This window comes from Mytilus trossulus, chromosome 7 (assembly GCF_036588685.1).
Source record: "Mytilus trossulus isolate FHL-02 chromosome 7, PNRI_Mtr1.1.1.hap1, whole genome shotgun sequence".
NCBI lineage: Eukaryota > Metazoa > Mollusca > Bivalvia > Mytilida > Mytilidae > Mytilus > Mytilus trossulus.
In genome coordinates this window covers 71,966,199-72,190,826 of record NC_086379.1, presented here as the reverse complement: position 1 = coordinate 72,190,826, position 224,628 = coordinate 71,966,199, and the positions used below count along the sequence as shown (strand labels likewise).

At 31.5% G+C, this 224,628-nt stretch overlaps 9 protein-coding genes across 18 annotated transcripts; 4 read left to right on the top strand and 5 right to left on the bottom strand.

The window, feature by feature from the left end:
- Window positions 1–131: 131 nt before the first annotated feature.
- LOC134725736 (gastric triacylglycerol lipase-like) lies at window positions 132–5,264 on the top strand. Its single transcript, XM_063589784.1, has 8 exons — window positions 132–344; window positions 693–798; window positions 1,076–1,283; window positions 1,742–1,985; window positions 2,360–2,515; window positions 2,774–2,845; window positions 4,257–4,328; window positions 4,820–5,264. Exons 1-8 carry the CDS (start codon window positions 225–227, stop codon window positions 5,057–5,059), a joined length of 1,218 nt encoding a protein of 405 aa, XP_063445854.1. The 5' UTR covers window positions 132–224; the 3' UTR covers window positions 5,060–5,264.
- A 2,756-nt stretch (window positions 5,265–8,020) lies between these two features.
- LOC134725735 (histone H2A.V) lies at window positions 8,021–12,486 on the bottom strand. Its single transcript, XM_063589782.1, has 5 exons — window positions 12,232–12,486; window positions 12,010–12,087; window positions 11,756–11,869; window positions 9,300–9,429; window positions 8,021–8,419 (listed from the first exon to the last, which is right to left on the bottom strand). Exons 1-5 carry the CDS (start codon window positions 12,232–12,234, stop codon window positions 8,361–8,363), a joined length of 384 nt encoding a protein of 127 aa, XP_063445852.1. The 5' UTR covers window positions 12,235–12,486; the 3' UTR covers window positions 8,021–8,360.
- Window positions 12,487–30,056: 17,570 nt separating this feature from the next.
- LOC134725734 (DNA damage-inducible transcript 4-like protein) lies at window positions 30,057–32,563 on the bottom strand. The gene is made up of 2 exons (XM_063589781.1): window positions 32,246–32,563; window positions 30,057–30,599 (listed from the first exon to the last, which is right to left on the bottom strand). Exons 1-2 carry the CDS (start codon window positions 32,412–32,414, stop codon window positions 30,124–30,126), a joined length of 645 nt encoding a protein of 214 aa, XP_063445851.1. The 5' UTR covers window positions 32,415–32,563; the 3' UTR covers window positions 30,057–30,123.
- Window positions 32,564–38,827: 6,264 nt separating this feature from the next.
- LOC134725733 (collagen alpha-1(XIII) chain-like) lies at window positions 38,828–109,137 on the bottom strand. 8 transcript variants are annotated; one of them, XM_063589772.1, is made up of 27 exons: window positions 108,463–109,137; window positions 107,414–107,495; window positions 91,441–91,466; window positions 88,075–88,110; window positions 85,948–85,971; window positions 83,758–83,793; window positions 82,574–82,642; window positions 76,075–76,146; window positions 75,750–75,779; window positions 72,789–72,914; window positions 71,628–71,654; window positions 69,237–69,263; window positions 65,919–65,990; window positions 65,258–65,374; window positions 64,773–64,835; window positions 64,270–64,359; window positions 58,182–58,235; window positions 56,949–56,981; window positions 56,565–56,600; window positions 56,245–56,280; window positions 55,581–55,625; window positions 54,890–54,952; window positions 53,277–53,354; window positions 52,419–52,472; window positions 52,135–52,212; window positions 50,016–50,080; window positions 38,828–39,166 (listed from the first exon to the last, which is right to left on the bottom strand). In XM_063589772.1, the coding sequence occupies exons 1-26, from the start codon at window positions 108,724–108,726 to the stop codon at window positions 50,027–50,029; spliced, it is 1,692 nt and encodes a 563-aa protein (XP_063445842.1). In that variant the 5' UTR covers window positions 108,727–109,137; the 3' UTR covers window positions 38,828–39,166; window positions 50,016–50,026. The 8 variants fall into 8 exon arrangements, with proteins under 8 accessions (XP_063445842.1, XP_063445844.1, XP_063445848.1 ...); XM_063589774.1 differs by lacking the exon at window positions 88,075–88,110 and adding an exon at window positions 90,384–90,410 and having other exon boundaries at window positions 108,463–109,134; XM_063589778.1 differs by lacking the exon at window positions 50,016–50,080.
- A 9,215-nt stretch (window positions 109,138–118,352) lies between these two features.
- Window positions 118,353–122,524, bottom strand: LOC134725731 (U-scoloptoxin(05)-Sm1a-like). The gene is made up of 3 exons (XM_063589770.1): window positions 122,285–122,524; window positions 120,575–120,727; window positions 118,353–119,898 (listed from the first exon to the last, which is right to left on the bottom strand). Exons 1-3 carry the CDS (start codon window positions 122,334–122,336, stop codon window positions 119,687–119,689), a joined length of 417 nt encoding a protein of 138 aa, XP_063445840.1. The 5' UTR covers window positions 122,337–122,524; the 3' UTR covers window positions 118,353–119,686.
- On the top strand, window positions 122,388–132,004 carry LOC134725730 (transmembrane protein 180-like). 2 transcript variants are annotated; one of them, XM_063589768.1, is made up of 5 exons: window positions 122,388–122,499; window positions 125,516–126,443; window positions 127,030–127,184; window positions 129,868–129,951; window positions 130,237–132,004. In XM_063589768.1, exons 2-5 carry the CDS (start codon window positions 125,565–125,567, stop codon window positions 130,502–130,504), a joined length of 1,386 nt encoding a protein of 461 aa, XP_063445838.1. In that variant the 5' UTR covers window positions 122,388–122,499; window positions 125,516–125,564; the 3' UTR covers window positions 130,505–132,004. The 2 variants fall into 2 exon arrangements, with proteins under 2 accessions (XP_063445838.1, XP_063445839.1); XM_063589769.1 differs by having other exon boundaries at window positions 122,419–122,514.
- Window positions 132,005–135,208: 3,204 nt separating this feature from the next.
- On the top strand, window positions 135,209–143,889 carry LOC134727246 (uncharacterized). The gene is made up of 4 exons (XM_063591625.1): window positions 135,209–135,348; window positions 141,639–141,723; window positions 142,747–142,861; window positions 143,745–143,889. Exons 2-4 carry the CDS (start codon window positions 141,641–141,643, stop codon window positions 143,790–143,792), a joined length of 246 nt encoding a protein of 81 aa, XP_063447695.1. The 5' UTR covers window positions 135,209–135,348; window positions 141,639–141,640; the 3' UTR covers window positions 143,793–143,889.
- A 4,136-nt stretch (window positions 143,890–148,025) lies between these two features.
- LOC134725729 (katanin-interacting protein-like) lies at window positions 148,026–186,990 on the bottom strand. 2 transcript variants are annotated; one of them, XM_063589767.1, is made up of 38 exons: window positions 186,875–186,990; window positions 184,749–184,866; window positions 183,998–184,182; window positions 183,078–183,263; window positions 182,655–182,737; window positions 181,989–182,189; window positions 181,564–181,629; window positions 181,277–181,324; window positions 179,928–180,087; window positions 179,346–179,486; window positions 178,898–179,067; window positions 178,124–178,383; window positions 176,754–176,883; window positions 176,294–176,512; window positions 175,873–176,007; window positions 174,571–175,174; window positions 165,459–165,579; window positions 164,344–164,565; window positions 163,505–163,569; window positions 162,670–162,820; window positions 161,732–161,778; window positions 161,261–161,419; window positions 160,766–160,880; window positions 160,087–160,231; window positions 159,391–159,588; window positions 158,684–158,821; window positions 157,768–157,908; window positions 156,699–156,813; window positions 156,183–156,360; window positions 155,734–155,899; window positions 155,166–155,338; window positions 153,961–154,025; window positions 153,364–153,474; window positions 152,379–152,518; window positions 150,217–150,318; window positions 149,851–150,011; window positions 149,242–149,345; window positions 148,026–148,462 (listed from the first exon to the last, which is right to left on the bottom strand). In XM_063589767.1, the coding sequence occupies exons 1-38, from the start codon at window positions 186,879–186,881 to the stop codon at window positions 148,416–148,418; spliced, it is 5,577 nt and encodes a 1,858-aa protein (XP_063445837.1). In that variant the 5' UTR covers window positions 186,882–186,990; the 3' UTR covers window positions 148,026–148,415. The 2 variants fall into 2 exon arrangements, with proteins under 2 accessions (XP_063445837.1, XP_063445836.1); XM_063589766.1 differs by lacking the exons at window positions 148,026–148,462; window positions 149,242–149,345; window positions 149,851–150,011; window positions 150,217–150,318; window positions 181,277–181,324 and having other exon boundaries at window positions 152,255–152,518.
- A 112-nt stretch (window positions 186,991–187,102) lies between these two features.
- Window positions 187,103–202,864, top strand: LOC134725732 (tRNA-splicing endonuclease subunit Sen54-like). Its single transcript, XM_063589771.1, has 9 exons — window positions 187,103–187,195; window positions 194,846–195,010; window positions 196,073–196,136; window positions 196,608–196,691; window positions 198,151–198,299; window positions 198,827–199,734; window positions 199,951–200,005; window positions 201,310–201,423; window positions 202,703–202,864. The coding sequence occupies exons 1-9, from the start codon at window positions 187,119–187,121 to the stop codon at window positions 202,848–202,850; spliced, it is 1,764 nt and encodes a 587-aa protein (XP_063445841.1). The 5' UTR covers window positions 187,103–187,118; the 3' UTR covers window positions 202,851–202,864.
- The last annotated feature ends 21,764 nt before the right edge of the window (window positions 202,865–224,628 follow it).

Sequence of the window (224,628 nt, the reverse complement as noted above, 5' to 3'; positions counted from 1 at the left end):
AGTAGGCCATACTGGCCTATATTGAAATACAACACTGATTAAATATATTGGTGTGCGACAAGTTATGATCACTCCATGATAACAGAAGGTCACTGTTTTTATGTAAGATTATTGTAACTGTCCAATGAAAATCAATTATGGATAATACTCAAATTAAAATGGTAAAAGTTGTAGCATAAGAGATTTTGTAACTTCATTTGTTATTTTCGAATTCTGTATATAAAATGACGCTTATTGCGGAAAGTTTATTCGCTTGTTCCTTTTCTTTGATTATTGCAACAACGGTTTTCACCAATGGAATAATCTCTGGACAGAAGATAGACCCAGATGCATATAGAAACGTGGTAAGTACGGCAACATTTATATTTGGCAAAACTTTAAGGGGATTTTGGTCCTCAATGTTCTGTGATGAGTTTGTTTAGAACAAAAATCAGTGCAACATAAGAAATACAAATTTGTATTTTACGGTGTATATCTAGATTACCGTTTGTACGTAATAGCTTGTTACGCACTCATTATTTTCTCTCAAAAATAGATAATGTTTTGTAAATTGGTTAATGAAAACCTTTGATTGGCCTTTCTGGAGCACGTTAAAAGGAGGAAATTCGGATTACATAATTTGATTTATTCGGTTTTTTTTTTGTATCGCAGATAAAACTTCTAATAAGTTCTCATTGTTTGTCTTGTTTTAGTCACAACTGATAACAAGCAAAGGATATCCTTTCGAGGAACATTTAGTGGAGACAGAAGATGGATACATTCTTGGTTTACACAGGATACCTCCAAAACATAAACAAGGTATACGTTTTCAGTTAACTGTTAATAGTTAACTATGTTGTCCCAAAACGAGCATTGAATCGACGATTTTCCATATTTCGTGTACTAGTATATCATACCGACTTCCTTCTGTACATAATGTTTATATGCTATATGTCATTGTGGAGCCCTAATTTGATGAATAAAAATACTCTAAATAAAAATCCGTGACTTGTTTTCTCTTAGTTGTGTTCATACACACAACATAAATTAATTCATAGCCTGTATATTATTCCATTGAAATTCTCTTTTTTTTCAGGAAATAACCAAAGTAGACCTGTAATTTTGCTCCAGCATGGACTGTTGTCATGTTCGGCTTGCTGGGTGGAAAATCTAGCCAACCAGAGTCTCGGTTTCATATTAGCTGACAGAGGCATGGATGTCTGGATGGGAAACAGTAGGGGAAACACATACTCAAAACGACATAAAACATTGAAACCTACAGATGAAAAATTCTGGGACTTTACGTAAGTTTGGGGGAAAATCGACAATGTATCTAGCAAAATGGTTTTTTTTTATCATCACCTTATTATATCAACCCTGATTCATTCTTTCTTGGAAAGTTCAAACCATGCATGCACAGTGAAAAACTATTTGAAACTTTTTTCATTTGTAAATTTAGGAAATTCGTATTTTTCGGAGTACCGGTATATACATAGTGTGGCGTCTCAGTAGTTTACACTGTTGTTTAGGGGCCAGTCGAAAACCGCTTCCGGGTTCGCGATTTTCTCGTAGCTTTAAAAACCAATTGGTGGCCTTGGGCTCTTTAACTTTGTCGGGTTAGATTTTCATCCGACAAGGACATTCATTTTCTTTTCTTTGATAACATACTCCGATAAAGGTAGGAAAATCACGAATTCAAAAAAAAAATTCAAACTACACTTATGTTTTCATTTTCATACAATAAGTGATGGGAATTTTGTAGATGGGACGAAATGGCAAAATACGATCTTCCTGCCACAGTAGATTACATAGTGAAAACAACCAACAGCAGTCAGATATATTATGCTGGCCATTCTCAAGGGACGGAGATAATATTTGCTGAATTGGGACGAAATCAATCACTAGCTGGTCAAATAAAACATTTCTTTGCTCTAGCACCGGTAGCTACAATGGGAAACGCTACTGGACCTTTCAAGACAGTGGCTCCTTATGCCCAATATATAGATGTAAGTCTCTTGGAAACTATCATGACTTGCAAACGCTGAAAACAAACATAAAAAAAAATTGTTGCATACTTAAATCATAATTGACAAAAAAAAAACCATTACAAACCTCAGAAAAATCGCTTAAGTCAGCTCAAACATGAAAATAAATCTAGAGAAAACAAATTTAAAACACTAACCTCTTGATACCACGAATAAATGACTTTCAACAATTGATTGGCAGATATAACAAAGGTCAACAAACATTTTAAATAGGAACTTTTTCATTTTTCTTAAACCTTAAAATACAGTTTTAAAAGCTAAACAGAGCGTGTAATATTTATGTTTATTATGCAAAGTCGTTGTTAATAAAACTTTTAATTTATAAATTTTTGTAGACAATTTTCCAGCTATTTGGCAAAGGTGAATTTCTGCCATCCTCTGACTTCATTAGCTCGAATGCGCGCGAGTTCTGTGGCAATGATTATGGCAGTATTGTTTGTGAAAACTTAATTTTCTTACTTGCTGGATATGACTCAACCGAAATTAATCGGGTAAGTTAGAGATACTGCATCATTATTCTATATTTATACTCTTCTTGTTATATGTCTTCCTTCTTATATGTATGAATAAAGGTGATAAAATTGTCTTCTTTTTTATTATTGAAATAAAACTAATACCAAACGATGTATACTAATTGATTTCCAACATACAATTATTAGTGTGGCTTTTTTATGTATAATTCAGAGATCACAAAATAAAATATACAAATATGATATATAAGTTGTTCTGATTTCTGATTTACTTTTCAGACAAGAATTCCCGTCTACGTAGAGGAACACCCTGCTGGAACATCAGTTAAAAAATTTCTACATTATGCTCAGGTAAATATTCTACATTATGCTCAAGGTAAATTTTCTCCATTATACTCAGGTTATGCTCAGGTAAATTTTCTACATTATGCTCAGATAAATGTTCTACAATATGCTCAGGTAGATTTTCTACATTATACTCAGGTAAATTTTCTACTTTATTGTCATGCAGTTTGTCTGACAACCTGATTGGTTTTTTTTTTAAACGTCGTTCGGACAGTAATATAGCGAATTTGGCGCGCATTGCAATTATTCGTATTATAATTTACTTTACACGGTGCATAACCATAACGGCCACTGCTTTATAATTCAAATTACATGTGAACGCAGAAGGAAAGGGTGATTTGAAAGAACGTTCATCAGTTTGAATATAAAATATAATATAAACGAGTCTAAATTGAAAACTACGTTCAAACCTATGATTGCGTTGGATAAAAACCGCAATTTTTATACATTGTACGTGCGCATGTTAAACAAATTTCGTTGTAGAAGGGTCTAAAAACAGCACAAATTAACAACATTTTCCAAAAGACCAAAAAAGTGAAAAAGTATATTTAAACAAAATGCATTTGACCAACAGGTCGAAAATATATATATATACAGTTGATGCACAATTGAAATGAGATTATCAAATTTCTTGATTGATGACGGCTTTTTAGTTGAGGATATTTGATTTGAGGATGAAGTAGGATGTTAAAAGATTGACACATCTTTATCATTCTGTTTTTTATGGCCCGCAACGAAGTTGTCGGTGCCATATAGTTTTACCCTTGTCCGAAATTTCGTCTTTCCGTAATTCCGTCATTCCGCAACAAACCATTATAAGGAGTTTTTTTTTCTAAACACCATCAGATATTGGGCTGATTTTTTGGTATGGTTAACCTTAATGAGTAACAGATCAAGTTTAATTTTCGTTCCGCTCCACTAAATTTTGCCGAAATTACAGGCATTTGGACTTTGAGAAATTGTTGAAAATCACAGTTATACGGACTTTTCTTCTAAACGTTCAGACATGATGCGAGTTAACTATGATGAGTTACAGATCAAGTTTAAGTTTTGTTCCGCTCCACTAATTTTTGTCGAAATTACTGGCTTTGGACTTTGAGAAATTGTTGAAAATCACAGTTATACGGACTTTGGAAACTGTATATCGATTTATTTGTTCCTACATTTGAAAATGCATTGCAATTCATTTGTCTCCGAAAACAAAGATTGCACAAAAAGCTCAAACATATAAGAATATGGCCTATTTTTACCACCTAACAATTCACTTCAGGTTGTTTGGAGCATCTAGTTTTACAATTATTTTGTATAATTTTAGCTCAGATTCTGAATCAGCATAAACGCACAGAATTAATTAGAACGCATTTCATCATTAAAATATAAAAGCTTTTGAGTTTAAAAAAAAAAAAATGATTTTCAGGCTGTTTTGAGTGGCAAATTTCAGATGTTTGATTACGGTTCACCAGCAGCAAACATGGGACATTATAATCAGGTAGGTCGAGATTGAAAAAAAACTTACTTTTTGGTCTGAAAATGTCTGTGGTCTCTGTGAAATCGAATGATTTTGCTTTAAGTCTATAAGATAGCTATGGTTTGGTATTAGCACAGTTGTAATACTAGTTGACTTTCACTGAATATAAGTAACACGTATTTGCGTAATATGTTTTTTAGTAAAAAAATCTTAAACAATAAAAGCTAGTTTCGAATATTTTGAGGTATTTTAACTACCAGCAAACGAAAGTGAATCATGTCTAACTTATTTTTGTCATAACTGTGGGTTTCAAAATGTGTACGTGAATTGAAATTTAAAAGTAGGGTAAACCCCAAAAAAATCATTGAATATATCGTGTAACATATATTTTCTAATGTATGAATGATTAACAGAATTATACATTTCGCTTGGAGGTTTTTTTAAGATATATCCTGCATATAGAACTATTGCTGTTCTGAAGATTCTAGCTTTTATTTTATTTTTTATTTCAGACAACACCTCCGTTGTATGATGCTAGTTTAATGAAGAACAACGTCTCGCTGTATTCTGGTGGAAATGATATAATCGCTGATCCCACCGACGTCAAGCTATTACTACAACAGCTCCCTAATATCTATCGCCATATCAACATTACCACGTATGAACATTTAGATTTCATTTGGGCCACTGGAGCCAAAAGACAATGCTATGATGACATTGTTTTAACAATTTTATCTGGGGAAAACCTTTAACCTATTCTGGTCATGCTGTTATAAGAACCACAATATATAGGATTAGTACGAGCAAGTGCTCGGTCATTATGAATAGCACGGACACTGACTTGTCTCTGAAAATAAAACCCCAACAAATCTATATACCTTACTAAAGATATTTGGTAATGCTTGTACTCTTTTTCTTGAACGACTGTATTTTACAATTTCTTCGACAATTATATGTTAACACCTTGAATGAAAAAAGGTATATTTACGTTATATATCTTCAACTTAAACCATTGAAAGTAATAAATTGTTAATAAATTGTTAAGTGTCTTAGGACTCTAGAGGGGGAAACAAAGAATAAAAGCGTAGACGATGAATGTTGATAAACGCCATTGTTGGGCGTTGACTATTGGAATTTCTGGAGGCAAAAGGATTTTGGAATTGATATAAGGCAGCAACCATTTGATTTTCGGGGGTCGGGGGGGGGGGGGGGGGGGGGGCTATGGATATTTTTCTGGACAAACTTTTTTTGGTGAAAACAATTTCTTTCTTTCAATTTTGCCATTACATATAGTGGCAGCTGAGGGTGAAACAAACATTTCCAAAAAATCCATAGCCCCCCCCCCCCGGAAAATCGAGTGGTTGCTGCCTAATAGTCTGGTAATAACTGGAAACCAGATGCTCTCAAGGCGGCAGATTGATACGACCGCAGAGGTCGAACACTGAACAGTTGGGGAAAGTATGGACACACCATTCAAGCTTGATGCAGCAAGCTCTGAATTTGGATTGTGATTAAATAGTTGACACAGAATGAATGTCGTCTAAGAGCTTATAAATAAAATTGAACATTTACCTATCATGGTCCAATATCCAAAATCTAAATACATGGTAAGATTCGGCATATCAAAGAACCCCACGCATTCAATTTTTGATGAAATCAAATAAAGTTCAATTTTTGACCCTTTACAACTCAATGTGGACCAATTTGATAAAGGGGCCTAAATATAAAAAATTAAAATACATGGTTAGATTCACCATATCAAAGAACCCCATAAGTTCATTTTTTTTGGTTGAAATCAAAAAAAGTTTAATTTTATGACCCGATTTGGACCAACTTTAAAGCTCGGTCCATAATAAAAAAAAAATAGGACATATTCAGATTCAGCATATCAAGAACCCCAAGAATGCAATTTTTGTTATAATCAAACCTAGTTTAATTTTGGACCCTTTGGACCTTAATGTAGACCAATTTGAAAACAGGACAAAGAATAAAGAATCCAAATACATGGTTAGATTCAGCATATAAAATTCAACCCAATAATTAATGTAAGTTTTGGACCCTTTTGGTCCCGAATTCCTAAACTGTGGGGACCAAAACTCCAAAATCGATCACAACCTCTCTTTTGTGGTCCTAAACCTTGTGTTTAAATTTCATAGATTTCTATTTACTGATATACTAAAGTTATTGTGCGAAAACCAAGAAAATGTTTATTTAGGCCTTTTTTTTGTCCCTCATTCCTGTTGGGACCAAAACTCCCAAAACTCAGTCCCAGCCTTCCTTTTGTGTTCATAAACCTTGTTGAAATTCACAGATTTTTATTTACTTCTTCTAACGTTTTTATCCGGAAATCATCTTTGAAATACGTCTTCCATGGGCACAAACTCCAAAAAAAGTTACCAAATAATTTAACGTCCTGAATTACAGAAAATTGCTGTGTATAGAGTTCAGTATATAGATTTCAGTATAGAAAAAAAATCCTAAAAGAATCATCTGACAATTTTGGTTGAAATGGGCATTCCGAGAGCACTTTTTATCCTGGAGGATTTTCTTTATAAAATGGTGTTCAAAATATTTGACAAGCATTTTATCCTCCTAGATATAAGAATATGTGGTATGAGTGCCCACGTGACAACTCTCCATTCAAGTCACAACATGTAATAGTAAACCATTGTTCCTATTGTAAAAGATCTCAGTAGCCAAGTGGTTGAGCTAGTTATCACTAGCTTGTCGAAACTGGGGTTGTGAGTTCCATCCCCTATATTCTATCTTAATTGACTAGGATCGTCAATTCACTATATGTACTTCATAATCCGTTGCCAATAAAAACTGACCATTATTTAACCAAGAGTGCTTAAGAGTGGTTTTGTATTGAATGCTGGATGTGTACAGAATGATATTTTAGTCATATAAAAAAGAAGATGTGGTATGATTGCCAATGAGACAACTATCCACAAAAGATGTATGCATGTTTTTTTTTTTATAGTAATTGGCTTAGACCTAGCTGCTAGTAACAGTAAGTGTACTCATGTCTTTTCCTGTGTTTTGGTTAAATGGTATTTTGCTTCGTATTGGTCTGATGAGTTGAGCCAGTTCCAATGAATTTAATAGTTTGTAACTTTGTGCTGTAACAACACTGTCCCAGGTAAGAGGAAGGTTGGGAGTTCACAAACATGTTACCCCCCCAAAAAAAAAACAAAAAAAAACAACAACCTTCTTTATATGCAAGTCTCAATTCTATTGTTCAGTGGTAGTCATTGGTTTACTTCAGTCATATTTGTTTTGCATAGATTGTTGTGTTAAGGCCATTTTTGTTTTCTCAATTGAATTGTTTCCATTTTTTAAAGTTCAATGCCTTTTATAGCCGACTATACAATGTTTTTTTTCCCTCATTGTTGAAGGCCGAACAGTTGCCTATAATTGCTTACATTCACATCTCCTTATATTCATATCAAATACAAAACAATCCATTAATCATCTATTTGTACTATAATGGCCTTGTAAATTGTTGGCAGGAACCATTGGTTGAACTTGGTACAGGTTTTAAAGTAGAATATCTTTGAAAATTTTAAAGTTGACTACGATAGATTCCATGTAGTTGCAATGAAGATATAAGGAGGTTTCAGACTAGAAAAGGCTTTAGAAGAACAAGAAATACTACTAACTTTGATGTCTCCCTTCATCAAAGAGACATAATAAAACAATAATACAAAGAACTCCTCTTACAAGTTTATTTACAACACTAACTTTAGTATTATTGTGAGCTATAATTCCTTTCATATTTGCTTCACAGGTTAAAAACAAACATTTACACAGACATTGAATTAACAACTGTTCTCCATTTATTACATTAATGAGTCTGAGATGAATGCTAAAAATGTATCCAAACATGAATATGGGAAAATTAAAACCAAAATAAAACAATTTTCTCAAAATATGAACTGTTCAATGGATCTTCAACAAACAGTGATAATGAATATATGCTGTCAAACATAAAAATCTTCTAAGAATACACTAACATTTAAAGAGATTAAAAGATCTGGTTAAAGGAGAAGTCTATGTCTTCTGTGATCCCTTTTTGCCGATGAGTGATTTGTGAATATGTGGAATGACACCTGTAAAGAAAGAAAAATAAATGATTAGAAGATTATTACCTCTACCCAAATCAAAGAGAAAATTATCACAATCAAACTTATTAACATTAGAACTTTCAATTGATGTCGGACATATATTGATCAATACTGCTGACTTCAACCACATTTAACCTGATATAAAAAGGTGTGGTATGACTGCCAATTGCTGAAGTTAATTGACAAATTTGTGCTTTTGTTTGGAAATGCTGTATAGTAAGAAGAACTTGCAAGTATCAATTAATATAATCTTGAGCTTCTATATCTTGTGAAGGTTAGACAAATATCTATTCCTACTCTTATATAGTACATACACTGAATATTTGAAAATCTTAAGTCATGTTCTTTTTTTTTCTATACTTTTTCTCACTTTTTAAACTTTAAGCATAATTAATATTTTTATATTTTTATTACTTATTTCCTTGAAACCACATGATTTCAATGTATTACAAATGATAAAACTTTTAACAAGTATTGCAGAAAAATTAATGTATTTATTTATCACAATGTAAACATAACACTTCAGTATACTTTTAAGTGTTAATCCAATGATTTTATTTTTGTGTTAATTGATCTATTAAATGTTTGCATTCTGACAATCACTTTTGGTTTAAGATGTCAATTTTCTTCAATGTAAAATACTGCATGAAAATATTTATTACCTGTAGAGGCAGACTTTCTTGAAAATTTGTGTTTAAAAAACAAATTAGTCAATTTATGGTCAAATTATCAAAATATTCATGAAAGACACATTGGTATTTTTTTTTAGTGTAGAAAGGGAGATAATTCAATATATATTTCTGATTATCTTTAAGGAATAAAATGCTGCTTTTCATTCCTAAGATATAAACTATAGAATACTTACCACCACCAGCAATAGTAGCTTTGATTAGGGAATCCAATTCTTCATCTCCACGGATAGCCAGCTGTAAATGACGAGGTGTGATACGCTTTACCTTCAAGTCCTTACTGGCATTACCTGCCAACTCAAGTACCTTTAATTAGAAAATACTTATTTTATAAAATTATATACACAATACATATCAAATGGAACACATTTCTTATGTTCTTCCTTTTGAGTTCCATTCAACAGTAGTGACTTAGCAACAGGTGAAGGACCTTAGTAAAGTTTAGCTATATATTCATGAATGATATAAAACCTCTGAAAACTGAACTCTATATGCTTTGAATTTCATCATTATGTTTGGTCTACAATTGAAACCAAATGTTAATAGCTTATGTGTGTTGTGGTTTTGATGTTTTTTGAAGTATAACAAACAAAACACAAGGAACTTGTAAAACTTCTCAATTAGTGAATACAAAATACATCATCTAAGTATGTTATACAAAACTTCACAAGTTTCAAAATGAAACATTACTGCACAAGCCATATTAAAGTAACTTATGTTCTCTGATGCTAATTAAATACATTTTTTCTATTAATAAAACAAATTTTCATTTATATTAAAACAAAAAATAACAGTTTTTCAGTTTTTATTAAAACTCAATAGAAGAAAATATCAACAAAAATAATGATTCATAATTTTGCCCCCCCCCCCCACTTTTTTTTTTAACCTGCCTTAAAGTATAATTTAAAGGGCAATCCATAAAATTCCCAAATATAGAAAATATAAATAGATATACAGAACAAACAAAGTTAAGAATATCTGTAAACAGGGACAGAAGAATGTATACAAGTCCAAGGCTATTTTTTTCTGGGACACATTACTACTATGTATATATCATTAAACTGTAAGTGGGTAGTAAGCTGGCAACTGTGTGTAAATTCAAATCATTAATTCATCAAGTCCGTATTTGTAATTTTATCTTTAAGATTGTACATCTTCGTACCCAAAATCCCCCCCTCGTCTCCAGTTTCTTTTGTCCAGTATTTTTCTTGGATCTCCTGTAGTTGGTGATCGCAATACTGGTATACCAGTATTGTCCACAATACTGGCATAAAATTTTTGTACCAGTATTGTATTCCAGTATTGTACCAGTATTGTGCTTTTTTTTTTAAAATAAACTGTATAGGTAATTAATCTTTTATTAAAAGTGTCACATATATGCATAATGAAATTAGCATATGACATGACAATTTTATTAGGAACGATTGTGTTTAACTGATAATGCCATTGATGGTACACTGTGATTATCAAATAAAGTTTCAAATCTTCTGATGTTTTTTTCTTAACCATTCTGACTCAGCATTTTAACAAACTCTTTACTTTCTTCTATGTTTTCTTCCATTTCTCTCTTTCCAAGACTCAATATTATATTTTAGTGAATTTTATATTGACACTAATTCTGTAATAGCTTCTGTATCAAAAAAAACTATTATCATCATTGGTATTGTCTATGTTTTCTTCTGATGTGATTTCTGCTATCCCTCCCCCTTCCTATATTGGCATTTAGGTATTCAGTCTCTGTGGACTTTCTCTAAAAGTATGTGACTTGACTTTAAATCAACACAGAAACATTATAAATATATGATAACGGATTTGTAATATAATTGTGTGTGGGTAGGATCTCACTGTGTAAATAGTCTCAGCACTGCAACATATTTGGTGGAGGCATCACTGTATATAAGAAAGATCACAAGTTATACATACTAGCGTATGGTTCCTCTACAAAGGGGGTTAAACATACAGAGGTAAGGTAAGGTAAGGATTATAACCAGGTTCCCCTATACAGCAACTAATTTTATAATTGATATCTTTTGTTGTGAGAGATTAATAAGAAAATAAAGACAACTGAAAGAAATGCACAATATGACCTTAGTACAAAAAAAAAGGTATACATGTATTAAATATCTGTCAAAATATTTGATGGCCAGGCATACATGTAAATGCTGAATTTACAGTGTTTAATATAAGAGTGTAATAATTTGCTTGAATTTATTAAATATTTACTCAGATAATTACTAAGCGTTTCTTCTATTTTATCTATATCATGTATATTGAATTAAATAAAGTAAAGAAATATGATAAATTATTAGCAATTGTTTAAATAATAATGATGATATTAATTGAGTTTATTTCAATAATCCTTTGTTTATTTGTGCCAGTATATTAATGACTTTTAACAGGTTGTTAATTGATTTCACAATTATCCTCTATAATCTTTTTGAGATCATTTAATCTCCCTTTGATCTTCAATATAGTCTAGTCAACAATACAACTACAATACTGGTATATCAGTAATGTACCAGTATTGCTGTTTTTTTAATAAAAAGTTACAATACTGGTACAAAATTTTTATGGTATACCAGTATTGCAATCACCAACTACATTTTCTTATTATTTTTATTATAAAACCTACTTCAGCTGTGAGGTATTCGAGAATTGCAGCGCTGTAAACAGCTGCTGTAGCTCCTACTCGTCCATGACTTGTTGTTCTGTTCTTCAGATGACGGTGAATACGACCAACTGGAAACTAGAAATAAACACCAAAAACATATAAAATAAATAATAAAGGAAAATATAATAAATGGCATACGATTTTAATAGATAATAAATCTTCATTTCATAATCCACTTTAATAAGTTTCATTCAAAATTCTTTCAAATTTCTTACCTGTAATCCCGCTCTCTGGGAACGAGAAACAGCTTTTGCCTTGGCCTTTCCTGAATCTTTTCCCGCTTTACCGCCAGCCTAAAATGCAAGAAATTAACGAATTTAGAAGCGAATCGTGCTGAAATCTACAGCTAAAATGTACATTATACAGCAATGAATAGCTTTACATAAGTAACAAATGTTGATGTTGTCTAATTATGTCTGATTTTAGTCGATTCTTACCATAATTTCTTCAAAGGATTACTGGGTCAACCGACGCTTTTGCACACGACCTTTAATTTTACAATATCACGTGATCAAATAAACCAATGATCAACAGAGTCTTGCAAAAAGGAAAATACATAATTTGTCTATTTCTTTGTTCTTGTATTGTTTTCACTCAAGAAAGCTATTATTCTCACTTAAGCTTATAAGTCCTAAAATACAAGATATGCACACGCATTCAGCATCGGGATTAAAAATGAACCCGGAAAACAAGGAACTAAGGGAGATAACTAAAATGTCTAAACATCAATTAGGCCACGAAAAAATACATTCGTTTCAAAACAAATCACAAACGAGCATCACCATATAGCTCTTGCAGTACAGATATTCCGTTTATGAAAACTGGCACTGCAATTTCTAGTTTCATAAAGAATTGTCTTGCAAATAAACTTTTCTAAACTTGAAAAAAGGGATAAAACAAACCAGAACTGCAGCCGTATTGATACTGAATGGGGACGAGAAACGGCTATAGTCCTCTATTAACGTCTGAAAGACTTTTGTTTGACTTGCCTTGGCCATGGACAGTGCGGAAATGCAGGCTCGTACTAGGTATGAGAAAACGGGTTTACTAACACTGTTTATGTTTACTGTTTCAAACCCGTCAAGTTGGAATTTGGTCCCCGCAATTTAAAAAGAATCTAATTTTAATCCGTTTGCATTTTTCTGACGGATTTTCTCTCAGCATACACTTAAAAATGCAAAGGAGATCTTATGTGAGGTTAATTAAATAAATAATCCATAAAATGTAGCTCTTTACACATGATAACACGGGGTTTGACTTAGCTCCTACCGTAGGAAAACTTATAACAAATACATGCCTGTCGTCGACTGGGATGACATTGTTCCTGCACCATAGATTTGTACATGTATCATGCACCTTGTTTTTGATCATTGCTGTCATAACTAACACTCATATACGCACACTCAAAGAGGTTAATATTATATTGTACCCGAAAGAAGAACTTGAGAAGGAGCTCACATGGCCCGTGCCATAACTATATACTCTATATACATGATATAGTTTTCATTGAGGTCGGAAAAATATAGTCCGCGAGGGGTCTTTGAAGCTCTAGTAAAAATGACGCAAAATCATGCCTTTTGAGAGTTCAGTCCCATACCTTTCAAGTCTTAATCTTAAACACAGGTTTTGATTTAATTATTTTTCGATATTATTCTGGTCTTAAAGTATACAGGTTCAGTATAAGAAGAAAGCATCAAAAGACCGATGGAATCACCGATATGTAGGTTAAAGTAAAAATCGTTATTCACATAGTCTAGTGTGAGGCTGCTGTTTCAATTTATCATTTTTTGATGCTTGCAGAAAAACGTGTTTTATATATATATATCAGACGTACGTATATATATATATATATATACACGAGTCTAAATTGAAAACTACGTTCAAACCTATGACTGCGTTGGATAAAAACCGCAATTTTTATACGTGTGCATGTCAAACAAATTTCGTTGTAGAAGGGTCTAAAAACAGCACAAACAACATTTTCCAAAAGACCAAAAGAGTGAAAAAGTATATTTAAACAAAATGCATTTGACTAACAGGTCGAACAACTGATGTTCTTTAACCCTGCTGACTGCCATTGGCGATTGCCAAATAAAATTGATCACAAGATGTAACAAAATGGATCTTAATATAAATTTAATACGTCACAGAAAAAAAAAATTGTTAACTTGTGGACAGGATGTTGTGCCACAAACATTCGGTGTCAATATTTCTTTAGTACACCATATCTGGATTTCGACAATAAATGTCTCTTAAATTCAGTGATGTTAGGGATCTAAACGGTATTTGGAAGGCCATATAAAAAGTACCCTCATTTTTAGAGAAAGTACCCTCATTTTTAGATTAACTCTTGAATTTTAAGAGTCAATATATAGGATGAACGGATCATATAAACCGGAGGGAAAATATGATACATGCCCAAACAAAAAATATAAACGAGTCTAAATTGAAAACTACGTTCAAACCTATGACTGCGTTGGCTAAAAACCGCAATTTTTATACGTGTGCATGTCAAACAAATTTCGTTGTAGAAGGGTCTAAAAACAGCACAAACAACATTTTCCAAAAGACCAAAAGAGTGAAAAAGTATATTTAAACAAAACGCATATATATATAATATAAAGAAGGGGCTGATTATCATTAAAATAACTGTATGTCAATCCAGTTTTTATAACACATTTCAATAACAACTTCATGTAGTTCCTAACTGTGATAAAAGGGTCATTTAGAGTATCCTCAGGAAAACTGTTCTTAAACCAGTGACTCATCCAGAAACGTTATAAGTGGGGTCCACTGACTGCCTAAGAGGAGGCCCGCTCCGGCCATGCTTCAGCGATTCCATACATAATCAACATTTTTTCCCTTTAAAAGGGGGAGGGGCGAGCCCCATGGCCCCCTCTAAATCCGCCTCTGTAGATCTAATTGCTACTTTTTTGTGCAGTTTTGATATGTAACCCTACTGATTAACGGGTCTGTCCGTCTGTCTGTTTTGCTTGTATTATGTTTAGATTTGGTGTAATATTTTACGACTGTTACATTTATTCAAAGTACAATACTTTAAGTACCGCTTATAAGCCAATGCTAGGGGCCGTATTGACCTTTTTGTAGGATATGACTGATTCGGTCATTGTTGAAGACCCTCTAACGACTGTTAAGATGAAGAACTGGAATAAAAGTCTTGTTCGTTTTGTAATTTGTAATTGTATACCCCGCTGTAACGAAGGGGCATACAGGTTTACCCTGTCCGTATGTGCATCCGTCTAAACGTCCCTAAATTTGTTTCCATCCACTAAGTTTGGTTTGCCTCTGTTAACATGGTTAACCAAAATATTATGAAACTTAATTTTATACACAATGCTGATTTTCTCAAAACACAGACCGGTCACGTTTACCCCTCTATATATATATAGTTAGGCCCTTTAGGCCCTTTACAAATGGAAACATTGCTGAATTTTTCGTTGTCATTCTCTAAGTTTAGTTTACCATAACCAAATGTCATTTTCATTATGCACAATGCTTATAACCTCAAAACACAGATCAAGTTTGAATTTTGGTGGTGTCATTTTTTTACCGTTCTAAAGTAAGTCCCTATATATACAAATGGAAAAAATGCCGAATTTTTGTTTCCGTTCTCTAACTTTAGTTTGCCTCAACCAAAGGTAGCACTCCACAGTTAGAAAATAAAGTTAAAAATGAGCCGCAAAATGTTTTATCATCTCCTATTCCTTGATTTCTAATACATTAACCTAACTGTTTGTGTTGTACATGTGCATATGTATGTAATCAGTATCTTCCATAGATTCAATTTTTCAAAAGTTAAAAGGATGAAAGTTAATTCCTTTCATGTGTATCCATGGCAACATTCTGCATTTATTTACCATAGAATATTGCAAAAAGGGGGGTGAACATGTCATATATCCCCCCAAAATTTGGATCAAACTAGAATTTCAATGCCTTTGAGTGATACTTTTTTAGAAACTGTTTTCTTAAATCTTCCTTATGATCAAATAAAAATTGGGTGTCTTTCGCCTCATTTTTTCGTAAAATCCAATCACAAAGTTCGTGCGATAAAAAGTTGGAAAAAAACATTGCAATAATTGCCAGACCAATGTATGGTATGGACATGCAAATACGGACTGTCATACAGAAAACAGCCTATATTACATACATTACATAACCTTGATGTTCATATAAACCCAATACAAAGGCTATTTTAATACTCAGCTATCCAAAAATGAATTTTATTGCACACTAGCTCTCATATTTGAAAAATCCACAGGGGCCAAAATGCGAAACTTCACACCTAACTGTGGAGTGCTACCAAATTTTAAAAATATTATACACCCTGCTTATCCCAAAACACAGATCAAGTATGAGTTTTTGGTGACCGGTCACCGTTTTACCCTTAAATAGTTATGCCCCTTACAAATAGAAAAAAATGCTGAATTTTTCGTTTCCATTCTCTAACTTTAGTTTGCCTCAGCCAAATGTTATCAACCTTATGCACAATGCTTAAGGCCGAACGGTGACCTATAGTTGTTAATTTCTGTGTTATTTGGTCTCTTGTGGAGAGTTGTCTCATTCAATCATACCACATCTTCTTTTTTATTTATACTATTTATAACAACACTTATTAATAGTACTATGGAAACACGTGGATTTCCTTACAGATTTAAAGAAGCTCAGGTCGAATCACGACACAAAGGATCGAAAAAAAGTCGATCTAATTGATAAAACGAATTATAGAACTGTAATCATTTTATCTACTCTTTTAAAAGTAAATGAAATGGTTTTGTGTGGTTCTGCAGTTGTAAACTTGAATTCTATTGGCTGCCTTGTTATCTGCTAAATAACCATGTTCGCCGTACACAACCCAATCAAATTGTACCAATAGAAGAAACCTTCTTACAAAACATGTGCCTGTAGCCAATCAGAAATCGTTTCGCCCTCACCGTTCAACACTTTTCGACACCGTCTAAATAACCATGTTAGTTTGGTCAAAGCATAATAACTTATAATGTCCGGACAGTTAACTGAATTTTTGTTTAAATATATTTCATGCTTTTTATGTGCATTTATAAAAGGTCATGCACGTCAGACAAACCTTGCTGCTACTCCTTGAAGGTTGGATAATAGCTTTGCATACGTGTATGAAGCAGCAATAATAGTACTTCACAGTTAGATCTTTCGAAAGCTTTTGACTGTCTAACATGCACATGATATTCTTTTGAATAAATGATCTTTCTTTCTTTAAATCAGTGAAATTACTTCAAAATTATGATATCTCACCGATCGTAGGCTATATCTACAAATCAAACTTTAGGGAGTACTCAGCAGTTGGGCTGTAGAAACTTGCTATGATCTGGACAAGCGATTGACATTATTCTAGAAATTCGTCACATGGTTTTGATCAAGTTCTTCGTCATGTTTAGATACAATTTAATATTTATGTGTTTCAGTTCATTAGAATCATATTCGAAACAGTGTGGTCCTGGCCATTGATTGACGACCTAAATTATCCCATTGACTGGGACAGATTAGGTGAACGTTTGTCGGTAACAATCACTGCTCACTATGTACTTTTTAAAGACACTGAATCTGTGGGGTCACCAAAGGTTCTCAACACCTTAATAAAGCAGTTCGAAAAACGAATCCGGAATAATACGATGTGTTGATTTATATCAATAATATAAATTAAAACATAAAGGTTATTCGTGAATAATTTTTCGAATTATTTTATTATTAAAGGCGTTAAGAACCTTTGGTGACCCCACAGTTTAAATTCTATAATAAGTAAGAAGTGAGCAATGGTCGTTACAGACAAACGTTCACCTATTCTGTCACAGTCAATGGGATAATTAAGGTCGTCAATCAATGGCCAGGACCACACTGTTTTGAATATGATTCTATATTGATAGTCTGATTGAAGGTGCTCGTAATTAAACGAAGTAACACAATTTACCAACTGACTTTAGGAGAAAAATCCTTTTACAGTCGATTTCATTAAGTGTGTAGCTAAAGGTTATATATCTGGTTAGCTTGCTTGCTAGCTAAACCGTGAAGTCATTATTAGGTTAGGTTACCTACACTCCTTTAAGAATAGACAAGTCCGACTGCAGGGGCGGATCCAGCCATTTTAAAAAGGGGGGTTCCCAACACAGGACAAAAAGGGGGGTCCGACTATATGTCCCCATTCAAATGCATTGATCGGCCAAAAAAAAACCTGGACCCCCCCTCTGGATCCGCCAATGAACTGATAACCGATCTACTCGTCTTTGGGAGTAGGCTACTTCGAAAGGGGGTAGCATACCTAACCCGAATAATTCAGTTGTTCTATTCAGCTGATCTACGAAGGCTCGTGTGGGAGAAAATCGGACACGGAAAGGGCTTGAATTATTCGAGTTGGTAGCATACCTTACATAATAATGACTTCACGGTTCAGCTAGCAAGCAAGCCACCAAAGTAAAATTTAGACGATTTCTGTAATTAGTTTTTTTCTCTCGATATTACCTCTATTCCTCTTATTAGATCAACAGAAAAAAAAGGCCATTAACAAAAATGTATGCTTCTTCCGTAGGCAGATTGCGAGCTTAAACGAACGGTGACCCCATTTTTTATTTCATTTTCCTTTTTTAGGTATATGATACAGTTCATTTATAAAAAAATATAGCGAAATCCTATATAAGAAACAAAATTTTGATTTATACCCAGGAGCCCCCTTAACGTAGTGTATCCATAGTGTCGTTTGTTTTCTCGTATATCTGAGTGTGGATTCAAATTACTACAAGACGTGTCACGCGGTATTTTTCTATATATTTGGTTTTGATGTTATTTTTGATATTCTCATCGGATTTTGTCTAATGCTTAGTCCGTTAGAACTGTGTGTGTTACATTTTAATGTCAATGTGTCGTTGTTCTCTTCTTATATTTAATGCGTTTCCCTCAGTTTTAGTTTCAGTGAACTTTGTTACCCCGATTTATTTTTTTGTCCATCTATTTACGAGTTTTGAACAGTGATATACTACTGTTGCCTTTATGTATTTGTATGCAAATCGTACTACTACTACTACGAGTGTCTGATAAAAGTGGTAGGAATAAATGAGCACTTATGTAATCCCTCATACAAAAACATATTATTTGACAAGGACGAGATTTTGGCGAATCATAAGTTCTTCATGGCTTCAATGAACATTACATTGATCAGCCTGCAAATCGGGGGACTTACCTTGTGTTTTAATTGGATACCTAAGCTTCACAAAAATTCCATACAAACAAAGGTACATTGCCGGCACATCTGCATTTTCGACGATAGAATTGTTCATTAGATTGACAAAGATTATTTTCGCAGTGAGAGAGGGTCTTCAAAAAATATTGTGAAATTGTTTACTCACGTAGTGGTATTAACCATATATGTGGAATATTCTAGAACCACTATTCCTCATCTGAAATTGAAAAATCGTCTAACATAAAAATCCATAATGATTTTGAACATAAAAATGGTAGTATTCGCTATAAATCTATTAATTTGGGATACCATGCGGCATGTATAGTAATAGTGAATAAAATAGTGAAACATACCACACAGTAATCAGTATAAAACCAGGTTTAATCCAACATTTCTATGATAAGAAAATGCCTAAACCTAGTCAGGACAGTTGTTAACAATTCGTTCGATGTGTTTGAGCTTTTCACTTGGTCATTTGCTTAGAGCTTTCAGATTAGACTTTTCCTCTGAATTTGGTATTTTTGTTATTTCAATTTTTTCTGCGATAATGTTTACATTTATTTTAAAAGGATTAGGGTTAGGATTAAAGATTTAGGGTTAGGGTTAAGGACGAAAACTTAAGTGATCTAAAACAGAGAATTTTACCATGCATGAGAATTTTGACGTGTTTAGCCAAGAAACAAAAAAAAATCGTGTTACACGTAATCGAAACCACCTCTTCTCCTATGCATATTTCTGTCAGAAAAATTCAAAGTTTTCAATCAAACTAACCCAGCATTATTTGCGTATCAGATCAATACTATTATTATGAAAGCCTTATACTCTGAATCTGCTCTATATTATAACTTCACATCCCCCTTTTTACAAGGGTTAAGGAGTGCACATTGAATTTAAGAGCTCCATAATTGCAAACTACTCTTCTAGTTGAAGTCAATGTACGGTAAATTGCAATAGAATTTGGTAAATCGAAAAATCGAAAATAACAATGCATTTTATGTAGCGTTTGTTCTTTGCTTGTTGCCAAAAATAAATGTGTTTCTAATTATTTGACCAATTATTATTCAATATACAACAACAGTATCTTAAACTTGAAATTTCAAGATTAAATTATAAAAAAAAATGTGAATTTGAAATTTACAGAAAAACATCCTTTTCAAACCAAGAGCAGATCTCTAAGATCTCTAGTCGACAGATTTTGATATGACAATTTGTGTTTTCTTCCCATGTTGAAATAACATTGACCCTTTATGACTGAAATCTATTGCCGAACATAAAAACCAATCTGTTAACTAGTTGGTCGTCAACATCAATATTTCTGTTTACAATGCGATGGCGTAACCAAAGAATTCAAAAATGAATAAATACACGCACATCAAAGTTATTGGCGCGCGCACGCACATACAAATTAGCGGCGCTATACATCACATTAACGACATTGGGAAAATAATGTTTGAGTTATCTCGCCTTGTGTGTTCACACAGACAATGAATCAAAAATGCACCAAGTAATGGAAGAACAATGAATTATATTTAATTTTTCTTGAGATTACACATTTAGTGTTTATATGTTTTCAGTATGTCAGTGCTTCATATTGATAAAAGAAGATTGGTAAAGAATAAAACCAGATGTCAGATATACGTTACGGACACACAAAAAAAATCATGAAGACTCATAAAGGTCAACATCCGTTCTTCCCTATACAAATAGATCAAGTATAGACACCTTTCACTGAGGTCAACGTACATACGGTCTTCAATTTTAATAGACAATTTTAGTGTCCGTACAAAATGTCAAGCCTGTTCGTGCACCTAAGTCTGAGAATTATAGAGATTTATCTTTACAAAGACCATGAAAGAGCTTCCATCTATCCGATCTCTTCTTTCAAATACAGAAAATGGATAACATTGCACCCTGCATGTTAGTAGACATTTAATTTTTTATCGCTATATTTTTTTTTATTCTATCTCCTGCACTATGATATTAACGTTGACACGAATATTTTCACTAGCAATTTGCAGTCACTGACTATCAATGTACATATCCTGAAAAATATTTGCATGGTTTGGATTCATCTGGTAAAATAATCAGTTAGAGAGGCTTTTAAAAATATCTTCATTAATCGAAGTGTCATATGATCATCTTGTTTAGATGGTGTTAAACAGTAACCATCGATCAGTTAAAATATGCAAAAGGATAAAACACGAGTTAATCAAACTTATATTTAGTCTTGATCGATCAGTTTTATACCCTGGACGATTTAGAGCTAGAAATACTGTATAGATACTTGTATATTGACGATTGATTGATTGTTGGTTGCTTAACGTCCAGTGGCAAATATGTCATGCATGTTCAGGACGAGAACAAGTTAACAATAAATACAATATGTAGGTAGTAATAAAAGAGGCCATCAAGGATGCATATATAATGGTCGGGGAAATTTGGACTGCCATTGAAAAATGAGGGTAAATAGGATAGGGACAGAAATTTTGCCTTGCGACAGACCACCTACGGACTGACCTCGAAGAGTTGTTGCGTATATTGACGAAGACTATGCTGACCTCTAAATATGTTTGGTTGTTTGTAAATCCTTGGTACATTTATCGTGGAATGCATATGTGACTATTTTTTTTATTATTAAATATACATGTTCTTTGGTAGACATTTGAAAGGGGGCTTCTGAAATACTTTACTACAATCTGCACACTCAATGACTACAATTTACAAGATAAAATGCAGTAACATGACACTTTGGTTGCTGTCTCGTACACGTATACTTAAAATATTTTACTCGTATGGCAAATAATTTAAAAAAAAAATCGCCTAACAATTAATATAATAAAGTGTAATACAACTAATCGAGGGCACAAAGGGGGAAATGAACTCCAAATCCGAAGACAAGTGGGGATGACAATAGCTCTCATTGGTTATTGTGTTGGTCCTTTGGGATGATAACGCTCCAAAATGAGGAAGTAGTTAAGTAAAATAAGTGCCTAGTACAGGATATTAAAATGAAAAATGGTAAAACGGCAAATGTATATGAATTTGTAACTGCATTCCACAACTGTTTGTCACAGAAATATTGGGCGTCTGTTTTTCATTCCACCCGGCAGTGTAAGCGCTCTTTCGTGTACCATTTTTGTTATAAAAAAAAAAAAGAAATTTATAAGAAAGATTTATATCAGAATGTCATAAATCGGTGCTGAAAAAGGAAGGAGTAATGCACCTTGGTAATATAAGTTATATCGAAAACTGCGTCATGGATTAGCGCTCTCCGGTCTACATTTCTTGTAAGATTGTTATGAAATATACGTGGATGGTTTATATATGAGTAATGGCCCTTTAATCGTTTCTACCTAATATAGTATATTAATTTTTAAGTTGCAGCTAAAAAAGGGATTGAGAAGGGACATTTCAAGGGCAATACCTACAAGTATATTAATTTTCAAGTTGCAGCTAAAAACTGGGATTAAAAAGGAACAGTTCAAAGGGCAATAACTATAAAACTGGTTTTAAAAAGTGAGGAAGGTCGTGGGTTCAATACTTGCACTGTGGCCCGGGGATATTAAAGGCTTAGATATTGAGAATATCTGTTTCTACTGAACATCTGGGAACAGTACGTCAATATATATATATATATATATGTTCCTGTGGGCATGTAGCTTTGAGGGTAAACAAAATGTGCACAAACTGCTTTACTAACCAAGGTTTATTTTGTGTTGATGGTCTTGGGGTTTTACTATAAGGATCACATAAACTTCAACTTGACACTATCAATTAGCAATGAAGGTCAAGGTCGAACTTACCAAGCAAGACAGATATGTTCCTCTTTCAATCATTCTATACACCAAATATAGTTGTCCTATAGATTATAGTATACAAGTAACAAATCATGAGAACGTTGAATTAACCAATAAACCATGAAGGTGAGGCCAAGGTCAGCTGAACCCTGCAAGACAGGCAGTTACATGCACCTTACAGTCATTCCATGCATCAAATAAAGTTGATTTACTGCTTAAAGTTTAACAACAAAAAACAAACAGACTTAACCAGTGACTTAACATTGACCAATGATCCATGAAATGAGTTAAAATTAAGATGAACCATAGATGTACTACCTCTATACATCTATGGATGAACCAACCAGACATACATTTTTGACCTAGATATAGTTGACCTAATGCTTATTGTATCTTAGAAGAGGACATAACAACTAAAATGTAACATTGAACAATGGACCATGGACCTGGAATCAATTCAGATGAATCCTGCATGAAAACCATGTGCACATTACAATCATTCCAAATAAAATGCTTCGTTGAGAGTAGTCTGATACGACCACAGAGGTCGAACCCTGAACAGTTGGTGCAAATTTGAACACAATATTTAGCTTGATACTGTGAGTGTCTAAATTTGGATTGTGATCAAATTTAACATAATATAGGTTTCTGACAGAAAATAAATGTGGTCAAAGGTCTTACAAATTTATTTTGCAATACTGTCACAGTGTGCAATTGAAGATTTCATCTTGAAACTTTTTAAAAATTTTAAATTTTAAAAAGTTTGAAAACAAAATGAATCCCTTAAAAATATTGTAAACTAACAATCTTCCCTCCCAATTTATTGAAATCCCCCTTTGGGTCAATTAACCCGAGAGACATCCATACACTTTCACACAAGTTATTGTGTGGAAACTAGAAAAATGCTGGTTTTGGCCCTTAATTCCCAAACTGTTAGCCCTATAGCCCTAAATTTAATCCAACCTTCTAATTGTGGTAGAATTTCAGAGCAATCGAAATATTTATACACAAGTTATTATCCTGAAACTAGAAAAATGCTTGTTTTGAGCCCCTTATTCCTTAACAGTTGTGACCATCATCCACAAACTCAATCCTGACTTTCCTTTTGTGGTATTGAACCTTCTGCAAAAAATACATAAAGATCTATTCCTTTAACGGTAAACTAAAGTCATTGTCCAGAAACAAACGTGTCTTCAGACATAGACAAAGACAAAGCTGACAACAACATGATACCATTATACAATTAAAAAAAAAGTTTGTGCTTGTATAAAAACAGCTCATCTATGGCTAAAGTATGAACATAACAAAGCAAAACACAAAAAACAAGAATGTGTCCATAGTACACAAATGCCCCACTCGCACTATCATTTTATATGTTAAGTGGACTGTGAAATTGGAATACATTCTCTAATTTGGCATTAAAATAAGAATGATCTTATCAAAGGGAACATATATACTATAAATTAACTAAGTTTTAAGTTGATTTGACTTCTACTTCATCAAAAACTACCTTGACCAAAAAATTTAACCTGAACTTCGTACTATCATTTTTTTTATGTTCAGTGGACCATGAAATTGGGGTCAAAACTATAATTTTGCATTAAAATTAGAAAGATCATATCATAGGGCACATGTTTACTATGTTTAAAATTGATTGGACTTCAACTTCATCAAAAACTACCTTGACCAAAAACTAACCTGAAGCGGGACAGACGGAAGAACGAACGAACGGTACGACAGACGAACGGACGCACAGACCAGAAAACATAATGCCCCTCTACTATCGTAGGTAGGGCATACAAATCAACATTGACCACTTCATCGTGTCAATGGGGTCATGGTCAAAAGAAACCTGCAAGATTGACTTGTTTACCTTAGTCATTCAATACATCAATTAAAATTTACCTGTACTACTTGCAATATCTGAGAAACAGACCTCATTTGGTTTCTTGTGAAGAGTTGTCTCATTGGCAATCTTTCCTTATGACTTATCACTTAACTTTAACTAGATTACTTATCCATGAAATCGGGTTCAGGTTAGGCAAAAGTCAGCCTTCCTGGAAGAAACTTTACCTTTCCAAAAATTTGTATATACCAAATATAAAATCCTATTAAAATATTCATGAGTGAGAAATTTTCAGGACAAAAATGCTCAACTGTTCTTTAAAGTAGTCGCTGAACCCTGAAAATTAGTTCTAGGACAAGGGACATACGACAGACTGAACATTCCCAACACAAGGCAAATTTTGAAGCTTCAAGGCCTTGTTTTCCAGGGAAATTTCAGTATTGGTAGAACTTCACCCACTTTCAATTGCTTTTGTTCTATATCTTTTGTTATTGAAATTTTAGCCAAGTAAGTGCAATTTTTCTCTGTTGCTTTATTTTTACCTTAGGCAATCATATAAAAAAGAAGATGTGGTATGATTGCCAATGAGACAACTATCCACAAAAGTCTTATATGACACAGACATTAACAACTATAGGTCACCATACGTCCTTCAACAATGAGCAAAGCCTATACGGCATTGAAAGATTCATGTTTTCTTCAGCTAGGTACAAAATGATGATCATTTTTAGAGGATATGTTATATATCCTTTCTGCCATGTTTCAAGACATTTAGCTGAAGTGTTCCAAAAAAGATTATTGAAAACGTTTTTGACAGACAAACAGACAATAGTGACAGCATAAGGTCAAATTGTCAAGGTCAGTGAAATAAGAAAAAGTCTTCAAGGACTTTCACAAGTCAGGAAATTGGGAATGGAAAATCAGAAGTCAAGAATGACAGGGTTGCAATAACAAAGCCCAATTGATTTTTTTTTATCTAATACAAAATGAAATATGAATTTCCCTTTCCACTTGCATCTTGTTTTTGGCACACTCCTTTCCATACTTTTTAATAAGTATTAATTTGAGCATATTATATGTACTGTAGCCGTCATCATAGATCAGCATGCATACTGTGTCATAAAACTGTTCCATTGTTTATATAATGTTAAATACCAATGCAAGAGAAGGGTCAGTGAGGTAATTTGTTAGAAAACATAGGTCATAGCAAACTACAAAATAAAAGGAAGAAACAGTAGTAAAACTGACACATTTTCTTTTTAAAATAAATTTATTAAACAGAATGGATTCAAGTTTCTATCACAAATTCTGACAAGTCAGAAAACAAATGCTGTACATATAAGACAGATTTGCCCATACAGTACAGTTCAAGAGTACCAACTCTCCCACACCCTACACCGAGGAAAATGTCGGAGCCACTCCGACAAACTCCGATATTCCTCCCAAAATGTTGGGAGGAATTTGGGAGTAATCTCTCCCAAAATCAGGTAAATGTTTATTGTGATAACGAGCTCACTCTCTACACCGAGGAATTAATTGCCCTTATCCTCCTTTGATCTATACCGGCACAAGACTGAATGGGTAATTGGATTACCTGACAGGTAAAGGTTGAAGTAATAAAGAGTTATATTTCCGGTCTACTGTACCAGTTTAAGTGTCAAACGGGTGTATAATTTTAAATGTCTTTTATACTAATCAAATTTCATTTGTGGTAATAAAAACTAAAGTCAAAATATTTTCGTATTTTTTGTTAGCCCATCTAAAAATATCTTAACCTTAATGTACTTGCTTTAAAAAAAAAAACGATTATAAAATATAGCGGAATATGTGAAAAACAAAATATTCTACTTCAAAGTTAAAGTCTTTATTTAAAAATTATAAGTCTAAAAGTTTTATATATGCAAGTAAAAAGGAAAATTTATTCACCATTCATTAGACAAAATGATTGCCCCGTATTAATTGTGTAAATCTACGGCATTTTCTTTTTACGATTATCTAATTGCTGGAATGAATAAAAGATTTAAAAGCAAAATGTTGTTGTTAATTCTTTCAATTGTATTTAAGTTTTATAAAAAATGAAAACTACTTAATTTTGACCTCGATGTCTTCACCAGTAAATTAATATTTTATTTACGAAATGAGCATACTTGTGTAAAAATAACCGGAAACTTTCGCTAAATTAATCTGAGCAGTTAAATAAAATTACGTGTTTGAAAGTTTTGTATATTCAAGTAAAAAGGAAAATATTATTCACCATTCGTTATGCTTAACAATTACGGCATTTTCGTTATACGATTTGTTGGCAGTACAGCAGAATAATAATACATTTCCGTTACAACAGGAATACTTCCAGCTGCATTAATTCGTCTTTGTTTAATATTAACTTTCGCACAATGAATGTAAATTTGTGTATTTTCAACAAAAGATTTTAAAAACAATTATTTGCCGTGCGAAGACAATTCCACGATACACATCTCAGTTATCAACAGTTTGGGTTGAACTTGAACTTGACTTACTTAACAATGTTAAATGCTAAAAATAGTTAACATCAATGTTATCCACAGCACGAGTTTTTTAAAGGGCGACATTTTTGTGCAATCGTATTGAGGCTCCAGAAGGTCCTTTTACAATTGATTTATCGGGAAAATAAAATTCTTATCCGAATAAACGTGAACACATTTTTAACTATTTGAATTTTAATGTTTTATCTTTCAAAAAAGAAAGTTATTTCAATAATATAGATTTACAGTTGGTGATGTATTAATTGAAATTATGATGGAAATTGTCCGGGGTGACTGATTGTATTCAAATGACAATAATCATGATAATACGATAAAGAAATGCCAATTGTAGGCGGTTGGGAAATTTTGAAAATAAAATGATGACTGATTTAACTGGAATAGAATATTATGATGGGCAATTATGAGGTTTGATAAATTTTATTAATAATTAAAGGATTAGTGACCTATCGGATAGCGATAAGCGGATTACTTATCACCACAACTTTTAACATCTTTTGTAAACGTAAAATGATTGAGCGTCATAAACTTGTCAAACACTGGTAGAATTATAGTACATTTATAATATAATTAATGTGAAAATATTTTTCACTTTCCAAATTCAAATGACGAAATTGATATAAATACTTTCGTCAATTTGAAAACCGTTCCGTAAAATGCGAAAATGACGAGCACTATCAATATCACTTGCAATTATTTCCTTTGTCAACAGAGTTGTCATTTAACAGTTTCTGTTCGTAATTTGAATTATTCAAGTGTGTATAAATGTACCGAGGTGGTGAAACATCATATTTTACATTGCTCAATAAATTAAGTTTACTTGATGATCCGATGAATCGGGTTACCGAAAAAAAACATGATTTTATTAGCCAGTTGATTTTTTAATAATGAACAATTAATGCGCTGATATTGCTTATTGAATAAGTTATAAAAGAAACTAATTGTGGCAAAATCGTCCTTGCTGAAAGAACACAATGTATGACCTGACCGGACTGTAATAGAAACACAAAATAACAATTTTCTTCATGCTTTTTCGTATGTATGTTCTATTTTAAAGATAACGGCATAAGACACAAATATAAAAGATAATAATTATCTTATTCTAAATGATATTGTCACATCTTTATCTGTCAAAGAAAGGAAAAACATTTGTTCAATTTATAATACCGTGATTTTAAAGCACACCTGTGCAACCAAGATCGATTAAATGTTCAAAGGTAAATTATCTGGGTAATCCAATTATGTTGTCACGCGTCGTTAATTTGAAGTACATCCGATGGCAATAAACCAATTAACAGCCACGCGGTGTTGGGAGAGAATCTTTGGAGGATTTTAGGAGTGAAATCCGCGGTACTCGGTGTGATTCCGAGAAAATCGGAAATCGGAGAAAAAAGTTATCGAATCGATATTTTTGAACAGTACTGTATGTACAATATAAATACTAAAATTTTCAACACAAACATTAAAAAATATCATCAATACTAGCAATGGTGAATTATGACTAGCCACACTGAAACACAGTGTATACAAATATTTATGCATGTATTTTTTCAATATGAAATTGAAAGCATTTTTACATGCATTTAAAAAATCATGTGGTCATTGCAAATATTCTATGGAAGCAGTTAAACTTGCATGAAAGCACTTTTGTATACATTTTTTTAATGATTTTTCATATACATAAAATAACCATGGTCATCTGAACAAAATCTTGCTCGCTGCATCCGTACTGTTATAATTTTGTGTACCAAAATAAACATTACTCTTATAAAGAGCATTTATAAGACAAATATATATATAAGTAAATATAGGTACCTAGAATTTTTATATGGCAGTATTATTTAAATGAATGGTACATTGTGTTAATGTAAAAACATGACATGACATGACAATCAAGATGTTTATGAATAGAAAATTCTCAAAATCTATTTCCACAGAAAATTATGTGTCGATTTTCCATTTTTAAAACATAGGTCTTTTCTCAAATAGGAGTACAACTCCTATCATGTTAGAAATATGACATATAATTTAGCAAAAATTTAAAGGTTCATTCTGCTACTAGAAAGAGTATTAAAATCAAAATTTAACATGTCAATATCAGAAGTTCTTATCTACCTAATTTTGCACCATTTTATCAGCACTATATCAAGAAATTTGCATTTTTCAAATTAAAAATAATTTAATTTTTGTTTTTAATTTTATAAAAAATATCAAACATGGATTTCTTTAAGTTATAATTTCAGATATTTCTATTTTAGAAAGAATTATAAACAAATAAAATATTTTGTTTGAAAAGGTAAAAATATACATTACATGTATACACAACTGGAATGTAACAGAAAATAAGCACTCTTTTTTTTTTATTCAATCACTTTTTTTTATCTTTTTAATATCATACATATACCCCAAAAATGTTTACATGTACATGTATATTGGGAAATTGTGTATACAAAATATTTCAATGTTCAAACACAAAAAAATGAAGGTGATTATTTGTCTTTCTCTCATCAACCACATTTGCACTCAGTCCTCTCCAAGGGATGAAAATGATTTACTGACCTTTATATCACATGACAGCTAGAATTTAAAAAAAATTGCACTGCACCCTAATGTCACCGAGATCATTTATATTATGTCAATATATTTATATGAAAATGTGTTCATACAGTTGATCAAAATCGCTCGTTTATATTTTTTTCAGAATTTTTTTTTCATCTTAGATATGACAGATTTTTAACAGTTTAAGATAACTACATTTTGTAATACTTACAAATTTTAGAAATGAAGGAAAAAACAATATAACTAATAAAAATTGAAATTTACATGTACACAGGGCTATTATTTGAATTGGCATCTTCAATTCTTGAATGTTCTAAAAAAAAAAATTGAACACATCACAACTCAATAGTTTATCAATTGATGCAGAAAATAGTTCTAGGAATCTAATTTTTTCTGTACAGTTTTTTCTTTTCCAACCGGTAAGATGAACACAAGAGTTTCCACGATGAACTCCATGTAATTTCTTTCATACAACCACTTAGTGATATAAATAGTTTTTTGAAGAAGCACCAACGTCTTGTCTCTTCCTTCAATGTAAGATGCAATTCAAAAGTATCAACTGTATTTGGATCATAAGAAAGCTTGGCTAAGCGTCTACATTGCTGCTTCTCTTCCAGATTTATATACAGCGTACACCCTCTAAGTCCACAGGGCTCACAATATGACATTGACACTATGTCCTGGGCTACTTTCTTTATAAGTCCACATGGCACCAATATTTCACATTTAAATTGCTGTTCACGAACTTCTCTAAGAGTTTGTTGAAGTCTTTGAATCAATAAGCCACATTGTTTTACGTCTAACGCTGAAAGAGAGTCGATGCTACCATAACTTTCTGTTGGAACTTCTGGGATTTCATCTGAAAATAAAAAGAATACACACTTACAATATTTCCTCGGAAATCAGAACTCAAAAATCAAGGTCAAGTAGAATCAAAAGACTTTTAGACATCATAAGAAAAGATAACTTTTTTTGTTGTTACATTGTACACACAAAAAATTTGTCAGATTATAGGGGTTTTAATCAAGGACGTCAACCTAGGCATTATATTATTATCAAATTAAGCTACAAACTTTCATATCAACATGTAAACACATAGTTGTTTACGCTGTGCATGTATTTCAGTGATTAACCGATATTATTTGCATAAGTATGATTATGCAACATTATTTTGCATTTTCAGCAATAACTTTATATTGTTTGGATAAATACCAAAAGTCCTAGTTTTGAACAGTGTATGTGGATGCTGTATTTAACAATTGGTCGTGATTTTACATGAAATATTTTATGCCTAATATCAATATAAAAGGAAGATGTGGTATGATTGCCAATGATGCACATGCAATATCTATTATTAAGAAATTCCTTCTATGTACAGTACAATAGACAATAGACAATATTTTATTCGCACAAACACATTTACATTAAATGGTTATGGCATACAAAATTAAGACAATAAACTTACAATAGTTAAATTGATTACAATTATATTAGAGTGACAGTGGTATTCACAGCAAAGAAGAAAAAAGGCTATAATTATCAACAGTTAACACATTATTAATGTTCATGAACAATTGAAAAAAGAACACAAACAAAAATTAGGTTGGTATTGCATATTAAAAGAAATACAAGTTATACAGATGTTCTTAATAAAAGACAATCATTAATATACTTTATGGTGATTTTTATAATGACTGGTAGACTGCTATTTAAAAGTACAGTCAAATGCTTAAGTGTTATAGTGGACTGCAATTTAATAAAATTGAAATTAAGGTTTTTATTAATATTTTGTATATAGGTATCCCTTAATGATGTATAGCATGGACAGATTGAGAAGAAATGGTATTCATCCTCAATCATTTTCATGTTTTACTTTTGACGATATGTTTGATGGCCAAAATTAAGTTTTTCTGAAATGCAATTGCCATTATTTTAAATTTTTATTTATCAAAAACAATTATCGTGTTTTTGATTGTAAAGCCATTAAAAGATTGTACTGTTTTAAACTGTTAAAACCCTTTCCTTCATGGATTTTTTTTTTAACATACTTTATTCCAAGGATTTGATGATTTGCATAGGATTTTTTCAGTAAAAAAATCATCAGGTTTAAAGTGTTAATGCATTTTGAAGTATCAAATTATATACAAAATTACAGTAGATGTTAAGAATCTTGAACTAAAAGATGGCTTACAGTTAGGAAATTTCTATTTTTAGTATTTTTTTTTTATACATCACAATCTATTTTTGGAAATGAGCCAATTTAAAAAAAATTACCTGCATAATTTGATTTTAATTTTTAAGCACAAATGCAGTAAAATGTAAACTGTTTTAGATTCTTTCTTAAGCTTTGGTTTAGTAATTATAAAATAAATCGTCTCTTTAGTTCTGTCCATCTTATGTCATGATGGAACTGAAAATCGATCACAACTCAAGACAAGTCACGAGTGATTGAAATATACATATCATTAATCATACAAAATTATAAAAATTGCATTTTAAACTTACTTTGACATGTCTTTACAGTGTCTCTTTCAAATATTCCTTTCTGTTCATTCTTTTCCACATCTCTAAATATCAAAAACTTTAGTTTCTGCAAAAGTTTGTCCACCTTTGTCTTGTTGATTGAATTTTGATCAATCAAATTACAACAACTGTCCCGAGATTCGAACTCCATTTGTTAATTAGAAATGAAAATAATGTAAGTTGCAAATTAAATTAGTCGTCCAAATTAACACCTAGCACTAATGAACTAAACTAACGATGCGAACGACAGGACGTGTGTTGATCGTCTGCACTTGTCATTTCTAAATCAGCTGGTTTTTTCCATTGTGATTTGAATATTCATGAGACTGTTCCATTATATTTGGTATGATCCAAAGGTTAAGGTCACATAAGGATTCACATTTTTAAAACGTGAAGGCTTTGATTCACATTTTTTAGAATACAAACGGGAAATATGACAAATATAGAACGAAACTAAATTGCATCCAATGTGCAATTCAAAAGCAGACTTTTAAATATTTAAAAATAAAAACACACAAATATATGGAAGATTCTAGGTTCCTTTAGAAGTATGTCAATTTAGTTTAAAAATACAGTTAGCCAGTTTTGTGTTCTATTAACTTTGTTTATTGCAAACAAAAAATAATTACATATTTTATTGCACATATTGTATTGCTGATAATTTTTGGTGTGTTCAGTTTTTTTCGTATGTTTTGAAAATATTAGGAAAAAATAGAATATAATTAATTTTTTTTAAATATAATTAAAAAATCCTTTCATGGCAATTACTGCTAAAAATAACAGTTTCTTTCATTTACAAATTTTTATAGATTTGGTAAGGATGATAATTTTTTTCCTTGCAACTTATCTTAACAGTTATCAAGATAAGAAGCAAAACTTTGTTAATTAGTAAATTTTCTAGAGGGTTATATGCAGAGTTTGTCAAAACAGGAAATCAATTATCCATGAATTTTTATTTCCCAATCTCAAAAAAATGGTTACCACAAAAATTAATAAATCCACAGTAAGATTATCAAGGTAGTAGACAATACATGTATTTTACCCTGATGTTTTTTTCAATTGGCAGAAACAAAAAACACAAACTTCTTAACCCTAGATACCATGCAAAGGATCATTCTCTTTGATAAAAATTTATTTATTGGTTTTATTTAAAAAAAAAAGCTATTCTTATAAATGTGCATTTGAGATCATTATTAGTTTCCATTTTATTAGTGAAAATAACAATTTTAATACATTTGTACTGACAAATAGATTTCATTCAATCAGAAACATTCATGTATGACCTAATTTATGAATCAACTTATGCATTTTATTACATAATTGGACTTAGGATTACCACCCACTAGTCAGTCAGCTAGTGGATAAGGAACTGAGTCCTCTTCAAAGAGAGATCAAGGGAGAGGTTTTTGTAGGGTTCCAATTGCTTATTATTAAATTTTCTTTCATAGGATCATAGGATTGTGACAGTGTTTTTTTTTTAATTCTGTGTTTGTTTTGATGGTTCATGACAATAGCCAAAATTCTCCTTTAAATCCATTCATACAATTTCATGAAAGTTATAAATAGTATAGAGTTGATAATTTGACCTCTTATGAAATTTGAGTTCATTCATAAAAGCTATCAATTACATCAGATTTTGAGACCTCATGGCAAACAACATCCTGTCGACAAATTGACTTAATTAAATAAGTAAGATTTAATGCTGATGTGAACATGTAAGGTGAAAGTTTTGAGTTTTACTGGATTCATTCATAATTACATTCTAGTATAAAAAAATTGAGAATGGAAATAGGAATGTGTCAGAAATAACATTCCGACCAAAGTGAAGAAAACAGCCAAAGGCCATCAATGGGTCTGCAATGCAGCAAGGAAATTCTGTCTACACTTGAAAGCAAGCTTTAGATGTTCCTTAAGTATCTTTACACCTTGTCTGGAGGCTCTGCTATTAATCCATTTTTTGTTTCCAACCAAGTAGTTATTGGTGTTGTGTACCAATATTTCAACAGCATACTGATTATGACCAAGTATACAAGGTCTTACAACATGCATCAAAGACATGTACTTATTTATAGGTTCTTTTTGTTGTTGGGATGTACAAGTACCAAGCCACATCCACTCTATTGTTTTGTTAAATCAAGGATTTAACTATACAAATCCTAGGTTAAATGTATTTTGTATCCATCTGATGAGTTAAGCCTTTTTCAGTTATTTTTTTTATAATTTGTGCTTATGTTATACTGATACACCACTATACCAGGGTTTGGATCTAGCTAACATGTTTAACCCCGCCACATTCTCTATATATGTGCCTGTCCCAAGTCAACAGCCTGTAATTCAGTGGTTGTCGTTTGTTGCTGTTTTACATATTTGTTTATTGTTAATTTTTGTACATTAATTAGGCCCTTAGTTTTCTGGTTTGAATGTTTTACATATGTGATTTTGAGCCTTTTACAGCTGACTATGCAGTATCGGCTCTGCTCATCGTTGAAACTGTACAGTGACCTATAGCCTTTATTTCTATGTCATTTTGATCCCTTGTGGAGAGTAGACTCATTGGCAATCATACCACATATTCTTTCTTATATTTTCAAGGTAAATGAAAAGATCAACAATACACATATTGATATTGCTGTTCAATAGCCATTCAATCAAACACAAGTTGTACAAAAAAGATTTTATTTGGTGTTAATTAAACAATAACAATACATGTAATGAAATAATTCTAATATATAAACAAATAAATCTAGTAATGTCTGTAAGCTGCTATTGATTTTATAGATACCATTTTACTTTAAAGAATAAACAATTTTTTCTTTAGGGCTTTAACAATTCTAAATAATGCTTTGCATATGAAATTTAAATATGTGTTTTTATTTTCCCTATCAATAAATATAAAAAGAACTTAACTACTAATATGTACTTTTTAAGAAAATATATTCAGGAAAGACAAGAAATTTCTGTTCCTTTGGGAAAAAAAATAGCTTTTGTGTTAAATTATAACCAAAATATAACTATCCAGTACATGTTTATGTACCAGTATAGTAAAACCATATACACTGTATCAAGTTCTTATTATGGTATGTTCAATTTAAGTTAGGAATATATTTTTAATCATCTAAAATTGGCATGTATTTTTCGAAAATGTATTATTTTTAAAGATAAAAAACCCCAACACAATCCAAGTTCATTTGACATTTACAGAATACTACAGTGTTTAGTATTAGCAGTGGTGGATCCAGAAATTTTCATAAGTGGGGCCCACTGAATGCCTAAGAGGGCCCATTCCAGTCACGCTTCAGTGATTTCCTATATAAGCAACCAATTTTTTCCCAGAAAGGGGGACCTTGGCCCCCTGCCCCCTAAATCTATCTCTGATTAGTTTATATTTATTCAATTATAGTGGTTGTAGCAATTTGCTGTCTTGTCTTTTTGCTGCTTATATCTTAATAATAGCAATTAGATACCTACATAAATGAATTTCTTATTCTCATATACTGGTACAAAAATGAACATGTAATATAGGAACAACTTTTAAAAAAAACTAGTCTGCTGATCAGACACAAATGACAGGTGAAATCTTCCCCTCATGATTCAAGATAAAACAAGAAGCATTCAGATTGCTGTTCAATTGTCATATCATAGTATTTATTGGCATATTCTAACATTTAAAATTTCTTCAGAATCACAAACTAGGTTCAAATATGTACTTCATATGACTAAATTTAAAAAAATGGAGTCTTGGATTTAATTTTTGTTGTCGATTTCTAAAAGTTATCTTAATGTGATATAATAAATGATTTGCCCTGGATGTTTCAACATGATATATCAAAGAAACAATGAATGAATTAATCTAAAATGTCACTTTTTTTGCAATTTTTATCTCATTTATAAAAATAGGCACAACATAGATTATATACAAAGAAATATATAGATGATATAAAATTAACATCTCAATATGGGATAGTACAAAATTTACATATACATTTTTATATATCACAACTCAGCTAGAGAGCTATATGTCTAAGAATTCAATACACCTTTTTCTATTTCCCTCTACTAAAAACATAACATCCTTCCTTATATGCCGACATTAAAAGCACACATTACTCTTGCTACACACGGAATCAAATTTATCCCATCAATGATATTAAAGAAACATTTTTATAAAAACTGAACTTTTTATTTGAAACCAAATATTTTATTATCTCCCCTTTTTCCAATTCTTAATATGCAAAAGATTAAAAAAATTGTATACGATTTCCAGTTTACATCCCCAAAAAGGTAAAATATGTTTTACCACATTAAAATGTAGTATGTATAACTCAAGAATGCATATATATATATATATATATATACATAAGTACGTCTGAGTCAGTGACAACCCTACAACAGATGTATCCATCGGATCGCCATCAATGATGGTGATACATGGCTGTGTACATAATGTATATACAACTCGTCTAAACATCAACCCAACAGTCTAACATTGTTGGGTTGATGTTTAGACGAGTTGTATATATATATATATATATATACAACTCGTCTAAACATCTAACATATATATATATATTTCGTTGTAGAAGGGTCTAAAAACAGCACAAACAACATTTTTGGAAAATGTTGTTTGTGTTGTTTGTGCTGTTTTTAGACCCTTCTACAACGAAATTTGTTTGACATGCACACGTATAAAAATTGCGGTTTTTATCCAACGCAGTCATAGGTTTGAACGTAGTTTTCAATTAAGACTCGTTTATATATATATATATATATATATATATATAACTGAATGCACATTTTCACATACCAAAAAAATATAATAAATAAAAAAATGTTATCATACACTTACTTTTATCTTATCACTAAAATTTAATGAAAGATGCATTATTTATAATAAATTTTTGAAGTTGTTTCCGTCATATTTTTAATGTCTTTTAATTCATACTTTTAAAATTATCCTGTTGTTTAAATATCATTTTGGGAAGATTTTGGACACTAAGCAATTTCTTCATATTGAACAAAAATTTAAAAAAAATAAGAGTTTAATATACAAAACAATATACCTACTTTACTTGCAGTTTACAAATTTTACAAATTTTTGTTTTCTGTTCATAATATGTACTAAATAATTGTGACAAACTGAACTAAAATTTGCATTCTTATAAATGAAAATGTAGCTGAAACCATATAAAGAACCATATAATAGTTTGAAGGCCAAGCAGGAAAATTTCCATGTATTTTTTTTTAGACCAAATAAAACTGTGTATCCAATGATACTTATCAAGTGTTGTTGATACCAAACAAGGACAATATTCCTAATAACCATACTGCTATTTGATACAACATTACATATTTATTTACAACATACAACATCATTCATGCAGAAAATCTGAATACATAAAACTAATGACAGGTTTATTGGTTTGTGATACACAAAGTTATGGTCCTATAAACTGTATAATTTGTTGTCTAGAGTGGGTGTGTAGTACACATTAATGAGATATATCTGTTTTAGCCTTTTGGCCCTGCTGTCCCTTTTCAAATGAAAGACAATTCCATACAATATAATATGGGAAAGACAGAAGAACTGAATTCACAACAGAAAAATGAAATTAATTGAGCAAAAGACAAAATAACTGTTTGTAGAATCATTAATTTCCGATCATATGAAGTTCAAATTTGCTGCCTTTACATTTCATTCTTTGTTTTATTATTTATTCCTGATCCCCTGAAGGTCTGCATGTTTTATATTCTTTTATACATTTGTTGAAGGAAATAAAAGTTGTGTAAGTGTCTGAGGGACATGACATAAACAGGGACAAATATCTTTTACATCAGATATTAATGAAATCTTTAAGAGATAGTGTGTAAATTAATCAATTTTAGTTTATCCTGTCAAAACAGCTTTCTTGTTTTAAGAAAAAAAGACTATCTGAAATTTCATTTCTTACAATCATATTTATCAAAATATTGAAACCATTTTGATAGTTTTATTCTAAAAGGTTTTGGTGGTAGAAATATACATGACCATTCACGTTCACAAGTCACGAGTGAAAACTAACTATAACCATTGTCTACATGTAGTTAATAAAGGTGTCAATGTATAAAAGATATAATATTATCGAGGACCACCCCCAAAGTTGTCATGATATTTAACTAGTAAATTAATCTGATATATCCTTGGTCCAGGTCTGACTTTTATTGTGTTGTAAAAGTCGTCTCAATGATGTCAAATTTCTTCTGATGTTGGTGTACAGAACACTCAAAAGGCCTGACACACATCTGGTCTTGTTTTTTCAGTAATACCAAAAGGAAGTATTATATAAATCCAATGAAATGCATCAATTTCTTAACATTGAAATCTTAAAACTGGTTTCTTGTTTCAGTTTAACAATTAGCATCAAATATAGAGGCAAGAGAAGAAAACAGTAACTTAATCCTGAGCCTACTTTTACACATTGTATAATAGTAGTCTCTTATATCTATCAGCTTAAACTAACTCATTTGGATTTTACAGGAAATAAAGTTTATCAATTTGAAAATTTTATCCAGTGTTTTATTTCATGGTACTTAACAAAGACTAAATATGCTCCGTTCATGAGATGTTAATTTTAAAATTGTGTAATTATCGAATCATTAGAACTATGGCTGTCTTTTATTTGTAACTAAAGCTTCACAAATGTTTTCATGAGTTTTCATGGATTTCAGACTTTACAAAAGGCACTTCAAACAATAACAGAAAATGACAAAATACCTTTAACAATTGTCTTATATGTATGTCAAGTTTGGTGACTGATGAATTCTAATGTCAATAAACACAATGATATTAAGATTAACAATTATATGATTATAAAATGATTATATTTCTCTTTGGTTAATATTTCTGGTCAATATCTCTTCAGTTCACTGAAATAGAAAGATTAAAATTATTACACACAAGATTCATCACTTTTTCCTAAAACTTTTTTAAAGATTTTTTTCTGTTTGAAATGATCATTGTATCTTCACAGTACAACACCATTTTGTGCTGCAAATAACTAGTTTGTCCTTAAATTGGCAAAAAAAAAATAATATATAGATTACCAGTATATGTTTTAAAAAATAGGGAATAAATAAAAATAAAATTAGATTTTTAATATGGTTGAGTGAACTTTAGTACATAAGATTATTCAACAGTATAATACATATTACATTTAATCAGATAAATCCTTAGGGTTTGTTCAAGGTATTTATTCACTGATGACAGTATGCAGTTTATTTAAGGTCTATGATAAATAGTGAATATATGTTGTAGTCCATCACTCATGAAAGTTTATTGACCTAAAATTGTCTAGTTTTAGGACCTTTTGGCAGCTTGATGACCTACAGATGTCCCTTTTTAAGACTTTTCATTTTATTAGTGACTAAAGAACATCACTTTTTTTTTAAACTTTTTTTCAATTTTGTGACCTCCAGTTGGCAAGTTTGGGACATGTTGGTTCCAACATGAACATATTTTGTCCATTTCAAGCTGTACATACCAGTAACATTAACACAGATGTACCATTAAACTCTCAATGAAACCATGATAGCATTTTAAAATAAGATACATTGTACACTGCATATTAAAATCTGTACTGCAAAAACTTTATCCAAGTAGAATTCCTGGGTTTTATAAATCAAATGTGGACAAAACACACTTGCAGATCCAGTGAGGAGTTCTGGGGTTGGAATTGTACTTTTTACTAACTGTTGGTTTTAAAAGACCTTGATTGGCTGGTACACAATCAGACTGTCCCCCTTTCTGTTTGACAACTAATGCTTTTGTATGGGGACATATGTTAGGACCCCCCTTTTAAAAAAGTGGCTGAAACAGCGCATCTTTATCACTAACTGAAAACGACTTTGTTCATGAAATACAACATACATAAGCAAAATGATGAAACATTGTAAGCCTAGAAGCACTACTTCTATTTTTACCATTGCTTCATTATACATGTTTTTCTATTGTCCCTGACCTTTGAAAGGTGCAGAGGCCTTTTCCCTGGTAGAATATTTGATGTATATAAATTAGAATGCTTAAACTAAGTATCAACCTAAAAAACAATTTATACATGGTATACATTCTCTTATACAATAAATCAACAGATTTTTTTATACTATTGACTTGCGTCATATATCATAACAGCTTTATTTGTTTCATCATTTCAGCTGGTTGACATATATTTAGAAAGTACAAGTATATATAGAATGACTTTATATTACTGCAAGCTGTTACAGACATAGCTTTATCATGAGACTATAATATCATCTTGTGACTATAGAACTTATGTCCTTTCTTTTGATAATTATAAAGACTGGAATGCGTAAAAGTCTTTACTATCTAAGAAAATATTTCCTATTAAGGATTGTTTAGATTTTTTTTTGATAGGAGGGGGGTGTACTTTCCCTAACTTTTGTCTTTTTAGTCCATTTTCTGGCCCATTTTTCTTATCCCTTGAGAACTTATTTTGCCATATAAGAACAGTGACCACACGTTACACAATTTTGTTACAATTTGCTCATGAATATTTCAAATCATCACATGTAATTTTAGTCCAAAATTTCCATGCCCCAAAAATTTTCCGTTGTTTATCTCTTTTTACATTAAAGAGGAGACTAAACCCTCGTAAAAACAAAACATCAAAAGGTCATTGAAGTTTTTGTTCAGATAAGTATCAATATTAACTCTACATTTGTTTACCTATATTAAGAAGTGGCATTAATGATATGTGGCTATAAAAACAAGCCTGGAGGACAAGCTGGGTAATAATGGTCAACAAACAGTCCCCATGTAAAGTTACATAACACACCTGATATCTACCTTGTAGACCTAGATCAAAGGTGTTAATCAACAGATAACATTAGAACTTTTAATTTACTCTATTTTTTACACTGTATAGTAACTGTTGTTGTATTAATACCTGGCAGAATTTTAAGGATAAAGATTAAAAACCTAAATATGCTTATTTTTTCAGTAAAATGTGATGCAAATCATGTAAAACTATCGTCTGATTTAAAACTAAGCATAGGTTTGTTTATAGTCACAGCATCATACATGCTTTTTGTCACATACAAACTACTAAAAAGTTCATTCAGTGTGTTTACTATGAAAGGAATGACTAATGCTTAGTATAAATCTATAAAGTTATTGCAAAATACAAATATTACGTCAACTTGACTGTTTTGCTTTATAAAGGATTTTTTATCTAGAATTGGTGAAATAATTTCTAGTTGATTCTTAGTTTTGCTCTTTTTAACACCAAAAAGAAGCTAAAAAAAGGATTCTATTCTAAAATCTAAAACACTGTGCCAGCAATTAATTGGAATTTCTTTTTTCTTCTTTCTTTTTTTTAACTTTTAGAAGCATTTGATAAGTTATCAATAAAGAACTTATTTATATATTTTGGATCAAATTAGACAATGTAGTATCAATTTGTCTTTCTTGTCAACTAAATGCTCTTAAAATTGCTGAGATCAGTAAAATTGTCTGATTTAAATGTAAGTCAGAGACATTGGGATCACTATCTAAATATGAGGCATTCACCGTATTATGATAAACAGCTTACTAAATTTGGTCAATAACCGAACGAGGACTGTCATTATCTAACCTTGGTAAATAAAAGTACTTTGTCAAAAAGTTCACCTCGACTTCAAACTACTCTGACAAGTGGTGAAGGATTCTGTCCATTTTTCTAATATTGACATATTTTTTAAAACAATATTATTCTAGTTTTGTATGCTTTGTTTTTTTATACTCTAGAGTCCAGACAGGTGTCTTTAAAACTAGACAGGTGTCAAAATCAAAATTATCTAGTCTAGAATACTTAATGTTTCCAAGGCATTCAACACTGACAGTGTTCAGAAGAAAAATCTGACAATTACATCAAATTCTTAAATAAATAGAAATGTGAATTATCAAACAGTATTTATCAAAGATTCGATCAGCAATTTTTTTTCTCATAATTTGGAGACACCCTTGATAACAATGAAATTGTGGATATAAAGCTATATGCATGCAATATCAGTATTAAAGAATTTTAAAAAGTTTGTCAGAGACAGTTAACTTTTTACTCTTTTTGTGAGATTTCTTTTCTTCCTAGCATTATTTGGAAATCATGATCTCGACTCTCCTATACCAAGCTCTTCATATTGAAAGTCTGTTGAAGTCATTTACTGAGAAGACTTATTTCAAAGAAAATGTATTAAGGTTAACTTTAACAAATGATTATTACCAATGTGTCCTATAGTTTAAAAAAGACCTTCAACCCTTTTTGGTTACTGATCGTTACTGTGGTGGATACTCTTGACAATACATGTTTATTCTTTCAAGTACACTGTCATTGACTTTAATAGATTATTGCTACACATGCAAATTGCAAAAATTACAAAAATATGTTGGCACAAATATTAAAAGTTAACTGGTCAAATTTTAAGATGACCTTGAAGTGTCTGCAAGGAGGATTGTCAGTAGAAGTTCACCATTCTACCAGTATCACATGACCAGTATGCCTCAGATGTATCACACGACCAGTATGCCTCAGAAGTGGCATATCAGATTTTCCAGCAAGGGGATAGAAATGAGAATGGAAACAGGGAATGTGTCAAAGAGACCACAACTGAACCATTAGGCAGAAAACAGCATATATTTGAATTTTTAAATACAATTTCTTGGTACTAGCGATAAAATACAGTTATGTTACTTAATATAAATTAAAAAGTTTTAAAATTCTTAATAAAATAAAATAATACAATGTCAGAAAAAAGGCATGTAGGGCATTTTCAGCAATGACCTTACTACTTAATTTATTGCCAAATTGATATGACATGCCCTATCTTAACCTTCTAAAGTCTAAACAATGTCAATTAATATGGAGAAACAACTTAAGGTTTGAAGATCTGCATTGGAAACCTCCGAAACCACTAGTCAGACCCCCAACTTGAACACTTGTAGTCAGTCATCCGTCTCTCATTAAATCTTACAGTGGAACAACAAATTATACAGGTCAAAAGGTTCATTCTGAATAAAAGCACTTAATTTAATCCCTATGATGGAAAAAAAAAACCTCACTAAATACAAACCTTTGCATCAAATGTTAACTCAAAGTGTATAATCTTCAGATAATGAATCTATAACATTAAATATCAGTTGATGTACATCTTCTTTAGAAATACATTTAGAAATTATGGTATGTTAAGAGAATTACGCTTGATTTATGCATTGTCTATTGAAAATTGTAAATTTATACATTCCTGCAAATATTAAAATGTTCACAGCAAATTGATGACAAATCACATGCTTCTATCTTTAAAATAAAATGGCCAGTTACACTATCAATGTATGCAGCTTAAAAACACCTTTTTAACTTACAACCCCTGAGGTCAATCTTTCATAGGGGCAGGAATAAAAGTCAACAGATAGAAACCTTTTTAAGTTAAGTATCCCCCCCCCCAAAAAAAAATCTTTACAATTTCGAAACTTTTCTTTTGTAACTTTTCATTTGTATTTTGCTAAATGTTTCACATACAGATATATAGGTGAATTTCTACAAAAATACTGTTATTGATATAAAAATCTTTGGTTAAAACTGGGACAAATATAATAGTCCCAGGTTAAAATGAATAGAAATAAAGACTAGACAAGTTTGGCTGAAATGTGAGAAAGTTTTATTGTCTTTTTCAAGTGGGAAATTTAAATAAATAATAATGAAATGAATAAGATAAATCTCACATGTAGACAATAATTAACTGTCTATTCACATAACAGGTCTATAATTAACACTTATTTCATCCACAGAGGTATAAATCCCAAATTTAAATATCATTAGACCTACAATCATATGAACCATGACATTATGACATAATAAACTGCTGACTTGACAAAAATTAACAAATGTCAGAAGAAAAACAAATAGTATTTGACAGGTGAAATAGAAATTTATTTCTGTCATTTTTTTCTCACTCTCTGTCCATCCCTGAGAGAATTTTAACTTTTGTGACATTACATAATCCTCTTACAAGTAACCCTGCAGGAAAAAGGAAGAATGGAGAAATAAAGCTCATTTCCTTGTACTCTTTTCCTTTTGAAGTTTATATTCCTTTAATTATAAAATAATCTTTAGTGATTTTTATCCATGCATCCAATGTTGTAGTGTTTAAAAATTATTTTCTAGCTCTAAGGACACTGTTTCAATCCTGCATGCCTTTTAAAATAAACTTCAATTGTAATTTTTTTTTAACAATATCAAACATTTCTTTTAATATTATATACAAAACTGTGGATTTCTTTATTTTCGTGGGTACCCATTTTTGTGGATAAAGGTATACTTGTATATTTGTGGATAATTTCTTGGTTTTGCTGAGGTCTGCATACATGCCTATAGAAACTTTGATGTTTGTTGAACATTTGTTTTCGTGGTTAACCTGTACTCACAAAATCCATGAAAATTGATTTCCAACAAATAATAATGAATCCACAGTACATGTATAAGGAAAATTTTGGGGTTCCAATTTTAATTTATTAGAGTGTTTTTTTTTCAGCAATCAATTGCAAACATGCTTTTATATTTTATAAGTATAATTTAAAATAGAATATTTTATTTTCCCAAATCACAGGTCATAATAAATCAGGTGAAGTAATTGAGTCATTAATCAGACATTACAATATAATATAAATATCACCATACTGGTAAGTGTACATATATTGTATGGTATTATTTTTCCTTTCAATGCATATTTTGGTGTTCTACATAAGAGATACAATATAATTGTTGATTTTTTCTTGCAGGTTAATCCACTGTCTGTCAGATTACACCGAGATCCAGGGTTGAGCTTTTATTGAACTAGTTTAATCCATGTCAATGTTTATGTGCCTGTTTAAAGTCAGGAATCTTATCTAAATTTCTTGCTGGAACATTTTGTTTCTTTGTTTATCAAAAATAAAGTTTGGGCATACTGTGGATTCATTTATTTTTGTGGGTATCAATTTTCATGGATTGCTGTAAACTTTCATATTCGTGGATATTTGATTTTGTTAATCTTATTTGTTGAACATTTGAATTTGTGGTTCACTTGTATCAACGAAACCCACAAAAATTGGTATCCAACGAATAATAATGAATCCACAATATGTAGGAGGCGTAAAGGGTGACCTTTATATGTCAACATTGTTTAAATTGTGTTTTTGGGTTGCCGTCTCATAGCTGTTTACTTCCATCTTTCTCTTAAATAAGCACAGCATATACACTTAAACTAGTACCAAGGAAATTAGTCATATAATTTGTTTCTATCAAAGACATTTATATTAGCATGTTATTAAACTGACATTCAGAAATCAATTATTCATGAATAAGTTGATGTCCCATAAACTATAGGTATATGAACTGTGATATGGCAATCAAAAGATAAAAGTCCACAAATACATGTCCCTGACAAAAACCTTTATCAATAAAAAATTTATCTGGCCTTGAACAATCAAACATTATATGAATTTAAGCTTAAGTAAATATACAATTATCAAAGACAAACTTGTGATAAGGTCTGTATACACCTGTCAGATAAAGCTATACTAAAAATAAAATAATGTTTTACAATGTGAAACTGTCATCTGTTACTTTTTCAGCTAGTTAATTTACAAACAGTCCAGGTATAATTTCTAATTTGATTAAAGATGGTGTTATTTCTTTTACCAGTACATTTTTTTCTGTACAACAAGACTTAAACTTATATCTGGCTGTCCTGTGGAATATAAAATCAGAAAATCTCTTCCATTGCACCAAACTTTTAAAAAATAAATTTATTTCCTACTGCAAGAGGACTTCTAGTCCTCGGAATTAAATCAGCTCAGGAGTCATTGCTTTGACCATGCCATGCTTTATAAAGTTATAATTATATTTTGTTAATTAATTTTGATTCTATGGTTCTGACCCTCAGCTGAAGTTGAAATTTGTTGATTTAGCTATTCACCCTAGGTCCTTTCTTGCTCTACAGGTCCTCAAGTAAACAAAAATTCATACTTCTTTATTGATTTATAATTTTGGGTTTTAGCATTCCAGGGAAAAGATAAATCCAGAAAGAACAAAATTTATAATAGATATTAAGTGCAGCTTAAAATATAAAAAAGATGTGGTATGATTGCCAATGAGACAACTCTCCACAAGAGACCAAATTGACACAGAAATTAACAACTACAGGTCACCATACAGCCTTCAACAATGAGAAAAGCCTGTACCTGCTTAGTTTTAAAAACTCTATCCATTTTTTTCGTATAAATAAGTGATTTTCAATTTGTTCCATTAACTCCTACATCATTTTACAATATCAGTTATACATTTATTTTAATATGCTCCTACTTAATTCAATATGTGTAAGTCCCGTGTTTCAGTTTTCGACTATAACAATTTCACAACAAAACATTAAAACTAGTTTACTGCCAAACTGATATGGACTGCACTGAAAAAAGGGTCAAGATCAGATAAATCTGTATTTTTACTGATAATAGGACTTTTGCAGTCAATATTTAGGTGCAGTTGCATAAAATATAGATTGTGGAAAATATGGTCTATTATCTGCAATTTGATGTTGTAACCTACTTGCCAAGTTGGACAACCAGTGGTGGATCCAGAACTTTTTGTATTGGGGGTCCGCTGACTGACCTAATGGGGGCCCCTTCCAGTCACACTTCAGTGATTCCCTATATAAGCAACCAAATTTTTCCCATGAAAAGGGGGAGGGGTGGGCCCCCTGGATGGGCCTATGACAACTAAACATGAAGCTCAACTAGAAATTAAGAGGAAAGTAGTTGGTGATTAGCTATGGGACAATATGTTCAATGTGATGCTATTCCATGGTTTAAGCTCCACCCCATTTTCTGAAAGATATTATCCTTGATTTCAACTACTAGTACTTAGGAAAGATTATAAGCACCTTTTTGATAGGTGTTCATAATCTTACAAAAAGCAATAAAACTATTGAAAAACAAAATACATCCCAAGAAACATGCAATTTTTTCAAGTCCAATTTCAATTTCCTTTTTCAAATTTAAGCTTTAAGTTTGGAAGTTTCTTATTTCAGTTCTGAAAACAAATGAAAGTGTATATGGATTCTGTAGTAACTTTCTGAAAATTTAATTACAACTTCTTTAAGTAAAACTAAAATTGTTTTGTATAAAAAATTCAAAAATAACTTGATTTCACTTTAGATTTTGGTTGTGATTAAAGATAATTGTATCTTCCTTATAGATGATAACAAGAATTTGTCCATAGTACACATATGCCCCACTCACACTATATTTTTTTTTGTTCAGTGGAACGTGAAATTGGGGGAAAATCTCCTATTTGGCATTAAAATTAGAAAGATAATATGGTAGGGAACATGTGTACTAAGTTTCCAAGTTGTTCGGACTTCAACTTCATCAGAAACTACCTTGACCAAAAACTTTAACCTGAAGCGAGACAGACGTATGAACAAATGAATAAAGCGAGAACAAATATGTAACTTTATATTTGATAATGTAGCAGCCTTGGAAATAAAACTTTTAAATCTTATGTCTTATGCTTTAAGAAATATATGTATCTTAAACAATTTATGATGTTCATGTTTCATAGTCCACCAAGATCAATTTATTGTTGTTTTTTCCCCTATAATCTGAACTATACTGATACATTTCTCAAGGTTTTGGTTAATGATGATACCCTTTTCAAGGTTTTGCACTGTACTGATATCTTTCTCAAGGTTTTGGACTATACTAATATCTTTCTCAGGGTTTTGAACTATACTAATATCTTTCTCAGGGTTTGGGTTTATACTAATACCTTTTTCAAGGTTTTTGACTTTAATGATATTTTTTTCAAGGTTTTGGATTAATCTGATTTTTGGACTATGCTAATTTTTTTTCAAGGTTTTGCACTATACTTAAATCTTTCACAAGACTTTAGTTTAATATACTAATACCTTTTTCAATATATTGGACTATAGAAATTTTTGGACTATAATAATTTCGGTTTTACTGGTTTTGGACTACTGTGGATTCATTTATTTTTGTTGGTACCAATTTTCATGGAATGGGGAAAACTAGCACTTTCATGGATATTTGATTTTGTGGTTTTTTTTTAAATGCATTTAATCAAACAGCAAATTTGTAATTCATTGAACATTTAAATTCATGGTTTCCATGTATCCACAAAATCCATGATAATTGGTATCCAACAAATAATAATGAATCAGCAGCATACTTGTATCTTTTTCAAGGTTTTGGTTTATACTAATACTTTTTTCAAGGTTTGGACTTTAATGATATCTTTCTCAAGGTTTTGGACTATACTAATATCTTTTTCTTCAAGTTTATGGTTTATACTACAGTGTAATCTGTAACCATGTTACACACCAGAAAAAAATGTCGGATTAAGCAGGGTGTCAGAATACTCATTTTTTTAAGGTTTTGGCTTATACTAATACCTTTTTAGGTTTTGGCTTATACTAATACCATTTTTTAGGTTTTGGCTTATACTAATAAGATTTATTCCTATGAAGAATAAACCCAGTTATCGGAGGAATGTGGGCTTAAGTTTTGGGAGTTGTCCCGCTTTGTACATGTTATGGAATTAATATATTTTAAGTGACGTTGATTATTTTATCCTTGATAACAGTGACGTCATTCATTGTTCAAGGTTATGGTTTATACTAATACCTCTTTCAAGGTTATGGTTTATACTAATACCTTTTTCAACGCTATGGTTTATTCTTATATCTCTTTCAAGGTTATGGTTTATACTAATACCTTTTTCAAGGCTATGGTTTATACTAATACCTCTTTCAAGGTTATAGTTTATACTAATACCTCTTTCATTGTTATGGTTTATACTAATACCTTTTTCAACGCTATGGTTTATACTAATACCTCTTTCAAGGTTATGGTTTATACTAATACCTCTTTCAAGGTTATGGTTTATACTAATACCTTTTTCAACGCTATGGTTTATACTAATACCTCTTTCAAGGTTTTGGTTTATACTAATACCTCTTTCAAGGTTATGGTTTATACTAATACCTTTTTCAACGCTATGGTTTATACTAATACCTCTTTCAAGGTTATGGTGTATACTAATACCTCTTTCAAGGTTATGGTTTATACTTATACCTTTTTCAAGGCTATGGTTTGTACTGATACCTTTTTCAAGGTTATTTTTTAAACTTATACCCTTTTCAAGATTAGGGTTTATACTTATACCTTTTTCAAGGTTATGGTTTATACTAATACGTTTTTCAAGGTTATGGTTTATACTTATACCTTTTTCAAGGTTATAGTTTATACTAATACTTTTTTCATGGTTATGGTTTATACTAATACCTTTTTCAAGGTTATAGATTATACTTATACCTTTTTCAAGGTTATGGTTTATACTTATACATTTTTCAAGGTTATAATTTATACTAATACCTTTTTGGAGGTTATGGTTTATACTAATACCTTTTTCAAGGTTATGGTTTATACTGATACCTTTTTCAAGGTTATAGTTTATACTAATACCTTTTTGGAGGTTATGGTTTATACTAATAACTTTTTGGAGGTTATGGTTTATACTAATACCTTTTTGGAGGTTATGGTTTTTACTAATACCTTTTTCAAGGCTATGGTTTATACTAATACCTTTTTGGAGGTTATGGTTTAAACTAATACCTTTCTCAAGGTTATGGTTTATACTAATACCTTTTTCAAGGTTATGGTTTATACTAATACCTTTTTCAAAGTTATGGCTTATTATCACACTGTAGTTTCCCATCTTTATCAACTGGACAAGGTCCCTACAAAATACAAGCAATAGTTACATGCAGTGAAGCCATGCCTGCAGTTTACTGCAAAACCATTCAGTTATTTAATTTCAAATCCAATAAAAACAAGGCAAAACTCCATACGATCTTAATTTTGTTCAAACTGATAACTTACTTACAGATTCAATAAGTAGTTTTGAGTTCAGTTGTTGCAGTAAATGATTTATTTAGCAGCGCAGAATGAATATCAAACATAATAAACATAACAAAATTTTAACAAGGTTACAAGAACTCCACAAAATTCTTGAAAATCAGGGACATAATATAGATGTAATAAATATGAGATATGATAATAATATACCATAAACCAACTTTTTTTCATTGAATATGTTCTATGAATTTAGCCATTTCTGCCAATTTCGAGGCAATTTATATTCTCAATTTTCTATCTTTGCTTGGATATTCATATAAAAGAAGACATAATTTCATGTTATTTTCTGCTTGAGCAAAAGTGAAAATAGCTCAAGAGTATAAGTTGGGTTACAGTAATTAAAAAAAATGTTAAATACATATATTTGACCACTTTTAAGGATGCATATATTCATGCACTTATAACAGGTTTACAATTTGTTTATGTGACGTGCAGCATGTCAATAATTTGATAAAATCTCTAGTGCATTCACTATCTGAAGTTGTTTACACAAAAAATAGATTACACTGACAGAACACAGTATCAAAGTGTTCTTGATGATTATACCTGGACAACACTACTCTCAAATAAAGGTGTTGAAGGGTCATCACTCGTGATTACACTGTGATCATCAATACATCCTACATAATATTTTCTGTTATCAGGAGTTCTATGTACCCAGTCAAATTAAGTTTATAGACAAACAAAAAAATGTTTATAGACTGTAACTTCCTCCAAATTAAAGAACCTTAGTGAGCCCACTCACATACCCCACGTCCCCACATTGTCACTGGAAAAATGAAATAACTGTAAGAAAATAAATTGTGTAAGAAAAAAAAAGTGATCATAATTTCCTGTGGATATGCACATCTACATATGTCCTTATCATCTACAAAGTTTCATGAAATTATCTTGTGTGGTTTCAGAGGAGTTGCGATGACAAACTGTTGCAGAGGTATATTAAGGCAAATAAGTTTAAAGGGGTGCAACTCCTAGAAAAAAAAAATGAATTATAATTTCCTGTTGATATGCACATCTACGTAGTATGTCCTAATCATCTACAAAGTTTCATGAAATTTTGTTGAGGGGTTTCAGAGGAGTTGCCATGACAAACTGTTGTAGAAGTATATTGGGGCAAATAAGTTGAAAAGGGTGTAACTCCTAGAAAAAAGATTGAATCAAATTTCCTGTCCATATGCAATCTACATAGTATGCCCTTATTATCTAAAAAGGTTTCATGGAATTCTGTTGTGTGGAGTTGCAATGACTAGAAACAGGACTGACGGACAGACAGATGTACTGGTCAAAAACATTATACCCTACACAACTTCGTTGGGGTATTATAAAATCAACTGAAAAGACAGTTTACCAATAATAAGAATAACTTGTAGATATGGGAAAACATCTAGAGTTGCAGTCATTGTGCTAATACAGATATAGATTCAGTGACAATGTTAAAGGGTTGTAACTCACAAAAGTACTGGATTGGTACCTTTTTTTAATATAGATTACTACATTTCATGACTGGATAACTAAACAGTAATCAGAAAACATGAGCAAAGAAGAAACAGTACTGGAGTATCTACCAAATAAAAAATATTATCCAAAATTGTCTCCCTTTTGATTCAAGAGATATTTTTTTAAGGAAATGTCTCTAGGATATTGTACAAGTAGAGGAAAGGTAAAATGTGATAATAAGAAATATAATGGATACCTGATTAACAATTTATATGAAAGTTCTTCAAAGAGAACTAGTCAACCAGAAAAAAACAAAGCATGCCACATTAAAGTCAGTATAATGCACAGAAAGATCAATATACCACAAAACATCACAGACTCAACATCATAAACAACATGCCACTGATACAAGAACATTATGAAATGAATATCGTGCTACCTTTAATCCATATCCACAGCCAGGTAGAGGTAGACCGTTGTCTCCAACAGGACATGGGGCATCTAACCCAGGACTACCCTGTTGTTACAAATTGTGTCAGAATAAAGTTAAAAAAAAAAAAAATAATAGTCTTCATTCTTAATGAAAAAACAAAAAAATTAAATAAATAAATAGAAAGGCTAAATTAAAATATTATCGAAGCATTAGAACATATACATGTATAATTAAGTATTACTGGTAGTTGAGCATTATTTGAACTGAAAGACTGTAGAAGATAAACGTACCGAAGGTCCTCTGTCGCCGGTTGGTCCTTTCTTTCCTCTTTTTCCTCTTCTTCCCTGTTTATAAACAATATTAATACCATTAGTACCTTTTAACAAAATTTGTACTGTATGATAAAAGAAACCAAAAGAATATTTATTTGGTTCATATAATTCTACAATGTTTCCATTGATCAAAGGGAGATAATTCATTTAATTTAGATAGATTTCCATCAAATTTCAAAAATATATTTATTCAGTTTAAACTTATACTTTTGGTTTGAGGGTTATTGGATACTTCCTTAAGAGTTGCTTTTTTCAATTATATTTGTCAAATTCCCTTGGGTTTTATACTTCAAAAACTGTCCTGTGATAAATCTGTACTATTATAATTTAAAGGAAAACACTAAATTTAAGACATATGTAACCGGAGAGCATGAATTTCATTACAAAATTGCTTGTCTCCACCGTGACTCGAACCCATTATTAATGTTATAAACGAAACTGTGTCTTTAATATTATACTCACATTGACTACCAATTTTTTAAGAGTGCAATACCCATCAGCAGAAACACTGACAAGGTAATTAAGTAATAACAGGGAACAAGTCACATTTATCTTATGATTAATATAAGAATTTTGAGAAAATTACCAGCATACCTTTGAAACTATATGGTAGTAACAAAATAGAATGTAAAATAACTAACAAATAAATAAATATGCCACTTTTAGCTTAAGAAGCCAAAACAGATGGAATATGTTAGTCACATTCCTGGCTTATCACCAAAATCTTCCCTTGGAGAAGTTAAACCAAAATTATACCCTTTTTAACCTTCAACCTTTCGAATTGTAGAAATATAAACAATATCAGTAATAAGTTACCCTTTCTCCTTTGTCTCCCTTTTCACAAGAACATACACCATCAACTGTTGCCATGGGTCCGGGAGGTCCTGGTGGGCCCTATATTTAAATGGAAAATATTTAAAAATTCAACACAACTTTTCTTGATGATATCATTTGTAAATTACTATATAATTATTTTTTTAATGAAGAGTAATACAAAACTGAAAAATATTAAAATTGCTTTCAATAAAAAAAAAAAGAAAAAAAGGGTAAAAAACAATACAAAATTAAAAAGAAAAAAACAAACTTTTCAATTTTAAACCCAACCTTTTTCATCTATAGCAAATAAAATGCACAAATTCAGGAAAAAAGAAGAAAAAGAAGGCATTTTATTTAACTTAAAAACAAAAATGACTTAAAAATTTTCAATTCTAAAAGCAAACTAGTAAGTACAGAGCATCTAAGATAGTAATTCAAATAAACAATATATAACATATAATAATAATACTGATTTTAAGATATAGCCATTGTTAGTAAACTTGATATACTTTACATGAAAGTTGCAAGACATGAACAAGAAACATAATACCAAACATTTTTATACATGAAGGTACAAAAACAGTAACTCTAAAAACACTAGGAGATAAATGCTGAAATAGATAAATAAGCAATGCTTTCATCATGATATCCGCAGCAACTTTCAATTGGTTCAAACAAAAATATGTCATTCTCATGTTTTGTTTCAATAAAAATATAAAAATGCTAAATGGCAAAAAAAGAAAAGCATTCCCTTGACAACATCTGCATCGAACTTGGTGACATACTGCAATTACCATACTTATATAACAGAAGGTCTGGTAAATTTAATTATCTGGCTTTTTAAACCCCCCTCCCCATTTCACAATATACATAGAAATATTTCAAAGAGAAAAAAACAGCTGATTCTGATGAGGAATAATTATAATTCTGACTAGTAATGGAAAATTAGTTGTAAATGTACTGGCTTTTTAAGAAAGAAGGAAATATGTTAAGAACCTGTGACACAGGAATTTTATTGATGTCAAAACTAAATTTCAAATTGAATGTGATAAAACATATGCTATATACTACCAGCATGTTTTAACTAAAAGATATTGGAAGATGATGCCCTAGTTTTATCTGGAAATTTAAAATCATATTTTTTTCAAGAAGATAGGGGGCGTAACTTGTCAAGGGCAAATTTTTAAACCATTAACATCAACTTGACCTGTATTTTATGGTCCTTGTCATTATATGTATTAACTCTGACAAAAAACATTTAAAAGATTTCATTGAATAAATAAATAATACTTCAGTCAAACAGTGATTTCTTTTTTTCTCTAACAATTTTGGAAGGATGAAAAGTGGTGTGTATTATACACAACTGTGTACTATTCATGGCTAAATACTGTACTGCCTTTTCATACTTGATGGTTATAGAAAAATGCGATTTTGAAAATATGTACAAAGTTATGACAATGAAGGTCTAAGTATGACAACACCTAAAACTTGCCCTTGGTCGCAGTTGAGGTACAATCACATAGAACCAGATAATTAATTTTACATAGCCTATAAACTTTAACATACAAACTTGAGATGCAGCATTTATATGAACATTCATGCTGTTGACTCACCACAGGACCATGTGATCCATCAGCGCCCGCCGGGCCAGAATCTCCTAGAGGCCCCTGCGCTCCCTACATTATACACAGCAAGCAAACAAATGAATTTAGCAACATAAAAAACAATTACTACATGCAGCTCACATTTTATAATTATTAAGACTGAAAATATTTGATTGGAGACGTAACAAACATGGATTAATTGTTATCAGAATGCAAAGCTTTTTCATTCTCTGTACGATGAATAGACAGATATATATCCATTTTTAAGATAAGACCACTTTATGTTGCAAATAAATAACTTTGATCTTCTTCATTCTAATGCAATGTTTTGGTATAGATTGATCTGATTGGATAAAATTCTATATGGAACAAGAGAAGACACCATTTTGAATTCAGGAAAAGTTTTAATAGTAGGTTTCTTCAACAATTCTTAGGTAAAATCAATATAGCTGACTATGCTGAATAGGCTTTGCTCATTGTTGAAGGACTTACGGTCACCCATATTTAATTTTAGTATCATTTGGTCGCTCTTTGGCTATCATACCACATCTTCTTTTTTTATATTTCCAATTCTTAATTCCAGATTCAGATAAGGTTGACTGTACTCAGCTAGAGTTTTCAAATGGGATAATTAAAATCTTGATTGGATATCATCATTCATCCCACCATGACCAAATCATTGAAAAGATAATTCACTTACAGGTAATCCAATTGGTCCAATGAGGCCTGTTTTGCCTTTTTCACCCTGTAATATAGATATATACATTAGAATAGATTAATTTCAATGTTTATGGATCATAGGTAACTAACTGCATTATATCTCAGTATTCTGAGGCACCATGTTTAAAAAGCAATCAGCCAACTATTGTACAAATAAAAGGTACACAAATATATTTTTGCTTTATTTGTACTTGTCCAAAATAAAGTCTCTATTACCCCCCTCCCATGTTAAGCAAGCAATAATGCAGATATTTCTTTTTCATAACAATTCATTTTAGGGTCCTCTTCCCCCTCCTTGTTCAAACTATATTGATTTCTTTAAAAAAATAGAGACAATGGTTTTAACGACTGAAGTTTCAAGATCAGGGTGTAAATTGTAGGCTAAAAACAAAATATGTTCATTGTCTGAAATATAAAATGTATTTGTACTAAAATTCTTTTTTTGTTAATGGGTGACCATTTCAGTCAGGTACCCCACTTCTCCTTGAATTTATTAACATTAATTACTTTACAAAACATAAACTGGAAATGTAAAAATTACAATTCATGATTAAACTAGTCTCCACAAGGTCACAGCTTATAGTATAGGACATTTTCTGTGGGTGTTATAATCTGGTACCTTTATACAACCTACTGTGACTTACTGTTTCACCTTTAGGTCCTGATGGTCCCCTGTCTCCCTGAAATAAAAAAAAAAGATCCAATATTAATTTTTAACTTCTCCTACAGTGAAATGGGGTTTTGTTTGTGTGAAATGTTTTTTTGGTAACAGGTAGTGAAACAATTACATTTATTACTGGTCCTTTATTCGGGACAATATAACTAAGTTTCACTGTCAATAAAAATCTTTTTCGCTACTTGATTAAAGTGACTCGTGATAAGATAAAGTTATATATATTAACTTTGAATTATTTTTTTTTAATCAATTATAAAAGTTCTTATATTAAGTTATAATTATAAATACCTTGATTCCTGGAGGTCCTCTCAATCCCATAGGTCCCTGTAGAAAGAAATTATCAGAATTAACAAAGTTGTTTAATAATTGTTCTACACATAACATCAAATTCTTAAAGACAGCCATGCATTGTTTGGAACATTTAATTGGAGTGGCATTCAACAATTATTGTATTTCTTGTAGTACAGGAGAAACTGCTTAAAAGTTGTTTCAGATAAGGTTCAAATTTCCCATAATGAATTTTTCTTGACTCTGCTTTTTTTTTTACTATTTCTTGTTTTGTTTTGTGGGTAATGTTTCTTTTTAATGTTGTTTTATGTAGATAATGTACCAAGAACTAAATAAAAATACAGTTCAAAGGTTAAAGATTGAAACAAAATAGAAATTACTTACCATTGGCCCTGGGGGACCTGGTGGTCCATGTAACTGAAAGAAACGAAGAAAATTATGTTTATGATATTTAAAAAAATAAATAAACATAAATTAATTAACGAAAATGTTAAGTAAAAAACTTTCTTAATTAACATTATATTCTGGATGCTTTTTATAGTACTACAGCATCTTTAGAGACATATTTTATAGAGACAGACATATTTTATTAAGCTGATTATGACGCAAATCATTATAAATAATCAATTCACTAGTCTATGGGGAAGGGGAGACAACTCTATTCCAATGCAACAAGGTTTAGTTATTTGTCTCAAAACATTGTTTACAGTTTTCACTCTGAATATCCTGAACTGTATTTTTTCATCAAACTACCTTCCTCTCTGTGTCAATGACATTACTTCAAAAATGTGAATGCAGTATTTTGTGAAATGCTGAAACATTTCATTAAAATTTCATTACATGATTTACATCATGAGAACAAAATAAAGATACTGAAATAAATTATATAAGAGAAGACAATGATGAGAAAGACATTCTTTCTTTTAAAAACTGTTGTTACAGAGATGTGTTTCGCCTTTTTGTAATTTTGATTATGCAAATGTTGAAATTAAAATAGCAAGACTTTAACATTTTACATAAGTTTTGCAAATATTCAAAGTAAATGAACAATGAATGAGGTACATGGCTAAACAATCTCCATGGAAATGAGATATACCAATGCTTATATAACTGCATACCAAACACCATTGACCAGCTACTACTAGTGGATCCACATAAACTGACCTAATCACAAAGTAATACATGTAAAATAAGCAAAAGTTTCATAGACCACTACTGAGGGGGAAGGGCAAAATAATCTCCATGGAAATGAGATATGCCAATGTTTATACAACTGCATACCAAATATGATTAACCTACCACTTGCGGTTAACAATAAACTAGACCTAATCACAAACAAATTCAATGTTAATGCTGGCGCTGACAATGTCAGAAACAGCATACCTATGTTTCTCTTTTAGACCCTTGTCAAAGTGAGCTTAAAACTGTTCATCTAGCAGCTGACTTCAGAGCACAAGATTGAGAGCACTTCAAATATCACATACATTTGAAATAAATTGCAAAAAGATCAGCTAGCTTATTTTTAAAACAACAATTCCTGCATTTTGCATTTGGAGAGCATTTTTTTTAGATAAAACACAATATTTTGTTTGTCAATTGTAAAAAGACAAATCTTACCATTAAACTTTTCCCGTCATCCCCTAATGTTCCTCCAGATATGCCAGGTTCACCCTATAAATAAAAGGAAAACTTTTAGTCTATATATAAACAGTCCAATAATTTGTTTGTTTAATTTTATTTCAGTGACTAACGTAAGGGTACCCAAATTGCACCGAGTACCCAAATTGCACCTATTTAGAAAAAAATAGCAATAAAAGTCTTACAAGATTTCCTAGAGACTTAAACAAGTTGTATTATTATGATTTGATACTATGCCCGTCTTTCAACATAGGAAAACATATTTAGTTATACACAAAACGTTCACAATATTTATAAACAGATGGACTGTTTACTGAAAAAAACAAAATGTATGAAAACGTCACCATGCAACGTCATCAAAACGTCATCTTTTTAAAATTGGCAAATACAATATATTATAAGTATCCATTTCGTAAAATATGAATAGTAAGCATGGACAAATATCCAATTGTTCAAAATATTTGAAGAAATTAAACAAAAGCTCGGTTATTAGACTTTTGATGATGTAAATTTAAGCATGGATGCAATTTGGGTACTCCTCATTACAGAATCATGGATAGTTTGGGGGTTGATTCAAACCCATTTTTTAATGACTCAATATGGACTAAAAATTAAATTGGTGTACCTATATGACAAAGAAGGATAGGGCTACAAAATAAACACAGTATGGACATTTACTTCCTGATCATAAAAAAACGTAGGTGAAAAAACTGTCAAAATAGGTGCAATTTGGGTACCGTCACGTTATATTATCAAAGGGTACAAATTCTGAAAATAAAAAATTCGGGATTATCTTTAGTGAGAAGTATTGAAATGTTAATATTACATTGTAAAGTGGCTTATGTCTATTTTCAGAATTTGCTAACGCTTCAACAGCGAAGCCATACTAATTAATTCATTATAGCAAGCATTTTTCATATTGATTAATGATATTTTGTACAAGCATTCATGCTTCATGCAACTGTTATTTCAGTTCCTCTTATATTTCTAAACAGTTCAACCTGTATGTAAATGTTACCCTCTGGACCAGAAAAATCTGACCATATTCATTTGATAACCTTTAAACTGACTTCCAAATACATAGTTACTACTACAGTGTGACAAGAAGATTATGACTTGACAAAGACTGGGTTTTAACTTAAAAGAGATGAAATCTATAGCAAGTAAGACTGTAATGTTAGTTTTAGCTTCATTAATCTTATAAGTTCCTAATTTATATCCAAACATGCACGCACTCTTTGCATTCTCAAACTTTGTGTCTGTGATTGAACATAAATATCAACACATGTCTAATGACACTTTAAATTACCTTGTAAAATGATGTTGATAACATGAAAAAGGATATCAAGATTTGCCCATAAGTGGATAATTAATTTTAGTAGTAAATCATCGTCATTAAAATCTTCACTCTCAATATAATTATCATAAAATGAAAATATTTCAACCCAAAAACTATACAGTTTGAAAATTTAACTATTTGGAAAATGTTGTATCCCTTTGGTTACAGAGGAATAATTTATATTCATAAATTCATTGTAGTCATCAGACAAAATCAATTACAAAATTTTAAAAATATCTGCAGGCTAGACTAAAAGAAAATTTAACAAATGTCAATAAATGATTTGATTCACTTGATTGCAATAATTCAAATTTGCCTTTGAACCAGTTAGACAATAGCTGTTGTCACTATATATTGCTATCTCTGTGTCCCTTTTTTAAAAGATCCTAATAGACTCACATGATTCTAAGCTTTTCTTGTCCTCTTTATAAAGCGAACATGCAAAACAGTGTAATCAGCCGGCATTGTCTTGTTCTGTATCTAAAGGTAACATTCATCATGCACAACGCTCTGGTCTGTATCAACTGGCAACATGCAAACAAACAGTCATAAAATTCTTAAATTATATAGATAGGTCTTTGTTAGAATGAAATAAGATAATGAGATGGATCAATTAATTAATAAAACAGTGTACACAACAACTGTTAAAGACAAATTATGTGGATAATACAAATAGAATAGATATGCAGTGTATTTACTACAAACTCTTAACCAGAATTATCTCCCTTACAGTACTGGCTTCAAGACTTTGATGTAGTTATCTACCTTCCATCACACACTGCTAAACTTTACACTAATAATTTAAATAACATTACTCAGTATAAATGTGGTACACAACTGAATACACGATACATTCATTTAAATACCAAATAAGTAAATCAAGAACTAAATGTCCAAGTATGACCATATGATGCTCTTAAGGTAGATCACCAGTATATATTTTTTGAGACAGAATTTTTTTATAATTTGCCAAAATGAAGATTTTACTATGCTCTTTTCAAAAAATTAATAAAAAGTATGGGTCACCGTGCTATTTTTCAAGCTATGAGTCGTTGAAAATTGCCAAAATTTGGTTAGTTTGTTCATGAAAAAACACATTAGTGTGCATAAAAAAATTCTATGAGATAGAATTTTGAAATAAATTGTGAGAAGAAAGGTTTCATAATATGTTTTAATAAAATAAAAAGAAAACATGGTGTCACCGAACTTGTTTTCTTGCTACAAGTAAAAATAAAAAAATTCCCTATTAGCCCAGTATAAATTTTGTACTTAAAGAGTTATCTCCCCTTAAATGGCTCATTTGAAAAAAATGATTTTTAAACCAAAGAAAATGATGTTTGTTAAAATATTTTGTGTAATACAATTAATTAACAAGTTTTCTTTAAATTGAAAAAACTTCTAACAATTGAATTGCAAATCTGTCTCCTAATTTGCAGATTTAGGCAAATAACTAGATGTGATTGTACAATCCAAGATGGTGGTATACCATCAATCTACCTTAAGTGTTTGACATGTAGTACTGAAAATTAAAAATGACTTTTACCTTCAAATTAATTACCAAATAAGAAAATAATTTCCATTTCAAATAATGCAGCCAAAACAAGACCATTTTACAACCACTATAGCTAAAAAATGACTATTCTAATTTGAAACATCCCACATTGCTACACAAGATTTCATTGTGGTAACATCTTCTTTGATCCATCTATACAAAAAGTGGAGATGTATGATGGACAAGGAGTGCATATATTGGTTTCATGCCAAATACTAACATCAGTGAATTATTTGATTAATAAATTTGGATGTCTGTATCAAAATTGGGGGCAAAATATTATAAAAGTAATTGAGCAGTTCATTTAAGGCTTTTGAAACAAGACAAAAGAAGAACTGAAGGTAACCCAGTTAACAGTTCATATAATATAACTCTCCTGTTGAAATATTTGATAAAGCGTACAATAGTACATATATTACATTTGTCCCAGCATTATCTCCCTTGTAGGACAGAGCCATAGGTTACAATATAAGGGCACAGTCAGTTTATGAAGATAGTATGGCATGTAAAACTAGGATAATGGCAAATCCAGACAGGTTGTTGTGTACAGCTAATATTTTTTTGTTATTATTGGACACTTTATGCACTCTGCATTCTATCAAAGATAAACTACTTTCTTAAGCATAAAATTGAAAGGCAAGGGAGATAAGTATGAATTGCATAAAGAAAAACAACTGAAACCTTTACTTTTGGCCTAAAAAATACTTCCTGATAAATTTTTTTCATTCTAGTAAGTTTTTGATATAAAAATCAACTTTCTAAAGTCTGTACCAAGAAAAGGTTACTATTGTTGCCTACCAGAAAATTAATTGTATTTTGATATTTAAACTACAACCAGAATTATCTCCCTTGCAGTAAAATCTACAAATCTTACTAATACCCATCTCTGGGATAAATTATTACAATTAAAGTAGAGTTCTTATTGTTTTAATTATTGTTTACCGGTAATAATAATGTAATGATGGTAAATCTTTACCTCCTATTCAGACTGGCCTCATTGTAATTTCTCATTTTTTATTGTATTGAAGCTATCATTTCATATCATGCTGCATGTTACACAGTTTAAATGCAAAACAAAGTTGGACTCCATGCCATGCACATTATAAATCATCTATTTATCATTAAATCTTTAACATACTGTTACTCAAACTTATCAACCACAAACAACCATCAGAACAAAAACTAACATTTGTTTTACTTTGATTTCAATGTTTTTGCTATTTTAATAAGTATTTTAAAGATTTTGTACTTTTGTATCCCTCAAACAGCATGCACTATCATGTTATCCAATTAAAATGTCTATGGTATTACTATAATAAATATCATATTAATTATTGTCTCTTTGAAAAAAACTAAACTCATTTTATAGTCTCATCTATTTTGTCAGAATGCTTTAAATTAATTGATATAGGGGGAAACACTATTAAATAAGATAATAAACTGTCTTATACTTTTGACGAAATTTTATTTGGCCATGATTATTTTTTTCATTTTGTATTGCAGTAGCAGACAGGTATGTTGAAGACTTACATCAATACAATCTCCGAGTGAATACAATATCACAATATACAGCAAACATTTTCATTTCTTGTTTACAAATAATTTTGTTGTGTATAACTGCACTTAGTTCAATATTCGTTGAGTTTAACACAGTTTTAATTGATTTAACTGATTAACTGATTGTGTTCGTGAACTGCAAACATCTACCTTATAGTGGGTTATTTTTGCGGGGTGTAAATTTTCGCTTATGTTCGCGGAAAGAACAAAATCTCCAAAAGAAATTTAAAAGTGTACATGCAAAGGTGTTGAATAAGTTTTGAATCCGCCAAAATAATAACCATAAAATTTTTCCTGTATCTTATTCAATGAAAATCGCCAAATTTTACACCCACGAAAATAACCAGCTATACGGTATTTAGTCTTGCATGCATCATTTTTTTTATAAGTTATCAGTACTTGTTAGCACTCAAACCACATCTTCTTGTATCTATTTAGTGTCTTTTTAATGTTGGGATGTACAAATACCATTTCACGTCAACTCTGTGTTTTTGTTACCTGTTTTTTTATTTGCACCCATCTAATGAGTTAAGCATTTTCAACTGATTTTTATGGTTTGTTTTTATGTTGTACTGTTAAACCACTGTCCCAGGTTTGGGGAAGTGTTTGCTTCTTCATACTAGTTTAGTCTCACAACATTCTGTGTGTGTCAGTCCAAAGTCAAGAATCTCTAAATCTGTGATTGTCTTTTTCATTTTTTGTACACATATTATGCCATTAGTATTTTTTCAATTGATTTGTTTTACATTTGGTAATTTGGGGCCTTTTATTGCGAACTCTGTGGTATTGGCTTTATTCCTCGTTGAAGGCTGTATGGTGACCTATATTTCTGTGTTATTTGGTCTATTGTTAAAAGTTGTCTCATTGGTAATCATACCACTTCTTCATTTTATCTATAATAAAAAAAATAAAAATAAAAAAAGGTTGTACTATTGATTCAATATCAAAGGTTATAAACATCCATATTATTTTAATTCTATTGATTTATATGTGACACTTAAGTCTTTAAGTGAATTACTACTGACTTTAAACATAGTACTTACTGCAGGTCCAAGTAATCCTGGTGTCCCAATTAGACCATCTAAACCTAGTGGTCCAACTATTCCTTAATTACTATTGATAATTTACATATTACTTACTGGAGGTCCAGGTAATCCTGGTGGCCCAATTAGACCATCTAAGCCTGGTGGTCCAGCTGGTCTTTATTAACTATTGATAATTTACATATAACTTACTGGAGGTCCAGGTAATCCTGTTGGCCCAATTAGACCATCTAAACCTGGTGGTCCTACTGGTCCTAAATCACTATTGATAATTTACATATAACTTACTGGAGGTCCAGGTAATCCTGTTGGCCCAATTAGACCATCTAAACCTGGTGGTCCTACCGGTCCTAAATCACTATTGATAATTTACATATAACTTACTGGAGGTCCAGGTAATCCTGTTGGCCCAATTAGACCATCTAAACCTGGTGGTCCTACCGGACCTAAATCACTATTGATAATTTACATATAACTTACTGGAGGTCCAGGTAATCCTGTTGGCCCAATTAGACCATCTAAACCTGGTGGTCCTACCGGACCTAAATCACTATTGATAATTTACATATAACTTACTGGAGGTCCAGGTAATCCTGGTGGCCCAATTAGACCATCTAAACCTGGTGGTCCTACTGGTCCTAAATCACCTTTTTTACCTATCAGTCCCTACAAAATAAGACGTACTGTTTAGCTATGTGGTTTTTATAAAGATGGACGAACCTGTTTAAACCTAATAAATACAGATATTCATATGCTTTAAAAAAGTCAGCATTTTTGTCAGTGGTTGTCTCATGTCATATGGTTTGGTTTTTTGGTATTAGGGTATCTTTGTGCTGATGAATGGTCTTTTATGGTTTCTGTAATGTTTTCATCAGGATTTTTTTCATGTAATTTAGACCTTGACATAATGTATAGAGTCTTCTCTATTATAGAGATCTATATTGACTTATGGATGTCTATTGATTATTTTGACTTCTGGTTGCTGTCTAAATGACATGAACCCCATATACAAGGTGTATCTAATACTTGGTGCCTACTTATGTACCATACCATAGGTACAAACCAGCTAGTGGACTTACAGATAAACCTCTAGGTCCTGGCTTGCCTATACTTCCTGATACCCCAGGTGTTCCTCTGTCTCCCTGGAACAAAAATATACCAATACAAATATCAATAAATGAATGAATATTTATAATATCATATAGATTTAATAATAAACGAAAAGAAGAAAAAAATGTATTTGATTAAAAGACATCTAGATCATATCTATTGGTATGAGTACTTTCTATCAAAATTACTGGATAGAAATTCCTGACTAGAAGCTCTGAGACTGGAAATTTATGTATAAAAGGGATTTGTTTACCTCCCATTAATCTGACCTTTAGAACTCTTAAATTCATTGTTTATATCCAGCACTCACCAAGTAAAAAGAAAGAAACAAAAGTTAACCTCCCATGCACAATAATGAAAAGAACTGATGCAAAAGTTAAGACTTCAGCCGATCGATATATTGCACTGATGTGATAATTATTTGTTTCTTTCCTTTGTTGAATGTTAATGTTACCTGTCCTCCTTTAGGTCCTGGTTTTCCCATGTCTCCTTTGTCTCCTTGTTCTCCCACCTGTCCAGGTAAACCATTAGCTCCTGGTCTACCTGTCTTCCCTCGCCTACCTCGTTTACCCTGTATAATTAAAAAATAATCAAAAATGAAAAAAAAATAAATCTAAATTATCCATTGTTTTTGAATAAAAACATTAAAAAAAAGGATTTTTTTTTGTCATATATTTTGCTGTTATAAGGCAATCAGTGATGGAGGTTTGTCAAATGAACCAACAATATTGTCATTCCATCAATAAATTCGGAATCTTTCAGACTAAAATTAATTAACCTTTTTCTATTCCTTCAAAAGATTTTTTTTTTCCAAAGTAAGCTTTGCCAGTACTCTGTATATAAGGTTATTTGATAGATAGGGTTGTAAAAGTGTTGACCATACACACATTTTTAGAATGAAGCACTTCCGTGCTTCATATAAAATGTACTTCGGTCAACACTTTTACACCTCAATTAAGTTACAAAAAGAAGCATTCAATTCTTAAATAATGTCTTCAAAAATAATTCCAGAAAAATAAAATTAATAGGGGTTTATTAATTTTCAAAGTGTATATTGTCTTATTAAGGCATAGATTTAAGCATACAAACATATACATGAAATACAGATATATTACCTTTTTACCTCTGCTGCCTTTTTGACCCTTTTCTCCTTGAGATCCATGGTTTCCAGGTAAACCAATCTCCCCCTACAGAATCAAAATAGAGTGTAGTTAATATAAAAAATATCTAGTTACTATCCATTGTACTTTTATGTTTTATATTCCCCCCCCCCCCCCTGTGAATACCATATTTAGCCTTGTATGGTATGTAGTGTATAACACGCAACACCTTTTCAATTCTCCCAAACCCCTTTACCAACTCCTTTTTGGGGGTAAACAAATTTGTTCTATACACACCCAAACTACATTCACAGTAGAGATATTTAAATAATTTTATCCAACCTTGATGATGCAAAAGTTTTATAAATGATAATTATTTTAGAGTATTTGGTTGTTTGATGTATGCACTTTTGGTTTTAATGCTATCAAATGTTTTACATGGATTTCTGTTATTTATACAAGCTTTTGGTCATCTGACTACGGTTATTGGAGGAACATGTGTTATGGGCAGTGCAGCATTTGTACTTTTGTATGCTTAAGTCCCGAAGACTATAAAAATACACTAATAAAGCCTTGAAAGTGTGATATAATGCAGAAGAAAAAAATATTACCACATTTATGGACAATCTAGCTAAGATGATGAGGCTTGAAAAAAATAATACCAGCCCCTCAAAATAACCTTATCTATAGTGAAATGTTCAATAAATAATCAAGGTTTCTGAGAAACATATCTCAAATTTAAGAACATAAAACATAATGTATGTAAACAAATATAATTACCATGACAATCAAAAAACTTTCTCTTACTTATTTCATAAATGTAAGATTTTAATAAAAATCATCATGATTACAGAAATATAACCATATGCTATAAAAAAAACTTATATCAGATAACTCTGAACATATAGAAGAAATAAACAGTCTTGGCTCTACTCCTGAATATAATATAATGAAATCCTATTTAACAATGTAGTTTTCATATGCATGCTTGTTGTACCTGAAATTATAAAACATAAATCTCATAATTACCACTAAAATAGTTAAAATTATAAAAAAACAAAAAATATATGTTTATATACATTGTAGTCCTGACAAAAATTTCAAAATGACACTATTGTACAGACTTGCAACTTCCATGTGATAAAAATATGGATAATAATAATAATATAGTATTTTAAAGCTATATAAAATATCTGCTCTGTAAGTTATAAATTATATTAATTTAGTGAATATACACAATGAAACCTCTGAAACTTGTAAAATTATGCAGTTGTTACTTAATTTCTTAGAATCTTTATAAATATTTAAAAAAAAACAGGCTCAGTTGTTTTATAAGCAATGCAAAGTATTAGAAACACAAGTATTAAATATTGCAGAGGTTTCATAAGGCAAAATTAATTTTCTTGATTATATATGAATCATGACTGCAGCAAGTTATCTGATCAACACAGTAAATGAGTATCCTTGGCCCACGATTACAAATGTTATCTGATCATCTGTTCCTATCAGGATCACATAGATGAGGTATCACAGTTGTTGGTTCCTTTAAAAACGTCCCTGTTCTCACCTCCAATCAACTGAACTCATTCTTTGAGGGGAGATAACAATGATTATTTTACTTCTTTTTTTTCAACTTCTCAATCTTCAACCCATTTCATAAAAGTATGTTTCCTTTTCTCAATGTTAAATCATTTTCTGTATTTTTTTAAGATCATGACTGGAGTAATCAAATACAGTTCACAAAGATGCTTTTCATTTTTTTACTGCAGTCATGCAAGATGTATGTTATATAGTATCATATTTTACTGCAGTCAGCAACATTAAAAAGATATAAGATTTTAGTCATGACTGCAGCAATGCCACCACCACCACCACAACTGAATACCCTCGGTCCACGACAAGTACTCTTTGATCGTCTCCTTCTGCCTGAAATATCGTCTTCATCTTCTTCTGTTTCACCCTTAACCTCAGGGGCTGTAGTTGTTATAGCTCCCTTATACCTTGATAACACTTCTATTCTACATCGTCTAGATTGCTTCAAGGGGAGATAATATAACTTCACTACTATTTATTTTCAATTAAGTATGAAGCAGAAATAATGTAACTAAAACATTTGACGCCTGGTAGCATCCATGAGGGGTGTGGAAATACATCTATCAAATCCCTGCTCTCTTTAACATCCTCCTTCTCACAGGATAAACACACTGCTGCAGTCATGGTTTGTTAGAGTATCATTGCTGCAGTCAGTCAAATATACAAAGCAATGATACATCCACAAACTGACTGCAGCAATGATAAACTATTTCAAGTGATACAATTGCAGACAGTCCATAAAAGGCATTAAATTTTTAGCAAAGTAGCCATAGAAAAATTCCAATCTGAATCCTTGATAATTATTTTGACGGTATCACTTGAAATAATTTTGCAATTAAATAACTTAAAGCTAGTATATCAATATAGTTCCACAATTTTTTGTTCATTTTAATTCCATTTCAGGCTCACCCTTGGCCCTTTTGGACCCTGAGGACCCTGAATAAAACCAGCTGGAAAACCATTATTCATTCCAGAATTTTGTGGGGCTGTACTTGCTTTACCACCTAACAGAGTACCACCATGGCCTCTAGGGCCTCTTCTACCCTATAACATATATCTAGTGTGATGGTCAATTTTATAATGCAACAACAATGTTTTAAATTGAAAAGATGATCTTTTGCAAAAAGAGATTTCTCTGATGTTTTGTTCTGTAAAAATAAGCAAACATTCTCCTAATTTTTAGCAACCAGTTAATATATTTATATAAGCTAACATGAATAGTATGAGCATTTTAATTAACAGGAAAATAATCGTTATAATGTCATGTATGTTACTGTTTTATTCAAGTACAAAAAAGAGAACAAGGATTCAACAATTACTGTGGATTCATTATTATTTGTTGGATACCAATTTTCTAGGATTTCTTTGATATAGGTGAACAACGAAATCAAATTAAATGTTCAACGAATGATAAATATTCTAAAGGCTTGTATAAAGACTGCAGCAAAACTATGAAATTAAATGTCCACGAATACCATCCACGAAAACTGGTGCCCACAAAAAATAAAAGAATCCACAGTAACAGCCTGTTTCATTAAAGCAGTGATCAAATGAAAAACAATAGAAAATAGTCTTCCTTGTGTGAAATAACAACAGCAGTACACGATGGTATCATTTAGGTTTCAAACAAAATCATAAAGGTTGGTTATGAGGTGTGATTGAAATCCAATATAATCCTTTAACATCAAAGACATATTATATGATCTAAGGAACTCTCTATAAACTGATACATAAACTTACTTTTCGACCTGGTAGACCATCTTTTCCCTGGAAGTTATCATAACATATCGTATTTAAAACTACATTTTATAAGGTACAACAATTATAGAGGAATATAATCAGGTTAATATAAGAAAAAAGTAAAATATTATAGATTTTATGAATATATACAGAGATGTCAAGTCAAGCAGTCTTGTCTTGTCTTGATAAAATACATTTATGATTGAAAAACATAAAGCTCATGAAAACCTAACATAAATGGTGTTATTAAGGGCATACGATACAGTTTTGATCCTGTATTTACAAGTTCGTGAAAATTTGCATATAGGCTATTTTTTACCTGATTAAATCAAATATGTAATAAAAAATATACCTTCATGTGCTACTTTTTGAGTTAAATGAAGTCGAAATTTTGTATATTTGCTCAAAATTCAGATTTGTGGCCGTAATTTCTTTTTCGAAAGAAAGACATAACTTTTGTGTTATAAAAGATAAACACAAATTGTTTTTTGTTAAATAAAATTGGTAATTTCTGTATTTTGTAAGTATCCTAAAAAATTATGCATTTTTTATTTAGAAATAACTCATATTTATCAATTGTTCATGAATTGAGGAAAATACGTCATTTTTTTGCTGCATGTTTATCAAAATTAAAAAAATCCTCTATTTAAAGTTTTATAAAATTTGGGTCACATAATTTCCCTGCAAAATGAAACAAATTGCTGTTTTGAAAAATAGGGGTCCATGAACTCATTTTCAAATTAAATCAGTTTGAATGATAAAAATCAGTTGAAAAATGCATCTTCATAGGTTGATCCAGGGAGGTCCTGGCCCCCCCTTAGGTCAGTCAGCGGGCCCCTCCTTAGGAAAAGTTCTGTATCCGCCACTGATCTTTTCCCGATATGTCACAGTTTGATGTCGCGAACATAACATTTTACGTTAGCAACATCATTACCTTCCCTGTAACTGGATTGTATGCCCTTAACACTGAAAATTAAAAGACATCTCAAAAGAGACAAAAATCTGTGTAATTTCATAGAAGTGCTTAAAAAATGCCATAATCATTGATATTTCACTATTAACTACTTTTAAAAGTACTAATCTTTGGCTGAAAATAATACATGTATTCTCCTTACTTATATACAGGTTTGATATTTAAATATTTTTAAAACTCTTTAAACATAAATTCATGGTTCTTCAAAGTATATGATCAAACTACACAACTAAACAAATCTTTTTAATCTGTTAACTTATGAATACATTGTAGTAGTAAACAGTGAAATCCTAGTACAATTGCCATTGAAAAAAATAGGCCAATTATCAATTTCTAGTATATACAATATTAGAATTATCAAGACATAATAAATAAAGGGCTGTGCTTTATAACATGATATGTCCGTTGCTCTTTTAACTTGTCTTTTATGCTTTAAATGGATTTATATGATCAACTAGAAATAGTGTGAGCCCTGTCAAATACCCCCCCTCTAAATAATAAATAATAAATAAAAATGCACAAAAAATTTGGTACTACATGTATTAAGGCTAGTTATAAACAATTTTCAAAGTTGCATAAAATTTTGTGAAAGTGTTAGTTATTGTCCCAAAATTGGAAAATCCCCCCTTTTTTAAGCATAAAAATTCATAACATGGAAATGTAAAATCTGAAATTTATAGAAATTGAAAGGGAGCTTACATTAATAGATATAAACAATTCACCAAAGTTTCATTGACATTGGTGAAAGCCTTTTTGAGTTATTGTCCGAACTGTTAAAAATCCCCCTTTTTTATGAATAAAGCCCCATAAATCCAAAACTTAAAATCTGAAATTTATGATAATTTAAAGGGAGCTTACATCAATAGATATAAACAATTCACCAAAGTTTTATGGACATTGGTGAAAGCCTTTTTGAGTTATTGTCCGAAGTGTTGAAAATCCCCCTTTTTTATGAATAAAGCCCCATAAATCCAAAACTTAAAATCTGAAATTAAAAAAAAACGAAAGGGAGCTTACATCAATAGATATAAACAATTCACCTAAGTTTCATGGAAATTGGTGAAAGTGTTTTTGAGTTATTGTATGAAGTGTGGACAACAGACGGACGGACGTACAACGGTATACCATAATACATCCCCTCTAAAAGACGGGGGTATAAAAACATACTGTTAATTTATTAAAAAATAATACAATAAATATAGCTGGCTGACATTTCATAATATCTCACATTTTCAGCAATACATGTGGCAAGGTCGATTCATAGATTGTGGCAAACACAGACAAATAATAGTCAGAAAAGTCCAAAAAACCTGACTATGCAAACTTTATAATAAATTTGTGATCAGAATATTGTTATATAAGCATTTGAAAATTAACTGAAATATCCTACACACAAGATAAATAATAAATGAACTTACAGCTGGCCCTCTTGGTCCTGGTGGTCCCTGAAATGATAAAAGACCAGAATTGTTGTATTAATTGTAATCTACAATACTTTGAACCTTCAGATTGATGATTTATGAAATGACTGTACATGAAAGTCATCAAGAGTCATTTGGATTTTAAAACAGTCTATCAAGGTCAGAAAAATGTCCAAATGAACTGTTTTACATTGTCTTAATGGGGCCTTTTATAGCTGACTATGCGGTATGGGATTTGCTCATTGTTGAAGGCCATACAGTGACCTATAGTTGTTAATGTCTTTGTCATTTTGGTCTTTTGTGGATAGTTGTCTCATTGGCAATCATACCACATCTTCTTTTTTATACTTTTTAAATTTTACAGACCCCACCTGGAGCTGGAATATCTATTTCACAGTTGACTACAGATTGTTTCCAATTGTCATAACCACAATTCAGTCCTCTTTTCCCTAAATTCACCTAAGAAATCAGACTTATCACTCGGTTTTCACTTGTAACATGATGGGTGCCACATGTAGAGCAGGATCTGTCTACCATTCAAGAGCACATGAGCTCACTCCTGATTCTTGGTTGGGTTTGTGTTGTTCAGTCTTTATTTTACTCTTTTGGTCTATTTCTTTTTATGCCATGGGGTCAGTAAGTTTATTTTCAATTTAGTGTTAGAATGTCCTTTTGGTATCTCTTGTCTCTCTTTTTTTTTAGTTATACTTATTACCGTACTAGTATACAACTAAATACTTGACTTCCTTGTTCTCCTTAAATACTGGTCTCTAAACAAGTCTTGGATATATATTTTTCATCTTGGGATACACACACACATTTAATCTTAATTCATATATTCCCATTTTACCTTTATAGAATAATAGGTAGTTGAGTTATTGATACTGACTATATCATGTGGAATATCTAGACAAGCCCATTAGGGCGAGTTAACATATTGAACATGATATAGTCAGTATCAAAAACTCAACTTCCTATTATTCTGTTTATCGGTAATTATGACGTCACACAATGTTATGACGTCACGCAATGTATTGCCTAATATTTTCAGTGATACAGCCAGTACATTGATACTCGAAAATATTAGGCAGTAAGATCAAAGGGAAAATATACGAATTACCGATAAATCTGTTTATCATGCAGTTATATTTGACTTACTGCTGGTCCTGTTGGTCCAGGTAGAGCATCAAATCCTGGCATTCCATCTATCCCTGTGTCCCCCTTTGGACCAGGAGGTCCTAATTCTCCAGGGTCTCCTTTCTTTCCAGGGTCTCCAGGCTCTCCCTAACAACAGACAAACAAACTCTTCAATAAACATCTTTATGTCATCATATCACATGTTTCAATACTCATTTTGATACAATTTTAAGCTATATGTTGATTTCAACACAAAATTCAATCATTGTTTAAATTATTGTATTTTCATTCAAAACTTTACGAAAAAATCTTATTTTTAGTATATCTTGTGATGTTTGTTGTTTTAATTGTGGCAAACAAATAGTAGCTGTATTGGAAAGTAATGTTAAAATATATAAATTAAATCAACAGTGTAAGGCTCTTACATCAAGATACAAAGATAACACGTAACATAATAATTTCCATTTTTTTTTAACCAAAATGATTATGAATTATTGTTTTTTCAAGTGTACTTCGTTATGAAGAGATTAACCAGTACAATTCCTTATTCCTGTTTCCTATAAATCTTCACTTTATATTATCATCTTGTAATTTGCTAGGATATAAATATTTCATTTTATCATCTTACATCATTTACTATAAAGTGGTAGTATTTACGTTACACATATACATCAAAACATAAACATATCATAATGCAAATTAAATGAGTTATCATCAATTAGTTATAAGTATCCAGGATTATTGACCCTTTTGAAACTGTTTCATTGATGTCGATTCTGCAGCACCCAGGTAGGTCATGGGCAGACAACTCAGGAATCAACTACCACATAAAAACATGCTTTAATGACTTTAAGGCCATAGTTATTATATTTTTAGTTTTACGAAAAATTTTGACAAAACCAATGGGTAGGAGGACGAAAAAAAACAAAAAAAAACTGCTGCTGCTGATTTTTTTTTTTAATACCAACAGTCAATATCAAATTTTTTTTTATTATTTCACCAGGAGATTTTCTACTAGTGTAACAACTATTTTTTTTTTCTTGACAAGGTTTGAATTGAAAATCAATGTGCAACAACTTACTAAATCACCAAGAGCATAAATTTAGATTCTTTCATGCAGTTATGAACTAAAATTTTATTTTTTTTGCATGAAAAACACTGGGTCGGAGGAGAACAAAAAATAAAAATCAACATTTTTAATTTTATTGTTTTTTCCTATTTGGCAAAAATTAGGGTAGGAGGGTTCGTAAAAATAAAAATAAAAAAACTACGGCCCAATGGAAAATCCTTAATATTATGAAGTTTTCTTCGGAAGATTTTTATAACATACAGTAATTTAGTGCAGTGCCTTTAAAAACACAAAAATGTACATATAACAACAATAACAACATTGTATAGTTGTTATGACTGAACATCAGGGATTATAATCCCCCAAGCAATGAAACATCAGGTTCAATCAGCAGAAAAAAACAAGTTATCCATACTGAAAATTCAGATATCAATGCAAACATTTATTATTTTTATGATAAGAGCATAACATTTTCAATAATGTTGTATAATTTTCTTGAAATCAATTATGAGTTAAGCTTTTTCTAGGTAACTTTATGTATTGGTAATTTAAATTCATAGGATACATGTTACATTTGAATTTAATCAAAGTATGGATTTTAACAAACCTTTAAGAAATCCAGTTTGAGTTCTTGTTCTGGTGTGAGTGTTATAGGAGTACCAGGAGGTCCTCTAGCACCCTGTATAAAACATGCAAAACATGCAGTCAACATACAAGGCCGACCGTGCAAGGGCTGTATAGCCAGTCAAGGTCGTTAAAAACTTCCATTTGTTGTCAACATGCACAACATCAAGCAGTAAACAAGCAATACATTTCATCACAGTATGATATAAAACTAGTCAATCCAAAGTAGGTTTCCTATACGAACAATGACGGACTTACAAATTTAAGAAATAAAATGATTAATCAGTTAACTTTTCGGGTCCCATCGAAATTGAAATTAAAAAAAAAAGTCTTAAAAAATTGTCCTCCATATGTTAGACATTAGTTTTTCAGATATTAAAAATGATATATGTCTTATACGTTTGCTTCAAAATTCTGGCATTGAAGAGAAATTCAGAAAACCAAATAAATTGACATTACAGTCAGATTTTCCCATTCATATTTACAAATGAGCAACACTTATACCAACAAAGATACTTTGCCACCAGATTTTTATACAAAGATGTTGATGTTAAGGAAATATGTTTTTAGGTAAGACTGTTGCTCAGATTAAGTTTAACCAAAATATATTGATGAAAAATGTTTGTTTTTTTTGTCAAACATGTCTATTCTGACATATAAGGGTGTTACAGTTACATCATAAATAACACCTGTGCACTAAAATGACCAGATTATATTGACCTTTACATTTATTGCTAAAATATTATAATTTTAGAAGTAAATTTTTTATAATTTTAAATTAACAAGCCCTTATCATAACTCCACCTTTGATAGATTAAAAGCATTAAAAAAGTTTCTTTAATCTTTAATTGTAAAAAGAAACCTCAACTTTGGATTGACATAAACAATAAAAAAATTTTTCTCACTATGTAAAATAAGAACCAATCAAACGTTACTACACAGAGTATACATTCATGGCCATCAATCCATTCATCACTACTGTGGATTCATTTATTATTCATGGGTACCAATTTTCCTGGGTTGAGGAAAAGTTGTAAGTTAGTTGATATTTAATTTTGTAGTTTTGCCAAAGTCTGCATATTAATACATTGTACCTTGTTTATTTAAATTCCTGGTTAACAAAATCCACAAAAATTGGTATCTAAATGAATAGTACTGAATCCACAGTATGTTTTATCACCCATGTTACATTGTAGATCAAGAATGTCAGCAGTATCATGCAATTTTTAGAAAAGGAAAAACAACAATTGGAAAATTCAAACATAAAAATATAAGATACTTCAACAAACCTTTATTGTTATGACTTCAAAATCTGAACCCTATTGAAAACATAAAAGCTGTTACCAAAAAAAAATATTATAGAAATTGTTTTTTCAAAAATAAATAAAATATAATTACTACATTGAATTACTTTTTTTTTTTTAAATAATTGAATTAAATTTACACAAAGATTGATTAATTTTGGCATATAGGCTTACTATGAAATCCTTTAAATCTGTTTTTATATCAATGTACTAAACAAGTGTTTTTAAGCAAACTTTTGCAATTCAATTTCTTTCTTATTTAAACAAAATGTGATACAAAAACAACATTCATGCTGACATGCATTTCTACCTTTAATGATATTAAATTGCCATATTCTGTATCTAGGGTATCTTGGAATCGTCGTAAAGATCTCTTAATTCCCTGTGTAGAATATAATAATGAATAATAAAAAATATCTTAATACATGGTATCTCAGAATTAAAGTAAAAAATCTCTGCATTAGATATATATGTTGGATTTGATTTGAATTCATTTTTTGTGTTTTAACGCCACTTTTAAGCACTGCTTTTTGGCTATTTTGTGGTGGCCAGTTTTTATTGGTTGAGAAAACAACCAAACTTCGATAGGAAAACAGACAATCCTAGTCAATAAAGATTGGAGTCGAGTGCAACCATACGAACTGACAACCTCAGTGTTGATTGACTAGTGATTACTGTAGTAACTACTTAGACCACTCGGCCACTGAGGCCCCCGATATACATGTTGAAAAGTGTTATCTTATATTTAATGTTCAATTATGACATTGGTTGCTGCTAAGCCACTTGCTTCATATGTTACAAAGTTTAAAAATGACTTGTTTGATTTATCTATATTCCAGGATTTCCTAGTTGCATAAAGGCAAGGCTACCTGTTACAAAACAAGATGTTTGAAGACCATGGGAATTTAGAATTAAAGTCCAGTAAAGAACATTAGAATTATGGCATTTTTGTTTTCGATATTGATTTTATCAGCAAGAATATTTAGTGAGCTTGGAAAAGCGAGCTGATATTCGAGCTGACGAAGTCAGTTTCAAAAATAAAATGCCATTACCGGTATTCTTTTTATCAGCAATTTGTCATAACTGTATTATGTTTTAGTTGTTATGAATATGAGGTAAAACAAAATAGTTAGTTAAAGTACTTTTATGCATACAAAACATTAGATAGTTTTCGGTTGTATGAATGAAGTCATGTGCATTTCATTGATGAATTAACACAGATTGACTTGAGCATGTGATGTTGCTACACTGATATATCACAGTATTACCTTAAATTTTCAAGTATCATGTCCTGTCCATGATCTTAAAAACATTAGGCAGTAAGATCAAAGGGAAAATGTACATGTCGATAAATGTACTGCTGATGCATATGGAGGTAGACCAACTAAAGTCTTCCCTTTTTATTTCTAGCTTATTTTTATACACAAGTTGATCAATGTGCAGATATGAATTCACAGTGCAAATTGGAAAAACATCATGGCTCATTGTCAATGTAAGTTAGGGCTAAACTTAGTCCAAATAATTTAATATGACAGAAAGAAAAAATGGCCTAGCCAGCCATCATAATTATTTGGACTAGGCTATAAAACTGTACAGTGGGAAAGCCAGTGACATTGAAGAGCTACTTCCGGTAGTCCCGCGGGAAAGGGGACATAATCTAAAAATTTTGAGGTGGCGCTGTAACCAGCGTGTAAACAAAAACGTAGCCTGTGCTTCAGACAATAAATCTATTAAAACAACTTATCATCCATCAGTATTTGAGTTTAATTTTTCATTAGAATAGATTTTGTCAGACGACTGCCGAATTCGGTATTCAAATAAGTGCTCCGTTACTGAAATATGATAATTCATAAGACTACCTCCGTTGATTTCCAAAAAACCGCGGGTAATCCCCACGACTACAAACAACTGACACAAATGCATCCTAAAGCTTTTCATTGGTCGAGATATAAATAAATGTGACCTAGAAACATATGGGCACATGACTATGTACAGGATTCCCCGTCACTCTGAGTCTTGTTTACATAATAAATACTTCAACCGGAGGTCAAAATTCAACATTTTTCAGACGTTTTGAGAGTTATTTCGGTGCAAAATCAAGCAAATTATGTCAAATTTTACAGATTTTAAGCACAAAATTGATTGAGACAACGAAGGGTGATGATGTTTTCAGGATTTTAAATATATTTTACTTAAAATGTTGAGTGGTTGAAGGCTTTTATACAACGTCATTTGTTGATGTTTACAAGTTGCTCAAACTCCTCGTATCACATTTTCTGTAGTTATTTAATTATGCTGCTGATGTATAACAGATTTATGGGCGAGATTTATGTAGTACATTGAAACTGGTTTAATCTATGAACGAATTTGTCCATATAAATAACTTCCACTGTCTACCTACCCCCCTTTTTTCAACAAAAAAAAATTCAGTTAGTCAAAAGTTGTTGTCTGAATAAGCATGCAAAAATGCAAAGTGTAAGCACTCAGCTAGTCTTTGTTTTAGCCAATTTTTAGGGTAATGGTTACAGTCATTCTTTGATTCTGTAAATTATTATAAATCTGAAATGTTTTAACTTGTCAATTTTAAAAAGTACATGTACCAATCAACAAATATTGCCTGCCTAAACACTCACACATGTTAATAAATGTCTGTCCTTATCATGTTTATCAAGCAACCTGATGTACACTGTGACCAACTATTCATGTTTGAGTGTTTCTGGGCCCTGGGGCATATTTAACTCTTGAGAACTTGGAGATTAAAATTCAATATGAATGCCCAATGCCTAGTACATCAAATTCTTAATACATGTTAGAGCTATATGACCATGTAAAGCATTAACAAAATGCTATGTCACTTCCAAGGTCTACTTTAAAAATGGTATATGAATGTCTCACTCTGATTTTGGTGATCCTGTTTTGTTGCATTGATATAACTGCTTAACCCACATTTTTATTTTACACCAGTTTACAAGAAAACAAATCTTGGACACAGGATCTATAGTTTATTAAGAATCATACTATTCCTATATCTGTGTGCTGATTTTTCTGCAATAGAATACCTTTTCACACATTTTACTCCATTCTAAAAGCACACAATTGCAATAATTTGCAAAATCATGTGTTAACATATCCAGGAAAAAGGTACATAGACATCGCATTCATAATACTACACAAGGAGCAGGATCTGCTTACTCTTCCAGAGCACCTGAGCTCAATTATATGTTGTGGGTTCAAGTTGATCAGTTTTCTTTTTTCTAATTTGTATATTAGTTTAAACTTTTCATCAAAAAGTCTGCAGGAAAAAAAATATGTATCTACTGAAAATGATTTATTTAGGTGCAGGGGTTACCACACTTTGAAATCTACATGCCATTGGAAGCAAAACAGTGAAAAGTCATGTCATGATAGGCTACTTGAGAGACCTCGCTATGTCTAGGAGAAGTGAACAATTCTAGAAACTTTCCATTTAAGTCATTCAAACCTTATAAAGAATAAAAGACCATCATTTTGACTTTTATATCTTTATGTCTCAAATACTACAGTACATACATGTATATGTCTGACACCAGTGACCGATCAAGAACTTTTCTATTTGGGGGGGGGGGGGGGGGGGGGGTTGCTGCTGCTGACTAACTTGGGAGGGGCCCGCTCCAGTGATTCCCTATTTAATCAACCATTTTTTTTCCTATGAAAGGGGGCCCTATGAATATGCTAGCTTTGCATCAATGAATCTCAGTTTTTTTCAATGACATTAAGTAATATTGTATTGCAACAGTTCAGTGTCTCATGTACATTTACCCCACGTTATCAATATAAAATGGTGGAGTGTTTCACATTGTATGTATGTTTGAAAATATAAAAATGTTTAGAAATAAAAGTTTATTAAGTGATGAATAAATACAAAGTCATAAAAATAATGTTAAAATGAAAAATATGTAAAAAGTATTTTAAACAATTAAGGAGAACTATTGTTAAAATTAAAAAGTTTTTTAAAGTAAAATCAAGTCAAATAGTCCTCTGTCCCATACATGTAAATCCTCAATATAGAAATCCTGCTCTTCTTATTCCTATTGTTATCTGAAAATATATAATTTATGCAGATGATATTATCAAATAAATATAATTTCAACCTTCTCTAGAGTTGCTATATGATCGGTAAATTATAATATATTTTAATTGTCTACTGACAAAAACATGCTCTTCTGAGGTCCAAATTTTAAAAAAAAATGTTGAAAGGAAATACTGGAATCTGAAGGATCAATTCCGAAATCCTCAGCTAAAAATACCCAATCCAGACGTCCCGAAAAAGGTCCTCTAGAAAAGGTAATACTTATACACACCAACAGATGTTTGGAAAAATTTTCTACTTATAAATTCATTTACTTTAGTATTTAAAATTCATCACCATAATAACATATCAACCTCTTTAATATATATATAAATAATGTTTAAATAAAAGTATAACATAATATGCAACATTAAATTATCTAACAGGTATCTGTTATTTAAAAGATAACTTTTCATTCAATCATTCATATCTTTAATTCTTTATACCAGTAATTGATAATAAATGTATCCAATGCCAATAAAACCTGGCCACAACACCTAGCCAATACTGAAGGTGGCAATAAAATTCAACAATAAATCACATATTTTTTTTTAGCATGGAAGGAGGGACAGAATTTATACTTTCCGACTGGTGAATATTTCATATACCTGAAATCTTTAATAGATACTAGAAAACACCCGTGATATCGCGGGTCTGTGAATGAATTAAAGTATATAACTATGCGCAAGCCTTATTTTAGTATTAGTATTCAAGTTGTCATCTGAATGAAGTTGAATTCTTTGATTCACTGTTTTATGTCATGCATGCCCACAAACAAATTGAAAACTGTACCTATACGCCTTATTTTTAGTCCAGATTTGTTATCTTTGAAAGTCTTACTGATTAAAATACTACAATAGGTAACAATTTGACAATTTAGTAGTGTCAACCCTGTGATTATGACCGTGTATATAGCATATTAATCCTGAATACACCGTTTGGTGGTGAGCCTGTCAGATGCGGAACATACAGATAAGGTAATAGGTAACAGGTGAATATACTATTGGTATCTGTATCGGACTCGAACCGGAACTTCTTAATTATTGGCAATATTAATTACGTCAAAAACAAAAGGGCCTGGAGTGGTGTAATTTTTAATCTACACTTTTGTACTATATTAGTTAATTATAAAGTTGAATTATTTGATTCGTCGTTTTTACGTGCTGACAAATTGGACCTCGTAATTTTAGTATTATAGATTTTACATGCCCATATGCAATATTGAGCAAAAATAATAGTACTGTTGTTCACATAGACAAGGGTCTGGATGGGGTCTTCTGCATTTCTTAATCATTTAATCTTTTAGTTCATTGGTCTCTATTTTTTTTATACTTTTTGTCCATAATGTTTCTTTCCTCAATATATAAATTAGCACATCAAAAGTTCAAAATGATTATGACCAGACCTCTGGCTTGCTGCTAGGAATATTTTGATTTTTTTCTGGGATGCATAGGAAGGTGTCCCAGAAAAAAAGTAGTCTATGGTCCGCAAATAGTAAAAAAATAACATAAGGACCTAAGAGCTACGGTTCCGCAGCTGGCATGTCATTTGCTCTTTTTTTTTACTTATTTTATGGTAAATTTTCTCTATTCTTGTTCCTTTAGTAACAATTCTCTAATTCTTTATACGTTTTAATAGTCATAGTTCCCAGTGGCAGATCCAGGGATAGGGTTCCAGGGATTGAAATCTCCCTTTTTTGGGGACAATCAATGCATTTGAATTGGGACATATAGTTGGAAACCCCCTTTATCCTGGGGATAGTTATTTTTTTCCTATATTTTTATTTTGTTTGTTTTTTGTGTTTTTTGTCACACTTTTTGGGTTCAAAAATAAAAATATTAACCTTTTTACTATTCGAGACAACCAAACAAATCAGCACATATGCATTACACAACTGTAAAACTTTAATTAAAATTTGAATGCTAACATTGACCTGCCAAAATTGAAGTTTTATTCAAATTGAAGTCTCACGCTGGAAAAGGGGCGTTTATTTACATGTGGTCTACGGAAATTTACTGGATTTAAGAATCGAAAAGAGGCAAACATGTAGCCATAACCCGATCAGATCAATAAATCATGTTATGGATAGTATTAATATCTTTCTACTAACCATTAAAAGTAATAAAACTAGGATTTCGTGAGCTCAGAAACCTTAATCTGTTGAAAAATGGCGTCGATTTGTGTGCTTCCTTTTCGCAGCCTCAGTTACAATTTGACACGGAGTGATGGGTATTTATGCAAATATTTAGGGACTCCTATCATCATAGATACTATTTTTGGTCATTTTATATTTAAATAGCCAATAGGATGCAAATGTGTCAGTTATTTTCAGAAGGGGAAAACACCCGCCATATTTTTATCCCCAAATTAACAACGTCACTTGCCATTTTCAGATGTTCGTTTCTTGTAAAATAAAATCTTGTAAGAAGAAAAAATAGCATGGTCACCTGTAAAACTTACCTATATAACTAATTGATGATGAAATGACACAAGTTTAATTGTCTTTAATGATAAATTTCTCGAAAAATCACACGTACACGATGTAAACAAATTGCAGCGATGGCGCGATAGTGTCGCCCCCTATGAAAAATCGCGATTGTCGCCCTTGATTTTCTGGCCGTTACGTCATATGGAAGGAGGCGCAGAATCGATCCGTGGCTTTCCCACTGGTATAGTTTTAAATTACAAAATGATATCTCACCTTTTCACCTTGGAGTCCATTAAATCCAGGTAATCCAGTTACTCCTTTCTCTCCCTTCTCTCCTCTACCCTAAAATACCAAGGGAGATAACTATGGTTATAAGTTGATTAGGTTTGAGCAAAGGGAGATAACTATGGTTATAAGTTAGTAAGGTTTAAACAAAGGGAGATAACTATGGTTATAAGTTGGTTAGGTTTAAACAAAGGGAGATAACTATGGTTATAAGTTGGTAAGGTTTAAACAAAGGGAGATAACTATGGTTATAAGTTGGTTAGGTTTAAATAAAGGGAGATAGAGTTAGGTTTAAACAAAGGGAGATAACTATGGTTATAAGTTGGTTAGGTTTAAATAAAGGGAGATAGAGTTAGGTTTAAACAAAGGGAGATAACTATGGTTATAAGTGGGTTAGGTTTAAACAAAGGGAGATAACTATGGTTATAAGTTGGTTAGGTTTAAACAAAGGGAGATAACTATGGTTATAAGTTGGTAAGGTTTGAACAAAGGGAGATAACTATGGTTATAAGTTGGTTAGGTTTAAACAAAGGGAGATAACTAAGTAAAAATGAAATGTACTGAATTGGTGCAGTTTAAAAAAAAAAAAAAAATTGTTTGAAGCTGTCAAACTCTGCTCATAATTTATCTGACCTAAAATTGTCCATAATTTGAGTTAGAGCAGACCAAGGATTTGTATAGTGAGATTATACAAATCCTTGAAAAGACAATATTCTTTAATTTTGATTATTTGTTCCAAAAGAAGTTCACCACATCCTAAAATTTTTACTAGTGCGATTTTTTCATTTTCACTAATTGTTTAAAAGAAACGAACAACTAAGCAAATGTGTATTATGGCCAAAGGTTATGTTAAAACTTAGTATGCTACTTGCTCATTTTTGAAGGCTGTACAGCAACCTCATGTTGCTTTCTGTTTGATTATAAATATGTTAGATTTAAACAAAGGGAAATAGCAAAGATTATTCAAATCTATTTGGTGTGGGACACCTGTATATTGAAGACCAAATGTTACAAACATGTTATACATTTGCAAATTGATATAAAAGATTAACAAACAGAAAATTAAGACTTTTTTGGAAATATCTGTTTTAATACAAAGAGAATTTATACCATACTTAATTAATTCAGGTGTGTAATAATAGGGAATGAAGGGAGGTAACTGATAGACTTACGGGTTCTCCTTTTGGTCCAGCTGGTCCTTGTGGTCCCTGAAATTATACAAAAAAATGTCTCAACTAAACTTTAATTTAAAATAAGGTCTAAAGATATCACATCAGTAATTATATATTTGAAAAACAAGAGTGCACAAGTTGAAATTTGATGAACAAATAACTGTTACGATTTGTCAACATAAGAAGTTTTACATTTCCCCCCAATAAAAATCAGAAGCTTTTTCGTTTACTTATTTTGAAGGAGCATTGACCCCCCATCAAACCCCTCATTGTCAACAAGTAGTAACATCTAAAATTTAATAAAAAAACAGAATGTTTTGGAGATATTGTCTTGTGTCTGAGAACAATTAATTATAAAATCTTGCCACCAACAATGCCAGACTTTTCATTAATATCATTAAGGAATGCACTGAACTGTTTCAGTTGTTCCAAAGGTTGATAATGTACAAAAAAATCATTCCAATATATGTTATTTATTAGCAACATTAAAACACTTAACTTCCTCCTGACTGACACCTGTTTAGTTGCCAGACAACAAATTAATTGTAAAAACATATAACAGGTGTATTAAAGGTATTGGCACCTGTAGAAGATTTCAATTATTTTTTACATACATCATCCAGCTTACTTACTTTTAGCTTTACAAACACCATTCATTTTTATCATTTTTTAAAGCTACGATAAATAAAAAAAGTCAAGAACAGACCTACAGTATTGAAGCGTCTGATGAACAAAATTCAATTATACCCACAAATAGTATAACTGTTTTACAAAATGAAAATTATTACTATCATATAAAGTACCGTGGATCTGAATAAATAACAATAAGACCATTTCAAAAATATCAAAACATACAGCATATATAAATGGATCAGGCTGTTAGTTTTTTCATCTGAATTATTTTACATTTAGCCTTTTAGGAAATGAGTTTTGCTCATTGTTGAAGGCTGTACACAGGGATGGATGTAGGATTACCAGTTAGGGGGGCGCAAAATTTTATATTCGCCGAGCGGAGCGAGGAGAAAAATTTTTGGAGTTGTTTTAGGTAAATTTATTAAAATATTCTTCCAAAAGGGTGAAATGTAGATATATCGAACTATTGTGCAGTAAAATGAGCAAGAAATTAAAGTTTCAAGCTGAACCCCCCCCCCCCCCGGCCCAATCCACACCTGACAACAATTTACATACAGATAGAGTAAGATGGACGCAAAGTGAGACGGGACAGTTAACAACTGCTCACCCGACCAATATATTTTGCAAACCAAAACTTCTACTTTTACCAGTAGAAGTTTTTTTTTACTTTTGTGATTTTTCAGAGGTTTTGTGTTCACCACAAAACAACTAAAATCAGAATGAGATGCATTTAGGCAGATATCTTTATTTTCTTGGGATGCCAAGCATGTAATACGGTACAGAATTCAGCTAAATATTAAGGTTTGCAAGTGAGATACAGATACAGATACAAATTAATAAATTAACCTTCGCTTGAAACATTATTTCTATCTTTCATTACGGATATTATTAAAGAATCTCACCTGCCGACTGTTTTCTTGATCGTGTCATGATGAAATTGTAAAAGTGAGTAAGGGATGTTTTGGAACTACGATTATCAAAGAAATTTATGATAAAAACCGGAAATACAATGTAACATTTGTGTTTACTTTAACTGCTTAAACCTATTATATTTGTCATCAAATGCAGCGTTTGACACCTTCCTTCAAAATAATTTACAGAACTTTAATAAAGCGTAGGTCAGTTGATTAGTAATCATGTTGATTCTGTTAAACTGACTGTTTTATATACTTTGAATGTTAAAAAAGATGGAATGGTCTCTTCTGATACTTAAATATGTTAAAGTCAACCCATGCTTTGCAAATTTTAGGGGGGGCGCACGCCTGCCATGCCCCCGCCTAAATCCGCCCCTGGTACATTGACCTATAGTTGTTTACCTTTACCTCAGTTGGTCTCTGGTGGACAGATGTCTCATTGGCAATTGTATCAAATCCTCTTATTTTTTATACATATAGGTAAAATATTTTTTGAAATTTGTCCCAATCTAACACTTTAGAAGTAAATGAAGATTTAAGAAACAAACAAAAGCACTGAAACATTGCATATTTGTCATTATGTTTTATTATTAATTTGGACCAAAACTTCCCATTATATGAAAAATGTCAATGATATACTTACTGGTACTCCTTCACCCATTTGTCCCTAAAATGATAAATCAAATTGTCACCAAATAACACTTCAAAACAATAAGTGCAAAGCAAAATTACACAACTTTAACAAATCAAACATTTATCCAAATCCTGTTATATGATCTCAGGTTATGTGGAACTGGTACCCCTCCCCCTTTAACTACCAAATTACATTCCATATGTGCATTTCTCAAGTTTGGCACATATAACCAGTCACTGGATGTTGTTGTTGGCTTCTGAAAATTCATTTCTGTAAATCATAAGGCCTTCAATGTTTGACTAGGCCCAGTTAAATGGTTCAAAGCTAGATGTAAATGATTTCAATAAGACAAGAGACCAGAAATTATCATGAAATTTCCTAGGGGATAAACAAATATTCACAATCAAAACCACAAATGAGATTTGACTTTAAAACTCAAAATTATCTTATTTGGCAACCATACCAAATCTGTTTATTTTTACATGAATTGGATTAGTTAAACATGGTGCCTTTAAAAGATTGTGAATATTCAAACCTTTTAGAGCAAATTAAAAATAATTAAAATTTCTTTTTTTTTTTACATAAATTACAGATTGCAAAAATACTTTCTTACCACGAAAACATTGATAGATTTATAAACTACAGGGACCAAAATATAAAATATTATCAACAGGTAATGTAAATTAAGGTGATCAACATATTATTGGAATAGGAAAAGAAAGAATTTGGAATAAATGCTTCTAATTATCAAACATATTAACTGTTCATGTGACAATTTATCCTATGCTTAACCTAGGTGACAAAATAGATACATTCAAGTATACCAGCATGCATGCTTACAGTCTTAAAATACAACATTTCAGTAGATACATGTACATAAAGAAAAATATATTTCCCTGCAACATAAATAAGAGAAATGAAAAAAAAAGAAAACATTTCATGCAATATTCCTGTACATATTAAAACAGAAGGTATTCAGTAAACCTATATATTACATGTTTGCTATAATTCATTTCACAATATTATGAGTAAACTGACTGAGCATGTTATGATATTCAACTTATTTTTCCTCACATGTTAAAACTCATTATGGCAAGCGGCTGACCAAATATGAAACCGTTCTTTTTAGTAGTTCCTGAGCAAAGTGTATAGAAATAAATGTAAGACCAACAGATGGAGGGTGATTATAATAAAGTGGTATATAATAATGTTGGCAATTTTATTCTATATATTTGTATATACATATAGATCTGTGTATATAGAGTGCAAAAGTTGACGAAATAAGCGAAGCATGCATTATAGATTATAAAGGTCAACTGGCCATGGGTTATTTTAAAGACCACCAAATATTCATTTGGATCTGCAGTGTTGTTCAAATACAACTGACATGGCAACTTCAGCAATGTCAAATAAGTGCAGCCGAAGTTTTGTTTAGAACATGGTTTGTTTCCAATCCGTAAGAAGAACGTCATATTATAATTAGTTATATATCATTTTAATAATTTTAGGTTTTTTCTTTCATTTTGCCATCAATTTTATTCCACTGTTTCAGTATTAAACAAACATAAACTTCAACAAATTAATTAGACAATAATAAACAGACTTATTACATTAGTTGCAATGTATTGCTGTGCTTTCCCAGTAAAATTAAAACCGATCCCTCTGACGTGGTAACAACAATGGTTGCTGTCAAGATGTTGATGATGACGTTGTATCAAAACTATTGAGTGTGTTAGGCAAAAGATATACTTTCTTTCATTTTCTACATTATTTATATTTTAAATTCTTGGAAAAGTTATTCTTTTTTTTTAAATCAATAATGTATGAACTTATCTTCATTATAAGCTGTTATAATACAAAAATAATTTGAAAAATTCAATTCCTACTCTCAAATACATTTGTCTATGAAAATGTTCTTTAATGATTTTTCATGTTTTTGGTTTTTCTTTCTTATTCTAAGCTTTCTTCTAAAGTGATATGCATACATGATAAATGTATATAACTTATTGAATACAGTCATTCCCAGTGGTGAATCAACATTCTTTGTGGTAAAATCATTTGCCATGCATATACATTTTGTCATATGTGATTATGGATTTTTGGATAAAAACCAAGGTGCTAAAATTAAACACCAACCGGGAAACCGTTGAAACCTCGGTCTCCTGTCTTGCCCTGAAATATAGTTTTCTTACAATAAATGTTAAATTCTTAATACTGATCACACCTCTTCCTTGCTTTAAGAAAAGGGCAAAAAAGTACCAGTGGCAAATATTTCATACATTTTCAGGATGATTTAGATTCTAAGGCAAACATTAAACATAACGATTTATTCAACTCGTAAAAAATAAACAAATAGTAAATTCTTCACCACTGAAAGATAATAAAGGCATGCTTCAGAATCTACTGCCAAATATTCGTGGAAGGCAAATCTTCTTTACTATATATTAATCAAAGATAAGGTCAGATGATTATTATTTTAGTGCAGTAATTTGGAAAATTTCAAATAAAGTTGCGAATTTAATAAGACATCTGTATGTAATGATCATATTCTAACATGATATAGCTTTTAAGATGATAATCGCCTGATGAACTGACTATCTACATAATCAATTGACAAAAATCTAATCATCGACTATAATTTGTAAAGATGAAACAAGATATGATACCTTTGGCATACTGTAATACACAAACTGGTATGTTTAATGGAACAGGCTGGTTGAAATGAAGGATGTTCCACCATGTACCAAACAATGTTAATTGTACTACCAATGTTTGGTACAATGTTTTATAAATTGATTTTGGAATAGTCAAGGAGCTGTGTCATGAACCCATGAAACACCTGTTGCTTTTTTAAAGAATAAAAAAAACAAAAATGTGTCCATAGTACATAGATGCCCCACTCGCACTATCATTTTCTATGTTCAATGGACCATGAAATTGGGATAAAAACTCTAATTTGGCATCAAAATTAGAAAGATCATATCATAGGGAAAATGTGTAATAAGTTTCAAGTTGTTTGGACTTCAACTTCATCAAAAACTACCTTGACCAAAACATTAACCTGAAGCGGGACAGAAGGACATACGAATGAACGCACAGACCAAAAAACAAAATGCCCTCTACTATTGTAGGTGGGGCGTAAAAAAATAAAGGGAAGTTATTTCTTTAGTTATATAACAGTCACCTAACCTAAGTTTCACAAAAAATGCAAAAGATCTTTTTGAGGTCTCCAAAATCTGGAAAATCACCAATTTTTAAGGACTAAAATCCAATATTTTTTTTTTTAGCTCCCTTCAATAGATGTAAACAATTCACATTGTTTGATGCAAATTAGTTGAAGCGTTTTTTGAATTAAAGCAAACATGTTGACAGACTGATGGATTGACAACAGTATACCATAAAACGTTCCGTAAACAGGCAAAAAAAACCTGCTGTAACAGATCTTTTGCTTCTTTTTTTTTTTACTTTGATTTAAAATGCTCTTCAACCATAGACATCCCATAGATTAGAATATGCCAATTTACGGTGGGCCCATCAGACACAAAACAGAATGATACATTTATTAACAAACTTTCTTTTGTAAATATTTACCAAGTCACTAGGGATGTGTAACATCTGCTTAATACTGGTAATGTTTATGTAACACTAGGTCTGCTTTTGGGAGAAAAAACTGATTTTAATCCAAAAATCATCCAACACTCTACTTCTTGCAACATTACATAAAATAAACACAATAATTTGTATGTTTACAAAATGCACAAAGAAAACAACTTTCTTAATCTGTTTACTAAATAAACTTAAGGTAAACTAATTTGTTCATGATTTGCCTACGATGAAATGTAAATATTTTTCAAGGGATTTTTTTTTTAAGAAAGTGTAAGATATTAGCAATACATGAATATGAAAGCATTTACGAAACCTTCTCAATATAAATCCAATGTTTTAGAGTTCATAAACTGTTGCATGATTTAACGACAAATAATGTACAGCCTTTAGTCTTACATTCATATTTATGTCTTCCTTTAGAAACCCTTATATATATATATGCAAGAGGAACAAAAATAAAGTTTTAAATGCTTGTCCCCCATTTCTCCGATAATTACCGGTACTTGATTAGACATTTGATTTGACTGACTTTTTTGTTGTTTGTTCGTTCAATTTTGACCATCATAATCAATGAAAATAGATTTAAGGTGTGAATTTGTAAAGTATAAGCAATCTGCAATAGGAACAGCAATATAAGTACATGAACCATAGATGTCAAGGGATCTTGACAAGTATTAGTGAAGCTATTATTATATATGTTGAGCTATATTCATCTTATACAGGAGCATATAAAGGAGTTCTGTTTAAAAATAAGGAAGCTGTTTTAGTTTAATACATTATTTATATACATGTTGTGTTTAAAATATAAGTGCTATAAATTAATTGAATAAAAACTGTACCGGAAAGCCGCTGTTTCCTTGGATACCCTGTAGTACAGTAGACAGACATTAAACATAGATCTATACATATATCATGTTCTAATCTTATAACTAGAAGATTAACCAAATTATTCACTATTCCTCTAAATTATAGATGAAATAAATTATTCTTAGAAGGTTAACTAAATTAAAATAAATGTTCTTTGAAGACGGAATTTCTGATATTTTGAATATTATACATTTTCAAACAAGCAGATATTGTTATACACAAATTCTAAGTTTTTAATTTGGTCTTTTAAATGGTTTGTTATTTTACTCAAAGGAGGGGGTATGATAAGAACTACTATCTGGCTCCAGAAATTGCAAAAATAGTCAACTTCTTAACTTTTGTCAAAAATTTAAGTATAGCTTATAAATTATTTGGAACCCTCTACATTGCCTTTACCAGCAAAGATTATATTACCCTGAATACTATCTTTGTACAAGGCATCTTTTAAGGTATTAAAGGCCTTGACTAACATCTTAATATTAGTTACAGGCTCTCAAAATGAGGCTATTTTGGCAGAAAGTGTCATTATGCTTCAAAATTTAAAAGTTTGAATTTTAATTTTTCACTTCCAAAAAGGCAAAAATAGTTTTATCATATAACTTTTCCTCAATATCATTCAATAATCATTTGAAGTAAATCCAAGTTCTGCACTATTATACTTTTGTACGATTGCCATAATTCTATTAGTGGCGTAAGAATGCATGTATAATCCTATCATATCTATGTATAATCCTATGAGCTGTATACACATTTAAAAAATTTAGGAAATATTTAGTATTCTATGCATATCATAAAAATCATATGAAATACATTAGTCCAAATAATTATGACGTCTGGCAAGGCTATTTTAATTTTTTTTAAAATAGCCGTCCCAGACGTCATAATTATTTGGACTAGAAATACATTAAATAGTATGCAAACTTAAGTTAAAACAAAAACTTTCATCTTTTTCTCTAAAAGGACAGATCTAAACAAAGTGCTATTTATAATATGCAATTCTTAATCAATAAGAGCAGTACATATACATACTTGGTCTCCTTTCTGTCCAGGGGCACCTGTAAAAAAGGTTAATATTGTATTTCAAAATATATACAGAAGAGTATTACTATTAAATATTCATAAAAATATAAATCTAAGTGTATTAAGATTCAAAGTTCTATGGCTTTTGAGTGAGTATTTGTTGTTTTTGTGTGTGCTAAAATTCAATTCTAACTTGTCTGAATGTCTGCTTTTAGGATCAAATTACATTTGATAACATTGCATGTAAATATCATAACCGGATGTCTTTATTGTAAAATCAAATTCGTTTCCGGCCATTCTATGATCCGAATATTTCTTCTTCGGTGCAGCCGTATGTTCCAAATTACCACAATAATTTAAATATTTCTCGGTACAGACACGTATAGATTGTTTCAACTAAAACAACTTTAATTTACACGACTTCAAATCTTTAAAAAAAATTGATAAGGGAAAAGAGATCAATGCATTAGACAAGAATTAGTATATTAAAAATCCAGGCCTGTGACAAATTATCCTCACATTATATATAATATATGTCTCTGGATCATCTTAGATAATTGTCTCAGTAACGGTCAGTTGAATGGCTGTTTTTTCCATTTAAAACTGCTGTGTCCTTGCCATGACAATGATATATAAGAATAAGAATACCTAAGAAGAACTGGTATGTTTCCCAATGATACAACTATCTTAAATGATACATGAGCAATTATAGGTCCCCATACAGTCTCCAGTAAGATGGAAAACTCATACCTTTTAGACAGCTATAAAAGGCACCGACATTAAAAACATAACAATTTAAACAGGGAAACTAAAAGCCTAATTTATAGTAATACAATTTACGAAAATATGCCAGACATTATATTTAACAAACGACAACCACGAATTATATAACGTGTCTTGTTTATTCGTGCTCAACCCTCCTCCTAACTTGGGAATGTGCTGTAACAGCACACTGACATACCACCGCCGTTTTCCGTCTACTCTTTAGGCTAGCCACTGATGTTCCTAGATCACCTTAATGTCTTATCTCTGTCATTCCCATGTTATCATTAAAAAGTCTTTACAGAAAATGAATCCTTATGACATCCAAACTTTTTTCATTACTGGGATACTTTCGATTAAATTAACCAAAGGAAAACCCCTTCCTCTTTAGCACTTGTCAAATTTCAGCATTAAAACAATACATTATAAACACCATAATAATTTACTCTCAGCGTGTAAAATCGTTAGAGGTTATTATGATAACATAATATAATTGAGATATAACATTTACTATACATTACAGTTCATTATAAAAATATTCCGAATGCTTTTACATTATAAAAATAGCATGTACCGAATTATTTACCTACGCTGTTACACTGTAAAATTATTACCATATTTCAAGTATGCTTTAATCGTGGAGATACTAATTTCTCACCCAAAATGATGCCAAAAGTAAAATAACGAAATTAATTCTTTGTTTAAAGAAACATATTTGCCAGGGCTATAGGAATTTGGATTACATTTTCCAATAAGAAACCAGGCTAATATTTTTTTTACGCCAGACGCGCGTTCCGTTTACAAGGAACTCTTTTAAAAAAAATAACAAGCTAAATAAAGTACGAAGTTTCAACGGACATACGGCCATGTCTTTACGAAAAGTTCATCCTAACATAAAAAGGGCGACAACGAACATAAGTAGCATAAGTAGAATGATATTACATATGAAAACACAGACACATTTCAAACAGTCACAGTTTTTGACTCCCCCCTCCCCTCAATAATGGAAGACAGAACAAAGTACAATTTTTCTTACACATTTTGGAAAAGTTACTTGATTTCCACCATTTTGTTTAACAACAAATTGGTCTCATTACTAAAATAAATATAGCGTCTTCCATAGGGTATGAGAAAGATTTATAGATGTCTGGATCCAGCATCTTAAGGTATAAGATAAAAATTACAATTTGTCTGGACTTCCAGTATCTTCCATAGGATATGAGTAAGAATAAAAAATTGTCTGGAATTCCGACATCTTCCATAGGATATGAGAAAGAATTAAAATTTGTCTGGAATTCCAACATCTTCCATAGGGTATGAGAAAGAGTAGAAATTTGTCTGGAATTCCAATATCTTCCATAGGGTATGAGAAAGAGTAAAACATGTGTCTGAAATTCCAGCATCTTCCATAGGGAATGAAAAAAATGAAAATTTGTCTGGAATTCTGGGATTCCAACATCTTCCATAGGGTATGAGAAAGTGTATACAATTTGTCTGGAATTCCAATATCTTCTATAGGGTATGAAAAAGAGTAAAACATGTGTCTGAAATTCCAGCATATTCCATAGGGAATGAAAAAAAATATGAAAATGTCTGGAATTCTGGAATTCCAGCATCTTTTATATGGTATGAGATGGAATTAAAACATTTTCTGGAATTCAAAAGATTTGTCTGAAAATCCGGCATCTGCCATAGGGTTATAGGGTTTGAGAAAGAATAAAAAAATGTCTGGAATTCCAGCATCTTCCATAGGGTATGAAAACAAAATTGTCTGAAATTCCAACATCTTCCAAAGGATTTGAGAAAGAATCAAATTTTTTTCTAAAAATCCAGCATCTTCCATAGGGTATCAGAAAAAATAAAATTTGTCTGGAATAACATCATCTTCCATTGAGTATGAGAAAGAGTTAAAAAGTTGTCTTGAATTCTGGCATCTTCCATAAGATATGAGAAAGAATGAAATATGTGTCAGGAATTCCAGCATCTTCAGGAGCACCTGATTTCACTGATTTTTAGTGCAGTTCGTGTTGTATCTTATTTATTATTTATAACTGTTGATTTATATGTCCTTTGGTTTTTTGAGTCTTTGTTTACTCCTTGCTTTTGATTGTTATCGTCTCTTCCATAGGGAAAGAAAAAAAAAATCTGGAATTCTGGAATTCCAACAGCTTTGATATGGAATGAGAAGGAATTAAAACATTTTTTGGAATTCAAGCATCTTCCATAGGATATGTAAATCCGGCATCTGCCAAAGAGTATGAGAAAGAGTTAAAAACTTGTCTAGAATTTCAGCATCTTCCATAGGATATGGAAATCAAAGATTTGTCTGGAAATCTGGCATCTGCCAAAGGGTATGAGAAAGAATTAAACATTTGTCTGAAATTTCAGCATTTTCCAGAGAGTTTGAGAAAGAGTTAAAAATTTGTCTGGAATTTCAGCATCTTCCATAGGATATGGAAATCAAACAATTGTCTGGAAATCCGGCATCTGCCAAAGGGTATTCGAAAGAATTTAAAATGTGTCTGAAATTCCAGCATTTTCAAGAGAGTATGAGAAAGAATTGAAATTTGTCTGGAATTCCAACATCTTCCATAGGGTATATGAGAAAGAATTGAATTTTGTCTGGAATTCCAACATCTTCCATTGGGTATGAGAAAGAATAGAAAAACATGTCTGGAATTCCAGCATCTACCATAGGGTATGACAAAAAAAATGAACATTTGTCTGGAATTTTGGAATTCAAGCATCTTTTATATGATATGAGAAGGAATTAAAACATTTTCTGGAATTCAAAAGATTTGCCTGGTAATCCGGCATCTGCCATAGGGTTTGAGAAAGAATAAAAGAAATTGTCTGAAATTCCAGCATCTTCCAAAGGGTATGAACAAAAATTGTCTGAAATTCCAACATCTTCGAAAGGATTTGAGAAAGAATCAAAAAAATTCTGAAATTCCAGCATCTTCCATCTTCCATAGAAAAAAACAAAATTTGTCTGGAATAACATCATCTTGCATTGAGTACGAGAAAGTTTTAAAAAGTTGTCTGGAATTCCGGAATCTTCCTTAAGGTATGAGAAAGAATAAAATATGTGTCAGGAATTCCAGCATCTTCAGGAGCAATTGATTTCATTGATTTTTAGTGGAGTTCGTGTTGTTTCTTATTTATTCTTTATTACTGTTGATGTAAATATCCTTTGGTTTTTTGAGTCTTTGTTTACTCCTTGCTTTTGATTGTTATCGTCTCTTCCATAGGAAATGAAAAAAAAATGAAAATTTGTCCGGAATTCTGGAATTCCAGCATCTTTTATATGGTATGAGAAGGAATTAAAACATTGTTTGGAATTCCAGCATCTTCCATAGGATATGGAAATCCGGCATCTGCCAAAGAGTATGAGAAAGAGTTAAAAACTTGTCTAGAATTTCAGCATTTTCCAGAAAGTATGAGAAATAGTTAAAAAAAAATTCTGGAATTTCAGCATCTTCCATAGGATATGGAAATCAAAGATTTGTCTGGAAATCCGGCATCTGCCAAAGGGTATGAGACTGAATCAAAATTTGTCTGGAATTCTAGCATCTTCCATAGGATATGGAAATCAAACATTTGTCTGGAAATCCGGCATCTGCCAAAGAGTATGAGAAAGAATTAAACATTTGTCTGAAATTCCAGCATTTTCCAGAGAGTTTGAGAAAGAGTTAAAAATTTGTCTGGAATTTCAGCATCTTCCATAGAAGGATCAACTATTTCAACTCTTTCTCGATAAGCGCATTTAATTGTTGAACACATTTCCTGGTCTGAAACTGTTTCTTACAGATAATTGTTTGTGTGTTTGTCGCTCATTCATAGAAACACATGTTATGTTTAATATGTGAAATAATTGAAAAATGTAGCAGTAGTATTGAGTTTTAATTAACTATTATGAACCATGTATCTGTCAGTAACCATTAGTTAGTATTATCCCCTGATGGTAGAACTTCAACTCTTTAATAAATCATAACTGTAGTAAAACGACGACATCTTATCTCATATCTTGATTATACACCATTACATTAACTACAAACTTCAAGTATAGCAATACTAAAACACTTCAAACAGATATGCACATCTTAAGCATGTGACAAACATCTTTGTCTTGTCTTACACAGAAAATCGTCAAACATCTTCTAAATGCTCATTTTCTATGACTGGGAATTTGATCCATCCATCTGATTGAGTCGTGTATGTACATATTCAAGATAATTGTATATATTGATAGAAATAGAAGAGACTTGCATGTCAAAGTTTTATTCAAAATGTTATATAAACATGATATATTTCCTCGAGTACATTTCCATGCAATTTGATCTTGTTTTTTTTATACTAAATCATTACAAGCGAGCTTTTATTTTGGTAAAACAAAAATATAAATATTATATTGTTATGTTTAATCTGTGCAAAGATCCTATAAAAGCAAAATTGTTTATAAGTTGTTACTGATTTACATCCTCGTTCTTTCCTCGATCCAAATATTTGTCTCATTGACAGCCATATACCTAGGGGTGGATCCAACCGAGAACAAAGGGGTGGTTCCAACTTTTTTGGATTCGAGCGACACTGATGAGTCTTTTATAGAGGAAACGCGCGTCTGGCGTATATACTAAATTTAGTCCTGGTATCTATGATGAGTTTATTTCCAACCGTATGTCCCCTTTCAAAAGCATTGATCGTCAAAAAAAGGGAGGTATTCCAACCCCAGACCCCCTCCAAATTGGTTTTGTCACTGATACCACATTCACTGATCCCAAGAAATGTTTACCATGTTTTACATCAGACAATAGCCTTTTCACAATCAGTATTACTAATTATGTTGACATTAATAATTTGAAAATTGTCCCATGCGTGAATGCACGGCGAATTACCTGTCTGATTGACTTCATTGGGAACATAAGGTGTAAATAGAAGGAAATGAAGCTAGACGTTACAACATTTTTGGCACTGCTGCCACGTATTACCAGATGGTATTTAGGAGTATTGTTGCTTTTGTATCATTTCCACTAAATTCTTCGTCAAAGAAGTCATTAATCAAATAACGGTAATAACCGACATGATTTTATTCCATTGTTTCACCTGATTCCCATTGATGTTAACGATTTTATTCCATTGTTTCACCTGATTACCATTGATGTTAACGATTTTATTCCATTGTTTCACCTGATTACCATTGATGTTAACGATTGTATTCCATTGTTTCACCTGATTACCATTGATGTTAACGATTTCATTCCATTGTTTCACCTGATTACCATTGATGTCAACGATTTTATTCCATTGTTTCACCTGATTCCCATTGATGTTAACGATTTTATGAATTATTATGATTATTACATAATTTTACTGATATAATGGTGACTTTATTATGCAATAACAACACTGATTTCTTAAGGATAGTAAAAAGATATGGTAACAAACTATAAAATACTACACATTTTTACAAGTGTTTTATGCACAAGAATGAAGATTCCTGAACACGCTACGAAATTATACAAACTGTGTGTTTCATCCTGAAGATACATAGCGATAGCATTTATTATTAAAAGTTAAAGATAATACACAAATATAACGAGAATGAATAAGAATGTTTTATTCGTCTGTCACCCGAGGAATACTGTTGTCCGTTCATTTACATCTCCGATAAATCAATAAAATTTAGAATGGAAAGTCCTCTTTAAAGAATACATTTTTGACAGTATCTAGTTCTATTCTAGTTCTATAAAAGCCGTTTGACAGTCATTTTCAGATAGGGTTCCGGTACTATCGGAATTTAAATATGAAAATAGGGATTTGAAGCGTTTCTTGGACGAATACAAGTGATCACAAGTTGCTTCAAGGGATATTTACAAAATTCTGCATAGACTTTTCTTCATGTTTAGCTCTGTAAAGACTATATCCCTATAGTTATTCTGACGATTTTACCATTTGTCGTTCTAGAGTTTAAGTCCAAGTTGAACAATGCATGTCTGGGGATAACCCTTGCTTGCTTTTGTTCTTTATCGGCCGTATAAACCAAATTTGAATTCATCAAAATGTTGGATTCTTTCATTAAAAAACGTAAATTATCAAAAATACCGAACTCTCAGCAAAATTAAAAACGGAAAGTTTCTTATCAAATGGAAAAAATTAAAAGCTCAAACACACCAAACGACTGGAAAACATCAGACATTTTCCTTACTCAGTACATACTGTTCGAAAAAGATATTTCAGTCCACAGACAGTCGACATGCCGATTTGGGTACCAACATTTCCCCTTCTAACATACTATACGTATACTAAATACTGTCCACGTTATAATGTCTTTTCATCAAATAATTCAAAGATTTGCGAATATTGATCATATCTATACCATGAAACTGAAAGGAAGCATACAAGAAGACACATGTATATAGTTATGTCTGCCCATACCATTGAAACCGAAAAGAAGCATATCAAAAGATACACACATAGACAATATATACTAGCGTGGATCTAGCCGTCGATAGCAGCCGGCGTTAATATTCATGAGGCCAGCCGTCAATAATATTCATGAGCCGTCAATAATATTCATGAGATGACTTGCGTTCGAAGAAGTGTTGTTAGAAACAATGAAATATATGTATGTCTGTTCACCCCAATGAAACTGAAAGGAAGCATATCAAAAGACACATGTATAAAATTATGTCTGCTCATACCAAAGAAACATAAAGGAAGTATACCAAAAGACACATGTATATAGTTATATGTCTATTCATACTAAATGCATACCAAAAGACACATGTATATAGTTATGTCTGCTCATACTAAATGCATACCAAAAGACACATGTATATAGTAATGTCATATTTTACCATTGAAACTAAAAGAATGTATACCAAAAGACACATGTTTATAGTTTTGTTTGCTAATACCAATGAAACTGAAGTAAGCATACCAATAAACACATGTATACAGTGACTGTGTTGTATGTTTATACCATTGGAATTGATAAGAAGCATACCAAAAGACACATGTGTATATAGTGTTGTCTGCTGATACCATTGAAACAGAAATGCAGCATACCAAAAGATTCACGTATACATTTATGTCTGCTCATACCATTAAAACTGATAGTAAACATACCAAAAGACACATGGATAGACTTATGTTTGTTTTGTACCATTAAAACTGATAGTAAACATACCAAAAGACACATGGATATACTTATGTTTGTTTTGTACCATTGAAACTGAAAGGAAGCATACCAAAGGACACAGTCATGTATACAATTATGTCTGGTCTGTATCTTGACTTATTTGCATAATATTGTTGTAAAATGATGCCTTTTATGGGTTCCTGATTATACCTACTGGTAACGGTGGATTGATAACTTAACTTCCCTTGACAACAATATAATGATTTCAATTTCTTTATTGAGAGTAAAAGTAAATATGCAGTAAACGTTAATGAGACAGCAACCCAACGACGACAAAATACAAAAGCAATAGAAATGCTGTGACCAATATATGGTCTTCTACAATAGCCAAATGTCCGGACATTATGTATATGGCAATACCATAAAGGTATGCACCTTGCACCTGTTTCAACTCAAGAAACTTTGATCTCCCGTATAATTTATATATACCTCGTTTAAAATTGGCTAATCGGGGAAATCCACTCAATTATTTATCTACGTATACTGCTCTATACTTCTAAGTGAAGATGAAAAAAAGGAATCCCAGTTTATCTTTAGACTGTGTGAAGTTTCTTTAAGCTTGGAGTTGCAGTATTCATGCTCTACGTGGAATGTTACACTACCATCGAAGTCATTGATCAAGATACTATATAGAGTACACAAAATTACATTCATGATTTACTTCTATATTTTTGACAAATTGCAATTTTTCAATGTCATGAATCTATAGTGCATACTAAAAGGTTAACAATTAAACTGATGTTAACCAGTCTAACTGCAGTTAAGAAAACTATTAACTGCTTGGTGCATCTCTTAGATCTATCGAACTGACACTGGGTGCAGAAGTTAATTCACGTATCTCTTATCTACATGGTTTAAATAAAAAATAAATTAGACAATAATCGCTACTTATCTTGTTCACACCAGCCAGACATTATCTTTTAATGTTCCTACATATTTGACTTGATGCTTCCTTGATGAGAAGGAAATCACTGACTACATCGATAGAGGAATGAACACTGAAGATTTCACATTTATTCATTTTACAACTTCTGCATCCTTTGTTGAGTGTACATGCTTCGTTTAGTGTACATGCTTAGTTTAGTTTAGTATGCTGTAGAATTATAGTTATAGAATGATTTGGGTGATAAGGAAGACAGAGGGAAAAACATATGAAAACAAAAAAAAACACAACAACAAAACAAAACGTTTCTGTAAAGTTTATATAACGCTGATTGTTTTATTGCATATGATTTGGAAATTATTCTTAAATACTTCATGGAAATATAAAATGCACGTAGATCTGAATATTCGCGCTACATTGCATGTGTACTGTCTACCTTGCACTGACGTATGTAGGTGTACTAATAGGCGGTGGATTTATAAAAAAAAATGTACAGCGCACCTTGAACAAAACTATTATCATGTATTAGGCAGTGCAAAAAAAGTAGCGTGCACCTTGAATTGACTTATGCAGGTGTGCCGTGCACCTCGAATTGACTTATGCAGGTGTGCCGTGCACCTTGAATTGACTTATGCAGGTGTGCCGTGCACCTTGAATTGACTAATGCAGGTGTGCTATCAGGCGGTGCCATTTTAGGACAGGTTAACACTCGGCTGTCAGTGCATGAAATATGTGTTATGGTAGTTGATAATGAGGTACATACCGATATCCATGACCGGTAATGTTTATTTTCTAACTACAAATTGAGCATGAAAGAATCCTGATTATAACATCTCTTAGACGACACAATAGGCATTGAGCAATAGCCTCACATCTATAATCAACTAGAAACCAACGCAATATCCAAATACTCCTTTGGCCTTTCAAATTTTTGATTTGGGTGCCATGGTTAAGTCACAAGCGTCTGTCGTACTTAAATTCCAAGCTTAGTGTCTTTGGATACTTTGTACGATATACTTAACTGCAAAGTCAATGAGTAGCAATGCACAATGTCAGAGGCAACAGTGAGCTTCAGCCATAACAGAGTAAAGATCTTTGTTGGAAATAACAACAGAAAATTATAAATTGTCTTGACTATATACAGAGGTTTATGTGCTTCGCGCTGTCTTGGGGTATTATACATTTTTTTTTATGTCCAGAAGACACATACAATCATAGGCATTATAATTTCACTGCGTATTGTTTTGTTGTTTTAAAAAGCTTCCACATTAAAGACTTTACACCAGTCTACAGATACATATAATATATTTAAATTGCAGACATTATAGTCTGATCAAGGTGCACAGTACAAAATCCATGCATGAAGTGCGAACATTTAGTTAAATGCGTTTTCATATTCCAATAAAGTGTAAAAGAATAAGCGATTATGGGTAAAGTCCAAATTTTCTTGTTTATATTCTCGTATTTCTGTATTATTCATACGAACTCTTACTATATATATTTCCTAGCATAACCGTCTGTCTAAAGTTGCCTATGTATAGTGGTGAGGGAGTTGGTTTGTTCGTCCTTCTGTCCAACTTTTTTTTAACAGGAACTCGGTGCTTCTAAACCGCTTGCTATACTTTTGTTCCACTTTCATAGAATCTTACTATAATATGATGAGTCTATGATGTACATTTTACTTTCTTTGTTTGAATGATTTTTGGGATTTACTTTGGGAAAGCATTGAATATGATATATCTGCACACTATATAGTATACATTTGAATACGCTTTACTCCTATATCCTGATATCCCTAATTGTGATGTTATGACATTTCGCAGAATCTTTATCATTATAATGCAACTGTACAGCCGAGTCTGTACCTTCAAATTTGCCTTTTTGTTTTGGTTTTCCGTAAATTACGGACTAGTGTCATTTGGTGAACTTTGCTCGCAGGACGTACCTCTAATGTTGTAATGCTTAAATCAATTATTTTAAGTAGCTGTTGTTATAAACATGCAGGAAACTACTTGCATACAGTTCGCTTATTATGAATGAACTTAAAAGAACTTTACTTATATATCATTCGATTGTAAGTTAATCAACCTGGTTGTGTTTGCTGCATGCAGAAAACCTCCGTAAGTACATAGAATGTATAATATGAATGTAAATGCTTAATTATAGCAGCATTGAAACGGATATAAAGTCCCGTAACACATGTGAAAGTGTAAAACCCGAATTATATTTTATTTCACTTCAAAGATGTGTAGTAAATATGCTTAATTTACAGTCAAATACACCGAACTGGATAACAACATTTGTAATTGTATCAAAGACCAGATGGCTTCATCGTCTACGGAAAACCTACAAATCTTTAATTGTGCACTAATAATTTACACCAAAAAAGAATGTGGTGTGTTTAAAAAGAGGTTGTCAAAGGGCTTCTTTACAACTAATCCGAAAATTAACCAATCGATTCCGTGTGCACTTTTAAAAAATCAGACGTACGTGTTTTTCTAATTTCGAAATAGTTTGACTCCATGGGTGGTAGAAATAAAAATACTTAATAAGAATGGATGCATCGAGGATATGGAAAGACACTCGAAGACCCATTCGTCCGTAACATTCGAGTATAATTACAAGTTGTAAGCATAAAAGTTATCCGTAAGAATTAAAATATCATATTCAAAGCTTTGTACAACTTAAAACACTCAGAACATGGCAGTAGAATTCATTTTTTGCGTCCAATTGCAATGCATTAGCTATAGCAATTAAACATATTCAAAATAAAAGTCAACGGTCAGAGTTTGCAAGGACAGGGAAAATAAAAGTCAACGGTCAGAGTTTGCAAGGATACAGAGAAAATAAATACATGGTAGTTCGTTTGCATATAATCGTAATAAGCCTTATAAGAATCTTGACTAATAACAAATACACCAACACAGCGATTTATACCAAGAGTAGAAAAGCACACAACTAATTAAACCTATATTCCTGAAGCAAACCGACTCACTTTTAAGAGCGTGCAGTTTTCTTTTCCAAAACCCCACACTTTATACTGGAGTCGCTAAAGATATTTTCATTATAATTTTTTGGTAAGTGATTTAATTTCAAAACAATGAAAAAGAAACAAAGAACTCTACAGAAAGAAAGAAAAAGAATATACCATAACATTTTAGGACTAAACCTAACATCGAATTGGATAAGAATCGAACACATACCAATGCATTCAATGATGTTTGAAATTATTTTGAGAGATTGCAGGACCGTATATTCTATACAATCGAATTAAAGTAACTTTGACGATAAAACACGGGTAAAAGGAAAAAGCAAAGCAGATCATCCAAAATATAAAGGGGTCAAGGTCCGAGACATTTTGTGTTATGAGTGTTATCATATAACTAAATCCATGTTTAAAAGAAGCAATTTTATAAAAAGAGAATGATTTCGATAGTAATAAGTAAAAACCAGAATGTTATAAGATTTCATATCACTGAAACAAAAATTTGGCAAATGTAACTTGAAAGTTGTTAAGATAGACTGTAGATACAAGGCATGGCAGATGTTTAGATCCATCTGTTGGAGATTAATCAACGTTTTAAAAGTCAGTATACTTAATACCAATTTATTAACTGTTAAAAATACAATCAAAAATCTGTATAATGACGTCAATTCATTTTCCGATCACCAAAGTGCGATGACCATTCAACGAAAAAAATTAACAAGATCTGATAGAATATATACAGTCATCTGACATGTACATTGAGATGGTAAATTCTCTCATTTCTCTAAAGTTTTATCAATCCGGTGAGAATACATTATTCATACCTTCAAATTGTTATGTATTCAATAATGCAGTTTACATATATGTTTAGACGAGTTGTTTATATATATATATATGTTTAGTGATCCGATGACCGCTGTCACTGTATGACACGACCTCAATAATATAAGAATATCTCCAAATCACAACGCACACACAATCATAGAAAAGAGATCAAAAGTTTAGGTTACCCAAAACTTTTCATGGATCTTTTAAAATCACAGACGTAAGAAAAACTCTTAAATCCTGGAAAACAATATGTGTAAGGACATATCGCTGCATGACATACAGTTTTCATTTTCATAAGGGGGAGGGATGCTATGGTGGATTTGTTTTAAGTTGATGACTTTTCTTGCCTCTCCCTTATTCACCCTACATCCAACTCTCACCACCATACTTGTACATTAGTTATTCTGAAGATATCTTTCATAAGTTTAATTATAATTTCGCAAATAGATACCGCAATCAATTTGATTTGATTCGTCTATTTTTCATTATAAATATAATTCAATTTTATATGTTTTTGTAAACGGAAAATTAGTATTTTTGGACAGAATTGAAATTCAAACTGAATGAGATAGATGTTATTGCATCTGATTTTTATCACAGAGCTGTTGAACATTGGCAAGCTCATTTTTCAAAGTCAGATTTGATCATTAAACATCCGTGTATAGATAGCCTATCACAGATCATATGTTGTCTATCTTATAGTAGACAAATTACATTCATTTGTAGAAAACATTTCTTTTTCTCCTACATGTACATAGTGTAAGATTTATCCTTATGCGTAGGGATCATTTTTATTGAATATGTACTACTCTTCAGGATATTCTTTTTTGACTGGGTCTGATTAGATGGTGTTACATCTTACAATGGCCTCTCTTGTGACAAGACCTACCTATAGTATTTATTGTGAACTTGTTCTCGTCCTGAATATGCATGAAATATTTGCCACTGGACGTTAAGCAGCCAACAATCAATCAATCTTACAAAGTCTATCCAAATTATTTTTGCAAATTATTCAACTCAAACCGGTGAAAGAGACTTAAACTTGCAGTAAAGTGTGTTTTTTGTTTGTTTGTTGCTTCGTGTTGAAGGCATCACTGTCACTTTGAGATGAAGAGCAGTAATATAAGCGCAGTTCCTTTGATTTATATGTTTTTTAGCTGTGAATGCGCTGGATGGATAACTCCATATCCTTTGTTTTTCTATTGTAATCTTCAGAACAATTAATAAAGTCAATTTGGTGTGCTACACCACTATTCTATGCTATTAAAGAGTTGGGCGTCCGCAAACACATCTAACCCCATCATAATTTGCATGTGCATTAGTTGTCGTTTTTTGCTGTTTATCAAATATTTGTTTTTCGCTTATTGGTTTAATGATCATTAATGAATACATGTATATAGACCATCAGTTTTGTCGTTTGAAATGTTTTACAATTGCCATGTCGATGCCTTTAAGCTTGTTAAAGACTCGATCATTGCCGAAGGTCGTTCGTTTACTTATCGTCTACATGTCATTTGGTCTACAGTTGAGGCCTTTTTAAGTGGCTATCATACCACATGTACCACATATGTTCTTCTTTCGATTCTTAAAGGATCTAGTCTAGGATTATTTGAATGGTTGTTTTATATTTGTATACAATGCCCAGGGAAAGTAAATTAAGATATTTTTTTTACATTAGTTGCCACTAAACTTCTTGTTAATTTGATAATTGTATAGGTAATTTTGGAAGTTAGGTTTATAGTATATATGAAGGACATCCACGGAAAATACTGAAAGCTAAATTCTATTTTTAAAAGTATCCATATACCGTAAGGAACAGTTACACGAAAGAGATGGTCAGAGAGATGTGCCCTTTAAAATAAATACATCTGCATATCGAAGCAGATAAGATAAAAAAAATATCAAAAGAGGACATGCGGCACAGAATTGAAATTGCAGTCTAGAAGATAATATTGACATTCCCAAACAATAATATCAAATACAGAGAGCCTTCGAAACAAAAAGCGGGTTTTTTTTTTTGGGGGGGGGGGGGGGGGGAGGTGTTAATACTAGAGGTTGTGTAAAATTGTTACATTGTGTATAGATAATACATGGAAAACCTGATTGTGTGTGGTTTTATGAAAAAGTATGAGAAGAGAGCTCTTGTACACTGTTTTAAAAAATTAGAAAGAAAAATTGCGGTAATAGGAAACGTTTTCGGGATAAAAGCAAAATACATCAATAGAAGAAGATGTGGTAGGAGTGTCAATGAGACAACTCTCCATGATTCAAGTCACAACCATGTATGTTAATTCACTACACATCTCTTTGTAAAAGTTACATTATGTGAGTTATCTCCCCTTATAACAAAGAATAAAGGCATGGAAAAATCACACAAATTAAAAATGTATTCTGTATTTTTAAAATAACTGTCGGAAAAATAAGAAAATTCCAATTTATTTTTATTTTGTTTTAAAAACTTACAAACAAATAATATTCTTCTCTTAAAATTTTCACATCTCAGTAAAGATCTATACCGATTTTTTCAACCATTATTTTCGGCCTGCCATTCAAAAAATCAAAATATTTGGATTTGAAGGGATGCCTTTTCTCAGTTTAAAAGGACTAAAGCGAGTTGAGACATAGAATTGAATTTCGAGTACATATATTCAGATAGAGAAATTGACTAAGAAACAGAACTTTGTTCGCATACCCCTGAAAGATAATGTTATTCTCGCGCAATATAAACCAATACTTTATTCAAATTATTGCGAGTAGAGTACAAAAAAGTTCCTCTTCTAATTTATTTATTGGAATCAATCTGAAAACACATAAAAAATTGTCACTAATCAAACGTTAAGCAACCAACAAACCAATGCGCTTACTGAGCCTGAATGCAAGACCAGGGCCGAATTTTATCTTCCCGAACGTTATGATAGATATGGTTTGTTTACGTTGAAATTGATGTTTACTGGTATTGTGTTACATCTTACTTTGTGGGAGAGTGGTTTTCTATTCTATTACAATTATAGGCTTTCATTATCAAATATCCATAAACTTAAGGGAAACCGTAAACTTTCTTCAGTATATCCATCAAATGAAATAATTTACATATAGTTTGTAAACATTACATCGTCAAGTACTGAAAACTGAAACTAGAAATAATTAGTTTTGTATATAAAGTAGTATTCCTCCCGTAATATGAATAGCTTTCCCATGCCCTCAATTTCTATATATTCAATACAAACCCACAATTACAAAGGTGTAGTATCACCCTGAAATTTAAATATGTTGTAAAATGAGAAGCCATATAACCGGGGGGAATGTAGTGAGAATATCTTACCTGGTGGACAATTACAATTACTCTGACGTCTGACCCGATCATGTTCTTCGCTGTTAGGTAAATATCCTACATGTTTTAATTTCTGAAGAAGAAGAAGAAGAAAATCACCGATTATCTGAATAGATTCTTTCTACAGAAAAAAAAATGAAATTACGAAATTTGCGCATTCGTAATGAAACCGCAAATACCAACTAAAACAATACTCTATAGTTAAATTAAAATAGAATCCTACCCACTTCCAATTAGTCCTTTTAGGAAACCCCAAAATAAATCTAATAAAATGTCAATAACTAACGACTGCTAACTTAAACATCCAGGATAGCAAAACGGTCAAACGCCGTCAACAAAAGAGGGTCGAAAGATATCAGAGGGATAGTCAAACTCATAGATCGATATAAGAAAGAGAAAGACAAACAGACAAATATTAGTACACAAGACACAACACTGAAAACTAAAAACTAAGCAACACTAGCTAATTTTAAGTTCTAGCTAGGCAAATTATTATGTGATGTGAATGTCCTGAATTAATAAGGCCATCAAACATCTTTATCGACCACAAAGAGGAGGAAAGGAACTAACTGGTCAGTAACTGGGGTTTTAAAAGAAATAATTTGATATACAAACATTTGTATAAATAAAACGTATATATATAGCCAATAACCATAAAAAAACGTTGATGAATTCATTATGTTTTTAAGAATAAGAATCCAACTCTCCTAGAGTTGAATTTAAATGAATTTGGTTACTCTTATGTTTGGTCCCTTTAATATAAAGTTTCTAAAAGTATTTATACCTATATTGCTCTCAAATTTTGATTTTAAATGTTCCTGATGACGGTAAATCCAGCTAAACCGACTCCAAAAATTTATAAAGAGATGTTTTCATTTCAAAGACACAATCATTTGCCACTGGTCGTAAAGCAAACCATAGATGAGTATTACATCTATGAGCAAACAAACACCAATTAATCAATAGACACAATTGTTCACATTAAATTAGCTATTTCGTTTTAATAAGTATGTATAGCCTTTTTTAATTTCCGTACTTACCTTATTTAATAATTCCTCTACTTTTCTTTCTACTATCACATTTATTTCATTTTTATAGTTTGAGAATTCATTTTCTAAATATTCCACTCTAGAATTTAAATTAACAACATGTTGATGATATGAAACTAATGACCATACTAAAAATCCAAGTAATACAAATACAAAACTTGTGGCAACAGTGGCTACTATCCACACAGTACATTTAATCCTGCCACCGGATTTCTTTTTCACACTTCCTTGGAGGAATTGTGCATGTTTTTCCATTATAAATTCCTAATGAAATAGAATAAAATCTGCGTTTTAACTCATATCTATAACACTACAATAGCACCCCACGTGTGAATGACTCTAACAAATACTAACAAGTGAAGCGAGGCAGTTGGATTATGGTACAAAACTTTATCTGCAGACGATGGTTAAGTCGCGTGCAGGAGATACGCAATATACATCATTATGTATATCATATCGCCACTAATCGGAATAATTTATTTCACTAAAATGTGCATTAAATGAATAAATGTCACGTCTATTTATTTGCTATTAAGATCCATCATCACACTATAATACCACAGTATTTACATCAACGACTGCCGCTTGGGTGTATGGAGATCAAAGTTTTATTCAAGTATATTGACAGCAGACGATCTGCTGCATTGGTGTCGGGAGATCAACATTTTATACAGTATAGATACGACAAAGAACAACGGATACCTTTAAACAGAAGAAAGTATAAAACTGATTTCAAATAAATAAGTTTTCTTAAAATATAAATGAATAAGATAGTTCACTCACTGATTCTTAGTTATACAAAACGACCGTGGCAGATATTTGAACTGAATGGTACGAGAACTGTTAAAAAGATATAGACACAGACACATTTATAAAACCCCACAAGAATGTATGTTTTAAGATTGAATAACCAATGACAAAAACATTAGTTTTAAACAAAATTATTGTCGTTTCACTTATGCCATGCTTGAGGTTTGAAACTACAAGAGCTGGAAGCCGTTTTTTCGACGTGACTGTGGTCAGATTTTTTTTTTGAAAATCGCAATCTCGGAAAGCTATCAAATCACACATCAAAATACAGTTATAATTCTTTACAAAAGTGTGCAGCTTCTATAAAAAAGTAAGTTATCTGATTTACACGGTATGCTGATAAAAGTTAAGAGATTTACAGGTGGGTTTTTATATTTTATACTCTAAATCATGTTTTTATATTTTATACTCTAAATCATGTTTTTATATTCAAACTTCAATGAACAGCAATCATGGAAAACTGTCATACTTTTTTCCGTCTTACGAACTTCGTTGATCGTTTCATTTCAGGATGATTGTTTTTATATTTTATACTCTAAAATCATGTTTTTACATAATGTCATTCAAACTTCAATGAATAGCAACCATACTTTTTTCTCTGTCTAACGAACATTATTTGTTCGTTGATCGTTTTATACCAGTATGATTGATCATAAATCATGCAGAATCCTCATTTGAACCTATAAATATGTATATAAATATGTTTGTGCCTTGTTTTCATTAGTACAGTATGTTGTTGTGATGTCAAGCCATTACACTAATGACCAGTATATACAAATAGATAATGAAGAAGTACCGACTTTTGTCTATCATGGTGATTGAACCTTCCAACGTAATCATATCTGACGAGAGATGTGCTTAGAATCGTTACAACAAGTGTAAAATATTGCTAACATGGAAACTCAGAGAACTTTGGTTATTATTGATCGTTCAAGACTAGTTCTAAGACGGACAAAAATACCAATAGAGTACTGTCCGAAATGAAGCACTGTGAACAACCAAGACGGACAAAAAATTTAATTCAGAGGACGATATCTCCGTTACAAGGGCCAACAATGTGTTAACATGATTACCGATTAAGCACTGTCGGAACACTGTTGGACCACAAAGACTAGCTAAGAGGACAACGTCTCCATCGTACCTCGAGAATACAAATATTGAGGAAAGTAGTGTCATACAGGAAAAAGATTAGTAATGATACATATAAAAAGAACTACAAAAGCAATAAATATCATTGTGTTTTTTTACTATATTATGTCATTCTTACGTCAGCCATTGGCGGTAATAGCTGCCAAGACTGAGGATTTACAAGCCTAAGTGATGGGATAAACATGCAGTTCAGTTGGTACTGTTAAATGCATCTACATGACGACTAATTTGTTTTCATTCATCCTTTTTCTGTAGTTATTCCACATCTTTCATTTTGTTTGTATCACTAATCTATTATCCGTTTGCCTAAACGCCATTTATCATATCAGATATCAGCCCACTTATATATTCTCAATGGAGCATGTAACAAAACATCCGCTATGGTACTGCCACTAGCATGGTACTGCCACTAGCATGGTACTACCACTAGCATGGTTGAAATTAATAGATACATAAGTAAATACTTAATTAAAGCAATGAAAACACCTAAATTAAACTACATACAACAACTTAAATATTAGTTAAAAGGAGATCTGGAAGATTGGTTCAGAAAAATTGGCACCGTTTATGCTGATACTGCGATTATGTTGGTGGCTTCATAGTCACTGATGGTATCACCATGCCAGTAGACAGTGCTGGCAATGAAATATGATTTTTTTTATTAAAATTTGGAAATCATTTAATATTCCTTGCCTGCCGCTTTGGCTTTACATTTGTGTCCTTTTTGTTTCATTGCTCTTCATCATTTTGATTAGCTTTGGATTTTCAAATGTGGCCTCAAGTCGCATGATGATCACTGAAGAGACATTGATTGTCGATATACGCATCTAGTGCAGAAAATTTGGTACCATTTGTGTTTTTAAAGAAGAACATTCTGTAGTTGGGAAATAAAGTTTATGGTAAAAGGCTTTTATATAATTTGATGAGGTGTCCCTCAAAATAGGACTGTAAAAAGGATTAAAATTGTATCCAATAACAAATGTACTGTTTGTCCTAAACTTCTCGCCTACATCGACCATCATTAAAATATAAATCTGTTTTTCAATTTGTGGTTACGTACTGTGCCAATAAAGTGTCATTGTGGTTTCTAGATAAAACATTAATATCACAAATAAGTATATTGTTTAAAATATATTTACGAATTTGAAAACAAATTAATACATTTGATAAAGATCTACATAAAAATAAGGAGATATGGTATGATTGACAGAGAGATGACTATCATCCACAACTATAAGATAAGATAAGATATTTTATTTCCAATTATGGGCCCCAAAGGGCATAAACATTACAACATCAATAAAAAAAATTATAATACAATACAAACAATGAGATAAAAAAAAAAAGTTAAACGAGAACTATTTAAGTTCTTAAAGAATACGTAGATAAAGAATCTATAGTATGTTTTTTTTTTTAATACTAATGCATTTTATTGCAAGTGTGGTTGATATAGATAACAAACAAGCAGCCCAAAAAGAAAAAAAGAAAAATAGATATCCACATATGTATAGTACACAAAAAGTTGGATCAATTAAATATATAATAATTAGCCAAAAAGAAAGTAGAAATTAAACATGTCCATGACTCATCCTGTGTCAGCAGCAAATAGGAAAGCATTATGGTTTCCTAAAGGCAGCTGACACCAGGGGGCGATACCTTATGGGCCATAGGCATGTAAAATGTGTGTAAATGTCTCTTTCCTACCTGTATCAAAAGCAAACAAGGAAGCATCATAGGTAACTTGAATGCAGTTGATACCAGGGCTCAAGGATATAAGAGAACATTTGAATAAATAATATATCTTAACTATATAAAACTAAAGGCTCTACAGAGCCTGTGTCGCTTACCTTGGTCTATGTGAATATTAAACAGAGGAAGCAGATGGAATCATGACAAAATTGTGTTTTGGTGATGGTGATGTGTTTGTACATCTTACTTTACTGAACATTCTTGCTGCTTACAATTATCTCTATCATGGCCCAGTAGTTTCAGTGGAAAATGTTAGTAAAAATTTACAAATTTTATGAAAATTGTTAAAAATTGACTATAAGGGGCAATTACTCCTTAGGGGGTCAATTGGCCATTTCGGTCAGCTAGGTTGACTTATTTGTAAATCTTACTTTGCTGTACATTATTGATGTTTACAGTTTATCTTTATCTATAATAATATTCAAGATAATAACCAAAAACGGCTCTTTAAAATTACTAATTCAGGGGCAACAACCCAACAAAGGGTTGTCTGATTCATCTGAAAATTTCAGGGCATATAGATCTTAACCTGATAAACAATTTTTCCCTGTCAGATTTGCTCTAGATGCTTTGGTTTTTGAGTTATAAGCCAAAAACTGCATTTTACCCCTATGTTCTATTTTTAGCCATGGCGTCCATCTTGGTTGGTTGACCGGGTCAAAGGACACATTTTTTAACCTAGATACATAAATGATGATTGTGGCCAAGTTTGGTTTAATTTGGCCCAGTAGTTTCAGAGAAGATTTTTGTGAAAGTTAACGACGACGGACGACGACGGACGACGCCGGACGCCTAGTGATGAGAAAAGCTCACTTTGCCTTTTAGGCCAGGTGAGCTAAAAATGTGAAATGACTGCCAGCGAGACAACTATCCACAACAACTATGTTCATTGAAACGTCAATTTCTTTTTTATCATAAAAATCTAACGAGCTGCTTATATATACTGATATAAACATGTATGATTCAACGTGTCAAATAACAGGTAATGATGTTAAGTGTCGGACAATGAAAAGGTCCAGAATCGTCTTGAAATACATTATTCACATCATAATGGGAACTTCAAGACTTAGCTAAAATAAGAATGCCATGTGTTGATCATCATCATATACAAAGCGACTCCGAGAATAGAACTCGTCCCAGTTTTCTATATTTTCTGTAAGTACTATATATATATTTATTAGTTATTGTTGTTCTTGGTGCACAATGACAACTATTGGTGTTCTTAGTGTACACTGACAACTATTGGTGTTCTTAGTGTACACTGACAACTATTTGTGTTCTTAGTGCACAATGACATCTATTGTTGTTCTTGGTGCACAATGTCAACTATCGGTGTTTTTATTGTACAATGACAACTATAATAGTGTTCTTGGTGTACAATGACAACTATTGGTGTTCTTAGTGTACAATGACAACTATCGGTGTTCTTAGTGTACAATGACAACTATCGGTGTTCTTAGTGTACAATGACAACTGTTGGTGTTCTTAGTGTACAATGACAACTGTTGTTGTTCTTGGTGCACAATGACAACTATTGTTGTTCTTGGTGCACAATGACAACTATTGGTTTCATCAGTGCACAATGACAACTGTTGGTGTTCTTAGTGCAACAACAACTATTGGTTTTCTTGGTGTACATTGACCTAAAATGGTTTACTTTTTTTTAAACTGTTATTTGGATGGAGAGTTGTTTTATTGGCGCTCACACCACACCTTCCTATATCTAATGACAACTATTAGTGTTCTTAGTGCAAAAACAACTATCAATGTCCTTAGTGTACAATGACAACTATTGGTGTTCTTAGTGTACAGTGACTTCTATTGGTGTTCTTAGTGTATTATGGCAACTATAGTGTTTTTAGTATACAATGACAACTGGTAGTGTTCATTGTGTACTATGACAACTATTGGTGTGTTTTTGGTGTACACAGACAATTATTTGTGTTCTTAGTGTACAATGCCAACTATTGGTGTTCTTAATGTACAGAGACAACTATTTGCGTTCTTATTGTACAGTAATCAACTATTGGCGTTCTTAGTGTACACTGACAACTATTAGTGTGTTATTAGTGTACAATGACAACTGTTGTTGTTCTAAGTGTAGAATGACATCTAATAGTGTTCTTGGTGTACAATGACAACTATTGGTGTTCTTGATGTATTATGACAACTATAAGTGTTCTTAGTATATAATGACAACTGTTAGTGTTCTTTGTGTACAAATACAACTGTTGTTGTTCTTAGTGTAGAATGACAACTAATAGTGTTCTTTGTGTACAATGGCAACTATTGGTGTTCTTGATGTATTATGACAACTATAAGTGTTCTTAGTATATAATTACAACTGTTAGTGTTCTTTGTGTACAAAGACAACTGTTGGTTTTCTTAGTATACAATGATAACAAATAGTAATCTTGGTGTACAATGACAACTATCGGTTTTCTTTTTGTATTATGACATTTAAAAGTGTGCTTAGTATACAATGCCAACTGTTAGTGTTCTTTGTGTACTATGACAACTAATAGTGTTCTTGGTGTATTATGACAACTATTGGTGTTCTTTGTGTACAGTTTCGACTCATGCTTTTCAAAGTGATACTGGACATTGACAATTAATGCTTTTCTAAGTTAAATATTGACTTTAAATCTTTATCACTTATGGTGATCATATTGTACAATGACAACTAATAGTGTTCTTGGTGTACAATGACAATTATTGGTGTTCTTGGTTTACAATGACAACTGTTAGTGTTCTTAGTGTACAATGACAACTATTTGTGTCCTTGGTGTACAATAACAACTAATAGTGTTCTTGGTGTACAATGACAACTATTGGTGTTCTTGGTGTACAATGACAACTATTAGTGTTCTTAATGTACAATTACAACTATTGGTGTTCTTAGTGTACAATGACAACTATTGTTGTGTTCTTAGTGTAGTATGACAACTAATGGTGTTCTTAGTGTACAATGACAACTATTGGTGTGTTCTTAGTGTAGTATGACAACTAATGATGTTCTTGGTGTACAATGACAACTATTGGTGTTCTTTTTGTACAGTTTCAACTCATGCTATTCTTAGTGATACTGGTCATTGACAATTAATGCTTTTCTAAGTTAAATGTTGACTTTAAATGTTTATCATTTATGGTGTTTTATTGTACAATGACAACTAATAGTGTTCTTGGTGTACAATGACAACTATTGGTGTTCTTGGTGTACAATGACAACTATTGGTGTTCTTGGTGTTCAATGACAACTATTGGTTTTCTTGGTGAATAATGACAACTATCGATGTGTTCTTGGTGTACAATGACAACTATTTGTGTTCTTGGTGTTCAATGACAACTATCAGTGTCCTTAGTGTACACTGACAACTATTGGTGTACTTTGTGTACAGTTTCACCTCATGCTGTTCTTAGTGATACTGGGCATTGCCAATTAATGCTTTTCTAAGTTAAATGTTGACTTTAAATGTTTTTAACTCATGGTGTTCTTATTGTTCAATGACAACTAATAGTGTTCTTGGTGTACAATGACAACTATTGGTGTTCTTGGTTTACAAAGACAACTATTGGTGTTCTTGGTGTACAATGACAACTATTTGTGTTTTTGGTGTACAATTACAACTATTTGTGTTCTTGGTGTACAATGACAACTGTTAGTGTTTTTAGTGTACAATGACAACTATTGGTGTCCTTGGTGTACAATGACAACTAATAGTGTTATTGGTGTACAATGACAACTATTGGTGTTCTTGGTGTACAATGACAACTGTTAGTGTTCTTAATGTACAATGACAACTATTGGTGTCATTGGTGTACAATTAAAACTATTGGTGTTCTTAGTGTACAATGACAACTATTGGTGTGTTCTTAGTGTAGTATGACAACTAATGGTGTTCTTGGTGTACAATGACAACTATTAGTGTTCTTTGTGTACAGTTTCAACTCATGCTATTCTTAGTGATACTGGACATTGACAATTAATGCTTTTCTAAGTAAAATGTTGACTTTAAATGTTTATCATTTATGGTGTTTTTATTGTACAATGACAACTAATAGTGTTCTTGGTGTACAATGACAACTATTGGTGTTCTTTGTGTACAATGTGACAACTGTTGGTTTTCTTGGTGAATAATGACAACTATCGATGTGTTATTGGTGTACAATGACAACTATTTGTGTTCTTAGTGTACAATGACAACTATTTGTGTTCTTAGTGTACAATGACTATTGGAGTTCTTAGTGCAACAAAACTATTGGTTTTCTTGGTGAATAATGACAACTGTCGGTGTGTTCTTGGTGTACAATGACAACTATTTGTGTTCTTGGCGTTCACTGACAACTATCAGTGTCCTTAGTGTACACTGACAACTATTGGTGTTCTTGGTGTTCAATGACAACTATCCGTGTCCTTAGTGTACAATGACAGCTATTGGTGTTCTTTGTGTACAGTTTCACCTCATGCTGTTCTTAGTGATACTGGGCATTGCCAATTAATGCTTTTCTAAGTTAAATGTTGACTTTAAATGTTTTTAACTAATGGTGTTCTTATTGTACAATGACAACTAATAGTGTTCTTGGTGTACAATGACAACTATTGGTGTTCTTGGTGTACAATTACAACTATTGGTGTCCTTAGTGTACAATGACAACTATTGGTGTTCTTGGTGTTCAATGACAACTATTGGTGTTCTTGGTATACAATGACAACTATTTGTGTTCTTGGTGTCCAATGACAACTATCAGTGTCCTTAGTGTACAATGACAGCTATTGGTGTTCTTTGTGTACAGTTTCACCTCATGCTGTTCTTAGTGAGACTGGGCATTGCCAATTAATGCTTTTCTAAGTTAAATGTTGACTTTAAATGTTTTTAACCAAATGTGTTCTTATTGTAAAATAACAACTAATAGTGTTCTTGGTGTACAATGACAACTATTGGTGTTCTTGGTGTACAATGACAACTATTGGTGTTCTTGGTGTACAATTACAACTATTTGTGTTCTTAGTGTACAATGACAACTATTGGTTTTCTTGTTTTACAATGACAATCATCATTGTGTTCTTGGTGTACAATGACAACTATTTGTGTTCTTGGTGTTCAATGACAACTATTAGTGTCCTTAATTACAATGACAACTATTGGTGTTCTTTGTGTACAGTTTCACCTCATGCTGTTCTTAGTGATACTGGGCATTGCCAATTAATGCTTTTCTAAGTTAAATGTTGACTTTAACTGTTTTTAACTAATGGTGTTCTTATTGTACAATAACAACTCATCAGGTTCATGAGTGTGTGATTACAATTAGTATTGTAGTTAGTACAGGATCATTACTCATGGATTACAATTATATGTATTTATAACAAATTGTGTGCCTTGTGTTAAAACAACAGATTGTGTATTAAACAGGTATAAAGACAACAAATGTTAACTTGTTTAGATGTAAAACAATAGATGGTGGATTATAACGAGTGAAAAGACAAAAGACATCACACATTATACTTAAACAGGTATAAAAGCAATCAATACTGTACTTGAAATGTTAAAAAAAACACCATCTTATCAAATGTTGTACTAAAATAGTTAAGACCACCAATGTTGTACATACACACAAACTGGCAGAAAAACAGACGAAAACAAAAAACTAATAAACCATGAAAATGATGTCATGGTTTGATGATAGGACACATGTGTCACATAGGGCGCGAATGAAAAGTTGTTCTTCCATTTCGCGTTTCTGTAACTTTTTAAAGTTTTTTTACAAGAATAGGTTGTTGGCCTATCGCTCAATCCCCAACCTGGAGAACCAGAGAATCTTTACTCAAGGTTTCTTTCCTATAGATCCGTTGCAGACCAAGGCTGACGAGTCAAATCTACCCGGTATTTTATATCAGAGTTTTCTTCTCCTATATGAATTGCCTTTCAAGGCTGACGACTTTCATCTAGCCGGCTATTAACCCATGGCTGGGGTTAACCCATAGCTGGTTTGATGTAGGTAGATATTTTTGTGAAAGACAACTCTTGTGGGAATATTTTTGTAAGTAAACTGATTATCATTTTTACTTATTTTACAGTAAAAATAACTTACATTGCACAAGGGAGTACACAACACAATATTACAAGATATAACTAACATTCACTCATTATAAGATAAAGAAATAACCAAATAAATTGTCAAATATATTATTTTTATTTCATTGTAAAGTATATAAAATGGAATGATAAAAGAAACTTGTATATTGAAAAAAAAATCATATTATCAAATTGATATGTACAAATAAAGAAATTGAATCATTTCTATATATACAATTATACAAATAAAAACATTTTTATGAAATTGATATGAAACTGTTTTTGAATTGCTTTTGATTATATCAGGCCAACAAATATTTGAACAACATTTTTTTTTAAACTTGGTAATTAACCATAAATTTTACAACCTTAAAAATATCAATAAACACAACTAATGCATGTACTTATGATTGAAAATAAAAAAAACAAAAAATAATTAGTTGGCGAACAAGAATTTCCAAAAAACTTGGGAGATTGTGTGAATGTTTCGGTTTTTAAATACAGGTTATCAAAAGGTTCCACACTAATCGCTTAAGTTGATGATGCTGCTTGATTAGTTTACTGATGATATCAATTATGATATGTTCTATGAAAGTACAAAATATAATCACTAACCTCTTTTATCTATATACATTGCATACAATTTACATATTTTAAAACGACGGTACAAAACAATTATCAATATCTATATACCATAAACTGAATGTGAAACTATTAGTTATTTTTCGAATTTAAAGGATATAATCACTATGCTTAGAGTATGATCATAGAAAGTGTTTTAATCATTGTTTCTTTAAAAGTGACAATTGTACAAATGTAAACAGATTTTAACATTTGTCTTAGAATACTGAGCATTTTTGAAAATAATTGTTGGAATGTGAAAACAAAAACTATATACATGCACAAAGTATTTATATTATATGGCACAGAGAAAATCAGATGTCCTATGAAGTGCTGAACAAATAATTGCAAAGTCTTTAATAAACAGACTATTTCCCATGTCTTAAATCAGATTTTCTTATGTTCTTATAGCCAATGAACAAAAAATAACATAATTTAATGATGTTGTTTTAGGAAATCTAAAGAAAAATTGAAAGTACAATCTGTTATATAATACAAATCCTGGTCTAATTTTTGCTTCTCTTCATTTATTAAGACCAGTGCAGCCAATAATTGACAGTGCATGTGCAAATACTTCATTTGACTGGTATAAGTTTGTGGTAGAAGATTTAGATATTTTTTCTTCCATGAAATTAAAGTGATAAGAAAAAAATGAGTGATTGAAAATTTCCTTAAGTTTCAGTTGTAAATGTTTATAATTATACTATACAAGTTAGTAGTCAATTACATGTACATGTATTTTCAAGATTCTGTATATATATATACATAATGAATAGATGATATCTACAATGAACAGATCATTTATTGCATATTTAAAACTTCATCATTTTCATAGAAACAAATACAGATGTTATTATGAAAGCTATTGTCCTTTTTGTCCAGTAGGTGGCAGCACTGTTACAACCATCAGCAGAACATGTATGCACACATGGCCTGTACATTCTGTCGTGATCAGGGTAGATTACATTCTGACATCGATCACCAAGATCTTTTGAACTGCAGAATCTGTGTGTTCCAACAATACCTGAAACAGTGGTAAAAATATAAGGATTACACAATAATACATACTTATGTAATATGAAGAGATGCAAAATTTCTATGTCGGAAAATTTATCCTGAAAGAATGTTAAATCTCTAAGCATTCAAAGCAGTCTATTCAAGATGTAGATCACATACTTATTTTAATGAAATTTTGGGTTCTGAAATCTTAATAAAAATTATCATAAACCCCAAATGAACATAATAAAGGAAATAAATAATTAAAAAAACATGAGAAACCTGATCTGGTGGTATTCTTTTCAATTGTAGTAAAATCCAGTTTAATTATCTCCCCTGAATTTAAAACATTTTTAGATAAGTTATCTCCCCTGCACAAATCATTTGTAAGTTAGTCAATGATGCTAATTTACAGTTGTATTTCAAAGCAAAATAATTTTTTTATCAGTTTTATTTCACTATTTGCAAGTTAAAAAACATCAGTCATAAACAAGTTAAAGGAAAGAAGGGATAAGAAGCACTTGACTTCCAAAACTTATTCAATCTTACATGTACAATGTTACTGTACCAACATGCTTTTTTGACAGACATATGACGTCATATATTGTACACAGTGTAGATTGTGATCTTACCTCCTCATAACCAACTTACTTTAACAACATACTAAACTAGATAAATTATAAAAAGTTAGATATTGATCTTACCTCCCCATATTCCTGTAACTTTGACACAGTACTGAGCCAGATAAATTGTACATGCTTTAGGTTGTAGAGGGTTGTTTTCCAGCCTGTGGTCAAATGTTTCTGCGCAGTTTGAATCTAATGTAGAGTTACACTGATAACAATTCAATCCTGAAACTGAAAAAGAAATTTATAAATTATAAGACTTTTCCAAACTTCCATTTTGTAATGGATTTTGCTTTAACTGTTTAGTGTGTCAGAGTTGCTGTTTTATGAAAGTTGATTAAATATCTCTTATTTTCTAAATCTGTTTCCTTTTTAACTACTAGCAAAATGTACCTCTTACCAGTGTAAAAAAAAACTTTGGTTAATCAAACATTGATTTTTTTGTGTATAATTTCATGCAATATCTATTAATTTGGAACAGTGGACTTGGCATTTTCCTTAAAATTATGGGTTTAAATTGTGTCATTATTGCACTGTGGGTAAACTATCAAGTCTTGATTGTTTTAAAGCTGTCATGTGGTGACCCCCTGAGGATTTTTATCGTACCGCAGCTAAATTATCACGTTGTGATTGGTTTAACGCCGTCACGTAGTTAACCCCTATAAGACCGTAGGGATCCTAATTTTCATAGGGGTTTCGTGACGCGGTAATTGTGACATCTATTAATACTGTTGTGTTTCTTTGATTATTTTTCAACAAAACGCAGCAGAAAAAGTCCAACGTACGATAAATTCGTTATACAGTTAACTAAATGTACTGACCCCCTACGGATCCATAGAGGGTGAATAAAATCTATAGGGGATTCGACATCACCCCCTATGGATTTTACTAACCCTCTATGGATCTGTAGGGGGTCAGTAGCGAACCATATAACTTATAGTAGGGGGTAGTAAATTTCATAGGGGTTCATGATGTCAGATTTACTGTTAATGGTCACATCATCTATTGATGTTGTTGTGAGTCATTGTTGATTATTCAACAAAACACAGCAGATAAAGTCCAGCGTTCAATAAATTTGTTATACAGTTAATACTGAGACCCTACATATCATAGAGGGTGAATAAAATCCATAGGGGATATGACCTCCAGCCTCACACCCTGTGGATTTTACTTACCCTCTATGGATGGGTAGGGGGTCAGTAGCGAACCATATAACTACAATTAGCACCAAGAAAATCCTAAATAGAGATCATGCATGCCCTAAGGTAAAAAAAATATAGAAATTCATATTCTGATACCTTTTGGCATTAAATTAGCTTTAGATTTAATCCGTTTATAAAAAAAAAATCAATTACTGCATGATGGGTGTTGTTTATCTTTGTTATCGTTTTATTCTACTTTTATAGTGAAAGACAACTGTGAATACCTTAAGATATATCCACCCACTATGACCCAACTGCATGATAACGACTTTAGGTGTTGGTTCACCAAATTCATAACAAAGTAATGTACAAAATCTTAAAAATAATTCTGGAAGACAATACTGGAATAAAGCCAGTTTTGTTAATATTTAGCAGTATTTTGATCAACAAAGTCAGGTGATCCCACCCCCCAATTAATTATTGACATGCTTTGAGTCTTTTTACAGCTTTTATGATGTTTTATTTTCTAAAAGTAAATCTGGTGAGTCAACACCTGTAGTACTATAGTACTTTACATTTTGCAGATTTTTGAAGACTTGTAAATTTTACAGGTGTTGTCTTGTAGGAAAAGTTTAAAACAACCTACCAATATTTACAGAAAAATATATCAGTAAAAGGATTAATGTCTCCCGTGACATTATGTTTTATGTGTCTTCTTTAATGTTTCAAAATCAAGGTAAATGCGGAAATGAACACCTGCGATTAGGGCGACACGGTATTGTTGAATTCAGGAAAGACAACTGTTGGAAAGACTTAACATTCCACGAACATCAGAATACAAAAATGAACCACTAAACGCACGTAATTCAATCAATTGTACTGAAGTATTATTAATTTTTATTCATTTAAACCGATGTTGACGCTCTTAATTAAAACAGTTCCATGTTTTTGAGGTTGAAAGTAGGAAAAATACAAAATATAACCAAAGACCAAAAAAAACTTCAGATATTGAAACAACAACGGATCAAAATGAAAATGAGATCAAAATACTTTTTTTTTATAATTTCAGTTGTATTGAAATGCAAGTTAATTTTAGGTCAGATAGTAGCAAATCACATATTTTTGTTTGCACACCTATAATTATCATAGTATTCTTGACAAAAAGGTGTCGGAATAGAAAAAAAACTGATAAATCACAGCCTAAACCCCAATTCCATTACACATTCGCTTTCTAGCATGTTACACCATCGCACTTTGGTGTGTTATCATTGCACTTTAACTTGTAATATAAAAGCACTAGAAAAATAAAGAAACCATCGTACTTTATTGTTTGCCACATTAACTGGCAGACCATCCCACTTTAGAGTCCCATCACTTTGATTAAAAAAGAAACAAGGATTTATAGTAAGACTATATAAATATCTTGGGTGTCCATGGTAAGGCTAAACAAGATTAAAGGCTTTAACATACAGAACTGGAGCTTTATCAATATTTTATATCATATGAATTGAAAATGTTTAATACATGTATAAAGCAAAATATAAAATCAACTTGAGATAATAAATCTAATAACACAGGTAAACTATGATATAATTGTAAAATTTGCTCATAATTTGACCTTAACTTTGATATACCAAAATATAAGAGATCACTTAATCTCATTATAATTAGAATAAGTGCACATTCGCTTTCCATTGAAAATGAGAGATACAGTAAATCAAAAACTTGAGCAACTGAAAGATTCTGCAAATCTTGTAGTTGCTAAAGTTGAAGATAAAGTTCCTTTTATATTGTCCCCTTTATAAAAACCTTGGAGAAGAAAATAATAATTTCCAAAATTTTGATTACAGATGATGATATGAGATCAGTAATACATTTTGTAGTCAGTAAAATCAATTTATGTAATGAAAATAATTTGGCCATAAATGCTATAACAAATATGTAAGTAATTCAGAGCAAGGAACTGTAGCAAGTTAAAAGGAACCTTACTAAAACGACATCATTGCATTTAAAGCAAATAAAATGTTTTTAATGCCTTACTAACATGACCAATGTTTTAGCTCATTAAGCATTAAACTATGTTTCAAAGCAATAAACTATGTTTAAATTAAAAATGATGTGCAAAAAGATGTTTAAACAGTTTAATTTACCCAATTAGACTATTTACTGGATTTGTTATCTCATAAGCAACACAACGGTTGCAACATGTGGAGCAGGATCTGCTTACCCTTCCAGAGCACCTGAGATCACCCCAAGCTTTTGGTGGGGTTTGTGGGGTTTATATTTTAGTTTCTATTTTGTGTCATGTGAACTATTGTTTGTCTGTTTGTCCTTTTCATTTTTAGCCAATTTGACTGTCCCTCTGGTATATCTTTCGTCCCTCTTTTAATTTAAAGATGTTCAAATGCATGAATTAATGTTTCAATGAACTAAACATTGTTTTGATGCGTTAGAATAACATAAAGTTAAAGTGTTGAATTTAAATGTGTTTTATAATGACAATTATGCAAGTGAGATAGTCATTTTATTGTGATGAATGTTTTTTCTTTCATTTACAGGTTAGACCTCTATAGACTTAATCAATGCAAAATTTAATGTGTTAAAATATAGATTTCTTAAATGCCTTTATAAAATACTGTATTGTTTTAATGCGTTAAAACTATATTTATTGCATTATGTATGATTTTATAGCATTATGTGTTAACATGGTATTTTATCAGGTTTTTAACATGAACAACCTTTCATGCCAAATCATGGCCAATGCATCTCATATTGTCCAAAGTGTTTTCAATCTACTACTCTATTGTTTGAATGAGTATGTAATTGTATGTGTTTAAATACCCTTTTAACTTATTTAAATGCTGGTATTTAGTTGTTCAGTTTATATAATTAATATCCCTTCAAAATTATCATAATAAGTGGGAGAGTTGTCTAAGTAGTCAAACTACTATAACATTAGCCATTCAACACTGAGGTTGTGAGTTCCAACCCCAAACTTGGCAGGTACCCTGGACACTAATCTTAATTGTCTGATTTTGTCAGTTTTCCTACCAAAGTTTTGGGGTTCTCTCCTGGCACTCAGGCTTCATCCACCAATAAAAACGAACACCACAAAATAGTACAAAAGTGTTGAAAGTGGCTTTAAACACCAACCAATCAATCTATCAGTGTTAAATAATACTGTTGTCAAAAGTTTGAGCTTATAAAAAAAATGTATAAATTAAAAGATGTGAACTATTTAAGGGTTACACACATACAGATATTTTTTTTTCTTTCTGCTGGCTCTTTCAGTGAAAAGTTATTTTCTACTACAGTAAACAACTAAAAGATGAATCACTGTTTTTTATTTGTTACAAACTTTTTCGAAAAAACATCCAATTATTTTGCAGTCTTAACACTGCAGATATGATATATTATTGTAATAGTACCCTATTTTAGTATTTAGCAGATAATTATATGTTGTTATATGTATATTTTTTAAACGTGCCTATGTATTTTCTTATTTGATAAATAAATGATAATGTTGTAATGCTCTTAAATGGTGATTTAAACTACATGTTTGTACCTTAAATTACAAGATTTTACTTGGGTACAAGGTTAGAATATTGTTGCTGTAATGCCTTTCATAATAACTGAAAGTGAATACTAACAACAAAAACTATGCAAACAATTGGGACTAAATTTTTTGCTCATCATTTAAATTTTTATGATTAAATCAGTGTAATTTGGACAGTAACTATTGCATTCATAGTACCGGTATTTATTAAATGGGACAAAAGAATTGACAAAAGTTTAAATACATTGACATACAAAAGAAAATGATTTTGTGGAAAAGTTTCCTGTCTTTTGTAATAAAAAAAACATTGATTCATTTCAGTTGCTGCACTGTGGATGAATTGTGAATTCTTGTGTGATAGCTGAAGACCATGGCATTAACTAACCAATCCATTCTGGCATATTGTGCATCAATCACAGCTTTTAGTCTTATAAGTGGAGCCTTTTCATTCTACTATGTGAAAGTTTTTATGAACTTTTATCATATTGATGAGAAATGGTTCCAGTTGTCTCAAGTATTGTTTATGATCTGGAATGCCATTAATGATCCACTATTTGCATACATTCAGGATAGTACAAACTTATCGTTTACAAAAACCCGCAGAGAAAGTATAATGTATTCTGGACCTTTGTTTGCTTTGTCATTTATAATACCATGGATACCATGGGGCCATGGTACATGGATTGTTGGACTACATTTAATTGTAGCGTTATTTCTTTGGGATACAATGTATACTTTCGTAGGATTAGCAGCTTGTTCATTGTTTTCTGAGCTTTCTAAAGACACTAATGACAGAATAACACTAACAAGATATGCAGAGGTCGCAAGGCTGATTGGAGGAACAAGTGTTCTGTTTCTAGAATTCACCTCAAATAGTCTTCACAATTTCCTAGCGTTTCAGATAACCACAGTAATTTTAGCCCTGGTTTCATGGACATTGTTTAGATACACAGGAAAAAATGCTCATACTGAATATGATTTGAAAGAAATGAATTTATCGGACAAAAAAGACGGGGGTGTTGATATATCACATGCCAAAACAATGGATGAATCTTATTGTAAACAGACATGCCAGATTTTATCAGACAGAAATTTTATATCATTTGTCGTCACTAACTTTTTTCACCAATTTCACAATACATTCCTTAGTAATTTTACAGCAATCATTTGTGATCAGTTAATCTCAGACAGTGATATTCCACTCAATGTTAGAAAGATATTCTATGGTGCAACAACAATTTCAGCATCGGTAAGTCTTGTCATGATAACATGTTTGTACTATTTCTTTTGTTGATTTTTGTCTGGCCTTAATGGAGTCAAAAAGCAAGTTGTGAAAACAACTAGCATCAAAGCACAAATTCTCAACCCTTGTTAATTGTTCTTTTGGCTTTTTGGCTGAATTTTGCAATACTCTTCACAATTATAGGTTGTTTACTTTTCAAAGACCAGTATTATACCACCTTATGATACCATGTCTTGAAGTTTGTCATTAAAAGATATTGCTGCATAGATTGCTCTCACTTAAGGAGGTATCTAACACTACAGGGAGATAACCCTGTAAATTCAGCTTAACGTTTAAATTTCATTGTGATATAAAGGGAATATTAAGCTTCTCAATGATCAAAATTAGTATTTGTCAAACTGCTATATTACCAGCGTAATTTTTCTGATGGAATGGTTGGTTTAAATTTTTGGAATTTTTTATATTTTTGTCAAAGGGTCAAAGTAAATACTTCATCAAAATTTTATGAAAATTAAACTAGCCAAATTAATTTTAGAGAAGGTGTTGGGTACCACCTTAATTGAATAAAATGTTGTATTTTTATTGATTTCAGGTGTTGGTGATATTTGGTGCACCATTGATAAGGAGGTATTCCTATTTCTCTGTGATCAGATGTAGTTACATGTACACTGTTGTGGCTGGGATTTTTATGTACATCTGGGGATGGAACAAACCATGGCTGCTGATGCTCTTTGTCTTATTAGATAGGTAAGTACATATTACTAGTACATTTACGGAATTCAAAAAGATGTATCTGGAACCAAATGTGCAAAAAAAAACCATGTTAAAAAGCAAAAAAACAAAACAAGCCACAATACCATTGCGAAAATAACAACTTAAAACAAATAAAAAAGTGTTCAAAATCTTAAACCGAAATCTAAAGATTAAGCATTATATGAGGCCCAAAAAACCCAGGATTAGAACTCAGTGGTTCAAGACATTTTTTCTAAGTTGTATCTGGTGATAGTTATAGATTATCTGTGATCATCTAAACAAGATTTTTCTCGCTTGAGCCGGGTTAGAGAAAGCCAGAAAGGCAATCAAGTTAAGATGATCAATGATAATCTTTTTATCGCTATTTTACCTATGAAGACGTTGTCAATTTTATGTCAATTCCATTAGCAAAGCCACATGCATGCTTAGTTTCTAGCGATAATTTTCCATCTCAAGCGAGTAGCATGATATGAAAATTATCACAAAAAAAGATCAAAGGAAAAATTCACAAAATAGCGATAATGTATTATCTAGCATTTTTTATGATGTGTACTGGTAATGCAGATATTTTTAGATTAAAACTTGTCATAAACCAGTTAATTTTTATAAGACCACAAAAATTAAAAAATATTTTGGGTGTATATTGGTATCACGTTGGCGTCATCGTCTTCATCGTTGCCGTCCAAATACTTTTAGTTTTCGGACTCAACTTTAGTAAAAGTGAATAGAAATCTATGAAATTTTAACACAAGGTTTATGACCACAGAAGGAAGGTTGGGATTGATTTTGGGAGTTTTGGTCCCAACATTTTAGGAATAAGGGGCCAAAAAGGGCCCAAATAAGCATTTTCTTGGTTTTTTACACTATACTTTAATTTAAGTAAATAAAAATCTATGAAATTTTGACACAAGGTTTATGACCACAAAAGAAAGGTTGGTATTGATTTTGGGAGTTTTGGTACCAACAGTTTAGGAATTAGGGGCCAAAAAAGGGCCCAAATAAGCATTATTCTTGGTTTTCGCACAATAACATTAGTATAATTAAATAGAAATCAATGATGTTTTAAAACAAGGTTAATGACCACGAAAGGAAGGTTGGGATTGATTTTGGGAGTTGAAGTTCCTACAGTTTAGGAATTAGGGGCCAAAAAGGGGCCCAAATAAGCATTATTCTTGGTTTTCGCACCATAACTTTAGTACATGTATAAGAAAATAGAAATCTATGAAATTTTAACACAAGGTTTATGACCATTAAAGGAAGGTTGGTATTTTGGGAGTTTTGGTCCCAACAGTTTAAGAATAAGGGGCCCAAAGGGTCCAAATTTGAACTTTGTTTGATTTCATCAAATTGAATAATTGGGGTTCTTTGAAATGCCGAATCTAACTGTGTATGAAGATTCTTAATTTTTGGTCCCGTTTTCAAATTGGTCTACATTAAGGTCCAAAGGGACCAAAATTAAATGTACCGGTAGTTTGAATTTAACAAAAATTGAATCCTTGGGGTTCTTCGATATGCTGAATCTAAAAAAAATGTAATTATTGGCCCAGTTTTCAAGTTAGTCCAAATCGGGGTCCAAAATTAAACTTTGTTTGATTTCATCAAGAATTGAATAATTGGGGTTCTTTGATATGCTGAATCTAAAAATGTACTTAGATTTTTGATTATTGGCCCAGTTTTCAAGTTGGTCAAAATCGGAGTCCAAAATTAAACTTTGTTTGATTTCATCAAAAATTGAATAATTGGGGTTTTTTGATATGCTGAATCTAAAAATGTACTTAGATTTTTGATTTTTGGCCCAGTTTTCAAGTTGGTCCAAATCGGGGTCCAAAATCAAACTCCGTTTGATTTCATCAAAAATTGAATAATTGGGGTTCTTTGATATGCCAAATCTAACTGTGTATGTAGATTCTTAATTTTTGGTCCTGTTTTCAAATTGGTCTACATTAAAGTCCAAAGTGCCAAAATTAAACTAGTTTGATTTTAACAAAAATTGAATTCTTGGGTTTTTTTGATATGCTGAATCTAAACATGTATTTAGATTTTTGATTATGGGCCCAGTTTTCAAGTTAGTTCAAATCAGGATCCAAAATTATTATATTAAGTATTGTGCAATTTTCAATAATCACTCGCAACAGTTAAGATCTTCAATTGCAGAGTATTGTGCAATAGCAAGAAATTTTCAATAGCACAGTATTTTGTGCAATAGCAAGAAATCTTAATAGCAAATACATGTATTTTCAATTGAACAGTACTGCGCAATAGCAAGAAATATCTAATTGCACAATATTGTGCAATAGCAAGAAATTTTCAATTGGAGTTATCTTTCTTTGTCCAGAATAGTAGTTGAATCATTTCAGACTCCATAAATAAAAAGAAAATTTCTTCAAACATTTTTTTGAGAGGATTAATATTCAACTGCATAGTGAATTCTCAAAGGCAAAAAAAATACTTTAAGATCATTAGACCACATTCATTCTGTGTCAGAAACCTATGCTGTGTCAACTATTTAATCACAATCCAAATTTAGAGCTGAATTCAGCTTGAATGTTGTGTCCATACTTGCCCCAACCGTTCAGGGTTCAACCTCTGCGGTCGTTTAAAGCTGCACCCTGCAGAGCATTTGGTTATAATTTGTCGTTTGTGTAACATTAACATTATTTCTCTTTTATATTTACAGTTGTGTGACTTTTGCCTCCTTTTCTCTGTTTAATATGCCATTATCAGATATAGCAGATGACAACATGGCAAAATACAAAAGAAAGTAAGTAACAACATATCTTTTGTTTTGTCAGAGAGAAAGTAGGCTCCATTTTCTCAATATTGAATCAGAACCATTTGACAGCCTCATTAGGTAGAAAACATGCCATCTTGTTCTTTATGTATGCTGGAATGTACAATTTTAAGTCACTTTCACAATGGGATTATTCTTTTATAATAGAAAATTTCATCATATAGTTTACATTTTTTAATTTTTTTTTAAAAGTCACATATATATTCTTTCAATGATAATGAAAGTAAATTAAGAAGTGATATGTTTCTTTTTCAGACATCCGATATCATCTATGGTATTTGGAACTAATGCATTAATTACAAAGCCTGCAATCTCATTGGCACCAATGTTTGTGGTGGCCATTTTGAATCTCTATGGTTACAATGGATTGAAAGACCAAAAAGGAGAAGGATCTGAAGAACTTAGAACAGCCATGTTTACCTTAGTCTGTTTTTACTCAGTTATTGTAGGAGCAATTCAGTTTATTTCATGGTCATTTTTCTCTATTCGAGGAAAAACCAATGCAACATGTACTGATTTTTGAATTTTCAATTATTTAGAGGAATAACTCACATACCAAAGAAATCTTTAGTATTGTTATGTTTCAGAATTTAAATGATATACTGTAGAAACATTCATTTTATGTTGGGTTAAAATTTTAAGGTTTTGTCTTTCTATATTATTTAGGATTTCATAAGGGTTTAATTTCTTTGTTTCCAGTAAATGGAAGTGATATCATAGGTAGGTTAAATTTTCATGGGAGTTTTAATTTCGTGGAAATTTTCTTTCCAAGAAATAAATGAAGTTAATTCCTCAATGAAAATATCTGCTTTTACAGTTATTAAGTGTTTATCAATTCATCAGTGCCTATTTGGTGCTTCACTTTGGCTAATCTCATGGACAGAATCTTGTTGAGGCATTGACACAGTTTATTAGCTGTGTCAATCAAACAATTTTCAATCTTTTCATATTTGTATGAATGGAAATATAATTCATAGAAAGATTTCTTGTAAAATTTATATTTATGATACAATGTACTACACACCTCCAATGAATTTGATTACATGAAATAAGATCTGATATGTATTTTGTAATGAAAAGGAATGATTTGTTGCTCATTGTTTTGGAAAATCAAAAAGTAATATAGATCTTTTAATGAACACAGATTTTTTAAAGATTATGCATGGAAAACCCAATTTTGTGTGATAAAAAGAAAACTACGCCATAGAATTTAAAGATAAATATGAGAAAATTGCTCTTTTAATCTGCTTTTAGATAAGAAAAAGAAATAATGGGGTCGCCAGAATGATTTTCTTGTTACACAATAAAAAAGGGAAATTCACAACACATTTATTATAAAAAATAGTTTATTTGAGTGATCTCCCCTTATAGATAAAGGAAGATGTGGTATGAGAGCCAATGAGACAACTCGCCATTCAACTCACAATTGGTTAAAGTAAACCATTATAGGTCACAGTACAGTCTTCAACACAGAGCCTTATCTGCCCTTACATCTGAGTACTTCCCCTTATTTGGCAAAAAATTGAAAAAAGTGAATCAAACAAAAAAGTTCACTGAATATGATAAAGCACTTGAATTTCTATATAACCATAAATAGTAATACACATGAATTACAAACTACTCGTGAAAATTTTAGTTTTCATGAAAGACATAATCTAATTGTTATCATTTTTGGCAAAATCCAAGATGTAGGAAGACACCCTAGCTACCTTCAATACTGACAGTGCGAGGGCTTCAAAGCCAGTCAATGTCGTTAAAAAAACCCATAAGGAAAGCTACCTTAGTCATGATCAGTAAGGTGGTAAAGATATCTTAACATATGTACACTAGTCTTATAGTGCAATACATTTACAACTGGGGTCAAACTCATCTATTTTATTGTATTTTGTTAATGTATATGTTTTCCTAGAAATGATATTTTTTATATTAATATGGTGTGCAATTTAAATCTAATCTGATTTAATTTTTGTTTAATTTTGCTCTCATGGAGAGTTGTTTTTACTTTTAAGTTCATTTTATTATGTTGTTATGCATACTGATATAGCTATGATAATTATGACAATGGTTTCATGTTTAATGGAAGTAAAGATTATAAATAAGACAATTTTTTGTTGATTCAAATATTTGTTATAAAACAGTTGATTTTCATTGATACCTATATATATTAAAAAATAACATAATTTATAGAACAAGTTGTTGACAGCCTTTAATGAAAATTTATCAAATATTTTTTTTAACAGTCTTCCATCTTTTGAGAAAATGCCTGTACCAAGTCAGGAATTATGACAGTTGTTATCCATTCGTTTAATGTGTTTGAGCTTTTGATTTTGCAATTTGATCAGGGACTTTCCGTTTTGAATTCTCCTCAGAGTTAGGTAGTTTTGTGATTATACTTTTTTCCATCTTTTGATAATAGTTCTAATAACTGAAAAGATATCCTTTTGTATTCTCATATTAAATCTGAGAGAATATATTTATTCCAATGGTGTAAAGAATTAGATTTTTGGAAAAATGAATCACACATTGGAAAAAAAGGAATAGGCTCTTTAAAAATGAAAGTTGATAAAGAAAACAACCAAATGTTTTATTGTTTATATTTTTTCCCAAACATTTATAACCTATGTGTAGTGAAAATTAACTAACAGTGTGCACAAAAATTTATGTGATATAAAATGGCTGAATTTTGCTTAGAGAATAAAAAACAGAAAAGTGCAATTTCCTATGTCAAATATTATAGATCTGACAAAAATTAAAAATTATATGACTGTGGTATAAAAATACAATGATTTACTGTATTGTATTATGTTTACCTTATTCATTTGAGGAGTCAATTGTCAACTGCTCTGAAATCAATGATTATATCAAAAATGCTACTCACACAAATCTTTTATATGTTGAATAATTTTGATAAATTCCAAGACAACTAATTTTCTATAGCATTATTGGAATAACTTTGGTTCTGTTTAAATAAAACACAAAACTTTATATGATTATTTTCAAGGTTGAAATAGATATAATATTTGTTCAGTGTGTCTTATTTTTAGTCAAAATTTCACTGGTATGCTAGCTAGACTTTTTCTTGTGTTCACAAATAATAGTTGCACACTTAACATAATAATAATACTATCTGTTTTTGATTATATTTATGTTTTTGTTTTAATTTCAATTGTTATACATTTATTTTTTTCTGTAGAGATTTTATTTTTGGATTAAAATCTATAAATTTTAACATGACTTTATTTCAATAGCCACAAGTTTTGCCTGCATTCACTTCTATGAATAGACCACTTTTGAGTTTGTTTGTCACTTGAAAAAAACTTGTCAATTATGCAGGCCTTTATGACGTAGCGGAGACGTCTGGCGTCTCCGTCCGGCGCCGTCTGTTAACTTTTGCAAAAATCTTCTCCTCTAAAACTACTGGGTCAAATTTAACCAATCTTTGCCACAATCACATTGGGGTGTCTAGTTTAAAAAAATGTGTCTGGTGACCCGGCCAACCATGGCTAAAAAAAGAACATAGGGGTAAAATGTAGATTTTGGCTTATATCTCTGAAACCAAAGCATTAAGAGCATATCTGACGGTGCAAAATTGTTTATCAGGTCAATTTCTATCTGCCCTGAAATTTTCAGATGAATTGGACAACCCGTTGTTGGGTTGCTACCCCTGAATTGATAATTTTGAGGAAATTTTGCTGTTTTGGGTTATTATCTTGAATATTAATATAGATAGAGATAAACTGTAAACAGCAATAATGTTCAGCAAAGTAAGATTTACAAATAAGTCAACATGACTAGAATGGTCAGTTGACCCCTTTAGGAGTTATTGCCCTTTATAGTTAATTTTTAACCATTCGTAAATCTTAGTAATCTTTTACAAATATCTTCTCTGAAACTATTGAGCCAATTTAATCCAAACTTGGCCACAATCATCTTTGGGGTATCAAGTTAATAAAATGTGTCCGGTGACCAGGCCATCCAATTAAGATGGCCGCCACGGCTAAAAATAGAACATAAGGGTAAAATGCAGTTTTTGGCAAATTACTCAAAAACCAAAGCATTTAGAGCAAATCTGGGGAGGGGGGATTAAATTGTTTATCAGGTCAAGATCTATCTGCCCTGAAATTTTCAGATTGGACAACCCATTGTTAGGTTGCTGCCCCTGAATTGGAAGTTTTAAGGAAATTTTGCCGTTTTTTAATATTATCTTGAATATTATTATAGATAGATATAAACAGTAAACAGCAATTATATAATGTACAGCAAAGTAAGACCTGAAAATAAGTCAACATGACCAAAATTCCAAGTTCATTATGGAAAGAGATAATTGTAAGCAGCAAGAATGTTTAGTACAAACACATCACACACTACTAACACAAAGGTTCCTGGTTTCGATTCCCGTTTGGGATGAAAATTTCAGGAACTCAATTTTCGGCTCTCCCTTGACACCATTTGCGAGTATCATGGTCTTAAGGAAACGATGATAGTCCGTCAGAAGGGGACGATAAATGGCTGACCCGTGTTAAGAGAGAGCCATATCTCTTGCACGTTAAAGACACCCTTGTAGATTTCGAAAAAGAGTAGGCTAATGCCGCTACAAGGCAGCACTCGCACCCGCAAAGTGGAAAGGGATTAATATAAGTTGCAAAACTTGTTTCCCTATCCACTCTTAATAAATATGTTTAAACTAATCACCATCACCAAGACACAATTTTGTCATGAATCCATCTGCGTCCTTTGTTTAATATTCACATAGACCAAGGTGAGCTACACAGGCTCTTCAGAGCCTCTAGTTTTAATTTAGAAATGGCTGGATATGCCCCTGACTGATATTTTTGAAGCTATAAGTTGTGTAATACTGTCCAATTTTGCATTGGTAACTCATAACACTTTGTTACGAAGTCATATAATAAGAAAGAAATCTGTCAGAGAATTTTTGTAAAAATTGTGTAACCTTTTTAATTTATTTAACTATATGATTTCTCTTCCCATATAAGACTAACTTGAAAAGTTTAATTAAAAACAAAAACATATTGTGGGACATATTTGAAAAAAAGGTGAGATAAATGGAAAATCTAGAGGATTCTTATCCGCATCACCTCTCAACATTGTTTACATAATACAAATGCTTATCATTGATTGGTCAGTTACATGTTGTGATGACACTTCAGATCCGAGAAGACATGAAAGTTATAATATATAACGAACGTTATGGTGATATGTTAAATTAAGTTTTATTTGGTATTAGGCTCAATTGTAATCTACTTCCTTACGTCAATGCAAATATTTTATTGTAAATTACTTAAGCGGCCCTTCAGAGATTGAGAAGGTTAAATTTTCCAAAAGAATATTGTCTTAATATTAGATCAGGTAGACTTTATTTAATACAAATAACACAACAAATAAGGCATATTTTAAGAAATCTATTTGTTGCAGTGCATCAGATTTATATATAAACCCGTGATTTTTGTTGAAATGTCGCATGCTTCAAGGACATTTTATTTCAATGTAAATTGTACTATTTTAAAACAGAAGACATTTATGATATTCATATACCATACTTTAATTTGAATGTTTTGTTTTTATCTGCTTAAATATACAATTACAGAATTTTACATCTCCTGTCCATCTAATTTAGTAATTACCAAAAGATAGAAAATTTAACAATTTTACTGTATCTCCTGTCCATCTAATTTAGTAATCACCAAAAGATAGAAAATTTAAAAATGCTTAAGTACTCAAATAATTATGACTTCTTGAAAGTCTATTATATTTTTTTTCTTTGACGCCTTACTTCAAAGTTGAAGTAAGGCGTCAAAGAAAAAAATTAAATAACCTTTCAACTGTTCAAGACGTCATAAGTGAAGTGAAGGCGCATGCGCAAGAGTGAAGGCACGTTTTTCAAATCGGAGCGAAAGAAGCAGAAAAAGTTTACTTATCTACAACATCTAGGGAGTAAAAAGCAGGAACTAGCATACATACAAACACTGTGAACCCATATAGTCACAAAAACAAACATTAATAGTGAAATTTGGGACTTTTGACATAGTAAAATACCAAAGCAAAACAAACGGCCCGAGACCCGCCATCTTTGTTTTTGTCATCCATCCATATTTACTATTTATCATAAATACAATACCAACATATGATGATGTGTTGCTAAAAAGTTAGCAGGATATCAGTCCCAATATATCATCTTGTACAAATAATATTAAGCGACGTCAGCAAATAGAACAACAATCCATGTCCAACGCAAAACTTGTAAAATTTATCAACAAGACCACCAGTCCGCCAACAACACCTAAAAAGTATACACCTGTCATACTTACGGACAGTAAAGGGAACTGGCTAAAACAAAAAGTCAACCCAACAAACCAAGTTGAACATACAATTAAATGGTGGAGCAAAAGTGGAGCAAATGGTAAAGACAGATACAAGTGGCTTGAAAATAACATACGCCAAAAAATAAATGACCTAGGACCAATCTGGTTATACATATGGTTCGGCACTTGTGATCTTACCACATACAACAAAGGCTACATAGCAATAACTGCACATGGAACCGATGCAATAGACAATACCATTCAATACTATCATAAATGCATTGAATTAATACAAACATTTGACAACTGTAGGGTAACCATACTGGAAACACCAGTCTACTCCATATACCATTGGAATAAGGGGAAACATCATAAAACCCCAGACAACTTTATTACACAAGACAAAGAACTAGCAGAACAAGTTGTCCAACTAAACAACAAAATCAAAGAAATAAACAGCACTTTAAACAGCCACACTCCAAAATTCTCGAACGACTTACAAGTGAGATCAAAATATAAAAAAGGAGCACATCGAACTGAAACAAACAGAAGTTACTACAATTTCCAACTATACGCCGATGGAATACACCCAACAAACCTACTAGCACGAACTTGGCTAAAGAAAATAGCAACTCAGGCACAGATAGACTGCTGGTAACACGTGTTCCTCACGCACTGGTCAGCACGGGCTTTTCCGAGCTAAACCAGGACTGAAAACACAAAACAACTTTAACACACCAAGCAGAAAAACAACACACAATATTGAATACTGATCCCACTCACCAGCAAACAGCAACGATTGATATATAGAAAGTGTTCTAAATTCTGGTCAGCACGGGCTCATCCGCGCTATACCAGGACAGAAAACACAAACATCTCTACAATCAATACCAGAAGAGTACAACATCACAATGAATATAATCAACATCATAATACTCATAAGCTTCCTGTACAATATCGGAACAAATTTAACAACCAGTAAAACATGGGAACATCAACAACTACTTACCTGTGTACTAAATAAGAACATGTCAACAACAGGCAGAAGACCAATCACACTACCAACAACACCAACCGTGAAACAACACCTCACACTATTATTACTCATATTAGGAGGCGACATAGAACTAAACCCTGGGCCAAGAGGAAAACAACAGAGCATATACCCATGTGGACTATGCGACCACCCAGTAACATGGAAGTGCGATGGGGTTTGTTGCGATGATTGTGACATATGGCACCATAGATCATGTATTGAACTCTGTACAGTTGACTATGAACTTCTACAAAGATCAAACGTACAATGGCACTGTTGTAAATGCGAAAGTATAAATGTGTCATCTTTTACATTTCACAGCTATGAACTGAACACATCAAACTACTATGAACCACTCACACATGATATATCATTCGAATCTGTGTCATCAAGCATATTTAGTCCACTAAAAACCAGCAGCCCAAGACTAAAAGCTCAATCATCAACAACAAATAATACCAAAAATTGCAGTAACAAAAGTAGAACACAAAGCAGTAATGTATTTAACTTGAACGAGAAAAGGAACTTGAGAATTCTAACCGTCAATTGCCGAAGTATAAAAGACAAGACTTCAGAATTTAAAGCAGCCATTAATTACATAAAACCTGACATCATCTGTGGTACAGAATCCTGGCTCAAAGGAGAAAAACCCGGGAAAACCAGCACAAAAGACGCTATCAAATCAAGCGAAGTATTCCCAGATGACTACAATGCCTACAGGAACGACAGGGGAACACTTGGAGGGGGAGTCTTTATCCTGGTCCATAAAGATATCATATCAGTTGAACAGTCTAGTCTAGTCACCAATTGTGAGATAGAATGGGTAAAAATACACCTTAAAGGCAAAAAAGAACTGCTTATTGGATCATTCTATATGCCACACTGGAACATGAAATGCCTAGATGAACTAGAAAAATCTTTACAAATGATAGCAAATTCAAACACCAACGTCATGCTTACTGGAGATTTTAACTGCCCTGACATAAACTGGGAATCAATGTCAGTACCAAATATATCGCAATCCTAGACTTTTCAAAAGCCTTTGATACAGTACCACACAACAAATTATTATCAAAAATGGGAGAATACGGAATTCGAGGACAACTGGCTAAATATGTTTCTGACACAGAGAAAGATGAAAGTAGTAGTAGAGGGAGAACAGTCAGAAGAAGTTAAAGTGGACTCAGGTGTTCCACAGGGAACAGTTCTAGGACCATTACTTTTCCTATGTCATATAAATGACCTCCCGGACACTGTCAAATCATCAGTAAGGCTGTTCGCCGATGACTGTCTATTATACAGAACCATCAAAACAGAGAAAGATCACAAACTGCTACAAGAAGACCTAGCTAGCCTAGAAGATTGGGCAAATAAATGGGGTATGCGATTTAACGCAAAGAAATGCTACATACTAAGCATAAAGAACAAAAGCCAGAGATTCTATACACTCAACGGCCACATACTCCAACAAGTTCAGAGCAACCCATACCTAGGAGTGCAGATATCAGAAGACCTGAAGTGGAGCACGCATATAACAAACGTTGCCAAAAAGGCTAACTCAACACTAGGCTTCCTCAGAAGAAATTTACGATACTGCCCACAGGAATGTAAGAAAACTGCTTACATTTCCTTAGTAAGATCTACAATGGAATATGCAGCAACAGTATGGGACCCCTACAGTATTGCAGACTCAAACAAGTTGGAAAGAGTACAAAGACAAGCAGCACGCTTTATAACAGGCGATTATAGAACTAGAGAAGATGGCTGCATAACAAACATGCTTACAAAATTAAAACTACAGGAATTACAATTGAGACGCACGAGCCAAAAGCTTATATTTATGTACAAGGTGGTTGAGGGGCTGGTACCTGCTATTGATCCAGACGATTTCCTCAAATCAGCGAGACCAAGACGAAACATCACAGCTAAAAAGTTTGACAACTATCAAGCCACGAACATTGTTGAAAAACAAGTGAGGAACAATACCAGGTGTTTTGACATTCCTACTAGTAAAACACCGCAACATTCAAATTCATTCTTTGTGTCCACAATAGTAAATTGGAACCATCTAGAAGACACTATTGTACGCGCAACTAGTGTAGAGAGCTTTAAATCTGCTCTCGCGAAACGTCAATAAATCGACGGCGCCTTCACTCCCGTTGTATAAAAGCCAGAATTGGTAGCTACGACGTACCCATACAGATACAGATACAGATAATTTTTTGGACTAGGTCTTGGCTAGTCCAAATAATTATGACGTCTTGAAAGGCTATTATAATTTTTTTCTTTGACGCCTTACTTCGATGTCATAATGCTGAAGCCGCCATTTTCGGTTGGACTTTGAGAGCATATTTTGCTCTCAACTTTGAGACCCAATTTTGCCATCAAATTTTCAATGAAGGCTCAAACAAAATGCATATATAAAAACTCTTACCTTTTATGTGTTTGTTTGTGCAAAATATTTCCAATTAATCCCTACAGAAATAATAATATAAGTAACAATTCCATGCGAGGCGGGAACATGTCTACTGCATTTTTTAAAAACGTTTGTCTGATTTCTTTTTAGGAGATTATAAAATAATTTTTACACCAAACTCGGTAAAACCCGAATTTCCGGAACCATTGTTTTACATTATCCGGAAACTCAGGTTGGTCAAAATGTACTGAGTTTGGTTCAAAAATATATTTTATACACCTTAAATGAAGCATCTTGAGGAGAAATTCCCTATCAAAGTCCAACTGAATATATGAGTTTGGCGTTATGACGTTGATGTAGGGCGTCAAAGAAAAAAATTATAATAGCCTTTCAAGACGTCATAATTATTTTGACTAGGTCTTGGCGTGAAGTGTGATTGGCTGATTTTTCTTAACAATGTTAACCATGACACATGAAAGTCGAATAATTAAATTTGAAAATGGGAACTGAAGTCTAGTTGGATTTGGGAAATAGCCTACACTATCATGAGGATTATGACAACGAGTAGTCCGAGTTTACTCTAGTCCCAAAGGTTGTTTTGCCATACAAGCTGGGTCAGTGGGATGTCAGAGCTTGTCCCATATCTAAAAGTGGATATTTGCCCACCTAAAATAGATGCACTGCTTCGTCGCTTCTGATTGATACTGACAGCCTTGGAATTATATAATTCAGGCATCAATCTGTTCATTTTTCATTTATCTCTTCATTTATGTAAGTTTCACCTACCTGCCAACCTTTATTTTTCCATATTTTAACAGTTTTCACAGTAACCCATCGATTTCGGCATTTTGCCTTTCATTTTCAAAGATTATCATGTGACCATGAGAAAACAGTGATGATTAATGCAAATGACCATAATGTAACACCTCGTTCATTTACGATGCAAGTTATCTCAATGTCCAAGAGCTTCTGATTGTAACGTGGTCGGAACTAAATGCTTCATACCGATCTCCTGTAAAGGAGGTAAAAAGACGTGGTTGGCTACTACATTTGTAAATGTTAAACATCGATCTCCTATGAAGGAGGTGAAAAAATATAAATATTTGCATATTTTGAGTCTCAAGACCACGAAAACAAACACTCTCGTAACTTGACATTAATTTGAAAGTGAAAGCCAAAGTCAAAAGCCGAAATCAATGGATCACTGTGAAAACTTAAAATATGGAAAAATAAAGGTTGGCAGGTCATAACATTTTCTCCATGAAACTACAGTAAACATTGCAAATTGTGCCCAAGTTGTTGTATGCACATTTCTTCAAAGATAATGGCCGACTGGCTGATTCTGATTGAATGAATTAATGTTGATGATCATTAATGATCTATTCAATGAACGGATTACCTAAAACAACAGATTATAACACCAGCTGTAACTGTTGATTAGCTTGGGGTCGTAAACCAAGTCATAAACTTTTTGCCAGGTAAAATTTAGTAATTAGTGGATCATATCAATATGAACAAAATAATATACAATCAATCTTCAAAAAAGGCAGGGCGCCCAGGAAACTAAAAAGGGCACAGGGCGGCACTCGAGAAAGGGTGGGCACTGCGCCCTCCGAAAACGGCCTAGCTGGAACACTGAACTGAATATAAAACAAATGAAATCAGATTACCAAGATATATTTTCTTCTGGCTGTCAAATGGCACTAGATTATACTTGTATTTTGCAAGTGGAACTGAATATCATAATTTTTCACTTTTACAATCTCTTTACTCTAAAAAAAACATAAATGGGTATAAAACATTTATATACATGTAGTTAGGTTATTACCATAAATTACTACCATATGATAAAGATGATAAGATAATGAATTCCTTTTTATTGTAGAAATGGCCCAGATAGAGGATATGAAACCACCACTTGCTCCTGTAGCATACTTTGATGGTAGATTCCCTAATATAAACCAGGAAAGGTATTTATACATTTGTCTTAAGAAAGAGAAAGCATTAACCATTAGGAGGACCTGAAAGTAAGGCTGTATTAGTACAATGTACATGTAGTACCTGACTAAATATAGCTCTTACTTAATGTTGGGATGTCAAGTAAAAGATGGCTAACAATTAAAAACATATTAAGTAAACTTGTCCAGAATTGACAACAGCCTATCTGGATTTTGCTATTTCACCAGCCCACTGGACAGGTGGTCAAAGCAAAATCCACCTAAGCTGAAGTGTACATGTTCATCTTTGAAATTTTAAAAGTACTTAAAAAAACCACCCTGATATATTGTCAACTTGTCCTTGTTTAATTATTTCTCAGCAAGTTGCTGAAGAATTTTAACATGTACAGTAATAAAACATGATTAATTTGAAACACTATCTCAACATTTGAGGTAACATTTTCAATTTATAATTTAAAAATGAGAAGAATGTATGATAATGAGACAACTTACCACCTGTTTTTTTTTTGAAAAGTTTGAAGAAGAAATCTTCAATGGCACAGTATTGTGCAATAGATATGTTAAATCTTTGACCACACTTATATTGTGTCAGAAACCTATGTTATGTAAAATAAATTGATCACAATCCAAATCAAGACAGAATCAAGGGCATTCAAGCTTGAATATTATGTCCAAATTTGCCCCAACTGTTCAGGGTTTGACCTCTGCTGTCTTATCAGACTGCTCAGCGAAGCATTTTATTCATACAAACATGTAATACAACATTCAAATCAGTTCACTTATACTTTAGGTGATTGAGTGTTAACAAGCACATGTTGGAATTAGGTAGTTTGTCTGGATACACATTAATCTAAAATAAAAAGTAATCTACACAATAAAAATTAATACTAAATATAAACTGTAAAAAATATTTGGATGAAGAGGATCAAGTTCATTTCCCTTTAATTGACAAAATTGAACCAATCATAGATTTGCATAGTCTGTCATTTATAATGTGTATATGGTATAACACTATTTGATTTCAATAATTTTCAGAACATGTTACCAGGCCTTTAAAGACTTTATTATCTGTGAGAGAATGAAAGGTGAAGGTTATCCAGGCTGCAGATATTTCAGGGATGTCTACAACTCAGTCTGTCCAAATCATATAGTAAGTTTATTTAGTAAAGTGTCTGTCTTGATGCAAACTTTTGTTTTAGTGTTCTTGTCTCTTGGCCATAATGGTTATGGATATGACAACTCACAACATATCAACTTATGAAATCAAGTTCCGCTGATATGAAAGTTACCAGATGTAATAAACCTTTCAATGCTTAACAAGTGTTTTAAGAGGGTGTCCATGGAAAAACCAGGCAGTGGATGGCACATGACATATTTTGTTTACAATTTTTTTCATCTATTTCATATCACAAATTCATTCTTTCTCAAATTTAAATTTTGTATTATTATGTACAACAAATAAGGAGAAAAAAAATACTTAGAAAGCACTGAAAATCCATTGAAAATGGGAGATAACTCTTCATTTTGCACAAAATTTTGTTGCATTGTTAGTGAACTTTAAAATCATTGTATGAGCCATCCATTATTGATTCAAAAATATCTTTGACATATATATCCTTTGTATGATATAAACATTGAATTGGAACCAAAAATTCAGGGGGAAAAAAATATGTTGTGCCACCCATATCATAGGATTTGCCTGATATTTACTTGGACAGCCTCTTAAATATTTTAGATAAAATTCTAATTTTAAAACCCTTTGCTTGATACATTTATTAATATTTGTATTGTTTATGAAATATGCATATTGTTTAACCTTATTCCCATTCTGTCTTTCCAAAATAGTACTGTAACTTACATGAGTAAGCAATTTACTCTTTGTGTCATTTAACTTGACCCAGGATTGACAAGAGTTTATGGTTTGGTCTAAATCTTACTTAATGTTTGTAAAAATATCATATTGACTTGGGTGTGAAATGAATGGTCGTGAAAAGAGTTATGCAAACCATATAACCTTCTTCATTATTTTTCAGATTGAGAAAAGGAAGGACGAGATAGATAAATTAGCATTTCCAGAATAAAGTGTACCAATGGACCACACTGTGTGAATGGAGTGATCATAGACAATATCCATGTTGATATATAAGAATGTATTGATAAATAAAAAGTTCTCATGTTTATCATCTAATGGTTTCTATCTGATTTTGTTGTGGCTTTGTATCGCCTGTGACAAAAGTCTTAGAATGCAAGACATAGGGAATATTGAAATGATTATAATCCTGTATCCTGTGTCTGTGACATGGATTACTTGGATAATGTATATATTTCAGAGTTACAATGTTGAAGTCCTTGTATACAGATGCCTTCTGTTACAAATTTTCCATTTGTCATCTGTTCATTGTTCTTGATCTCATTTTCATGGTTCAGCAACTGCTTCAAAAATGTATTTTTTTTGTCTGGTGAATTTCTCACTAATAATGAGTAATATGATAACTATATTTGGTAATTTTCCATCATACAGAGTTCACCTGACCTCTGCCTCATTTCATGTATAAAATCAAGTTTAAGTGACTGTAAGTAGTATGTCACCTTTATGAGGTGTATAGAATGATTGTAAGGTGCTTTTTGAAATGTCAGTTTTTCAGATTTCATCTGACACATTACCTTTGATCAATGGTAAATTTTTAATGCTTTGGTCTTTTTCAAATATTAAATGAAATGGTGGAACTCCAATAAGAACAAACTATAACGTTAATTTAAAAAGTCTTACCTCATCAGAGCGATACAAAGCAGAAAAACATTAAAAAAACCAGGAGATGGCAGGCAATTAATTCATGTCTTATCCCTTACAACAAAAAAGATCATAAGTACTCTCAGCTATTGACAGCTTAATTCAAAGCCAATAACAATTATTAAAAAAATATGTATAAAAGACTAAATATCAATCAGTACACATTCAGCATCAGATGTTAGACGTGTTAAGATGTCATTAATTGTCGGAGAAAAACATAACCTTTTGCAATTCCAAAATATATGTCATGAATCAATGATAATGTTAAGTTTATCCAGTATATGATACATTGATCATCCAGAAGTTTTTGTGATTGTTCCAAGTCAGGAGCCTGTAATTTAGTGTTTGCCATATTTTTTTGTTCATAAATCAGGCTGTTAATATTCTTGTTTGAATTGTAGTATGTGGTTTGCTAATTGTTGAAGGCTATATAGTGATATTAAGTTACTAACTTCTATGTCATTTGGACTCTGGCAGATAGTTGTCTCATTGGCAATCATGCCACATCTTCTTATTTTTTTTTATTTATATTAAATTAACAAGTGAAACTGTGAGGCAATGCTCACTGATGACACTCCCATCCAAATACTTGACAGTAAACAGGAATACTTGACAGTAAACAGGAAGTTGTTGAGTGGTGAATCTGAAAATGCATTCCACAGTATAGCTAAATTGTTTAAACCCTGAAACTAAATTCCAGAAATCCTTGTAATGTAGTTACTGAGATAAATGTGACGAAAACATGTCATGTGTAAAATGATGTAAGTGTTCAGTAAACAGAAAGTAATTTAGTGATGAATCTGAAAACTCATCACACAGTCTAGCTAAACTCTGAAATTAAATGTCAGCAATCCTTGTTTTGTAGTTCCTGATAAAAATTGGAGGGATAGATGAAATTATGGACGGATGGACAGATAGGAATTACAGTATACCCCACTTTTAGTGTAAAGTTGGGGTATTATACTAGTCAGTAAAGCAGGCTAACATTTAAACGTGCACTCATATTGTATGATGATTTCTGTTGGACACAAGAATTTGTCCCACTAGGTTGAATAATAATATATCAACCACAATCAAGAACTTTTACCTGATAGGAAGGGTCAAGTAAGCTAGTCCATCATCATAGTTAATCCAAATATTCAGATAAAGAAGGATGTTTACTCTTATAAAGTAACTCTTGTAGGACCACATCAGTCATTGGTATAAAAAGGTAACATAGTTAAACTATTATTTTATTTTCATATAAATTATAAATAACAATGTACAATAACAATATCACAAATGATATGTATTATTTTCAATAACAAGGATAAAATGGACGGAAGAATGGACAGACAACATGAAAAAGCTTCAGCTTAGCTGAAAATATAATCATTCCTGGTACAGGTCAATAAAAATATGTATGTCATATTATGTGGCATGTTTTTACAAAAAAAGGGTAAAACTCTACACCTTACATAGCTGTGTACAATAAATATGTCACTTAACTGAAATGATCCTCTATAAGCAAAAGTCTGGCTTTAGAACTTTGAGGATCTTTCTTTATTGCAAGAAAAATTAAAACGGACATTTAAACAAATTGTTAAGGTGGACTATACTTGTCATTATGTTGGACATATTGATGCCATAAAACAGAGGACGAAGAAGCCAGTGTCCACCTACAACACTAGATTTTCATATTATTGCATATATTATCAGGCATTCAAAAAGATCTATTTTGAAGATCATGATTCCATATGTTTATCATTCGTACTTGGCAAATCAGTTGAAAATATGTATATTGTTGAGGATTTCAACTTTTACCTTTTCTATCCTCAAACTCCACATAAACTAACATTTCATTAATATATATGATTCAAAATTCATGCCTACACAAACAAAAAATATATGAGGTATATGTCAATGTGGCAGCCACGCAACACCTTGATGATCAATAGACAAATGTTTTTGTATGTTCTTTTCTTTTCATGTTTATGGTGTGCTTGTATAAACCTTTTTATTTTGTCACAACCAGAGAATATACATTAATCTAAATAGACATTCTAGTGATTATCTGTTATGAAAAATTATGAAAAAAGGCAACAATGTTATGTCAGTTACCCTTTTGTCTTTCTTCTACTTGTACTGAAAGACATTATATATGGTCTACATGGTGTTGAATGATTGAAAAGTTGACCATGATTAATAGAACAAGTTATGCATACTTCCTATCAGTTATAAGTTGTTTGCAGATAAAAAATAAAGCTATGATAAAGAAAAATCTGAAATAATGGCAAGAACTCCAAATAACATTTATAGGTAAATAAATTGTCTTAAATCATATAAAATCAATTTACTATTAAATAGATAGCTTTCATTGAGAAAATTGGCAAACTAGGAACAGTAAGAAAATGCCAAAAAAAAAATCTGCATTGTGACCATGTTTAGTATAGATTGCCCTCCATTGCAAAGTATCAATCCAATTAAGAGATGTTTGATTGAAGAAGAAATAAATTAGTAACATACTATCTTATTACTATATTTAAAGTAAATGTGTCTGCTATCTTTTCATTTTAATAAAGTAAACTGTGAGTTAAATTAATTTCATAAAGAAAAATATAAACAAGTGAATAAGCAATGAATAACAGGCAAATTGTTATTTTCAAAAGTACAGAGAAAATGATATTCGACAGTCTTTAAAATCATGTAAACACAACAAACTTAATAAACTGCACTGCAAATTATCTGGAAAAAGACTTTTTGAAATATAACATTTACATTAAAATCAAGCTAGAAATATAGATACCACTATATCATTTTCATCAAAATTATTCTACTTTTCCATACTTAAATATTTTTCTAGTTAAAAAAATAACAGTTACCTGTAATAAAAAAGTAACTAATATTTTTGTCTAATCTTATTTACTCTACAATAAAATATATACCACAATGTACCATTAGAAAGTGTGTAAAAGAGATTTCTACCATTCTGTCAGATTACAGAAACAATTACAACTGTAGAGTGGAAATCTATTACAAGATAACCAAAACATTTTTCTCAAGATTCTTTTCCTGAATCCTTTTTTCTAACAACACAAACTTTAGCATATAACCTTAATATTGGTTTTAAAACTTTTCTATTAAATCATAAATAGGAGCCAGGAAAGACACTACAAAATCTTAACAAAGGAAGAGGTCCATATTTTTTGTACTGTTAAAAAGTTAGTGAAATTTTAAATTCCATCTTTCTGTGGATATCCCATTTTTAAAGTACCCTTCTGGGTAACATACATGGTTTAATTGAACAGCACTTAGTAAAAAAGTTTAATTTCTTTTCTGAACTCAGATTTTTCAACATTGAAACTGCATTTAAAAAGCTGGCTGTGTTTGATGATGTTGTGCAAAAAGATATCAATAACATTGTGTGAAAAATTATTGGACAATTCTAAATATTGCATTAAGACAAGTATGACTTTTCTCAACTATAGACAGTTTAAATTTAAATATATCAAAATTCACTATCAAGAGTGAAGAAAAACATATCTTCCTTGATGCAAAGTCAAAGGTTTAATAATATTATTACAGGAATGTTAGCAATCATTAATCAAATTAGTAATTTGAGTCATTAGCACTAATATACACATTGAATATTGCAGTTCACAGCATTACTTGGCACCAACTATTTCCCATTAATTGTTGATTTTTATTACTTTTGAAATATTCGTCATAGTAACAACATCCAAATGGTATTTTTAATAAGTTTTCATGATTTGTTTATCTCTGAAAATTGAACATTATAAATAAATCACTTATAATATAATTTTCACAACCTTAAGCAATAAATAATGTCACTGATTTACAAAGCTATCACAATTAGTTCACATCAGATACACATAGCACCATAAAATTGGCATTAATGCTTTAGTGGGCATGGCTATCTTCTTTTCTTTGTAGCTACAAGACTGGTCTTGGGTCGCAATTCTGGAAAAGAAAATTGTATTATCATTTAATTTTTTTTAGAAAATACATGCATAAAAAAATGACAATTTTTCTTACAATAGAATGCAAATAATTCTCACTTCAACTTTCACAAGTATAGTAGATTCCTAATGCTTGAAAAGTGTGAGCAAAATTTGCAAAATGTCACCCCCTGATTTTCTCATCTCTGTTAATGTTTATCAATGCTTCAAAGTCAAAGAAATTATCACTCAGGATAGTTTTTTTTCAATATTCTCATTGCATTATATCTATATTTACATATAATATCCTTTTGAGAAGTGTTACCATACAACTATTTCCTGACAATTTCCTGACAAATGTCTTGTCTACTTGCTGTCTAGATATGTATCTATGTAAACTAGGCTGTTGGTTTTCTTGTTTAAATTGTTTTACATTTTTCATTTTTGGGCTTTTTATAGCTGACTATGCAATATTGGCTTTGCTCATTGTTGAAGAACCTACGTTGACCTACAGTTGTTAATTTGTGTCATTTGGTTTACTGTGAAGAGTTGTCTCATTGGCAATCTTATTGGGGCCTTTTATAGCTGACTAAGTGGTATGGGCTTTGCTCATTGTTACAGGCTGTACAGTGACCTATAGTTGTTAATGTCTGTGTCATTTTGGTCTTTTGTGGATAGTTGTCTCATTGGCAATCATACCACATCTTCTTTTTTATATATACCACATCTTCTTTCTTTTTTATATATACCACATCTTCTTTTATATATGTATGTTATTTAAGATGATCAAAACAGACTTACGTTGATTAACAGGTTTTCCAGAATCTGCTTTTTTAGGATCGTTATAATGGCTAACAACTTGCTTATCATTGGTCAACTGAATATCCTGGTCACCTGTCTGATTGCTAAAATAAGAATTGGATTATATGAAATAATTCATATCATTTTTAAAGAAAAAAATGAACATAAACACCTCTATGAAGGCATTTTAATAATGTTAGGAAATAATAAAAGGTAGAATAAATAACTATAAATTATCAATATTTTATAAATTTTGTTTTGGTGCTCAAAAATATTAACTTAGCTAAATTTAATTTCTGAAAGGAAGAAAGAAAGCAAAGCTATATAAGTGATGATAATTTTATAATTGGCCATTATCGGTAAGAATTAGTAATGAATGCAGCAATTTGATGTAAGATGAAACTTGAAAAACATGAAACAGTAAAATACATCAGACAGTATAGCCTGCTCACGTGAAGCCAAATTTCTATAAGCTCTGATTTGTTGTCTTCAAGATAAGTGAGACCAACATATTTTTTATGGACAAAAACACGGTATACACCCTCCCATTGCAACAAGGGTATAAAACAAATCTTAAGTAAATAGTTATCTATCATTATTAGATGTTACCTTATTACAGTGTGTTTCTCCTTCCTGAGTATTTCTTTATTATCAGTAAAAAGTATGGTGTGGTATTTCTGTGGAGCACTCACTCCAGGAATTATCCCCCTTGCTCCTTGAGTGACAGCTTGTAAATTACCATTATATACTAATAAATCATCTACCAAAAGCTGTAAACAGAAGAAAATTTATATATTGGATATTGTGCAATTCAAATACAGCATTAATATAAGAATTACTGAGCTTATCATTTATTAAATGTTATATTTATAAACTCTTGTTTTCTGATTTTACAAACTTGTTCTGTTTAAAGGTTAAATATTCTATTGATTTGTTTTGCTTAAAATTTAATACTCCTTTTACATATAAACTTACTGCAAAATCTTTGGCACCTCTACTTGGTGTTTTGCTGTAGTTCCATAACTTTATCATTGATACTGTAGTTGGTTGGTCAAAAATTACATATACTCTGTTGACCTGAAAATAAAACAAGCATTCTGTGAGTTTTGCATGGCAGTACACAGACCCCTACCAGTTATAGCGAACCCTATTGAACCTTTCTATAGATTCACCTGCAAGTTACCTGTCCATTTAAACTTTTGGCAGTTCTATTGTCCCATCTAAGAAAAACAACAGGTATTGTTCTCTGTATAGTTTACTCACCAGGACCTTTAAATTTCTTCAAAGAGAAATATATCACTCATTGATTAATTTACCTGAGTAAAAAATTTATCTGCTAAATTAGATGGAAATAACATGTGTACTATTTATAAAAAACTGTATATGAGTTTGAATGTATTATATTTTCAATCTGTTGAATGTAAACACTGATTCAAACATTAATAAAAGTTGATTCTTAAAAAAAAATAACATTATTCCTATTTCCAAAAAAAATTGATAAAAAACCCCTAAAAATGTTGATGTTTACATATTAAGGCCTTCTTAAAAGTTTTCTATAACTAAACAAAAACTAAAAAATGCAAATTTTCATACGAACAATACTTTTTTTTTTTTATAAAAAACTGTTTATGTTTAAGTTATTATTTATTTTGAACATATTGAAAAAAATATTATAAATGTTTAATAAACACGAAATCACAGGCATTTTTTTTTATGTGAAACATGTAATTTCTATCAATTTAGCAGATAAATTTTCTACTGAGGTAGATTAATCAATGAGTGATATATTTCTCTTAGAAGAAATTTAAAGGTCTGAGTGAATAAACTATACCTGTTGTATTTGTTAGATGGGACAATAGAACTGCCAAAAGTTTAAATGGACAGGTAACTTGCAGGTGAATCTATAGAAAGGTTCAATAGGGTTCGCTATAAAAATATTCATTGTATAGGAACAAAATTCTAACTTGATCTATAACTTGTCATGGTGTAAACTAAACATAATAGATATCAATAGACAGTATTTTCAAGCTTGAAGAAAAAAAGTGTAGAAAACTGATTATTTAAATGTATTTTCTAAGTCAAAGGACCATAAATGTGTACAAAATCTTCAGACCAGAACAAAATTGGAACTTGATCTATAACTTGTCATGATAAAACAATACATCAAACATTAATATTTTCAAGCATAAAGAAAAAAAGTATAGAACAGACAGACAGACAGACAGAGTTCAAACCTTAAGTTCTCTTGACTTCATTGGTAGGAGTCTAATAAATAACTATTTGGTCTTTAAATCATAGGTGCCATGCTCAACATTTATAGAGCAAAAGTTCATTCCTGTATTTTCTATTTTGATGAAGGCAAACTGTTTTTTAAGAACTAAAAACAATTGGAACTTCATAGCAGTTTAAAGTTTAAATAAACCAAGTTTTTTTGCTAGAAGTAAAGTAACAAATATAACTGAAACTGTTGGATATAATTTGCCCAGTCACTTTCTACAATTTCTGTCTGCTTTGCAAAAATCAGAAAATAAACCCTCTTTTTTCATATTTCAAAACACCTATTGCGCGAAATCATTTTGTTTGACTTAACCACCATCTCATAAGTATTCAGGAGCATTTTAAATGAGTTCATTGTATATCCTCTATCAACAACATTACAATTCCTATATTCAATTCAATAGCACTAGCTTTCCTTTCAAGATAAAGTAAAAAAAGCCAGTCACATGTACCATCTAACATTTTGTGTATGCACTAAAACTTACAATTCCTGGCAATATAGGAGCCACCCACATATGGGTACCATCTAACGTATCATTAAAACCATCTATCAGTTTGTCTGGAGTTCTGACATCATTTGATGTTCCATCTAATACATTAACATACTTACTATTCCTGGCAATATAGGAGCCACCCACATATGGGTACCATCTAACGTATCATTAAAACCATCTATCAGTTTATCTGGAGTTCTGACATCATTTGATGTTCCATCTAACACATTAACATACTTACTATTCCTGGCAATATAGGAGCCACCCACATATGGGTACCATCTAATGTATCATTAAAACCATCTATCAGTTTATCTGGAGTTCTGACATCATTTGATGTTCCATCTAACACATTAACATACTTACTATTCCTGGCAATATAGGAGCCACCCACATATGGGTACCATCTAATGTATCATTAAAACCATCTATCAGTTTGTCAGGAGTTCTGACATCATTTGATGTTCCATCTAACACATTAACACTGTCAGGATAAGCTGATATATCTACAATATATATTATATACTGTTTACAGGGAGTTAATCAGATTGGTCAACACAAACTAATGTTCTACGCCTATGGCTTAATTCACCTAAATATGCATTATTTGTTTGTGTTTTTTTTACATTATCAGTGCACTGATACATATAGATTATCAGGTTTTCTAATTATACATATTGTAAAATGCTAGTCCTGAGTTACTACTTTATGAGTTTTTGTTTGGCCATTGAGCCTAATGAATAAGCCATACAAGTTATATTGTATCAATCATTTGATATTATTATACTTCATGTTATACTTCACGTTAAAATGCCATATTTTGATTGGCTAATACGAGGGTGTTAATTTCCTCTATCACATGGCCTGGAGGGTGACAAGTTTTTTGGATGTCGTCCAGTCCAATCAAAAATCAATAGTTATATATATTAAAGGACAATGGATTGAACTTACATCAAGTAATTAAATATAATGCTTAAGGTATGTTTGACTCAGATTTTATCATTTGACTGTCAAAATGAAAAAATAAAACATCTTGCACAACTTTTGTGGTTTTTTTTAATACCCATAGCGTCATAGAAAACATTCTTAAAATTAAATCAAAAGACGATAATGATAGGACATTCACTTTAATAAATTAAATAACACATAGCTGAGAGGATGCTAGAGCAGATTGTACCCCTCGAAAAAGCATGTGTATATATTGTTTTATGCCTGCAAGCTGAAAACTGATTATTGGTGTATCATATTGCTGGGAGTGTTTTTTTTATCCAAATCTGAATCATAAAACTGTGTTCCTAAAGTATACTGCACAAGAATGTTCCAAAGTGCTAGTTATTTTATATAGACTTACTGTTTTCCATCAATTCTATCTTATTGTGTTGAGCATCATAAAATTCCAAACCATTCAATCCAACATAGTATGGATCACCCCATGTTGTTACCATTTGTAACTGGTATATAACTAATTCTCAGTTAAGGAAATATAATAACCATAATCATAAATTCATAATCTAAACAAGAATGTGTACCCAGTACACAGATGCCCCATCCGCACTCATCATTTTCTATGTTCAGTGTGTCATGGAAATGGGGGAAAATCTCTAATTTGGCATTAAAATTGGAAAGATCATATCATAAGGAACATGTGTACTAAGTTTCAAGTTGATTGGACTTCAACTTCATCAAAAACTACCTTGACCAAAAACTTTAACCTGAAACGGGATATGCAGATGGAGGGATGAATGAACAGACGCACAGACCAGAAAACATAATGCCCCTCTACTATCATAAAAGGGGCATAAGTAGGTAGGACATAAAAATTGTTTTAAATCACATCTCTATTAATCAGTGCAAAATTCAGGTAAAAAAATGCTGCAAAACAATAACGGGTGAATAAATAATAAAAATATTTTTGTTACTAAAATTTAGCAATTTAAAATAAGGATACATCCCGAGGGCATCTGAACATTTTCATATTCCTGACTAGCTTCATCTGTAGACATTATAGATTTCCTGTAAAAGATAAGTCGGTCAATAGAGCTTATGTTATGTCTATGTTTTGTAAATCATGCCAACTCTAATTAAGGCTATTTTATATATATTTAGGTTAAAATTCACTTTATTATATGACATCGCCATCTGCTGTATACATTGAAAATTAACTTTATAAATGTAAAAAACATAACGTCAGGTTTCCTTCCTAGTGAATGGCAAAACATGTGATACTGGTAGCAGGTATTGTTACAAGTATTTCCAAATTTCAATCCTAAAAGGTAAAAAAATACTGTCCTTTAGAGAAAATAATTGTTCAGTTGAATTAATTCATAATGTTAAATATGGCTTACAGGAACCACAGCAGTTTTTAATTTTAATTGACATAGGGTACCTGCTCTATACAATTTCACTAGTACTTGAAGTATTATCTAATTACAAACTAAAAGGAAATGGTTCACAGATTGTGGCTTCAATGTGCATTTAAAAGAAAATGTGAGCAAGGGATTACTTAATGAGTCAATTCTTCAAACATATTATTATTCAACATGGTTAAACAAGAATTCACATTAGAATGATTTAATGTAGGTAGAAGTAAATAAGAATATCAGAAAGAAAAAAGACACACTAATACATACTCATCATCACTGTAAATGAATCATTCATTACTCAGCATTATTTAGGAAATTGTTACAAAATCTTATGCATAATTCATAGTGCTTTCTGTTTGCCCCAAAAATATAAAATCTTAAATTACATTATTAACACACTTAACCTTCAGTTTGCAGTTCATCATCTAAAGTAAAAGACCAATTTAATGTACCTGGTTTCTGGGCTTAATAAATTAAAATTTCAAACTAATGCAAAAAGGAAGTAGCTGCATGGAAGACTTTAAAATTGATTCCACAATATAATTCAGTATTATCAAGCTCCAGAACAAACATAAATCATTCCCTATCATAGATGCCTGAAAAACTTTAACAAAAGATTGCCAACTCAAAGGCTTTATGATGGATGGACCGACCGATGGATAACAGAATGACAGACTGTTTAAACTGTTACGAAACCTGTTTTCGCTGTTTGCAAGGCAGTTAAATAAATAATAAATATTCTTTCTAATTACATGTCAGATTTTATCTTAACAATAAAATCAATAGTTACCTGAGATATTTAGATTCAGACTTTGATACTGTTGGTTGTGGTGGTTTGGTTTGTGGAGCAAAACTTATTTCTTGAGCAAAGTCAAAATGGCAGACACCAGGACCCTTTCTTATCAGATATCCTTCTGGCGGAGAAACTTGTTTATCATCTATGGTAACATGAACAATTCTGGCCTAAAAATTAAATATATGTTTTTCTAATAAGAAACATTTCTAAACACATGAATTGTAGCAGCCATTCAGGAATACATTTATTTTCTGTATAAGATTGAAAATTCTCAAGTGCAAAATTATATATATTTTTATTTTTTCTGCTAACAGTATGGTGTTGTGGCTGTTATTTGTCAGTATAAATTCAGCATAGCTCAATTGATGATGACTCACAGAATTAAAGTCAGATATATCAGAGGTTGAATATAGAACCATTTTTCCAAATTACTGGTATTCAGAAGACTATAATTATTTTGAAAATAAAGATAAAGTCATCATTTTACAATCTTCTCTCTAAAAAAAGCTGTCTTCTTATGTTGCTCATTCACACTTGGTGTTGCTATAGTAACCCTACATACCCCTCTATAGGTATCTTCCCTACTTTTGTTGTAGTTCCACACCCTTAGTCCTGATATCATTTGAGTCTGACTGAATTCTATAGATAACGTGTGATTTTGTCCCTCTGTAAATGGTATCATCCACATGTGTTCATCAGATGTTGTTAAATTGTTATTGTCTATCACTCTGAAAAGTGGAAAAACATATTGTTAATTTATATTTTGGTTTCATGACTTAATCTTGATAGAAGCAAATTTTACCTATTAAAAAAACATCATAAAGGCTGTGTCAAAACTAGAGACACTTATTTCCCACTAATGTGTTTTTATTTTTTTTATTAATTGCACATTAGAATTGACTAGTTTTTGAAGTTTCCAAAAAAATCATGTCATAATAGCTTAGTTTTTGATTTAGGAAACACACCTAACTGTTATATAAAAGATTCCTATATAATTATTTGTAAGCTTACTTATCAAGTGTCCTGTCATCATTTTCATGTCCAGGAAGTGAGTGTAGATCTCTAGGACTACCATTCATCATGTTAATGTTCACAGGTAACGCCTCTCCATCTCTACCCACAACCTCTAACCCAGTCAGTCCTAAATAATGCATATCTCCCCATGTGGCAGTAAAACAGAGCAACAGTTCTGAAAAAAACCCAACATATAATGCATATTTCCCCATGTGGCAGTGAAACTTAGCAACAAATCGGAAAAAATAACAAATAATGCATATCTTGACTGTGTGAAATTGAAATTGTCACAATTCTGAGATACAAAGTCATATCTAACAAATGCGTCAGTTAATATACTGTGGATTATTTATTATTCTTGGCATGCTAATTTTGTGGATTTCAAGTTTAAAGGTGAACCACAAATCTAAATGTTATATGAGGTACACATTTGCTATAGTCTTGAATGTAGACTTTGACAAATCCAAATATTCAAATATAGCTGAAAATACATTTATATTATTTCATACTTACGTTTTCCCTTGAACACAATAACATCTCCCTCTGTGACCATACTTGTTGCAGGTCGTGGAGGTAAAGGTGAAGTGCTTCCATCTATATTGCCAACCGCTCTTGTGAATGGTCTATTCTATAAATAGAATTAAGATTTCAATACTATAACTGTCCTATATGAATATGCCTTCTTCCATAACCATATTTATATATAACAAATTGCGTCCTAATCATTTATAAATAACCAAAGTTTTAAGTAAACTACTGTGAAAGTACTTTTATTCGTGGGGTATCAATTTTTGTGGTTTTCGTGGATGACTTTATCCACGAATTTAAGTGCCCAACGAAATAAAACAATCATTGTCTAAATCAAGACATCGAAAGATCCCCATCCGTAGGACCGCTGATGATATGATCAGAATATATTGAATTTAATGCCAAATCTGAGAATACTTTAATAGCAGTCACAGAACTATAACTGCATGCAGGATTATACCCATTTAATCTTTAATGACCTAAACTGTACAACTTTTGATCCTTAAATTCTCATAAAAAATATTTTTGATCGATGAAAGTCAGATTTCCGGTATTGATATGCTAGTAGCTATATAGTATTATAAAGTGTTCATTTTATATCCTTATAGTTTACATATGGAAAATAATAATTTCATGCTGGGCTTAATTTTGATAAGAATTATTTGACAATTCAAGATACGTTTATAGCATTTGTTTATGTTACTATTTGCAATAGGTGACATGTTTATGGCCTAATTAACACCTTTGAGGAGATGGTCTTAAATCTGTTGATCACTTTATCATGGGATTAATGAGTGTTAACACTACGATTTACATGGATTAATGTTTACTTTGCAATTTCCTCCAATCAGACTATTTGTAACCTCCGTTTCTAAAGCTTTTATTATCTTTTTTTTTATTCTCAAATCCACGAATTTAAAAACCCACGAACATGTAAATATTGCTCAATCCACGAAAATTGGTACCCACGAATTAAAGTACTTTCACAGTATTACAGAACAATAAGTCTTATGTATCTAAGTTTTAAGTTCAAAGTAGAGAAAGAACATCTTACCTCATCTCCAGCATCAGCTGTTCTTGGTCTCTCGAATGGCACATCATCTGGCTCATCACTGTCAAACATCTCACCCTCGTAAGCATCATCATTACGTGATACACATTCTAATATGTTCTCATCTGTCGTGAACAGTATTGTCTGAAAATTATAAAATGAACAATGGATGGATGGCTGTTTAACGTCAAGTGGCAAATTAAATGCATTTTCAGGACAAGAACATGTTAATGTAACAAGAATATGAAATCTTTTGTAGCTGATTTTCTCATTGATAAAGGCTGTATAGTGACTTTTAGATGCTTACATCCACATCATTTGTTTGCTTGTGGATGATTGTCTTGTTGACATTCTAACCACATCTCCATATTTTTCCTGTGACACTGATACCGTTTATATTCCTAAGATAAATATAAAGTTGTTGAATGACACAAACATCCCCATTAACCCTTTCCTCCATTGAAAATTATTTTTTGCATACTTGATTCGCATAGGATTTTTTTTAATAAAATGCTAAAAATATGCTTTAAAGTATAAAGGCATTGCGAAAAACAACTATTTCATCAAATAAATTTAAGTCAGATTTTCCTATGATATTCCTTTTCATATTGGATACAAATTTTATTTAGTCTACTGTAGACACTTTGTAGTCAAAGCATTTCAACTGAGGTACTACACAGGCTTCAAAAGGCGTCACTATGGAGTAAAGGGGGTGGCGTCAAAAGGCGTCATTATGGAGGAAAGGGTTAAAGCAGTCTCTTAAATTAATAACAGTAATGATTTATCTTCAAATTTGGCTTCTTGTATTTTGATGTGTTTCCAAGAGCCTTAAGCCTAAACAAAGAGAATGATATCTTTCATTGACACAAATGTACAAGTCTGTAGTTCCTAAACCACTACTTAATTTATATTTATTTACATCACCAAATGCTTCTGTCCCTCCTTCTATTCCTCCACATGCTCTCTCTATCTCTCCTTTAAATATCTCATTCTTATCTAATGTAATAATAACATCTTTGGCACCACGGTAAGAATGTATTCTGGATTTATTGTAATTCTGTAATAAAAAATATGTAAAAATTAACTTTTAATGATAATAAGAATTAATACAAATAAATTTAACTAGTTGTAGACATGTATTTAGCACTTACAAAATTAGTGTTTTTAGTAATGTTTGATATTAGATTTAAGCTACCTTTTTAACATACCTAACATCACACCCTGTTTGGAACACCTCATTCTAGTTATCACTTGATTAAAATGAATAATATATGACAAAATCTGTAAAAAGTCTATCTACCTTCACACAGTATCAGCATGTGTGATTTTCTTGTAATTTTAATAAAATACTATTTGTACTCCTCTACTCCTCTGTCCTTTTTTTTTATAGTTCCATTCTAGTTTTACAAATTTCTTGCATTTGTAAATCTAAGGCTTTTTTCTTCTTCATATATGACAAAATTGCTCCACAAAAAACTTTTGGAAAGCAGCAAAATACTTATGGATGATTTTCAGTGATCCTTTCTTTTTTGATTGCATCAAAATGTCAACTAATTATTTATTCCTATCTAAAGGTACTACCAATTTCTTATACACATAATATGTATATTAAAATAGGCCTCTTACCCATATCCTCATTAAAGCTATTTTACAAGGTTTATCAAATGTCAGGTTAATATAATTATGTTTTCCTTCTGTAAAGGGAGCTAACCACATATGAACATCATCTCTGGTTCTGTTGACTCCATCTAAGACATTAGAAATGACACGTGGATCTTTGTTGTACTCATCTAAGATATTAATGTCGGAGGGTTCTGCTGATATCTACAATATACATATATTCATTTTGTGTTGGATGGTTAAATACAAGAAATGGATTCAGGATTTGAGGCAAGTGCCCATTAACAATTTTTTTTGGAGTTTTATGACCAAACAAGAATGTGTCCATAGTACATGGATGACCCATTCACACTATTATTTTCTACGTCAGTGGACCGTGAAATTGGGGTAAAAAATCTAATTAAAGTGAGATATATCATGTTATGGGGAGCATGTGTTCTATGTTTCAAGTTGATAGGACTTTGACTAAAAACTTTGACCTGAAGCAGAACAAAAAGATGAATAGACAGACAGACAGTCGGTTGAAGGGAAAAATCAAACAGACACTCAGACCAAAAAAAATACATAATGCTCCTAGGTTGGCATAAACATTTTTCTTTCTTATTTCAGGTGTTGCATGCTTATTGCCTGAGCATGAGAATGATTTGTGTCCCGCCAACATAGAGGTTAGTAATACAAGATAAATCAATATTATATCAATACCTTTGATATTGTAACTGCATCCCCATTAGAAGTAAACAACTGGATCCCTGTCAGACCAACATAATGTCTGTCACCCCAGGTAGATATGATATCAATAACCAAGCTTTTACCATATGGCAATTCTGGTATGATGAAATCTTCATCCCTGGAAAGTAAATGACTTGAAATCATATAAGCATGCCAATAATGAATACAAGGTTCAAAATCCAACATATAGAAAGGCAAGGTGTGACTTATAGGGTGATTGTTTCAATTAGAATACAAGTGATGAAATATTATACTCTCTTGCCTGCTGCAATGTTTTTTTGAAAGGGTAATTAACTGTAAAACTAAATTACCATTTTGGCAAAATGAAATCTGGCAAATTGACATGATGGATTTACATGTTTTATAACAAGATGTTGATTGTTTTGTCATGCTATTCATACGGCAATGTCAATGCTATGCATACTGCGTGGTAATGCTATGCATACCCTATCAGAATTTCATAGTATTGTGAAACAGGAAGTAGTCATCTGTCAAACCGAAAAAAAAGGTTACACTTTCTGTCATCATTGTGCATCATTCTGTTCAAACTAAATTAATATGTAACAAAAATAAATAAACTGAAAATAAATCGAAGTATCAGCAAAAGGGTATAGTCATAATATAAAGATATCTTGTCCTACAAAATACCTACCCAGGAACTTCATTTAAGATAGAATCAACTAAATCATCATCTTCCTCTTCCTGTATGGGGGCCTCTTTTGGTACCTGTTTCTTTGGGGGATTGAGGTATTCATCTAATGAATCATCTGTAATACAAAATTCAATCATAGGAAATAAGAGTCCAAAGTCAGACACAGTTTTATATTGATGTGAGAGAAAAAAAATGATGATGCAAGTCTTATAAGTGTGTTATCTGTACTACATGGATTTGATAAATAAATGTTAAAAGATAATGATGTGCTAGGTTTTTTGCAGTTAACTATGTTTGATTTTTTGCAGTTAACCATGTTTGTTTTTTTGCAGTTAACCATACCATCTAAAACTAATAAAATCCTCATCTCTTATTTCATATATAAAGTTCATGAATATCTAACAATAAATGATTATACGAAAAATTTCCATGATTATTGAGAACAAGATTTGAGGAAGTGATTTTTTTGAGAGCACATTATTTTTTTTTTATTACCATCTAAGTCCATAGAAATTCTGCCTTTTTGTTGTCTATCAAACATTGTCAGTGATCCCCAGGATTCCTCAAGGTTCTTTTTCTGATTTTCCCGCCATTTTGATCTATTTTCTTTAATTTTCTGCATGGGCGTTGCTTTACCATCATCCTTACTAGGTTCTGAAAAAATTTAAAAATTATTTGTTGTATTTTTTTCCTAAATATTGTATAAGTGGACAAAAATTTAAAAAATATATGTTGTATTTTTTTCCTTAATATTGTAAAAAAGCATAACTACAACAAAAACTTCAGATATGTTTTTCACAATGACTACAACTACAATAAAATTGGAAGATATCTTTTTCACAGTGAACAGTTTTTAATTATAATATATAATTGGAGGCTACCTAGTGCTTGAAGCCCTCAATTAGCAATATATCATATATGAACATTAATTTCTAATAAAACTTAAAGCAATAATGTGGATTCTACCTGGCTTGGCTTTTTCAGCATCAAACACAGTCTTTAATTCTGATTTTCTGTAAAAATAAAATATATTCAATACATATATTACAATGCTAGAAATAGATAAGTCTTAACAATGAAAATTATCATTATATTTAGATATAGTAGAAGTTATTACTCCTTACATATTTCCAGTTTTAAGCTATTAAACATGTATATTCAACTACAGATAGTTTTTGCTCACCCAAAATGAAAAAGAAAATGGTTTTGCTAACTACTTTTTATACTGTTATTCAGAAATTATTGCAAAAATTTTATTAATGTGAATTTTGTGACTTGGTTATCTTATCACAATTCTTATATCTGATACATATATCTGAATGTAGATTTGCCTGAAATTGCAATAACTTATCTCGCATTTACGTCCATTCTTCAAAAATGTAATAATCATGATAATAAATGCATGGAATAATTTCTGAATTTAAAGTAATCATGAATGGTCAAAGCCAGATAAAATATAATAGAACTCAAATAAAATAAAGAATAGAATCATACCTTTAACAGTTTGCTCATTTTTACACAATTGCAAAATATTCAAGTGTTATACTTACTAAGAAATAGAATGAGCTATATTCATCTGATTTTTTTTTCTCTTTTTGAAGTAAAAACTATTGGAAACAAAGCCAATTTAATAAATAGTAAATGATTCATTCCTAAAGAAACGCTTATTTACTTGTAATATCGATGTATCAGTGTATTTTACTTAAGTATCATAACTATTTTGTGATATATTTTTAGTTTTAAAGTTATATCAACATAGACAAGACCTATGTGTAGCTAAAGGCATCAACAATAAAGAAGCTATATGTTTTTTTAGATTATTACATTTTGATGTTTTTATTGTCAATTAACTTGAATTATTTTAGGTCCATATAACATATCTTTTTTCAGTTTACGTTAATTACCCTGTTTTTGGCCACATGGCTAATTCCTCATCTATGAGCATGTCTATATCATCCTGTTTAGTCTGATACATGTGGTCATCATTCTTAACAGGTACTTGATTGACAGGGGTTCTCTGTTCCTGTCTACTGGACGGAGGACCCTCAAATGGACCTGTTGGACAAACAAATAAGTTATATGGTCATCATTGTCAATAGGTCTCTGTTACTATCTTCCACCATGTAACCTCATATAAACAAGCACATGGCTATGCTTACTATACTGTTATTACTTTAAGCAGGTGCTAGTTGGTCATTAACCAGCTAGAAACAAATACTATATGGTTCGATTGGCATTTTTGGTTTACAGATAAACAATTTTCCGTAATAAAATGGAAATTGTAAAGTAAGAAACTTCTGTTTTCTACACTCTGGTTCGGTTATTATCTCTTTGACACATTCTTCATTTCCATTCTCAATTCTATTCTATATAAATTTTGTGCAATAAGTCATTCTAAACGGTCATATTTAATCTTTTACAAATTATTTCACGTTAATATATTCTTATTGGTTTTAAGTGTGTGTGCCTAATACATAGCTTCAATGTTAACTTCTATTTTTTGTTGTACTACATTGTATCAGGAATGTGCAAATTATCTCCCTTTATGTTAACATAATCTTTCTGGTGGCAAATATTCTAACTTTTAATTGACTTGACATTTACATTAAATCTCAACTCCTCTTTATTTTTTCCAAATTTTTTTTAGGCTGTTTCATGCTTCTCTATCCTATAATAATCAGACATTACTTTCTTTTCATTTATTTAGATAAATCTTGTTTGTTTAGAGTAGCAACTTACCAGCTAAATCTTCATTCTTTAACCAAGATGGGGGTCCTTTCTTTTTACTTGGATCGGGTTGCTGTCTATATAAGAAAGAATTAGCCGTGAAGATAAGTTACTCTTTGAGGCACATATTCGTGCAATAAAATGTACTATCATAATGGAAACAAGCTGACAAGTGATATTGAAGTATGACAGAAACTATCCATCCATTTCTCCATGGAATCACTAACATGTTGCTCATAGACTGTCTTTCAGACATACAGATTTCAACTGTCTTTTGTAGAAGCTGTATTTAAATACTGGGGGTCTGAATCCGTATGAAACATTATCTTTAGTAAGTATATAACATATAATCAAGTTTAATGAGTTACAGAGGCGGATTTATAGGTTTTCAAGGCCTATTTTTTTATTTCTTCCTAGAGGAGACATTGTCAAGACCACACTTGTGTATAAAGATTGTGCTCATAGATTTAATTTTCTATCATTTACAGGTCATTGACGTTGGATCATGCATGCTTTTTTCGTACTCGTATTTACAGGAGCACAGAATTGTATTTTAATTGTATTTTAATTGTATTTTAATGCATGTTTAGAAAGATTGTAGGATTAAATAGGTTAAATTTGGTTGATTACTTCAGGAATCACTGAATCATAACTGGAACAGGCCCCCTCTTCAGCAGTCACTGGTACCCTCCCCCTTTATGAACATTTCTGGATCCACTACTGAGTCCAACCTATAGAAAGATTCTTGAAAAATTTAGATTTATTAAGAGTAAATATAGTTTTTTTATAGACTCCTGAAAGGCAGTGTGAAATTCATAAGCAAACATAGGTATTTTTTCCATTAAACTTACTTGTGATTGAGTTGTTGAAGTTTCTGTATCATTGGAATGTCATCTTCACTTTGAGATAGAGTACTATGTTGAGATGGAGGATCTACAGGATCTGATGGAGGGTCCCTGATTGACTGAGGTGGGGCACTATATTGTGTTGTAGGCTCTGGTTCTGATGGCAATGCTGACTGGCTGCTGACCATCTCTTCCTTCTGAACAAGTGGAGACCTTCGCCCATCAGCACTGTGACAAACATAGCGACAATTAGGATAATATTCACTGTTAAAATCCTCATCACCCATTGAATATTTATTTAAAGGTGACACTGAACTTCCCATATAAAAATATCCTAATAATTTTACAAGGCTCCGAAGACATCAAATAACAAATTATAATGTAAATATGTGGTGTTAACACAAGTCAGGAATCTTATATATCAAGAAACCAAATGCTCAAAGCTTTGAATTATTTGTCACAAATACTGTCAACAAAAGATCAATTAACATAAAATCCTAGGACTTGAAATCATCAATTATTTAGATATGTAATTAACAGAGAGTTTGACCATAACAATCTTTGTATATCTGTAACAAGCACCTGTTGATATAAACTAATTGGATTTCTAGGATTTATATTAAACCAAATAAATGCCATCACATACCTTCACAGAATTATTTCTTACTATCATCATTCAACTATTGGTATGTTTTTCCATTAGATGACTAGACGGCTGCCTTTTATAGTACTTTTAGGAATAATACCGTTAATTGATTCTTCTTATGTACAAAAGTCGGAGTACAAGCAGTTCAAACACTTAATTTCTCTTTGGAATACATGCATTAATAATATTTTCTGTAAATATCTAATGAAATGTTTCTACTATTGCCCAAAATCAATCTTACACATGATGATCGGTCCCATATATTTTCATTATCATCATAAGCTAAGGCATTAAGAGCCCTACAGAAAATTTTCATGACTATTAAGATATGAATCATATGATTATCCAAAATATTTCATTTGTCATATGTGGTCCTGAGTAGATCATTGCATGCCTATTTGAGCATGACCATCTTGTTATTAGGCTTGATAGGTTCTATCATTGAATGCCCTATTTTTTTAACCAGACTACCTACCTATCTGAAAATTGTCTAGAGTCAGTTTCTGTTGAAGAATGTCCATCAAGCTTGGCAGCCATTCGTTTGGACTTTCTAGGGGTCCTGGACCCTTTATGTCTCCCTGGTAGCTTGTTTTCATCTGAAAAGACAAAATAAAATACAATGCCTACTCATAACAATGATGTGGAAGTCCACAAACTGATATACACGTAGTCTATATTACAGTTTCTAATAAACCAACAATAAAAAATCTACCATAAATATGGGCCCTGCAGAGGTGTCTAAAGTTCAACTAACGTTTTGTTTATGACTTCCAATACATAGATTTTTTCCTTGTGCATGATATACCTTCAAGGAATGGTAAATAAGGTTTATTTCTCCAAGGGGTTTCGCACATAGGCACAAGAGGGGCTAAACAGAACTGGATTGAATTTGAAATGGTTACAAATCAATTATTTTTTTGTTCTTTCAAAAAGCCATGCCATATAAAAATGCTATTAATTCTGAACGTCTTTCTACATTGCTAAGGATATATTGATCTTTATGTCTAACACAACCAGTAATATCTTTACTTATCTATTATTAACATGTTGTATTACTTTAAAGAAATGACATAAGCTTAGATCAATAATTCATTAATTAAGTGGCTTTCTAACTAAAGTCAAACTAGATGTTATAGGGTTCACTGATATCAATAAAGGTATTTTATATAGAACTAGCCATTAATGTCCTGATTGATATACAAGAACAGAAATGAATCATGCCTAATATAGGTTAGTATTCTGTGTTAAAAATATAAATGACAAAGCTGTAAAGACACCAACAATCTTAATACCTTCCCTTGCCAGTAAACTATACAAGCATTCCCATGTTAACCTTTATTGCAATTAAATGGTTAAATTATTTAGATGGCTTCAAACCTAAGTTGTTTAATATGCCTTTTAAAATACAAGAAAGTGTCAATTGGACAAATGTAAGTTTATATATTGGATAATACCTCACTAAAGAACTTTTTAATATAATTATGTGCTTATTTGTGGCAGTCAGTTTTTATTGGCGGAGGAAGTCAGCCCCGAGAGAACAACCTTTAAGAATTCACCAATGGACCAGGAATGTAAACGAATATAAGTACTAGTACTGTGGATTCATAAATATTCCTTGCATAACATTTTTCAGGGTACATGGGATCGACTATAAGTAATTTGGATTCATTATTATTCCTTGGATAACATTTTTCATTCAAGGAAAACAATTATTCTTTGGGAATACACAGAGACTTTAGCAAAACAATGAAATTAAATATCCTTGAAAATACAACTCTTCCTCAATCAATGAAAACTATTACCCGAGAACATAAATGAACAGACAGCACATCTTTTCTTGTGAGCATTGTTTTTTTGTGAATAAAATGTATTCTAAAAAGACAACATTGAATCCCAATCTTACCCTCATAATTTGTGATATGTGTGGCCTTCAATAATATCTTCTTCTTGTACATATTTATACCATCAGTTCCACATTATTATTGAAATGATCACATATAAATCCAATTAAATCTGATCTTTTTATTGTATTAATTTTTCATGTCCAGATAAGTTTAGATGAAGTTAAAAACTTGAACAAAAGTCACACTATCAAAAACTCCATTCATCCATAGAAATTAAAACTGAACTAAGGCCATACATAAAAAGTATCTGTGAAAAATCTATCTAGATTTCTTATTGACTAACTCAATCAATGGATAATGCGTGATAATGCTATCGAGTCTTTTAAAAGCCTTGGTAAACATTCAGTGTAAATTTTATCAAAACACCAACTATTTATGTTTTATATGAAACATATCGCATGTAAAGCATTTTGTTAAAGCAGTCATTGAAAGAGTCGGTATTAGCATTTTTGTTAAGGGCCAAATATAACTATAGATTTACACATAACTATAGATTTATACAATGTATTTTAAGTGTATATGAGTTCTATGAAGGTACGATCTCTATCAGACATAAAGGTGAATGTTTATTGTTCCGTATGTCACATTGTTACATTCATTGTACTTTATGGTATAATAACTCCATTCTAATCATTAAATCTAGCAAGGTGCTAAAATAATAGTTAGAAGAGAACAATCTTTTAAAAGTCTATTCACATTTTCGATATTAATAAAGTGAAATTAAAATCAAACTATAAGTCCTGTTTACTTTTTCTATGCCTATAACCTTATTTTCATATGATACATGAAATTTAAATAGTATCAAGAGAAGAGATGAACTCTTTTATAAACAGGTCCTCTTTCCCTTAAATGTAATCATCTCACAAAATGACATGTTTACAGAGACATAAAAGGTTTTGATATGCCACATAAAAATACTCTTTAGATATGCATTACCACTATTCCATTTAGAGTCAATCTTATTCACTTTAATTGGATTTATTTTCTATAAAATTTGATGGATACCTTTCTAATGCACATACAAAGGAAATTCTGTTATAGATTGGTAGAGTTTAGTGGAGAAATATGCAAAAGCAGATCTAAGGGGGGGCCTGAGGGGCCTGGGCCCCCCCTTTTGTGGGAAAAATTTGGTTGATTATATAGGGAATCATTGAAGCATGACTGGAACAGGACCCCCCCTAGGTCAGTCAGCGGGCCCCCCTTAGGAAAAGTTCTGGATCCACCACTGTTGTGTGTGAATACAAATACATGACATAATGTGTATTTAACAATAAGCTGCACATAATTTTATTATTTCATCAATAGTTTGATTTACTTGATATTAAGGAAGTCTAGTATTTCCCCTATTTAAAATGTTTAATTCCAAAAATAATTTGGATGAAAAACTTTACTTACACCTGAACATGGTAAAGAAAATTCTTTTGGTACAAAGACTGAATCCTACAGTAAACTTAAGAATAATTTATAATGCTCTCATTTACATAATATAGAACCTGTAAGCAATCATTTTTACACTTACTTTTTTCTCCTATTTATTTGCATTGCATAAAGTCAAAATTTGTCATAAATGTTTTATACATGGGAATCTTTTAGAGCAAATATAAATAGGAAGATGTGGTATGGTTGTCAATGAGACAACTCTTCACAAAAGACCTAATGACACAGAAACTAATTTTGGGTTATTGCACTGCCTTCAACAATGAACAAGACCCATACTGCATAGTCTGCTAGGCTATAAAAGTCCCCAAACACATTTTAATACACTCAGGCTGTCTATAGCTAGTTCATGTTATTCATTATGTCTTCATGTAATTAACAGTCTTACCTTGAACAGGTTGGTTTTACATGGGTTTTTTTCTTATCTCACAATATTTCTACTTTCTGTAACCTTTCTTGAATAGTATACATGTTTTGATAGCTATTATTTGTTTAAAAAAAACAAAAAACTGACAATTCTGACAATTGAGTAATCAATACCTGATTCACTGCCCATATTAACCCAGAACATGGTAGGATTATCCTTATATGTTATTGCTAATATATACCTGATTCACTGCCCATATTAACCTAAAACAGGGTAGGATTATCTTTATATGTTATTGCTAAGAAATACCTGATTCCCTGCCCATATTAACCCAGAACACAGTAGGATTATCGTAATATGTTATTGCTAAGATATACCTGATTCACTGCCCATATTAACCCAGAACACAGTAGGATTATCTTTATATGTTATTGCTAAGAAATACCTGATTCACTGCCCATATTGACCCAGAACACAGTAGGATTATCGTAATATGTTATTGCTAAGATATACCTGATTCCCTGCCCATATTAACCCAGAACACAGTAGGATTATCGTAATATGTTATTGCTAAGAAATACCTGATTCACTGCCCATATTAACCCAGAACACAGTAGGATTATCTTTATATGTTATTGCTAAGAAATACCTGATTCACTGCCCATATTGACCCAGAACACAGTAGGATTATCGTAATATGTTATTGCTAAGATATACCTGATTCACTGCCCATATTGACCCAGAACACAGTAGGATTATCGTAATATGTTATTGCTTAGATATACCTGATTCACTGCCCATATTAACCCAGAACACAGTAGGATTATCATAATACGTTATTGGAGATGACCAATTCCTTCTCCTGGGAGACACATTCAATATCACATCACTAGACCTGTTATAGTTTGTTTGTATCTGTGGTAAACATTCCATCTTTTCCTGTTGATGTGAGAACTGATCCATATGTACATGCTGTGGATATACTGGGTTAGTGTAGTTAGAATCCTCCCGGTTGTCATGTATAATTCTGTTGTCTGAATTACCCGGATATGTTACAACATGTGGATAATTTTTCTGATTTTTGTTGGCAAATACTTGAGGAAAGAAAGAATGTGGCTGAGAATACTTTGGCTGTGGCGGTGGATGTTCACTGAAAGATTGTGGCTGAAAATTCTTTAACTGTGGCCGTGGATGTCCACTGAAAGGTTGTGGATAAGGATACTTTGGCTGTGGTGGTGGATGGCCACTGAAATGTACAGATGCCACTATAAAAGTATCCACATGTGATGCCTTAGATGCTGTCAAGTCGTTCTGGTCATATTCTGATGCTAATTTTAACTTAACATTCTTATTGTGATCCCATTGTTTTCTCCTAGAATAACTAAGTGACACATTTTGATTTGACAACAAGGATACAGGTGGATGTGACCTCTTAAAAAGATCAGTAGGAGTTAATGTCCTTGTATCTTGATTACCCACATAATTGATCTTAGAATCAGAATATCTATGAAGTTTGGAGACACCATCTTGTCCATTCAATCTTGGGTAGGAGGACTCAGCTTCACTAGTTTGCCAAGTTTTACGTTTCCTTGGTGACACCACTGACTGCTGTGGTAAAGGTACTTGTCGTTGTATTGGTTTCTCAACCAATCCTGGTAGATGATCAACTCCTTTTTGTTGTGACACTCCATATTTGATTCCAGTATTGTTTTGAGTTACAAAATTTCCCCTCAGTGTTTGAGTTGCAAGAGTGCCCCTTGGTATTTGGAACGTTTGAGTGACTCTCTGTGGTTGGGAAGTTGGAGTTGCTCTTGGTGTTCGGGGAGTTGGAGATGCCCTTGGTGTTAGGCGAGTTGGAGTTCCCCTCGGTGTTGAAGGTTTTGAGAACCACCAACCTGGTCCTAGAGACATTCTAACATTTCACCATAACAAAACCACTGTTGATATATTGAATTATACTCTGTATCCAAACCTTCATGAAACACACAGCCATCACATGTCATTTTTCAATTTGTTATTCCTTTGAATATCTATTCTTCATCCTCAGACTAATTAGTTTCATTAAGTTAACTATAAATAGTGTCTCAGAAGATGTAATCCTTCATTTCCATCAGGTAAATCAGTTCTCTCAATCAATCAATACACTAACACTTGCACAGTACATGTACACAAAAAGCCATTACGTAAATTTAATGTCACTGTTTTCACTACAGTCTAATCATGCGTAACAATTTAAAGAGTTAACTGTCAACTGTCTATATAAGAGCACACATATTATTATTTAGCAAAGCAGTGATATAGGGAAATTGTACATGTATTGATTAAAATCTTCTTAAAGTATTGACATACTGCATATAAAGTTGCTTACTTTAAAATATATTAAAGGAAGCGTCATGATTAAAACAACTTTCTTTTTAATCTTTTTAGATGGAAATATTTTAAACTTTCTAATCTTCAGTCATGTACATTTGAAGAGTGACACCTACATTACCTTTCAAATAATTTAATTTATAACTAGGTATCAGATAACATGTATAGGTCATTGACCAATCAACCATAAGATATAAATCTTAAAATAATAGACTAGACCAGAACCGTTGACAACTTTAAATTTGCCTTTATCAATGCACATTTTTATCTTAAATCTTCGACCCAAATGTAACAATTAATTAGATTATTGGCAAATTTCTTCAATTGATCATGTTTATCACTGTTTATATTTGGCATATAAAAACATGAGGCATTGAGAAGTTTGTATGGCCTGTAAAAATGGTACACTGGCAGTTGAAAAAAAACTTAATATTTTAAACACAACACTAATGGACCTAATGAAAATACTATTTTCAACTTAAATATATCCCCTAATACTCATTATCAAAACTTCTTTTCTATAATACTAACTGCTTTTAAAATAATATAAGACCACTTGCTGAAATGCCTTGTCCTATTTACTGATTAACAATTGATTTTTGATCATAATGAAATCTTTAGTCAAAGTAGGAATGTTGGATCACTATGGCCCAGTTAATTAACTTAATTTAGGTTTTGACAGGAATTACCTAACTGTAAGTTGACCAATTCAATGAACCATGAAAATGAGACCAAGGTTTAGATAAACCTTTACAAACAAATATGTACACTTATAATAATTCAATACTATAGGGTTATTGCATGAATATTGGGGAATACTGTTATGAGTAGAATTTTATATTGCACGAGCTTGCGAGTGCAATATATGTTCTATGAGGGACAATATTTATGTATGTGCCTGTCCCAAGTCAGGATCCTATAATTCAGTGGTTGTCATTTGTTTATGTGTTACATATTTTTTTTTTTTTTTTTTTTTTTTACATAAATAAGGTTGTTATTTTTCTCGTTTGAATTGTTCTACGTTGTCTTATGGCGGCCTTTTATAGCTGACTACGCAGTATGGGCTTTGCTCATTATTGAAGGCCGTACAGTGACCTATAGTTGTTGATGTTTGTGTCATATTGGTCTTTTGTGGATAGTTGTCTCATTGGCAATCATACCACATCTTCTTTTTATATTACACAAGGTCATGTTTTTCTCTGACTGTTTATGACTTCTTTACACAAAATCCATTGGATGTTGGAAATGTACTGATTGATAATTTAGTCTTAGATGCATGTTTTTTTTTATTAGTTTTTAGTGGTTTTGAACTAGCTGTCAATAAATGCCGGTTTTCTCAGATCGGTAGTTATTGACTTTTTGTTGTTGGGATGTACTAGTATCCAGCTACATCCACTCTGTGTAGTATTTCTATTTGTATTCATGTGATGAGTTAAACCTTTGTCAACTGATTTTTATAGTTCATTCTTATGCTATAAATGAATAAGGCCATTAGTTTTTTCATTTGAATTGTTTTACATTGTCATTTCTGGGCCTTTTATAGCTGACTATGCAGTATGGGCTTTGGTCATTGTTGAAGACCGTACTGTGACCTATTGTTGTTAATTTCTGTGTCATTTTGGTCTCTTGTGGATAGTCGTCTCATTGGCAATCATACCTATTCTTTTTATATTAAGCAATATTATCACCATTGAGAGACAGATGCATACTTTCTTGTCACAATTATCAAACATTCATGTACTTTCATTGCAATTAAAAAATGCAAAACATTATCCACTTAATTTAATTTACTATGTAACTGTCCTCTAGTGCAGATAGTGAAATACATTTAAGTCTTATCTAGACTAAGAAATATTTAGAGCTTGACATATGGAAAAGCTTCTTTTCTTTTCTATTATCCCATACATTTGTATTCCTGTTTGATTTCCTTTCTGAATTTCATACAAAAATCCCCTTTTCATAATCACTCAATGTAGTATTATACACATGTAATACATAATAAGCAATAACCAGTTACTTTTGTTGCTGCAACTTCAAATGGACATACCTGTTTTTGGGCATCAAATTTCAGCAAATGAAATTGACAGCCTAAACATGTCTACATGATAGCAAATATGTTTGAGAGAGGTGGATACATGTTTGAAAGTAAATATAGTTTAAAATGTTAGATATATGTTCAATTTTTTGTTAAATATTTTGTCCAAAGTATGTCATAACATAAGAATATTTCGATAGTTTTCAAGTATTTTTTTTATGAATATGAAGCTAAATATCCGACATCATAAATTACCAAAAACTTAAGAAATTTGAAAAAAAAATCATGAATAGAAGTTACTGTTTAGTGTATACATTCCTTATTTCCCATGGTAAAGTAAAAGGCCAGGTAAGACCCTTTACAATCTTACAATATGTTTAAAATGTAAGCATTTAGCTATTTCTCGTAAATTAGAATATTTCAGTTTCCTAAATAGGACCTGTTTTAGACAGTAAAATGCATATTTATCAAGTACTAGCACATGAATTACTGAATTCTCCACAGTTTAACATTTGTGCTAATTTTAAATTGGTTTTTGTCTTAAATAGAAGTGGCAGCACTTGCAAGTGTTCATTCTTAATATTTTAAGATACATGTTGTTTTAGATGATTAAACATAACACATAAAGGTTGACACTGAAAATGATTGTGACCACTTACATTTTAGACAATTAAAGGGTCAAGATAACTTAAATTTATCAGTGGGAACTAAAATTAAACATTGCATTGTTTAAAGCATTAGTTTTAGTTGATTCAACTACCCTGTACATTTTAGTTGTTTCAACTACCCTGTACTATCATGAACAAAGGAAGGTAACTCTATTTTTCAAGCTTTCTTTCATAATGACATCATTCAAATTTATATTTTTAGAAAAGATATTAGATTCCTGCATCTTGCACAAGTTATTTTCAAAATGTTTGTGCCAAGTATAACATCATTTTGTACCATGTCATGATATCATGTCATAAACTTCATTTATCAATTTCTTGAAATGTTCATGAATAGGATGTAGAGAATGTTATGAGCAATGCACTATACTTTGTCTATCTCAAAGGTTGTGATAAACCTTGGAGTCTTATCAAGTCAGTACCAAAGGGTTTTGATTGCATTGGAAATATGCAATCATTACTCCTAGACCATCTAAAAAGTGAGGTTTTATGGCATATCTGATTCATTTTTCATATTGAAGCTGGAATTTGAGCATCTTTAATGACCAAATCAGTTCAGATCTTGTATAGATACTTATTATGTTGAATGAAGTAGACACTTAATTGTTTTCAAAATGTCAAAATTCTTTCATTAGATGTACTTAGGCCAAAATAAACACTTACTGGACCTTCACATTCTCTTTGGAGAAAAACAGATTAAGATGCTATCCATAAAGCAGTTATTTACATGAGTTATCTAGTAATATTTAAAGTTACTTCTGATGATATATAGAGAACACCAGCATACAGATACAAATTGTACTGACCTTTATGATAGTCCTCATTGTCACTGCCTTGTCTATCAGATACAACAGGCTTCTGTAGACTTCTATCAGAGTGGTTCATTGTCCTTGTCTCACTGCGTACTTGTGGGAGAGGTCTGGATGGTTTCTGGTTTGATTCATTAGAGGAATTAGACGATCCACTGATAGGCCTAGCCGGAGCCGGAGACGGAGAATTAGAAATGTTTCTTTTAACAGGTTTCGGTTTAGTCATTATAACATCTTCATTTCTAGACTGTCCAACAGGTGAAGGTGATTTAGAAACTTTCTGCCGAGACATTTCAGTAGAGGCTTTAACTGACTTCTCAGTTCTAGATTGTCTGGCAGGAGATGGTGGTTTGGGAAGAGGTCTATGCTGTACCTTTGGTTCTGAATAGACATCAGTAGGTCTGGATGGAGGTGTGGGAGACACATGAGCTGGTGAGGAGGGTTTAGGACTTCTAGGTGATGGTTGATCTTCTATATCGTTTAAGTTAATAATAAAACCATAATCAAACACCTGATTACCACAGCCTTTCTCTATAACTCCATCAAAAACTAATTCTCCACCAATAAATATCCTCGCATGCTTTACACCTATCTCTAAATCCTATAAAATAAGAATTGTATTTCTTTTATCTTCTCAAAACATATTTATCTTCTTGTACCATATGTGAACTACATTAATTTACAAGTCTTTATGTCCTTGAAATTATTTTACAATATGATATTTATCTTTATCATTATTCAACCTTAAATACAAACTCTAATTATTTTTTTTTTTCTCCAGAAATTTAGTATTCAAAATATGAAAGATATACTGTAATTTGTAACTTCAGAAATAATTGTTAGCATCTATTATTGCCATTAGTGAAAAGCTGCATGCAGATATATCTGTCAGATATCAGAATGTGAGTTCTTATCTGTGTGATTCCCACCTAGTCTCATTAATCACAATAATTATTTACAGTCTAAATTAAAAACAAATTAGGATAGTGGATTTAGGTCTGTTTTTCCATATCAGACAAGCACACAAAACAATGGTTTACTTTAAGTTATTCAAATATGCACAGCATATTGGTCATTGGATGCATAATCAAGGGAGAGAATCAGTAAATATTCCACAATCACCCAGACAGGAAACATGTGATAGTAACTAACAGATGATGCATTGTTAAACATAAATCTAACCAAATGTTTCTGACTTTCCACACATTAAAACTGTTGCAACTATAAGCATATAAGATACTTGGGTTTTACACTTTTTCATTAATTATTCCACAGTAATTGCATATATTTCTTACTTACTTGCATACTTTTGTTGTAGTTCCATATTTTGACCCTAGACAATAGTTCTGGTGATGATACAGGTAACTGTATACACATTTCCACAGGTACTCCTTTCTTATATCTACAACACCACATGTTTCTATCTTTGTTTGTCTGTAAATCATATTAAGTATTCTATGTAATGTTGATGAATCATGGTTTGTGAAATAAATAGGATTACAGGTATGTTATATGGTATGAGCTATTGATAAATGATAATTAATTAAAAAAAAATAAAGAGCAGATTCTCTTCAACCACGAGTAAAATGTAATCCCTATCATAGTGTTATAAAATAATTAAGTTCTTGTCTACAGTTTTTGTCATGAATATGAGTTACACTAAAACTGATAATAACTAATAAAATATGCAGAAATTGATTTAATAAAACAAATTACATACCTTTCCTTTCCCATTAAATAACACATCAACCAGATTGCTGTTGTCCCTAGCTCCATGAACTGTAATATTACTGGTACTTATGGGTATCAGTTTCCTGTTTTTATCAAAGAACTGTAACTCTGTTAGTCCTATCTGTTCCTTATGTCCCCATGTGGATACCAGTTCTATGTTAACCTCTGTCATTTCGTCAGGAGAATGACCTTTTCCAGATTTGACATTCTAAAAGACAGATATTTTAATCAAATACCAATATGACAGTAATCTTACAATCAAACTTTCAAAAATAAATATTATAGCTTTACATCAAATTAAAGTTAACATCCTACATTATTTCCCACTGAACTTGCTATCTTTACCAAACAGTAATGATTAAGAATAAAAGGTTTTAGATTCAACTGTCCAATAAAAATCAGAATGAAGGAAGAAAACATCTAACATGTTACTGTCAGGAAATACCAACCTTTGATTGTCTGTTGACCATGTTGTTCACAGGTTCTGTAGCTTTTACTGGAGTGTTTGGTTTCTGTTTGGGTTCATTTTCTACAGAACCTTCAATCTTTGTTAAAACTGTCATTAATTTCTTCTGCTGTCTGAAATATATATTCAATAAGGAACTGAGTAACTCCTAGGGGAACACTTTATTTAAAACAAGTTCACCAAACTTCCAAACTTAGTTGCAGATGTATAAACTTTTAAATGTTGTTGTAAATATTTCAGTTTTTAAACTCTATTCTTTTCTTTTTCTCATGAAAATGTGATTAGCATCTATATATTTATGATTCTAAAACATTTTATAATTCCATTTCAGTAGCTTTGAATAATTTGCACCAAATTAAATCCAATTACCAAGATTGTGTGTAATTTAATTATTCTGAAAATATAATTTTCAATTCTATGCAAATGTAATATGTACATAATTTGATGTTAAAATTAAAGAACCTTAGTGAGCACGCTCACATACCCCACGTCCCCACATTGTCAGTGGAGAAATTAAATAAGTGTAAGAAAAAAAAATTGTATGAGAAAAATATTGAATAATAATTTCCTGTCAATATGCACATCTACATAGTATGTCCTTATTATCTACAAAATTTCATGAAATTCTGTTGTGTGGTTTCAGAGGAGTTGCGATGACAAACTGTTGCAGTAGTACATTAAAGTAAATAAGTTCAAAGGGGCGTAACTCCTAGAAAAAAAATTGAATCGCAATTTCCCGTCGATATGCACAACTACATACATGTAGTATGTCCTCATTATCTGAAAAGGTGTCGTGAAATTCTGTTGTGTGGTTTGAGAGGAGTTGCGATGACAAACTGTTGCAGTAGTACATTAAAGTAAATAAGTTCAAAGGGGCGTAACTCCTAGAAAAAAAATTGAATTGCAATTTCCCGTCGATATGCACAACTACATAGTATGTCCTTATTATCTGAAAAGGTTCTTTGAAATTCTGTTGTGTGGTTTGAGAGGAGCTGCGATGACAAGAAACAGGACTGACGGACGGGTCAAAAACATTATACCCTCCGCAACTCGTTGCATGGGGTATAATAAATTTGGTTTCAGTCCAATTAATAAGTGTAGGAAAATTTGTACATATGATGCACTGTTGACAGAATGACGGAAATAAAATATCACTCTCATAGTGACTAGTAGCTCAAAAATGATTCTATTCTTTTTATTCAAAGATTTCTTAAATTTATAGCATAGATATTATACCCAGGTTTCATGATATATATATATAAAAATATTTTATTTAATTTAAACTGAAACTAATCATTTAGAAATTCTAAAAACTAAATTTACTTGATACATTTTTCTCAATAAAGTACATACTTAGGTTGCATGAGTAGAACTTTCTTCATTATTTCAGTCAGTTTATCATTCTTCAGGAAACTATCACTTGTTTCCTGTCTGGGTGATTGTGGAACATTAACAGATTCTCTAACTTGTTGAGACTTCCTTACAGAAGGACCATCTTTAGATCTGTTAACATTCTGTGAACCTCTAACATCTGATTTGTCTTTGGTAGGTGTTCTTATTGGCCTTGCTTCCACAGACTTCCTCTGAGGGTTCAAACTTGAAGGTCTTGGTTTCTGTGAACAAAAGAATATTTTAAAAGTAATACAAATGATTAGTTGGATAAGCAAAGTATATCCCCACTTGTAATTAGACAACACAACATATCAATGAAAAAGGAATAATGAAAAATAATCAGTTTTCTCAAACAAGATGTGACCAGCTGTCAGGTCTAAAAAAAAAAAATACCTTACAACCTTATATTATGAAGTATAAGGAGTACATAATCAGTTCTAACCAGTTCTGAAATTTTTCTTATTATGAGTTACAATTTACCAATTCATCTGGTGTAGGCCGTAGAGGGAATTATTCAAATTAATTTCGATAATTTTTCCTTCTTATTTACTTTGGATCAATTATCATTTTTTGGATACTGATTTTAGTAAATTGTGCGGGGAAAAGTTAACCACAAATTTAAACATTCAACATAATGCAAATATTTTACGGTTTTACGCTGACTTTGGCTTATCCACGAAAATATATTTTTTCCTAAATCAATGAAAACAAAATGATTTCAATAGTACTACTTACAGATCTATCAGGTGTAGAAGGAGTATTTCTAATTAATTTTGATGCTTTTTCATTCTCTGCTCTTAATGCTGCCATGACAGCTGAAGCCTCCTCATTAGTATCAACCTTCTCAGGTTGATTACGTCTGTTGGCTGAGAGAGGACGTTCTTGTTTGGATCTGGAGGGCACATCTAGAGAAAAAGTAAATCATTTATGTATTAACTTCATCCAAATGTATATAAACCATCAATTACTGCGGTCAATTCTTTGTATGTCATTTTTAGTAAATGTAGCCATGTTACTTGATGAATGTCATAACCATAATTCAAAGACTTGTATAACTTAAACTAACAAACATATATCAATTTTCTTTATAAACATGTATTATCTAGCTTGTAATAAACAGGTTTTCTTTGTCCACTTTTGACCACTGGCAAGAATTAGATTTTCCTGAGTGAAAACTACTTACTAGCTTGTAATACACTATCAACCTTTGGCTTTTGACCTCTAGGACTAGAAGGTACTGGATCTTTACGATGTGGTCTGTTGCCATTTGTGTCATCATCAATATCTTTCTTCCTCGCAGCTGATAAATTATGCTGTACTTTCTCTGCAATATAACAGTGGCCATAAAATTAGCAATGTTTTGAGACTAGACATAAACTTTGTGCAAAATATAAAAGATATACTGTAAACCAACTTATTTTCGCGAGCGATTTATTTTCGCGAGAAGAAAATTAATGCGAACATAAATCGTCGCAAAAATATGTAAAACTTAGATCTTTCCTTATTAAACTATTTCCATAAATTAGAAAATCGCTAAATTAAATAGCCACAAAATAGTTTACAAAGGGTAAAACGTGATAAAGTATCCGCGAAAATAAGTTGGTTTACAGTAATTGAAATATCAATAATTCATGATTTTTATGCAATCTTTGAACAGTTACTTGTGCTGGCTGGTCTAATTTTCAGATTCTAAATTGTAAATTCCTTTGTCAATTGATTGGATACATGTAACTGTCAAACTGTCATTACAGATATATATACTAACTTTTTTGCTGAGGTAAAGCTAACTCTAGAACAATAGTATCTGTATGTTTAAAGACAGGTGCTTTTTTCTCTTCCACACTGTCTGTAGCTGGGACAAGGTCCTCTATTATATCTTCATCCTCTTCAGGAATAGGAGAGTCTCTGTCAGATAAGTCTTCATCCTGTAATAATTATTATATATTGTCATTTTCTTTAAGAATAAAGTCAGATCATACTTCTTTCTGTTATGACATATTCAGTACAAGTATGTAAAAATGTTATGGGCATTTGGTTAAGGTCTAAGAAGTAAAAGTAATGGTGAAGGTATTTTTTCTATAAAGAGCTGCATTTAGTTATTTTGGATGTACCTCTAACTAAACACGATGTTTTTCAAATATATTACACATTATCAAAGTGCTTCAGAGCATTTAGGGGGTCAAGAATGCTTTTATTTTTGCATTATTAACTTATATAGGCATTGTACTGAACAAAATACAAATGATTTTGAATTGAGTTATCTCCCTTTGCCAACATTAGAGGTAAAACAGATCGATTCATACAGTTTTATCCTTCCATCATTAAGTACATCTCCTCTAAATACATGTACATGATCCACAAACATGACATCATATATCATGTAAAACATACTAAATTGCGAAACAGATTTATTAAATGTATATAGATATAGGAAGATGTGGTGTAAGTGCCAATGAGACAACTCTCCATCCAAATAACAATTTATAAAAGCAAACAATTATAGGTCAATGTACGCCCATTCAATACGGAGCCTTGGCTCACACCAAAAAACAACAAGCTGTAAAGGGCCCCAAAATTACTAGTGTAAAACCATTCAAACGGGAAATGACTGATAAGTTATGCTACTACTACCAATGCCTCTATTAAGCAATCACAATTTTTTTAACTGAAGTCATGCATTTAAAAATTATAAGTAATATTTTAGTATATGAACCTTACATAATATCTATCAGAGAAGTCTACTTTGATATATTTTATTTCACATACTGACATTGATGAGTACTTTTTTATAATTCACATACATTCACAGATTCATGCATTTTAGTTATATTAAGATTCAGCTCTTGTTCAAATGTATTTATACAAAACATAAAGTGTCTTGGAATAACATATGCAAGGTACCTATGAAAAGCACTTTCAAAACTCCTGGCACTGTTGGTTGTATCAAATTTCATTATTAGTTAAAACTATACTGTTGTAATAGTGGATTGTTCTTCAATTTTTAAAGTGCCTTCCCTAAATACCCTACTGGTACATAATTCAAATAAAACATATAAAACACATTAACACATGCTATGAACAAATACATGGGCAGTAAATGAACACACTAATAACCTGACTGGAATAGTCTATTTCTTCTAGAATTTCTGCTTCTTCAAAATCCTTCAAATGTAAAGTATGCCACAAAGTATGACTATTATTTTATCTTGCTGTAATTTACATTACTACTGATATAAACTCCAAAATTAGTATTCATTTATCTGATGAGGATTTTTAATATAACATAACTCTAAAAACATTAACAATTGTTGAACACATTTTTACTTAACATGTTTTAAAACTTGAGACTTTTTTCATGGACTTGCTTAAGTTTAATGTGTTTTAAAATGTTTGTGACTTACAGAACTGACTTCCTTGGCAAGACTTTCTCTGATGCTGGCATTCATACATAAACTTTGTCGCAGTTTCTGTAAAAGTAACATAAATATACAGTGTCAATTTTTCCAATGTTTTTGTCTTTCGGTAAAAAGAAATAATTTCAAGAATTAAAATACTCTTGTAAATATCAGGAGATATTTTAATAAGATCATGCTTTCATTTATTAACAAAATGAAGAATTCTTAAATAGAGTTTGTAACTGCTCTTATAAGACACAAATTAACATAGAAATATCGCTAGGGCTATAAGAGCTTCATTTTTTTCGTTATTTGTACTTTGCTACCAAACTGGCATCCCTTTTAACTAGATTTCAAGTGTTTGGTTTTACAATCTGTTTTGTTGTTGTAAATAAAAATGACTGTATGTGTACATTTGATTATAAAAGTACCTTGACATCAGAAATACTAAGTTCTAATTTCTCATTTATTCTTTCCTCTGGTGCTTTGACTTTCCTTTTTACACCTTCCACAGCAGAGTTTTTCTTTGGAGGTGACTTAAATTTATTGAATCTGTTATGTTTGGAAGCATCTATCTCAATGTCGCTGTCTGAGTCATCATCTGATAAATACTGTGACATACTAGCTCTCATCTGGAAAATAAATATAAATAAAAATGTAACTTTTATGTCATTAAAAATTTAAAGAAATTTTATAGTGGAAGGGAATGGGAGACAATATTTAAAAGAAAGAAGGTGGTAAAATATATTAACTAATTTAAGAAGGTATAAACATGGGCAATACTTTATGTACTCTGGATGTCATAGTTTACTTTTTTAGCAGCTGATCAAGAGTAATATATTTCTTTTTCTTGATGGTTAAATAAAACTTGCATCCAGACCAGTTGATTTTATCTGAAAACAATCATAATTCTGGTATTCATTCAAATTATTTGAATAAACTTAGTTGTTGTCACATCGAATATTACTCTAATCTACAACAATAACTTAAAAATTACTTATTTGAAAGAACAGATTATTTTTATCTAAAAACTGTTTTCAGAGAATAAATACATCATCATCATGATTATTACCATGGGAATAAGATTTATACTTCACCTGCTGTTCATCATCAGAATCGTCATCATCCCCATCATCATCAGAATCTTCAAAATCATCCTCATAATTTCCAGTTATCATTTCTGTAAAATAAAACATTATGCAGTGAGTTATCTCCCTTGCTTACAATTTCTTTGCATGATACATCAATTATTACCAAAAACAAAGACTTTTCATGAACTTTATCAGTGCTCATTTAAAAAAAAATAGTCAATTTTGTTTTGCAGAAAGATCTAGGATAGTCCCTGTTAAATTTTGAAGTATTTAATATGGTGACCTGTAGTTGATTATTTCTTAGTCATTTGGACTCTATAGGAGAGTTGTGCCATTGACAATCATACCACATCTCCTTTTTATATATGCAATCGACCATGTATTATTTCCTAGTAAAAAAAAAACCATCATGAGTTTTTTGGTTTATACCTGGAGCTTTTATTCTTCTATTTTCTCCTCTCTCTGTCTTTATCTCTACAGATGCTGCCTGCCAGTTCCGTCTTCTCTCTCTAGCTGGAGCAGTTTTAGCTCTGTTTCTTTCTGCCATTTTTTGTCTTTCTAACTGTGATATTGCATTAAGGTCTTCTAGATTCAAAACTCGTTTGTTACTTACATCTGAAAACATATAATATTACCTATGGCTTAGATATAATTTTTTTGTTGATAAAACAAATAAAATAAAAAAAGAGTCAAATTTATGAAAAAGAAAATCAGAAAATGTTTCAGTTTCAATGGAATAAGACAAACTTAAGACTACAAATCTCTATTGAAAATTGATAACTTGTGTAGTTCTACCATCTACAAGGTTTTTACTAAAGTGAAAAAAAATGCAACAGGATGTACATCTCATTTTTTTTAACATGTAATTTAACATTTTAGGGAATTAAGTCTATTACATTTACAGAAACTAAGGCCACACAAAACAAAATTTTAGATGATGCAGTAGTATTTTATATTCTAAAAATATTTATGTGTTATAACATTTACAGGAAAACATAGTAATTTGTAAATTATTATACAGTATCACAGTCATGCAGTTCTCTTATTACTATATATTTAATTATGGGCTATTCCAGGAAAAAATGTATGGGGTTGGGTTGGAAGGCAGTTTTTGTCAGCACCCGCCACCCAGACAATTGTAATTGAGAATTGTAGTGCATTATAGTGTGAAAAGTTGCTCTGATACCCATCACCCATGTATTATTAATATGATATGCCTTCCAACCCCACAACCCCCTACATTTTTTTCTGGAATAGCCCTAATACAAATTTGTAGCACTGAAATTTAATGTTAGTGATTGTTATTGGAAGACCTACAATGCATGTTTACACCAGATTTAGTTGCATACCTCCTGCAGTTTTTAGTCTACCGGATGTTGGTCTGTCATCTTGAGGACTTTCTTGATGTGCTTGTGATTTCTGTTTTTTAGCCATCATCTCTGTATTGGCTCCATTGACATAGATAGAAAATCCCTGTTCCTTTCTTTCAATGTCGATCTGCTTCTTAGATTTCTTTCTAAGTCTCTTAAGCAATCTTAAAAAAATATCATATTGATTCTTTTAGTATTTTTGATTGGCTGTCTTATTGATCATTTATTCATTGTGCTAAATGCAGTCTGCACTGCTAGCCACTAGTCTGATGTACCATAAATAAATATTGTTTCGAAACTAGTGAATATTTTCATATTAGTCATATAGGGACAAGTCTTGATATTTAGTGTCTGGACTAGTAGATGAAAAAGTTTTTGGCCCAGACTGTTAATGAGATACATAATTAATACTATACTGCAAGCATTTATTTCTTGTTAAACAGAAAACTAAGTTGTTTCCATATTAGTTCCAAATTAAACTGTCTTTTTATGTTGTAGGATTGCTGTCTAGTTGATCATATCTCATCGACATATTAACCATATCATGACGACTGAATAATCAAACTTCATTTCACATTTGAGGTTTAGTAAATAAATCATTTCAAGTTATAAATGAAACCGATGAAGGTTTTTTTTTATAGAAAAATAAGTTATTCAATGGAAATCAAACCATGTCTTTTCTTCTTTATTTTGAAAGTATAAATGATCAATGTGCTGATAATTAATGTACCTGTTTCTTTCCTGAAGTAGAACTAAATATTCTTCATAACCAGGAAGAACTTCTTGCATTGCTTCTGCCTTTAGATTTCTCTTGGCTGAATCATCTGGTGACTTTTTCTTGGAATAACCTACATTGTACAAGTTTAAAACTCAAACTTAATCAGTTGATTTATACCATATATTTGCTGGTCTAAAATGTTATCATTCCATAAGTTTGAAAAGATACAGATGTAAACAGGTTAAGCATACTTAAAAAAGTTTGTGGTAAAAATGGTTATTTTGACTACTGTTTTCCATTATACAGACAATTTTCCATCATAAAAGTGAAATGATCTATTAAATTGATGTATGATTAATGTTGATTAGCAAAAACATGTAGATCGCACTTCCAATATATATTATTGTAGCTTGATTGACATTATAGATCAACAATTTCATGGGTTCTACAACAATCTGCCTCTACATGTGATAAATCAATCAATTTTGCACTTAAGGGTAAGACAATGAATACCGATAAGATGTATTAGCTCAGACTGCCTTTTTTCAGAACCTATTGGCATCCATATATAATTTGACACTTGACCCTGATAAATTTATTCAACTGAAGATGTTATTCAACAATCATATTTCCTAAATGGTGGCATCAGAAATTTTCTTTCAACTTCAAAATTTCACAGGAATGTCATGATGTCCAGTAATGGTGAACACCTTCTGAATCTGAATGGAGACATTGCAGGGCAAGTATATGGCTTCAATGGTACATTTTAACAATGGAGAGGCACTGGAAAACTAGTCAAACATTGTGAGAGCAACCTTATCACTAATTGTCTGCAGTTTCTGGACATCATGAAAATTCACTTTAAATTTTGACGTCATAATAGAAAATAAATGACGCCAAATTGTAAAAGTGTGAATTGTATGACATCAACAGTTTAAGAGGAGCAGGAGTCAACTTCACAAAAAAAAATTATGACCAAGATTGATCTTAAAGTATACAGAATTGTCCAGGTCGTACGATCAATCTTATTTTTAAGTTTATTTGCGAAAACCAGGTATCAGGTCCGTTCGCGCCCAATATACTTTCGCACCCTACACGTTCGCACCTCACATGTCCGCCCCCGAAGTCCGTTCGCACCCTACACGTTCGCGCCCGATTTGTATAAGAAATAGGGGGGTCGAAATTAGTTAAATTATTAGATATTTTTTATATGTATACATACCAAATAATTTTATTTTCTTGAACGAAATTTGAGGAATTATCATATAATTTTCTTTTTCTTTTATTTGATGATTAATTTTCAAACGTTAATTAAGTATGATAACTGCTAATTGGTATTTATATACACAGCCTAATTTGGTGTTATCTTTTAGTGTTTAAAAAAATATGATTGTTGTTTTAAGTATTTTAAGATTTTTTAACTTGCTTTGATGTAAATAACTGCATACATGTATATTTAGCTTGTTATGACTAAAACTTTGAAGATTTAAAATAAAAAACATGAAATATAATTGTCTTTAACAGCTTGTCTCCTTTAATCTCATGTGTGATTGGACAAGTATGACAATATGATGGCTAAATATTTATAGCAATACACTTTCAAAAACTCGTTTACAAATTATTAAACACACAACCAATTTTGACTCGATCATTATTATTTTTTTCAAAAAAAAGATATGAAGATGCAACGTATGATTTGTATAATTCATAGTATATTTGGGCGCGAACGTGTAGAGTGCGAACGGACTTTGGGTGCGAACATGTAGGGTGCGAACGCAAAAGGGGGCGACTGTGAGTGGGCGCGAACATGATTGGGCGCGAACGACCCCAGATTTCCAAATATCGATAAATATATTAAAGGTGTATTAACTTGCACTGTTTAAGACATATGGAAAATACAGATCAATAAGTTGTGGGTAAAAAATTGTGTATTTTTATTCATTGTTTCCTGTCAATCAAGCAAATGAAGATATTATGCCAGTTGATGGAACTGTTTTCAGGTTTTAGACAAAAATCATGTTCATCTTTGACTTTTGATTCAAGTGGAAAAACTGATGATTTTAATGTTTTAATTTGGCTTTTCGATGAATTTTATGTAATTATTGCAAAAAGGAGTCATCCATGATAGTTTTACATACGATCCATTATGCTTGATGGGGAAAAGACTCTTTTTTCTTAGGGATAGAAACAAGTTGTTTGGATTAGTTTACATTCCTCCATGATACCCAATGCGCATGTGTAAAGAGTCCTTTTCACACCGACTAATTTTTCAAAATTGAAATTTGCGCTTACTTAAACACTTTAATGACTTTGAATAATTTCTGTTCAGAACTTCTCTGGACTTTACATTATTTAGATGGAAAGACTGCACACATGTAGCAGATGACAAACAATGCAAGGATGGAACAAAACATTGAACGTAGAAAATCTAATCTTCACAACTGTGAAGTTCTCATCAGGTTTGCATCTTTATAGAAATTACAAAGACTCTGTACTGAAAGAAGAAGAAGAAGAAGAGAATTCAGATGTTATGATAACTTAATCGTCACTGTCAGGTGCTTTTAACTTGCTCAAACTTCAACTATATAGTTGAAAAATGATATGGAGATGATCATATGCAATATGTTGTCATTGCCATTGATGTCATCATCTAACATCTTGTCCAAAAACTGTGAATGAAATTATTTGGTGTCCATCTAGCTTCTTCTTCCGATTGGGATCAGGTCGTTCCTGCCCCAAACCGATCCGGCCCCAAGTCGATCCGGCCTGAGTCGATCCCGCCCCATACTAAAAAATGAATAAACTATATTGATTTTGGAGGAATTTGGTGACAGTATAAATAGAAATTGCAAAAAGTGTCGGATGACAACAGGTAAGCGAAGTATTGGAGTACCTGTTAAAGAACTATTTTAAATTGATAGGAAAATGAGTGTTATTGTGTGTGTTTGTATAACAGCTTCAACATATTTTGAAATATGATGGGTTTTTTTTCGAAGATAACTTTAAATGTCATTGCGATTTTTTTTTTATTTAGTTCACAAACAGAATAGCTTAATAAATATTTACAGTTGAATGGAACCTATAAAATTTAACTCATCATAATGACTTGTTTAATCAAATCATTATAGTCTATTTGCTTGTTTATTCAACAATTGTCTGATGATTGTGAACTAAGGTAATCACTTAATTCAATCAAATTCTGATTAATTTAAGTTACGTAATCAACAAGGTCTTTATAGTTGTCGAGGTCTAACATGTTGGTCACATACCACACAAGAAAAAGCCATTGTGATATTAAAAATCAAACGCATTCAGTCTTCTCTTTTATAGGAAGGATTCGGCAAATCGAACATTTCTCAATTTGAGAAATTATAAGAGCATAAAAGAAAAAAAAGTGTGTATTGATCAGCTTGGGGATTGGCTTGTACTGTTGAGTATGTAACTATTCGTTATTACACAAGATGAAAGACTTGTTAGGATCACAGTCAATTGAAAGATAATGCTAATTACTGCTGATTAATGTTGCTGTCTGAATAATTTTATATACGTTTTAATATAATTATACCCAATAATCTTGAAAACTTGTAATAAAAACATAATCAACCTAGTTGTTTTATCTCTACATCTAAAGAAAATATTTTTCAAAGGCCTTTTTAGCTCACCTGGCCCGAAGGGCCAAGTGAGCTTTTCTCATCACTTGGCGTCCGTCGTCGTCGTCCGTCGTCGTTAATTTTTACTACTGGGCCAAATCAAACCAAACTTGGCCACAATCATCATTGGGGTATCTAGTTTAAAAAATGTGTGGCGTGACCCGGTCAACCAACCAAGATGGTCGCCACGGCTAAAAATAGAACATAGGGGTAAAATGCAGTTTTTGGCTTATAACTCAAAAACCAAAGCATTTAGAGCAAATCTGACAAGGGGTAAAAATGTTTATCAGGTCAAGATCTATCTGCCCTGAAATTTTCAGATGAATCGGTCAATCGGTTGTTGGGTTGCTGCCCCTGAATTGGTAATTTTGAAGAAATTTTGCTGTTTTTGGTTATTATCTTGAATATTATTATAGTTAGAGATAAACTGTAAACAGCAATAATGTTCAGCAAAGTAAGATCTACAAATAAGTCAACATGACCAAAATGGTCAGTTGACCCGTTTAGGAGTTATTGCCCTTTATAGTCAATTTTTAACCATTTTTCGTTAATTAAAGTTATCTTTTACAAAAATCTTCTCCTCTGAAACTACTTAGCCAAATTAATCCAAACTTGGCCACAATCATCTTTGGGGTATTTAGTTTAAAAAATGTGTGGCGTGACCTGGTCAACCAACCAAGATGGCCGCCACCGCTTAAAATAGAACATAGGGGTAAAATGCAGTTTTTGGCTTATAACTCAAAAACCAAAGCATTTTGAGTAAATCAGACATGGGATAAAAATGTTTATCAGGTCAAGATCTATCTGCCCTGAAATTTTCAGATGAATCGGTCAATTGGTTGTTGGGTTGCTGCCCCTGAATTGGTAATTTTGAGGAAATTTTGCTGTTTTTGGTTATTATCTTGAATATTATTATAGATAGAGATAAATTGTAAACAGCAATAATGTTCAGCAAAGTAGGATCTACAAATAAGTCGACATGACCAAAATGGTCAGTTGACCTCTTTAGGAGTTATTGCCCTTTATAGTCAATCTTTAACCATTTTTCATAAATCTAAGTAATCTTTTACAAAATCTCCACTGAAACTTCTAGGCCACAATCATCTTTGGGGTATCTAGTTTGAAAAATGTGTCCGATGACCTGGCCATTCAACCAAGATGGCCGCCACGGCTAAAAATAGAACATAGGGGTAAAATGCAGTTTTTTGCTTATAACTATGAAACCAAAGCATCTAGAGCAAATCTGACAAGAAGTTAAATTGTTAATCAAGTCAATATCTATCTGCCCTGAATTTTTCAGATGAATTGGACAACTGGTTGTTGGGTTGCTGCCCTCCAATTGGTAATTTTTAAAGAAATTTTGCCGTTTTTGGTTATCTTGAATACTATTATAGATAGCGATAAACTGTAAACAGCAATAAAGTTCAGCAAAGTAAGATCTACAAATAAGTCAACATGACCTAAATGGTCAATTGACCCCTTAAGGAGTTAAGTTCATGATAGATATAATTGTAAGAAGCAAAATCGTTCAGTAAAGTAAGAACTTCAAACACATCACCATCACCAAAATACAATTTTGTCATGAATTCATTTGTGTCCTTTGTTTAATATGCACATAGACCAAGGTGAGCGACACAGGCTCTTTAGAGCCTCTAGTTTAATTTTTTTAACCGTACACCTTTTACATTATAATAAAATCATACACATTTATGAATTACAATCATGACAATTAATATATATCTTTATTTTTGTTCCTTATAAAAATATTTTTTATTGGGGCTGGATCGACTTTACATTTGGGACGGATCGACGTGGGGCTGGATCAACCTGAAAGCTTCCAATTTAGTGGTCGCAATAAACTGTCTGAGTTAGTGATTATTCTGCCACTGTGTTGAGCTTAAAGTCCAAAGGCTAAGAAAATTCAAATATATGTGTGTAATATCTGCGATTATTCCAGAAACTTCAAACACAAACCTTCGGGACATTAGCTTATTACGTAACATAGCAACGGTGATAGCAATTGTATATTTCGTAGTCATTATTAAATTACTATCTGAACTACTGTAAATTCAGAAATTATTGCGAGGTTTTTATTGCGAATAATGCGACTGAGTTGTAAACGCAATAATTAAAACTCGCATTTTGTAATATTTTTAGTGAATTTAACATGAATTTTCTTAAAATCGTAAAAATTAAAATCGCATTCAAGTGTAAAATTACGAAATCGCAATAATAAATGCACGCAATAATTTCTGAATTTACAGCATCAATTTTAAGTCTTGCTCCGATCTTTCAATATGTTTGACTCTAAAAGTGTGATGGGGACGCTAAAGTACGAAGGTTAAGCCACAGTATGATGCCTACACAAGCTGAAGTGTAATGGTCAGTGAAAGTAGAGACATAATAAAAAATATATGGATTATGACGTGAACAATCGTTTATACAAACAAAAAAATTGACATAGTGTAGAATATTTGATTAACAACTTTAAACCAAATGGTCATGACTTACTTAGTTTAATCCTAACTGTTCTTTGTCAGCTCAGTATATTCCATTGTACTTTAGCAAACAAACAACCATCACATTTTAGCGTGAAACACCATTGCATGTTAGTGTAGAGACTAGAGTAAAACCATCACACTTTAGAGTCCTACATGTACATATACATTCTGTTTTGTAAAAAATAAAAAAAAAAAAGGGATTGAATAAATTGAATATTTTGTTAAAACCATTCTACATGTAAGGCCTTAAGAAAGTGAATCAATCAATCAAAAGAGTTACCAACAGTAAGTTTGTCTTATTCCAACTGATTTCCCCTTAATTCTGATCTCACAATGTTCCATGCTAGAAGGGCTAAGTCACTATTAGATTGAGTTTGTTCAGTGCAATGGAACTGACAGGACAACCTCAATCTAATGATCTCCTCTCAGTTCTATAAGTGGATTAATGAATTAACTTCGTTAGGCAAATTTTTTCCCAATTTTATTTTTAAACTTGCAAATAAAATAATCTGGTAAACAGGTATACATGTACAAATTTGCTTCATGAGTTATGGTCCTTGATTGATATGAAAATAACACTTTATGATGTATTTGTGCATTAGTTTGAGAACCATGCAGCCAATGCTTTTCTAAATTTTGGTTTGATATTGAAAATTTTACTCTCGCCTTTCAGGAGTTATGGGCCTTTCGTGCTGAAACTGTTAAAGTGTTATAGAACCTGGTTTGCTGTATTGTTATTCCATTGGTCAAGTAGAGGGTTGAAACATATAAATATAAGATAATGTGATCATTCACAGACGGGAATGTTTTGAGTGCGTTAAAAATAATTATTATGTTGACCATGTAGACAAATGCTTTATGCCATTTGGTTTCTGTTTTATTTGACATACATTGTATATTTTGTATTACCTCCCCCATTGTAAGTCTCCTACCGACAATATCTGTCTGGCAAATCAGTTTTCTTACACTTTTTTTTTGTCATGATTGGAGATATTGATTTTATAATTGGTATATAAATTTATCATGATAAGATACAGTTCAAGTTACTTTGAATCTTGATCTGGTCTGATGATTTTGTACAGAGTTGTGGTTCTTGGACTTGAAAATGATCACTCAAATAATCATTTTTTAACTGGATTTTTGTGACAAAAATTTCAGTTATTGATTTGGGGATATACAGCGACTAGGCGGTTGGGCTGCTGGGTGGTTGGTCGGGGGGTCGGCAACCAACTGTTGTCTGTGCATTTACTCATGAACCATTCAACCAAAGCTTTTAAAATTTTTATATGTTGTTACTGACAACAAAATGAAGGTCAAGTTCAATAATGACGACTTTGCCTTTTACCGTTCTTGAAAGATAGAAAAATGGCTTTTCCAGTCGTGTCCATGCATTTACCAATTAACTGTTTAACAAAAGCTTTTCAAATTTTAATATGTTGATACTGATGACAAAATGGAGGTCAAATTTGATATTGACAATTTTCAGTTTTACAGTTCATCAGTTGTGGTTATTGTGATATTGCCAGGACACCAATAAATGTTAATAAATCTGGTTTGCTGTCGTTGTGACAGCCCCTTGTCTTAACCTGTATTGGTCATGCTTGAAGATATTGATTTTAAAATATGTAAAAAGTTTTATAATGATAAGTTATAGATCAAGTTCAAATTTTGTTTCGGTCTGATAATTTTGTGCAGAGTAATGGTCCTTGTTCATATGGTCCGAGTACACAGTTATTTCGTAGTGCATTTCTTTCAGACAATAAATGTAAATAAAAAAAATCCCACCTGCGCTTTCTCAATTACATTTTTACAGTGTGTTGTACTACTTTTGGGACAAATTATATCAAAATTATAGAAAACTTCATCAGCTCTAACTCAAAATATGGACAATTTTGTGTTAAGGGGGTCTTGAAATCTTTTGACAGCTTCCGAAGTACTAAATTTTGACCTTTTTCAGCTGGACCTAATCACTACTTTACCTAAATATTTATGACCCAAATTTTTTTACAGTGTCATTTCACCCCCCAACTTTCTATATGAGGCATAAAACATGGAGAATTAAATTTGGAAGGGGTATAACAAAAATTGGCAAGTAACACACTGTCCACATTAAGGACTATATTCGTGAACAACGAAAATCAAAGGACGATAACTGTGTACTCGGACCTAATAGGATAGAAAAAGTTGACCAATCTTTATAAAACTTGGTATGACACAAGCCTAATATATTATAAGACTGCTTACAAAGTTTCATAGCAATAGAACATATATTATAGACACTATGATTAATTCTATATTCAACTTTACGTGTTAAATTTGGACGTTAAAATTGAGAAATTTCAACTATCAACATTTGGGGCTTTTAAAATTAAAATATTGCAAAAAAATACTTTTACAATGCCTTAATATATAATACATCATGTATTTAAGGCAATAGAGTACTCATTTTATATATCAGACTTAGCATAATTTTTCAAAAGTCAAATTTATATGAGCCTGTGCCTAAAAATGGAGGTTTTCCAATGAAGGGGAGCCTTACATGAAGATGTAATATTTTCCAGCAATTTTAAATTTGTGAAGCTTTTTGATTATAAATGATTCTTACATATGTACTTAATGTACTTTAAATGGAAAGAAAACTTACAAATAACATATCATATTAGTTTAAAAGGGTCTTAGGCCAAGTATGACTAACAATAATTTAGGGTCAATTTAGGCAGTAGCACATATTTACATTTAAAAATGCATATTGAAGCTATAGGAAATAAAAAATTGTGTCTTTTCTATCATTTCTATACTCAGGTGACATGATACAATGAATCTGAGCACAAAAAGCCTCTTACATTCAACTTTTTGAGCAGACAGTATGGTCTGATACAAAGATTTTTCACTTTTTAGTGAAATACTTGCATGCAATTTTAGTCTCAACAGGCTTATATTTGAACCACATGGTATCCTACAGAGGTAAAGAAAGATATTATGTGAAATGAAACAGGTACAAAAGACATTGTTAAGTGCTTTTTATACAAATTTAGTGAGGTCTTTATTATGGACTTCAACTTTTATGTACCATGCTCCTCACATTTAACTTAATCCAAACAGGGCGTTAGATGAGGGTCATTTATACAACACACTTTGCTCATATTGTCTGAGATAATCTTCTTTTCTGTAAATTCAGAGTTCACAAATGAGTAATACAACTGGATTAAATCATAGAAACACAAAAATTGACACATGAAAACATGTCAGATAGAAAGTCAAAATGCCACTTATGCATCAAAATTGAAAAAGCTATGAAATGCTTATTTTGACCATATAATGCCAAAATTGGTAATTTTTGCAGAAATTCTATCAAATAAAAGTTTAAATCCTTTAGTTTTATGCTTTTTGACAAATTGACACCATCAAATCATTCAGGGAAGTTGCCAAAGTACAGATTCTATATTTCCTGATTTCACCTCTTAGGTCCGAGTACACAGTTATTTCGTAGTGCATTTCTTTCAGACAATAAATGTAAATAAAAAAAATCCCACCTGCACTTTCTCAATAACATTTTTACAGTGTGTTGTACTACTTTTGGGACAAATTATATCAAAATTATAGAAAACTTCATCAGCTCTAACTCAAAATATGGACAATTTTGTGTTAAGGGGGTCTTGAAATCTTTTGACAGCTTACGAAGTGCTAAATTTTGACCTTTTTCAGCTGGACCTAATCACTACTTTACCTAAATATTTATGACCCAAATTTTTTTACAGTGTCATTTCACCCCCCAACTTGCTATATGAGGCATAAAACATGGAGAATTAAATTTGGAAGGGGTATAACAAAAATTGGCAAGTAACACACTGTCCACATTAAGGACTATATTCGTGAACAACGAAAATCAAAGGACGATAACTGTGTACTCGGACCAGAAGTTGAAACATATGTTTGACCAATGGATTATATTTTTTAGTGCACCTGAATTATTTAAATACAGAAAACAAACAGACAAATTCTTACCAGCTGTTGGTGGCTGTAAGGATTTTGAACCTGATGGTAGTTGGCTGCAGACCAAAAAATTAGAGAAGTTTTATGAAGAAAGACTTGAACTGCTTTCTGAACAACGAGTAGAAAGATAGTAAGATAGGAAACAGATAAATGTTACTTTTTGAGCGTTAATGTTATATGTAAATAATATAATGAAAATGTAGGACACCACTGAATGCATTCCTTATCATTACTTATGATGTATATTGAGATAAAATTTAAATCAGTGTATTAAATGAAAACATGTAAGAGAATTGATAGTACGGTGTACATTTTTAATTTTGTTTGGAAAAAACAAAAAAAGAATAAAAACGTAACAGTTTGAATTTATATATGTTAAATGAAATTTTTCATATCTTGGAGTTCAGATTGGGCAGTTATCCTATCTATTATATTTCGATTTGTTCAAATAATGTTACACAAAAAAAACAGAATTTCTTCTTGAGAAAAATGCTAATTAATTAATCATAATAGACTTTTCTTTAAGTAATAACTGAAATTTTCTATAACACAGTTTTCCAGAAAGTTTCTAACCTGTTTTGTCATTTGTTCCCTGGCAGAAAGATGTCTCTTTGGTAATAGTACTACATCTTGTTATCTTATACTGTAAATTCATCAGTCATGAAATAGCATGAATTTTGTAACATAACAACTAATGTAAAGCACTTGATGTGAGGAGATATCTTTTTTGGGGACAGCATGACATGTATACACACAGAACATAACATTGTGATTTGTAACAGAAAAACATTATATGATAAAAAAAAATATATGATATTAATACAAGAGTAACTTGGATCAGGAGGATGAATTCTCTAGATACATGTAACTGTTTTGTCATACTGTAAATTGAGAAATTATTGCGATGTTTTATTATTGCAAAAAATGTGCCAGGGTTATACACTTATAACCTTAATAATTTAAACTCCATATTGAATATATTCTAAATATCGCAAATATTCAAATTGCATTTAAAATGACAAAATCGCCATAATAAATGCATGCAATAATCTCTGATTTGACAGTATACAGTATGGAAATAATAATGAATTCATGTAGCTATTTAAAAAAATAATTTTAAAGGATAAAATGAACAAAACAATATCAGAATTAACAAACACTGCAGAATATATATTGATTTGACTTTTTACAGTGGCAACTTAGTTACTGGAGACTGGGATCCTGAGAAAAAGTTGGTTCAACTTCACAAAGAATTGGTAAGATTCATACTAAAAATTAAGGGTATACTACAACATAATCAAGGAGTCAGCAACCAAAACAACACTTTTAAAAAAACCCAAAGATATCATGTTGGATAGAGTTATATGAAAAATACAATGAAATATAACCAAAAACATAATATTTTCAATGAGCCGTAATAATTTAATCTTTTCTAAATTGATCAGAAAGAAGACCCAAGAAGTAACAAATAAAATAAAAAGTCAAAAATAACCCCTAAAGAATCTTTATAAGGATACTTGCAGTTACTGCAAGCTAGGAAACAGCCAATTACAACAATACATATATTGTATTCACATTATTTCAATCAATACTCATCCAATGTTTCTATGTAAAACCACATCAACATTCTGAGACAACAATAACATTGTATATATTACCTTTTCAACCAATTTAGAATTAACCAATATCATAACTATTTGAAAAAAGATTCACATTTGTTTTTTCAGGGTAAATTCTGGGTGTACATGGGTTTTGTAGACAAAAGCAGAAAATGGCTTTACCCAGAGGAAGCACTATTTCTAATGGAAACAGTAGGTTGATAATATAAATTGAAAATGTCATGAGTATTGTTATAACTTTTTCTGAAACAGTGGTCTACAGAAATAAGTCATGTAACATATAATCATTTGAAATTCTATTTCTAATACAGTGGTCAGTATGGATAAGTCATGTATTGCATAATATTATTAATTCGTATATTTTAGCAAATTTGATTCGTTTAGGGATAGTCACATGTTAAACTATATTTTCGAAGGTAGAGAGAAAACGGCCGATAGCAAAAAGCATATTGACCTGCAAAAAGCATATCGCACGGTTATTTTTAGAATATCTAAAAACCGATATTATTTGTGACGTCATGTAATGAATTTCAGGATATTGTTTAACGTTTTGAAACACATTATATTTGTGATCGATTATTTGATGAAAAAAATCTTCGAATACATAAGATATAAAAAAAACTAATATGTTGTTATTTTCATGGAGACAATGTAATATCTATAAAATTCCAACAAACCTAAATGACGATTTTGATACAAATATGGTCGGAAATTAATAATATAACAAATATAGCCTTTGTATGAGGTCAATACAGGATATATCAACCCAAAGAAGTATATCGACCTCTGACTTCGTCCTCAGTCAATATACTTCTTTCAGGTCAATATATCCTTGTATCGACCTCATACAAAGGCTATATTTGTATAATATCTCTTTCTGATACAGTGGTCAGTATTGATAAGTATAGATTATTACATGGCATTTTTCATATCAAACCCTTTATCGGCCAAAGGTTGTGTCAGTCCAAGAGCCGCAGGCTTGAGGGCTGATATCATGAACGAGGGCCGATAAAGGGTCGGATATGAAAAATGACATGCAATTATCTTTTTATCATATACTTCAGCAGAAGATATACAGACAAGAACTATTAAAATTTAATTTTGTTTGTCTTTGCACTTTCAGAAAATATTTACAGACAACCAAAACAAATTCTTTACTTTAATTGTTTTATTGATAAAAAAAAGCATTTTATTTGTTTTTTTTATGTTCTTCAATAATATTGTCACCTCATTTATGTCTTTCAAAACAAGTTTAACTTAATTCATTTTTGCTCCTCAACTATTTTGGGAAAAGTCTTATCACTCAGTGCCGTTTTTCACGTTCTGTTGTTTCCATCAAATTTCCGGAAGTGCACGAAGTTGCATGTGATAAACGTCACGGAAATTAACGGAAAGGCATGTGATAACATTCCGGAAGCAGTCAATAAAGGTACCTTTATCAGCCTGTATGGAAATTCTTAAGAATCTGGTCAATAAACCTAGTAATCCTTTCATAGCCTTTTGATATTTTCAAATGTTATTGAACTGTAAAATTTTAGTGATATTTTATACAAGTATATGATAATGTCATGTATTGTGGAATCTCTTTTATGTGCTACTGTGGTCATTGATTAAAAATGTTATTTATGTGTTTTATAAACTGTTCTTTCAGAATACCATGGAAGTAATGTATAAAGGATTACCACTGAGTATACAGCAGGCATACCAATGTTTCTTCAGTACTGAGGTTACATTAGAACAGTACCAAGTCTATACACATCTTAGAAGATTGGGATATGTACTTGTTAGACATCAAGGAAGGTAAATTGTTAATATTATATCACAAAAATAAATATATTGGTTTGGTATAAAGCTGTGGTAATGCATACATCTATATAATTCCTCGCCCAATTCATGCTATGAAAGTCAAACCCAAAATTATGAATATCTAATGATTTTGACTACATGGGACTATAATGTGATGAATGTTCCAATTTTTTACATTGGTTCTGAACATTTGGCCCAGAATTCATGCAATAGCTATACCCTCCAAAAGTTGCAGTAGTTTGGGAAAGACATCATCTTTCCTTGTCTAAATGAGGAATTTTTTACCCAAAAAGTTTCTGTCTTAGCCCTAGTTGGGGGCCTTTTATAAACTATGATCATATTAAGAAATTAGCCTCAGAAAAGAAATTATTGCAATTCTTAAAGTAGTTTTTAAAAAGATTACTCTGTTGATGTATATATAGCATGGATGTTTGATCTAACTTCTTAAGTCTTGATTCCATAATAGAAATAAGCCTAGAAAGATATTATTACATGGTTTGTGTTTTTCTCCCTTCTATTAGGTTGAATGTCACAGAGTATGAAAAGAAAATTAAACTTGATCAGCATTTGAAATCAGATAAAAGGAAAGATAAGAAAAGAAAAAATAGAAAAGAAAATGAAAATAAAGAAATAAAGAAACTTAAACAAAGTAATTCAGTTCAAGAATTAAAACCATCTGAGGAAACTTGTGATATGGAAGTAGCTGAGGAAACCAGTATAGATGAATCAATGGAGCTAACCAGTTTTATGGAATCTGTTCAGGAAACCAGTCCAATTGATGGAATGGAGATAAATAATGATTTTACAGATCAAACTGAACAACTTAACAAGGAACAAGGAATTAAAGCAAACCAAGAAACAAAATATACTAAGTTAAACTCGTTTGGTGCGTTTCAGGATAATAATACAGGTTTATGTGAGAATGATGGGGATTCATCAGTAAACTATTTCTCTTACACAATGAAATCAAGACAGAAAAGTTTAGATTCAGATATAAGTGTCAGGTTTTCACAGCCATCTTGTAGTTCTATGAAAAATAAATTGACAAATCTACCTCCAGAGTGGAATTTTTCTGAGATAGTATTTCCAGATATAGGAAAAGACAAGGTTTTACATTTAACAAAATACTACAAAAGCCAACAGTTATTTCCACATGGTGTTCAGTTACCAGATAACTGTACTTTTGATTCAGAAAAATATAATCTTAATTTGACTTCAAATAAACATAAGAAAGATGAAGAAAATTTTAACTTAGAATATTCTATTGATCCCTCACAATGGAAAAAGAAACCAGTCAACTCTAAAAACTGGAAAGAGTACAAAGAAAAAGTAAAGTTATTAGAAAATCAGGAGGAAGTTACACCTGTGTCACATTTGTGGAAAGGGGAAATAACTCCATTAGTGAAACCATGTTATTGTTCAAGTTTAGGTTGGTATACTTAAAATATGTTCTATGTAACGATCTTTTTGATAGTAAATCTTACAATATGATTTAAAACTTTACATTTTAGGTACAATAAATATTCAGTTAGTTTAAAGTAATGACATTATATGCCATATATCTAGGTTCAAAAATTTTCCTTCAGTGTCTTAACTGTAAGAAATTATTTTTATTAATACTTAAGTTGTATGGTTTATTTTTCAGATTCAGTCATTGAGAAGTTACAAGTTGTCAAGAATTTATCAGTTACCTCACAGATGTAAGTTATGGGGTAAACTTGGGCACACATAATGCTCTTTTCTGTTGTCTTTCTTTGTCATAGATGCATAAGACTTGATTAATCCTTAACTTCATGGAGATGCATTGACATAATTCAATCAAAATTGCACAGATTTTTCTTCAGAGAATCAACTTGTTTATTTGTTATTTTAATATTAAATCTGTGTGATTTTGGCAGAACTTTTCCCAATTGAAAATATTGACCTTATCATTTGCTTATATGGCTTTTTTAACCCTTTTGTCGATGAGTCCTTGTTTTATCGGGATTCACTCTTCAGACAGCAGCTGACAATGAGTCCTGTTTTACCGAAATCAGAATACCTTTGTTATTTCCTGCACAAAACGGGGCAAACATGAGTTATTTTTCTTTGCTGAATACCTGGATGAAAGTGTAAACATGGCGCTTCCTTTTGTTGAAAACCGTGTCAAAATCAGAGGAAGTTAACGGAATTTACGAGAATTTGAAATGAGGGAACATTTTTGCTTAAAGAATATGGAAGAATTGATTCCAAACTAGTATACTTTTTTTACATAAAATGTCGTTTTATGTACAAAACACTTGGAATGAACATCATTCAGTGTAAGGAATTTGTACAGCCTCATTAAGTGTTAATCTGCAGCTTCATGAAAACCACCAATCTCGATGAAATGTCTTTACAAGAAAACAATTTTTATTTGATTTCAGTGATTTTAAAGGGTTTTTATTAAAAAAATATGCACCTTCCTATGTCTTCTTGTATTATATAGAGATGTCAAACACACATCTTCCTTTCGACTCAAACAAAATATTTGTATATTTAATTGTATGAAGTATTAGTCCTCTGCATTTAGTTAGTCATATAAAAAGGACTGCAGCTGAGTCTATTGTTTCCACTATTATACATACCTCTGACTACAGTGAGGAGATAATGAAATAAAACATTTAACCAATTGTATATCTCTTTAACTTTAAGTTTTGATTTTAGTTCTTATAGAAGACAATTCATTTTGTTGCTTTACAGCTGGTCCCAATAAATTTACAGAAAACTAAAGTCTAAATAAAATATAATTTTATAATGTATAAACAATTCAAATGTTAAGATTTAATGTAAATTCAAGATCAGACGTATTAACCTAAAACTTATTCTCAGTTATCTGTTCTTCCAAGTTCAGATATATTTTAAACAATATTGTAGTCTTTATTACCAGTGTTTCTTGAGGCAGGGTATTACTTTAAAGTTCTATTGCTTCAATAAGATTCACAAATTGGAGGAGATTATTTCAAATTAAACTATTTTGTTTTAGGTCATCAAATTTGAAAGATTTTCAGCACAAAGTTATATATGATGTCTACCTTCCAGACTCTAAATTTAAGAAGTCAAGTCCTGGCCTTCCACATCATAGGCTATGTGTTCTAAGGTAAAGATTGAATCACTTCAGGAGTTATTTTCGCTTTAAGAACAGTATTTTTTACAATTTGTAACATTAAAAAATCTATTCCTGAAACTACTGGGCCTAATACTTCTAAACTTTAACTGAATGTTCTGATGGGTATTTAGTTCACAAATTGTATCCAAAGTTTTGACCCATCAACAAACATGGCGACCCTGACCACATATAGAATATAGGGGTCAAATGTAGTTTTTCACCTATATCTCAAAAAGTAAAGCGTTAAGAGCAAATCTGACAAGGGATAATGTGTTCAATGTGGAGATCTATCAACCCTGAAATTTTCAGACAAACCATTCAACGAACAACCTATCATTTGGTTGCTGCCACTCAATAGGCAATTTTAAAGAAATTTTACATTTTTATGCCCCATTTATGGGCATTATGTCTTCTGGTCCGTACTTTTGTTAGTTCGTTCATCAGTCCTTTTGTCTGTTTGTTTCTTTGTCCATCTGTTTGTCCCACTTCAAGTTAAAGTTTTTGGTCATGGTAGGTTTTGATGAAGTTTAGGTCTTATCAACTTGAAACTTAGTACACATGTTCCTCATGACATGATCCTTCTAATTAGAGTTTTGACCCCAACTCCAAGGTCCAAGGTAGAAAAATGATAGTGCTATGGACACATTCTTGTTTTGTTTTTATCTTGAATCTTATTGAAGAGAAAAATAAACTAGAACGGTAAACAGCAAAAATGTTTAGCAAAGTAAGATATATAAAAAGGTTATATTACAAAAATTTAAAATTTACTCCTTGTTAAAGGTGTTATTACCCTCTAAAGGCAATTTTATACAATTTTTTTCATCCTGTTTCTGACATTTAAACTTTTTACTGATTGTTCCTGAGGGCAACTGGTTTATAGATTGTATCGAAAGTTTTGATCCATCATCATACATGGCCACCGTAACTAAAAATAGAACATAGGGGTCAAATGCAGTTTATCTCAAAAACTAGAGCAAACATGACAAGGATTTAAAGTGATGAATAAGTCAAATTCTATCTTATATGATGTTTTCAGATTAATTGGACCACCTATTGTAGGGTTACTAACCGAATAGGTTTTTTTTTATGAAATTATACTGTTTTTGGTTAATTTCTAAAATATTATACCTGTAATAGATACAGTGAAAGCATAAATGGCAAAAATAGTCATTGAAAGATTTAAGCAAAAAGTAACAGGTGAGAGATTCAGTCTATTAAGAGCCTCTTGTATTTATAAGTCCATTGACAGATTGATTTGTTATATTTACAGACATTGTGAACCGCTGCCAGATTTACAAACAATAACAAACCTCCACCACTACTACACAGATGGTTTACCTATACAGTGGGCAGTAGTAGATCATGGGGACATTGCATTTTATGGATTTACAGATGTACAGATACCAGATATGTTGTGATTCAATAAAAATGATAAAAACTAATTGTTATTATTGAGTTTTAAGTTTGCAAGTGAAAATAAGAGAATATCAAATTAACTCAACTTATAGTTAAAAATCTATGCACATAAAAAAACATCATTTTTCCACTTTCAAGGAATTTGTGTTTTTGTATCCCCGGCATTATCTTTTTTGGTCTGTGTGCCCATTCATTTGTTCATCTGTCCATCTGTCCCGCTTCAGGTTCAGGATATTGGTCCAGGTAGTTTTGATGAAGTTGAAGTCCAATCAACTTCAAACTTAGTACACATGTTCCCTATGATATAATCTTAATTTTAATTTGACTCCTAATTTCATGGTTGACCTATCATAAAAAATGATAGTGATAGTGGTACAACTGTGTGCTCTGGAAATATTCTTGTTTCAATAGGGAATGATTTAGATATAAAAATTAGGAGATATTGTACAAATGTTTGATTGCCAAAGATATGAAAGAAAGCAACTTAAATTTATGTAAGGCTTTATACAGTATAGTAAGCTGTTAAGGGTCCTGGCATGACAAAAATGTGACACTATTCAAAACTAGAAACCACCTTTGTAGTAGTACAACAGCACAGCATCAACACACACTTTAAAATAAGTTTGAACGGCCTTGACCTTTCAGATTGGTCAGAAGCAGAAAAACCAACTAACCAAAAACACAAATATAACAGTACTAGCATTTACTGTAAGCTAGTGTAAAGCAGACAGTATTATTTCATGGGCCAGCTGAAGCAAGCTTTAGTGTACAGGATTTTCTCGCTGTATTGAAGACACATTGGTGGCCTTTTAGCTGTTTTCTTCACTTTGGTCGGATTGTTGTCTATTTGACACATTCCCCATTTTCATTCTCAATTATATACTTCATACTAAACTCCAAAACATATAAATGAACAAAAAATAAAGAAAACGTTAAAGACTTACAAAGGTCAGAGACTTCTGACTTTGGACATGCGCATACATGTGGCAGGGTTAAACATCTTTTTTAATCTCCCCTATACCTCCAGCAAATGAAGAAAAAAACAAACACACATCAATACACACAGTACAACTTAAGTTTGATAGAAGTAAATTTAAAAGAAAATTCCCTTATCAAATGACAATACTTAAAGCTCAAACATCAAACGAATGGATAGCAACTGTGATTTTCGAGAAATGGCACAGGCATTTTTCTTATGTAGAAAATAGTAGATTGAACCTGGTTTTATAGCTAGCCAAACCTCTCAATTGTAGGACAATCACATAACCTTAGTTTCTAAGATTTTTTTTATGGTTTCCATCCCATGCTGATTCACTCATTGTTTTCATCGAATCTCGATTCCTGTCTCCACACATGACAGGGGTACATCATATTATTTGAATATTACTTCATGAAGCTAGTCTAGATATTCTTTGAAAGTGCATTTGCCTGTTTTGGCCATCTTCATGGCACATACACAGATATTGGCTTTACATTTAGTTTGATGCATATCCTTCACTCTGGTTCATCATCAATTTTATCTACAATATGGTCTGGTAATAAAATTAACGATACCAATTTTCTTGCACCATATGCGCATTTCGACAATACATGTCTCTTCAGTGATGCTCGTGGCCAAAATATTTGAAATCCAAAGCTTATATAAAAGATAAAGAGCTATGATCCAAAAGGTCCAAAAAGTATAGCCGAATCCGTGAAAGGAATCAGAGCTTTGCATGAGGGAGATGCATTCCTTAATTTATAATAATTTCTAATATTCCATAGTATTGCATCTGTACGGTACAATCTAGGTTTTTGTGTTGAAAGTATATGATTGGTTTCATCAACTTATTTGCATGTCCAAGACGTTTTATTGAAGAGCTCTTTAATAGTATCCTATTCAGATTTAAACATTTGAGCAACCATTGTTCCTGAATACATATATACTAACTAAAATATATTTTATACAAATTGGCAAATGATGTACATTTTTACAATTAATGGTGGCTTTTCTTAATAGTGTTGATCTTTAATTGATCATCGGGATGTTTTGGCAAAGTCCAAAAATATAATTTGACTGACGTTTTAGTCTACCCTTAGTATTAGAGATGGGTTAAATAACTTCCTGTGATATTTATTGAAAATACCGCTTGGATCATCTTTTCGATTTTATTGTCTATTTGCTCAACGCACACAGCTGAGTAGTCATCATTGTGCTCTGTTTTGATGTAAAAAATATTAGAAAGTTCAATGTCATTTGCTGATGTTAGATTAGTTGGAGGTGTTACTCATTTGATTTGATTTCTTTATGTCACATACCATAGATGTAGTCATGTCAAACATTTGAGGATGGTCAACAGTGATGATTGCTTGATAACCTGTTCTATTGGAATTCAGTATTCATTGGATGGGTGTTTGTATTTCATGCCTGCTATGAAGATTAGTCTCTTTAAAGTTTTGCCTAGTTTGATACTGGTTTAGATAGTTGTTTATGGTTGTTTAATCGTACGCTATAGTGTGTGGATGCATTCAGATTTGTGAATACTTTTTATGCTGAAAATTTCGTAAGCTGGCATGCATTATGATCTACCTGACATGGTCAGATTCGTTATTGTGTATTGATAAGGATAGGTAGGTAGTCGTGGCATGAGTGAATAGGGTTCTGCGTTGTAAATTGACTTGCTTGATATGATTGGTAGTCTGGTCTTGATGGCGGTGATAAAACAGATTATGTCAAAAGTTTTCAGCCTTTGATGAATAGATTGCAGTTTCATGCCATGCATTTGATTATAGGTAATTTTAATATTGGTTATTCTGTAAATAATGAATACATTTTTAAACAAATGAGTTATATGTTTTCATAGGTTTTGTATGCTGATGGGTATGACCAGTATGATAGATGATTATTTCGTGGTTTCGTTGATATCTGGTTGTTGCTTACTACACTTTTCCTCATTTATATCCTATTTGAGTTTTCGGGTTCCTTTACTTTTGTTTCTGAATTGATGGATTATGCTTTGAGATGATGTGCCTGACCTTCCATTATTGCCACTTTTCCTCTCCCATTTCCCGCAACTTGCCTTAGTTTTGCCGTAGGTCTTTCTCAGATTGGAAGATGTTATTTTCATTTTTGTTGCTTGTTATTGTAAATCCGTTTTTAAGTAATAAATTTGAACGTGCAGTAGTTGAGGGCGAGTAATATTTTGTTCTCTGACAACTAATTCTTTATTAAGAAAGCCCCGGTAGCAGAGAAACAAGACTGTGTAGTTTCTACACAAGGAGTGACGCCTGGTACATTTGTGTAGTCAATGAAGATACTTCACTATGTTGTTGTGATTCAATAGTATCTGTTGGTGTTATAACATAGCGTGCAAATGTTTTGGATGTTGATGGAACTATTCTCAAGCCCAATTTCAGATTTGTTGTATTATTCTTTCTTGACGTCTGTTTCTGTATCGTATCGTTTTTCCACTTATAGTTAATGTGTTTCCCTCCGTTTTGGTTTGTGACCCGGATGTATTTTCAATTAAATCGACTTATGACTATTGAACAGAGGTGTACTACTATTGCCTTTATTGACTATCAGAGCCATTTTTGTATAAAGTGTAGTATCGGCTGCATTGTACGTATTACTAGATAAACTCATTATAGATACTAGAATTTGTCAATATCTTCTGATGTAATTCTAGGGTACAGCATTTTGTGCATAGATTTCTTTAATTATATCTAAATCGCATTTTGTTATTGGTATCCGTTTTTATTCTGTAGTAAGTCACCAGTTCGGTTTTATCATGTATTTCTATTCTATCGTCATTTTATAAAATTAATTGTTTGCAAAAGTATGAATTATTCTAAATAATAAGAATGTCCTTATCCTAGGCATGGAAACCATAGCCGTGTTGGGCACAACTTTTTGGAACAGTTGGTCCTCATTGCTCTTCAGCTTTGTACGTGTTTTAGCGTTAGAACCTTTTTCACCTGAGCGTCGCTGGTTGGTCTTGTGTGGACGAGGCGCACGTCTGGCATGTTAAATTTAAAATCTGGTACCTTTTGTTAGCTGTTATTCGTGCGTTTTCTGTCCCAAATATTCTCTCATTTATTTGTATTGTATTCCTGTCATGTAATGTTGTCATTTTAATGTTACGTTTAACATTGTCATAAAAGCGGGAGGTTTGACATGCCACAAAATAGTCAACCCACCATTTTTTTTCTTAAAATGTCTTGAACCAAGTCAGGAAAATGGCCATTGTTATATTATAGTTTATTTCTGTGTGTGTATCATTTTTAAAATGTTGTGTTTCTGTTGTGTCGTTTTTCTCCTCTTATATTTAATGCGTTTCCCTCAGTTTACGTTTGTAACCCGGATTTGATTTTGGTCAATCATATAAGATAGCAATACACATTCAGGGGAAAAAAAATTGGCACTCATAATTTTTGAACACCCTCTTTCTTTTCCTTTCTAACAAATGACGCTTGATATTTGTGTTATGCATGTGTATATCTATAGAAAGAGAATCTTCCAAAGATTTGATTTCTAATGGAATAATATTGAAATATTACCTCTTTCTGGTGTAACCACGGCAACAATCTGCATTTATTCGATACAAAAATATTGCAAAAAAAGGTTGATGTGTGTGTGTGTGTGGGGGGGGGGGGGGGGAGGGTTGAACATGTCACAAAAGTCTAAAATATTTGGTCCGAAAGAAAAATTTCAATCAATTACAGTGATACCTTTCCTGAAACCATAGGTATATACCTATCAAGCAAGAGGTCCAAAAAAATCAGACGTATTTCTGCTCGTTTTTCCATAAAACTGAATTTAAAAGATCGAGCGTCAAATCTTTGTTGATAAACAATACAATAATTTATAGACCTACAGGCGGTACGGATAGAAAAATATGTACTGTCGAACATTTAAATTGCCTATAATGACCACTGGGTCGATGCCACTGCTGGTGGACGTTTCGTCCCCGAGGGTATCACCAGCCCAGTAGTCAGCACTTCGGTGTTGACATGAATATCTATAATTTGGTCACTTTTATTAATTTCCTGTATACAAAACTTTGAACTTTTTGAAAACTAAGGATTTTCTTATCCCAGGCATGGATTACCTTAGCCGTATTTGGCACAACTTTTTGGAATTTTGGATCCTCAATGCTCTTCAACTTTGTACTTGTTTGGGTTTATAAAATTTTTTGATTTGAGCGTCACTGATGAGTCTTATGTAGACGAAACGCGCGTCTGGCGTACTAAATTATAATCCTGTTACCTTTGATAACTATTAACTATAAAACATGCTTAAAACAATATAAATGTTCATATAAACCCACAAAGAAGGCTATATTATTCTTCAATTATCTAATTCATATTTAAAATATTGACCCTGGAAATAATGCGAAACTGAACTTCTAACTGTGTATTGCTTCTCATAAGGAGTTTCCAACAAGGGGTCCCTTATTCACCAGTGACACTCGAATCCCAAAAAGTAAAACAGGCCAAATAAAGTACGATGTTGAAGAGCATTGAGGACCACAGTTCCTAAAAGTTTTGCCAAAAACAACTAAAGTAATCTATTCCTGAGGTAGAACAGCCAAAGTATTTAAACAATTAATTTATAAATATAACTATATCAATGATTATTCATGTCAGCACAGAAGTGCGGACTACTGGGCTAGTGATAATCAGTGGCATCGACCCAGTTGTTGTAAATAAACTCATCATCTATACCGGGATTAAATTTTGGAAATACAAGTATTCTACAAGAATTGCATTCTAAATATAAATATATCATTAAAAGTTGCAACGTTTCGACAATCTTTAAGATATGAAATAGATCAAGTATGAATGTCATGCGAACACACCCAATGTGAAAATTGCTAGTGTGTAATAAAACTTTCTTAAAAAATGTTAAGAGTTGAAGTAACATTTGCTTTCATTCAAATAAATCAAAGTGTTGTAAAATCTTTCAATATATAGTATTCAGACGCTGATATATCTAAATTCATAAAACCTGTGATAATTTAGAATTTGAATATATTTTACGGTCTTTAATAGACACACAGTAGCGTAGTTTAAAAAGAATATTTATTTGATACACCGAGCAGACTTTGTTTTCCAATTTTTAATTTGAGTTCTCAAGGCGTCTTATCGCATGTGCCTGTTCCCGTTTAAATTAAAAATTTACAAATCCACCATGTAATAATATTGACATAAACTATATCTTGCTATTGTATTGTTTTTAAACAAGATATACAATGGTTAACTATTGACTATGAGGTTTCCTCCCCCTTTACAAGCGAGGGACGTATGACAAAGATCGACAATGCATATTTACAATTACAAATATATGATATCATTTATACTTTATCTTGAATTTATCCCTAGCCTCCTTATATTAAATGTCCACGATCAATTATTTTTCAAGTTGGGCTTATGGGTGCATAGAGACTTTGATGTTGTATAATTCTCTCTTTTTGTTCAATTCTTGAATACAAACTATTTACTTTTTACTGATATTTTCAATATAGATTTCTGTGCCAAACATTGGACTATATATTTGAAAACCATGCAACGCTTTATTAATCAATTTATCGAATCACCATTGTGTCAAAATTAATTTATCTGCAAAAATAATCATGACTTGTACATAAATTTGCAGCGAATTGAACACTTGACATGAAAGTAATCTCTATTTAAATCACGTGACCTAAATTTCGCGGCCATGTATCGGCACATGTGCACTTCCTGTTTGTAAGTTACCACGATCTTGTTTGTTTCTTTTTTTATATATATTTTTTCTTTTTATATCGCCATTTGTAATATCGTATTATGGACTTTCCTAATTGATTTTCCTCTGAGTTCAGAATTTTTTATGATTTTACTTTTTGATCATTTAACGGGTTGTCACTACTGGTGGTAGTTCTGATATTTCTCTGAATATTAAGTTTTCATATGCCTTGTGAATTTGTCATTTGTAAGAAGTATTATTTTGGTTGCCTAGCTTCGGTAGTGTTTTCTATTTAATAAATTTGTTTGTTTAGGTGTGAATTTCTTGGTTCTGTGAACTGTTATGGTATTGTCGTCTGCTGATTTATCATTTGCAGTGACTATTTTGGTTGTCTAGCCTTAATAATGTTCTCTCGTCAAAATTTTCGGCTTCCGTTTAGAGAACCACTGAATGGAATGAAATCAAACCTGGCATGAATATGCCTTATGAGGTGCTGACCAAGTGTTGTAACTTTGTAGCCGATCCATCATCCAAGGTGGCCTCAAGTAGGACACTTGGTTTAACATAGGACCCTATGGGAAATGCATACAAATGTCTTCTTTTGCAGAACCACCAAATCGAATAAAACCAAACATGGCATGAATATTCCTTATGACATACTAACCAAGTGCTGTTACTTTGTAGAAATGGGAAATACATACAAATGTCATCTTTTAGAGAATCACAGATCTAGAATTGAATGAAACCAAACATAAATGTTCCTTTCTTAATGAGGTGCTGGCCAAGTGTTGTTATTTTGTAGCCAAGTTTTATCTTTTTTATATGATTTTGAATGAATGAATTTTATTTGCAAAAGCATATAGAACATGCTATGGCAATACATAATATATACATAATGTGACAAAAGACTGATAACAGAGAACAATACAATAATAACATACATGTTGTAGCTAACCAATAATGTCAGATCTAGCTTTCCATGCACTCTTTAAATAGTTACAGAGTTTAATTGTTAGAGATCTAGAATTAGCTTTCAACAAACAAGATAGTTTAAAAATAGTAGGTCATGAACAATAATAGCGTTTTAAAAACCCAAGTAGAATCAGGTGAGCGATACAGGCTCTTGAGAGCCTTTAGTTGTTCTCTGTTTTACTTTGCTTTTCATTCCTTATGCATTGTTCATAATGGCTGTGTTGGTCACCTAATTTCCCTTTTCTGTGTTGTGTGCCTGGCTGTTGTATTGTTCTCTGTTTGAAATTGCTGTTTTGGTTACATCGCGTCTGTTTGAATTTGGTGTTATTTGCCTCGCTTAGCTTCGAACAGTGGTATACTACTGTTGCCTTTATTTAATTAGCCATCCGATTATAATGACGTTTTGTTTGTCTCGCTTTCATTTGTTCTGTACTGTGTCGGTCTGTTTAATTGCCTTCTTATAATGTTCCGTATCTGATGAGACTTTTGTAGACAGAACCTACATCAGGCGTTCAAAATTCTCATTTTGGTATCTATGATTAGTTTATTTACAACAACTGGATCAACGCATCTTCAAGGGGAGGTTTCCTTATTGTTGGAACCACCAGCCCAGTATTTCTGTGTGAATATAAATTGTCATTGACATGATCATAATTATAAATCAACTGTCTTCTGACTTTGAAGTTTTCGAAGTACTAAGGATTTTCTACCCAAGGAATAGATAACATTAGCTTTTTTAAGTAATACTTTTTGGAATTTTATGTTTTCAAGGGTCTTCAATTTTGTTCTTTATTTTGTCTTTTCAACTGTTTTGCTTCGAGTGTCACTGATGGGTTTTATTTGTGAACGGATGTTCATGCGGCGCTCAAAATTTAAATCCCGGTATACATGAGTTGACCATTCTGTAATATTTGCATTTATGGAAGTCTCCCTCATCTTCACACAATCGTCTGCTGGTTCTATACTGGTGTAGATTCGTCCTCTGTTCCTGTCTGTAGTGGAAAATATGTTGCACGGTCTTGTTTGATAAAAAAAGTCTTTTTGTAAGTAGATCACAGTTAGTGACCTCCACTAAAATAAAATGTCACTCGATGTTGTCAAAGTCATAAGTTTGAAGTACTATAATAGTAGTTTATTTAAACAAATTTTCTAAAAATAATCTAGTTCATCAATAAGACATCCAGTTTGAACTGAATTAACAATGGACTGTTGTTTGTATTTGAGGATATTGCTCATTTGTATTGAATTTGAAAATTATATATTTGTATTGAAATGGCCTTTTGACACATTAAGATTATAACAAATACCACATAGTACTAACTGACCGATGTTAGGAAACACAAAATATTGGTATTCTTAAGTTTTCAAGTGGGTCTGAGATTATGCATATAGCACTTCAGATATACTAGGGCCATCTTTATCTGCGATGTGAAAGTTTTTTGTTGTTGACAAAACTCTTGTCTTGTGTACAAAATTATACGTGTTGTATCTTTGATAATGTGTTTATATTAGTCCTACATTATCGCAATTAGTAATGAGTAATAGTATAAATTATTGATTAAGAATTGAATGCTTCTTTTCGTATTTTTCTAAAGGTTGAGCGATTTTTTTTTTTAAGCATTTTAACTCTATAACATTATAAAAAAGAAGTATACAATTTTTAAAATAACACGTTTCTGCAACAGCCATGCAATTACAATTCATGTTAACATTTTTGTTTTGTTTTTCCATTTCTAAATTAAATTGAACACTCGTGACTGCATGAGCTTCCCATTATAACGTCGCAAAAAGGCATTAAGAAATCATCAAATAACACGTTTCATTAATGTATCGTGAAAAGGTTTCATCTTATTTAAGTGAGAAATCTGATGGCGCAAAATATGCATCCTTTCGCGCCACAACTTTTTTTTTTATCCAATGCTACGTTTGCGCCAGCTTTTTTTTTTTATCCAATGCTACGTTTGCGCCAGCTTTTTTTTTTTATCCAATGCTACGTTTGCGCCAGCTTTTTTAAAAATACATAGTATCATTTGCGCCAAAAATAAAATGTATGATTGCGCCAAAGAAAAAAAATGTCTTGCCTCCTTATCCGGGCTTGGGAACCGGTTGTTTACACTGGCGGAGTAATTTCCAATAGAATGCTTAAAAAATGAAACTGTACAATAAATATTATATTAAAGGCTGGAATTTGTAACATTACACGCACAAGGTATCTGCGTATGCCCCATTATTGGTACGTCTTGTGGTAGTTGGGACTTCAGCACATACGTATAGAGGGATCAAATCACTATCATCAAATATATATTTATCATTTAATGAATGGGTATTATTTATTTAGAATTTATTGAACCATAAAATTTATTTTTGACTCTGTAAAATGTGAAGAGTCAAAAATTCATTTTATGGGTCAATAAATTCAAAATGAATTATTGCCATTCATTATAAATAAATTTCTATCAAAAATAGGCGCAAAGAATATTTTGTATTATTTATATTAACAATAACATCGTATGTTTACAGATTTTGGCGTATGAATACACAACGTGAGAGTGGGCGTGTCGCCATAAAAATGAACAAAATTGAAAATTAAAGTAATACTTTTAACCAATCAGAAGACAGTAAATACGCCAAATTTGTTTATTAATATATATGATAAAAATGTGTACAGGTAAATTGGCGCAAATGAGCTCAGAACATTGGCGCAATTGATACATTTGAAAGAAAAAGATTGGTGCAAATGATACCCCTGAAAAAAAAACCAGTAATTGGCCTTTTTTCTGTGTTAGTCAATCATACCAAATCTCCTCTTATATCAATTAACTCGAGATAGCTATTTTTTTCAAATTTAAAAAAGTTGAAATTAACAACTGAGAGTGGACACATGTTGAGTAATAATCTTTATTCTCATAAACCATAAGGTACAACGGTACAGAGATATACATACATATAGCAATGAAAACAAACTTATTTATAATAACATCTTATACACAAACATACATACACACAAACATACACTAACTATCGTTAAATACACACATGCACATATATCAGTATGTACAGAATATACAAAATAGGGGTTATGTTATTGCCTAGAGAACAAATGATTTATTTATTTGGCGTATAAATCTACATAGTTTTTCTAATTTAAACCTGTTATTACAACTCATTACTTCTTTGAATTTCAAAATATTTGGCCTTTGCCACAAATTTTTATCAATTAGTTTTTTTCTGTCATTTTCAAATAATTTACATTCCAGAATATAATGATATTCATCACCAATACAGTTGTTATTACATATCAAACATTTTCTATTTTCCCTTTCTATACCATTCCACCGTCCTGTTTCTATAGGAAGTCTATGATTTGTGGTTCTAAACTTACACAGCGTATAGATATCTTTATCTTCCAATATATTTAAAAAACATTCAAACTGAAATGTCTCCTTAAATAATCTATAATTTATAGATTTTGGTGAATTTAACATAAGTGAATGCCATTCTTGTCTAACTTGATCATGTAGGCGCATCTTTATCGAAGGGATAAGCCAATCTGCGCTTGGAAAAAGCTGAGTTGTCCAAATATAGGAAAAGCCAGTATCATTAAAAACGTTTCTTAAAAACTTTAACCATGGCGATTCAAAATGATTGTCGACAGACAATTTGTATAATAATTGATAAGATAAATAAGACAGTTTTGAATCCTTTCCAGATAAAAGTCTTGTCCAAAATGCAATCATTTTTAGTTTGATATCTAGTTGAATAGGAAAAATGCCAAGTTCACCATAAATCATATAGTTTGGGGTTTATGATTTTAACTTAAGTAACAAGGTCAACGCGGTTAACAGAATCATTTTTACTTGTGATTTAATGTCACATAATTAGGAAATGGCTAAGGCGGGAAATTACAGAAGTGAAAATCATCGTGCGGATTATAATTTTTTTTAATAAGAAAGGGGTGAGAACCAGTTTAAATGCATAACAGAAAATTATACACAATATGGAAGTACGCCGTAGTACCAATGTAAACGATATTGTCTTCGTTACCAAGCCTACTTTTATTATTGGCGGCCTAAAACTGTGACCTTGGATCTAGACCCAATTCTTCGAATTCATATAACAAAAAAACGTCAAAAAAGATCTGGAAGTTTTTGAACATGAAATAACTATGTTAATTGTTATGATATATTGATTAGGAGCTGGTGTATGAAATGTCAATATATTGTTCATATGTAATATTGACATAATTCATAAACATTGTTTGTTCATTGTCTTTTTTTAACTTTCTAAATCGATTGCGTTCATAAACAATTTAAAGAAGCAAAACTTAAGTTAATTACTTTATTTTATAGAGAACCTCGACAAAGTAAGGATTCTTACTGCAGATATGAATACACGTTGTTGCCTTGTTTTGGTCAGTATTTTCTGTTATATATTTGCCATCATTTATAGTCTAACATTTCAGACAGCCATGTGTTTAAAAGTAGACACTAAATGTTTCACATAAAGATGTTTGGTGTGTTATTGAGGAAACATATTGATATTTAAAGTCAATGCTAATGAAGGATTTATCTAAAAAAGATCTTTTTAGTTATGCGAATTGTACTTTCTTATATATAAAAAAACTATTTTACATAAATTAAAAATTGTAGATGCATTTGTTTTCTTATACATTTATGCTGCTGTGAATCTTTTTCTGTTTTGAAATATCTTATTTGGATATATATATATATATTAGAACCAAAGGACAATTTAGTATGAGCTTTAAAAATCAGACTTTATAGAATTCTTATTTAAAGCTCAGTCATTATATTTGCTAATCAATTGTTGAGATCTCATTAGCAGTCTCACATATAGCACATTCTTATATATCTTTAATCGTAAACTCATTCTATAATTTGAAATTTTGGGCAAAAATGTGAAATGTTCAAATGATAATTTTGGTCCTCAAAGCTCTTCAACTTTATACTTTTTTTTGCCATTATTTTTTTTGGATTCGAGCATCACTGATGAGTCTTTTGTAGATGAAAAGCTCGTCTGGCGTATATACAATTTTTAGTTCTTGTATCTATGGTGATTTTATTTGCACGTTTCGTTGAATATTTCAATTTCTTTTTAGCTGATATTTGTTTTATTTTGTTTGGTTATAAATAATACATTTATCATGTATCTTTTTGCCGATTTTGACTTTATTTATTTACCCGTCTAATTTCTTCTTTTTTTTAGGAGAAACATTGAACTTTTTTTTAATCGCTAACCATTTTTTTCTTAAATGAGTGAATTCTTTTTATCTGTAGTTATCGCTGTCGTTTTTTTGTCTGTTTGGTTTGCACACCCATTTTGGTTTGATATGAATAGCCTATAAAAAAAAGCTGTCGTACAAAGGGAAGATTTAGCTAGCTATGAAACAAGATTGAACACGCCAATATCTTCAGAAAATGTCTGTATCAAGTTAGGAATTTGACAGTTGTTGTCCCTTCATTCCGTTTGTTTATGAGGTCTTGCGACTAGATTTGTAAGTTGTTATGCACTTTCTCCTTTTTTAATTGATATAAGTCTTGGGAACTTTTTGAAATATTTGTTTTTTAAAATACGTAAAAACCCTGAACTCTAACTGAATCGTACTGCTTTCTTAACAATAATATGCAGCGGTAAAACATTTCGTCGTCTTGTTTGACTACCCGATTTTATTTTAGGAATGCATGTCTCTAATGAATCCGCAGCTTGAGCTATTCACTCCGAATTTTAAATGATTTCGACTGCTAAAAGTCCCATATTCGTCAATTCAATATGAACTTGAAATGGTTCTTTTTTTTTATGTGACATTTTGGACTCATACAAGTATTTCCAATTTGAAATAACTGTTAGGTAGGTCTTTATGAAACCTATTAGATGTGTTTGACTTTAACTTTTGCTGTTGCTTTGATTCAGCGACAGTATCTAACAACAGCCGTCTCTCCCTGGGTTAGCTACCGAAAGTATCACACATATTTTTGATTCTATTTCAAAATTAAGTGCCGTGCTTTCTTGTTGAATTTAGTAATTAGTTCTTGATGGTAATGATTTTTTTTTTAAATGTTTGATGATATTTTAAAACATCTTTATACTTACTTTTTTGTCGCTAAGCTTGTTTTTTTTAAATGAACTAATTCTTATTATCTGCAGTTAAACCCACAAATTTCTTCATATAGTGTCTGCACCAAGTCAGGAATATGACATTTTTTTCCTTCAGTCCGTATGTTGATAAAGTCTACGTTCAGATTTGTAAGATTGTATAGTCTTTCCTCCTTTTTTAATTTATATTTGTGTTCGGTATTTTAAACTTTTTTTTTTATCAAACACGTTAATCTCTGAACTCAAGCGGAATCATACTGCTTTTTGTTTAACAATGTCTTCTTGTTTGACTACAGGATATTATTTTGGAATGCATGTCTCCAATGAATGCTCAGCGTAAGCTATTTACTCCGAAGTTTACGTGATTTTAACTGTCTAAAAACTCCGTTTTGTCAATTTATATCACCAGCTTAGTAGTCAGTACTTTTGTGCTGACATGAATTATCATTGATATTGTCATATTAATAAATTAACATATTAACAAAAAATTTGAATTTTTGAAATACTTAGGCTTTTTTTTTTTTTTATCTCGGGAATAGATTACCTTAGCTGTATTTGGCAAAACTTTTAGTAATTTTGGTCCCCAATGCTCTTCAACTTCGAACTTTATTTGGCCTTTTTAACTTTTTGGATTTAAGCGTCACTGATGAGTCTTTTGTAGACGAAACGCGTGTTTGGCGTAAATACAAAATTTAATCCTGGAACCTATGGTGAGTTTATTTACACATGCACTTGCAATTGTTCTTTCTTCTAATGTGACTTACTGGACTCTCATAAGTATTTCCGATTTGAAATAACTGTTAGGTAAGTCTTCATGAAACCTATTTGGAGTTTCGACGTTAACTTTTGTTGTTGAATTTATTAAACGATAGTATTTACCAACAGCTGTTTTTACCTTGGTTTTAGCTATATGAAGTACCACACAATTTTTTTATATTATTCAATTTAGATACCATGTTGTTGGTAGATGGACTACATATGAGGTTTTCATTGTGTTTATTTACAGGCGCTTATGATCTAATGTGGCTTTGGAAGTTTTGTGCGCACGTAAAAATTGTTCAGCCCATCTTATAAATAAATAATATATATTCATCGAGTCAGGCTATTTGTATTTGTACATCTGTTATCATTAGGAACAGTATGCTGGTGTGGGTTAGTTTGGTTTGTTGTACTGGCTTTTTGTACGTTTTGTACCTCTCAATTGTTATGTTTTTTAATGTATGATGATATTAACAATAATAAACTTACTTCAACCTATACCATAACATAAATATTGTTCACATAAGCTTATGTTTGTAGCAGGGATATGACTTTATCCTGATTTAGGGTAATTTCTCGCAATTTCTCGCAATTTGATTGGGTGATATTGTCCTAATAAATTTCAGTACAATTTTTTATCACGTCAATTGGAATTATCTCCCTTATTTATTACGTCAATAGGAATTATCTCCTTATACCATTGACCGTAATAAATATTTTTTTCAAATGGAGTTTCTTTATAGTCATAATATTTTTCACAGTTTTAGATTAGATATCTAAAATATATTTGTTGATATTGTTCTTAAATTGAATTTGAAATATAATGATTTGTATTATAACAAAATTCGCCTCACCCGATATGACTTTCATTGACCCGATAAATTCTCGTATTAGGACAATTGCACACTGTGTAACTAATAATACATTTGATTCTTGTAGAATAATTCACATTTGTCTGTAGTTAATTTAAGTTACAACGATTAAATGGAAATAAAGGATGGTTGGGTTTTCTCGTACTAAAAACTGCTCAGACTAAGGCATATCTTTGTGTTCTGCTGTCAATAGTATTGAGTTAAAATTCTATTAAAAACATGGTATGCACTTAAAATGAATTATTGAGAATATGCCACTTATTTATATCGCTCACTTGATATGAAATATTATCACAGCATGTGTCGAAATATTATGTATTGGAGTAAATTTGAAAATCATATTCAAATAAATGAATTTATATATAAATAACATAATTATGTTCATAGTTAGAAAAGTTAACCTCATGTTTTAGAAGCTCGTCGTGCTTTTCTTCTATTTCTTCACGAGTACAAACATTTATTTTCAGACAATGTTCATATAGTGTTCAACCTGCAATTAATTATCTTTCCTTTAGTTTTTTTTATAATTTTAATGGGCTCCTTTATTCATATTTTTAAATATAAAAATCGAATTGGTTAAACGCGCACCGCGGAGAAACCACAACGTGACCTGTCCCGATGACAGTAAGGTTAGGGTAGGATAAGGTGCTCTCATACATGTTTTTAAAATCCTGCTATATTCTGTACGTACTTGTCCCAAGTCAGGAGCCAGTAATTGAGTGGTTTTCGCTTGCCTATGTTTTTTAATTTGTTTTTCGCTTATTATTTTGTATATTTTATTGTTTTGCTGTTGTGCTGATGTAACAGTGATCACGCTTTTTGAATTATAGGCGCCCGCTTACAAGTTGAATCACTGTGATGGTACGCAATGAGCATAACAGAGGTATAACGAGGTTTACTCCTAACTATCCTACTGCCTGCCGATACTTTAATTTCTGGCATTTCACAAGTCATGTCTTCTTTGACTGTCCACGGCGTTACAATTCTAAATCCCGTGGATAAATTTAAGTTGATTTTAGTCTCTGATGCAAGATTTTTTTAATATCAAACGTGTTTGCCTTTAAATAGCTGTAAGTAACTGCGATTATTTTCAAATGATACTTTTTCTTAATTTGACATGTTGATACTATATGGTTAGCCATTTTGTCTCGTATCTCTATTTTTCAGTATATTCAAGGTTTGATAATTGTTTGGTATGCATATTAGTTTTCAATTATTCATCCTGTAAAGAATAAAATTGTTTATTTTGTAAAATATATTTCCGTTCACAATTTAATATGTATACCTTACGGATTTTGTTTCATTGGGGGGGGGGGGGGGGGGGGGGGGGAGGGTTGAACATGTCTCAAAAGTCTAAAATATTTGGTCCGAAAGAAAAATTTCAATCAATTACAGTGATACCTTTCCTGAAACCATAGGTATATACCTATCAAGCAAGAGGTCCAAAAAAATCAGACGTATTTCTGCTCGTTTTTCCATAAAACTGAATTTAAAAGATCGAGCGTCAAATCTTTGTTGATAAACAATACAATAATTTATAGACCTACAGGCGGTACGGATAGAAAAATATGTACTGTCGAACATTTAAATTGCCTATAATGACCACTGGGTCGATGCCACTGCTGGTGGACGTTTCGTCCCCGAGGGTATCACCAGCCCAGTAGTCAGCACTTCGGTGTTGACATGAATATCTATAATTTGGTCACTTTTATTAATTTCCTGTATACAAAACTTTGAACTTTTTGAAAAACTAAGGATTTTCTTATCCCAGGCATGGATTACCTTAGCCGTATTTGGCACAACTTTTTGGAATTTTGGATCCTCAATGCTCTTCAACTTTGTACTTGTTTGGGTTTATAAAATTTTTTGATTTGAGCGTCACTGATGAGTCTTATGTAGACGAAACGCGCGTCTGGCGTACTAAATTATAATCCTGTTACCTTTGATAACTATTAACTATAAAACATGCTTAAAACAATATAAATGTTCATATAAACCCACAAAGAAGGCTATATTATTCTTCAATTATCTAATTCATATTTAAAATATTGACCCTGGAAATAATGCGAAACTGAACTTCTAACTGTGTATTGCTTCTCATAAGGAGTTTCCAACAAGGGGTCCCTTATTCACCAGTGACACTCGAATCCCAAAAAGTAAAACAGGCCAAATAAAGTACGATGTTGAAGAGCATTGAGGACCACAGTTCCTAAAAGTTTTGCCAAAAACAACTAAAGTAATCTATTCCTGAGGTAGAACAGCCAAAGTATTTAAACAATTAATTTATAAATATAACTATATCAATGATTATTCATGTCAGCACAGAAGTGCTGACTACTGGGCTAGTGATAATCAGTGGCATCGACCCAGTTGTTGTAAATAAACTCATCATCTATACCGGGATTAAATTTTGGAAATACAAGTATTCTACAAGAATTGCATTCTAAATATAAATATATCATTAAAAGTTGCAACGTTTCGACAATCTTTAAGATATGAAATAGATCAAGTATGAATGTCATGCGAACACACCCAATGTGAAAATTGCTAGTGTGTAATAAAACTTTCTTAAAAAATGTTAAGAGTTGAAGTAACATTTGCTTTCATTCAAATAAATCAAAGTGTTGTAAAATCTTTCAATATATAGTATTCAGACGCTGATATATCTAAATTCATAAAACCTGTGATAATTTAGAATTTGAATATATTTTACGGTCTTTAATAGACACACAGTAGCGTAGTTTAAAAAGAATATTTATTTGATACACCGAGCAGACTTTGTTTTCCAATTTTTAATTTGAGTTCTCAAGGCGTCTTATCGCATGTGCCTGTTCCCGTTTAAATTAAAAATTTACAAATCCACCATGTAATAATATTGACATAAACTATATCTTGCTATTGTATTGTTTTTAAACAAGATATACAATGGTTAACTATTGACTATGAGGTTTCCTCCCCCTTTACAAGCGAGGGACGTATGACAAAGATCGACAATGCATATTTACAATTACAAATATATGATATCATTTATACTTTATCTTGAATTTATCCCTAGCCTCCTTATATTAAATGTCCACGATCAATTATTTTTCAAGTTGGGCTTATGGGTGCATAGAGACTTTGATGTTGTATAATTCTCTCTTTTTGTTCAATTCTTGAATACAAACTATTTACTTTTTACTGATATTTTCAATATAGATTTCTGTGCCAAACATTGGACTATATATTTGAAAACCATGCAACGCTTTATTAATCAATTTATCGAATCACCATTGTGTCAAAATTAATTTATCTGCAAAAATAATCATGACTTGTACATAAATTTGCAGCGAATTGAACACTTGACATGAAAGTAATCTCTATTTAAATCACGTGACCTAAATTTCGCGGCCATGTATCGGCACACGTGCACTTCCTGTTTGTAAGTTACCACGATCTTGTTTGTTTCTTTTTTTATATATATTTTTTCTTTTTATATCGCCATTTGTAATATCGTATTATGGACTTTCCTAATTGATTTTCCTCTGAGTTCAGAATTTTTTATGATTTTACTTTTTGATCATTTAACGGGTTGTCACTACTGGTGGTAGTTCTGATATTTCTCTGAATATTAAGTTTTCATATGCCTTGTGAATTTGTCATTTGTAAGAAGTATTATTTTGGTTGCCTAGCTTCGGTAGTGTTTTCTATTTAATAAATTTGTTTGTTTAGGTGTGAATTTCTTGGTTCTGTGAACTGTTATGGTATTGTCGTCTGCTGATTTATCATTTGCAGTGACTATTTTGGTTGTCTAGCCTTAATAATGTTCTCTCGTCAAAATTTTCGGCTTCCGTTTAGAGAACCACTGAATGGAATGAAATCAAACCTGGCATGAATATGCCTTATGAGGTGCTGACCAAGTGTTGTAACTTTGTAGCCGATCCATCATCCAAGGTGGCCTCAAGTAGGACACTTGGTTTAACATAGGACCCTATGGGAAATGCATACAAATGTCTTCTTTTGCAGAACCACCAAATCGAATAAAACCAAACATGGCATGAATATTCCTTATGACATACTAACCAAGTGCTGTTACTTTGTAGAAATGGGAAATACATACAAATGTCATCTTTTAGAGAATCACAGATCTAGAATTGAATGAAACCAAACATAAATGTTCCTTTCTTAATGAGGTGCTGGCCAAGTGTTGTTATTTTGTAGCCAAGTTTTATCTTTTTTATATGATTTTGAATGAATGAATTTTATTTGCAAAAGCATATAGAACATGCTATGGCAATACATAATATATACATAATGTGACAAAAGACTGATAACAGAGAACAATACAATAATAACATACATGTTGTAGCTAACCAATAATGTCAGATCTAGCTTTCCATGCACTCTTTAAATAGTTACAGAGTTTAATTGTTAGAGATCTAGAATTAGCTTTCAACAAACAAGATAGTTTAAAAATAGTAGGTCATGAACAATAATAGCGTTTTAAAAACCCAAGTAGAATCAGGTGAGCGATACAGGCTCTTGAGAGCCTTTAGTTGTTCTCTGTTTTACTTTGCTTTTCATTCCTTATGCATTGTTCATAATGGCTGTGTTGGTCACCTAATTTCCCTTTTCTGTGTTGTGTGCCTGGCTGTTGTATTGTTCTCTGTTTGAAATTGCTGTTTTGGTTACATCGCGTCTGTTTGAATTTGGTGTTATTTGCCTCGCTTAGCTTCGAACAGTGGTATACTACTGTTGCCTTTATTTAATTAGCCATCCGATTATAATGACGTTTTGTTTGTCTCGCTTTCATTTGTTCTGTACTGTGTCGGTCTGTTTAATTGCCTTCTTATAATGTTCCGTATCTGATGAGACTTTTGTAGACAGAACCTACATCAGGCGTTCAAAATTCTCATTTTGGTATCTATGATTAGTTTATTTACAACAACTGGATCAACGCATCTTCAAGGGGAGGTTTCCTTATTGTTGGAACCACCAGCCCAGTATTTCTGTGTGAATATAAATTGTCATTGACATGATCATAATTATAAATCAACTGTCTTCTGACTTTGAAGTTTTCGAAGTACTAAGGATTTTCTACCCAAGGAATAGATAACATTAGCTTTTTTAAGTAATACTTTTTGGAATTTTATGTTTTCAAGGGTCTTCAATTTTGTTCTTTATTTTGTCTTTTCAACTGTTTTGCTTCGAGTGTCACTGATGGGTTTTATTTGTGAACGGATGTTCATGCGGCGCTCAAAATTTAAATCCCGGTATACATGAGTTGACCATTCTGTAATATTTGCATTTATGGAAGTCTCCCTCATCTTCACACAATCGTCTGCTGGTTCTATACTGGTGTAGATTCGTCCTCTGTTCCTGTCTGTAGTGGAAAATATGTTGCACGGTCTTGTTTGATAAAAAAAGTCTTTTTGTAAGTAGATCACAGTTAGTGACCTCCACTAAAATAAAATGTCACTCGATGTTGTCAAAGTCATAAGTTTGAAGTACTATAATAGTAGTTTATTTAAACAAATTTTCTAAAAATAATCTAGTTCATCAATAAGACATCCAGTTTGAACTGAATTAACAATGGACTGTTGTTTGTATTTGAGGATATTGCTCATTTGTATTGAATTTGAAAATTATATATTTGTATTGAAATGGCCTTTTGACACATTAAGATTATAACAAATACCACATAGTACTAACTGACCGATGTTAGGAAACACAAAATATTGGTATTCTTAAGTTTTCAAGTGGGTCTGAGATTATGCATATAGCACTTCAGATATACTAGGGCCATCTTTATCTGCGATGTGAAAGTTTTTTGTTGTTGACAAAACTCTTGTCTTGTGTACAAAATTATACGTGTTGTATCTTTGATAATGTGTTTATATTAGTCCTACATTATCGCAATTAGTAATGAGTAATAGTATAAATTATTGATTAAGAATTGAATGCTTCTTTTCGTATTTTTCTAAAGGTTGAGCGATTTTTTTTTTAAGCATTTTAACTCTATAACATTATAAAAAAGAAGTATACAATTTTTAAAATAACACGTTTCTGCAACAGCCATGCAATTACAATTCATGTTAACATTTTTGTTTTGTTTTTCCATTTCTAAATTAAATTGAACACTCGTGACTGCATGAGCTTCCCATTATAACGTCGCAAAAAGGCATTAAGAAATCATCAAATAACACGTTTCATTAATGTATCGTGAAAAGGTTTCATCTTATTTAAGTGAGAAATCTGATGGCGCAAAATATGCATCCTTTCGCGCCACAACTTTTTTTTTTATCCAATGCTACGTTTGCGCCAGCTTTTTTTTTTTATCCAATGCTACGTTTGCGCCAGCTTTTTTTTTTTATCCAATGC

Bases quoted from the DNA above. Each gene is read 5' to 3' on its own strand.
- LOC134725736 (XM_063589784.1), top strand. From the start codon at position 225: ATGACGCTTATTGCGGAAAGTTTATTCGCTTGTTCCTTTTCTTTGATT. The intron at 1,986-2,359 runs GTAAGTCTCTTG...AAATTTTTGTAG, and splicing joins CTTATGCCCAATATATAGAT to ACAATTTTCCAGCTATTTGG. The intron at 2,846-4,256 runs GTAAATATTCTA...AATGATTTTCAG, and splicing joins AATTTCTACATTATGCTCAG to GCTGTTTTGAGTGGCAAATT.
- LOC134725735 (XM_063589782.1), bottom strand. The intron at 9,430-11,755 runs GTAGGTTTTATA...TTCTAATTAAAG, and splicing joins TCGAATACCTCACAGCTGAA to GTACTTGAGTTGGCAGGTAA. The intron at 8,420-9,299 runs GTAAGTATTCTA...CTTTCTTTACAG, and splicing joins AGCTACTATTGCTGGTGGTG to GTGTCATTCCACATATTCAC.
- LOC134725734 (XM_063589781.1), bottom strand. From the start codon at position 32,414: ATGGAGTTCGAATCTCGGGACAGTTGTTGTAATTTGATTGATCAAAAT. The intron at 30,600-32,245 runs GTAAGTTTAAAA...TTTTATTTTCAG, and splicing joins CACTGTAAAGACATGTCAAA to ATGAAATCCCAGAAGTTCCA.
- LOC134725733 (XM_063589772.1), bottom strand. From the start codon at position 108,726: ATGGAAAAACATGCACAATTCCTCCAAGGAAGTGTGAAAAAGAAATCC. The intron at 107,496-108,462 runs GTAAGTACGGAA...CTTCTTCTTCAG, and splicing joins TAGAGGAATTATTAAATAAG to AAATTAAAACATGTAGGATA. The intron at 82,643-83,757 runs GTAAGTCTATCA...TTGGTATTTTAG, and splicing joins CTGGACCAAAAGGAGAACCC to GGTAGAGGAGAGAAGGGAGA.
- LOC134725731 (XM_063589770.1), bottom strand. From the start codon at position 122,336: ATGTCACGGGAGACATTAATCCTTTTACTGATATATTTTTCTGTAAAT. The intron at 120,728-122,284 runs GTAGGTTGTTTT...TTTCTTTTTCAG, and splicing joins ATATTTTTCTGTAAATATTG to TTTCAGGATTGAATTGTTAT. The intron at 119,899-120,574 runs GTAAGATCAATA...CCACTGTTTCAG, and splicing joins AGTTACAGGAATATGGGGAG to GTATTGTTGGAACACACAGA.
- LOC134725730 (XM_063589768.1), top strand. From the start codon at position 125,565: ATGGCATTAACTAACCAATCCATTCTGGCATATTGTGCATCAATCACA. The intron at 126,444-127,029 runs GTAAGTCTTGTC...TATTGATTTCAG, and splicing joins CAACAACAATTTCAGCATCG to GTGTTGGTGATATTTGGTGC. The intron at 129,952-130,236 runs GTAAGTAACAAC...TTTCTTTTTCAG, and splicing joins ATGGCAAAATACAAAAGAAA to ACATCCGATATCATCTATGG.
- LOC134727246 (XM_063591625.1), top strand. From the start codon at position 141,641: ATGGCCCAGATAGAGGATATGAAACCACCACTTGCTCCTGTAGCATAC. The intron at 141,724-142,746 runs GTATTTATACAT...AATAATTTTCAG, and splicing joins CCTAATATAAACCAGGAAAG to AACATGTTACCAGGCCTTTA. The intron at 142,862-143,744 runs GTAAGTTTATTT...ATTATTTTTCAG, and splicing joins CAGTCTGTCCAAATCATATA to ATTGAGAAAAGGAAGGACGA.
- LOC134725729 (XM_063589767.1), bottom strand. The intron at 182,190-182,654 runs GTGAAGTATAAA...TTTATTTTCCAG, and splicing joins ATTCTGATGATGAACAGCAG to ATGAGAGCTAGTATGTCACA. The intron at 162,821-163,504 runs GTAAGTTGCTAC...TTTGTCCAACAG, and splicing joins AAAGAATGAAGATTTAGCTG to GTCCATTTGAGGGTCCTCCG.
- LOC134725732 (XM_063589771.1), top strand. From the start codon at position 187,119: ATGACAAACAATGCAAGGATGGAACAAAACATTGAACGTAGAAAATCT. The intron at 198,300-198,826 runs GTAAATTGTTAA...CCCTTCTATTAG, and splicing joins CTTGTTAGACATCAAGGAAG to GTTGAATGTCACAGAGTATG. The intron at 199,735-199,950 runs GTTGGTATACTT...TTTATTTTTCAG, and splicing joins ATGTTATTGTTCAAGTTTAG to ATTCAGTCATTGAGAAGTTA.